The sequence below is a fragment of the Oncorhynchus clarkii genome, chromosome 28, assembly GCF_045791955.1.
Source record: "Oncorhynchus clarkii lewisi isolate Uvic-CL-2024 chromosome 28, UVic_Ocla_1.0, whole genome shotgun sequence".
Classification (NCBI taxonomy): Eukaryota; Metazoa; Chordata; class Actinopteri; order Salmoniformes; family Salmonidae; genus Oncorhynchus; species Oncorhynchus clarkii.
Window position 1 is genome coordinate 28,167,894 of NC_092174.1, and position 261,966 is coordinate 28,429,859.

Below are 261,966 nucleotides of genomic sequence, written 5' to 3' on the forward strand. Positions count from 1 at the left end.
GAATGCCCCTGATACACTGGTCATGATGGAAAGAAAAATGAGCGGAAGCCCCTGGGATCAGTGTGGGTAGTGAACCAGACCGTTCCATTTCCCTCTCCTATAAAAGCACACCCTTGCCCTCTGCACACTAGGACCCACAGGCCCTGGACAGAACAATAGGATTCAGCTTGCCATAATTAAACAATTGTCAGTAAAGCTTTAAAAAATTAAGCAACTTCCCAAATGATTATGCAGTCTCCTGTTGCTCCACAGAATCACAGAATATGTTGGAGTGAAACATACATAGGTGCCATAATGGAACAACACTGAATCTTAGACTCCGAGGCCCCCAAGGACAGAGCAATGGGCCCTCCTGTTTCACCTTCCCATCTAAACCATTAGGGGTGATAATGACTAAGCTGCTACCTTGAAACAGCATCATAAGGAGCTGGTTGTTTAAGTCTCCCATTATCATACCTAAAGTGTTGATCTCCCTAATATACTATCTGAGATCCAAGCAGCACTCCTAGCGGCAATATGGCGCTAATCATGGGATAAGCTGGAGTGTCACACTGTGAAAACATATCACATTGTCACCTTTGATTCCCTACCACCCAGCTACATGAGAGGCAGGCAACGCTGGTGGCACTGAGCTGAAATAGCAGGGTGGCAGTTTGTTGCAGCGTTGTGAATTTGTTTCAAAAGCCTGTTCTGATCCCAAGAGGGATTTTCAATATGAACTGACAATGTTGCTGCAACACCTTGGGGGTAGCTATTACGTCTAGTTTCATGGTGAGTGGAGTGTAGCGCATTAGTCATAGTGGACACTGAGCCTTCTAAGGCTCTATGGTAGAAGTCTAAAGCCGGGGGAAATTCTCAATTGGGCAGAAGTCCCGTCCTCTCCTCGTTAGCAAGCGAACCAAGGAGTATGCTCCCCTCCTCATTTACCTACTTCTGCAGAAGATGCACAAGAGTATCCTTTCGATAGCTACCGCGGAAGTGTTTTAAAATCCGCCACACCCCATTTGAATCAGCTCTTGTTTTCTGTAAGGAGAAAAGAATGCACACAGCTGGAAACCATACACTACTTATCCTTTTATCTATAAAATGTCTTGCGCAACTAGCTAAATTGGTTTTCATCACTTAACACATTTTGGGATTCCACCCTTGTAAACATAATTTGCCTGAGGAATGGATAAGGAGAGTCTCATTTCATACAAGCGCATTTGTTTTCAAGTTTCCTCTCCTCGCCTCCACTTCGATTACCTTTAACCTTTTTCAAAGTGGCGAGAAGTCGAAGGAGAGGAGGCGCGCAAAACCAATTGAGATTCTCCCATAGACTTTCATTTTAGAGTAGACATGTAACGGCTTTCTTCCTGGGAAGGAGAGGAGGACCAAAACGCAGCGTGGTTGAAGTTCATGGTTCTTTAATAAGAGACACTTAACATGAACAAACTACAAAACAATCAACGTGGCAAAACCGAAACAGCCCTATCTGGTGCAGAAAACACAAAGACAGGAAACAACCACCCACAAATCCCAACACAAAACAGGCTACCTAAATATGGTTCCCAATCAGAGACAATGACTAACACCTGCCTCTGATTGAGAACCATATCAGGCCAAACATAGAAACTAACAAACTAGACACACAACATAGAATGCCCACCCAGCTAACGTCCTGACCAACACTAAAACAAGGAAAACACAAAAGAATTATGGTCAGAACGTGACAAGACAGCCTTTATTGCAACACAGTTGACGTCAACACAGTTGAGCGTCGCTGGTAAAAAATACCCCAGAAACAGTGGAGGCTGCTGAAGGGAGGACGGTTCATAGTAATGGCTAAGGGGGAGGACAGGTCATAATAAATGGAATGGCATGGAATGGCATCAAACACATGAAAACCATGGGTTTGTTGTACTCCCCATTCCACTAATTCCGCTCCAGCCATTGCCACGAGTCCATCCTCCCCAATTAAGGTGCCACCAAACTCCTGTGCACAGAAATACCTCAAGGACACAGTGTGCCTGCTGCCACTGAGACTGTACTCACTGTCCAATTTGCCTAGTCATGTGTGGAGAATAAGAATATCCTTCCAGTAAATGTGAGATGTGAAGATGTGAGATATCTTCCTTGCTACCCAAATTCAATGCTCTGGCCAAATGCCACACCCGCAAACGTTTCTTCTCCGAAATGAGTCTGGATTTGAGTCCCTCTCCGAGGATTTCTAGAACGCAAACACATTCGAACCGTTCTGATTGCTCCCAGAAAATGATGGGATGGCCAGAGCCAGAACACACGTGGGTAAAGCAGCGGTTTGAAAATTTGTCATTGACTTTGATCCTCTAATTGGTTAGAGATGATCCAATCGCTGATACGTTTTTTTTGTACAACACCCCTCATTTTGACGTCACCACAAACAACTTCAATGATGACAGTCTCAGACTGAAGTACTGTATGTAGCGAACATAAAGCAGCAGAAGAATTCAGTCATCAGGCAAGTGAGAAATACCAAGTGTCCAAATTCATCATATAGTCTTCCTTAAAACATTTTTTATTTATTTAAACTTTTCCATTACTACAGAAAAATATATATTGTCTGTCATGCATGGATGGGATACCACCTAAAGGAAGTGTATGGGGTCACAACTGTGGTAAAAGATTATTAATAAACAGACACATGAGCATTGTATTTCAATGCATATTAAAAAAGCACCAACACCTGCTCTGGAAGATGAGTTTGAACCATATTCTCTTTGGACAGACATGTTCACTGTCCTTTTCATCCTGCTTTTGAAACTGTGGTCAAGGCATTTGTATTTGTTTGTTTAACTGCCAAGTTTGCGGTCTTGTGTACAAATACAAACAGAATGGAAGGACTTGTGGAGGGAGCATCAGGCGGTGTTGCGTTTTGTCTGACAGTACGGAATTATAGGGGCAGACTGGATCCGGACCGGGAGGAGGGAGGGAGGGGGAGAGAGAGAGCCAGGCAAGCTGCCCTGGCTTTGTTTACAACAAAAAGCCATTGTTTGATGTGGCCGCGCAGCCCGCTCCAAAGCTCCCGCTCCCACAGGATGTGCTCTGGGTAACATGCCAGACGGAGGCCACTGCTGTATGACTTCCACCCTGGCCATTTCTACTGCTGCATGGGACTAGCAGTCCAGGCCTCCTGGGGCCTTCCTGAGACTTCTTTCTCTCCATCAACCCAACTTATAGAACAATAGCAGAGTCTGTCTACTCAATCGACCAGAAGTATGTGGGTAATGTTTTTCATTTGTTGATAGGCAATTGTACTTGAGCTTCCTTATTTTACCTGCCTGTGCTATGAATGCATCAGTGGAAAGTGGAAAATGAAGACAAAAACATCAATGCCTGACCTGAGCATGTTCCCGAGACAACACTGATTACAGTATCATTTTACAACAACAAAAAAGTAACTTGTTGTGTTTGTCTGTTGATACAAAGATTTACACGGACTCCTTCAATTGGTTTGTTTGTATTCTTTGTTCAAGTGTTCCATACTGCTGTTTCGCTTTTCAAAGGACCGAACAGAAGTAATGAATTCATAAGTGGTGCAGTTTTCACACTGAGACGAGTCAAGTGTAATTAATTTCCATACAGACTTTAGTTTTTGTGCCGTCTGTCTAAGGTTTCTCTCCCCCTGCATTCTACAGGAAACATGAGTGGATTTCATTTTTCATTCAATGGAACATTTCTCTCTCAGCCTGAGCCTAGCCTACATCTGCCTGCCTGTGTTTCCACAGAGCCAATTCATTAACAGAATCAGGCTACATGCTCCTACCCAGCTACCTCACCGGCCCAGCCACTGGGAGACCAGAGCAGACCAGAGCAGACCAGACCAGTGTCTCGTTTATGCCATGATTGTTTCATTTAAACAGTAATGGTCTGATGTATAGGTGGCCTGCTAAGCGTTCAAATTATGTGCATTTAGAAACAAAAAACATATCCTGGTTATTCTTTTAATCTTTTATCACTGCAGGACCTTAGAAGAGGTTATCGGCCTTATGTCTGCCGCCCGCCCACCTGCCTTGCCGCTAAATCTTGCTATGAGTAAGTTGCTCTTTTTTAATCCCCTCCCCATTAATGCATTTATTGGACAATAAAGAGGAAAGGCAGCAGTTACATAAATGTGCAAGTCAACGTAGGATAGATATAGTATAGGCGAGGCGTCCAATCAGCGTGTTAGCAAGGAGCTGCTGTGCCATAAAGACACAAAGGTTTGCTGTAACAGTAGCCAGTGTGGGGGATAATCTGTGCCTTAAAGCAAGACTGGGCTAGTAGAGACACACATGGTGGTAAGCCAAGCTTAAATCCCATCTGACCTTACCCCATTCCCTTCCTTCCCTTCCTTTCCAGCAGCCAGGAGAGGAGATGAAAGGGGGTGGCGATGTCTCTACTGCCCCCCAGAGGATGGTACACAGACTGGTAGGGTAAAACAACATCTTCAAGGCAACTCTTCTTCAAACGCATCTCTTGTGATTATGCACAAGCCAGTATCATGATATGCTATGGAAATGTGCTCATACTGAGAACAGTTCATGTGTTCATTTGGGTTTTATGGGTATTGAATATAGGTTTATCATTAGTGATCTAAAAAGCACTGAATGGAAAATAATTTAACAAAGCTTGATTTCATCCAAATAGAAGCATTTAATTAATTATGTTCCTAACAGCATTATTACTACAGTAATTACAGTGTTACTACACATATTGGATTCAGTGCGAATTTCTGAATGTGTTCCTTTATTGAATGTGTTCCTTTATTCGTTTTTGATAACACCAGCAGTGCGCGAAACATTTTGGCTGATTTTGCAGTCTCCTTTCCTCTGGCATAGATCAACCTGTAATGTCCTTCCTAGATCTTAGTCAAGGGAATCATCATTCTGAACATAAAATATCCTCATACCCTTTGCCATAAATTGTGGTGTAGAAAGAGAAGTGGTGGCAGTGAAGGGATGTAATGCGGCTAGATAGAGGAAGTAAAATCACTGAAACAAAAGAGGAGACTGACGCCGGTCAACCGGCTCCTTTTCATTTCACGTTGTACAAGTTTGTCACTATGGTTTATGGACAGCCGTTTCACCTCCCAGCAGCCATAGTTTGGAATGATTAAATCGCCTCTTAAAGGCTCACAGCTGTGAATGCTCTATGGCTTGTGGCAGACTATTCGCCGTTGGTATTTTGATATGAAGAGACATCCTCTAATATATGGCATAGTGTTTCATCTTGCCTATATCCCCCCGCCATACGACTTGCTCGACCACCAAGCGCAACAAAATTATTTATATTTTCCTGAGCTGTCTCTGACGAAAGCTTTCTATCTTATTGTATTATAGCTTAACATAGTTATTATTGAAGACAGACCAAGTGTAAATCTAAGCCATAAATATCTTGTCAGTATAACTATTTTGATGAATGGAATCCAAACACTAAGAACATTTATTTTCTTGTATTTAGTTAACCTTTATTTTAACAGTGAGACATGCTGAGACCAATCTCTTATACAGATGAGCCCTGTATACACTTCAATATACGTCAAAACACATCAATATACTATATACATCAACATACAGTGCCGTTCAAAAGTTTGGACACACCTACTCATTCAATGGTTTTTCTTTATTTGTACTATTTTCTACATTGTAGAATAGTGAAGACATCAAAACTATGAAATAACACATATGGAATCATGTAATAACCAAACAAGTGTTAAATAAATCAAAATATATTTTATATTTTATATTCTTCAAAGTAGCCACCCTTTGCCTTGAGGACCGCCATGGGAAAGGAAGACCCTAATGAATTTATCCTCTGCTGCAGAGGATAAATTCCTTAGAGTTAATTGCACCTCAGATTGAAGCCCAAATAATGCTTCACAGAATTCAAGTAACAGACACATCTCAACATCAACTGTTCAGAGGAGACTGCGTGAATCAGGGATTCATGGTCAAACTGCTTCAAAGAAACCACTACCATAGGACACCAATAATAAGAAGAGACTTGCATGGGCCAAGAAACAAGAGCAATGCCATTAGACTGGTGGAAATCTGTCCTTTTGTCTGATGAGTCCAAATTTGAGATGTGTGGTTCCAACAGCCATGTCTTTATGAGATGCAGAGTAGGTGAATGGATGATCTCTGCATGTGTGGTTCCCACCGTGAAGCATGGAGGAGGAGGTGTGATGGTGTTGGGGTGCTTTGCTGGTGACACTGTCTGTGATTTATTTTGAATTCAAGGAACACTTAACCAGCTTGGCTACCACAGCATTCTGCCGTGATACACCATCCCATCTGGTTTGCACTTAGTGGGACTATCATTTGTTTTTCAACAGGACAATGACCCAAAACACACCTCCAGGCTGTGTACAGTAAGGGCTATTTGACCAAGAAGGAGAGTGATGGAGTGCTGCATCAGATGACCTGTCCTCCACAATCACCCGACCTCAACCCAATTGAGATGGTTTGGGATGAGTTGGACCATAAAGTGAAGGAAAAGCAGCCAACCAGTGCTCAGAATATGTGGGAACAAGACTGTTGGCAAAGCATTCCTCATGAAGCTGGTTGAGAGAATACCAAGAGAATACAAAGCTGTCATCAAGGCAAAGGGTGGCTACTTTGAAGAATCTATAATTTAAAATACATTTTGATTTATTTAACACTTTTTTGGTTACATGATTCCATGTGTTATTTCATAGTTTTGATATCTTCACTATTATTCTACAATGTAGAAAATAGTCAAATAAAGACAATCCCTTGAATGTGTAGGTGTGTCCAAACTTTTGAATGGCACTTTACATACACCTCAATATTCATGTCAATACATGAAAAGCAAAACCAAATCATAGAAAACAAAACACATTCTTCAGTAAAAAAGGTTCTCAATCAGCTTTTTGAATTGAGCAGCCTGGCCTCAAAGACATAGTAAATGTAAATCTGTGACACTCAAATTAGTATTTTGCTGTATGGTTGGTATGGCTCAAAGGTTGCGTGTTCCATCACATCACATACCTAACCTTAACCCCTAAACCTAACCTTAACTCTAACCCCTAACCCTAACCCCTAGCCTAGCTAATGTTAGCCACCTAGCTAACATTAGACACAACAAATTGAAATTCATAACATATCATACGTTTTGCAAATTTGTAACATATTGTACGATTGGAAATTTGTAACCAACCTATCATATGAATTGAATTGTAATTCATAACATATCATATGAAATGGATGATGGACATCCACAAATTCATACATACCAAACCATATGAAACGTAACATATCATACTAAATGGAAGGAGACATATTTACATTTACTATGTTATGTCTACCTCTGAGTCCAGGTTGCCATGAGAGATGTGGAGAGCCTCATTGCAAAACACACAAAAGCTTCACACCTAAGAATATAATACATTGACACAAACAGTCAAAGTCAACTGACCAATAAACGTGACTGATATGAAACAGTTTGAAAGTATATGAAATCCGGCGATGACGTCCCTGAGCAATGATGCTCTTTTCATGTCAAACCTAGCACACACAGTCCTTGTCTATCCTTGTTTTGTGTAGCCTACCTTGGAGAAACCCATCAATTGAATATGGTGGGTATTGCTGATGCTGACAGCATAATTGCAGTCTGAATGTTTTTATTTATTCCCGATTCAGATGACACCAGAATGAGTGTGGGTGCAGCTGCACTGTATCATTCTTTTGAGCTCTTAACTACAACTTGTATTAGGAAGGTGATTTAATAAGTATCATCACATGTACTCTCAGAGGGCACCTTGCTCGGGGAGGGGAGAGGGGGGGGGGGCATGCCTGTCAAGATGTTCACTTCAGGGCATCAGACAGAGTTGCTCTCTTCAACCAATATTCTTGGGGAATATTTGACAGCAATATTGCTTTTTAAAGTGTGGTTACAGTAATTACATAGAGCTGCTTTTCAGGAGAAACCGAGGACAGCTTTGAATGAACCGCTGGAATTTCAATCAGACCCATAACATTACCCACCAAGGATATCTTTCTATTTCTTCCCCTCAGCTCTTTCTCAGAAGCTACCACTTCAATGGACACATTTACATGTTAGTCATTTAGCAGACACTCTTATCCAGAGCTACCTACAGTAGTGACTGCATCCATTTTCATACTGGTCCCCCATGGGAATCGAACCCACAACCCTTGTATTACAAGCGTCATGCTCTACCAACTGAGACTCACTTTTCCTATGAAATTAATGGAATTGAATATGGACAATCTCTATGGCATCGAATTTGTATCAAAGCAAATTAATTGTACAGTAAGTGTTGACTTGAAAAATAAAAATCTTGCCTTGCTGAAAAAAGCAGCTGGCTTGGAGGAGATGAAAGAACAATTTCATACATGTGCAATATGTAATGATCATTCATTCGTTCACTGTGCAATTTGAAAAGGTATGGAAGCAGAGGAGCAGAGAGATTGCTAGCCTAGTCACACCTGCTGCAGTGAGACTTCTACAGACACATCCAAACCCCTATAATACAGTTTGATGCACAAAAATCACTTACACATCTATTAGTAACAAAAATATGTGGTTGGAATCATCATTCGGTATTAGTTGTGGTAGTAATAGAGGTATCAGATATAGTAGTAGTAATTATAAACAATGTAATTGTGTAGCAGTGGTATAAGATAATGTTATTGAAAGTCATTGAATGTGAAATGAATGACTGAAATAAGAGTTGCTGATGCTAGCCTGTCTCTCAGCCCAAGAGAGGGGCCCAGGGATTAGCCTGAAGCAATGCTGCAGTGGGAAACAATGGATGGCCTGGGGCTAACACAATACAACTGGGATCTCTAGGCAGCCATCACACTGCAGTAGCAGAGTACACCCGATAATGTGTCACACAGCGGTATGTAGGTTTCACAAAGTCTGTTCTGCGCACTGTCAAGAAAGCCTTCACATAGCAGAATGAAAGACAGCCGGGAGAGAAAGAGTGAGGGGGAGAGAGAAATAAATTCTATTTTTTAGCAGCTCTTGAGAGAAGGTTAGAAAAGGTGAGAAACTTGCTGGGGTAGAGAATAGAGTTTTGTGGTCCTTTTTGTCAGAATTTGAAATGGTTGGAGGGATAATATAATTGGTTCCACGATTGTGAGAAGAGGAGGAGGAGGAGGGGGGCACGTATACATACCCGCAAAAACCAGATAGAACATACTGGGGGGAAAAAGAAAAGGAAAGCAAAATAAACGCAAGTTGACAAGCAAAATGGGGGACAGTGAGGCTTAGTGTTATTACCATGACAAAGAGTAAAACAGTGATGTGACTACTCTCTGCATGGAGGGGGAAGGGGTTTAAGGACAGAGCAGCAGGAGATGAGGAAGTGGCATGCCGGGATGCCCGTGTGTGTGTGTGTGTGTGTGTGTGTGTGTGTGTGTGTGTGTGTGTGTGTGTGTGTGTGTGTGTGTGTGTGTGTGTGTGTGTGTGTGTGTGTGTGTGTGTGTGTGTGTGTGTGTGTGTGTGTGTGTGTGTGTGTGTGTGTGTGTGTGTGTGCGTGCGTGCGTGCGTGCGTGCGTGTGTCTACGTGTCTGCTCCTGGTGTGCACTGGTTTTTAGATGAAATGGTTAAGTATGTTACTTATTACTACATAGGAGACTTGAAGTGGTGTTAGAGTCAGCTGGAAAAGAGCATATATCAAAGCCTGGTCCCACCTAAGGGGCCCTTCAAGCCAGGCAAGAAGTGTCCTCATTGTTGACTGGGAAATGTTATGAGGAGAGTTTGCAATAGCGCATGCCTCACATGACATACGTAGACCGCATACATTAGTATGTAGACCGGTGTGTCATGTGTGTGTGTGTGGGTTTGTGTGTGTGACGCACACACACACTCACTGCAAGCTGGTGTGCGTGGCCAAAGAGCTCTATTTTCAAGTCATCCAACAAACGTAAACGCTTGGATTCGAACTGGGGCTATTGTTTGATGACATGAAAATAGAGCTCTTTGACCAATCACACCGGTGATGTGTTTGCTTCCGAAAGAAATATGCATAAATAGAAAAGAACCCCATACCTACTGTAAAATATGGTGGTGGATCTAACTTTACCCAGTATCAGGATATTTTAGCCAAAAACCTGGTTGCCTCTGCCAGGAGGCTGAAACTTGGCTGCAAGTGTATCTTCTGCCAGACAATAATGATATATATTTTTTAAATGTAACCTTTATTTAACTAAACAATAACTCCATGCACACGTAAAAATCCACAAAGAAATGGTTAATTGACCACAAAATCAACATTTTGCAATGGCCATCAGTCTCTGGACTTAAATTAAAAACCTGTGGTTTGAATTGAAGAGGGCCGTCCATAAGCAGAGATGAAGGATATTAAGGATCTGGACAGATTCTGTATGGAGGAATGGTCTAAGATCCTTTCTAAAAACATTTTAGAAAAAGGCTCAATGCCGTTATCCTCGCAAGTTGAGGTATTGAAAGGTGTTCATTTTAACACCAATATTTCTCTTGAGCATACACTATAGTTCCGTATTATTAGTATTAGTATTATATATTTTATACTTTTTTGCTCATATTTATCAAGAGTGCCAATAATTTTGGACCTGACTGTGTTTGTCAATGAAGCTGGCTAGTAGCGAGCAGGCACATACAGGCTGGCCACTTTAGCTAAATCAGCTTATCAAGTCACTGGCGAGTGGCAAAGTGCCATTTTGTTTTTCTATCTTAGGGAAGTGTGCATCTGTCTGGCAGTGTTTAATCATGTTACAAAACAGGTCCCAAGATGCTCACAAATGGGTGTTGAAGCAACTGCGCATTGTCTCAATTGTAATTTTGTGAGTGATCCCTATCAAACACATCAACAAGTTGCCCCTCCATAAAGGGCTTAGGGGCCACTGCTTCATAACACAGCACGTATTCAACACGGAAGCCAGCCGCACCAATGTGTCGTATTCAACGCGGAAGCCGTGCACCTGGCAACCTGGTTAGCGTGCACTGCGCCCGGCCCGCCATAGGAGTCACTAGTGCGCGATGAGACAAGGATATCCCTTACGGCCAAACCCTCCCTAACCCGGACGATGCTAGGCCAATTGTGCGTCGCCCCATGGACCTCCCGGTCGCGGCCAGCTGCGACAGAGCCTGGGCTCGAACCCAGAGTCTCTGGTGGCACAGCTAGTACTGCGATGCAGAACCCTAGACCACTGCGCCACCCTGGAGGCCACCAAGTGTTCTTTCTACATAACATTTGCGACATGTTGTCTAATGTACTAATGTAAACAAGTTTGTAGTGGGCAGGTGTGTCTCTGTCTGTCGGCTTTGCCCTACGATTGGATAGAGTGCAATCAGCTATGGTGTTTCTCCGTGCATGACAATTTACCCTTGGCGTTATCGTCCCGTGTTAGTGGGCAAGTGGACATGATTTAAATCAAAACCCAACCTTCAATTAACCAATGGAACTAGGAATGTAACAGCTTCCCTGAGTTTAAAAGGGTAGCTGAACTAAAAAAAACTATGTTTGAAAACAGCCTATTTTACATCAATATTAGTCAGAAACATTGATTCTACTGTAAAAATGTACCACAAAGTGTAAATAGCATATTTTTGGTCATAATCTTCAAAATAGAGATTTGAAAGATTCAGGGTAGCTGAAATCTCTATTTTGAAGATTATGACCAAAAATATGCTATTTACACTTTGTGGTACATTTTTACAGTAGAATCAATGTTTCTGACTAATATTGATGTAAAATAGGCTGTTTTCAAACAGAGTTTTTTTTAGTTCAGCTACCCTTTTAAACTGTTTTAACGGATGGACGTGATCTAGGAGAATAAACTTTACTCCTGACATTGGGATGACATTAACAAGGCCCTGATAGACAACTTTAGGAATGTTGCTGGGAATGGAAACATATCTGATATCGTCCAATAATGTTTTAAATCAACAAATATATCCATTACTAGACCCTATCTGAGAGTGACCACTCTACGAAATATGTTGCCTTGGTTATCTCTTGTGGTTGGTAATATGCTGTTCATTCTGGAATGCACTGCATGCCAACATTTACTTAGGATAGATATATTCCCCATATCTGATTGAAGGTTAAGCCTGGACCAGACCCTCCTGAAATGTTATTATGTCCTTAAATCGAAATTACACTGTTATCATTTTTCTGTGACATAAACAGGCAGGGAATTTATTCTCTCTATTTCAGGACTCAATTCTCAATTATCTGATTAGGTGTTGTGTTTTCTTGTCTGACTGTACAGTACATTATAGAATGAGGCCTTACAGCGTTTCTTATTACTATATTTTCTCTCACTAGTCGACTCCCCACTGACTTTTTCTCCCAGACTTTTTCGCATTACTTTGGATTTAATGTGCTAAGGATTATCAGCTAGGTTGTTCCTCATGCCACCTTTCTGTTATTTCGTATTCCCCAAGACAGCAGCTCGGTAGTTGGTCATGTTTCTAAACTCACATTGTCCTGTTGTCACAAGCAAGACCGTGACAATGATGTGGATGTTGTTGATGGCCTGTCTCTTTCCATTGGCATAGTGTATACACATATGATGACATGATAACTCAGGTTGCGTAGTGTGGCTTTATTCCAATATTTTGTGATTCGGAATAATTGATCCTTCAGTCAACATGGATTTGATAGGATTACAAATTAACCAAACCAACCATAACTCCATTAAATGTGTTGACATAAGGAACAGTCAGAGTCAGAGGACCAGTCTCTCAGAACTAGCAGCCATTATACAAATTCTGCTGCTGTGTACTGGACATGTCCTGGCACCATTGAAAGTAGTGTGCACTTTGTGGCATTTCTGCAACTGTGTGCCCAGCAGCCGTCACATATGCCCTGACACTAATGTCAATCAACTGGATATCTTGTTATGACATCCTCCCTTCGTTTTACTGTCCAATTTCCCAGTGGTAACAGTTTATCTCTACCGGCTTGGCGAACGTTCTGTTTTGAACGGTGTTACCATTGTGTAAACCGCTGTTGTGCTCAGAGAAATTAAATTGTGTCTATTGACAGCTGTATTTCCATGTGCCTGGCCACTCTGAATGTTTACCCAAACTGGCTGATGGATGGAGGAAACGAGGTGGGAGAGTGTAGACTGACATATGTGTTGTGTCATGATGAGCATGTCACCTAACATTGTGCTGGCACAGAGTGTAGGGGGAATTATATTTCCAAGGAACATGACTGTCAAAAAGGAATTAAGTCACATTATTGCAGTTTGGTTACAGTTGCAATAGCTCAATGATTTCTTATTACCTTTCTGTATATGCACATGATTGGTAGAGTTCAATCAGAATTCAGATTCCACAGAATTGAATAATTTCAATTGAAAAAAGTTTATGGGAGAGACACCACCAGATAATGCAAAGGTTTGGTTTGCCCACCACCCAAATCATTGAAAAGCATGACAAAGTATGTCCTCAACTTCTCCCTGAAAACCCCATTAATATACAGTACCAGTCAAAAGTTTGGATACACACTATGAGCAAACCAGATGGGATGGCGTATCGCTGCAGAATGCTGTCGTAGCCATGCTGGTCAAGTGTGCCTTGAATTCTAAATAAACAAACAAACAACAACAAAGCACCCCCACACCAACAAAGCACCCCCACACCATCACACCTCCTGCTTCACGGTGGGAACCACACATGTGGAGATCATCCATTCATCTACTCTGTGTCTCACAAAGACACGCCGGTTGGAACCAAAAACCTCAAATTTGGACACATCAGAGCAAAGGACAGAGTTCCACCGGTCTAATGTCATTGCTCGTGTTTCTTGGCACAAGCAAGTCTCTTCTTCTTTTTGGTGTCCTTTAGTAGTGATTTCTTTGCATCAATTGGACCAAGAAGGCCTGATTCAGTCTCCTCTGAACAGTTGATGTTGAGATGTGTCTGTTACTTGAACTCTGTGAAGCATTTCTTTGGGCTGAAATTTCTGAGGCTGGTAACTCTAATGAACTGCAGCAGAGGTAACCCTGAGCCAGTTTAATCACAGTGCATGATGGTTTTTGCAACTGCACTTGAAGAAAGGTTCAAAGTTCTTGAAATGTTCCGTATTGACTGACCTTCATGTCTTAAAGCAATGATGGACTGTTGTTTCTCTTTGCTTATTTGAGCTGTTCATGACATAATATGGACTTGGTCTTTTACCAAATAGGGCTATCTTCTGTATACCACCCCTACCTTGTCACAACACAACTGATTGGCTCAAATGCATTAAGAAGGAAATACATTCCACAAATGAACCTATGACAAGACATAGCTGTTAATTGAAATGCATTCCATGTGACCACCTCATGAAGCTGGTTGAGAGAATCCCAAGAGTGTGCAAAGCTGTCATCAAGGCAAAGGGTGGCTACTTTGAAGAATTTCAAATATAACATATATTTTGATTTGTTTAACACTTTTTTGGTTGCTACATGATTCCATATGTGCTATTTCATAGTTGTTGATATCTTCACTATTATTCTACAATATAAAAAATAGTAAAAATAAAGAAAAACCCCTGAATGAGTAAGTGTGTCTAAACTTTTGACTGGTACTGTACATTTCCCAGCTTGATCATGAAATCATCCAACTTCTTACAGGTTGTATACATACATCTGATTGTGTTTTCCTTAAAATATGCACATTGTTTCCAAAATCCACCTAAATTTAAAAACTCACAGTGACAGTAGGATCTAGTCCTCACTCCTCATGTAAATTCAGAGGATTAAAAAAAAATGTAATTAAAAAGTCTGTCAGGAGGGCTGAAAAATGAAGACAGGAAAAGTAGGCCATCCTGATTAGCCCCGTGTGTTTTATCCGCCTGGGCTTGAATGAAGGTTTCTTCATTTTTTCAGAGATCTCTTAGATGGAAGGATTTGAATAAAACATCTGAGAGCAGCAGCATTTTGATGGTAAAATGTCAAAACTGACATTAAATGAGCAAGAAAAGACTAAAAGTACACCGTCAGAAAAAGCAGAACATCTATAGCATTCTTTCTTTTTCCATCTAACCGAGGTGCTAACCTTTCTAGATAGGAATACATGCAGACGGCACTTATTGGGCCTGAAATACCGTATTTTGTTTCATGGCAGGTAATTGCTAGAGGGACATTGTCAGAGAAAGCTAAAATAAAGTCATGATGTCTATGTCTATGCACAGCAAGAATTTGAATCCATGGCATGTTTTTCCTGACACAGTACATGATAGCATAATTGCTTTATATAAATGTCAGATATGACCTCCAATAAGAACACATTTTTAGCCATGATGATATATGTCAAGAAGATTAGAGCAAGAGCATGTTGAGAGTTTTAAAACCATCTGCTTTTGAAAATGGTCTTGATATTACTTTATATTCCCAATGGTGTTCTGTCTGAAAATAATTGTTTTCAATTGTCTCTAGTGTATCACTTTCAGACATACAGTATAGTGTGTTCCTTACTTTGGCTGGGTTACCAGTGTTGTGTCTTCTTTTCTCCTGCCTCATAAGAATTCAACTGTGCAATACATTATTACAACCTTCTACGCTTACAGGGAATCAGAGCAGAGTGCATTATACAATGACTTCAGAAAGTGTTCACACCCCTTGACTTTATCCAAATTCTATTGTGTTACAGCCTGAATTTAATATGGATAAAATCGAGATTTTGTGTCACAGGCCTACACTTAAAACACCATAATGTCTAAGTGGAATTATGTTTTTAGAATTTTTTACAATTGAATTAAAAATGAAAATGCTGAAATGTCTTGAGTTAACAAGTATTCAACCCCTTTGTTAAGGCAAGCATAAATACGTTCAGGAGTAAAAAGTCACATAATAAGTTGCATGGACTCACTTTGTGTAGAATAAAAGTGCTTAACATTATTTTTTAATGACTACCTCATCTCTGTAACCCACACATGCAATTATCTGTAAGGTCTCTTAAGTCGAGCAGTGAATTTCAAGCACAGATTCAACCACAAAGACCGGGGAGGTTTTCCAATGCCTCGCAAAGAAGGCCACCTATTGGTAGATGGGTCAACATTTTAAAAGCAGACATTGAATATTTCTTTGAGCATGGTGAAGTGATTAATTACACTTTGGATGGTGTATCAATAAACCCAGTCACTACAAAGATACAGGCGTCCTTCTTAACTCAGTTGCCCGAGAGGAGGGATTTCACCATGAGGCCAACGGAGGCATTGAAACAGTTACAGAGTTCAATGCTGTGATAGGAGAAAACTGAGGATGGATCAACAACATTCCAGTAACTCCACAATACTAACCTAATTGACAGAATGAAAAGAAGAAATCCTGTACAGGATAAAAACATTCCAAAACATCCATCCTGTTTGCAAGAAGGCACTAAAGTAAAACTGCAAAGAATTTGGCAAAGAAATTTAACTTTATGTCCTGGATGCAAAGCTTTATGTTTGGGCAAATCCAACACAACACATCACTGAGTACTACTCTTAATATTTTCAAGCATGGTAGTGCCTGCATCATGTTATGGGTATGCTTGTCATCGGCAAGGACTATGGAGTTCTTTAGGATAAAAAAAGTAGACTAAAGTTATACACAGGCAAAATCCTAGGGAAAAACCTGGTTCAGTCAGCTTTCCAATATACACTGGTAGACAAATTCCCCTTTCAGCAGGACAATAACCTAAAACACAAGGCCAAATATACACTGGAGTTGCTTACCAAGACAACATTGAATGTTCCTGGGTGGCCTATTTACAGTTTTGACTTAAATCGGCTTGAAAATCTATGGCAAGACTTGAAAATGGCAGACAACCAACTTGAGAGAGCTTGAATAATTTTGTAAAGAATAATGTGCAAATATTGTACAATATAGGTGTGCAAAGTCCCTAGAGACTTACCCAGAAAGACTCACAGCTGTAATCACTGCCAACAATGATTTTAACCTGTATTGACTTGGGGGTGTGAATAATTATGTAAATTATATATTTCTGTATTTCATTTTCAACAAATGTTTTGCTTTGTCCTTATGGGTTATTGTGGGTAGATGGGTGAGGGAAAACAAATATTTAATCAATTTTCAATTCAGACTGTAACATAAAATGTGGAATAAGTCAAGGGGTATGAATACATTCTGAAGGCACTGTATATCATATGTTGGCCTCTATAGAGGAGACAACTGTATGGGAATTGAAAAGTAATTAACCCTGACTCCTACCATTGAGAGTTTTCTCCTGAGAAGGATACACATTTATTCAGAGAGTGGATGCTGAACTAAGCCGCTGACCTTCAACCTTTCAATATGAATATGAATTTCATATGAGATATACAATAAGAAACATTCCAGCACTTCAACTAACTCTCTGACCAATGGGTAAAATAAAATGCTTGTTGTTTGTTCTTGATCCAAGTTCAACTATGTTAAGCTGAGTAATTGCAGTTGAATAACCTTTGTAATGATACTGCAACAAGCTATTACATAAAGTTGTATGTACTTAGCTACCACCTTTGATCTCATATGTTTGGATTTACTTCGAAATTAGACATCTATACTGCAGACTATTATTGTATTACAAACCTTGTGCATTGTGATTACATAAATAATTCCCTTTATAGTTACCCTGAAATAATGCCTCTATAGCTACATGGATTTCCCAAATTAAATTGAGTGTTTGTGTTATCATTACTGAAATAATATTTATCAATGTATTTTATGTATTTATTTATTAATGCTGTTATTATTGTGTGCTTCAACAGTGCATAGCAATTGGACAAAAATCAATTCTGACTTTCCTTTCATACTATACAGTGTAGTTCACAGGAGGAACCACAGAATGAGTCTTTGGTGTAGCCTATCTATGTGCACCAAGGGTGTTAGTTTGACTCCAGGACACAGAGTAGAGCTCCTTTCCGAAATGGAGGGAAATTGAGAAAACGCAAACACATGTCAAATGAATGTCAGACCATGACCCCTGCTATGATTGACATGACACCTATGAGACGGTCTTTCCATGCAGCCTTCCAGCTGAGTTAAACAATTCCCTCTGGGTATAGTCACTGTCTTGTTAAAGGATGTGTAAGGGACCTCACATCCCTTGTATAACCCATGTTATGTTAGCAGGTCGGGCTCTCCATTCTAAAAGCATGGAGCTAAAGAGAATTTTCCCATGACTGTGAGAATAGCTCAATGACATTGGAAAGTCATCGACAAACTCAGTTAATTTCAATGCCAGCATCAATATAAACTTGACATGTGACATTTTATAATTTAATAACTTGCTTTAATATATGAATATTTTACAGTAGGTTATGATAAATCGGTTATTGTCTGTACATTTTAGGTAACATAAATGACTGGAATAATCAAGGGTATGAGGGAATATAAATGGAGTAAAATTCTTCAAATTCTTCACAGCTTTTAGATTTAAGACAATATTCATGACACTGTTCTTTTATTTGAATTGAATTTCAAAACTCTTCTTAATGAGCAAAGAATATCATTATTTGAAATATAAACCTGCTAGGGTTTTACAATACCCAAAACCACTCTGTGATAGTAGTTGAGCTACTGTGTCAGTACCGCAATACCAGTTGGATTTAATTGAGTTGAGGAGCCTGCTTACAGGCTGGGATTCAATCAAACTTGTGGGGCTCAGGCATCTAGAACCAAAACAAAATACATTTTGATGTTAACTCAAGTGAGTTTGATTGAGTTTGATTGAATATGGCCCAGAGTGGAAGCTTTTCAAAGTTTTCTAGTAATTCTTCTTACAGAATGTCAAACAAAGGCGAGCTGGGATCCTGCCTTGGAAGAGATTCTCTATTTCTGGAGGTATTATAGGAGAATTAGACATGCCGCAGGCCCGCTTTTCCCCCTGGAAATGACCCAAGAAGCGTAATTTAAGAAACATGCATTGGAAGGCATAAGCGTTCCTTTCCCTTGGTAATCTCGCTTAGTAACTGTGGAGACTGTACACACACTGAAACACACACAATGAATCCCACACACTGAAACACGCGCACACACACACACACACACACACACACACACACACACACACACACACACACACACACACACACACACACACACACACACACACACACACACACACACACACACACACACACACACACACACGGTGCATGAGTTTGTTAAATGGTGTGCCTGGTCCTACTTAGAACCTAATGTCAAGAAAACCAAGGATATGGCTATTGATTTCCGGAGGAGGTCACTGCCACCAAAGCAGAATCTGACAGATGGTGAGCCAGTGGAGACCAATGATCAATACAAATATCTTCCCAATATTAATATAATTAATTTGGCCTCCTATTTATAGGGCTAATGTTAACTACTTCTTAACTTCCAAAGGTTAAATCAAACATAGATGAATGAGGGTATACCTAGCTACATGTTGAAATGATGGTGTCCTTTCTTGGGCAAATCAGCCTGCATAAACCCAACCTCAATCCCAAATGTACTTTCACATACAGCTTGTGTAAGAAAAGTTTGAGGAATTACTTTCAGCTATTACATTTTATTTAGGTAGTCCAAGCAAATGAGCATGGAAGGTGATCAACATCTAAATGTGTTGCCATGAAAGCTCCGCTGAAATGAACAGAGGTTGTTTTCAATAATAAGCAGGGTACATAGAGATTGGCATCTGGATGGTAGACTTGCTCTCACTGAAGTGTGTTACTCCTTATGTACCAATAGGAGTCACTGTTCAGGCAGCAGTTTATGGACCGTGGCTTCTCATTTTATGTCAATATACCTCTTTATTTAGGATGATGGCATGATGTTAAAAATATGACTTTGATTCAAACATACCCTTTTACTATCAACATTGAAACAAGGTCAAATAAAATAAGTCTAATCAAATCTAAAATTCGACATCATTTTAATATAGGAGGAAAAATGTTTTTTACGTTTCTATGTGTATTTTTCGACACCATTTCAACATATACATAGTTCTGATGATTATGATTGATGTCACGACTTGATAGTCAAGTTACGACAATGTATTTAAGTTGAAGTTTTACCCTAATTTCAATGCTTACAACTCTGGTTGAAATTAGATGAAAACAGTACTGGTTGATGACTTTTTGATTCCAATGTATTTAAGTTGAAGTTTTACCCTAATTTCAATGCTTACAACTCTGGTTGAAATTAGATGAAAACAGTACTGGTTGATGACTTTTTGATTCCAATGTATTTAAGCTGAAGTTTTACCCTAATTTCAATGCTTACAACGCTGGTTGAAATGAGATGAAAACAGTACTGGTTGATGACTTTTTGATTCCAATGTATTTAAGTTGAAGTTTTACCCTAATTTCAATGCTTACAACGCTGGTTGAAATGAGATGAAAACAGTACTGGTTGATGACTTTTTGATTCCAATGTATTTAAGTTGAAGTTTTACCCTAATTTCAATGCTTACAACGCTGGTTGAAATGAGATGAAAACAGTACTGGTTGATGACTTTTTGATTCCAATGTATTTAAGTTGAAGTTTTACCCTAATTTCAATGCTTACAACGCTGGTTGAAATGAGATGAAAACAGTACTGGTTGATGACTTTTTGATTCCAATGTATTTAAGTTGAAGTTTTACCCTAATTTCAATGCTTACAACACTGGTTGAAATGAGATGAAAACAGTACTGGTTGATGACTTTTTGATTCCAATGTATTTAAGTTGAAGTTTTACCCTAATTCCAATGTATTTTCCACATTGATTCCAGATCACAATACGTTGACAAATTATGTTGAAACAACATTGATTCATCCAGTTTGTGCCCATGGGTTGGCACTTTCCTTGACAGCAAACTGAGTTTTGACGCCAATGTGGATGTTATCTGTGGAAGGGGAAATCAGCCATCCATTCTGAGATCCATTCTGCATCCCTTGTTTGATGAATTTATGTTGCTTTCCTCAGAACACAGATACAGGCTCCCCAAGTTTAAAACTAACAGGTCTAAACACTTCTTCATGCCAGCTGCTATCAGCTTTCTCAATAAGCTGTAGTAGTACTGGTAGTTATGTACATATTACTATAGTTATTGTTTTGGTGTATATTTATTGTCATGTGTTCAATGTGTTTTTACTAGGTGCTAGAAAATGAATTGCCCCCTCTGGGGATAATAAAGACTCTACACACATGCACGCACACACGCACGCATGCACGGGCACATCCTCCCCCTCCATCCTCAGTGTCTCTGTGTCACCATGGCAATGTGTTTCCTTATCCAGCCAAACAGACTGTTTCAGGTGGTTTCGGTTCACTCAAAATTGCATTTTTTTTATAATAAGAAGTAATTGTGGAGCAGAGATTTAGTTTAATCAGAAGTGTGCTTTTTCATCTGCATACTCACTATACAGTATAACTATGCAGAATCAATCTGTTTCCTATTTTGATGTAATATCAGTCAAGTCCATTGCTTGATTGAATAGCTCTGACTATAAGTATAAAATGTATGTGTTGAAGACATTTTGCATACTTTTAACCTGGATGAGCCACTACCCTTCACTAACAACCACCAATGTCATGGGATTAGATTAAATACAGTCAGTTGATGATACTTTTTTGTAATGGAACAGTCAAGTGGAACAGTCAAGTAGAACAGTCAAGTGGAAGAGTCAAGTGGAGCATTCAAGTAAGACATGTCAGTAAAGAACCCATCACCGTACAGGTGTGGAATCTTAATTTGATTACCCTGTTGCAGTAAAACTTTCCAGCAATGGAGAAAATCTAAAACGTATTGTTTATTTTAGGTTTAAAAAGGCTTCTGAAGTTTACATTTCTACTTTGAAATTTCAGACTTGATTTCCCTTACAATTTTTTTTTATCATAATAATAATTAATAATAATAATAATAAATAATTGAAATGTCCTGTTGCTGCAGGATTATTTTCCTGCTGTAGCAACCTGGCTCAAATTAAGATCCTAAATCTGTATGCTTTGAGTGGAGTGTGTATTTCTGAATACATTTCTGACTCTACGATGTGTTCTGTGAGGTGTATTGCGCCCTGCACCAAGGTTGAGCAGTAATTGGGAGGGTGGTCAGCCCGATAAGTGTTTGAAGTCTGCAGAAAAAAGCCTAAATAGTCTGATTGATACGATTTAAGGAGCTGTTTGAGGCATGGTGAGGGAAATTTTACAATATGTTGGAATGATGATGTCACTGCTATTCCGCTGTAAAACCTCCTCTCGCTGAAATAATGGATTTTCAGTCATTTTATTTATTTATCCACTTTACTATTTCCAGACAGTAGTACTGGCCATGGTCAAAATCAGTAACTGTACTTTCAATGAGAAACTGTACTTTCTATTGTCTATTTTCCATATGAATAGGCAATATACAGTGTATCGCATACTATCATAATTTCCCTAAAACTGTTAATAAATGCATTGCCAAAAAGGTTTATCAGTCAAGCCTATTATTACCTTGATTTTATAATAATGATATGGTTGGAACAATGTCCAGACCTCCTTACCCTCTTCTCTTGTCTATTCTTTAGGCAGGCCTCCCAAGGGGCACGTTCCTCTGCCCAGGCGTTGCTGACGCATACCAGATCTTAAAATGCCTGGATAGGTATTTTAAGTATCAGCTAACCACATCATATGTTACAGCAATCTATCAGTCAATGACACAGTCGATGATGTCAGAGGTGTCATGCCCATAGGGGGCATAGGGCCACGTGCCCCCTCAGATGATTTTTAAAAAAACATTTCAATTAAAAGCGGTTAAATAAAAACTACATTTTTAAGCCCATGTTTTATCATAATTATTTATAACAATACCTATTAGCTGTATTTTGAGGAATCGGCACACTGACTGGACCAGAGGTGCTCCCTTCTGAGGTGAACGGATTCCGTCAGTAGAGGAGAGTGTAGAGCAGAGACGGAATAGGAAGTGAGACCTCTGGCTTCCTCATTTTTTTCTGTTTCAATGGTATTCAATGAGCTAAGTAGACCAGACCCAGCAGCTATCACATTGGTGTCTATGGGGGAGCAACAGCCTTAAGTAGACCGGAATAAATGAATTTGATCACCAAGAAGCCATTTCAAGGAATCAAGTTTGAGTGGCTGGCTTGTCTAACTATCTTAACTGGCATGCCTGCTGGCAAGGTTGGTAGACTTTAGAAAAGTAAGCAATTACTAAATGTTCTGAATAAGACTCACATTGCTTTCAATCTTTTACCCAGATTTTAGCAGAGATGCAGAGAAGCATATTTAGTTTCTTTAAAAAAAAGACAGACAACTCAAGAGGTAAGCTTAGATATGCAGAAAAAATTGACATAATTTTACATAGAATTAAACATAATGAATATGGTTCTAGACTGCAGGAACAAGCTGTTTAATAGCCCCCCTCCGGGCCACCCTACAACTGAATCAATTGGTTGATGCATGCAACATCTCAGCAGGAGAATGTGACCATTGTCACGCGACAAGCAGTTGCCAGGACATGAGACTAGGGCCACGTTCGAGAGGATCAAAACCGTAATGTATCATGGGTAAATTGTGACTGACTGACTGATCTACAAATAATAATGAGTAGTTATTTATGATGCAAGGTTCTTTGTAGATCAGTCAGTATGTAGTCGACTGCACTGTCAGCTCCAATGTTGAAGAAGCCCAATGGCAGGCCTCCAGCAAGACAAGTTTCACATCTCAGGCGTTTTTTCAAAGCCAGACAAAATGCATTCCCTTGAGAGAGCTAGCAATACAAGCATTTCGCAGCACCTATGTTAACATCTGCAAATCTGTGTACGCGACCAATAAACTTTGATTTGATATCAGCATACTAATTGCTCCAATTAGGAAAGTTTGACTGTTCATCTTTAGATTTAAACACCTGCTTGTTCAGGACCCTGAGCAAGGCAGTTAACCCTCTGTTCCCCAGGCACCCAAGACCTGGATGTTGATTATGGCAGCCCCCCGCACCTCTCTGATTCAGTGTGGTTGGGTTAAATGTGGAAGACACATTTCAGTTGAAGGCATTCAGTTATACAACTGACTAGGTATCCCCCTTTCCCTTTCACTCTTAGAAAAAAGGGTTCCAAAAGGGTTCTTCGACTGTCCCAATTGGATTCTACATGGAAGCAAAAGGGTTCTACCTGGAACCAACAAGGGTTCTTCAAAGGGTTTTCCTATGGGGACAGCCTTTTTTTCTAAGAATGTAGGAAGAATGTTGGTTTGCACTGTAAGTTAACTGTTTATGTATGTGTTTAGTCTTGGTACCCTAAGCCCAGCATTATCTGTAACGATTAACAGTTATAATAACAGAGACCTTTCAAATCATAATTTAGACTAATATTAATGGAAGTCAAAACCTTGCAATACACACTATTATTGTCAGATTATATTTTCTTTATTTTTGAGATGTTGTTTTCCTATTCTTTATTCAATTAATCCCATTCAATTTCATGCCGGTCTTCAAAGTAGAATAAGTACATGCCATGCTAAGAATAAATACTTGCCATTATCACTAGATAACATATTTGGACACTCCATATTAGTATAATGGAGGAATGTGCTGCATAGATTTGTCACAGTTTTAATCTAAAATATATTTTTCTGAGCAACACAGACTAATGCATATAGTTTCCCCAATAAAAACACACCCTCGTTTTCCTTGTGCTTTGAGGATTCCATCTGGTGCCAAGCTGTTTTGGTCTCAGTTCCTGGTGCGATGTAATTTAGAAACCAATAACGATGGCCGTGGATATTTGTTTTGATTGTGATGACGTGTTTACCATCAACATCTCATGAATATGCATGAGGCTGCTGCTAGGTTTCATTGCTGCAATTTCCCGGAAGGGAAAAGTCTTAACTTCATAATCTCTTATTAGTGAGAGTTAAAAGAACCATCTGAACTGCCTTGAGTGTTATTCTGTTAAACATCAAAGACAATTGTTTTCCGAATATGGAGCCTCTCATAATAAATCATTTCCTGTGACACACAAACACAGGTTAAATAGAACACATGGTACACTTTCAGTCATGTTAGCCTCCAGCAGCATAAAGCCAACCACTGAGACTATCATCATCCCCCTCACCCTCATCATTTTCACTATCACCACCATCGCCATCATCACCATCCATCAACATCACTGTTGCCACCACAACAATAGTTGACATTTTGCATGTGTTCTCCCTACAGTTTTTTGTCTTTGCCTGTCTTTGCCTGTCAGTCACTTCCATTCTAAACAGCCTCATGTTAGACTAATCCCTCGCCCCCTGCCCTGCCATCCACAGGGAACTCCACAGCAGGGCATGCTTGTTTTAGTGGCAGGCTACATATAAATCCACTCTTAATCCGCTCTCTTCCTCTTTTTCCCCTGCAAATATGCCTTTCCCTTAGCTCTTGATCTCATTAGCAGTAGAGATATTCTGCTATTTAGATTCCTATTCAGGCTCTCTGCTGCAGTTTCACAGTCAATGTTGTTGAGAGTCACACTAGACCTTAGAGTACTAACAGACACAAAATACGATGACAAAACATGGCATATCACTTTCCCAATGTGCAATGTGGCTGATTTCCATGCCTTTAGCTGGAGCATAAATGATCCAGTTCGCTGAGAATGCTTTGAAAAAGCTTGGTTATACCCGAATGTGCTGGTTTCCCTCTTCTGCACCTCATCAAGGGTTCTCTCTCTTTCTCTTTGTGTCTGGCCTGTTGAGCTGTGCGGAGAGAGAAGCCTGTACAAAGAGAATCACAGATCAACCTCAGTGTTTGACAGTACATGAATACAGTCAAACACAGTAAGGCACAAACAGGGAAGCCTCTCTCTCTACCTCAACAATAGAATCACAAATCACATAGCGTGAGCTATAATAAAAAATAATCCTTGCACATAATAACAAGTATTAATACTCCTCTTTCTGGCTATTTTTCTTGTGTAGTGGTTAGCAGATTGCATCTTAAACATCAGAAGGAATTTTCTTTGCTGTTTTCTTTAACAACTGCATAATAATTCATTTATTTTAATATTAATGTATTATTTTCAAGATAAAAGGTCACAAATATGTCTCACTTGAACATTTTCATAATGCCTGTGTTTCTAAGAACAATGTATTATCCCTATACAGATTACTCATGCTCATTCTTTGGCTCTCTCTCTGTGGATGCTCAAGATGCTACTGTATCTTTGAATACTATATCTATATACTATATATATACTATATCTTTGAATCAGCACCATGCACAATTATTATTTAGAACATGGTGTTGTTTCTCAGTAAGCTCTTCACTAAACACATTGTATATGAGAGAGGAATTAAGAGCATATACAGTACCAGTCAAAGGTTTGGACACACCTACTCATTTCAGGGTTTTTCTTCATTTCTACTATTTTCTACATTGTAGAATAATAGTGAAGACATCAAAACTATGAAATAACACATATGGAATAATGTAGTAACCAAAAAAGTGTTAAACAAATCAAAGTATATTTTATATGTGAGATTCTTCAAAGTAGCCACCCTTTATCTGTATTGACAGCTTTACACACTCTTGGTATTTTTGTATTTTATTAGGATCTCCATTAGCTGTGAAAGCAGCAGCTACTCTTCCTGTGGTCCACACAAAACATGAACCATGACATAATACAGAACATCAATAGACAAGAACGGCTAAATATTTTTTTAAAGGCACACGTAGCCTACATATCAATACATACACAAAAACTATCTAGGTCAATAGGGGAATAAGGTAGTAACCAAAAAAATGTAAAACAAATCAAAATATATGTTATATTTGAGATTCTTTAAAGTAGCCACCCTTTGCCTTGATGACAGCTTTGCACACTCTTGGGATTCTCTCAACCAGCTTCATGAGGTAGTCACCTGGAATACATTTCAATTAACAGCTGTGCATTGTTATAGGTTCATTTGTGGAATTTATTTCCTTCTTAATGCGTTTGAGCCAATCAGTTGTGTTGTTACAAGGTAGGGGTGGTGTACAGTCCATATTATGGCAAGAACAGCTCAAATAAGCAAATAGAAACAACAGTCCATCATTACTTTAAGACATGAATGTCAGTCAATACGGATACAATGTACAGATTCAATATGTGAATGGTTCGGCGAATGTGGTTGCCGGCGCTCTATCACGGGTTTAGTAACTGGGGAAGCGTTAGGGTTTTTGTGATTGCAAACTGGAAGTTTGCATGTTTTGGGGTGGGCGAGTTACGTTCCCCAGTTTCTGTGTTGTGGGTTTGTATATGTGTGTTTCAGGAAATGGCTTCCTGGATACTAAGCCGCTGATTGGTTGGCCCCATTGATGATTGGAGTTCTGACCCCGCCCTCTCATCAGGAGAACAGCTGTTTTCAGTTACCGACTCCTTTTGCAGCTTTAAAAGCCAGAGTTCCTTTGTTAGGAAGAAAGAGCTTCTTGGTTTTGTTGTTGGTCTGAATTAATTTTTGTAAACCCCTAGCATAGGGGTGGGGTTATATCCTTCCTGTTTGGCCCTGTCCGGGGGTGTCCTCGGATGGGGCCACAGTGTCTCCTGACCCCTCCTGTCTCAGCCTCCAGTATTTATGCTGCAGTAGTTTATGTGTCGGGGGGCTAGGGTCAGTTTGTTATATCTGGAGTACTTCTCCTGTCCTATTCGGTGTCCTGTGTGAATCTAAGTGTGCGTTCTCTAATTCTCTCTTTCTCTCTCTCGGAGGACCTGAGCCCTAGGACCATGCCCCAGGACTACCTGACACAATGACTCCTTGCTGTCACCAGTCCACCTGGCCGTGCTGCTGCTCCAGTTTCTTTCAACTGTTCTGCCTTATTATTATTCGACCATGCTGGTCATTTATGAACATTTGAACATCTTGACCATGTTCTGTTATAATCTCCACCCGGCACAGCCAGAAGAGGACTGGCCACCCCACATAGCCTGGTTCCTCTCTAGGTTTCTTCCTAGGTTTTGGCCTTTCTAGGGAGTTTTTCCTAGCCACCGTGCTTCTACACCTGCATTGCTTGCTGTTTGGGGTTTTAGGCTGGGTTTCTGTACAGCACTTTGAGATATCAGCTGATGTACGAAGGGCTATATAAATAAATTTGATTTGATTTTTGATTTGATTTGATTTAGCATAGCTAAAGTTAGCCAGATAGCTAAAGTTAGCGATCTAGCTGATACATTTTGCAAATTCGTAACATATAATACAAATTGTCATTCATTACATATCATGCGAATTGGTTGATGGACATCCACAAATGAATACATACCATACGAAACATAACATATCATACTAAATTGAGTGTCAAGGATTTACGTACAGAATAATTCAAGTAACAGCCAAAATACAGGAAGCACTTGAGTAAATGAGGGATACAAGGTACAGTGCCTTCGGAAAGTGTTCAGACCCCTTGACTTTTTCCACATTTTGTTATGTTACAGCCTTATTCTACAATGAATTAAATAACTAAATAATCATCAGCAATCTACACACAATACCCCAAAATGACAAAGTGAAAACAGGTTTTAAGAAATGTTGCAAATGTATAAAAAGGTAAACAGAAATACCTTATTTACATAAGTATTCAGAACCTTTGCTATGAAACTCAAAATTGAGCTCAGGTGCATCCTGATTCCATTGATCATCCTTGAGATGTTTCTAAAACTTGATTGGAGTCCACCTGTGGTAAATTCAATTGATTGGACATGATTTGGAAAGGCACACACCTGTCTATATAAGGTCCCACAGTTGACAGTGCATGTCAGAGCAAAAACCAAGCCATGAGGTCAAAGGAATTATCTGTAGAGCTCTGAGACAGGATTGTGACGAGGCACAGATCTGGGGAAGGGTACCAAAAAAAATATTCAGCATTGAAGGTCCCTAAGAACACAGTGGCCTCCAACATTCTTAAATAGATGAAGTTTGGAACCACCAAGACTCTTCCTAGAGCTGGCCGTTCCGGCCAAACTGAGCAATCTGGGGATAAGGGCCTTGGTCAGGGAGGTGACCAAGAATCCGATGGTCACACTGACAGAGCTCCAGAGTTCCTCTGTGGAGATGGGAGAACCTTCCAAAATGACAACCGTCTCTGCAGCTCTCCACCAATTAAGCCTTTATTGTAGAGTGGCCAGACGGTAGCCACTCCTCAGTTAAAGGCACATGACAGCCCGCTTGGAGTTTGCCAAAAGGCACCTGTAAAAACAAGATTCTCTGGTCTGAAGAAACCAAGATTGACCTCTTTGGCCTGAATGCCATGCATCATGTCTGGAGGAAACCTAGCACCATTCCTATGGTGAATTATGGTGGTTACTATTTTCTACATTGTAGAATAATAGTGAAGACATCACAACTATGAAATGACACATGGAATTATGTAGTAACCAAAAAAGTGTTAAACAAATCAAAATATATTTCATATTTGATTCTTCAAAGTAGCCACCCTTTGCTTTGATGACAGCTTTGCACACTCTTGGCATTCTCTTAACCAGTTTCACCTGGAATGCTTTTCCAACAGTCTTGAAGGAGTTCCCACATATGCTGAGCATGTGTTGGCTGCTTTTCCTTTACTCTGCGGTCAAACTCATCCCAAACCATCTCAATTGGGTTGAGGTCGGGTGATTGTGGAGGCCAGGTCATCTGATGCAGCAATCCATCACTCTCCTTCTTGGTCAAATATCCCTTACACAGCCTGGAGGTGTGGTGAGTCATTGTCATGTTGAAAAGCAAATGATAGTCCCACTAATCGATGTCGGCGATGTCATCTACAAAATAGCTTCCAATACTCTACTCAGCAAACTGGATGCAGTCTATCACAGTGCCATCCGTTTTGTTACCAAAGCCCCTTATACCACCCACCACTGCGACCTGTATGCTCTAGTCGGCTGGCACTCGCAACATATTTGTCGCCAGACCCACTGGCTCCAGGTCATCTATAAGTCTATGCTAGGTAAAGCTCCGCCTTATCTCAGCTCACTGGTCATGATAACAACACCCACCCGTAGCACGTGCTTCAGCAGGTATATCTCACTGGTCATCCCCAAAGCCAACACCTCCTTTGGCCGCCTTTCCTTCCAGTTCTCTGCTGCCAGTGACTGGAACGAATTGCAAAAATCGCTGAAGCTGAAGACTTACATTTCCCTCACTAACTTTAAACATCAGCTATCTGAGCAGCTAAACGATCGCTGCAGCTCTACATAGTCCATCTGTAAATAGCCCACCCAATATACCTACCTCATCCCCATATTGTTTTTATTTACTATTCAGCTCTTTTGCACACCAGTTTCACTACTTGAACATCATCATCTGCTCATTTATCACTCCGGTGTTAATCTGCTAAATTGTAATTACTTTGCTACTATGGCCTATTTATTGCCGTACCTCCTCACGCCATTTGCACACACTATATAGACTTTCTTTTTTTCTATTGTGTTATTGACTGTACGCTTGTTTATTCCATGTGTAACTCTGTGTTGTTGTTTGTGTCACACTGCTTTGCTTTATCTTGGCCAGGTCGCAGTTGTAAATGATAACTTGTTCTCAACTGGCCTACCTGGTTAAATAAAGGTCAAATAAAATAAGCACAAGCCAGATGGGATGGCATATCGCTGCAGTATGCTGTGCTAGCTATGCTGGTTAAGTGTGCCTTGAATTCTAAATAAATCAGAGGCAGTGTCACCAACAAAGCACCCCAACACCATCACACCTCCTCCTCCATGCTTCACAGTGGGAACCACCCATGAGTTCACCTACTCTGCATCTCACAAAATCACAGCGGGTGGAACCAAAAATGTGTGTCTGTTACTTGAACTCTGTGAAGCATTTATTTGGGCTGCAATTTCTGAGGCCGGTAACTCTAATGAGCTTATCCCCTGCAGCAGAGGTAATTCTGGGTCTTCCTTTTCTGTGGCGGTCCTCATGAGAGCCAGTTTCATCATAGTGCTGGATGATTTTTGCGGCTGCACTTGAAGAAACAAGTTCTTATGTTACGCACGCCTCTTGGAGGAGGGAACGCAACACCTTGCTACACTCAACTCCCCGTGGAGTGACTGTAGGTGCGGGCGGGTAAGGATAACAGAGGCAGAATATATTACCGTTAACAGGGAATTTATTTCCATCACACGGTAATTTGGGGAAAAGGGGCTGGATGGAACCAAAGCAAAGAAAGTCAAAGTTAGAGAGCCCCCCTCTCCTACCTTACCTACCTACCCACAACTTACCTAACTAGCACCAACTGGCACACTAACCAAAATACAGGGGATGGTCCTCCCTGTTCCTATCTAGTGTGCATAGACATAGCACATACTACGGGTATGTGTATGCCCACAGGCCTCTTGCCTAAGCACTCCCAAGGTGCCTTCCCCTTCCCCCCTGGGAACAAATTAAACAGAATAATACAAACTTAAAGTGAACAATTTCACTAAGCAAAAACACAGTCCTATGGCATACACAAACGTCTGCAGGACAGGCTGCAAAATACGTAGGGTTATGGTTAAGTTTAGGAGTTGGGTTCAGGTTAGGGTTAGCGGAAGGGTTAAGGTAAGGGCAGTGGTGGAAACCAATTGTCATAGTTGAGTAGAAGTATAGATACCTTAATAGAAAGTTACTCAAATAAAAGTGAAAGTCACCCAGTAAAATACTACTTGAGTAAAAGTCTAAAAGGATTTGGTAATATATATACTTAAGTATGAAAAGTAAATGTAATTGCTAAAATATACTTAAGTACAAAAGTAGAAAGTAAAAGTATAAATAATTTTAAATTCCTTATATTATGCAAAGCAGATGCACCATTTTCTTGTTTTTAAAATATACGCATAGCCAGGGGCACACTCCAACACTCAGACATTATTTACAAAAGATGCATTTGTGTTTAGTGAGTCCGCCTGACCATAGGAAGTAGGGATGACCACGTGTTCTCTTGATAAGTGAGTGAATTTCAACATTTTCCTGTCCTGCTAAGCATTCAAAATGTAATAAGTACTTTGGGTTGTCAGGAAAAATTTATGGAATAAAAAGTACAATATTTTCTATAGGAATGTAGTAAAGTTTACTATGTTGCGTCTAGTCTATGAGACCAGGCTGAAATATTTGATGCTCAATATGCCATTGATTAACAACAAATATGCACATGCATTATTGATGTTCGAATTATTAAAATGAAATCAATATAAAACTGCCATATCATTTTGCTGACACCTCCATAAGGACATTACTGTGATCTTCAACCTTTAACTTCTTTTGTTGGGGAGTCAACTCTACGTTGCACACTTTAAGACAGCAACTCTCTGCAATGCTCTATCTCAGGGTTTTCCAAACTCGTTCCTGTGCCCCCCCCCCATTCACATTTTAGTTTTGACCCAGGACTACACAGCTGATTAATAATCAAAAGCTTGATGAGGAGTTGAATATTTGAATCAACTGTGTAGTGCTAGAGCAAGATCCAGCTGAGAGCAGAAACCCTGCGTATATTCCATTATATGAGAACATTGCCCCCTGCTGATGTACACCAGCAAATACTATATACAAAAAAAACAGAAGACTAAATAACGTTTCAAAAACTGGCTGATTGGCTGATCAAATCCTACGACCTATCACATATCCTTGGACTTATTCCATATACTGGAACCTTAAAAAGGAAAGAGTGAAAACCAGCAGTGATGTGGTCTTCCAAAGCTGACTGAATAGGTGTAGGATATAATGACTATGTACTAGTTTCGAATACACTAGTAAAATGCAATTGAATGGTTATTCCTCAAACGTCTCATTGCTCAAACTTCAGTAGGCTAACAGATATGACCTTCAACAAATTATCAAAGGCATATACAAGGAGCTGGAAGCATGCTGCTTAGAGACCAATCATATCAATAGATACGCATGTTCTTATAGGCCCCACATAGCTCTTCCTTCAATGAGTACCACATACTGTTTCACCCTTAGGCCTTGTGTCACAGACAATAATACAAGCTCTAATATTATTACTGATGGAGATTTATGAAAACAGCCATTAAACATAATGGTCTGTGGACCACAATAAATGGGTAACATAGCCCCTAATGAGCAGAATCGGTATTCCAGGAGCAGCACCACCTCCAACCAACGCAGTTAATCTGTATTCAAACAGTCTGTCATGTCAGATGAAAGCATTCAATTAGTAGTCAATTCTATTCAGTATCTCCCATCATGCCATCCATTTAGATTCTCTCTCAGCGCATGAGATAGATCGCTGCCAGACAGACAGTTGCGTTGTCCAGGATCAGCCCTGATGAGAGTAAGGGGACCCCTGCTGTGAACAAACTGTGAAAACAAGTGTTTTATTGTAATCAGGAGTACAGTGGATTGGTATTATGGTAAAATGGGGGACCCTGTAAAACAACACGTTTCATTGCACCTATTCGGTGTGACAATAAAAAAATTAAATACAAATAAATTATACCCCCCCTCACTCCCTGCCTCGTGGCTGTCGATGTGACTAGACAGCAGGTTGAAACAGCATCCTTTTCAGTTTTAGGCCTGAGATTAAAAAGTAAAAAAATCCAGCGAAGAGATGAAACATCCTCCCTATGCTTTGAATTGGAGCATCATGCTGGGGGTTTAGCACAGACCCACAGCGTGACGCATGTCCCCTCACCAGGTGTTCTAAGTAGAGATGAGCATCTGATTTAATTTTTACTCTACCACCTACATGCTTCTTTGGCTGGATGTATTAGCTTTCGCACAATAGCTTCTATCCTGTTAATTCAAGTTAACGCACAAAGGCAGAGTATCAGAGTATCAAGCTAAAGCAACACCAGATTTGACTGAAGTTATGGCACTGACCTTCCATGACCTTAAAGGGATAGTTCACCCAAATTTCAAAATGACTTACCTTGTAAGCAATCCATGGACAAGGTATGACAGCAATCCATCCTTTTATTTAGTTTCCCTGGCACTGTTTCCACATGCTAATGTTTTAGCATTTGTGGCACAAATCCCATTCAAGTCATGGGACCGACATTAGCATTTTCATCAAAGAATCTAAAAATGGGCCTCCCGGGTGGCGCAGTGGTTAAGGGCGCTGTACAGCAGCGCCAGATGTGCCATCAGAGACTCTGGTTTCACGCCCAGGCTCTGTCGTAACCGGCCGTGACCGGGAGGTCCGTGGGGCGAAGCACAATTGGCCTAGCGTCGTCCGGGTTAGGGAGGGGCTGTCCGGTAGGGATATCCTTGTCTCATCACGCACCAGCGACTCCTGTGGCGGACCAAGGTTGCCGGGTGCACAGTGTTTCCTCCGACATTGGTGCGGCTGGCTTCCGGGTTGGATGCGCGCTGTGTTAAGAGGCAGTGCGGCTTGGTTGGGTTGTGTATCGGAGGACGCATGACTTTCAACCTTCGTCTCTCCCGAGCCTGTACGGGAGTTGTAGCGATGAGACAAGATAGTAGCTACTAAACAATTGGATACCACGAAAACAGGGTAAAATTCAAAAAAATAATAATAATAAGATATTAAAAAATGATTGTGAAGCTCAACTAAGTCAATGATAGTTGTTTTGAACATGATGTGTAAAATGCTAATATCGGTCCAATGACTTGAATGGGATTTGTGTCACAAATGCTAAAACGTTAACATGTCAAAACAGTGACAGGGAAACTAAACCAAAGCATGGATTGATGTCATACCTTGTCAATAGACTGCTTACAGGGCAAGGAAACCAATATATCATTTTGTAATTTGGGTGAACTATCCCATCAAGGTCAACTTCTGAGTTTATGAAAGCAGCATTACCATTACCGTAAGACGATTATTAACACCCATAGCTACTGAGTTCCTATAGATGTTTGATTGACCTCTTACCTCTGAGGAGCTTTGCAGGTTTCGTTTCCAGAGAGAACATTGGAGTAGAGGTATCAATCGTCACGCTGAAATGAAATGAGTGAGTTGATAGAATAAAGACATGTATTAGTCTATATGATCTAATTAGCACAAGTGCTCTGTAGCTTATAGCTCAGTAGTCCATAGATGTAGGCCGAAGGGACAAGTGCATAAAGGTCAGGGCAAATCAAATCAGGAGGGATACAGTGGGATTCCACTCTAGTAGAGATAGGTCAGGCCAAGGTCAAAGTTCACTCAACAGAGCCTGGGCAGCTTCGGCTCAGCGCTGTCAGGTCCTGACCCTGTTCAACATTCTCAGATTTAGAACTGATGGCTCCCCACTGGTGCTAGGTCGGGGAAGATAAACAGAGAAGAGAAGATGCATAGCCTATGCACACAATGCAAATATGGTTAGGCCTACGTGGGTGCAAAGATCAGAGGCAGTTGCATGAAACAGCAAAAATGTAAAACCAAGTATGAGCAGAAAAGTAGAGACAACTTAAACCATTAGGTAAAACATTTTCAATATTAAATTATTAACCTATCATCATTAATATAATATTTTATTTACAATGTACTAATAAAGCTAATGGTTTATTTTTATTTTCTTGTTTTTGGCAAAAAGTAAACATCCAGAGAGCCTCTGTAATACACAACCCCTGCTATGGACAACATCATAAGTGACTTGGACACTAGGTTCCACACCACTGCAAAAATTGTAAAATAATTTTCTGCTGTTCTGAAAGTTGGGCAGATTAGTGAGAATAAAGTCCCTTCTGTGTGCCAACCACTGATCATGAAGTATTCCAGAGATTTTGCACCTGAGTTTCAAAATGAAGTAAGACACCTGAACACTGTATATGATGCCACTTTCCCCCCTAACTTGTTCCCTCTTGGTCTCCTGAATGTAAGATGCAGCTACAAAGCATTTTTGGAGAAGTCTGCATTGCTTTACGTATATTTTGTACACTGCCTGTGACTGTTGCTGGTGGCGAGAGAGCTTTCAGTAAGCTAAAACGAAAAAAAAAAATATTTGAGGTCCACTATGTCCCAGGACAGGCTTTGCAGCCTTGCCATGCTTTCCTTTGAAAGTCAGTTAGCTAGAAAGCTGGACTTCAAAGACTTGATCAGTGACTTTGCTAGCAAGAAGGCTCGGAGCTGGGCTCTTGGTGAGTAAGACTGAGCAAGGACCAGTGATAACTGTTAAATGGCATGGCTATGGATATTGGATCACTACACACATGATGCCCAAAGGCTGAGAACAAGACAGAACAATATATATCTAAAAGTAATGGCTGGATTGCCATAAAATTGGTTGTGCACAATCAAGACCCCAAGTGGGAGAAACCTATTGATTTGGTGACCACTTGACCTTTCCTCTAGCGCCATCATCAGGCCTTTTCATTTCCATTTCGCTTTCCATTTTCCATTTCCACTTTTACAGCTGCTTATTTTCTAGCTGGTATGTATACTTAGTTCAAAAATCTGCTGCTGATTTTTATTATTTTGCTTGTTATATCATTCTATAGATGATAATGTTAATTTATTTTAATTGAAAAGGTTCATGTATATTTAAGTTATATTTATTTTAAGTTATACATTAATGTTAATAGAATTTTCCATAAAAATTACATTTAGACTGTAAAAGATGGCCTTTAGCACATTTCTTATAGAGGGTATCAGTCTTGCATCAAATAGTGAATTCCACTGTATGCAGAATTTTGCATGCATGTCTGCACATTGTTATATTTTCACTGCTCACTGTCAGTAAATATCGTACAGTAAATCTTGGACTACAGGAGAGTTGCAAGCCTGCAAATGTAGAGTTATTTAAAGCTTTGATTTAGTTCTGGTGGTGTGGTTACAGCAGTTGCGCAGGGTTGGTGTGGCCTGTGGTGGCGGGGCCCAATGTGATATATTTTCATGGGGCCCAAAATCCCTGGCGGTGCCCCTGACCATGGAAGTTCCAGTGTAATTAAATGTATGTTCAAAACCATATGTTTTCAAATCGTCAAATTCAATTTAAGAAATTGTTCAAGTCAGGGAATTTATTCACAGAGATGGTAGTCAATGTACAATATCTGGTATTTGTAGAGAGGATAATTTCATAATGTTAAGAAATTTAAGAACAATGAAAAATGTGCCACACCTGTTGGGGCAGTATCAAAACATGGGAGTACAGAGAAGGGAATTCAACCAATCAGGTGCCAGTTTAGCGATGCCCTGTCAAGATGTTCACCATCAAAACAAGATTGTTTTATCCAGGTAGTGCGTCAGATCAATTTACGACTGCACAGAAATGTAAACCATTTTGGTAAGGTTTATATTATATTGGTCGTGGTACTAGAAGTGAGTTGATTTATAGTTTATACTGACTGTACACCATATTTTGCTGTGTAGTAACGTTATCTCGAAATCGCCATTTTAACTTGGTTGTGCGGCCGCTGTCAGGTAGCTAGCTCAGCTGGAACTGTAACGTTAGTTAGCTAACCGCTGGGTAACGTGAGCTCACTATTTCAGACGTTGACCTAGCTAGTACTACGAGTTTTCAAAATAGTATGCTACTATAATTGTCTAATATGCTTAGTTACCATACGTGATTGGCAGTTCGTTGTAGCTAGCCTGTTTCAAGTTACAAAGTAAGCTAACTAGCTAACTAGGCTAGTTGGCGGAACCAATCAGTTTATCAACACTAACGCTACTGGCTAACGTTAGCTAAAGGACGTTATTTACAACAACCAAACTGGACAAAACGTTGGATTTGGTCGGGTTTAAGTCGGGCTCAGCGGGTTCGCTGACCCCACAGAAGAAGATGAAGAAGAGGAAGGAGCTTAATGCATTGATCGGACTTGGGGACAGTAAAAGGAAGAAAACCAAGAAGGGGTCCGGCCACAGGCTCCTACGAACCGAGCCCCCAGACTCAGAATCCGAATCAAGTTCAGATGAAGAGGAATTCAGCAACCTTGGTACTGTCGCTGCTTTCGGGAAGTAAGTGATCAAACTTGTACTTAGTCTCAGTAAACCTGTAGAATTATGTTTATTAATGATGCATGAGTGTGACTGTAAAATATTAATGCAAACTATGTGTTTCTAATTAATCATAGAATAAGTTACGTGCAGTGTTGCAATGTCTGCTATCCCTTGATCCTGTTCATCATACTGGCTGCCTGTGTTATGGCTTGTGCCGGGCTGCTATGGATGCAGATTGCTCTGAAAGAAGACCTTGACTCCCTCAAAGAAAAGCTGCATACTAGTAAGCCATCAGATAAGACCTGTCATCTATTTTGTTTAACCTTATTAGCCAACTAGTCTAGCTAGCTGGCTGGCTAGCTAACTTTGTCATTTGAAACAGGCTCGCTACCATGAACAATTGTTTTATTTAACTAGGCAAGTCAGTTAAGAAACAATTCTTATTTACAATGACGGCCTAGGGGCAGAACGACATATTATTGTCAGCTCGGGGATTCGATCTAGCAACCTTTCGGTTACTGGCCCAACGCTCTAACCACTAGTCTACCTACCGCCCCAAGTAACTACTAAGCTTGTTAGACAACTAGCATGCTATCTGTCACCTGTCAACCTTCAGACACAGCCTTTTGGGTTAAATCAAGAATTCAGTTACAATTACAATTCAGTTACTCTTGTGGCTACACACTAACCCTAGTTTACCTTGTAATAAAGAGTAGGATAACCTTTGCACAGCCATCACTTATTGCTGAGTTTTACAATCAAACAACCAAGTAACTGCAGTTTTAGTAAATTGTTATTCACTTGATGTATCTTCTCTCCACAGTGGAATCCAGCCAGAAAGTGTCATCACATGAAATACCAAAACTAAGTGAAGATCTGAAGATGAAACAGAGAAAGCTGGAGGATATTGAAAGTGGAGACAAGGGTCTGAACAAACTGTGGTCCAACCTTACGGAGATGAACAGAAAGGTAAAGTTGTTTTAGTGAAGGGAAAGTGTTATCAATATCAGCATAACTAATTCATGTACGGTCTGTTATCCCATCCACCCCCGTTATGTACACACAAAAGTCTAATCATTCATGGCCATTCATATGCAACCTGCCATATCATGGCAGGTTGAATTGAGGTTGAGGTTAAGAATTTTTCCAAGTCCAAACTTGGAAAAAGTGGGTGTCTCTAAGCTCAGAGTGAATGTGAAGTGAAATGTGTTTCCCAAGTGTTAATGAATGTTCTGCTCCATTCCATTAGATCAGTTTGCTGGACTCTGCAGTGAACCACCTAAAGGCCAACATCAAATCAGCCTCAGACTTGATCAACCTTCCAACTACAGTTGAAGAGCTCCAAAAGGTAAAACAGTTTTCAGATGAAGAAGTATTGGACATACAGTGAGGCACAAAAAGTATTTAGTCAGCCACCAATTGTGCAAGTTCTCCCACTTAAAAAGATGAGAGGCCTGTAATTTTCATCATAGGTACACTTCAACTATGACAGACAAAATGAGGGGGAAAAATCCAGAAAATCACATTGTAGGATTTTTAATGAATTTATTTGCAAATTATGGTGGAAAATAAGTATTTGGTCAATAACAAAAGTTTCTCAATACTTTGTTATATACCCTTTGTCATTGCCAACAGAGGTCAAATGTTTTCTGTAAGTCTTCACAAGGTTTTCACACACTGTTGCTGGTATTTTGGCCCATTCCTCCATGCAGATCTCCTCTAGAGCAGTGATGTTTTGGGGCTGTTGCTGGGCAACACAGACTTTCAACTCCCTCCAAAGATTTTCTATGGGGTCGAGATCTGGAGACTGGCTAGGCCACTCCAGGACCTTGAAATGCTTCTTACGAAGCCACTCCTTCGTTGCCCGGGCGGTGTGTTTGGGATCATTGTCATGCTGAAAGACCCAGCCACGTTTCATCTTCAATGCCTTGCTGATGGAAGGAGGTTTTCACTCAAAATCGCACGATACATGGCCCCATTCATTCTTTCCTTTACACGGATCAGTCGTCCTGGTCCCTTTGCAGAAAAACAACCCCAAAGCATGATGTTTCCACCCCCATGCTTCATAGTAGGTATGGTGTTCTTTGGATGCAACTCTGCATTCTTTGTCCTCCAAACACGACAAGTTGAGTTTTTACCAAAAAGTTATATTTTGGTTTCATCTGACCATATGACATTCTCCCAATCTTCTTCTGGACCAAATGCTCTCTAGCAAACTTCAGACGGCCCTGGACATGTACTGGCTTAAGCAGGGGGACACGTCTGGCACTGCAGGATTTGAGTCCCTGGCGGCATAGCGTGTTACTGATGGTAGGCTTTGTTACTTTGGTCCCAGCTCTCTGCAGGTCATTCACTAGGTCTGGGATTTTTGCTCACCGTTCTTGTGATCATTTTGACCCCACGGGGGGAGATCTTGCGTGGAGCCCCAGATCGAGGGAGATTATCAGTGGTCTTGTATGTCTTCCATTTCCTAATAATTGCTCCCACAGTTGATTTCTTCAAACCAAGCTGCTTACCTATTGCAGATTCAGTCTTCCCAGCCTGGTGCAGGTCTACAATTTTGTTTCTGGTGTCTTTTGACAGCTCTTTGGTCTTGGCCATAGTGGAGTTAGGAGTGTGACTGTTTGAGGTTGTGGACAGGTGTCTTTTATACTGATAACAAGTTAAAAACAGGTGCCATTAATACAGGTAACGAGTAGAGGACAGAGGAGCCTCTTAAAGAAGATGCTAAGGTCTGTGAGAGCCAGAAATCTTGCTTGTTTGTAGGTGCCCAAATACTTATTTTCCACTATAATTTGCAAATAAATTCATAAAAAATCCTACAATGTGATTTTCTGGATTTTTTTTCTTCTCATTTTGTCTGTCATAGTTGAAGTGTACCTATGATGAAAATTACAGGTCTCATCTTTTTAAGTGGGAGAACTTGCTCAATTGGTGGCTGACTAAATACTTTTTTGCCCCACTGTATTTGTTTAGAATTACTGCCAATGTATCATTATTTGCGTCAACCACAAATGTATCTGGAAAGTGACTCAATTTTTTTTATTTATTTGCAGAGTGTAGCTACAATCGGCAGCACGTTAACCAGTGTGCAACATGATGTCCAGACAATGCAGACAACCCTTGCGGACCAGAAGAAAGAAATGGATGATCTAAAGATGACTATGGTAAAGAAAATAGAAATACTAGCTTCCTTTACAGCCCATTTTCTTCAGCTTGTACCTGCACAGTTAGCGTTAGAGTACCAGTTAGTTGTGTCAGTGGCCAAATGCATGAGCTGCAGAATGATCTCAATGAGAGATTATACAACTTCTAGTTATGCAGCGATTTTAGTACCAAAATATTGTATTTTAATTCCATCACTTTAAATTTATTAGGATATTGAATTTGAATGGAATATTTTTGCATTTACCATGTACAATTTAAATCATGAAATTCATCAATTGAACTTTTATTTCCTGATTTAAAACTGAATTTAATGAATATTGCATTTAGTGAATTTTTTACATGTACATTCAAATTCAATATTTATAAATTCAGTTTAAATATGGTAGATATTAGTCATTGTGTGAGCATCCAGTTTACAAATTATTATTTCAAGTTAATCAAAGTTTCATATATTCAACTTCTCAGATGTTTTCAAATGTAATTCTATATATTCAGATTCAAAACCAGAGACAACATCCTGGTACTTTGCCAGCCAGGAAAGGTAGAGGAGAACCGATAGAATCAAACTCTGTGGTAAATAGATGCTTCTGGCAGTTTCTGAAGCCAATGTGGCATGTTGAATGTATTTTCTAACTATGAATTTGGCTCTAGTGTTTTAACCGTTTTGGCTATAAGCTATTCTGACCCCATTCCTAAAAGCTAAGACTCTGGAACATGGGTGTGCCTTCTGTTCCCTGCTTTGATGATCACAGACTGTGTAATACACATAATTTGGCCCCCATAAGAATATAGTTGAATAGCCCTTCTAAGGATAGCCTTTCCACTCCCTATTTAATCTAGCTCTTGTGACTGACTGGGATCGAACCAGGTCTCCTGCATGTCACAAGACTGTTAGCCCAGTAAGCTAAAGCCTATACTGGGGTCGTTCCACAAAATGAGAGCCTTTAGCATCCCTTTGAGTAAAAATTGTGCACCAATATAGAATTTTTAAAAGCCTGTAATATACAATGAAGTGCCTTTTTAATATACCAGTAGACCACATGGAGAATTTTATTTAATCACATTTTTATATCAGTAAATGCTTACTAAAGTGCTAAAATTCTGCATTTTGACATGTCCCTCCGTGCACCCTCTGACTTCTAAAGTGTCCTGCACAGCCTGTGATCATTATTTGGTATTTTATTAGGATCCCCATTAGCTGTTGCAAAAGCAGCAGCTACACTTCCTGGTGTTCAAATGAAACATGACATAATACAGAACAGATAAGTGGACAAGAACAGCTCAAGGCAGAACGACATATATATTTTTTAAAGGCACACGTAGCCTACATATCAATGCATACACACAAATCTAGGTCAAATAGGGAAGAGGTGTTGTGCCGTGAGGTGTTGCTTTATCTGTTTTTTTTAAACCAGGTTTGCTGTTTATTTTAGCAATATAAAATGGAACGGAGTTCCATGCAATAATGGCTCTATAATACTGTATGCGTTCTTGAATTTGTTCTGGATTTGGGGACTGTGAAAAGACCTCTGGTGGCATGTCTGGTGGGGTAAGTGTGTGTGTCAGAGCTGTGTATAAGTTGACTATGCCAACAATTTGGGAATTTTCAACACAATGTTTCTTATACAAAGAAGTGATGCAGTCAACTCTTACATCGCTCGCACTCACCAACGAGCGTCTGCGTTGCCAAGGGCTAAAATAGAAGTCAGTTCTATTTGTGACGCAGATCGCGCTGCAAGTCCTGCCTCTCCCATCTCCTCATTGGTTTTAAGAAGCAGATACCCACGTGCCATCTCCTCATTGGTTATACACACGTGGATGACTGAAAGACGAATGAGGTCAGTGGCGGTAACGCACCTAATTTATGAAAGTTGCCAATCGCAATATAAAGTTGAGAAGAAAAACCCTAGAAGGAGGAGAGATGACCGTTTTATGTGTGGATTAATTGTCGAAGTAGAGGACCTTGTACATTTCAAGTAAAATAACTCAATGTTTATATCCCAGGACAAATTAGCTAGCAACCACAAGCTAGCTAAATAAAGCAAAGTAGCTAGCAAGTGCAAGCTAACTAGCTAAATTGCCATAAATGTTTAAGGCTTTTCGACCTGTCCTCAAATGAATGTAATTGGTTCAGAGTTTGATATTTTAACCTGCGTGTTGTGATTGCGTTTGGTGTGGGGGGACAAAATAAATGTATGCATGATGGCGCACGTGCGCAGCCAGTTTGGGTTCCGTTAGCCAAGAGAGGCTGACATGCATAATATTTATATCAGCTCTCTGATTGCAATGAAGAGCAAGATGTGCCACTCTGTTCTGGGCCAGCTGCAGCTTAACTAGCTATTTCCTTGCAGCACTGGACCATAAGACTGGACAATAATCAAGAATAGACAAAACTAGAGCCGGCAGAACTTGCTTTTTGGAGTGTGGAGTCAAAAAACCAGAGCATCTATTTATTACGGACGGACCTCTCACCCATCTTTACAACCATTGAATCTATATGTTTTGACCATGACCGTTTACAATCTAAGGTGACACCAAGTACTTAAGTCTCTTCAACTTGGTCAACAGCCACACCATTCATTACCAGATTCAACTGAGGTCTAGAACTTAAGCAATGATTTGTACAAAATTCAATGCTCTTAGTTTTAGAGATGTTCAGGACCAGTTTATTACTGGCCACCCATTCCAAAACAGACTGCAACTCTTTGTTAAGGGTTTCAGCGACTTTATTAGTTGTGGTTGCTGATGCTTATGTGGTTGAGTCATCAGCATACATGGACACAGATGCTTTGTTCAATGGCAAGTCATTGGTAGCCTATTGCGGACAGTCTGAGCACTGATGAAGGGATTGTGCGTTCCTGGTGTAACTCGGGCAGTTGTTGTTGCCATCCTGTACCTGTCCCGCAGGTGTGATGTTCGGATGTACTGATCCTGTGAAGGTGTTGTTACACGTGGTCTGGCACTGCAAGGATGATCAGCTGTCCATCCTGTCTCCCTGTAGCGCTGTCTTAGGCGTCTCACAGTATGGAAATGGCTATTTATTGCCCTGGCCATATCAGCAGTCCTCATACCTCCTTGCAGTATGCCTAAGGCACGTTCACGCAGATGAGCAGGGACCCTAGGTATCTTTTTGTTTTGTTTTTCAGAGTCAGTAGAAAGGCCTCTTTAGTATCCTATGTTTTCAGAACTGTACCTACTGTCTGTAAGCTGTTAGTGTCTTAATGACCATTCCACAGGTGCATGTTCATTAATTGTTTATGGTTCATTGAACAAGCATGGGAAACAGTGTTTAAACCCTTTTACAATGAAGATCTGTGAAGTTATTTGGATTTTTACGAAATATCTTTGAAAGAGGGTCCTGAAATAAGGATGTTTCTTTTTTTGCTGAGTTTATGCATGTTTTTATGTTGTATTGTTACAGGACGTAACTCACCTGAGAGAGGTTGTGAGCGAGGTTAACACGACCCAGACACTGTACCACGCATGGACCGGTGACCAGATCCACAGTCTCCACACCTCTGTGTCCAACCTCACTCAGAGGGTGTCTTTTATAGAGCAGGGCTCTGCCCAAACAACACCATTCAGTGTGAGTAATGGGTTGGAAGTGGGTCATGTTTCTGTCAAGGCACACAGAAGATAAGATACAGACTCGTAGAGTGGTATGTAGCAAGAGCTGCTTGACCCTCGGTGGCTATGTGCCTAGATAAGTTCTGTTATTGTTCTAATGTCGAAATGCATTTTACATTGTAACATTCATGATTCCTAGTTACACACCAACAATTGTTATAATCACTTCATGCTAAAAAAAAGTAAAATAATATAAAACTAAAGGTATCTTTCAACCTATTTAAGGACCTTGTGGAGGTCGTTGAACCAGTGCCCGTCAGTGGAGATGCAACCGTACCAGTAAAGGACCCAGTTACAGAGCGAGACACCAATGCAGATGGAATTAACGCAGCAACTTCAGAAGCTACACATGGTATAATAAGATCAGACAGGAGCGCTTATTAGTCCATGACATTTTCATAAGAAATAAGTATAGTGAAGTACAATGTTACCTGTGGATGACTGTCCTGTTCTTTCTCCTCCACAGGTTCAAAGCCAACAAGACGTCCACGGTTTTTGACATCAAATCGCTCCAAGAGAGAGTCTGGAATAGAAAACTTTAAAACTGTGTCATTTCCTGGAGTTAACTCTTTGAAAGGTATTGGATAAACTTGTAGTTATGAAGTTTCATATCTGTGATCATACATCAAAATCTTAGTCATATACAGAGTATCCTGCATCTACAATTAAGGAGAAATGCAGATATGAATCTCTGATTGACAGTGTGCTTGAGCAAGGAATGCGTGCATTTTAATTTGTGGCCAATGAACAATTACCTGAAACTTCTACTTCTACTAGATCTCAATGAGCTCTTTGAGCACACAGGGACCGACCCCACCTCTCAGGGAATATCTTACCAAGTCCTGAGGAAACTCTTTGACACCGCAACACCAGACCACCGTAGCCTGGAACGCTACGACAAAGACGGGGACCAGAGGTTCTCACTGGCTGAACTGAAAGCTGCTGCAGGTCTGTGAGAAGAACTGGCTGAGGCTGCAGAGCACAGTATTGAACAGGGAGAGGTCATCTCTGTTGTTTGTGTATGTGCCTCACAGTAATGATGGCTGCACTTTTATTGAACTGAGTATTTAATAACAAGCTGAATGTGGAACAGTGGAACTGGCATGCTCCCCTACACACTTAAGCTACAGTCAGCTACCCAGATAGGTTTGTTTCTTATTATTTGGCAAAACAGTTTACAAAATGTACATTTCCGAAATCACTTTTTTTGATTGATGACAAGTGAAGTTGATGTGAAATGAATGGTTGAATAGGGACATCATGACTTAACCAAAATATAACTTATCAGAATCTAGTACCTACCACAAACTTTCCCATTTAGGTAAGTTCAGTTAGTCTTTGCTTATTGCTTGTTTTGTTTAGTGTCTTGAGTTATTTTCTGCATTTTATTGTAACACCGAGACTAAACGTATCCTTAACCCATTATTTTTATTAAGTCTGCAAGATTCTAAGGGCTATAAACATGCTCTTTTAACTAGTTTGAGTCACCTTGAAATATTAACTCCTGAAGCATATGTAGAAATAATACAATGTTAATGGATTCATACAAGTGGAGTGTTAGCTTCAATTTGCTGTATATTAGTGTTGTGTGTAGTACAGATGAAGAGACAGAAGTAGGCACCCCTGGTTGTGATAATGTAACAGGTAGTTATAGAAGCACTGATCTCTCTCAACTTAACCTTGTTCTTTTGTGTGGGCCGTTACATTCTAAAATGCAAATGTACAAATCAGGACATGTCAACTCACTCAACACTGTTGTATTATGTAAATATGGTAGACTTTTTAATATGGCATCCTGTAAGATTGACCTGTTTGGGGGGGGGGCTGCATAGAGGTCTGTAGAAAATCCTCAGCATTGTACTTTAATGGAAATGATTGTATTAAGTTGTGCTTTGCATGTTGCTAATAATATAACTGTCTAATGTATCGATTTTAACATAGAGGACTGTTTGAGGGTAATTTGGCTCTGCAGGATAATCGGGTGGAGTTCTGGAACAAAAAATTAGGGCAAACAGATTTAGAATTGCCATTTTGGTTTCCGACAGGAATGTTGTTCCTATAAAGCTATGTGCTTTGGGGATACTGTGGGGATTTTATGAACGCGTTGTGTGAGCACTAATTAAAGTGAAAATGTGGATTACAAGGATTTGACAATCTATTTAGTTTCCATACTTTCAAATGTTAGTATTCTAGTCAAGGTTATTTATAAAGGACTGTTGTTTTTGTTTTGGAATAATGTGTATCATGTAGGCCCACCAGTATGCTCCAAGGTTCCGATAATGACGACCATACAGGCATAAACGGTTTGTTTGTGCATTTGTTCTCAGCTGTGATTGTATATTCATTGTGCAACCACAGCAGAAACTAAGTTGGTGTGCATTTAACCATGGGGTTGATTTGTGTTGAGGGCTCCAGAAATGAGAATTGAGGATTTGGCTCCCAACATATTTTTTAATAAGTGCTGATAGTACAGTATTTCATACGCATGGTGCTTTCTGCATGTGTGTAACATTAGAAAAACAGCATTTACCACAAGAGCAAGTTTTATATACAGTACCAGTAAAGGTTGGACACCTACTTTTTATTTTTTACTATTTTCTACAATGTAGAATAATAGTGCAAACTATGAAATAACACACAGAATCATGTAATAATCAAAAGTTTAAACAAATGAAGGTATATTTCATATTTGAGATTCTTTTAACTAGCCACCCTTCACCTTGATGACAGCTTTAAACACTCTTGGCATTCTCTCAACCAGCTTCATGAGGAATGCTTTTCCAACATATGCTGGGCACTTGTTGGCTGCTTTTCCTTCACTCTGCGGTTCAACTCATCCCAAACCATATTAATTGGGTTGAGGCCAGGTCATCTGATGTATCACTCTTCTTCTTGGTCAAATAGCCCTTACACAGCCTGGAGGTGTGCTTTGCGTGAATGTCCTGTTGAAAAACAAATGATAGTCCCACTAAGCACAAACCAGATGGGATGGCGTATTGCTGCAGAATGCCGTGGTAGGCATGCTGGTTAAGTGTGACTTATTCTAAATAAATCAAGGACAGTGTCACCAGAAAAGCACCATCACACCTCCATGCTTTACGGTGGGAACTACACATGCAGAGATCATCCGTTTACCTACTCTGCGTCTCACAAAGACACGGTGGTTGGAACCAAAAATCTAATTTGGATTTATCAGACCAAAGGACAGTGCCTTAAATTCCAAAGATTGACTTACCTTCATGTCTTAAAGTAATGATGGACTGTTGTTTCTCTTTACTTATTTGAGCTGTTCTTGCCATACTATGGAATTGGTATTTTACCAAATAGGGCTATCTTCTGTATACCATCGCTGCCTTGTCACAACACAACTGATTGTCTCAAACGCATTAAAGAAAGAAGTTATACAAATGAACTTTTAACAAGGCACAGCTGTTAATTGAAATGCATTCCAGCTGATTACCTCATGAAGCTGGTTGAGAGAGTGCCAAGAGTGTGCAACGCTGACAGTCATCAAGGCAAAGGATGGCTACTTTGAATCTCAAATATACAAGGAGAGTGATGGAGTGCTACATCAGATGACCTGGCCTCCACAATCACCCGACCTCAACCCAATGAGTTGGACCGCAGAGTGAAGGAAAAGCAGCCAACAAGTGCTCAGAATATGTGGGAACTCCTTCAAGACTGTTGGAAAAGCATTCCTCATGAAGCTGGTTGAGAGTGCCAAGTGTGCAAAGCTGTCAACAAGGAATGGGTAGCTACTTTGAAGAATCTCAAATATAAAATCTATTTTGACTTGGTTAACACATGATTCCATATGTTATTTCATAGTTTGGATGTCTTCACTATTATTCTACAATGTAGAAAATAGTAAAAAAAATAAAGAAAAACCCTTGAATGAATAGCTGTGTCCAAACATTTGACTGGTACTATAGACATAACTGTACAAGACAACACTTAGACATTCAAAATCCTCAACAAAGGTTTGTCATTGACAGAGGAAAGAAGCTGGCCCCTTTGCAACTTTGCTATTTTATTTACAATCTGGAGAAACATTGACCCTATTCGGTTCAAAAGGACCCAGGAATTTTAAGCAAGGGCCCCTTTAGCCCTCCAGTCTCTTGACAGCAAGTGGAGCAGCTCTTCTTCATCCTCCTCATCGCTTCCCCTGGAGTCTTCCTGGTCTTCGGTCTTCTCCTTCACAACCTTCTTCACCACATCTTGCTTATCTCTCAATACCTCAACCCTCCGGTAACATTCGATTTGCTCATCGATTTCATCAATCTGACGCTCAAAACGTCCCTCCTCGTCATCCTCGGCTACAATGGCCTCTGATTTAGTGTTCACCTGCCGCATTTCCTTTTGGAACTCTTCCCACTCCTTATCCATTTGATCTTTGGGAGCGTCAACATTGCGGACTTTGGCATCTCTCACTGGGTCGTCAAAGAAGCCTTCTGGTAGTGCTTCAGGTGTATTTTCCTTCTTCTCCACACTCTTCTCAGTTTCATCTGGTTTGAGGATAGACCCGGAATGAGAGGCAGCTGGGACAGCTGGAATGGTGCCGTTGTCAAAGAAATCAGCTGGGAGTCCTGGGGCAGGTGTCCCCTTCTGCACACCCGAGCTGGAGGCTGCCCCTAGGTCAGAAGAGTCACCAGCCTCCTCTTCGTCTTCATTATAGACTCCGGCCAGAAGACTCAGTCCAGCAGATGTTTTTTTCAAAATTCCAGTTAGTTTCTTCGGCCCAGGCGGGGCAGGTTTCGCAAAGAAAACATCAGGCAACCCTGACGACGTAGATGCCTGCTCGTTACCTGCCACAGGTTTAGACTTTTTCCCATTCGTGTCTTCAGAATCCAATGCTTTCCTTTTCAGCGGGGGCTGGGGTCCGTGACCTGTTGAACTTTGTTTAGACCCCTTGAGCTCGGCAACTTTCTCCTTATGCTGTTTTCCAAGAACGTGAGTCTGCCACAATATTTCATTCTTTACCCGCTCGTTGCAGAGTACGCAGCTAAGATGATCGAGACTGTTGTACTTGGCATAAGGGGATTCGACACGCTTCTTATCTATCGTTTGCTTTTGTTTCTCTCTCATCAACCGACGCAGTTCATCTTGATGAATCACTTTCTTCTGCTTATTCTTTGGAGGCATTATTTATTTGCGTTCCAAAACAAAATTTCTGAAAGCTTGGCAAACAACAAAAATATGGCGCGTGTAGATGACGTATGTTAATTCAAGACCCCTAGTAGGCGTCGAAAAAATTGCCAGAATCATGTTTGAGAACAAATTCTGTAAATTATATCTTATGCTGGTGCTTTTAAATTGTATATATATCATCATGAGTTTACTACAATATATTTTGTGTGCGTTAAATATTTATTTGGTGTTTCTAAAAAATAAAAGATGCTGTTCAACTAATTATCGCGATATCTAAGGAATGTGGTTTTGATGCTTTTTATTCTCGCGAGATACTAAGCGGAAGATGGCAGATGGTCTTTTCACCACTGAGGTATTAAGAACGCTTTTCAATCGGAAGGTTTCTAATCTTGCGAGCAAACGTTAGCAAGCAAACTACCGCACTGCAAGATGCAATTGGGACATTTTGAAACGAGTTTTATCAAGGATGTCGCCGAATAATTTGGTATTTTCATTCTTAATCGTGTGTTAACGATCTTGAGAGTATCTTTTCCAGTTGTTTTGTTTTTACGTGTGTGTTGTTTCTGTTGTAACACCCACATCCATTATATGGTTGAAAAACTGCAATCTAGCTAGCTAGGTTAGGCAAATAGATAGCTATTAAGGTAGCTATTGCAGCTGTCATTGACAACCATAGTCAACATAATACAATATTCATCTGAAGTAGCTAGTCTCCTTGCTGGCTAGTAACGTTAAATCATGACCGGGGAAAAGATTCGCACATTGCGGAAAGACCATAACAACAAGCCTAGTAAGGATGGGTCTATAACGTTAATGGAAACATTTGATGAATCTACAAATGGAACAATAACCTCTCCAACCCCCAACGGTACCGCCATCACGTACAAATCAAACAAGAACCATAACAAGACGGTGAAACCTATGGCACTGCAGCAGCAGCTATCGAATATCAATGCAAACAATACCAATGCCAATCAATCAGTTGGTACTATCATCGATGACTATAACAAGAATCCCATCATTCTAACCAATGGTAATGAGGACTTGAATTTGGAATTCCCTGTTCACGAATGTGTGTTCAGAGGAGATGTGCGTCGCTTGTCCTCACTCATTCGGACCCAGGACATCTCCCAGAAAGATGTGCATGGTGAGTGTGCATGGTAACCCGAATTTAGTACATGGAATAGGAAACCGCCTAGGTTATCACTTCTAGTTTTGTATCCATTGCATTTTAGCTGACACTTTTTTTGACTAACATAGTCAGTACTTGCTTACTAGCGTGTGTTGAGTTAAACATAAACATTGTCCATGTGCACCTGCACTAGCTGTGACATCAATAATCTCATAACTGGTCATTCTCTCTCTTTCTAGGAAACACACCTCTTCACGTAGCTGTGATGATGGGTCACAAAGGTAAGGGCTTTGACTTCTGGTAATCAAGAATATCTGATATGGAGAATAACAGATACATAGACCTATTTGAACAGGACCGAGACATGCAAACAACTGTTTCCCATTTGGAGCAGACTGACTTGTACTTCTGTACTACTTTCCTCTAAACTACTACATGACACCAGAGTTTGACAGGATTTTTTGGCCCATACTCTCATCTCTGGCCTAATGCCACATTCAAATCAACTGGGAACTCTGAAATCTACGACTTAAATGTGTTCAAGACAACTAGGAGCTAGGAAAAAAACAAGCTCAGACTGGGTAAAAATTTATTTGAACGGTCATCCAACTCGGAATTTCAAGTCGGATACTCTGGCATCTTTTTAGAGGTCTGACCTGAAGATCACTGACGTCATGATTTGACCTATTTTTCTGAGTTCCCAGTTAGCTCGAAAGCACCATAAGCCTAAGACCAGGAAATGACACAGAAGATGTGCCATGTTGCAGGGCATTATGCCACACCTCTGGCATGTCTCCAAGTCATCCTACCAACCATGTTTTTTGCCATTCACATAACATAATCAACATGTTCTCCAGCTCTCCTCTAGTAAATCCTCCATGTGGATTTCTTCTGGGATAAATTCCTGTCCTACTGTACTGAGATCATCCTGTCTGATCTCTGCAGACTGCAGTGTGTTACATAGTCTAGTAGTCTCATAGTAGTGGCTGGTCCCATATCGAACGCCCTTCGGGTCAGTAGACGTCTTGTTACTTGACCCAATATACTGTTATCGTCATTAACTACAGAAATGAGTATTCAATGTCCAAGTATAAAGACCATGGAGACGGGTGATTGACTTAGATTTGAAAAAAAAACAATTAATCTAAAAGTAGCTTGATGATGTTTGATCAATTGTGATGTTTGTTTGTTTGCTGCAGAGTGTGCCCTCCTACTCCTGGCCCATAATGCCCCTGTGAAGGTGAAGAATGCCCAGGGCTGGAGCCCCCTGGCAGAGGCCATCAGCTATGGAGACCGACAGATGAGTAAGGATCTGGGGTATTTTCTATCCAAAGCTGGCTATATATTGACATCACTTTCATATATGTGCAATCGATAGACCTACCTAGTATTAAGCCATTAGACTACATCTGAGCCACTTCAATATTTGTATCTATTAGGCCTATATGCTACTATTACCTGAATGCTCACGCATTAAACTTTAGTCTAACCAATAACCTAAAAATAACCTATTAGGTCAATGGAAATGTGGCTTAACTTGTAGCCTAGGCTACTTAATGTTTATTTAATTGTAGAATATCTGTTGGCATTCTTTATTCTCAATTTCTACCTGCCATAGGCTACAATTCATGATTTGTTGAGCAATTCCGAAAACCATTGTCATTATATCCTATTTTTAGGTCACGTTGATATAGCGAAGGTGGCATTGAGCGACTTTAATTATTTTTCACAGTTGACACAAACTGAAGAAATGCAGAATGTACATAACCAACATTGCATACACAATACACTTAAAATACATAACGCATGGCAAACCTAATTATACAAACACTGAAATACATAATAGGCTACAGAATCTTTTTGAAAACAGTGTAAAAATATACAGTACCAGTCAAAAGTTTAGACATACCTACTCATTCAAGTGGCTTTCTTTATTTTTTTACATTGTAGAATAATAGTGAAGACATCAACTATAAAATAACACATATGGAATCATGTAGTAACCAAAAAAGTGTTAAACAAATATATTTATTATTTGAGATTCTTCAAAGTAGCCACCCTTTGCCTTGATGACAGCTTTGCACACTCTTGGCATTCTATCAACCAGCTTCACTTGGAATGCTTTCCCAAAAGTATTGACGGAGTTCCCACATATGCTGAGCACATGTTGGCTGCTTTTTCTTCACTCTGCTGTCCAACTCATCCCGAACCATCTCAGTTGGGTTGAGATCGGGTCATCTGATGCAGCACTCCACCACACTCCTTCTTGGTCAAATAGTTCATACACAGCCTGGAGGTGTGTTTTGGGTCATTGTCCTGGTGAAAAACAAATGATAGTCCCACTAAGCACAAACCAGATTGGATTGCGTATCACTGCAGAATGCTGTGATAGCCATGCTGGTTAAGTGTCACCAGAAAATAACCACATTTGGACTCATCAGACCAAAGGACAGATTTCCACCGGTCTAATTTCATATTTCTTAGCCCAAGCAGGTCTCTTCTTATTGGTGTCCTGTAGTAGTGATTTTTTTTTGCAGCAATTTGACCACAAAGGCCTGATTTCTCATAGTCTCCTCTGAACAGTTGATGTTGAGATGTCTGTTACTTGAATCCTGAAGCATTTATTTGGGCTGCAATTTCTAAGGTTGGTAACTCTAATGAACTTATCCTCTGCAGCAGAGGTAATTCCGGCTCTTCCTTTCCTGTGGCGGTCCTCATGAGAGTCAGTTTCATCATAGCGCTTGATGGTTTTTGCAACTGCACTTGAATAATCTTTCAAAGGTCTTTTACCAAATAGGGCTATCTTCTGTATACCACCCCTACCTTGTCACAACACAACTAATTTGTTCAAACGCATTAAGAAGGAAAGAAATTCCACAATTGAACTTTTAACAAGTCACACCTGTTAATTGAAATTAGGTGATTACCTGAAGAAGCTGGTTGAGAGAATGCCAAGAGTGTGCAAAGGGTTGCTATACTGAAGAATCTCAAATAAACAATATATTAAGATATGTTTCACACTTTTTTGGTTACTGCATGATTCCTTGTGTTTTTTCATAGTTTGATGTCTTCAATTTTATTCTACAATGTAGAAATGAGTAAAAATAAACCCCTTAAATGCGTAGGTGTGTCCAAACTTTTGACTGGTGCTGTTTGCATATATATATATATATATATATTTATTTATTTTTTATTTTTTATATTTATTTATTTTTTATATATTTATTTTTAAAAATGTAATATATTATAGAGCTACATTATGCTTTTATCCTATATATTCTGGAATAATTTTCAGCACGGGACATATCCTGTAACGACCAGTGGTGTAAAGTACTTAAGTAGTACTTTTAAGTATTTTTACTTAAGTAGTTTTGGCGGGTATCTGTACTTTACTATTTATATTTTTGACTACTTTTACTTCCCTACATTGCTGAAGAAAATAAAGTACTTTACTGAATATTTTTTCCCTGACACCCAAAAGTATTGTTACAATTTTTATGTTTAGCATCACAGGAAAATGTTCCAATTCATGCACATATGGTCATCCCTACTGCCTCTGATCTGGTGGACTCACTAAACACATGCTTCATTTGTAATTGATGTCTGAGTGTTGGAATGTGCCCCTGGCGATCAGTGAATGAATAAATAAATAATGAAACTGTGTCATTTTATTTGCTTAAAATAAGCAATTTGAAATGATTTATACTTTTGATACATAATCCTCTTAAGGATTAGCCCCCTTTTTTTCAAATTTCGCCTATAATATCATACCCAAATCTAACGGCCTGAAGCAAGGTTCTGCATATTCTTAATACCATTTGAAAGGAAACAATTTGAAGTTTATGGAAATGTGAAAGGAATGTAGGAGAATATAACACAATAGATATGATAAAAGATAATACAAAGAAAAAACCAACCGTACTTTTGTATTTTTTTGTACCGTCTTTGAAGTGCAGGAGAAAGGCCATAATGTATTACTCCAGCCCAGGTGCAATTTAGATTTTGGCCCCTAGATGGCACCAGTGTATGTGCACAGTTTTAGACTGATCCAATGAAACATTGTATTTCTGTTCAAAAGTTTGTATCAAGACTGCCCAAATGTGCCTAATTTGTTTATTAATAACTTTTCATGTTCAAAATTGTGCACTCTCCTCAAACAATAGCATGGTATTCTTTCACTGTAATAGCTACTGTAAATTGGAAAGTGCAGTTAGATTAACAAGACTTTAAGCTTTCTGACAATATCAGATATGTCTATGTCCTGGGAAATTTTCATGTTACTTACAACCTCATGCTCGCATTAGCCTACGTTAACTCAACCGTCCCGTGGAAGGGACACCGATCCCAAAGAAGTTTTAAGTATATTTAAAACCAAATATTTTTAGACTTACTCAAGTAGTATTTTCGTGGTAGACTTTCACTTTTAAGTTAGTTATTTTCAATTAAGGCATCGTTACTCTTTTACTCAATGGGTACTTTTTCCACCACTGGTAATGACACAGTTCCGTTTCACTTTGTAGCGGGTATACAGCATGGTGTTTAGGGACATGGTTTTGACGTCTTTGGTTGTTATCTTTATGATGCGTCATTCAAACACATATAAGCCTAAATTCCATCACTATCGGGAAACCGGGTCCTGTTAGGCTGTAGACTGACCGATTGCTCTCTGGTGCTGTTTTGGGGTTGGGTTCTAGGCTGGCCCAGCTAGCCAGCCAAAGCCATGCTGGGGATTTTCTCTGCAAGCTCGGTCTGCATCCAGACGTCCTGGAACCCAGCATGGCCCAGGGCTTAGTGTGACTGAAGGGGCACTGAGCAGCTCTACAGCTGGCTGGCTCCCTGGCTCTCTGTCGGTTCACTTTAATGCCCATGCTTCTAATGCATTTAACAAAGCACTGTAAACTAGAGGTCTTAATATAGGTTACATTTTATTTGTGTTGATTATGTGGATTTGTTAGGAATACTAGTTAAGTGAAGAGTCTGTTTTTTTAATGGTGAGAGTATCGTAGAGGGATGAATGGGCTTCACTAGCTCGCTCAGTTTTTTTCTGTTTAATGCCTTGTTAGCAAAAAATGTTTAGCTGCATAATATAAAACACTATTATAAATAGGCTAGTTTATAAAACATTCCATGCAAGTAATTGTGAAGGTTAGGCAAAACATATATATATATTTTTATATATCAAAATATATTACAAATCTTTATTTCCCTTCAATTAAATTCCCTGTTATATGTTGACCAGGTTAGAGCTATGACCCTGTCATCCCAGCATGTATTAGTATGCGTCTCCAGTCCTGCAGTAGGGATGCTTTGGCAGACTGGGGACAGAGGTCAGGCATGGGAAGGTCAGATCGCAGTGGGCAGGGAGGAGACAGCAGCTTGGCTCCATCCACACAGTACACCAAGGACACGCAAAGGCAGCCAAACTATAGCCAGTGACTGTGGCAGTACTACTAGTGGTAAAATGAAAAGTTTTTAAAAATGTATTAGTCGTACGTACTGTGCCTTCGGGAAGTATTCAGACTCCTTGAATTTTTCCACATTTTGTTATGTTACAGCCTTATTCTAAAACTGATTAAATCGTTTTTTTCCCCCGCATCAATCTACACACAATACCCCATAATGACAAAGCAAAAACTGTTTTTTAGACATTTTAGCTAATTTATTTTTATAAATTATAAAACGGAAATATCACATTCACATAAGTATTCAGACCCTTTACTCTGTAGTTTGTTGAAGCACGTTTGGCAGCGATTATAACCTTGAGTCTTCTTGGGTATGACGTTGCATTCTTGGCACACCTTTATTTGGGGAGTTTCTCCCATTCTTCTCTGCAGATCCTCTCAAGCTCTGTCAGGTTGAATGGGGAGTGTTGCTACAAAGATAGTTTCAAGTTTCTCCAGAGATGTTAGATCAGTTTCAAGTCCGGGCACTGGCTGGGCCACTCAAGGACATTCAGAGACTTGTCCCGAAGCCACTCCTGCGTTGTCTTGGCTGTGTGCTAAGGGTCATTGTACTGTTGGAAAGTGAACCATATCCCCAGTCTGAGGTCTTGAGTACTCTGGAGCAGGTTTTCATTAATGGTCTCTCTGTACTTTGCGCCATTCATCTTTGCTTCGATCCTGACTAGTCTCCCAGTCCCTGCCACTGAAAAACATCCCCACAGCATGATGCTGCCACCACCATGCTTCACCGTAGGAATGGCGCCAGGTTTCCTTCGGTTGTGACCCTTGGCATTCAGGCCAAAGAGTTCAATCTTGGTTTCATCAGACCAGAGAATCTTGTTTCTCATGGTCTGAGAGTCTTTAGGTGACTTTTGGCCAACTCCAAGCGGGCTGTCATGTGCCTTTTACTGAGGAGCGGCTTCCGTCTGGCCACTCTACCATAAAGGCCTTGGTTGACCAAGGCCCTTATCCCCCGATTGTTCAGTTTTGCCGGGCGGCCAGCTCTAGCAAGAGTCTTGGTGGTTCCAAACTTCTTCCATTTAAGAATGATGGAGGCCACTGTGTTCTTGGGGACCTTAAATGCTGCAGACATTTTTTGGTATCCTTCCCCAGATCTCTGCCTCGTCACAATCCTGTCTCAGAGCTCTATGGACAATTCCTTCGACATCATGGCTTGGTTTTTGCTCTGACATGCACTGTCAACTGTGGGACCTTTATATAGACAGGTTTGTGCCTTTCCAAATCATGTCCAATCAGTTGAATTTACCACAGGTGGACTCCAAGTTGTAGAAACATCTCAAGGATGATCAATGGACACAGGATGCACCTGAGCCCAATTTCGAGTCTCATAGCAAAGGGTCTGAATACTTATGTAAAGAAGCTATTTCTGTTTTATTTTTAACACATTTACAAACATTTCTAAAAACTTGTTTTCGCTTTGTCATTATGGGGTATTGTGTTTTGATTTTTTTTATATTGTTAATCCATTTTAGAGTAAGGCTGTAACGTAACAAAATGTGGAAAAGGTCAAGGGGTCTGAATACTTTCCAAAGGCGCTGTATGTACGGGATACGCATAGGATACATCGTCCAACAAAATGCTTACTTGCAGGCTCCTTCTCGACAATGCAACAACAATAAGAAATAGCAACAACAACAAAAAAGAATACTAGGGCTTATTATTATACTGTACAAAAATATAAACGCAACATGTAAAGTGTTGGTCCCATGTTTCATGTTTCAGATCCCAAGCATCTTCCCATATGCACAAAAAGCGTATTTCTCTAAAATTTTGTGCACAAATTTGTTTACATCCCTGTTAGTGAGAATTTCTTTGCCAAGATAATCCATCCACCTGACAGGTGTGACATATCAAGGAGCTGATTAAACTGTGTGATCTTTACACAAGTGCTGGGGACAACAAAAGGCCACTCTAAAATGTGCAGTTTTGTCACACAACGCAATGCCACATATGTCTCAACTTTTGAGGGATCGTGCACTTGGCATGCTGACTGCAGGAATGTCCACCAGAGCTGTTGCCAGATAATTTGAATGTACATGTCTCTACTATAAGATGCCTCCAATGTCGTTTTTAAGAGACTTTGGCAGTATTTCCAACCGCAGACCACGTGTAACCACGCCAGCACAGGACCTCCACATCAAGCTTCTTTACTTACGGGATCGTCTGCGACCAGCCATCTGGACAGCTGATGAGACTGAGGAGTATTTCTGCCTGTAATAAAACCCTTTTGTGGGGATATTTTATATTTTTTATTGGCTGGGCCTAAGACCACCTATGGCTGTGCTGCTGCCCAGTCATGTGAAATCCATAGATTAGGGCCTAATTAATGTATTTCAATTCATTGATTTCCTTATATGGACTGTAACTCAGTAAAATCATTGAAATTGTTGCGATTTGTTCAGTGTAAGAGACAGCTGCAGAAAGAGAGTGATGGGTCATTACACGAAAGGAGTGCCTTTTGGTTTAACTTGGTGGGAAAAGATTCTAACTAATTCTAACATTCTGTCAGAAAGAGCACGTGTTCAACTTAATAAAAACATGTTTTCCCATCTCAAGAGGTTACATAAAACTTGACTATAGTAAGTGTCTAAGTACCAAATAAAGTAACAGGGTTGACCATTTCATCTTAAATCAGCAATCTGTCCCCTTGTGACAGGAGGAATGGAAGCTTGTTGTGTGCAACAGGGAGGGGCAATTGAATGCAAGCTTCACTTTTAAAAAAATATATAAAAAAATACATTTCTAGCTAGTATATCTATGGGCAACAGAGTTGATGTGTTATGCTCGACCTGCTCAGTTTTCCAACACACTGATCAAGGTTACTGGATAGAAGATAGAGATATCACTCCAATTATAATTTGCAATTATCACTCCAATTATAATTTGCAAGATAGCACACTTTTTGAAATCCATCCAGAAACTCATAAGGGGTGTTGTATCACTGAAGTTCAGCATTTATTTAACTGTGCAGTGTGTAAGGTGACTCATGTCATAGGCAGCCTCCCCTTTGTACTCTGCTGCACCACAGAGCCACAGTCTGGATTTGCTGGCTGCATCAGTGTTTGAGCAACTGCCCCTAAAAAATTACTTTTCATTTAGAAAACAGCCTATGTGGCATCGATATGAGTCAAACATATACAGTGGGGCAAAAAAGAATTTAGTCAGCCACCAATTGTGCAAGTTCTCCCACTTAAAAAGAGAGAGGCCTGTAATTTTCATCATTAGGTACACTTCAACTATGACAGACAAAATGAGAAAAAAAATCCAGAAAATCACATTGTAGGATTTTTAATGAATTTATTTGCAAATTATGGTGGAAAATAAGTATTTGGTCAATAACAAAAGTTTATCTCAATACTTTGTTATATACCCTTTGTTGGCAATGACAGAGGTCAAATGTTTTCTGTACGTCTTCACAAGGTTTTTACACACTGTTGCTGGTATTTTGGCCCATTCCTCCATGCAGATCTCCTCTAGAGCAGTGATGTTCTGGGGCTGTTGCTGGGCAACACAGACTTTCAACTCCCTCCAAAGATTTTCTATGGGGTTAATATCTGGAGACTGGCTAGGCCACTCCAGGACCTTGAAATGCTTCTTACGAAGCCACTCCTTCGTTGCCGGGCGTTGTGTTTGGGATCATTGTCATGCTGAAAGACCCAGCCGCGTTTCATCTTCAATGCCCTTGCTGATGGAAGGAGGTTTTCACTCAAAATCTCATGATACATGGCCCCATTCATTTTTTCCTTTACACGGATCTTTGTCCTCCAAACACGACGAGTTGAGGTTTTACCAAAAAGTTATATTTTGGTTTAATCTGACCATATGACATTCTCCCAATCTTCTTCTGGATCATCCAAATGCTCTCTAGCAAACTTCAGACGGGCCTGGACATGTACTGGCTTAAGCAGGGGGACACGTCTGGCACTGCAGGATTTGAGTCCCTGGCGGCGTAGTATGTTACTGATGGTAGGTTTTGTTACTTTGGTCCCAGCTCTCTGCAGGTCATTCACTTCCTCCCGTGTGGTTCTGGGATTTTTGCTCACCGTTCTTGTGATCATTTTGACCCCACGGGGTGAGATCTTGCGTGGAGCCCCAGATCGAGGGAGATTAGCAGTGGTCTTGTATGTCTTCCATTTCCTAATAATTGCTCCCACAGCTGATTTCTTCAAACCAATCTGCTTACCTATTGCAGATTCAGTCTTCCCAGCCTGGTGCAGGTCTACAATTTTGTTTCTGGTGTCCTTTGACAGCTCTTTGGTCTTGGCCATAGTGGAGTTTTTAATGTGACTGTTTGAGGTTGTGGACAGGTGTATTTTATACTGATAACAAGTTCAAACAGGTGCCATTAATACAGGTAACGAGTGGAGGACAGAGGAGCCTCTTAAAGAAGAAGTTACAGGTCAGTTGAGAGCCAGAAATCTTGCTTGTTTGTAGGTGACCAAATACTTATTTTCCACCATAATTTGCAAATAAATTCATAAAAAATCCTACAATGTGATTTTCTGGATTTTTTTTCTCTCATTTTGTCTGTCATAGTTGAAGTGTACCTATGATGAAAATGACAGGCCTCTCTCATCTTTTTAAGTGGGAGAACTTGCACAATTGGTGGCTGACTAAATACTTTTTTGCCCCACTGTATTCTATTGTCAAAATTGACTACAAAGTGTAAGCAGGATAACTTTGGTTTTAAAGTCAGAGTAGTATCAGGCAAAACCCCATTGGATTACTGTTACAGTAAATCACTTGGTTGAATGATTTATCACTCTGTCATTGACTGGCTGGGTATCTCCTTTTTCTTCTCTGGCTCAGACCTCTCACTGTCATTGAAGCGTGGGTTTACAAAGCTCATCTTCTTTCACTTTTAGGTTTAGTGTTGTGTAACGCTTTTGAAAGTTGCTTTTTGCAAGATCATCTGCCCTTGTAATCCCTTCTGCTGTGTGTGTGGTCTCAGGGTAGAAACTTGCACATATAGAATATCTAGGCTATGGAAAATATTGGCTTTGTCTTGTATGGTGTTGTATAGCAGTGCCTTGCTATGGCTTTGTTGTGATCTCCTTCTTCTCCCATCGTCAGTCACAGCCATACTGCGAAAGCTGAAGCAGCAGTCCAGAGAGAGTGTGGCGGACAAGAGGCCCAAGCTGCTGAGAGCGCTGAAGGAGGTGAGGCTTTGACAGCCAACTGGGCTAGCCTACTACAGCATCCGGTTATACACAATGTATGGCGTGCACAGATCCTTTGTGAAAGTACTTGAGCAGCGCTTAATTTATTTCTGCCAGTAGAGTGGAATAAATGTAATATTTCCAAAACTATTTGACATACAGTCAGTCGGGTCCGAAATTATTGACCCCCTTGATAAAGATGAGCAATAACGCCTGTATAAAATAAATAATACAAATACCTAACTATATTGTATGCTCCAAACAATTGAGAAATTGTATTATTTTATACTAATACAATTGCTCAGAGAAAGAGATTTTGTTTAACAAGTAATACTTTTTTTCTCAGAAAGGTAGGGGTCAAAATTATTGACACCTCAAATATTCTTACAAATAAGGTTTAGTATTAGTATTTGGTCCCATATTCCTAGCACACAGTGACTACATCAAGCTTGTGACTCTGTAGAATTGTTTAGAAACATATTCTATTCTTATTTACAATTAAGGTGGCTCCAAAATGACACTGCATTATTTACCATTCATTTCTGTTGGGCACCAAATAATCTTATACACAACCAAAACAAACTGCAAATGAATCCATGAAGTCATTTTGTGCTTGGAATATGGGACCAAATACTTTACTTTTGGCAACTTTATTTATAATAATCTTTAGGGGTGTCAATCATTTTAACCCCTACCTTTTTGAGGTAAAAAAAAAGATTACTTGTTAAACAAAATCTTAAACAAAATTCTCTCAGCTATTTTTTTAGGATAAAATAATATATATATATTTTTTTGCATACAAAATATCTCTATCTGTATGATTTATTTAATAAATTAATAATTGGTCATCTTTATCTAGGGTGTCAGTAATTTTTTCAGTTTGTTTGTTCCATAGCTAGTAGTAGTATCAGTTCACTACCACTATCTGTCCATACCTTTCTTTAATCTTTCTCTCCAACCTCAGCATCTGTTCATAATAACAGCACCAAAATACATTTCCCCTTTTTAAAATGTTTTTAACAATTTACAGCTATAAAGGAACTTATTTGTGCATTTTGTTTGATAGTGTGTGGCTTGCATGGCAATATAATAATGTACAATGTTTTTTTTTTTAAATCTTCATAGCTTGGTGACTTCTACTTTGAGCTTCACTGGGACTTTCAAAGTTGGGGTGAGTCGCCGCTACATGATATGCAATACATTAAAATAAGCTGCATCGAGCCAACATTTCCTGTCACACACTCTATTCATTGTTATTCTTAGTGCAGGACACCTTCGCCAGGTAGTTTCATTCTCCAATCTAATTAGCCTGTATTTAAAAATACAAATAAATGGTCTGTTACCATTCTATCTTGGCTGTGAGTGTGGTGTGTTAATTGCTTAGAGGGTTTGTGGTGCTCTTTCGGCTCAGGGATTTGTTAAAGAGATTGTTCGGGATTTTTGTTTTCTATGTCTCTACGTGCAATATGAAAGAAGTTAGTGGTAGTTTTGCGAGCCAATGCTTCGTGGGGGTGGGGCGAGGGTGGACTGGGAGGGGTCTCGAATTGTTGAGGGACAGCTATTGGAGAACTGTGGGGGGATCTTGGAGGGTTCGTGTTCGGGTTCACGTTTTTTGGCCTGGTGGGAGATCTGTCAACGTGCCCTTGAGCAGGGCATTGACCCTGGATGCTTCTGTGTGTCACTATGAATGGGAGTCTGTTGGATGACTGGTATGATGTAGTTGTTGAGCGGCTTCACTGCAAGTATATTATATGTTTTGGATAGTCAATTAAAAAAAATAAGTTAGCATTGGCTCGCAAAACTACCTCTAACTGGCACTAGCTTAGCACAGGGGTTTATATTCGGGGCCCCCCTTCCAGCATTGGGGAATATCCGGCACCTCCCCCGCACGTTCCACGTATATTTCTATGGGCACAAGCACTGTTCATGACACAAACTGTTCACACCCCTCTTGTTAGTGGAGAGAATTTTGCAGGTTTAAAGTTTATTTCCTGCCATTCTACACATTTGCCATGGGGTGCAAAGAACAATTTTGCAGTTTTAAAGCAAATGTTCATGCAATTCTATACATTTTGGAAAATTGTGTGAGTAGGTAGCAGGGCTGAGGGGGAATTTGGAGTTCAGCCAGAGTGAAATTCTCATGCTCCAAGGAGAAAACAAGGATTGTCTACTCGGGGAAAACAGGGTGATGAGTCAGTAATAGACATACAAAGTCATAGCATGCGTGAAAATATTTTTTTTTCTGGGATTCCTGAGGATGCATCCAATAATCCAGAGGGCGCGAAACCAAGGGTCCCCGACCGATCATCCGATCATCACAATGTTTGAATACCAACAAAAGAAGCTAATCAAAAGCAGGGGAAGGGAGCTTAAAAGGACCAAATTCAGTCTCAATGACCAATTTCCAAGGGAGATAAACGAACGTCGTAAGAGACTGGACTTCTACAAAGGGAGAAGGGTAAGCTTTCTCAATGTGGACAAACTCTTTATAGCTGGACAGCTATTCCGAGACAGCTCCATAACACCATGGCTGTACTAAATTCTACAGGGACTTCAGGTTACAAAAAAAGAAAGTATGGGAACTGTAAAAACATTAGAAATAGTGGATATTTGGAGACTAAAAAACCCAGACCTAGTGAGATAAACATGGAGGAAACTTAATCAAGCTAGTCGTCTTGACTACTTTCTTGTCTATTTCTCTCTTGCATCAAAGGTCAAAAAAGTTTTAATAAGAAATAGAATGCGATGGGATCATCATCTAATTGGCATTCACATAACTTATAGATTTTCCACGTGGACATTGGAAATTTAATCAAAGTTTACTGGAGGACAACTTATTTTTAACTAAGACAAAATCATTTATAACTGAATTTTTCCAGTATAATATAGGTTCAGCAAATCCCCTTCTTGTTTGGGATACCTTTAAATGTACCTTCAGAGGTCGTTCAATTCAATATTCATCAATAATTTTAAAAAAGCAGTTACTGGCTAAAGAGACCAGACTAACAAGGGAAATCCATGAACTAATAATAACGATACTAATGAGATACAAAATAAGTTAGAGGATAAACAAGAAGAACTTGTGGAACTTATTCAAGAACGTTCTAATGTAATCTATTACAAAAATAAAGCTGGATAGAAAAATGCACAAAATTCTTCCTGAATCTCCAATACAGGAACACTAACAAAAAGCCTTTGCAGAATCTCTTTACCTTTAGACGGAGTCATCTATGATTATCCGAATTATATTTTATAAGAGGAAACTAATTATTTTAGGCAGATGTTCTCTTTTCCGTCTCATCCTCTCCCACTGAATGAATATTACATTCAGGAATTATTTCCAAATAAAATAAAAAAAAATGGATAATTAACAAATGTACAGAAAAATCAGTGCGAAGGCCAAATTTCAGAGGAAGAACTTTTTGAGGCTATTGAACCTTTTCAGCCTGGAAAAACCCCAGGGCTTGATGGCATACCGGTAGAGCTATGTCAAGCCTTTTTTGATATACTTAAAGCTCCATTGTTTGATTGTTTTAACTACTCCTATTGAAATGGTAGTCTGTCAGGTACTCAGCAGGAAGGTCTGATTTCACTATTATTAAAATACTCAAGTGCCTATCTATATAATGAATATGAATTGGGTGGGTTGAAATTATTAAATATAAAACTCTCTCTAAAAGCTTCACTTATTCAAAAGTTTTACTTGAAAACTATCCAATTGTTTTAGTAGCTACTATCTTGTTTCATCGCTACAACGAAGGTTGAAAGTAATGCCTCCTCCGATACACAACCCAACCAAGCTGCACTGCTTCTTAACACAGCGCGCATCCAACCCAGAAGCCAGCCGCACCAATGTGTCGGAGGAAACACCGTGCACCTGGTAACCTTGGATAGCACGCACTGCGCCCGTCCCGCCACAGGAGTCGCTGGTGCGCGATGAGACAGTAATGCCTCCTCCGATACACAACCCAAACAAGCCGCACTGCTTCTTAACATGCGCGATGAGAAAGTAATGCCTCCTCCGATACACAACCCAACCAAGCCGCACTGCTTCTTAACATGCGCGATGAGAAAGTAATGCCTCCTCCGATACACAACCCAACCAAGCCGCACTGCTTCTTAACACAGCGCGCATCCAACCCAGAAGCCAGCCGCACCAATGTGTCGGAGGAAACACTGTGCACCTGGTAACCTTGGATAGCACGCACTGCGCCCGTCCCGCCACAGGAGTCGCTGGTGCGAAACCCTCCCTAACCCGGACGACGCTAGGCCAATTGTGCGTCGCCCCACGGACCTCCCGGTCGCGGCCGGTTACGACAGAGCCTGGGCGCGAACCCAGAGTCTCTGATGGCACAGCTGGCGCTGCAGTACAGTGCCCTTAACCACTGCGCCACCCGGGAGGCCTATATAGAATTCTTGCCACCAACAAAATGTTGAAAATGTGGGGCATAAAATCATCGAAGTTTTGCAGATTTGGTTGTGAAGATACAGAATCAATAGACCATTTATTTTGGTATTGCCCTCAGGTAGCCTGCTTCTGGTCTTAGGTTCAGGAATGGCTTAAAATGCATAGCATTGATCTAAAATTGACCCTTTAAATTGTACTGTTATGTGATCTGGAGAGACCGTGTAGGTCAATTACTAATATACTAGTACTCTTAGTAAAAGTATTTATTTTCAAATCGCAATCCGTAGATTCTATTCGATTAGATAGATTGAAATTGTATGTTATCCATCACAGGATAGTTGACACATACATGTAATACATGCATTGCTGTTATGATTTTAGTAGTCCTTGATGCCCTTTTTTTTTTTTTTTTTTTTTTTTGCAGTGTTTGCTGTTTTCTTCTGTCTTTTTTTTCTTCTCCTTAGTTCATTCTCTTGATTGTTGGTGCATTGGGGGGGGGTTCTTGGGGGTGGGGAATGGAATTAATTGTATTTTTTAATTTTTCTTCTTCTGTGGGAGGGGTCTCGAATGGTATTGACCCTGGATGCTTCTGTGTGTTACAAAAATAAGTTAGAGGTAGTTTTGCGAGCCAATGCTAACTGGTGTTAGCGCTAGAAGTTTACATACACTTAGGTTGGAGTCATTAACTTGTTTTTCAACCACTCCACAAATTTCTTCTTAACAAACTATAGTTTTGGAAAGTCGTTTTGGGCATCTACTTTGTGCATGACACAAGTAATTAGTCCAGCAATTGTTTACGTGCATATTATTTCACTTATAATTAATTGTATCACAATTCCAGTGGGTCAGAAGTTAACATACATAAGTTGACTGTGCCTTTAAACAGCTTGGAAAATTCCAGAAAATTAGGTCATGGCTTTAGAAGCTTCTGATAGACTAATTGTCATAATTTGAGTCAATTGGAGGTGTACATGTGGATGTATTTCTTGGCCTACCGTCAAACTCAGTGCCTCTTTGCTTGACAACATGGGAAAATCAAAAGAAATCAGCCAAGACCTCAGAAAAAAATGTGTAGACCTCAACAAGTCTGGTTCATCCTTGGGAGCAATTTCCAAATGCCTGAAGGTACCACGTTCATCTGTACAAACAATAGTATGCAAGTATAAACACCATGGGACCACGCAGCCGTCATACCGCTCAGGAAGGAGACGCATTCTGTCTCCTAGAGATGAACGTACTTTGGTGTGAAAAGTGCAAATCAATCCCAGAACAACAGCAAAGGACCTTGTGAAGTTTCTGGAGGAAACGGGTACAAAAGTATTTATATCCACAGTAAAACGAGTCCTATATCGACATAACCTGATAGACCACTCAGCATGGAAGAAGCCACTGCTCCAAAACCGGCATAAAAAAGCCAGACTACGGTTTGCAACTGCACATGGGGACAAAGATCGTACTTTATGGAGAGATGTCTGATGAAACAAAACTGAACTGTTTGGCCATAATGACCATCATTATGTTTGGAGGAAAAATGGGGAGGCTTCCAAGCCGAAGAACACCATCCCAACCGTGAAGCACGGGGGTGGCAGTATCATGTTGTGGGGGTGCTTTGCTGCAGGAGGGACTGGTGCACTTCACAAAATAGATGGCTTCATGAGGTTGGAGAATTATGTGGATATATTGAAGCAACATCTCAAGACATCAGTCAGGAAGTTAAAGCTTGGTCACAAATGGTCTTCCAAATGGACAATGACCCCAAGCATACTGTGGCAAAATGGCTTAAGGACAACAAAGTCAAGGTATTGGAGTGGCCATCACAAAGCCCTGACCTCAATTGTTTAGAACATTTGTGGGCAGAACTGAAAAAGCGTGTGCGAGCAAGGAGGCCTACAAACCTGACTCCGTTACACCAGCTGTGTCAAGAGGAATGGGACAAAATTCACCAAACTTATTGTGGGAAGCTTGTGGAAGGCTACCCAAAACGTTTGACCCAAGTTAAACAATTTAAATATATTAAAATACTAATTGAGTGTATGTAAACTTCTGACCCACTGGGAATATGATGGAAGAAATAAAAGCTTCTCGCTTCTATTATTCTGACATTTCACATTCTTAAAATAAAGTGGTGATCCTAACTGACCTAAGACAGGGAATTTTTACTAGGATTAAATGTCAGGAATTGAGTTTAAATGTATTTGGCTAAGGATATGTAAACTTCCGACTGCAACTGTATATGGCCTAAAAAGACGAAATATAAAATTAGTAGCTGACATGGGCTAGTTGATCTGGACATTTCTGACAAGGTATGCAATGACTAACGTGACAAGAGGAACTGACGATGCACTAACCAGTTTCGATATTGCACCACGTACTTTCTACTATTACAACTTTCAGGATTAAGTTTAAAGCCAGACTGAGTTCCTTTCAAAAATAAAAGTACAAATTGAGGGGGGGGGGCTGACCCCCACTGCTGACCCTTCGGGGAGGGCCCCACAGTACTGGCCTAGTGCAACGACTGGAAGTCTAGCTGTACCTGAAGACTTGATCTTTGCCCTAGGCTAGTTAGCATTGGCTGGCGAAACTACTTCTAACTTCATCATCCTGGATACAGAGACACAACAATTGTATCCATGAGTTCACCTGACTCTGGGGAAGTAGATAACTATCCCTTTAAAGCCCATGCATTGCCTAGCCACTGGCCATGTTCATTTATATACCACATAAGGATACCAAATATTATCTCTGCAGTTTATCTTAATGAATCTTATCCGTTAACTACTGTTGATCATTAGATTTTATTTCTCGTGTCTCATAGTGCCCTTGCTCTCCCGTATTTTGCCATCTGATAACTGCAAGATCTACAAGCAGGGGATCAACATCAGGTAAGGCATCACATACACGTTTGACACAGACGCCAGCTACAAGTTGTGAGGATTATAGCTGGCGTGTGCAACCACTCATCTCCCAGAGTTAACCCATTACACTCTGTCTCCTTCTCTCTCTCTTTCTCCTTTGACAGACTGGACACAACTCTGATAGACTTCTCAGATATGAAGTGTCAGAGAGGAGACCTCAGCTTCATCTTTAATGGAGATGCTCCGCCCTCCAAGTCCTTCTATGTCCTGGATAATGAGCAGAAGGTGTACCAGCGGATACACCACGAGGTGATCTATATGGTTTGGTACCATGTCCTCCAAACCACCCAACCCCACATGAATGTGATCTATATGGTCTGGTACCATGTTCTCCAAGCCACCCAACCTTACACGAATGTTTGTATTGCCCTGGCAAAGGTTGATTGATTGAAAGCTCAGCTATTGTTACAATGGATCATATTTTTTTTATTCTGGAATCTAATGTGTGTGGAAGTTCTCTTTTCACCATGTCACCCATAAAGATAATGGGACCTATTGAATTCTGTGATGTCATTATGATGATGATTATGACGACTGCCTGATGTGTCCCTGCAGGAGTCTGAGATGGAGACTGAGGAGGAGGTGGACATCCTGATGAGCAGTGATGTCTATTCTGCCACCCTGTCCACCAAGTCTATCACCTTCTCCCGCAGTCAGATCGGCTGGCTCTTCAGGGAGGACAAGACGGTAAGCACCCCTCCCGGTCCTGTTCAGTAGGCAATTTATTTTGTTGAAACACAGCAGAATGTGGGGAGGGGTGTAGGGGTCACTGGAATATAGAGGGAATAATACAATTGGTCTTTGATCATAAGCTGTGTTTATTTATATTTATTTAACCTTTATTTAACTAGGCAAGTCAGTTAAGAACAAATTCTTATTTACAATGACGGCCTACCATAAGGCAAAAGGCCTCCTGCGGGGACGGGAGCTGGGATTAAAAATGTAAAATAAAATATAAATATAGGACAAAACTCACATCACGACAAGAGAGACAACACTACATAAAGACAGACCTAAGACAACAACATAGCAAGGCAGCAACACATGACAACACAGCAAATTTGCAGCACATGACAACAACACGGTAGCAACACCACATGGCAGCAGCACATGGTAGCAGCACATAGCATGGTACAAACATTATTGGGCACAGACAACAGCACAAAGGGCAAGAAGGTAGAGACAACAATACATCACACAAAGCAGCCACAACCATCAGTAAGAGTGTCCATGATTGAGTCTTTGAATGAAGAGATTGAGATAAAACTGTCCAGTGTGAGTGTTTGTTGCAGCTCGTTCTAGTCGCTAACTGCAGCAAACTGAAAAGACGAGCGACCCAGGGATGTGTGTGCTTTGGGGACCTTTAACAGAATATGACTGGGTGTTGTATGTGGAGGATGAGGGCTGCAGTAGATATCTCAGATAGGGGGGAGTGAGGCCTAAGAGGGTTTAATAAATAAGCATCAACCAGTGGGTCTTGCAACAGGTGTACAGAGATCACCAGTTTACAGAGGAGTATAGAGTGCAGTGATGTGTCCTATAAGGAGCATTGGTGGCAAATCTGATGGTCGAATGGTAAAGAACATGTAGCCGCTCGAGCACCCTTTCCTGCCGATCTATAAATTATGTCCCCGTAATCTAGCATGGGTAGGATGATCATCTGAATCATGGTTAGTTTGGCAGCTGGCGTGAAAGAGGAGCGATTACAATAGAGGAAACCAAGTATAGATTTAACTTTAGCCTGCAGCTATGAAATGTGCTGAGAGAAGGACAGTGTACTGTCTAGCCATACTCCCAAGTACTTGTATGAGTTGACTACCTCAAGCTCTAAACCCTCAGAGGTAGTAATCACACCTGTGGGGAGAGGGGCATTCTTCTTACCAAACCACATTACCTTTGTTCAGAACAAGGTTAAGGGCAGAGAAAGCTTGTTGGATACTAAGAAAGCTTTGTTGTAGAGCATTTAAAACAAAATCCGAGGAGGGGCCAGCTATAGAGTATAAGACTGTATCATCTCCATATAAATGGATGAGAGCTCTTTCTATTGCCTGACCTATGTTGTTGATGTCAATTGAGAAGAGCGTGGGGCCTAGGATTGAGCCTTGGGTTACTCCCTTGGTGACAGGCAGTGGCTGAGACAGCAGGTGTTCGTTCTGACTTTATGCACTGCACTCTTTGAGAGAGGTAGTTCGCAAACCAGGCTAAAGACCCCTCAGAGACACCAATACTCCTTAGCTGTCCCACAAGAATGGAAGTGTCTACCGTATCAAAAGCTTTGGCCAAGTCAATAAAAATAGCAGCACAATATTGCTTAGAATCAAGGGCAATGGTGACATCATTGAGGACCTTTAAGGTTGCAGTGACGTATCCATAACCTGAGTGGAAACCATATTGCATATCAGGGTGAATACTATAGACATCAAGAAAGCCAGTCAGTTGATTTTTCCAACACTTTTGAGGGCAAAATAGAAATAGGCCCATAACAGTTAGGATCAGCGTGGTCTACCCCTTTAAATACAGGATGAACCATGGCTACCTTCTAAGCAATGGGAACCCATCAGAGAGGAGAGACAGGTTAAAAAGGTCAGAGATAGGCTTGACGATGATAGGGGCAGCCACCTTAAAGAAGAAATGGTCTAAACCATCTCACCCAGATGGTTATTTGGGGTCAAGTTTAAGGAGCTCCTTTAGCACCTCTGACTCAGTGACCGCTTGCAGGGAGAAACTGTGTAGCGGGGCAGGGGAAAAGGGGGGAGGAGCATCGGGGCTAGTTGCATTAGAAGGGGTGGGAGAGGAGGCATGGCTGAGTCAAATAGGAATCCTGACTTAATGAAGTGGTGATTGAAGAGCTCAGCCATGTGTTTCTTGTCAGTAACAACCACATCAACATTAAGGGACATGGGCAGCTGTGAGGAGAAGGTTTTTTTTCTCTGGGTCTTTAACCGTTTTCCAGAACTTCTTGGGGTTAGACCCACAGAGAGAGAACTGCTCCTTACAGTAACTAACTTCCGGATAGCCTGAGTGCACTTATTTCTCATTTACCGGAACGATAGCCAGTCAGCCTGACTATGCGTGTGCCGAGCCTTTCACCAAATGCAATTCTTGAGGTGGAGTAACTCTGCAAGATCACGGTCGAACCAGGGGCTGAACCTGTTTTTAATTCTCATTTTCTTTATGGGGGCGTGTTTGTTACCAATACCACTGAAAACATTTGTTTAAAAGTCCAAGCGTCTTCGACAGAGGGGATCAAGCTGATTCCATACCATTTAACAGAGGCCAGTTCGTGAAGGAAGGCTTGCTCAACAGTGATCACTGTATGTACTGTATAGGGAATAGGGTGTCATGAATAATGCAGCCACCAGTGTTTATTATGCATCTGGCTTGTGTCTGTCCCTGCAGGAGAGAGTTGGTAACTTCCTGGCTAACTTCTACTCTGTGAACGGCCTGGTGCTGGAGTCCAGGAAACGGCGGGAGCATCTGAGTGAGGAGGACGTCCTGAGGAACAAGGCCATCATGGAGAGCCTGAGCAAAGGAGGGAACCTGGTGGAGCAGAACTATGAGGTGAGGGAGGGACTTGGATGGAGGGAGGGAGGCGTTGAGTCTTTAGTCTCTTCTTCAGTAGTGGGTGTGGTTTTGGTGCACATAATATGGATATGTGGTTATGATGCATACATGTGGTGATCTTCCTGTCTGTCTTTCCCTCAGCCTCAGAGAAGGCTGTCCCTCACGGCTCCAGACCCCAACACTATCTCTTGGGAGGAGTACATTTCTGCAGAGCACGGAAAGTAAGCCCTGCTTTATTCCTTTTAAGAAAGGTCACAGATGACACTACTGTCCGGATTAATATCAAGCCACTGTTTATTATTGAGTTATTTCATTGAATATCGTTACTAGCAGTGGCTTACTATTAAATCTCCAAACGTATACGCCAATGGTGCTGACTTAGCGTGTTTGTGTGTGTGTTCATCCCCAGGGCACCTCATCTTGGGAGAGAGCTTGTGTGTAAGGAGAGCAAGAAGAACTTCAAAGCGACCGTAGCCATGAGCCAGGACTTCCCTCTGGGCATTGAGTCGTGAGTAGAATCCCTCCTCTTATTGGCTAGTGGTCTCTCATCAGTCTCACCACTGACTGTAGTGCATTTGGAAACCTCCATGTATTTATTGTTATTGTGCACACAGATTCTGATTAAATGTATATTAGGCGGATGCAGATCGCCTATTCAGAAAAGTTATTGTCTAGCAAATGCTTTTGGAAGGCCTCTTGATTTTTAGGTACATTTTAAGTTCAATTGAATAGGATCTAGGCTAGTAATGTACTGTTAGAATAATGCATACATCAATTCAAAATAAGTGTTTGGCACTGACCCTTTTTTCTGTCCTCTTCCAGGTTACTGAATGTGTTGGAGGTCATAGCCCCATTCAAACATTTCAACAAACTAAGAGAATTTGTTCAAATGAAGCTTCCTCCTGGGTTTCCAGTCAAGCTTGGTATGAATATATTGTACACTGAACTAAAATATAAATGCAACATATAAAGTGTTGGTCCCATGTTTCAAGAGCTGAAATAAAGAATCCCTGAAATTTTTCATAAGCACAAAAAGTTTATTTCTCTCAGATTTTGGGAACAAATTTATTTACATCCCTGTTAGTGAGCATTTCTCAATTGCCAAGATAATCCCATCCACCTGACAGGTGTGGCATATCAAGAAGCTGATTAAACAGGTACACCTTGTACTGGTAACAGTAGAAGGCCAGTCTAAAATGTGCAGTTTTGTCACACAACACAATGCAACAGATGTCTCAAGTTGAGGGAGCGTGCAACTGGCATGTTGACTGCAAGAATTTCCACCAGAGTTGCTGCCAGATAATTTAATGTTAATTTCTCTACCATAAACCACCCCCAGGGCGACAGGTAGCCTAGCGGTTAGAGCGTTGGGCCAGTAACCGAAAGGTTGCTGGATCGAATCCCCAAGCTGAAAATCTACCGTTCTGCCCCTGAGCCCACTGTTCCCCGGGTGCCGAAGACACCTCTCTGATTCAGAGGAGTTGGGTTAAATGCGGAAAACACATTTCAGTTGAAGGCATTCCGTTATACAACTGACTAGGGAACTGGAACACCCCTTTCACAACATCATTTTGGAGAATTTGTCAGTACGTCCAACCGTCCTCACAACCGCAGACCAAGTGTATGGTGTTGTGTGGGAGAGCGATTGCTGATGTCAACGTTGTGAACAGAGTGCCCCATGGTGGCGGTGGGGTTATGGTATGGACAGGCAAAAGCTACGGACAATGAACACAATAGCATTTTATGGATGGCAATTTGAATGCACAGGGATACCGTGACGAGATCCTGAGGCCCATTGTTGTGCCATTCATCCACTTCCATCACCTCATGTTAGCATGATAATGCACAGGCCCGTGTCGCAAGGATCTGTACATAGTTCCTGGAAGCTGAACATGTCCCAGTTCTACCATGGCCTGCATACTCACCAGACATGTCAACCATTGAGCATGTTTCGGATGTTCTGGATTGACGTGTACGACAGCGTGTTCCAGTTCCCGACAATATCCAGCAACTTCACACAGCCATTGAAGAGGTGTGGGACAACATTCCACAGGCCACAATCAACAGCCTGATCAACTCTATGTGAAGGAGATGTGTCGAGCTGCATGAAGCAAATGGTGGTCACACCAGATACTGACTGGTTTTCTGATCCAAGCCCCCTACCTTTTTTTTAAAGGTATCTGTGACCAACAGATGCATATCTGTCTTCCCAGTCATGTGAAATCCATAGATTAGGGCCTAATGACTTTATTTCAATTGACTGATTTCCTTATATGATCTGTAACTCAGAAAAATCGTAGAAATTGTGTTCATGTTGCGTTTATATTTTTGTTCAGTATACATTGCACTTGGAAAGTATTTAGACCCCTTGACTATTTCCACATTTTGTTACATTACAGCCTTAATTCTAAAATGTATATTTTTTTAACCTTTATTTACATAAGTATTCAGACCCTTTGTTATGAGCCTCAAAATTGAGCTCAGGTGCATTCTGTCCCATTGATCATCCTTGAGATGTTTCTACAACTTGATTCTTACAAGACACTTCCTGGCCGCCCGGCCAAACTGAGAAATCGGGAGATAAGGGCCTTGGTCAGGGACGCTCCCCATCCAACTTGATCTGAGAAGATCTGCAGAGAAGAATTGGAGGAACTCCCCAAATACAGGTGTGCCAAGCGTGTAGCGTCATACCCAAGAATACTCACGGCTGTAATTGCAGCCAAAGGTGCTTCAACAAAGTACTGAGTAAAAGATCTGAACGCTTATGTACATGTGATATTTCACTTTTTAATTTTGAACAAATTTGCAAACATTTCTGTGAATCTGTTTTTGCTTTATCGTTATAGGGTATTGTGTGTCGATTGATGAGGATTTGATTTTATTTTAATCCATTGTAGAAAAGGCTGTAACGTAACAAAATGTGGAAAAAGTCAATGGGTCTGAATACTTTCCGAATGCACAGTACGTTATGTGGCCACATGGCTGATTTTATTTAGAAGTTAAAATAAAATGAAATATTGTAAAATTATGAAGAAACTGACATATTAAACGCCGGAAACAATCCCTCCTATTTTTGTGTTCCAGACATCCCTGTGTTCCCCACTATCACAGCGACGGTCACCTTCCAAGAGTTTCGCTACGATGACTTTGAGGAGTCCATCTTCTCCATCCCAGCGGACTACAAGGAGGACCCCAGTCGCTTCCCTGACCTCTGACCTGGTTGTCATAGCAAGCAGAGGTGCCCCCGTCCCACCCGCTCGGAAACTGACAAACAGCATCTACCTACCTACATTATTAAAAGGAAAATAACCAACTTAAGTTGAGACAAAATTAGAATGTGCCATCTTATTGTTTGATGTCTGTCTGTGTGTTCTGATGGGGAAAAAAAGGGAATTATCTCTTGGCCCTGAGTGTTCAATTTGTAGATATGTCCTCATAGCAAACCAATGCAAACAGGACTCGCATTGCACCACAACCATGTTCATATGTGTAGCAATAACAGCACAAGGTCCCCCAAAAATATTTGATATCATCTGCTTAACAACTTCATTAACCTACTACATGATCACTGCTCTGAAAAGTTATGGAGTTGACTGTGACATCTCCAACGTGCACTTCTCCAGGCTTAGCACTCACTGCATCTAGCGTCTACCCTTTGGAGACTACCCTTTTCTTATAAACTAAGTGTTCGAAAAATAGAGATGTCATAACTGAACTGAGCATAAGTTTTTCATATTTAAATGATGTAGATTATATAGGCCTAGTAAAAAGGGGCAACACTGTGTAGCAATACATTTTCAGTACATAAGAATGTTATTTTTAAACCTGCTGGTTTAAACAGCATTCTTACACAGATCAATACCCAAGCCTTTCGCTCGCTCGCTCGCTCTCAGGATGCAAACACCTGTATTTTCAGGTTAGCTCATCTATCTTACCTCCTGGCTATCACCGTCTGTTTCAAGTGATCGTGTGAATTTGGGGCTCTGTTCAATCCGTAGCGCTGAAGATCCGCTTTATAGTGCGATTGACAATTTTCCTGTGGTCGCAGAGACTGCATTCACGGTAAATGCTGTCGGCTCAATCGGAAATTACCTTTACATTTTAATGCAGATCTTCCGTGATATGGATTGAATCCAGCCCTTAATGTGTTTTGTGTGTGAGAGAGGACTGTTGTACTGTACTTTAAAGGTGTGTGTGTGAGGGAACCCAGATGGGGTTTCAGGAAAGCTGTTCTAGTTTGATACTGCACTGACATTAAGTACATTTTATTGCATGCCATGTTGACCCAATTGGATTACTTATGTCCTCGAGTGTATATTTCCTACACACTTGTTATACCTGCTGCCATCTCTTCAAATTATTCAGGAAGACCAACTTCTACCATAAATATTGTAACCACACTAAAACCCTTTGGTCAAATGCTGACCTGGTGCTTTTAGGTGCTTTTACCACAAGATTATTTCCTGTCCGTAGTACACTCTACTACATTACATTTCAATGAGAGCTTATACAGTTGGACTATCAACCTGTAAAATCCATATGGTTTTTGAAATGAGATATGACCAGCAGTAGGTAACAGTTTGGGTCATAAGAATGTGTATCTGGCTTGAGCCTACTTGTATTTAGAAATGTATTGCAGCTTTTCCCATTCCTTTAAATAAATCACCAGCATCATGTCTCTGCACTGCAGTGTTCCATTGTTTGCCATGGGGCAGAGAGAGCATTTGACAGTTTAAGCTAGTTTCCTGCAATTCTACACATAAGTCAAGGCAAAATGTTGTTCTTATGCTATCTGAGTAACTCAAACATAAAAACGTGGGCCCCATGCCATTTTTTAAATTGTGACTGTTAGTTGTCAAAGATTCTTATTTAAAAAATATATTGCTCCATTATCTTTACACATATGGGTTTTTATTGTATATAAAATAATCACTGATAAAGCACAATACAAACTTATAAGAATGACAAGAATAAGATCTAATGGGTATTGTGAATAGGTGAGCTATAAGGAGTGGTTATTATAGCACCACAAGACTCACTATATGTCTTCCGTATAATAACAGATGGGATATGAACACTATACCACGTACAGGACTGACAAAAAATAGTAAATGGTGAATTATTGAGGCAACAATACAAGAATGAAAAGCTAAGTCCACAGCAAACTGCTCCATCTAGCAGCCATGTCTGATGAAATGGACATACAGTGAATTTGTTAAGCAGTGCAACTGGCTGCTTCTGCTCCCAGCAATGAGTAGAAACTAAACAAAAAACTAAGTAAAATACACAAATGCCGTTATCCTTTAAGGAAAAAATAAAAAAGGCTGCACACTTGCTAGAGTATACACTTAAAATTACAGCAATAAACCTTTCAACCAACCACACCTTTTCACCACCGAAATAGGACAAAATAAAGAATTATGTATCACCATACAAACAGAAAATTGACAAAACTGTGAGAAGTCTTAAGGTTCATCTTCTAATTGATCTATTTTGTCTAGTCATTCCAAAAGAAAGCTAACAATTCAAGTGAGATAAAGAGGGATGGAGTTGATTGAAGCCTGTATACAGTAAGGTCGGTGCAGCATGGAGGGTTGGGAACAATGGAGGGTTGGGTACACAGATCCATAATTAGGTGACTCAATCACTGACATCCATGTCGTCCTCTTCGTGGTGGTCGACGTCCTCTTCGCGGTGGTCGTCACCATTGACTTTGGGAGTCCCAGTACCATTGCCTTCCACTGAGTGAGGAGACTGGGCTCCGGAGTCCTGGTCGGAATCCTTCTTGTCCAGCCTCTCCCTCTCCTTCTCACTGTCGTAGCCCTGCTCTTCCTCATCATAGTCTCTGGTGACCTGCAAAGACATCTAGGACATTTGAAATGATTAAGTTTCATATTTCTGAAGCGCATTTCATATGACTTGTTTTTCATTTAAATACAGCGAGTCACGCTAGATCTCTGAGGTCAAAAGCCAGAAGGAAGAATACATAACTTAAGACAAATCAGTTCCAGTCATTGCTGCTTACCTTCATGTCGCCTTTCTCTCCATCAGTTTTCTTTTCCCGTTCCTTATCTTTACTCCTTTCTTTCTTTTCCTTCCGTTCCTCCCGACTGCGGTCTTTATCGCCCCTGCGCTCTCGATCATTCTGTCTTTCCTTGTCCCTCTTCTTCTCCTTCTTATGTCTGTAGAGAGGAGAGGTTAAGATTATGAAAGATCTATAAAAAAAAAAATCTCAATCTAAAAATGTGTGTAGACAGTCCAACATTGTTTATATTCAGGTCCCTTAAAAGAAACCTTGATATTTGAAATCAAAATAAATTGAGTGCATGATTCGAGGGCATTCACACTGTAAAGAAAATGTCCAGAAGATCGTCTCATTTCACACTCTCAAAGTAGCCACCAAATCCACTGGCATGATTTCGAAAACGTGTCCCCTTCGGAAATGATTTTCTATGAGAAGCAATCAATAATAAAAACGGCAATAACGAGACCATAGATAGGCCAAAATATCCACCTTCTAGGAGAGGGAGTCCTGGAAACTTTCCTCTTGGGGGATTTCTTAGGAGATCGGCTGGCGCTGCGACTCTTCCTCCGCCTTCTGTACTCAACAGCAACAAAATGAAAAAATTAAAATGTCACAAGTAGTAAATATCTGACCAATCAACATGGTTGGGAGCATGGAAAAACAGACAAGTCAGACGTGTGGCTCTGACCAAACAAAACTGCACTCACCGATCTATACTGCGAGACCTCCTGGTAGTGCTGTAGCTTTTCGGAGGTGTTTTGGTGCACTTTTTATCCCGCTCCTCTTTCTTCCTATCCCTGTGGTTCAGAGACAAGTTAATTACATCTGATCAATATTTGGTATTGTATATACAGTGCCTTCGGAAAGTATTCAGACCTTGACTATTTCCACATTTTGTTACGTTACAGCCTTATTCTAAAATGGATTAAAGAAAGCAATTTGCTCAGCAATCTGCACACAATACCCCATAATGACAAGCGAAAACAGGTTTGACATTTTTGCTAATTTATTAAAAAGAACAGAAATACATTATTCTTATTAAGTATTCAGACCAAATGTTATGAGACTCAAAAATGAGCTCAGGTGCATCCTGTTTCCATTGATCCATGAGATGTTTCTACAACTTGATTGGAGTCCACCTGTGGTAAATTCAATTGATTGGACATGATTTGGAAAGGCACACACCTGTCTATATAAGGTCCCACAGTTGACAATGCATGTCAGGGCAAAAACAAAGCCATGAGGCCGAAGGAATTGTCCGTATAGTTCAGAGACAGGATTGTGTCGAGGTACAGATCTGGGGAAGGGTACAAAAACATTTCTGCAACATTGAAGGTCCCCAAGAACACAGTGGCCTCCAACATTCTTAAATGGAAGAAGTTTGGAACCACCAAGACTCTTCCTAGAGCTGTCCGCCTGGCCAAACTGAGCAATAGGGGGAGAAGGGCCTTGATCAGGCAGGTGACCAAGAACCCGATGGTCACTCTGACAGAGCTCCAGAGTTCCTCTGTGGCAATGGGAGAACCTTCCAGAAGGACAACCATCTCTGCAGCATTGCACCAATTAGGCCTTTATAGAAGAGTGGCCAGACAGAAGGCACTCCTCAGTAAAAGGCACATGACAGCCCGCTTGGAGTTTGCCAAAAGGCACCCCAAGACTCTGGTCTGATGAAACAAAGATTGAACTCTTTGGCCTGAATGCCAAGCGTCACGTCTGGAGGAAACCTGGCACCATCCCTACGGTGAAGGATGGGGGTTGCAGCATCATGCTGTGGGGATGTTTTTCATCTGCAGGGACTGGGAGTCTAGTCAGGATTGACGGAAAAGATGAACAGAGCAAAGTACAGAGAGATCCTTGATGAAAAACCTGCTCCGGAGCGCTCAGGACCTCAGACTGGGTGAAGGTTTCACCTTCCTAATGAGGACAGCCACAGGAAAGGAAGATGTCTTGAGATGTTGCTTCAATATATCCACATACTTTCCCTCCTCAAGATGCCATCTATTTTGTGAAGTGCACCAGTCCCTCCTGCAGCAAAGCTTGTAGCGTCTTACCCAAGATGACTCGAGGCTATAATAGTTGCCAAACGTGCTTCAACAAAGTACTGAGTAAAGGGTCTGAATACTTATGTAAAATGTGATTGCTAATATATAAAATAAAAAAAACGAACGTTTAAAAAAAAATGTTTTTTTGCTTTGTCATTATGGGGTATTGAGTATAAATTTGGCCGTCATTGTAAATAAGAATTTGTTCTTAACTGACTTGCCTAGTTAAATAAACGTTAAATAAATCAAAAGTTTGGAAACACCTCATTCAAGGGTTTTTCTTTATTTTTACTATTTTCTGCAATGCAGAATAATAGTGAAGACATCAAACTATGAAATAACACATACGGAATCATAGTAACCCCAAAAAGTGTTAAATCAAAATATATGTCATATACTTCAGTAGCCACCCTTTGCACACTCTTGGCATTCTCTCAACCAGTTTCATGCGGTAGTCACCTGGAATGCATTTCAATTAACAGGTGTGCCTTATTAAAAGTGAATTTGTGGAATCTCTTTCCTTCTTAATGCGTTTGAGCCAATCAGTTGTGTTGTGACAAGGTATGGGTGATATACAGAAGATAGCCCTATTTGGTAAAAGACCAAGTCTATATTATGGCAAGAACAGCTCAAATAAGCAAAGAGAAATGACAGTCCATCATTACTTTAAAAGGCATGAAGGTCAGTGAAAACGGAACATTAATATCTTTGAAAATGTCTTCATGTGCAGTCACAAAAACCATCAGGCGCTATAATGAAACTGGCTCTAATGAGGACAGCCACAGGAAAGGAAGATGTCTTGAGATGTTGCTTCAATATATCCACATACTTTCCCTCCTCAAGATGCCATCTATTTTGTGAAGTGCACCAGTCCCTCCTGCAGCAAAGCACCCCCACAACATGATGCCGCCACCCCCGTGCTTCACGGTTGGGATGGTGTCCTTCGGCTTGCAAGCCTCCCCCCATTTCCTCCAAACATAACGATGGTCATTATGGTTCTATTTTTGTTTCATCAGACCAGAGGACATTTCTACAAAAATTACAAACTTTGTCCTCATGTGCAGTTGCAAACCGTAGTCGGGCTTATTTATGGCGGAGAGCAGTGGCTTCTTCATTGCTGAGCAGCCTTTCAGGTTATGTCGATATAGGACTCATTTTACTGTGGATATAGATACTTTTGTACCCATTTCCTCCAGCATCTTCACACGGTCCTTTGCTGTTGTCCTGGGATTGATTAGGAGGCAGAATGCGTCTCCTTCCTGAGCGATATGACGGCTGTGTGGTCCCATGGTGTTTATACTGGCGTACTATTGTTTGTACAGATGAACGTGGTACCTTCAGGTGTTTGGAAATTGCTCCCAAGGATGAACCAGACTTCTGGAGGTCTACAAAAAAATTCAGAGGTTTTGGCTGATTCCTTTTGATTTTCCCATGATGTCAAGCAAAGAGGCAGTGAATTTTTAAGGTAGGCCTTGAAATAGATCCACAGGTACACCTCCAATTGACTCAAACTATGTCAATTAACTTCTTGGTGACTGGGGGGCAGTATTGAGTAGCTTGGATGAATAAGGTGCCCAGAGTAAACTGCCTGCTACTCTGTCCCAGATGCTAATATATGCATATTATTAGTAGTATTGGATAGAAAGTTTCTAAAACTGTTTGAATGATGTCTGAGTATAACAGAACTCATATGGCAGGCAAAAGCCTGAGAAAAATCCAACCAGGAAGTGAGAAATCTGAGGCTTGTAGTTTTTTTTAACTGAGCCCCTATTGCAGATACAGTAAGATATTGGTTATGTTGCACTTCCTAAGGCTTCAACTAGATGTCAACCGTCTTTAGAAACTTGAATGAGGATTCTACTATAAAGGAGGGGCTCATAAAAACAGTTTGAGTACCGTAATTTCTGGACTATTAAGCACACCTGAATATAAACCGCACCCACTGAATTAAAAAAAAATATGTATTTTGTACATAAATAAGCCGCACATGTCTCTAAGCCGCAGGTGCCTACCGGTACATTGAAACAAATGAACTTTACACAGCCTTTAAACGAAACACGGCTTGTAACAAAAATTAAAAAAATAGCAGTAAACAGTAGCCTACCAAGAAAGTCATTGGTCACTATCTTCCTCCTCCTGTGCACTGAAACCACTGAAGTCATCTCCTTCGGTGTCGGAGTTGAATAGCCTCAGAATTGCTTCATCTGGTGTTGGATCGCTGCCCTCTTCAACACGCAGCAGTCCAGCCTTTCGAAACCCGTTGATGATAGTGGATTTTTTCACAATGCTCCACGTTGTCAGCAGCTCTATTTCCTTTTCCAACAGCCAGAATGATTGCCTTCAACTTGAAAGCTGCATCATATGCATTTCTCCGTGTCTTTGCCATGAGGGTGACCATAATCAGAATGATGGGAAGTTTGAGCGCGCTCGATTTACATCACATTATGTGACGGTGCTCAGTTTTTTGGCGGCATGAATCTTGTGAAAGCGGGAAAAATCCATAAATTAGCCGTGTCATTGTATAAACCGTGAGATTCAAAGCGTGGGAAAAAAGTAGCGGTTTATAGTCCGAAAATTGCGGTAAGTGGTCTGGCAGAGAGCCTCGGTCTCATGAACCGCTGTCACGAGAGAGTTAGCTCCCATTCCATTGCATTTCAACAGACAAAGGAATTCTCCGGTTGGAACATTATTGATGTTTTATGTTAAAAACATCCTAAAGATTGATTCCAGACTTAGTTTGGCATGTTTCTACGGGCTGTAACGGAACTTTTTGAACTTTTAGTCCGAAGTTCGGCGCGACCTGAAAGCGCTTTTGGATTTGTTTACCAAACGCCCCAACTAAAGAAGATATCTGGACATAAATGATAGACATTATCGAACAAATCAAACATTTATGGTGGAACTGGGATTCCTGGGAGTGCATTCTGATGAAGATCAAAGGTAAGTGAATATTTAAAATGCTATTTCTGAGTAATGTTGACTACCCAATTTGGCGGATATCTTTTTGGCTGCTTTGTTGTCTGAACGCTGTACTCAGATTATTGCATGGTTTGCTTCCCCGTAAAGTTTTTTTTAAATCTGACACAGCGGTTGCATTAAGGAGAAGTTTATCTAAAGTTCCATGTATAATAGTCATATCTTTATCAATGTTTATTATGATTATTTCTGTAATTTGATGTGGCTCTCTGCACAATCACTGCATGTTTTAGAACTACTGAACGTAACGCGCCAATGTAAACTCAGATTTGTTTATATAAATATGAACTTTATCAAACAAAACATACACGTATTGTGTAACATGAAGTCCTATAAGTGTCATCTGATGAAGATCAAAGGTTAGTGATTAATTTGTATCTCTTTCTGCTTTTTGTGACTCCTCTCTTTGGCTTACAAAATGGCTGTGTTTTTCTGTGGCTTGGTGGTGACCTAACAATCGTTTGTGGTGCTTTAGCTGTAAAGCCTTTTTGAAATCAGACACTGTGGCTGGATTAACGAGAATTTTATCTTTAAAATGGTGTAAAATACTTGTAAGCTTGAGGAATTTTAATTATGAGATTTGTTGTTGTTTTGAATTTGGCGCCCTGCACTTTCACTGGCTGTTGGCGAGGGGTTCCGCCAGTCCTAGAGAGGGTTAAACAAGACATTTGTGGAGTGGTTGAAAAATGAGTTTTAATGACTCCAACCGGTGTATCTAAACTACCGACTTCAACTATATATGGAATTAGGGTTGTGGTTAGATATGAAGATATGAGTGTGCAATTTGAAGATGAAGAATGGGTCAAGTCTGTGCTCTGTGGCTCACCTGGATTTACTTGGTGATGGTTTGCTCCTGTCTTTGGAGTGGGACCTCCCACTTCTCCTTCGAGGGCTCTTGGAGCGTCTCCTGCTCCTGGAGTGTGAACGTCGCTTAGACCTGCTCTTTGAACGCCTGCAGACCACGAAGATCACACAGACACGACATCAATCTCTACCCTCAATATAAATTTGAAAAAAACTTATTTTTTAACTCAATCCAAATAATTTCTGTCAGGAAAACAGATTTCGTGTTCACCTGTGTCTGGAGCGAGAACGGGACCTTCTGCGTCTGGACCTGGACCTGGAACGCGAGTGCTTCCTCTTGCTCTCCTTGTCTGCATAAACAAAACGTTAAAATTACTTTGGTACAGAAAATAATAGCTTTTAGCTAGGGCTAATGGTAATTTATCTGAAGATGTAAGGTATGTTTTGGAGATGCAATGCTTTAGCTACTCACTGCCAGGCTCGATGGCAGCAGAGATTAGGGACTGGGCCTCTCTGACCCTCTTCATGGCCACTTCTATCTCTTTGTTGGAGGAGTCTGCCTTCAGGCCTGGATTCATGTTCATGTTCATCCCTACACCCATGTGGTTCATTCTGAAGAAGAGGACATTATTTTGTGGTGATTATAAACCGGGTAGTTTGGGTCCTGGATGGTGTTTGGCTGAAACAGCCACAGCATTCCAGTCATGTGCATATCAGACAATATACCTTGGGTATGATGCAAAACTACTTGTTTACTGTTACATTTATATTAATAACCGGTTTATAATAGAAATAAGGTACCTCAGGGGTTTGTGGTATATGGCCAATATACCACAGCTAAGGGTCGTCTTTGCGTTGTGCCTAAGAACAGCCCTTAAGCGTGGTATATGTAAGTAATAAGGACCCAGGGGGTGTGGCATATGGCTAATATACCATGGTTAAGGGCTGTTCTGGCCATTATAAACCGGGTGGTTCGAGCCCTGAATGCTGACTAGCTGAAAGCCGTGGTATATCATACCGTATACCATGGGTATGACAAAAAAAAGTACTATTTATTGGTCTATTTATGTTGTTAACTAGTTTATAATAGACACCTCAGGGGTTTGTGGTATATGGCCAATATATAACGGCTAAGGGCTGTATCCAGGTCGTGCCTAACAGCCCTTAGCCTTGGTATATTGGCCATATACCACACCTCCTCACGCCTTATTGCTTAAACATACCACACCCCCTCAGGCCTTACCACTTAATTATAGACTGGGTGGTTCCAGCCCTGAATGTTGATTGGCTGAAAGCCGTGGTATGTCAGACCGTATACCACAGGTATGACAAAAATATTTTTACTGCACTAATTACTTTAGTAAGCAGTTTATAATAGCAATAAAGCCCCTCTGGGGTCCATGGTATATGGCCAAAGCGTTGTGCCTAAGAACAGCCCTTAGCCGTGGTATATTGGCCATATACCACACCCCTGCCGTGCCCTATTGCTTAATTAGAACACACTGGAGTGCAATCCAACAAATTAATGGTTCATAGGTGTTACTGGAGGTAAGCTAGTCTGATGTCTTATAATGGGAATTTTCTAGAGACACGATGACTTACTTTGGATCCACCTGCGTCATAAACTTCAGAAGCTGCTCAGTGGGAAAAGACTGGGGAAGAAGAGTGTAAAATATATAATATACAAGTAAAACATATAATTTCAACATTTCCCTTTTAACACCAGCATTTGCGTGTGTATACAGAACACTATATACAAAAGTATGTGGACACCCCTTCAAATAAGTGGATTTGGCTATTTCAGCCATAAACATCGCTGAAAGGTGTATAACATTGAGCACAAAGCCATGCAATCTCCATAGTCAAACATTGGCAGTAGAATGGCCTTACTGTAGAGCTCAGTGACTTTCAATGTAGCACCATCATAGGATGCCACCTTTCCAACAGTTCACCAAATTTCTGCCCTGCTAGTGCTGCCCCAGTCAACTGTAAGTGCTGTTATTGTGAAGTGGAAAACACTAGGAACAACAGCGGCTCAGCCGCAAAGTGGTAGGCCCCACAAGTTCACAGAATGGGGCCGCAGAGTGCTGAAGAGCGTAAAAATCGTCTGTCCTCAGTTGCAACATTCACTACAGAGTTCCAAATTGCCTCTGGAAGCAACATCAGCATAAGATCTGTTCGTCGGGAGTTTCATGAAATGGGTTTCCATGGCCAAGCAGCCACACACAAGCCTAAGATCACCATGTGCAATGTCAAGTGTCGGCTGGAGTGGTGTAAATCTCGCCATCATTGAACTATGGAGCAGTGGAAATGCGTTCGCTGGAGTATGAATCACGCTTCACCATCTGACAGTCCGACAGACGAATCTAGGTTTGGCGGATTCCAGGCTAGCGCTACCTGCCCGAATGCATAATGCCAACTTTAAAGTTTGGTGGAGTATTAATGGTCTGGGGTTGTTTTTTTATGAGTCGGGCTAGGCCCCTTAGTTCCAGTGAAAGGAAAGCTTAATGCTACAGCATACAGTGACATTCTAGACGAGTCTGTGCTTCCAACTTTGTGGCAACAGATTGGGGAAGGCCCTTTCCTGTTTCAGCATGGCAATGGTTTGTCGAGACTGGTGTGGACGAACTTGACTCCCCTGCAGAGCCCTGACGGCAACCCCATCAAACACCTTTGGAATGATTTGGAACGCCGACTGCAAGCCAGGCCTAATTGCCAAACATCAGTGCCCGACCTCACTAATGCGCGTGGCTGAATAGAAGCAAGTCCCCACAGCAATGTTTCAACATCTAGTGAAAAGCCTTTCCAGAAGAGTGGAGGCTGTTATAGCAGCAAAGGGGGACCAACTCCATATTATTGCACATGATTTTGGAATGAGATGTTCGACGAGCAGGTGTCCACATGCACTACATGACCAAAAGTATCTCCAGGTTGCAAGCAAACACTCACCTGGGGATTCATATTCATATTCATATTGGGGTTTGAAAACCCAAACGCTGCCATCGCATCCATGGAGGGACCACCGAAAGGATTGCCTCCCATCTAAAATGCAACACATCATTAACCCTTTCATTGTCTATTACTCTATTTTACAGACCATTGTCCCCATGGGGGAAATTTGTTGCAGTATCATGTACACCAGGGATCATCAACTAGATTCAGCCGAGGTCCAATTTTTTTCTTGAGTGGATGGTCGGAACATAATTACAAATCCTTTGTAGACTTCAAATCAACCGCAAGAATCCCAAAAAGATATCATATTTGACTAAAACATAATCATTTCAAACCTTGCTTACATTTGTATACGATCATCTCTTTATTATGCATGAGAATACTTTGGAACAGATTTCCTAAATTTAAATCAATTAGAGCTGATTTCTTGGTGTTTTTACAGTCTTATGATCAACAACAAAAAATACGTTTTTTTTGTTCTTTGCTAAGAAAGCTTGGGGAGCCAAATAAAACCACCAGCAAGCTAAATTCGGCCGACAAGGCTGCCGTTGGGGAACCCTGATGTACACATTTAAATGATATATATATATACCCGTGGTCATGTATATGCCTGTGTTCACGTGAAAGTGGACTTATCAGGGCATGTTCCATTTCATTAACTTAAGAACCGACATTGTCTTATGTCAGATGGCGTCACTCCTACACAACGCTCGCTTTAACAATCTGTCTTGTAGGAAGTGAAACTCGTATGTAAATATGAATATTCCAGAGCATCCACCATTCAACAATGAAAACATAGGAACTATTTTTTTTATCACTACGCTTTTGTATCCATGAAACAGGCCGAATAATTACCTAAATGAAAATGAAATAGATGGAATAATAAAAAAGAAACAAAACTGTGGCCATCTCCTGCACAAATAATGTGCAAGGACCTCGGTCGCCAGTGCAGTGACTTGATCAGCAGCTTTGCTAACTGTTGTAGCTAGCTTACTGACAATAGCTGGCCAGCTCTACCTTTACTGACATGAAAAGCTTGCTTAGCCTGGTTAAATTACCCTGAAGTTGTAGACATGCAGCCTCAAAATGAGTGACCGTTACCAGAAATCAGTCCGTAAGTCGGCATGTTTCTCTGCGATCGCTAACATTTAACTTGTAAGTAACTTTGTAAAATTGGCTCAGCTGACTACAGCAGCTGACTCGGGAGGCTACTGAAATGACTCACGACAGAACAGCTGCTTGAAACTCATAAAAGTTAGTATCTGTAAACCCCCCCACAACTAAATAAATAAAAAATAAAATGTTGTGACCAAATTTGTTTAACCTGTTGCGACTCTATGGGCAGTATTTTCACGTTTGGAAGAAAACGTGCCAATGAGTCCCCATTGAGCTGTGAATGTGCTATGAACCAGTTTACGCTTTCTACGTATTCCCCAAGGTGTCTACAGCATTGTGACGTAGTTTTACACATTTATGTTGAAGAATACCCGTAGGGGGCTACATTGCGCAAGTGGTCACATGATGCTCCCGGAGAAAATCTCGCATAAGTACAGAGGTAGCCATTATTCCAATCGTTTCTACTGAGAAACCAATTGTCCCGGTGGACATATTATCGAATAGATATTTGAAAAACACCTTGAGGATTGATTCTAAACAATGTTTGCCATGTTTCTGTCGATATTATGGAGCTAATTTGGAATATTTTTCAGGTCGATTTCTCAACCAAACGTGAAGAACAAACGGAGCTATTTCGCCTACAAAAATAATATTTTGGGAAAAAATGAACTTTGGCTATCTACCTGGGAGTCTCGTGAGTGAAAACAGCCGAAGTTCATCAAAGGTAAACGATTTAATTTGATTGCTTTTCTGATTTTCGTGACAAGGTTGCCTGCTGCTAGCAAGGCATAATGCTATGCTAGGCTATCGATAAACTTACACAAATGCTTGTCTAGCTTTGGCTGCAAAGCATATTTTGAAAATCTGAGATGACAGGGTGATTAACAAAAGGCTAAGCTGTGTTCCAATATATTTCACTGTGATTTTCATGAATAGGAAGATTTTCTAAGAAGATTTATGTCCGTTGCGTTACGCTAATTAGTGTCAGATGATGACAACGGTCCCGTTCACGGGATGGGGTGTCACTAGAGGTTAAATTATGTTAAAATTAGCATTACTAAAGTAGTTTGCGAGCTAGCTTTTGTTTGAAGCATTTAACAAATTGTGTACGCAGCACTAAGTAGGTAAGCTTGTTGGTTAGCAGCAACCTTTCGCCTCTGGCAAGCTAATATTGATCAAATTTATGCTAGGTTTTGTGCCCAGTCAAACTTCAGAAATACCGCTCATTGAAGCACAAAAATCCATGCTAAATGTAAATTGACTAGAACTTCCTCACCAAAGAAACTTAATTATTGATCAATGTATTGTTTTAGCTGAGATTAATACAGACAGTTTAGAGGCAGAAATTAGGTTCAGCAGACAATGTTACCTAGGTAGCGTAAACTCAACCTATTACGTACAAATGTGCGTAACCGCGACATTCAAATGAGGCTTCAATGAAAACGAATGGGACTGTAGTGACTGTGTTGGCATCAAAATCTGGGTTGTGAACTATGTTTCGATTCAGCGTTGATTGACATGGTAATGGACTAACAGTATTGGAGAAAATATGAAAAAAACTGACCCCTCTGATGCTGTACGTTACATCATGACGTGTCAGCGCGCATTTGCAACTCATTTTGTGCCGTACAGCCTCTTTCCACCAGGGGTAGCCGTTCTCAGATGAAAATCATGCTTAACCATATACACTTTTCAGAAAATTTAATTATTCATGATTTTTGTCTAAATTAACTTCTTGGTGACAGGGGGGCAGTATTGAGTAGCTTGGATGAATAAGGTGCCCAGAGTAAACTGCTTGCTACTCTGTCCCAGATGCTAATATCTGCATAGTATTAGTAGTATTGGATAGAAAACACTGAAGTTTCTAAAACTGTTTGAATGATGTCTGAGTATAACAGAACTCATATGGCTGGCGAAAACCGGAGAAAAATCCAACCAGGAAGTGAGAAATCTGAGGCTTGAGACCCTATTGCAGATACAGTAAGATACGGCTTCCACTAGATGTCAACAGTCTTTAGAACTTCGTTTGAGGCTTCTACTGTGAAGTGGGGGCGAATGAGAGCTGATTGAGTCAGGTATCTGGCAGAGTGCCACAGGCTCTGAGGCGCGGTCACGAGGGAGTTAGCTCTCGTTCCATTGCTTTTCTACAGACATAGGAATTCTCCGGTTGGAATATTATTGAACATTTATGATAAAAACATCCTAAAGATTGATTCTATACTTAGTTTGACAAGTTTCTACAGGCTGTAATATAACTTTTTGTACTTTTCGTCCGACGTTCGGCCTGAACGCGCGTTTGGATTTGTTTACCAAACGTGATAACAAAAGAAGCTATTTGGACATAAATTATGGACATTATCAAACATTTATCGTGGAACTGGGATTCCTGGGAGTGCATTCTGATGAAGATGGCAGAGTGCCACCAATGGCAGTGGGTGAACAATCCAACGCTTTGTGAATTCTGCTTCACAATGATAGGAAGAGCCGACATCGAAGGATCAAAGGTAAGTGAATATTTATATGGTTTGCTTTTTCCGTAAAGTTTTATTTTATTTTTTATCTGACGCAGCGGCTGCATTAAGGAGAAGTATATCTCTAATTCCTTGTATAACACCTGTATTTTCATCAACATTTATGATGAGTATTTCTGTAAATTGATGTGGTTCTCTGCACAATCACCGCATGTTTTAGAACTACTGAACGTAATGCGCCAATGTAAAATTAGATTTTTTTAAAATATAAATATGCACTTTATCGAACAAAACATACATGTATTTGATTTGATTTGTATTGTGCAACATGAAGTCCTATGAGTGTCATGTGATGAAGATCAAAGGTTAGTGCTTAATTTTATCTCTATTTGTTATTTTTGTGACTCCTCTCTTTGGCTGGAAAAATTGCTGTTTTTCTGTGAGTTGGTGGTGCTTTCGCTGTAAAGCCTGTTTGAAATCAGACACTGTGGCTGGATTAACGAGAATGTTATCTTTAAAATTGTGTAAAATACTTGTATGCTTGAGGAATTTTAATTATGAGATTTTTGTTGTTTTGAATTTGGCACCCTGGATTTTCACTGGCTGTTGGCGAGGTGGGACGCTATCGTCCCACATATCCCAGAGAGGTTAATATAATTATTGCTAATATTTCATGACTAGGGTGCCAATTGCATTTTTTTGCACGTCATTACTGCGAGCCATCATGACACTCAAGTCGGAACAGCTGCAGTTCACTTGTGAGGCTAATGTTAGCGCAGCCCTAAATCCCTCTTCAAATTCGACACAAACCTTCAAACCGGTATGTGATGAGACATTACATAAACTGTTTTATTTACATTTTAAAGTTGATTAGTTGGACAAATCGGGTGAAAAAAACTTTCCCCCTTTCAAGATCACTTCGTAGCCTTCGCTCCCCACCCAACATTTTTAAAAAGACCCGATGAAGCTCACTGCCTCCTTGAATTATGCAGAGATGGGCATCATGAAGGTCTCGTCATTAATTTTGTTGGAAAAGAGAGAAATTGTGCTTCACATTGGTATTTTTTGGGCACAAATATAAGGTCAATTGTACGGACCAAGGCGATGTACAAAAGTGAGTGAGTTTATGTTAGTATTTTCAAATGTTAGACAGCACATTGTAGCTAAACTACTTTTGATCTATCCCATACCTTTTGCAAGATACGAGACAGATTAGCGCAGGCAGAATTGTTGCGCTATCTGACGTAAGACAATGAAGGACCACATAATTAAATTGATGTCATAAAATATAAAATATTGTATGTCTATGCTGAGGACCTACCTGTGGATAGGACATGGGGTTTGGTGTTGGGAGAAGTCCTACCTGTGGATTGGACATGGGGTTAGGTGTTGGAAGGAGACCTCCTCCGGACATAATCCCTGCAACAGCATTTGCTGGCGCCAGCAGTGACAAAGCCTTAGCCTCCTCTGGGATAACACCTACAGAAAAACAAAACAGGCATTATGGGAAGAAGAGAACGTCTACATCTAGGATCTACTAAAGAGGAGAGACATTTTGAAAAACAAAAAGATTACTTGCTCAGGTATTCTTCAAACAAACATGTGTACAGGTTTCAATTCTGTTACCTTAGATAGCTGCTACATTTGAGAAGGTTTGTTCCCTTTATTCTTTTAATCATTGTAGATAGTTATTCTTCTAAGGTTGGGAAAAAAGTATATCACAATACACACTACTCCACTGAACTCTGCCAAGATTGTATCACCTGAAAGTGTATTTTAAGTCATGAACCAAACGTTAGCTAGCACAGCGGCTTCTCCAGTGGGGTGTGCTCTCAATTTTCATATAGATTGAACAAGCGACTCACGTTGGTGGCTTCACTACTAAGGAGCACAGAGAAAAAAAAGGAAAAAAAATCGAGATACACAAAACAAAAAGAATTTCAGAGAGTTGGAGGTCAACAGTAAATACTGTACAGTCAGTTTCTACTACTTACCAGCAATACGTAGAAAAACAACCTAGCTAGCAATCAAATTCTAGGTAGGCGATATCTACTCTCCCAAGAACCTTACTTGTCACTGCATCAAATATGCTTAAAATTAATGCTTTTTGATCAAGTTTAATAATCAACTTGGCAACATTAGATTAGCTTGTTTTTCATGTCTGACTAATATAGGGCAAAAAAACTATGGTTTCACATCTCAATGTTACCAATGCTACCTAAAAAAGGAAACATACAATATCTTAATCAAGATGCAACGGGAAAAATAACATTTAATTTTTTTTTTTTTTTACAGAAGACGCACAAACATACACACACCAAGACAGACACACATACATACGCACACACCCACAAAAAAAAAAACATTTAAAAAATGGCACATGGGAGAGAGAATTTAGCTGCAGGAGACAAAACGGTTGGGTGGTATTTTCAGCAGGGCCTGGTTTACAGGACTGGCTGAGCCAGGAAAAAGAACTGTAAAACACAACAACAAAAAAGAAAGACCACTGTTAAAGAGAGAGCACTGAACCAGTTGCCATTGTCATGTGGGTGGATATCTAAGACAATTAACGACAACTAGATAGTCAGCAACCTTAAAGTACAGTATCACTGGTCAACATAGAAAACACACAGCCTAGTTATTTGAATCTGCCAATTTGAGGGACAGCGAGTGTTGAGTGAGTGCATCTAATTTTTAGCTAAATTAAAATTGGATACTAGATTGCAACTAGGGTTCACCCAACTCCCCAAACCAGGATGTGCCTTAACGCTAAAGGTGAAAAAAGTATGAAATGCAGGTGTAGCAATAGCCGTGTCATTGAGATGTATGTGTATTGTTCACTGTTCAGTGACCATTTGGATCCAATGAGAATTAGATTGGATGTTATACAGGTCAGATTATTAAAATACCTATTTTGATAAATAGACGTGTGAGTAGTCAAATAACATGTTGTGTTATACATGTGATCTGCCTTATGGTAATATCTAACTACTGCATTCCACTTAAACTAAAATACATAGAGAATAGAAAATGAGAGAAAGAAGAAAGGACACAGAAAAAAGAGAAAGAGAAGGGGTTGGGGGGCTGCTTGAATGCTTGCTGGCCTTTTGTAATTGTCTACAATCCCCTGTTGGCAGGCAGAGGACCACTTTCAGCCATCAAGGAGGGGGCTCTGCTTTTGCCTTCTCCACTACAACAAATCACACACACAAATAACAGAGATAAGTTTAATAGAGGATAGTCCAATATGGGGGAGAAAATAAAAAGCATGGTTAAGTTTTCATATACATGTAAGTTCCTCTCTGCTTTCTTTTTGTCTGCCCGTGCACAGTCTGGGCTTGTTCAGCTCTCTCTGTCGAAGCAAGTGCCTGTCCCTAAAGCAGATCTTGGTATACTGTGGTTACTGGTAAAGGGGTTGGGGGGGGGGGGGGGGGGGGGATAGGCTCTGGAGACCACTAAAGACTTAAAGTCATCTGTGTTGTTTAGTGTCTATAAGTCCAATACATCATGGGTGGCATTATGACCTTACAGTGTGGCAGTAGCTTTATATAATAAATTATGTGTATATGTTTGGTATTTAGTTCCACAGTATACCATGGATATGGGTTGAGAGATCTGATATAGAAATCTCTCTCATTGTAATTAGCAAGGGGATTGTACAAGACACGCATGGAATCATTTATCACAGAATCAGATAGGCTTGTCAGATCGAGAATGGATACTAGGATCTGAAATAGCTAGGACACATGCTTAAATAGTATCTCAAACCACAGGATCATAGAACTCCATCATGAAATTAATGGGCGCGTCACTCTCCCATAACTACGTCATACAGTCAAGGATCATTCATACTGAAGAGGGGAGAACAAAGCACCAACCTTCGGCAAAAGGGACAACGATCAGCGCTCTGTCCACGAAGACTGTGTTGGTCAGATGCTGAGAAACTCCCACGGACTCCGACTCTTGGAACTTCACAAAACACACACGCGACGTCACTGGCAGAGGCGATTCACTGCAATACGTTAGTTTGTAAGTTAGTTAGATAGCAACAACATAGTAGTAGATTGTGTCCAACAAAACACCCCTGAAGTAGTTAACCAACATTATCTTAGCTAGCCCATGTTTCGTCTAATATTTTGGGTACGGCTAGCTTGGGCCTCCGATGCTAACGTTAGCTAGCGTTAGCTAAACTAAAGTTAATAATAAACGTTACCTATATGGAAATCAACCAAATCACAAATTGGTAAGGAATTAAGTCAAATAAACAATAACGATGTCTAGTTTGCGACAAAAGTTAAACAAATGAGTTACTTACTCTGGTGGAAACAATTTGAGTTCTTCAATGGTTCCAAGAAACCCGAACAGCATTCGCATCTGCTCAGATGTTGTGCTTGGCGACACGTTCGTCACTTGCACTACGTTCGTGGTACAATTCATTTTTTTCACAATACAATTTTAAAAACAAATATATAAACAATTACCCCTCGATCTGAGAAGGCTTTTTTAGAAATGTACTTCGTTGCTATCCTAGCCGAATATGTTTTATAAACTCAAACGTTCATCCCAATGTGTTTCGTCGCCATGTTGTAAGCGTGAATACACATAGAAAAGAACGGCATGCGCACTGTGAAAATCCTGCAGTGATGTAGATAGTTTACACGGGCGTGGGATGGACAACTGGCGGCGGGAGGGCCGCCCCCCTTTTGAACGCCCTCGGAACAATTCAGTCAGGCAGGGTCTCAATTTACTGTTGTTGCAAGTTATGTAGAATAATATAATACACAATGTACACTATCGTAATTTGGTTGTGAATCAGCAGTTTTTCTCTTATGTCAGCCACTGATAGCCACTCAATTAGTCCATGTCAGCTAACATTTTTAGATTTTTAAATTAGTTTAGCAGCCAGCTGATTTTGATAGTCAGTCTCACTCGGGTATCATATTTAAACCTGCAAACATTTCTCTCCACCCTATGGAAAAATGTGTAGAATTGCAGGAAATTAGATGTAAAACAGCACTTTTGCATCGCTGCCCTATGGCAAAATGAGTAGAATTGAATGAAATTAGCTATACAATACAAAGTCTTCTCTCCACCCCATGGCAGAATGTGTACAATTGTACAAAATTAAAAATGTTCTCTCAGGTGTTAAGAGGGAGGCTGCTAAAATGTTTTGCTCGAAATGTGGTGGTGGGGGGTGGTACGCAGAGCAACTGACTGTAGCCCCTCATGATGAATTTTTTGGGGCCCCCACCCTGAGCTAGCGTGTAGTGTTTTGTTTATTTATAATTGTTTTATTAAAAGTACAAATTACAAATATCAGGCTCAAATATTTGTTATACAGATGATCAGCATTCAACAACTTACATCACTAGTAGTGTTAATGTGTGTTAGTAAAGGTCTGTCTCCCCCAGGAATCAAATTGTGAAATTTATCACATTTCTGTGGCATGTAATAAACAGTGAACTATACTGAAATAGATAGTGCAAGGCCAAGAGATATCTCGATCCCCCTGTTCAGATGGAAGTCATGATTGATAACAGACATTGAATATTTGAATATGTTATATCACAAAAGTGTTTTAGTGGTCTGTTTATATCACTTTACATCAGTAGGAAATAATAGGACATGGATGTATTCATGATTTTATTACAATATCTCAGTAGGGCTAATCACTGTTCATGTTAGATTTGGTGGTAACCAATGGCTTTGTTGAGGTCATTGATTTGAAAGTTATTAGGCTGACAAGTGTTATGTGGATATTGACTATGTTTTCAACCAGAATGGGTACAGTAACGTGTCAACTGAGACTTAGATGGTTTATGCAAATCTTTGCAGGAATGCAGTGTAGAAAATCAAAGCTCTCCTTTTATCCGCGTCAACAACAATAGGCCTTATATTCCCACCCAAAGCTTCACTCTGACGCTCAGTGTTTGTGTTTGGTACAAATCTGCCACAGCAACGTAACAATGGATTTGGTATTCATCTAAACGTTTTCAGAGAGTGAGTGTCCCTCTGTTCACAGAGTTTTTCATGATCAGCTGTGGCAGCCGTTTAGTTTGATGAAAAATGTATACTTTTGTGCCGAATACAACAGGTGTTACAGTGAAATGCTTACTTACAAGCCCTTAACCAACAATGCAGTTTTATGAAAAATAAGTGTTAAGTAAAAAATAGATAAATCAAATTAAAAGTAAAAAATCATTAAAGAGCATCAGTAAAATAACAATAGCAAAGCTATATACAGGGGCTACCGGTACAGAGCCAATGTGCGGGGGCACCGGTTAGTGGAGGTAATTGAGGTAATATGTACATGTAGTTAGAGTTAAAGTGACTATGCATAGATAGTAAACAGAGAGTAGCAGCAGCGTAAAAGAGAGAGGGGGTGCAATGCTTATAGTCTGGGTAGCCATTTTATTAGCTGTTCAGGAGTCTTATGGCTTGGGGGTAGAAGCTGTTTAGAAGTCTTTTGGACCTAGACTCCACTACCGCTTGCCATGCGGTAGCAGAGAGACCAGTCTATGACTAGGGTGGCTGGAGTCTTTGACCATTTTTAGGGCCTTCCTCTGACACAGCCTGGTATAGAGGTCCTGGATGGCAGGAGGCTTGGCCAAAGTGATGTACTGGGCCATACAAACTACCCTTTGTAGTGCCTTGCGGTCAGAGGCCAAGCAGTTGCCATAGCAGGCAGTGATGCAACCAGGCTCTCGATGGTGCAGCTGTAAAACTTTTTGATGATCTGAGGACCTGTTTTAGTGGTCGGTCTTTTCAGTCTCCTGAGGTGGAAAAGGCTTTGTTGTGCCCTCTACACGACTGCCTCAGTGTGCTTGGCCATGATAGTTTGTTGTTGATGTGGACACCAAGGAACTTGAAGCTCTCAACCTGCTCCACTACAGCCCCGTCGATGAGAATGGGGGCATGCTCGGTCCTCCTTTTCCTGTAGTCCACAATCATCTCCTTTGTCTTGATCACATTGATGGAGAGGTTGTTGTCCTGGATCTTTATACATAGATACATAGATGCATGCTTACTTCTAGTCCACGTGAAAATATGTTAGGTATATTTATCCCTTGAAACCTGCCCCTTTGATCTGTGAATTATACTATTTGTGATTTATCATTTGTTAGTGATATAATTGGATACTAATGATTGTTTATTTATCATTGAGGCTACTTGCTTATTGTTCTTTGGTCCGAGTTTGAAGTTGCCTGTGTCTGTCTAAAAAAGCAACCAGCTATAATCCAGGTAGCTAGGGGCTTAGTACTCTGGATATGTGCAGAGGACAATCACCACATTGTTCTTTAGTCTCCTGGGAAAGTTCTGATGGCTACCTCTGTTCCTTACAAAATAACTGTCAAAACAAGTTTGTTTGCCATGATGCTATCAATTACATTTTTCACACTACACAAAATAGTACCCAGTATTTTAATATGAACATGATTAATGTTGGTAAAAACAATTTGATATCTACAGTGTTTATTTACTGATGTGCTGCAAAACAATACACAACCTTGTGTTGTATTTTTTAGACACATTTCCCTACTTTAAAATCATGACTAATGTTACTTGTAGACATACCCAAATTATTTATTTATCATGAGAGGGCCATAAACAGTACCAAGTAATGCTTATGTCGGAAAGATATCAGTTTGTCTCTGTGAATGGTTTGTCCTCTGACAAATCAACTGTAAATTTCGGTGTTCCTCAAGGTTTCGTTTTAGGACCACTATTGTTTTCACTATATATTTTACCTCTTGGGGGTGTCATTCGAAAACATCATGTTAACTTTCACTGCTATGCGGATGACACACAGGTGTACATTTCAATGAAACCTGGTGAAGCCCCAAAACCTGCTGAAGCATGTGTTTCAGACATAAGGAAGTGGATGGCTGCAAACTTGTTCTAGGTCCTGTTGAATCTGACAATTAATCTTAATGGTTGTACAGTCGTCTCAAATAAAACTGTGAAGGACCTCGGCGTTACTCTGGACCCTGATCTCTCTTTTGAAGACATATCAAGACTGTTTCAAGGACAGCTTTTATCCATCTATGTAACATTGCAAAAATCAGAAACTTTCTGTCCAAAAATGATGCAGAAAAATGTATCCATGCTTTTGTCACTTCTAGGTTAGACTACTGCAATGCTCTACTTTCCGGCTACCCGGATAAAGCACTAAATAAACTTCAGTTAGTGCTAAATACGGCTCCTACCTATCTCTCTGATTTGGTCCTGCCGTACATACCTACACGTACGCTACGGTCACAAGACGCAGGCCTCCTAATTGTCCCTAGAATTTCTAAGCAAACAGCTGGAGGCAGGGCTTTCTCCTATAGAGCTCCATTTTTATGGAATGGTCTGCCTACCCATGTGAGAGACGTAAACTCGGTCTCAACCTTTAAGTCTTTACTGAAGACTCATCTCTTCAGTGGGTCATATGATTGAGTGTAGTGGGCACTGGCTTACTAGGGCTCTTTCATACCGTCCCTAGGAGGGGTGCGTCACTTGAGTGGGTTGAGTCACATGTGATCTCCCTGTCTGGGTTGGCGCCCCCCCTTGGGTTGTGCCGTGGCGGAGATCTTTGTGGGCTATACTCGGCCTTGTCTCAGGATGGTAAGTTGGTGGTTGAAGATATCCCTCTAGTGGTGTGGGGGATGTGCTTTGGCAAAGTGGCTGGGGTTATATCCTTCCTATTTGGCCCTGTCCGGGGGTGTCATCGGATGGGGCCACAGTGTCTCTTGACCCCTCCTGTCTCAGCCTCCAGTATTTATGCTGCAGTAGTTATGTGTCGGGGGGCTAGGGTCAGTTTGTTATATCTGGAGTACTTCTCCTGTCCTATCCGGTGTCCTGTGTGAATTTAAGTATGTTCTCTCTAATTCTCTCTTTCTCTCTTTTTTTCTCTCTCTCGGAGGACCTGAGCCCTAGGACCATGCCTCAGGACTACCTGACATGATGACTCCTTGCTGTCCCCAGTCCACCTGGCCTTGCTGCTGCTCCAGTTTCAACTGTTCTGCCTGTGATTATTATTATTTGACCATGCTGGTCATTTATGAACATTTGAACATCTTGGCCATGTTCTGTTATAATCTCCACCCGGCACAGCCAGAAGAGGACTGGCCACCCCACATAGCCTGGTTCCTCTCTAGGTGTCTTCCGAGGTTTTGGCCTTTCTAGGGAGTTTTTCCTAGCCACCGTGCTTCTACACCTGCATTGCTTGCTGTTTGGGGTTTTAGGCTGGGTTTCTGTACAGAACTTTGAGATATCAGCTGATGTACGAAGGGCTATATAAATACATTTGATTTGATTTATACTTATCCTGTCAAAAATATTAAAATCTCACCTTTCTGGTAGTCACTTTTGAAGACACAAGCTCAAGTACACAGTACAAATATGATACAAATATTAAATATTTCTTTCTCCTATTCAACAGAAGTGTGTGTGTTTGGGGGGGGGGGTTCATAATTGACACCCAGAAAATGTGATGTGTAGCTCCCTATGCAAATAAGGTGTCAGATTTCACATACTGCATTTCAGACAAGAGCGGAGAGTGACATGTGAAGCGGGACAACCAGAGCTTTCACGGAGTGCACAGCAATTGATGTTGTGTCATTCAACAAGTGCTCTGTACACAAAAATGTCGGTCAGAACGAGTCCAGATCCGCTCAAAGTCCCATACATAGGGGACTTAACGTTTATAGACCCCAATGTACACAAAGTACTGTATTACTCCATAGAAATGTACATTTAAATAAGCAATACTCAGCCGAGATAAGCATTTACACAGTAACTCTGAATCACTCATGCATATATACAAGTCAAGAGCATAAGGCCCATTTGAAATGTGTGCCTTTTGACTATTGTTAACGTTCTGCCAAATAGTCAATTGAGCAGGAGGATAAGGGAAATCTATCCCAGTTACAAAATGTAGTCTACAGGAAAGTAGAAAATAATTACATTAATTTAGTGAAATGCCATGAAATGTATCTATCTGTAGGCTCTCCCTGCTACTTTGGTTTGGTAAATATATAAATGATTGAACAATCACATCTTATGTTATTGCAACACATTTGCCAGGCAAACACAGGCCTATTGATTTTGTGAAATATTCAGGCAAAATAAATCCGGTTTTAGAGGGCCACCATTGTGCAACCAAGCTAAGGATATTGGCACAATGGCATTCTTTCTCACGATGCAACCTGATTGGTCAAGAGAAAGGTTACAGCCACTCAGGGTCGAGAAAGAGAGAGGGGCTCGATGTATAAAGACGCTAAACCCACTGGGAGCGCCAAGACTTCCAGTTCAGAAGTGATCTGAAGCCACCTGTATGTGAGTGAGTGTGTGTCTCTGTGCTCCCACAACAAGGAGGAACCATGGTCAGCCGGTGAGTGATGGTTCATTTATTTAAGTCTGAATTCATGTCTGAACTCTCACGCTGTCAAGGGTCAACCATAGGGATAAAGTGGAAAATGTCAACTTTGAAAAATCTAACATATTTCATGCAAGTAGACCAATTTTATTTGGAATAATGTGTGTTGCTTTACTCAATAAAGAGAAAATATGCATGAATGTATGCATTTTGAATTATGTTTGAGAAATCCCTCCTTACCTATTCCCGAAGAGCTACACTCCTGTAGGTTTTCACTTGAACCCTAATCTAGTGTACTTGATTCTAATAACTAGCTGGTTGATTACCTGAACAGGTTAGTTACAACTGGGGTTGGATTGAAAACCTACAGAAGGGTAGCTCTTCAGGAACAGGGTTGGAGAGCACCTGGGCTTCAGTTACTTACATTTTTTTCCAGATTTGAGCACCCTGCTGGTGGCTACAAGAAGATCTTTGAGACAGTTGAGGAGTTATCAGAGCCTGTCCCTGCAACAGTTACAGGTTTGTTAACTACATATTTAATTTGGTCATATGAAGCAGGTTATGTTAATTAATTTTACTACACTACTTGACCAAAGTATGTGGACACCTGCTCATCGAACATCTCATTCCAAAATCATGGGCATTCATATGGAGTTGGTCAGCCCTTTGCTGCTATAACAGCCTCCAATCTTCTGGGAAGGCTTTCCACTAGATGTTGGAACATTGCTCTGGGGTCTTGCTTCCATTCAGCCACAAGGGCATTAGTGTGGTTGGGCACTGATTTTGGGGGCAATTAGGCTTGGCTCGCAGTCGGCGTTCTAATTCATCCCAAAGGTGTTCTATTGGGTTGAGGTCAGGGCTCTGTGCAGGCCAGTCAAGTTCTTCCACACCAATCTCGACAAACCATTTCTGTATGGGCCTCGCTTTGTGCACAGGGGCATTGTCATGCTGAAACAGGAAAGGGCCTTCCGCAAACTGTTGCCACAAAGTTGGAAGCACAGAATTGTCTAGAATGTCATTGTATGCTGTAGCCAGTGGTGTAAAGTACTTAAGTATAAACTCCCAGTAATTTACTTGATACTTAAGGACATTTTAGCAATTACAATTACTTTTGATACTTAAGAATATTTAAAGCCAAATACCTTTAGACTTTTACTCAAGTAGTATTTTACTGGGTGAATTTCACTTTTACTTGAGTCATTTTCTATTAAATTTTCTATTAAGGTATCTTTACTTTTACTCAAGTATGACAACTTGATACTTTTTCCACCACTGGCTGTAGCATTAAGATTTCCCATCACTGGAACTAAAGGGCCTAGCCCAATCCATGAAAAACAGCCCCAGACCATTAATCCTCCACCAAACTTTACAGTTGCCACTATGCATTTCGGGAAGGTAGTGTTCTTCTGGCATCTGCCAAACCCAGATTAGTCCGCCGGACTGCCAGATGGTGAAGCGTGATTCATCACTCCAAAGAATGCATTTCCACTGCTCCAGTGTCCAATGGCGGCGAGGTTTACAGCACTCCAGCCGACGTTTGGCATTGCGCATGTTGTTCTTAGGCTTGTGTGTGGCTGATTGGCCCTGGAAACCCATTTTGAGAATCTCCCGACGAACAGTTATTCTGCTGATGTTGCTTTCAGAGTCAGTTTGGAACTCGGTAGTGAATGTTGTAACCGAGGACAGACGCGCTTCACTCCGCGGTCCCGTTCGTTGAGCTTGTGCGTTCTACCACTTCGCAGCTGAGCTGTTGTTGCTCCTAGACATTTCCACTTCACAATAACAGCACTTACAGTTGACCAGGGCAGCTCTAGCAGGGCAAAAATGTTGCTAACTGACTTGTTGGAAAAGTGGCATCCTATGACGGTGCCACGTTGAAAGTCACTGAGCTCTTCAGTAAGGCCATTCTACTGCCAGTGTTTGTCTATGGAGATTGCATGGCTTTGTGCCTGATTTTATACACCTGTCAGCAACAGGTGCAGCTAAAATAGCCAAATCCACTTACTTAAAGGGATGTCCACATACTTTTGTATATATAGTGTAGATTTCTGGTACACAAATAAATCACTGCCATCTTGGAAATTCATGTGAAAACAGTACTGTATCTATGAGAAACATCCCCTATTATACCTGTTACCTGCTCTAGATAAAATCACATTGAACAGTTCATTGATCAATTGTCTGACAAAGCTCTTTTCTCTCACATCTACAGGTAGGATTCCTTCATTTCTGAAGGGAAGTCTTCTTCGTCTGGGCCCTGGCCTGTTTGAGGTTGGAGATGAGCCTTTCTACCACCTCTTCGATGGCCAGGCCCTCATGCACAAATTCGACTTCAAAAATGGCCAAGTCACCTACTTCAACAAGTATGAATGGATGAATAATATCTGTTAGAGATCAGTGGTTACATTGCATTTGAGTCAAATTAACCTAATGGATTTGATACCCATCTCTATCTTTATCCTTTAGGTATGTTAAAACAGATGCCTATGTGCGTGCCATTACAGAAAAGCGTGTGGTGATCACTGAATTTGGCACCTTCGCCTACCCAGATCCCTGCAAAAACATCTTCTCCAGGTTGGTAGCTAACCTCGTCAGATGAATAACATAGCCGCAGGTTGGCATTTATTGGGATGACACATGTACCGGAGGCAGACCTGTAGGGTAGTCAATCGCTAGCACACCCACAAAGCCATACAATGTGATTTTAAACCTAAGCCTAACCACACTGCTAATCTTATGCCTAAACCTAACCTTAAATTAAGACCAACGTTTTCTTTTTAACAATATATAGGCAATTTGACAATGCAGCTGTCCTATCTAGTGGACATTTCTCAGCCCTTCCTCCAGGACAATATTCATCCCAATAAACATCAACTTGCAACATATTTTTTTTGTTTATTTAACTTGACAAGTCAGTTAAGAACAAATTCTTATTCACAACAACGGCCTAAGAATAGTGGGTTAACTGCCATGTTCAGGGGCAGAAATACAGATTTTTACCTTGTCAGCTTGGGGATTCAATCTAGCAACCTTTCGGTTACTGGCTCAACGCTCTAACCACTAGGCTACCTGCCGCCCCATATCCTGTAAATGGTTATATTTGCTTGCCATATAATGCCTTCAGAAGTATTCATACCCCTTGACTTATTACACATTTTGTTGTTACAGCCTGAATTCAAAATGTATTAATATTACATGTATATATTTTTTCCACCCATATACACACAATACCCCCATAATGACAAAGTCAAAACATGTTTTTAGAAATTTTGCTAAGTTTATTGAAAATGAAATACAGAAATATCTAATTTACATGTTTACCTGTAGCAGCAATTACAACTGTGAGTCTTTCTGGGTAAGTTTCTAAGAGCTTTGCACACCTGGATTGTACAATATTTGCACATGATTATTTTTGAATTCTTCAAGCTCTGTCAAGTTTGTTGTTTATAATTGCTAGACAGACATTTTCAAGTCTTGCCAAAAATATTTCAGCCATTAAACTCTGTAACTGATTTATTGATACACAATCCAACGTATAAGCAATATCTGCTTTTTATTTATATTTGTATTCTACCAATAGGTGCCCTTCTTTGCGAGGCATTGGAAAACCTCCCTGGTCTTTGTGGTTGAATCTGTGTATGAAATTCAATTCTTGACTGAAGGACCTTACAGATAATTGTATTTGAGGGGTACAGATATGATGTAGTCATTAAAAAATAATGTTAAACAGTATTATTACACACAGAGTGAGTCCACGCAATACGACTTGACTTGTTCAGCACATTTTTACTCCTGAACTTATTTAGGCTTGACATACAAATGGGTTAAATACTTATTGACTCAAGACATTTCAGCTTTAAATGTTTTATTAATTTCTAAAAACATAATTCCACCTTGACATTATGGGGTATTGTGTGTCAGTGACACAAAATCTAAATGTCAGACATTTTGAATTCAGGCTGTAACACAACAAAATGTGGATAACTCAAGGGGGTGAATACTTTCTGAAGGCACTGTATATCTGATCCTTCATATCAATCATTGTGTATATTTTGACTGCCGTTGCCTTGATCGTCATTTTAATGATGACTGTTGGATCAATTTCAAAACTGGTGTGTGGGTGTGTGTTTCTCTGTGCAGGTTTTTCACTTACTTCAAGGGTGTTGAGGTGACAGACAATTGTCTGGTGAACGTTTACCCCATCGGTGAAGATTACTACGCCGTCACAGAAACCAATTACATCACTAAAGTCAACACTGACACGCTGGATACACTGAAGAAGGTATTACTCTCCTCTTTTCCCCCAGGCTGAAATTCCACCCCCCTTCATTACAGTATTCACAATATACTGTACCAGAAACCACAGTGAATGTCTATATCCTTTGGCCTGATTCAACAGACTCAAAAAAAACAGAACAAAATGGAAGTCTCACTTCTCATTAATAGTTATAACACATGCATAATGTATAACATTATAATGAATAACACATGAATAACACTATGACTTCACTTCTCCTCAGGTGGACTTGTGCAACTACGTCAACATCAATGGAGTGACAGCCCACCCACACATTGAGAGAGACGGAACAGTGTTCAACATCGGAAACTGCATGGGGAAAGGAGCATCACTGGCCTACAACGTTGTCAGAATCCCACCCACTCAGAAAGGTTTGGCTTGTGTCCAAATTGATTCAAGAAAATAAAATGAAAGATATTCATTCAGAATTAATGCACGTGTTCCAACTCTAAAACTAGAAAATGTAGGTAACATGTACTTAACTTGTTCTGGATAGGATAACATGTAAATAGTAAGGCAATCTGAAGGCTTCTGCCCTGATTGCATCTTGTGTTCTCTCCTCAGACAAGTCAGACCCCATTGAAAAGTCCAAGGTTGTGGTGCAGTTCCCCAGTGCCGAGAGGTTCAAGCCCTCCTATGTGCACAGGTGGGTCATAATAACAAATCCATTATGTTCATAGTTGAACTTGAGGTCCCCAAAACAGCAAGGAGTCAATCATGGACATGCCTCCTTCTGTATTATTTGACTAAGCCATATAACAACTTACAATGCATGCCAACTTAAATGGTCTACATATCACCCTTAGCTTTGGCATGTCGGAGAACTACTTTGTCTTTGTGGAGACCCCTGTGAAAATCAACCTGCTGAAGTTCCTCAGTGCCTGGAGCATCCGAGGCTCCAACTACATGGACTGCTTTGAGTCCAACGAGGTTCTCGGGGTAAGGAGGCAAACACTCAGTAGATTTGAGTTTAAAGTGACACATTTCTATACAGGACAATTATGTACAGTAACATCATACTTAGTCTCGACATCCAGAACCAAATCACACGTGTGCAGTCACAACAGACAACAAGCATAACAGACATTATTGTCAAACCTAATAAACTTTTTAAAATACATTTCACAGACATTGTTCCACATCGCCAGAAAGGACATTGGAGGAGGACAAGGAGAATACATTGACCATAAGTTCAGGGCCGCTCCCATCAACCTGTTCCATCACATCAACACTTATGAGGACAATGGTTTCATCGTGGCTGATGTGTGTACATGGAAAGGGTAATGGAACAGCTAAAAATTGTCTCTCTCATAAGATGGCAATGTCAATACAGTGGCAGATGTAAGCGTATATAAAAAGTAATGACACATCATAAGTGACTAGATCAATTGTGGACTGAGGGATCTCAGGGGTGGCATTCATTTGAAGTTAATTGCCTTAGCAATGTCCTTTTTCAGAATAATTGATTAATGAATCCTAGCCCTTGGTCTTTAAACACTGTCTGTTTAAAGGATTAGGAAACTCATTCTCATTCGTTTCCTGGTAGGTTTGAGTTTGTGTATAACTACCTTTGGCTGGCCAACCTGCGCTCCAACTGGGAGGAGGTGAAGAAGGCAGCCATGATGGCACCTCAGCCAGAGGTCAGGAGATACGTCATCCCACTGGACATCCACAGGGTAAGTCATTTCCTTCTCTTTAAAAATCTTTTTTTTAAGTTTACATTTCGTCTACATATTATTTCTTAATTTTTGGACAATAAAGTGCATATGTGTTACCTTGTATTTATTTTATTTTGGATCGCAATGTGTTCAGTGCACTCAGAAAGTATTCAGACCCCTTGACTTTTTCCACATTTTGTTACGTTACAGACTTATTCTAAAATTGATAAAATCATTTTCCCCCCTCATCAATCTACACACAATAACCCACAATGACAAAGCTAAAACTGTTTTTTAGAAATGTATTAAAAATACAAAACTTAAATATCACATTAAATAACTATTCAGACCCTTTACTTAGTACTTTGATAAAGCACCTTTGGCAGCGATTACAGCCTCGAGTCTTTTGGTGTATGACGCTACAAGCTTGGCACACCTGTATTTGGGGAGTTTCTTCCATTCTTCTCTGCAGATCCTCTCAAGATCTGTCAGGTTGGATGGGGAGTGTCTCTGCACAGCTATTTTCAGGTCTCTCCAGAAATGTTTGATCAGGTTCAAGTCCGGGCTCTGGCTGGGCCACTCAAGGACATTCAGAGACTTGTCCCGAAGCCACTCCTGCGTTGTCTTGGCTGTGTGCTCAGGGTCATTGTCCTGGTGGAAGGTGAACCTTCGCCCCAGTCTGAGTTCCTAACCTGCTCCAGAGTGCTTTTCATGAATGATCTCTCTGTACATGGTTCTGTTCATCTTTCCCTCGATACTGACTAGTCTCCCAGTCCCTGCCGTTGAAAAACATCCCCACAGCATGAAGCTGCCACCATCATGCATCTTAATAGGGATGGTCCCAGGTTTCCTTCAGACGTGACGCTTGGCATTCAGGCCAAAGAGTTCCATCTTGGTTTCATCAGACCAGAGAATCTTGTCAACGAGTCTTTAGGTGCCTTTTGGCAAACTCCAAACGGGCTGTCATGTGGCTTCCGTCCGGCCACTACCATAAAGGCCTGATTGGTGGAGTGCTGCAGTGATGGTTGTCCTTCTGGAAGTTTATCCCATCTCCACAGAGGAACTCTGGAGCTCTGTCAGAGTGACCATCGGGTTCTTGGTCACCTCCCTGCCCACGGCCCTTCTCCTCCGATTGCTCAGTTTGGCCGGGCGGCCAGCTCTAGGAAGAGTCTTGGTGGTTCCAAACTTATTCCATTTAAGAATGATGGTGGATACTGTGTTCTTGGAGACCTTCAATGCTGCAAACATTTTTAGGTACCCTTTTTGGTACCTGAGCTCAATTTCGAGTCTCATAGCGAAGGGTCTGAATTCTTATGTAAATATGGTATTTCTCTTAAAAAAAAAATCTTAATTTGCTAACATTTCTAAATACCTGTTTTCACTTTGTCATTATGGGGTATTGTGTGAAGATTGATGAGGAAAAAAATACAATTAATTCATTTTAGAATAAGGCTGTAACGTAACGAAATGTGGAAAAAGTCAACAGGTCTGAATACTTTTCGAATGCACTGTATATCTGACCTAACTTATTCAAACTTTCTTTCATACTGATTGTGTGTTTCAGGAGGAGCAGGGAAAGAACCTGATATGCCTGCCGTACACCACGGCCACAGCAGTGATGCGTACTGACGGGACCATCTGGCTGGAGCCTGAGGTGCTGTTCTCTGGTCCCCGCCAAGCCTTTGAGTTTCCTCAGATCAACTATGAGAAGCACGGTGGGAAGAACTACTCATATGCCTATGCCCTGGGCCTCAACCACTTCATTCCTGACAGGGTGAGTAGTCTTGTTGTTTGCCACAAATCTATCTTCAAACTCTGAGAAGTGAATGGCAGAGGTCATAGCATGTTACGTGAGTGGCCATGAGTTTCTGTCTATATGTGGTTGTATATCATCAAGTTGAATGTGAAGACCAAGATGTGTATGTTAGACCTTGAGGAATCTCTATGCGGTTGTAGATCATCAAGCTGAACGTGAAGACCAAGGAGACCTGGGTGTGGCAGGAGCCGGACTCCTACCCCTCAGAGCCTCTCTTTGTGCAGACCCCCGATGGCGTGGATGAGGATGATGGTATGTACAGTATTGTACTGTACTCTTAGTGTACTATAATGTCACTGTTACAGGCATGGTGCAGGGCAAACACTGATACATAGTATTGTGTTTGTGTTAGTGTTTAGAAGAGAGTTTAAGAGACATTGGGCTCTATTCAATCCGCAATATAAATTGAGGTCATTTGCAATTGAGCTGACATATGCAGTGTTTATCGTGAATGCAGTCTCCTCTAAAGCAGGAACATTGCCTTTAAATTTAAATCACGCTGTAAAACTGAACTTCCGCAATGCGGATTGATTAGAGCCCTTTAGCTATTTATCCAGGGACAAGGTACTTAATTTTAGTAGAAAAATGTACTCAGCATAATTCATAAAAAGATGGGTTACAGTTACAATGTGTTGGGCACTGTGTTTTTCTAACAAACCATGTGTTTTTCCAATGACCCACAGGAGTTCTGTTGACCGTTGTAGTATCCCCCGGGGCCCAGAAGTCAGGGTACATGCTGATCCTCAACGCCAAGGACATGTCGGAGATCGCCAGGGCAGAGGTGGACTGCCCTATACCCGTCACCTTCCACGGAATGTACAAGAAATAACATTTCAATAATCCTCCAGGCACAAAGACTAGTAGTCACCATTCCACGGTATTCATACTAAGCATCACATTTCCCTCAGCAATAGAACAAACAAATAAACAATGACAAAGTATAGGCTACAAATAACTTGGCTTGTTGTGTCAGCAAAAACGAGGCAAGTATCTGATCATCTCCCATCATGATTTAACTTTCTGCCACCTACGATTCAGTATGGTTGGGCGTCCATTTTGATGAAAATGTACCATTTCGTGGTATGAATGGAACCTGCTGGTATCAGGGCTTAAGTAGGTTTCCTACAATTATTTCTCAGTGAGCCCACAGCATAACAACATCAGCAGCCTCTCAGTCACGACACCCTGATTGGTTAATACAATTGTTGTGCCAGTACTGGAAATCAATGAGTTTGTTCACAGTACCATGTCTCTTGAGTACTTCAGGGTTGGAATAATTAAAATATAATCAAAATACTGGCCTTTTTATTGTATGTCTGTTATTTTGGGAAAGAAAGTTGAATGTTGTGTGTAACTAATAATTTGACTATTCTATAGTGCATAAAAAAAACAAATTTCCTAGATGCACACGTAGTACAGGTATATATATACATGAAAGAACTAGTCCCGAAGGACAACAATAAAGTCCATCTGCTCCATGTCATCTGTATAGCGGTTATTTTGGAGGAGTCGAAGGTGGAACTGCATTAGAGCTGTCAAATCCACAAATGGCTCACAAAGCGGACATTGCCATTGGCTGCACAGAGGCACATTAACATAAATCCCATGCAGCATTGTTTGCAAATTTGAACACTGGAATGTGAGATGTAATCTACACCTCCATTAGGATGATAGAAACTCTAATTAGTGTAATGATTTTTACATTTATTTCTATACAGCCTACACTTTCTCCTTCTGAACTTCTAACAGGAGTGGGACAGTGTGGCATTGTGGCAATGATCTCAAGAGCAGCTGCTCACCGATTTGAAGGGTCCAACAGTTCCACCTCTGACACAGCCAAAATACCCGCTATGTCGGTGTCCGCTAATGCTGGTTAACTCTTGATCTGATTGAATCCAGGAGAAAGTCCCTCCGTTCCATGTTAATCAGTGGCGGTCGGTGCCGTTTAAGATGAGGGAGGATTTTTATGAGCATGGCCTTATTTCTATTACAGCATATTGGATGACTGTCATTCATATTCCATTCACCCAGCTCAATGTAACATAGGGTTAGGTTACTACATGATACTCACATTTTCCCTATATCCATCATGAGGTTGCTACAACCTAGTTTACAATGTAGGTGCACAGGTCGAGAGAAAAATGTAAGAAATCAAGATGACACATTTAATACCGCCTTGCACGCTCTTGCCTGCATCTATCTGATCTAGGGTGTAATCATTAGTCTAACAGTTGCAAACAAGAGTATCTATTGGACATTTTCAGGTATGTTTATCCCCGTTCCGTTTGCTTCCGTTTAAGAAATGGCTGAATGAATACACCCCTGATCACACTCAAACACAGTTCATGTTCACAGTGGCCACATACAAACAGTATTATCACTTTTCTTGATGTACAGTATAATTCCTTCTCGCATCTATACTCTCCTCCTTTCACCTTCACTTGTGGACTTTAGTGCACAGCACATCAGCTGTCTTGTGACCAGGCAAAATAACTTTTCAAGCCAAACCTTCATATATAACCACCAACTGCTATACAAGGCCTACATAATTGTCACCATATTAGCTTACAACATAGTCAACATAGCTACTAGAACTAACGGGTTAGTAAACCCGCTACAATCATGCAGTACATTGTAGTCAGCCAGCAAGCTGGCCCAGGTGGCAGTAAATTAATAAAACCAAAAGCTTACCTTGACTTGGAAGAGTTCCAGTGTTGCATAGCCATCGCCAGCTAGCTAACATAGCATCCCTCTCTGTTTAAACTGGGTGTTTGAGTAGGTTAAACTAGCTAGCTGCATTCGGTAGCTAAGTAAGTGAAAGTTAAAGTGAAAAAAAGAAATACAACAAGAAACAGCCGGCTCTTTCTTGCTTCTCCTTCATTTTTGAAAAAATTAATTTGTTTCATAACTGTTCAACTGTTGTCTTTGTCTTTCTTTGAGTCATCTACTCAGCACATTTTATGCACTGCAGTGCTAGCTAGCTGTAGCTTATGGTTTCAGTACTAGATTCATTCTCTGATCCTTTGGGTGGACAACATGTTCATGCTGCAAGAGCTCTGATGGGTTGGTGGACGTCCTCCGGAAGTTGTCATAATTACTGTGTAAGTCTATGGAAGGGGGTGAGAACCATGAGCCACCTAGGTTTTGTATTGAAGTCAATGTACCCAGAGGAGGAGGGAAACTAGCTGACCTCCAACTACATCATGGTGCTACCCTACAGAGTGCTGTTGAGGCTACTGTAGACCTTTATTGCAAAACAGTGTGTTTTAATCAATTATTTGGTGACATGGATATATTTAGTATATTTGTATCTAAAAATGATAACCTTTTAAATGTTTCACTATTTTTATATTCATCAAATTCACTGAGGATGGTCCTCCCCTTCCTCCTCTGAGTAACCTTCACTGACCATTGCTCCATCGTGAAAAAAGGATCTGAATACATTATGAGGCTTTGCACCAAAAGCGCTGAGCATACTGAGTGTCATTACTAGTGAAAGGGCCACAAAGATGAGTTATGTTGCCAAAGAAAATCAGATTAGGTGTATTTAGCTTCAAGAAAAAGAACAAACGAGTTAGGATGTTGCAACTAGTAATTTGTTTGACCGAGCCCATGTTTTGTACAATGTTGCCTAACGTAATCTTGCCTCCGTACCATGGCATTAGCCCCACTAGTCTAAGCTGGTCAGGCGATTGCATTGCAGCATTGATAAACTAAGCTGATCATACTGATTAATTGGGTCAAACGTCTAATCTGAGAAACAAACAGGCATGTCGCAATTAGTCACTTCTGTAAAAGCACAGATCACCATTGCCATGATTATAGCAGCAACAAATCTAAGCAGAAATAATTACAGTATGTACTGTGCTGATAGGATAAAAGGGGAAATGTAACATTTAACTAACACCTGGTGTAACAAGATACTACAGTCTCAGAACAATAATAAGTCAGGCATGACACAAATGTGTGCTTTCTTGTTTATTTACATTTTTTTACAGCTTCAATATGAGGGATGGTTGGCCTTTCAAAAACCAAGATTACAGGAGATGACATTTATTTTCAGAATCCTGAAAAACACTGCAAAACAAAGCTAATAATTGAAACACGTGTGTTGTCTTTTAATGTCACCGTGAAACCATGAGAGAAATCTTCCCCCTCTTACAAATATCTTTGGGACAGAGGTTTGCAAATGCATACTCAAGCCAGTGTAAACTCTAATGGGAAATACTTATCTCCCACAAACACAATGACAAACAATACATCTAAAAGGTAGGAGATACACAAACATCAATACAGAAAAGGGTATCACTATTATATAAACAAAAAATGTAATGGAAATAATTCACTGCAATGCTACTTCGCTAAAAACAAAACTAAAAAAGCAAAGAAAATGCTGGCCTAGTTTTTTTATTTGTTTTTTACAGCAAGAAAGAAAATTGCGTAATGATGACTGTGGGATTGAAAATATAGGTAAGTAAGCTAAGTACTTAAGGGAAGAAATATTCTTCTATTCCATATTGTCTCATTCGAGACAAAGCAAACCTCTGTCCCCTTCACTCAGTCACTTCCACACAAAAACACACACTAGAATCAAGACAAGCAAAACAAAGCAGGTGCACACTACTGAATCACACAACTCATGAATACATATTCAGCTATTGAGCTTTACTTCAACTTGATACGTGACCAATGGTAGAATTGACAGCATTATCAATATCAATCTTAACTTCTGTGCTGCGAAAAGAAGAAACAATATTGAAAAGTGCAAGGTTATAGGTATATATATATTAATATAATGCTTCCGTTATTATCCTATAAGTAAAGTGCAAATCTTAGGATCAGATTAACGTGTGTGCAAGCATTCCTAACTTTTAGACGGATCCTCCTGCACACGCACAAATGAGCCCTTTACATTGTCTGACAGCTATGCTACTCCTCTTATTGTAAAACCTATAAACCTTACACAGAGTGATTGACATACAGCTCATCCACTTCTTCAGGCCATTTGGAATGGCAGTGGAGCCATTTAGAATGGTCAATCTGAAAGACAAAACAAAAGGTAACGGATGTACACTAATGTTCAAAAGTTTGGGGTCACTTAGAAATGTTCTTGTTTTCGAAAAAAAAAAAAAAATGTGTCCATTAAAATAACATCAAATTGATCAGAATCCCAGAGTCGCCTCTTCACTGTTGATGATGAGACAGTTGAGGACTGTTTCTCAAACTAGACACCCTAATGTACTTGTCCTCTTGCTCAGTTGTACACCGGGGCCTCCCACTCCTCTTTCTATTCTGGTTAGAGCCAGTTTGCGCTGTTCTGTGAAGGGAGTAGTACACAGCATTGTACGAGATCTTCAGTTTCTTGGCAATTTCTCGCATGGAATAGCCGTCATTTCTCAGAACAAGAATAGACTGACGAGTTTCAGAAGAAAGGTCTTTGTTTCTGGCCATTTTGAGCCTGTAATCGAACCCACAAATGCTGATGCTCCAGATACTGAACTAGTCTAAAGAAGGCCAGTTTTATTGCTTCTTTAATCAGAACAACAGTTTCCAGCTGTGCTAACATAATTGCAAAAGGGTTTTCTAATGATCAATTAGCCTTTTAAAATTATAAACTTGAATTAGCTAACACAACGTGCCATTGGAACACAGGAGTGATGGTTGCTGATAATGGGTCTCTGTACGCCTAAAAATCAGCCTTTTCCAGCTACAATAGTCATTTACAACATTAACCATGTCTACACTGTATTTCTGATCAATTTGATGTTCTTTTAATGGACAAAAAATGTGCTTTTCTTTCAAAAACAAGGACATTTCTAAGTGACCCCAAACTTTTGAACGGTAGTGTATGTGTTTCTCCATTAAACATATCATAGTCTAATAGAGGATGGGCTTTGGGTGATTTCTGCACTGTGTATGTGCATACTATAATTGTTTTTGTTGTAATCCTAAAAGGAGACTATGCTCTGTAACTTATTTTATTTTGAAACACTAAAACAGGGTACGCTTCAGTCCGTAGAGAGATAACCATTATTGCGCCACCATGCCGGCTTTCCTGGGGCTGTTTTGCCATTACTAAGTCATATTCAGAGTGCAGGATTGAGACTTTAGAAGACTGATGAGTCATGTTATTGTCTTGTTGTTGCCAGCTGTGGGTTCCAAAGGAATCTTATAGGATACCTCCTGGTGACCAAATTCAGATGACAGAAAATGATCTAATCCCATTCCCAGCTACTAATCATGGTGAATAATGATTGGCTGGGATGGGATGCCACCGAGACCTGCTCAAGTGGAAATGCAGTGAGCCATCACTACAGTAACAGCCCCTCCCCCTTCTGACCATAACATCACCAACCCAATCCTAGTACTGTATTCAACAGCTGACTCAGGAATCCAGTCCACCACAGACGCACATATTATGCCTGCTTGTCCTCCTATGTAGACAGTTGCCTAATGTTGCCTTCTTTCAGTCAGACCATGACTCAGCCAGTTCAGAGCCAGTTCAGTTCAGAGCCAGTTCCAGTGCCAGCTCCAGTTCAGAGCCAGTTCAGTTCAGAGCCAGTTCAGTTCAGAGACAGTTCAGTTCAGAGACAGTTCAGTTCAGAGACAGTTCCAGTTCCAGTTCAGAGCAAGTTCCAGTTCCAGTTCAAAGCCAGTTCCAGTTCTGAACCAGTTCCAGTTCAGTTCCAGTTCAAAGCCAGTTCCAGTTCAAAGCCAGTTCCAGTTCTGAACCAGTTCCAGTTGTGAGCCAGTTCCAGTTGTGAGCCAGTTCCAGTTCAGAGACAGTTCCAGTTCAAAGCCAGTTCCAGTTCTGAACCAGTTCCAGTTCAGTTCCAGTTCAAAGCCAGTTCCAGTTCTGAACCAGTTCCAGTTCAGAGCCAGTTCCAGTTCGGAACCAGTTCCAGTTCAGAACCAGTTCCAGTTCAGTTCCAGTTCAAAGCCAGTTCCAGTTCTGAACCAGTTCCAGTTCTGAGCCAGTTCTAGTTGTGAGCCAGTTCCAGTTCCAGTTCAGAGCCAGTTCCAGTTCAAAGCCAGTTCCAGTTCAGTTCCAGTTCAAAGCCAGTTCCAGTTCAGAGCCAGTTCCAGTTCAGAGCCAGTTCCAGTTCAGAGCCAGTTCTAGTTCTGAACCAGTTCCAGTTCAAAGCCAGTTCCAGTTCTGAACCAGTTCAAAGCCAGTTCCAGTTCTGAACCAGTTCCAATTCTGAGCCAGTTCCAGTTCAAGTTCAGAGCCAGTTCCAGTTCAGAGCCCGTTCCAGTTCAGAGCCAGTCCCAGTTCAGAGCCAGTCCCAGTTCAGAGCCAGTTCCAGTTCAGAGCCAGTCTCAGTTCAGAGCCAGTCCCAGTTCAGAGCCAGTTCCAGGTGATGGGTGGATGGGTCCAAGTCTTTTCATTGTTAATCACTAGTGTTTCCATAGTCTCTCTCTCTCGTATGTCATCACCGACCAAGACACTGTGCTGCTCCTTATCCCAAGGTAAAAAGCAGAGGGGAAGGGGGCAGCATGTGTGTGTTTGTTGGGGCTGGTGGAAGTGTGTGTGTATGTGTGCATGTGTTTGTAGGGGGGGTGGCAAGGCAGAGCTCGGCAGAAGGGGGTAGTGTTATATTTAGGGTCAGTGGTCAGTTGGTCTCGTAAGTGGAGAGCAGGGCTGCGTCCACAGGCTCCATGCAAGAGGGACAGGTGAAGGACCTCATCAGCCAGTCGTCTATACAGTCCATGTGGTAGATGTGCATACAGGGCAGAAACCGGATGGGGTCCCCGTACACAAAGTCCATCATACATATCACACACCTAGAAAATGGGTCAAAACATGTATGAATAGTGGTTTTGATCATTTTTTCCTCAGCACTTTAACTGACCAGGAAAAACTCTGGGCACTAGTTATGTTATACACAGTTACATGCTACAACTAGGGCCAGAGTTTTACCTGCTCAGGTCACATGAACAGTGACCTTTATATATTACATCAGAGAATAAAAACAGTAGTAAACTAATAATATTAAGATATTAATAAAAACAGTGGTAAACAGATGCTTACTCTCTGATTTTCTTCTCGGAGCCGTCCCGTCCTCCGTCGTAGACACCCCTGGGGAGGTGCTGGATGAGGCCGATACGCTGGGCGATACGGACCTGCTCCTCCTCAGTCAGCTGGCTGGCCAAGCGGGCCTGGCTGGGGGTGGGGTGGTACACCGGCATGTGGGCCTCCTCCTGGAAAAAAGACATACCCATACAGAAAGTCAATCCATGGGCCAACTCAACTGAACTGTTCCCATGACCCAGTGTTTCAACAACCATTGTATAAGCGGGGTTGGGTGGTCTGTTCCACCTAAGGCTGTTCTACCTAATGACGTATATACAGTTGAAGTCGGAAGTTTACATACACCTTAGCCAAATATAATTAAACTCAGTTTTTCACAATTCCTGACATTTAATCCGAGTAGAAATTCCCAGTCTTAGGTCACTTTATTTGAAGAATGTGAAATGTCAGAATAATAGAAGACAGAATAATTTATTTAAGCTTTCATTTCTTTAATCACATTCCCAGTGGGTCAGAAGTTTACATACACTGAATTAGTATTTGGTAGCATTGCCTTTAAATTGTTTAACTTGGGTCAAACATTTCGGGTAGCCTTCCACAAGCTTCCCACAATAAGTTGGGTGAATTTCTGCCACAACTTTGGAAGTATGCTTGGGGTCATTGTCCATTTGGAAGACCCATTTGCGACCAAACTTTAACTTCCTGACTGATGTCTTGAAAAGTTCCTTCAATATATCCACATAACTTTCATTCCTCATGATGCCATATATTTTGTGTAGTGCACCATTCCGTCCTGCAGCAAAGCACCCCCACAACATGATGCTGCCACCCGCGTGCTTCATGGTTGGGATGGTGTCCTTCGGCTTGCAAGCCTCCCCCTTTTTCCTCCAAACATAACGATGGTCATTATGGCTAAACAGTTCATTTCTCCAAAAAGTACAATCTTTGTCCCCATGTGCAGTTGCAAACCGTAGTCTGGCTTTTTTTATGGCCGTTTTGGAGCAGTGAACGTTCCTTGCTGAGCGGCCTTTCAGGTTATGTCGATATAGGACACATTTTACTGTGGATATAGATACTTTTGTACCTGTTTCCTCCAGCATCTTCACAAGGTAATTTGCTGTTGTTCTGGGATTGATTGGACTTTTCGCACCAAAGTACGTTCATCTCTAGGAGGCAGAACGCGTCTCCTTCCTGAGCGGTATGACGGCTGCGTGGTCCCATGGTGTTTGTACTTGTGTACTATTGTTTGTAAGAAAAACGTGGTACCTTTAGGAGTTTGGAAATTGCTCCCAAGGATGAATCAGACTTGTGGAGGTCTACAAAAAAAAATTCTGAGGGCTTGGATTGATTTCTTCTGATTTTCCCATGATGTCAAGCAAAGAGGCACTGAGTTTGAAGGTAGGCCTTGAAATACTTTCAAATGAACACCTCCAATTGACTCAAATTATGTCAATTAGCCCATTAGACGCTTCTAAAGCCATGACCTCATTTTCTGGAATTTTCCAAGCTGTTTAAAGGCACAGTCAACTTAGTGTATGGAAACTTCTGACCCACTGGAATTGTGATACAGTGAATTATCAGTGAAATAATCTGTCTGTGAACAATTGTTGGAAACATTACTTGTGTCATGCACAAAGTAGATGTCCTAACTGACTTGCCAAAACTATGGTTTGTTAACAAGAAATTTGTGGAGTGGTTGAAAAACAAGTTTTAATGACTCCAACCTAAGTGTATGTAAACTTCCCACTTCAACTGTAAACCCTGGATTGCTGATGCTATATATTGGCCATTGAAAGGCTTTGAAGCCACTGGTCGGTCATATTGGCGACAGTGTTTCAATTAAATGGTGCAAGGACAAAATTACATGTATTTATTCTGTTGTTGTAGTGGGGACAGTAACATTAGTAATCTAAAATAAATACAAAAAAAAAAATTGTTGTTCATTTTTGTTGATTTTCTTTTTAATGTTTAGCTCACATAATATAATTTTAAAGTATGCACTAAAGTGTCTGTAATAGAATAAACGTGTCAAAAACAAATACAGACATTAAGAAATGCATTTCTAAATCTTCCCAAATAATTAGTATAATTGAGGAATACCAAGATGGATGTGTGGTGGCTTCAATACAGCGCCACCTGTCAGTCATCCAGGGTTTATACACATACATCATCGGTTCCACCCTGCCTATAAGAGTTTGTCTTGCATTTGTTTCAATTGACAATGTTGTTGCCAGAGGGAACCTGGAAATTAAACTAGCAGAAACACTGCCACGGCAAATCCAATTCATAAACAATTACACTACTTTTGGGCAGCCAGCGTATGACTAGGCAGCCATCTAGTATTGGGTGATTTGAGGTGGAATCATGTGTGAGGCCTACATGAAAGTGTGATACAACAAGGAGAAAGAAGGAGTCTATCATAATGGTTTATCACGCTGTGTGTTCTGCGCTGTGGCGAGCCAAAACACACACCCTGCCATGGATAAAGCAGCCGGAAAAAACTGCCCAGTCTGGACATTCTTGGCAAGCCTGTTTAGAACACTTTTGTGAGATTGAAAAGCGTTTGGGCATTAAAAGTGTTGTGTGTGTTTTTCTCTTTGTGTGACTGAGCATGTTCAACTATTGCTATGTGAAAACTGAGACCCACAACAATCCGTTGCAAATAGGCCTACCTATGAAAACAATCATTTCAATGCAACACTATTGCTCAGCCCTTTAAATATTTTATTGTGGCTCATCTGATGTAGCCTAGCTTTTAAAACCATACATTTGACAGCAACATTTAACTTTAAACTATACCTAGATGAATGGGTCAGTAATGGTATGGAATCATATAAAATAAAATAATTAATCTTGCTAAATAATTAGGAAATATTTGACCAGATTCTCTAAAGATGCTCTTGACCTCTGGGTCTTGCATGATTCTGTCAATTCGCATAGCAATACTTAAAGCTAGGGTCCTTAATTGATGCAATAACAAAGTGGTTACCGCGCCTCTGTTTTGGTAAAATGCTGAGGGATGGGCCTGGAGAAATGGAATCTCTCTTAAATTAATTCAGAGCTATGGATGCAATAAGGACTGACCATCCACGATATCAAAACTATAATTATAACCATGATTAGAGGCTATACAGTGTTTGTTTACAATTTACTAAAATGTTTACAAACAAAACAAGCTTATATTTTGGGTTCTGATAGGGTACGACTGTTGAACTAAGCTCATGAGGCATTTATCAGTTATACTCTTCAAAGATCAGGGGTTATAACCATATGATGAATGTATAAGTTCAACAATTAATGTAGCAACTAACTATTCTAGCTTTAACATTAGTAGCTAAAAAGTCTGACCTGGTAAGGCGGAGGTGGCTCCAAATCTGGGTCTGCCTCCCCATAACTTGCTCTGTCAGACTGGGATTCGTGAAGCAGAGATATATCGTCGGACGTCGGCGATTTGAGACAATTGCCCATGTCCACTTCTCAGTCCCTCGTTGTTTAGCTAGCTTGTAAACTTGCTATTGTTCGTTTACAACCAAATGTATATTCCCCTCGTTGAAGAAGTAATGTTATTGCACATGAAATACTATTTAACAACCCATTAAAACATAATATACATGTTCATATAAACATTAGCTCGAGACCCATCAGCTGTCCAAGCTATTCAACATCATCAGACCATCACAGTCAAAACAAAGAGCTAGCTAGATACTGCTGCTAGCTAACGCTTTTGGCTAACCAGCTAGTGACTTCCTTGATTAATATAATTCATTCCTCGGCCTAAGATTTGAAATTAAAAATGTTCGCTCAAATAGAAACTATCATAACGACATTAGCGATAGAACATCTATATTTTTCACAAATATAGACCACTGACTTGGCGAATAAAGTAAGTGTCTGGCTAGCTTGCAATATTATTCAATTTTTTCAACCTGAACTCGGTGTCCATTGGATATGACGTAACGGCTTTAGTGTTGTTGTCTTTGTCATAAAGTGAATGAGAGGAGTTTGCATTTTGCACTTTCATTGGATGGTTGCAATGCAACGTCACACGAGGAAAAGAAAAGTGGTGGCTGGCACAAGACCCCAAATAGTCTGTTATTTCAGGGGGTTTTGAATGATATACAATTTTGTTCTTAAACAAAGATCGCAATTGTTGGTTTTATCTCATAATTCATGTATAGTTATTCCTGGGGCGGCAGGGTAGCGTTGGACTAGTAACCGGAAGGTTGCAAGTTCAAACCCCCGAGCTGACAAGGTACAAATCTGTCGTTCTGCCCCTGAACAGGCAGTTAACCCACTGTTCCTAGGCCGTCATTGAAAATAAGAATCCGTTCTTAACTGACTTGCCTGGTTAAATAAAGATAAAATGTGGTCTAGTGGTCTAGTGTAAAAAAACATTCAGCAAAATGTTTATTCCTGACCTTACCCAGTCATTAGAGCCTTATAGAGAGTTATATAAGGACTGGAGTTGACCATTGGTCTACATCAGATACCTAGACAAGCAGCCACATAACTGCAATTAAGGATACTTTTCTTGGAATTTAGGAAACTTTTATTCATACTGTATATACAACTATTTTACACATTTAAACCAAACAACTATTTGGATTCAAGGAACTTATTATACAATTCTGTTGTTTGGTTAAGTGAGTTTCACAGAATCATTACCCTTTTTCAGGCAAATAAAACAAATACATATACATGTACCTTAAATGAACATTCCAGAAATATCCTATTCCGTCCTTCAAGTGTGTTGTGAGCTGAAAGGGATGTGTTCTCTTACAATATTGCAGAAAGCATGGTATAAATGTACTGTACATTATTAGTAAACCATTCTAAATAACAGGTCAAATCAGGTGTGTTGAAAACATCTTCCTACATGTGTCGTCTGTAATGGCTCATACAGTATTTTAATAAACCAATCTAGGTAGAAAATATACAGTTGCAGTGAGGTATCTGACACATACTGATTACATGGTAGGCTAATGAAGAAGAGGAGAACATGGATGGCTACATTGATGAGGAAAATACTCAAGTTCATTATTGTTTCTGGCCAGTTATTGACTCTGGAAGATGAGAAGGAATGAATCAGTCAAATGTTAAAAAAAAATATTGTAACATCTGAAGAAAAACAGGTACAGTACAGTACATCGACAAGATGAAGGTAGGTTCAAGACAGCCACAGGTTCTGCTGGTTTTCCTATTGGCTTAATAAAGGTTTGGATAGAAGCCATGTTCTGGGTATAGTCCTAGTCATTTGGTTCTCTAGAGTCCTGTTCATAACAAAGCCCTATCTTTCAAATCACACTAGATATTTAGGCATTCTGAAAAATAATGTATAATTTTATTGAAAGCAATTACATTTCATGACCTTGTTGGTTGCTGTCCATTGTCCTGCAAGTTGGTAAAAAAAGAAGAAATCATACAGATTTCCAACAGAAGACAATGTGCCATTCACTTTTCTGCTTGTATTAATGATTGTTTTATTCCTTTAAAAAATGACAACAGGAGTTACATGGTTTACGTATGAATAGATTCTTATTAAAGAAGTGTGTTCCCTTTGTAGACAGTAAAGGGATAGGAAATATAATGGCGGAGGGTGCAAAATGTCAAAAACAAACCCAGTTCTACTCAAATTTGAAAAAACATTGCTTGATCAATTATTGTTTGGGTGTATTTTGTTACATAGACATGACTACATTTCATTCATTTATAAAGTACTTTTACAGTTACCCTTCTTTATGGCCATGTATCCTACTCAAGACAATCAAGTGGTACTGGTGGTAAATTTATAGGAAAAAACCCCACATGTATTTACAAAAACCATGGCTTTCAAAGACATTGTTACTCCTTATTTTTCACATAGTTACATATTCACACCCCACACACACCGTTAAGAGCAACACTGAATCAATGCCAGAGAAACACCTTCAGATATGACAATACCTATTGACACAAATTACAATTCTATTCATTTAATCTCTTTTCTGTCCATCCAAGGCTATTTGAGGTTTATTATTACGCTCTTTATTTTGATAGTCAGAATATAAATGAACCACAGTCAAATATTTGTGGGTAGATATTTATTGTACATTTTTTTGTGTGGATTTGAAAGGGATTCCACTTGCAAAAGTCAAAAACAATGTTCTTATTTTTTGTTCTCCTCTCACATTTGAGCAAACATACTACAATCACACAGGTATGCAGTAGTAAAGCAAGAGAGTGACAAATGTCCCTTTTCCATTATAATGTAATACAACTTTAACTCTTTACTCCCTACACTCCTTCTTCACCCCTCCTCCGCCTCCACTTCTTCCTCTTCCTAGCAGCGGTCGTCCTCTTCTGTGTCGCTGAGAGGCTCACAGCCCGCAACAGAGACCGTCTGAGCCAGGCGTTTCCGGAAGTGTCCATTGGGGACCTGCCAGCTGCTCCTGGAACCCCGTCGAGCGGAGCTGAAGCTGGAGCTGGATGTGGAGCTGACCGTGTTAGCACGTCCCAGGCTGGTGGCTACCGCCGCCTCGAAAGTCAGCGTCTCCATGAATCCGGTGGGGTCCAGACTTTGCTCGTCCTCCTGCAGGGCCAGGTAGGGCTCCGACGGGTAGCGACGCAGGGGAGAGCCCTGCTGGTGGCGACGGCCCCTCACCCCACTCTGTCCCTCTCCCCCTGCCCGGTCTCTGGAGGCTTCCCCTCTCCTCTGAGTCTCTGGGCTGCCCCTGTCGTCATCATCGTCCCCTGAGGGAGGGTGCGTGCGACACACCAGAGGAGAGTAGGAGATGTGGGGATGGGAGCGTGTTGAGGTCTGGGACTGAGGGCGGCGGCTAGGGGTACTAGATTCAGAGGTGGGGAGGGGGCTGTCGGAGCTGTTGCCCTGGACACATGAGTGGAAACACATTTAATACAAATGTCTGACTGTTTTTTTATAAGTGTGTATGTGGCCTACCAGTTCTTCAAATGTGGGTATGTGTTTGTGTCTAGTTGGTCTAAACTAGTGTTTGTGGCTTCAGGTGGTACTACTGGTGTATGGGTCTTTAATATGTGTCCTTGGTAAAGCATCCTGCATGTGTGTGGCCTACCTGTTTGTCCAGGGGGTGTGTGCGCTCACGGCTAGGGGAGCGTGAGGGTTGCAGGCTCCTCTCCTCGGAGGTACAGCGGGACGTGTCTGGGGAGAGGAGATGGCGGCGCTCTTTAGACCTCCCGCGCTCCTTCTCCGTATCCAACTGCCTCTTCCTTTCTGACCGCGACACTGGATGAGAAAGAGGAAGACCATGGCAAGGAGCACAGAGAGAGGGGTGCAGCAACAGATAAACAGAGAGGGGGACAGAGAGAGACAACAGCAGATAAACAGAGAGCGAACAGAGAGAGACAGCAACAGATAAAGAGAGAGGGGACAGAGAGAGACAGCAACAGATAAACAGAGAGGGGGACAGAGAGGGACAGCAACAGATAAACAGAGAGGGAACAGAGAGAGACAGGAACAGATAAAGAGAGAGGGGACAGAGAGAGACAGCAACAGGTAAACAGAGAGGGGGACAGAGAGAGACAACAACAGATAAACAGAGAGGGGACAGAGAGAGACAACAACAGATAAACAGAGAGGGGGACAGAGAGAGACAACAACAGATAAAGAGAGAGGGGACAGAGAGAGACAGCAACAGGTAAACAGAGAGGGGGACAGAGAGAGACAACAACAGATAAACAGAGAGGGGGACAGAGAGAGACAACAACAGATAAACAGAGAGGGGGACAGAGAGAGACAACAACAGATAAAGAGAGAGGGGGACAGAGAGAGACAACAACAGATAAACAGAGAGGGGACAGAGAGAGACAACAACAGATAAAGAGAGAGGGGACAGAGAGAGACAACAACAGATAAACAGAGAGGGGACAGAGAGAGACAACAACAGATAAACAGAGAGGGGACAGAGAGAGACAACAACAGATAAACAGAGAGGGGACAGAGAGAGACAACAACAGATAAACAGAGAGGGGACAGAGAGAGACAACAACAGATAAACAGAGAGGGGGACAGAGAGAGACAACAACAGATAAACAGAGAGGGGGACAGAGAGAGACAACAACAGATAAACAGAGAGGGGGACAGAGAGAGACAACAACAGATAAACAGAGAGGGGGACAGAGAGAGACAACAACAGATAAACAGAGAGGGGACAGAGAGAGACAACAACAGATAAACAGAGAGGGGACAGAGAGAGACAACAACAGATAAAGAGAGAGGGGACAGAGAGAGACAACAACAGATAAACAGAGAGGGGACAGAGAGAGACAACAACAGATAAAGAGAGAGGGGACAGAGAGAGACAACAACAGATAAAGAGAGAGGGGACAGAGAGAGACAACAACAGATAAACAGAGAGGGGGACAGAGAGAGACAACAACAGATAAAGAGAGAGGGGGACAGAGAGAGACAACAACAGATAAACAGAGAGGGGACAGAGAGAGACAACAACAGATAAAGAGAGAGGGGACAGAGAGAGACAACAACAGATAAACAGAGAGGGGACAGAGAGAGACAACAACAGATAAAGAGAGAGGGGACAGAGAGAGACAACAACAGATAAAGAGAGAGGGGACAGAGAGAGACAACAACAGATAAAGAGAGAGGGGACAGAGAGAGACAACAACAGATAAACAGAGAGGGGGACAGAGAGAGACAACAACAGATAAACAGAGAGGGGGACAGAGAGAGACAGCAACAGATAAAGAGAGAGGGGACAGAGAGAGACAACAACAGATAAACAGAGAGGGGGACAGAGAGAGACAACAACAGATAAACAGAGAGGGAACAGAGAGAGACAACAACAGATAAACAGAGAGGGGGACAGAGAGAGACAACAACAGATAAACAGAGAGGGAACAGAGAGAGACAACAACAGATAAACAGAGAGGGGACAGAGAGAGACAACAACAGATAAACAGAGAGGGGGACAGAGAGAGACAACAACAGATAAACAGAGAGGGAACAGAGAGAGACAACAACAGATAAAGAGAGAGGGTATGATCAAAATACAGGATTGAGGCTACATGCTTGCGCCCATAAGTCGAACAATTAGCCTACAGTAAACAGTGTAGATCAATAGATAGCAATGTTGTCAGTACACTGTAGATCAATAGATAGCAACGTTATCAGTACACTGTAGATCAATAGATAGCAATGTTATCACTACACTGTAGATCAGTAAACAGTGATGTTATCACTACACTGTAGATCAATAGATAGCAATGTTATCAGTACACTGTAGATCAATAGATAGCAACGTTATCAGTACACTGTAAATAAATAGATAGCAACGTTATCAGTACACTGTAGATCAATAGATAGCAACGTTATCAGTACACTGTAGATCAATAGATAGCAACGCTATCACTACACTGTAGATCAGTAAACAGTGATGCTATCACTACACTGTAGATCAGTAAACAGTGATGTTATCATTACACTGTAGATCAGTAAACAGTGATGTTATCACTACACTGTAGATCAGTAAACAGTGATGTTATCACTACACTGTAGATCAGTAAACAGTGATGTTATCACTACACTGTAGATCAGTTAACAGTGATGTTATCACTACACTGTAGATCAGTAAACAGTGATGTTATCACTACACTGTAGATCAGTAAACAGTGATGTTATCATTACACTGTAGATCAGTAAACAGTGATGTTATCATTACACTGTAGATCAGTAAACAGTGATGTTATCACTACACTGTCGATCAGTAAACAGTGATGTTATCACTACACTGTAGATCAGTAAACAGTGATGTTATCACTACACTGTAGATCAGTAAACAGTGATGTTATCACTACACTGTAGATCAGTAAACAGTGATGTTATCATTACACTGTAGATCAGTAAACAGTGATGTTATCATTACACTGTAGATCAGTAAACAGTGATGTTATCACTACACTGTCGATCAGTAAACAGTGATGTTATCACTACACTGTAGATCAGTAAACAGTGATGTTATCACTACACTGTAGATCAGTAAACAGTGATGTTATCACTACACTGTCGATCAGTAAATAGTAACATTACCACTGCACTGTAGATCAGTAAATAGTAACATTACCACTACACTGTGAATCAGTAAACAGTAATGTTACCACTACACTGTAGATCAGTAAATAGTAACATTACCACTACACTGTAGATCAGTAAATAGTAACATTACCACTACACTGTAGATCAGTAAATAGTAACATTACCACTATACTGTAGATCAGTAAATAGTACCATTACCACTACACTGTAGATCAGTAAATAGTAACATTACCACTACACTGTAGATCAGTAAATAGTAACATTACCACTACACTGTAGATCAGTAAATAGTAACATTACCACTACACTGTGAATCAGTAAACAGTAATGTTACCACTACACTGTAGATCAGTAAAGAGAATGTTGATGACAAGTGGATAATCATTGATGCACTTAGGATAAAGACATAAAAAAGACATGGAAAAAGAATAACTCTTTAAACATACAAGAACCACACACGAATACCACCCCTCATCATGCCAGTGGGACTGATAAGAGGAGAGGTCACGTGAGTAGAGAGTGGAGACTGACCAGCAGCCTTGTAGCTCTTGTGGCGTGGTCTGTACAGTCTATCAGGACTTTTCTTCTCCTCCTGCCTCAGGCCATTCACCCTCTGGTCAGCCACAGCGGACGAGGACCGCTTCATAGAACCACCTGCCATCTCGGTCTGCACACGCACACACGCACACGGACATACACACAGAGGAGAAGACAACCAAATACCCACAAATACCATAAAATACGTTTTATTACTTTGGAAGAAATCCATCCATAATTTCTATCCATGCTCACTATTCCAGGCAATTAACAGGTCAACTAGAGCGCTTGAACTGCCTAATTTCCACCCTCAACTCATTGTGAAGAGAAAGACAGAGAGAGAGGTCAGGCCAAACATACCAGTAACCCAGGATCAATAAAACACAATTCTGAACCGCTAGCATTCCGTAGAAAAACATCCATGTTGATTATATCTCTCCAGACACACCAGCAGCAAACGGTAGACAGATAAAATCAATTTCTCTCTCTAAATGGCACAACCAGTGTAGCCTGGTCATTGTCTTCTGTCACACAGACATGCATGTCACACTCTGGTGCCCCCTTGCTGCCCGGGCCTTTCCGGCCCCTGGAGGAGTCAGTGTGGTCAGAGGGCAGTACCTGTGGCTCTACAGCCAGACGAGGCATGGAGGAGGCCCGTACACACAGCCCCCTGCCAAACGGGAGCTCCAGTGGGTCAGGAATCAACCCACTGCACTCCCCTGCACTCACCTATATCGGACCAGAGACAGAGAGAGGGGAGAGATAGAGTACAGTACAGTAGAGATCAGGCTGGTCAATTCAGTACTGGGACTAACTGCCTTTTGGGGTTCCAGCCAAGGAGGACTTCAGACAATGTTACATGGTAAAAATTTGCAAGGCCTTTCTGCAATTGGGTGAATCAAACCTAGGCCATTCCATTGTCACCAACCAATCAGAAGCCATTCCAGCCAAAGAGCCACAGATTAACAACCAATGACAACAAGGAGACTGACCCCAGAAAGATTGGGCAAAGCTGGAGGAGAAAGTCAGAGAGCAAGAGGAGATGGCAGCACAAGCACATCACTACAACAATAAATGAGAAGAGAGAGACCAGAACAACAATTGGGCCTACTGTTATACATACTCATGCAAGTTCAGATCTGGATACACCAAACATCCTGAGCCAGACAAGTTCACCTTTCCTTAAAGCCCGACATGACTCATGTAACTCCCTAGTGAAAATATACATAGAATAAGGCAAACAGTAACAGATATCCAGGGTCAAAGTCGTAACATTCTTATAGGGAAAACAGTACACTGAAGACTAGTTCAACCAAACAGCCTATAAACAGCACAATGAACAGCGAGAATGCCTGCATCTCCTTTAAACCTCCACTAATCAGACTACAACTTAGGCAGGGACAGAAACAAATAGAAACATGAATGCTGTGCTCTGCGATGCACTATTAGTATCTTCATTCAACCATTACTATTAGATAAGTGTAATTGATTCATTGTTGTCTATGAGTGGGTTGATATTTTGCGCTTTACCGCAAGAGGTTAGGTTTTCAACGGGCAGTATTTTATATTTTGCCCACAGCTGACTTTCTTTTTTTGGCTCCTAGCAAAGGGCTTTATAGAGCTATCATTGTACACTTACTAAATTATATAAAGGCTTCTTTGTGTGTGTACTTTGTGTAGTTGGTGTTTGTGCTAGTTTAGTGTGGTGTACAGTACTCCTGTGATGTGTTTCTACAGTACATTGGACTTGGTCCTTCTCGTTACCCTGGAGTGTTGGCTTCTGGTGTCCGTGTCAGAGGTCATGGGCTGCATGTTGAGCAAGTCCTGGGGGGAGAGAGGACTCAACGCCACCAGGCCTCCTCTGGTCCTACAGAGGGAGGCAAGTCACAGTGGAAATTCTGTCAAACACAAATGTGACTCATTTCAGGAAACTAGGCATATGTCGCACGTCACTACTTTAAAAAAAATATTATTATTACTCTTTTTTATCAAAATGTGTTTTTTGGCAGAAATGCCTTCTGGAACATGTGAACTTTCATGTGCCTTAATAACAAATTTGTATTCCATCCATAAATACGAATCAAATTCTCAAAGTACGAGCCTAGATGGTTTAGCCACGGAAAAAGACAGAAACCTTCCCGCTAGCCATGATTGGCTGTGATAATGGATGGGCTGGACATGCCGGGAGATGAGTTTGGATTGGTCTGCCATGTAGCATGCTTCTGTCTATAACGTGAGCTGTTCAGTATGTTTTGACAGCCCTTTCTACCACACCATTTTTTAAAGATATAACGTTAGCCAACGAGAACAACAAAAGTGTTGCAACTTTTCTCAACAACATTGCACACGCCACAGTCCGTGTGAATCGGAGTGACTTGACACAACGCTGGCCAAACAAGATGTAGCTACAAACAAAACGGAGTTAAATGGTTCCAGTCTACTGTGAAGTGTTTCTCCATGTATATGTTAAGAGTCTAGCTACATTTTCAGATATAAGTTTCTAATTTTGTGAGAAAGTTGTTTTTATTGCAAGCTAAAGCATACTGTTAGTTAGGTAAGCAAATACTAGCTTGCTGGCTCGCTAGCTAACATTATGTGTATGACCAGTGTAGTAATACTATTCGAATCAGAAATCAATTTGCATTGCTAGTTATAGCCTAATGTTAGCTTGCTAATATTGAACCTAGTTTGATAGCTTTAGCTACCTGCAGATTCACACTACAGCTATTACAATGTTTGTTTTCGCAGTAGTATGAGTTGGGATTATGCCGGTTAATTGTTTAGCTAGCTAGCTACCTAGCTAGCTACATGTCTAAACAAAAGACTCCACTTCGGCCGGATTATTACATGATCCATCAAATTAGCCAGGTGTGTCTGGGGGTGATTACGGCCATCTATTGTATTTCATGAACATGTGTACATGTCTACTAGACATGGCCCATCCACTTAGCTAGATGTGGCTGGGAGGTGGTTATAGCATTTCCTTCACATGACCAATCAATTTAGACAAGTGTGTCAGGTAAGTGTCATCTAATATTGATAAAATATTTATACAATATTTTTATCTGGACACTTTCTGTTTTAGATATTACTACTATGCAAGTAACCACTTCTGTATCCTGTGCATGTGACAAATAAACATAGATTTTATTTGATATAGCGTGTGTTTACCACATGGCCTCACATGTGAATCTTTAAAGAGATGGGTGAGGCTAAGGCTTAAGAGGGTGTGAACGATGCTGAATGGGTGTAGACAAAGAAAAGCTCTCCAGTAGGTATACCAAAACATTCAAGGGCCATTTTCTCAAAAGTGGGGTTACAAGTTTCAAGTATCAACTTTCAAAGCAGAATTACTTTCCCATTGTTTCTCAACTGCAGTGTATGACATACCATTTTCTAGCTCTGCGCCTCTACTTTAATCCAACGTAAAAAAAAACATTTAAAATGTTGCTACATAAGGCTGAATCAAGGGGGTCGGTCACAAATACTTACTAAAGGCACAAGGCACACACACACACACACACACACACACACGAATGCAAGCAAGCCTGCACGCACGGACTGACTCACAGGGCGGAGCCAGCACTGTGGGGCATGCAGGGCAGGGGCTGAGCATTGGACAGAATGTCTTCAGAGAGGGTCGAGGCATCCAGCCGCTGGAATGGCATCAGACTGGCCTTCTGTAGAGGAGACCACACCAAGCAATACATCACTACAGGCACTAGGTTGTGTCAACAGAGGCCAGATGCCATGGTAATGTTATACAGAAGAGGACTGTGGTATAAACACTGAGTGTACAAAACATTAAGAACACCTTCATAATATTGCGTTGTACCCCCATTTGCCCTCAGAACAGCCTCAATTTGTCAGTGAATGAACTCTACAAGGTGTTGAAAGCCTTCCACATGAATGCTGGCCCATGTTGACTCCAATGCTTCCCACAGTTGTGTCAAGCTGGCTGGATGTCATTTGGGTGGTGGACCATTCTTGATACACACAGGAAACTGTTGAGCGTGAAAAACCCAGCAGTGTTGCAGTCCTTGAGACAAACCGGTGCAACTGGCACCTAAACTCAGCAAAAAAAGAAATGTCCCTTTTTCAAGACCCTGTCTTTCAAAGATAATTCGTAAAAATCCAAATAACTTCACAGATCTTCATTGTAAAGAATTTAAACACGGTTTCCCATGCTTGTTCAATGAACAATAAACAATTAATGAACATACACCTGTGAAACGGTCGTTAAGACACTAACAGCTTACAGACGGTAGGCAATTAAGGTCACAGTTATGAAAACTTAGGACACTAAAGAGGCCTTTCTACTGACTCTGAAAAACACCAAAAGAAAGATGCCCAGGGTCCCTGCTCATCTGCGTGAATGTGCCTTAGGCATGCTGCAAGGAGGCATGAGGACTACAGATGTGGCCAGGGCAATAAATTGCAATGTCCGTACTGTGAGACGCCTAAGACAGTGCTACAGGGAGACAGGACGGACAGCTGATCGTCCTCGCAGTGGCAGAGCACGTGTAACAAGACGTGCACAGGATCGGTACATCCGAACATCACACCTGCGGGACAGGTACAGAATGGCAACAACAACTGCCCGAGTTACACCAGAAACGCACAATCCTTCCATCAGTGTTCAGACTGTCCGCAATAGGCTAAGAGAGGTTGGACTGAGGGCTTGTAGGCCTGTTGTAAGGCAGGTCCTCACCAGACATCACCGGCAACAACGCCACCTATGGGCACAAACCCATCGTTGCAGGACCAGACAGGATGGTTTTGTCTCACCAGGGGTGATGGTCGGATTCGTGTTTATCGTCAAAGGAATGAGTCTTACACCAAGGCCTGTACTCTGGAGCGGGATCAATTTGGAGGTGGAGTGTCCGTCATGGTCTGGGGCGGTGTGTCACAGCATCATCGGACTGAGCTTGTTGTCATTGCAGGCAATCTCAATGCTGTGCGTTACAGGGAAGACATCCTCCTCCCTCATGTGGTACCCTTCCTGCAGGCTCATCCTGACATGACCCTCCAGCATGATAATGCCACTAGCCATACTGCTCGTTATGTGCATGATTTCCTGCAAGACAGGAATGTCAGTGTTCTGCCATGGCCAGCGAAGAGCCCAGATCTCAATCCCATTGAGCATGTCTGGGACCTGTTGGATCGGAGGGTGAGGGCTAGGACCATTCCCCCCCAGAAATGTCCAGGAACTTGCAGGTGCCTTGGTGGAAGAGTGGGGTAACATCCCACAGAACTGGCAAATCTGGTACAGTCCATGAGCAGGAGATGCACTGCAGTACTTAATGCAGCTGGTGGCCACACAAGATACTGACTGTTACGTTTGATTTTGACCCCCCCTTCGTTAAGTGACACATTATTCCATTTATGTTAGTCACATGTCTGTGGAACTTGTTCAGTTTATGTCTAAGTTGTTGAATCTTGTTTGTTCATACAAATATTTACACATGTTAAGTTTGCTGAAAATAAATGCAGTTGACAGTGAGAGGACATTTCTTTTTTTGCTGAGTTTACTACCATACCCTGTTCAAAGGAACATACATATTTTGTCTTGCCCATTCACCCTATGAATGGCACAAATACACAATCCATATCACAAATGTCTCAAGGCTTAAAAATCCTTCTTTAACCTGTCTCCTCCCCTTTATTTACACTGATTGAAATGGATTTAACAAGTGACATCAATAAGGGATCATAGCTTTCACCTGGATTCACCTGGTCAATCTATGTCTTGGAAAGAGCAGGTGTTCATAATGTTTAGTACACTCAGTGTAAATAATGTGTATATGGTGTGTATAGCTGACCTGTGCTTCCAGCTGTGCTCTCAGCTTCTTGGCTTTGTTCTGTTTGAAGTAGTCCATGATCATCATGGAGGCATATATCTTACCTACTGTCATGTCAGAATCTGTAAAACACAGATTAGATTAGATTGCTAGTCACTGACTGACTGACTGACTCCTAGGTCTACCTCTCCATGTCTCTCTCCAGTGTGGGTCTGACCTTTGTTGATGGGCACCAGTACATCCAGGGTCTTCTGGGGGAGGTACGGCCATATCACACTGATCTCCTTCTGTAGCTCAGTGTCCAGAGCTACTCGGTCCTCCCCACCTGGACCACATTACAATAGATCTTTATTCAGCCATTATACACAGACAGGGGAAATGGTTAATGTTGCTAAATTTCCTGATTGAACTACTCAACCAATCACCAAGCCATTTATATGTTGAATCAGGTGTGTTACCGGTACTGGGCTGGACCAAAAGCCTGCATGCCCTAGGCAGTGTGGATCTCCAGGCTCAAGATGGAAGACCAAGTCTAAATTGGAAAAATTATGCAAATGCAGTGAGGTGTGGTGGTTTTAAACTCAACTCATTCCCTGACCTCGTGCGATCTTGATCTCCAGAGCGGTGCGGATGAGAGACATCAAGGTGGAGGTGAAGTGGACTGACATGTCCTCATCCACTGGCATGTTCATCAACACCAGCCTCTGTGGAGGGAGAGGGGAAAGGAGGGATGGGCGGAGAGAGAGTGAGGGAGGGAGAGATAGAGAGAGAGAGAGATGGAGGGCAGTAGAAAGGGAGGAAGAGAGATAGAGAGAATTCCACATGCTTTACAGTAAAACAACTGTAAAAAATATATGCCTATCCTAAATTTAAATGAATAAAATAAAGTAAGTGTTTATTCCATACCTTGTAGGCCATACCTCTGGGGCATTTCTTCCCCAGGCCCAGGGGTGGAGACATGTGGGTCAACATCTCATACATGGCGGTGTAATGTATACGCCCACTACAGAAGAAACAGGGAACATTAGGAAGGAGAAAAAGAGAGTTGAGGAGAAAATGTAAGGGTTAAGGCATTCATTTGGAGTTTGAAACAGAAGACGTTGGCCAGTCTAACACAGGAATTAAGGCAGTTCAGGCCTATTTAGCTTTTAGAGAGTCAATACACTGTCCTCTGCTGGGAAGAGTTGAGACATGGTGGTGTCTTCTCTCTCACCATGCTGCACGGTCGTACTCTCCCCAGACACGGACAAACTCATCCAGGTGATGAGGACCCAGGATGGAAGAGTCTCTGGTCAGATACTCAAAGTTATCCATGATCACAGCCACAAACAGATTCAGCATCTACAGAGTCACACAAGAGGAGAAGACGTGTGAGAGATAGCATCATGAACAATACTGATGTCCACATGTCCGTGCATACAATCCAAAGAATTGCTTTTGTGTATCTGTGTAGTACTATCAAAAATTGCTCGTCTATCAGAAAAATGGACAGTGAGGGAGAGAAAGAGTGCTGAGAAAGAGTGGAGGAAAGGAGAAACAGTTTATTCCTGCAGCGTCCTCACCAGGAAAGAGCTGAAGAAGATGAAGGAGACAAAGTAGCAGTAGGCAAAGTCAGTACCACAGCCTCCCTCGTGGTCAGGGGACATGGTCATGGGTGCCATGGAGGAGTCTGGCTCACACTCCTGCCCCCCCAGACACGATAGCATGATCTCCTGCCATGACTCCCCCGTCGCACTCCTGTGTCAATTAATGAGTCAATTAATCAAGCAAGCAAGCAAGCAATTTATCAACCAATTAGTCTATTAAACATTAACCAATATTTGAATTCATCAGTCAGCAAAATAATCTACATATAGTTTTGAATATATCTCAGCTTCTGATTCCTTCTCAATGCACCCACCTGAAGAGAAGCATCAGTGCACCGGAGAAGGTCTTGAAGTTGTTGTGCTGATTGATATGGTTTTCATCGTTCAGCTTGATGTTTCCAAACACCTTGTGTGGATCAAGTGAGAAACAAATGAAGCCGCAGTACAGCATCCTTTTTGTGGCTGAAGTTACCATTGTAAAGCATATAAGCTTCGGAGGTCTTACCTGCATCCCAATGATGGCATAGATGAAGAACAGCATGGCGATGAGCAGACAAACATAAGGAAGAGCCTAGAGCAAAGAAGAGATACAAATAAAGAAGAATGATTTGGTTTTCCCAAGAACACACACCAGCAGCCGAGTCCCATCTGTGTGTGCAGTGGCCAGCTGGGACTAAGGACATACAAAATAAAGACAGACTACTGGTTCTATTAACAAAGTCAGATATTTCTTAAGTGGACATGACAGATGGTAAAAGCAGGGGAGAACATGGCTGACCTTGAAGGATTGTACGAAGGTCCAGAGCAGGATTCGTATGGTGTAGCCCTGCCTCAACAGTTTGATCAGTCTGGCAGCCCGGAACAGCTTCAGGAAACTCATATTGAATGTGTTTATTGACTGAGGTAGACAGACCACAGGAAATATAGAAGTCAGAATCACTTTTATTCACCAAGTACATTCATACATACCCAGAATTTGTCTTAGTGAATAGGTGCTGTCAGCAATAGACCACAGGAGGTTGGTGGCACCTTAACTCGGGAGGACGGGCTCGTGGTAATGGCTGGAGCGGAATCGGTGAAATGGTATCAAATACATCAAACATGTGATTTCCATTTGCTCTGGACCAACCATTATTATGAGCCGTCCTCCCCTTAGCAGCCTCCACTGCTATAGACAAACATACAGATACTATACAGACAGAGGAATTTACACAAAGTCAACATACAGAATATTCTATATAAATACAGTAAACATAAAACTGATGTATGACGGCAAGGTGGAGACCGCAAGGCATATACGGAACAGAGAAGTGTTCGGGGACAGAGAAGACAGAACATACCCATAGGCAGATAGGGATATATAGAGATCGATTTGATTGATGGCGAGTAATTGAACAAGTAAGTTCACAACTTTAATAGCCTATTTTTACTGAGAGAAAAAGCTTTACAGCATTACCAGCTCATGAATCACAGTGGTTATGAAGTAAAGGTTAAAGAGCTAAAGTGAAACATTACCTGTAAATCCACAATGATCTCAGTGATGCTGCCGAGCACAGTGATGAAGTCAAAAATATTCCAAGTGTCTCGAAAATAGTTCTGTCAGGGGGAAAATGAGCACCATTATACAAAAGCAAGCCTCCTTTCTTGAATGGAAATGATTCTACCATAACATGCTACCATGTCCACCATAACATTCATTTTCCCAGTTGGACAGTTTAGTCCTGTTGTCTTGCTCACCACAAAACCAAAGGCCATGATCTTGAGGATACACTCCAGGGAGAAGAGAACAGTGAAGGCCGTGTTCAGGTGCTTCAGTACCGTGTCATATGCTGCTGGAGCTGAGTAGTACTGCGGACAAACAGGACACATTCAGAGTGAGACCGGAATGTATCGAACAGTGATGGCAAAGAAGTGGGTTACATGTTTAATACAAAGAGACAGAGATGTGTCATATTCAACTGTTATCAGACAAAGAGGGTTCCAAAGGGCTTGCTCCTATGGATTTGAGACTTTGAGAGTGAAACTAAATTCTAACAAAGGCCTGCACATATGTCATGTTTATAAACTGTGTTACAAAGACATAGGCTCCATACCTTCATCATGAGCACCACAGTGTTGAGGGCGATCATGACCATCACTGTGTACTCAAACGATGGTGACGCCACAAAGTGCCACAGTCGGTACTGGAAGGTCTGTCTGTTCTGGGGCATGTAGCGCGTCAGGGGCTTGGCACTGATGGTAAAGTCAATGCATGCCCTCTGACGGAGAGAGAATAAAAAGAAGAGGAAGAAATCAGGAATGAAACTGTGAGATTATTGTGATCAATCAAATGTGTATATCTGATCAAGGTAACAAGATGGTTATTGTAGGTCAGGTATTCCCAAACTGGGGTATGCCTACCCCCAGGGGTATGCCTACCCCCAGGGGTATGCCTACCCCCAGGGGTACGCAATGCTGTCAGGGGTAAGCCAAATAAAAATGTGATTCACATTTTTTTTATATAATAATAATAACTTACATTTTTTTCTTCACATTTTCAAACAGTATATTTATATTTTCCAACAGGGCTATACATTTGGATGAGTTTTTATCTCTTGCATGAGTAGCCTCGTTTCACTGCCAAAAATAAAATTAAACCATCTAGTGTTCATCGAAATAACAACACAATGTCAAATACAGGTAGCCTAGTCAAATAATTAACATCCAATCACATTAACCGTTACTCTCTTGTGGGAAATCTTCACTCTTGAGCAGACATTTAGAAACGAAACATGACAATTTGAAAAATAAGCCACAGGAGTTTTTTGAGCGAGAATAAAAGCAACATTCGAGTAGTAAGACAACAACACTGTTTCACGACACATCAGTGACATGGCAGGAGATGTTTTGAAACAATTACTGCTTCCCATACAAGCCAGTGAATTCTATGCGTTACAGCTGGATGAGTCAACAGACGTGGCGGGCCTGGCACAGCTCCTGGTATATGTCTGTTACGTTTATGGGGGTCATTTAAGGAAGCAGCCTCTTCTGGAAACCACTGGAAACCAGGACAACATGAGAGGATATTTTTAAAGTACTGGACATCTTTGTGACATCAAATGGACTTTGTGTTGGTATCTGTACTGATGGCACAAAAGCCATGACAGGGAGACATAGTGGAATGATAACCTGCGTGCAAGCAGTTGCTCCCGACACCACTTGGGTCCACTGAGAGGCTCTTGCTGCCAAGGGAATGAATGACTGACAGCTTGAAAGACATTTTGGAGACTACAGTGAAAATGGTTAACTTTGTTAAAGCAAGGCCCTTGAACTGTCGTGTATTTTCTGCATTATGCAATGATATGGGCAGCGACCATGTAATCCTTTTACAAAAGTGAGCTGGTTATCAAGGGGCAAAATATTGACACGTTTTTTAAAATTGAGAGACGAGCTTAAAGTTTTCTTTACTGACCATAATTTTCACTTGTCTGACTGCTTGCATGATGACGAGTTTCTCACACGACTGGGTGATGTTTTTTCTTGTCTGAATGATCTGAATCTGCAGGGACTCTCAGCAACTATATTCAATGTTCGGGACAAAACTGAGGCTATGATTAAGAAGTTGGAGCTCTTTTCTGTCTGCATTAACAAGGGCAACACACAGGTCTTTCCATCATTGTATAATTTGTTGTGTAAAAATGAACTCAAGCTTACTGTCACGTGTACTCCCTCTCCGGCCTCTAGGTCATCAGGCTGCTCGTTATGGAGCACACCTGTCACCAGCGGGACGCGCATAATGACACTCACCTGGACTCCATCATCTCCTTGATTACATGCCCTTTTATATATCACTCCCTTTGGTTTCTTCCCCAGTCATCACTGTTTCTGTTCCTGTTCCATGTTGGTGTGCTGTTTGTGTTACATGTTTGTTTCATGTATTTATTAAATGTATTCACTCCCTGAACTTGCTTCCCGACTCTCAGCGTACATCGTTACACTTACGGACAATGTCAAATGTGATATAGCGAAGCACCTGAGTGAGCTGGGTGCGCAATCACGCAGGTACTTTCCCGAAACGGATGACACAAACGACTGGATTCGTTATCCCTTTCATGACATGCCTCCAGTCCACTTACCAATAACTGAACAATCATCAAAATTGCAACAAGCGGTTCTGTGAAAATTTAATTTAATCAGAAGCCACTGCCAGAGTTCTGGATAGGGATGCACTCAGATTTTCTTGCCTTGAAAATCACGCTGTTAAGACACTGATGACCTTTGCAACCACATACCTATGTGAGAGTGGATTCTCGGCCCTCACTAGCATGAAAACTAAATACAGGCACAGACTGTGTTTGGAAAATGATTTAAGACTGAGGCTCTCTCCAATACAATCCAACATTGCAGAGTTATGTGCATCCTTTCAAGCACACCCTTCTCATTAACCTGTGGTGAGTTATTCACAATTTTTGATGAACAAATAAGGTTTTACATGTAAGATGGCTAAATAAAGAGCTAAATTATTGATTATTATATTATTATAAGTGCCCTGGTCCCATAAAAGCTCTTTGTCACTTCCCATGAGCCGGATTGTGACAACTCACACTCATTCTTATGTTTAATAAATGTATCGTATAGTGTGTGTGTGGGGAGGCTTACAATGATGGAAAAAAAAAAACATTTGAGAGTGCGCTGACCCTGGTGCTAGAGAGGGTACGCAGCTGGAGGTTGAACGTTTGAAAGGGTACAGGACTATAAAATGTTTGGAAACCACTGTTTAGTGAATCAATTTCATGAAATCCTGTGTTTATTTTTGTGTTGTAAGAATGTATGTACAAGTTGAGTATTTGTATTTATTATGGATCCCCATTAGCTGTTGCCAAGGCAGTAGCTACTATTCCTGGGGTACAGCAGTAAGGTGCCACCAACCTCCTGTGGTCTATTTCTGGCAGCACCTATTCACTAAGTCAAATTCTGGGGTTATGGGGTCCAGCAGTATGTTTAAGCTATAGTAGAATGGGAGTGCATCTGTGTGCTGCTTTTCTGTCCTGTACCTCGTTCTTCTCCAAGCTACACTCCTCCATCATCTTATCACCCTGTTCCTGGAAGGTAATGATGATGAGAGCGACGAAGATGTTGACAAAGAAGAAAGGGAAGACCACAAAGTAGACAACGTAAAAGATGGACATCTCCATCCTGTTGCCCCGACTTGGACCCATGTCCTCCTCTGTCACGTCCACAGAGTGCTGCAGAACCCTGGAGGTAAGGAGGGAGAGAAAAAAAGTAGAGCGAGATAGGGAGGGAGAGAGAGAGAAGGAGAAGGAGAGACAGAGAGAGAGAGAAGGAGACCGAGAGAGAGAGAGAGAGTAGCCAGAGAGAGAGCGAAAGAGCGAGAGAGTGAGAGAGAGAGAATAGTAAGAGGCAAATGTCAACATTCTCTCTGAATCCCATATCAGTTGCATTCATGTTGTGTTAGAGCATAGTGCTGGGAACATCAGGGACTTACTGCGGCCAGCCCTCTCCAGTTGAAACAGTGAAGAGAGTGAGCAGAGCCCAGCACACGTTGTCATAGTGGAACTCATGCCTCTTCCACTCCCTCTTCTTTACTTCCTTCTTGTCTCGAGCGTAGTCAATGTAGTAACCTCTGTGAAGAACAGGACAGAGGTTAAAGGACAGAGACAGAGGAGGTAAGGATTCCTCTGATCACTCACCAATTTGAAATGGGTGTTGTGTGGACGATTGTGAATAAGTAAACGATTTGTTGTCTTTGTTTGTTCCAGTGTTTGTACTGTAAGTGGAAGCTGCTGAGAGGAGAACGGCTCATTATAATGGATGGAATGGAGTAAATGGAATGGTATCAAAAACATGTTATTTATGTGTTTGATACCATTCCATTCAGTCCATTCCATCCATTATTATGAGCCGTTCTCCCCTCAGCAGCCTCCACTGGCGTACTGTACATCTGTGTGTTGGACTCACTGGCACTCCTTCTCTGTGTCCATGGAGCTGTCAGTGCAGTAAAAGAACTTTCCCTTGAAGAGCTGAACGGCGATGACAGCGAAGATAAACATGAAGAGCTGGTAGACGATGAGGATGTTGAAGACGTTCTTCAAAGATGTCACCACACAGTCAAACACCGCCTGTATAGGAGGAGGAGAGGAGGAGAGGATACATGGTTCCACGGATAGAAGGTAAAAACCCACATTCTCTGGAAATTCCCTGAAAGATTTGAAAGATTTCATTCATTTTAATGAAGGACCTTTATGGAAAAACCCCTTGGATATCACGTGATCTTAACGCAAAGTTAATATGATAACGTGACAACATGTAAAGCAACATGTGATAACATGAAACTACACATGTGAAATCATGTGATTTTCCACATGTGAAATCATGTGTTTTTCCTGTAAGGGGAGCCAAGGTCAACAAAGCATTGGCATTGGTAGACAAGGTTGGGGTCAATTCCATTTCAATTCAGTCAATTCAGGAAGTAAACTGAAATTCCCCAACCATGTTGGTATATGAACATAAACACAGTACAGTATGGTACCTTGAGTTTGGGGAGTCTCTTGATGGTCTTCAGAGGTCGTAGGACTCTCAGAACCCTGAGGGACTTGATGGTTTTGATGTCTCTGCCTTTGTTGTTCCTGTTGATGCAGACATGTGTTTTAGTGTACTGTGGACTCACAGGGAAGAAACACAAACACACATAGATGCACGCATGCACACACACATGCACGAGCGAGAGCACACACACACACACACACACACACACACACACACACACACACACACACACACACATCTCACAAACACACAAGTGTTCACACAAATTAACAAAGGTCTTCATTTATTTTTTGTCATTTGAATTCAGTAAAATGTTTCAAATATTTGTAGCTGAGTGAGAAGTATCCGAAAAAAAGACATGGTGAATCGTGTACAAGAAGTATATGTATGAGAATTCTATAAGAAGTTCAACAGGGAATTGTATGAGAATTCGATGAGAAGTGCATGAGAATTCAATGAGAATTTTCTGAGAATGAGAAGTGTGTGCTTTACCCAATCACATTCCTGGAAGCCCCAACAGTGATAAATTCCACAGGAACAACAGAGAAATAGAAACATAAAGAGAGATCCACAACGAGCACCGCTCAGAGGATCACAGCTATATCCACAACAGAGAAATCAACACACAGTCATATCTACATACAAGGCAGGGGAGAAAAACACATTCATTAACCTCGCAAACCAGAACTAAATCCTGTGTGCGCTAGCTACTGAACTTGATGATGTTATTAGTCTGTTAGCCTACAAAAGATTGAAAGTTCATTAACATGTCCACTTACATTTTAGTCATTTAGCAGACGCTCTTTGCAGAGCAATTAGGGTTAAGTGCCTTGCTCAAGGGTAGATCCACAGATTTTTAACATTGTCAGCTCAGGGATTCAAACCAGTGACCTTTCGGTTACAGGCTAAACACTATTAATTGCTAGGCTACCTGTCGCCCCTTGTCAGAGGGAAAGAGTTATTACAAAGACATAGGAAATGCAATATTTCGATCACTGCATGAGGCATCAACTAGAAGACGCATAATATATGTTGAGATATGCTACAGTGCAGTCAGTATATAATAAAAGTTCTGCTACTCTGCTACAGTGAGTCAGTGTGATTACTCATCCAGCAGCAGAAGCCTTGTGAGTGTGACTCATGTTTAGGGTTGCAGAGGAAGGGTATAATACTGGAAAAGTTTACCAGTAAAGTACCAACATTTTGCTAACTTTCATTTTGGGTGGAATTTTATCAGATGAGATCCAGTGGCCTTTTGGGTACATCAGATTATCACAGGTATCTGTATTTATCTGTGTGGCCTACAGTAATATACAGTACCAGTCAAAAATTTGGACACACGTACTCATTCAAGGGTTTTTCTTTATTTTTACTATTTTCTACATTGTATAATAATAGTGAAGACATCAAAACTATGAAATAACACATATGGAATCATGTAGTAACCAAAAAAAGTGTTAAACAAATCAAAATGTGTTATATTTGAAATTCTTCAAAGTTGCCACCCTTTGCCTTGATGAAAGCTTTGCAAACTCTTGGCATTCTCTCAACCAGATTCATGAGGTAGTCACCTGGAATATATTTCAATTAACTGCCAATCAGTTGTGTTGTGACAAGGTAGTGGTGGTATACAGAAGATAGTCCTATTTGGTAAAATAACAGCTTAAATAAGCAAAGAGAAAAGACAGTCCATCATTACTTTAAGACATGAAGGTCAGTCAATCCGGAAAACTTCAAGAGCTGGCTCTCCTGAGGACCGCCACAGGAAAGGAAGACACAGAGTTATCTCTGCTGCAGATTATAAATTCATTAGAGTTAACTGCACCTCAGATTGCAGCCCAAATAAATGCTTCACAGAATTCAACTCACTGCCTTCCTGACGACAAACAATGTATACGAAATGATTCAGTCTGGTTTTAGACCCCATTATAGCACTGAGACTGCATTTGTGAAGGTGGTAAATGACCTTTAAATGGCGTCAGACCGAGGCTCTGCATCTGTTCTCGTGCTCCTAGACCTTAGTGATTGATACCTTTGATACCATCGATCACCACATTCTTTTGGAGAGATTGGAAACCCAAATTGGTCTACACGGAAAAGTTCTGGCCTGGTTTAGATCTTATCTGTCGGAAAGATACCAGTTTGTCTCTGTGAATGGTTTGTCCTCTGACAAATCAACTGTACATTTCGGTGTTCCTCAAGGTTCCGTTTTAGGACCACTATTGTTTTCTCTATATATTTTACCTCTTGGGGATGTCATTCGAAAACATAATGTTAACTTTCACTGCTATGCGGATGACACACAGCTGTACATTACAATGAAACATGGTGAAGCCCCAAAATTGCCCTCACTAGAAGCCTGTGTTTCAGACATAAGGAAGTGGATGGCTGCAAACTTTCTACTTTTAAACTCGGACAAAACAGAGATGCTTGTTTTAGGTCCCAAGAAACAAAGAGATCTTTTGCAATGCTCTACTTTCCGGCTACCCGGATAAAGCACTATATAAACTTCAGTTAGTGCTAAATACGGCTGCTAGAATCCTGACTAGAACCAAAACAATTGTTTATATTACTCCAGTGCTAGCCTCCCTACACTGGCTTCCTGTCAAGGCAAGGGCTGATTTCAAGATTTTACTGCTAACCTACAAAGCATTACATGGGCTTGCTAAATCTTTCCGATTTAGTCCTGCTGTACATACCTACACGTACGTTCACAAGACTCAGGCCTCCTAATTGTCCCTAGAATTTGTAAGCAAACAGCTGGAGGCAGGGCTTTCTCCAATAGAGCTCATTTTTTTATGGAATGGTCTGCCTACCCATGTGAGAGACGCAGACTCGTCTCAACCTTTAAGTCTTTACTGAAGACTCATCTCTTCAGTAGGTCATATGATTGAGTGTAGTCTGGCCCAGGAGTGTGAAGGTGAACGGAAAGGCTCTGGAGCAACGAACCGCCCTTGCTGTCTCTGCCTGGCCGGTTCTCCTCTCTCCACTGGGATTCTCTGCCTCTAACCCTATTACAGGGGCTGAGTCACTGGCTTACTGGTGCTCTTCCATGCTGTCCCTAGGAATGGGTTGAGTCACTGACGTGGTCTTCCTGTCTGGGTTAGCTCCCCCCCATGGGTTGTGCCGTGGCGGAGATCTTTGTGGGCTATACTCGGCCTTGTCTCAGGATGGTAAGTTGGTGGTTGAAGATGTCCCTCTAGTGGTGTGGGGGCTGTGCTTTGGCAAAGTGGGTGGGGTTATATCCTGCCTGTTTGGCCCTGTCCGGGAGTATCATCGGATGGGGCCACAGTGCCTCCTGATCCATCCTGTCTCAGCCTCCAGTATTCATGCTGCAGTAGTTTATGTGTCGGGGGGCTAGGGTCAGTCTGTTATATCTGGAGTATTTATCCTGTCTTATCCGGTGTACTGTGTGAATTTAAGTATCATCTCTCCAACTACTCTCTTTCTCTCTTTCTTTCTTTCTCTCGGAGGAGGACCTGAGCCCTAGGACCATGCCTCAGGACTATCTGGCATGATGACTTCTTGCCGTCCCCAGTCCACCTGGCCATGCTGCTGCTCCAGTTTCAACTGTTCTGCCTGCGGCTATGGAACCCTGACCTGTTCACCGGACGTGCTACCTGTCCCAGACCTACTGTTTTCAACTCTCTAGAGATAGCAGGAGCGGTAGAGATACTCTCAATGATCGGCTATGAAAAGCCAACTGACATTTACTCCTGAGGTGCTGACTTGTTGCACCCTCAACAACTACTGTGATTATTATTATTTGACCATGCTGGTCATTTATGAACATTTGAACATCTTGGCCATGTTCTGTTATAATCTCCTCCACCCGGCACAGCCAGAAGAGGACTGGCCACCCCTCATAGCCCAGTTCCTCTCTAGGCTTCTTCCTAGGTTTTGGCCTTTCTAGGGAGTTTTTCCTAGCCACCGTGCTTCTACACCTGCATTGCTTGCTGTTTGGGGTTTTAGGCTGGGTTTCTGTACAACACTTTGATATATCAGCTGATGTAAGAAGGGCTATATAAATAAATGTGATTTAATTTGATGATTCAAGTAACAGACACATCTCAACATCAACTGTTCAGAGGAGACTTCGTGAATCAGGCCTTCATGGTCGAATTGCTGGCAAGAAACCACTACTAAATTACACCAATCAGAAGAAGAGACTTGCTTGGGCCAAGAAACACGAGCAATGGTCATTAGACCGGTGGAAATCTATCCTTTGGTCTGATGAGTCCAAATTTGAGATTTTTGGTTCCATCCGCTGTATCTGTGTGAGACACAGAGTACGTGAACGGATGATCACCGCATGTGTGGTTCCCACCGTGAAGCATTGAGGAGGAGGTGTAATGGTGTGGGGGTGCTTTGCTGGTGACACTGTCAGTGATTTATTTAGAATTCAAGGCACTCTTAACCAGCATGGCTACAACAGCATTCTGCAGCGATAGGCCATCCCATCTGGTTTGCGCTTAGTTGGAAAATAATTTGTTTTTCAACAGGACAATGACCCAACAGACCTCCAGGTTGTGCAAGGGCTATTTGAACAAGAAAGAGAGTGATGGAGTGCTGCATCAGATGATCTGGCCTTCACAATCACCCCACCCCAACCCAATTGAGATACTTTGGGATGAGTTGGACCGCAGAGTGAAGGAAAAGCAGCCAACAAGTGCTCAGCATATGTGGGAAATCCTTCAAGACTTTTGGAAAATAATTCCTCATGAAGCTGGTTGAGAGAATGCCAAGAGTGTGCAAAGCTGTCATCAAGGCAAAGGGTGGCTACTTTGAAGATTCTAAAATCTAAAATATGTTTTGATTTTTTAACACTTTTTTGGTTAATTCCTCATGCATGTATATATATGTGTTATTTCATCGTTTTGATGTATTCACTATTATTCTATAATGTAGAAAATAGTAACAATAAAGAAAAACCCTTGAATGAGTAGGTGTGTCCAAACTTTGACTGGTACTGTATATAAAATAATTAAATACAGTTAAGATAGCAAAACAATTGAATTACAAAACTGTAAAACATTATCCTAAATATAAACCATAAACTTATTGAATTCCATTGGTGTTAAATATGAGGTTTTCATAAATAAATATACTTCACATATTACACACTTTTATTATTTATTTTACTATGTCTATATGTATTTGTTGTAAATGTTTTGGCGGAAAACTAGTAGCAGAAAAAAGTAAATAGTTGGAAGAGTTGCAGAGATGCTTTTTTCATTAATTAGGCTATCTTGAACCGTATGGTCTATTCACTAGGACAATATGGACACAGATATAAAAAAATGTAAACTTCAAAGGTTAAAGTATAAAAGACCAAAATTACCATAGATTACCTGTTAATTACCAAAATTACAGAAGACTCCGGTAACTTTGGTAAATTACAGGTAACTTTGCAACCCTACTCACGTCAGAGCGAAGGCGATTAGAGCTCCCACCACCACGATGAAGTCCAGAATGTTCCACAGGTCACGGAAGTAGGAGCCATCATGAAGAAGCAGTCCCAGGTCAGTCATCTGGAGGACACCCCACACACACACACAAGCCCACACACAACAACAACATAGACACACACACACACACACACACACACACACACACACACACACACACACACACACACACACACACACACACACACACACACACACGCCCACATACAACAACAACATAGACACACACACACACACACACACACACACACACACACACACAACAATATAGATACACACACATACGTACATATAACACCATAAGTTACTACACTGAAAACATTGTTACATGTTTATTTCTGTGCATAGTTTCATTTGATAATTTTAGTTGATCATAATTGATCACTTCTCTTTGAGTATCCCACCTTTATAATCATTTCAAACGTGAAGACTCCAGTAAAGACGTAATCAAAGTAACGGAGCACCTAGAAAAGTCAACACATCCAACAATTATGTGAGAAGATACACACATCCACATCACTGATAGCAACATTCCAGATTCAAATTGAACTAACCCTGTTTCTGTCAGAGTTGGTGCACACAGGGTCTTCAGCAGCCAGAGCGATGCTGCTAGCCACGATCACCAGCAAGATGGTCATCTCAAAGTAGCGCATGGTCACCACATAGTGACAGATCCTCCTGATCCTACAGATCAATAAAGCGGAGAGATGGTCAACAGTATCAGAAACACAAGTGATCGCTCATGACGACAATGATGATAAATATAATGACTACTATATTGTATCTGCAAACATGGTCACAAAAAAAAGATTACTGATTGAGAGCTGTAAAGCTACAATGTATGAGAGAGTATATGAATGTGTATTTGTGCAGTAAAAGCACACTGACTGATGCATAAATATAGTAGCCTTTTCTAACTGGGTTCTGACTCTGAACTGCACGTGAATGCATGCCAAGACATGGGCAGGAAGGAGAGTCTTACGGGTTGGAGGCCTTGAAGAGGAACATGCTTCCAGGAGGTACAGGTTTGGGCGGGCTAGCCTCCTCCTCCTCCTCCTTCTCCACCTGCGACTCCTCCTCCTCCTTCTTCTCCTTCCTCTCATGATGGTACATCTCCACCTCCTTGCTGCTGTGTAAAGCTAAAAGTAAATTGAAGATAAAACCTGTTATTTGACCTGGCTCCTCCCGAGCATGACAAAAGAAGTTCCATCGTTATCGTAACCATCCTTGTTCCAGCAGGAAACCATACAGAACAGTCAACGGCCCTTGCATTGCTTTCAAATAACTACTGTAAAATGTTGAGCACCATACCTGTCATGGGGGTGACCTCCAGCAGTGGCTGTGCTCCAGACATCTCTATGATCACACTGGTCTGGCTGTCTGGGCCTTGCTCAGACTCCTTACCCTCCTCAAGGTTCAGGGAGGCTTGGTTGTTCTCTGAGTCACTGACCCCTGCTGCTGCCTGGAGCTCTGAGGGGTCTGCAAACTGCTCTGGGGCTGGCTCCACTGGAGGGTCCAAGGACAAAGGCTCACACTGCCCAGTCTCCCCCACCTCACCCTCCTCCATCTGGGGTGGAGGTTCCAGCAGGGGTGGGGGTAGGTACTCAGGGAAGTTATCACATAGGGGAGGCTCAGGGATGTCTGCAATACACACCCTGCAGAGGAGGTGTATGGAAGAGAATGTGTACATGTGTTTAGACACTTAGTCTAATCTCAAGAATCACAATGCCATAACCCTTATCATAAAATAATGCAACCTAGAACCACTGTCTTACCTCAGATGCTCTTCTTCACTCTCTAAGTTGATAATAAGGGCTCCTCCTTCATCCTTGCCTGACACTCCTCCCTCCACCTCAGCGAACTCTCCTTTGACCTCCTTCTCGTCTTTCTCCTCCTTATCATCCCTCTCTTCCAATATCTTCCTCTCGCGGCTGCCTGATTCACTGACCTCCTCATGTGGCGACTCTCTGCTCTTGGCCTCAGCCCGGGCCTCACGGTGACGGTGCCTCCTATGCCGCGCCGTCCCTCCCTCCTCCGCCCCCCCAGGGCCAGGTCTGGATTTCCGGGCCACCCTGTGCCTCCTTTCCCCACCGGTGGGGCGATGGTTCACCGCTCTCTCCTCAGCTAATGTAAACAGAGGCACAGGCTCCGAGTCTGGGGGTTCCGGTAGCGGGATGGCGATGGACATCGGGGGTTCAGGCATGGGCATGATCCCGGACATGGGCGACTCGGGCAGGTGACCGGGGCTGGCGTCTGAGGAGAGGGTGGGAGCACGGTAGGCGGTGGTAGGGGTGTCAGTGGTGTCCTCGGTGGGGCTGCCTCCGAATAGGACCTCCTGGCTCTCCATCTGGCGCCGCTTGCGTAGCTGGTTGGCCCTCTGCTCCCACACGGACCTTCCCCCTCTTCCTCCTCCTCCCCCCCTCCTCCGTCGGTCACGGCGGTTGGAGAAGGCATTGGTGCCATTGGGGGGTTGGTCGGCTCCGCCCCCAGCAGTGCTCTCCTCCTCCTCCTCGGGGACGGCCATACGGCCCCTGTGGATGGCCTTCTTCCTGCGGAGGTAGGGCCGCCTCCTCCTCCTACAGAACACAATACAAAGCTCGTCACTAGAGGGCAGCATCTAGCCCACGTCACATGTACACTTATCAATGATAAGTTACACCTCACACTAAATAGAGTATAGACATATTACATATTATATAACATAGTATCTATGTATGTAAATATGTCAATAATGAAGTACAAAAATTGCACGACAGAGCGATTTGCCATGAACATTTTGAATCAGAGATATTGTATGTTTTATGGCTTAAGATGAATTCAATTCAATTTTTGAATTATCATCTAAATAAAGCAAACATCCAGAAATTTGATTGAAATTCAAATGATGAAAATACCTGGGAAGAAAGCACACAAAATCAAAAAGCCACAAAAACAAAAAGGAATAGTGCAGGATTAAAATAGGGAAATACTGTGATATATAGAAATCAACTTCTACTAAGATAAAGGAAATTGAATTAGGTGTGACAGGGGTACAGACAGACATACAACTTTACTTACGGTATTCAGACTCTTTTGTAATCCATGTATTCAATGAGTGATTGGTTGAAAACAAGACATTAGTGTTTTTGGAACAGAGACAGAATAGAACAATCCTTGTGACACAGTCCAAAACCAGGTCAAGGGTCATGCCAGTAATGCCAGTCTAGTATATTTGGTTCTATCTTATTTTATTTGTATTATTATAATATTTAGTATATTTGGCATGGGGATTTGGCTTTGACAGCTTGATAAATGGATCTATAAATGGATCCAGTAGTGACAGTGGATATTCAAGTGTTATTACAAATTGTTTCAACTTGACCCTACAAGGGCAGTACTAGAATTGTTACTTATATTTTGTACTATTTATTTTGGTTAGTGCCACATTACAGGCATAGAGTAACAAGACAACATGATGGAAGCAGCGTGACATAACATTACACCATAGTACAGTATACGTATCAAAAGCAGTGGCATCTTGATAGCTCTGAAACACATAGGACTGACACTCAAATATGTTGTAACAGACAAATGACAGAGTCAGTGTAACGTGCCTGGAGAAGATCAGAGGACAGTACAATCCATGCATCCTTTTCCCCCCTACCTGTACCTGTTACAGAGGGAGCAGAATGGTTGGTGGTGCTTATACACTAAGCACATACTCCGCTTATACTCTATAATTGCCCTGTCATTTGGTTTAATTCATCTGTTTACTGATATTCCCAAATAAACAAATCCTAAATAAATAAAAACATGCTTATATGACTGGTCTGTTATCTTTCTTAATTTACCATTTGACTGACATGCTCAAATAAACAAAAAACGTATATCCTAATTATAATCATGCATTATCTTACAATAGTATTTGAGCATTTTCATTAGCAAGTCCCCGGAGCAACATCCGACTCAAAGCGAAGATGCTTGTCTTAACTTGGACGTGTGCCTCATCCTTAATTTCCCTAATGCAATTTCCATTACACATGCTATGTAACAAGCAAGTACACATTCATTTTCCACACACAGCCCACAGAACATGCCTCTCTAACCCTGAAGATTGATCATGCAGCTGTATGCAAAGAAAATCAACATTCTGCCTACGCCTACACCAGATTCTCAAAGAGAATAGTAGACCAGCGTTTTCCTGTGAGTGTTATGGCTGTGTAATCGATAGATATTGAGTTCGCATGATGATCACCCCTCAGTTTCAAATCTCCTCCTAATCTTCGCCAAGACTAGGCCAAGGTAGGTGCCTGACCAACTGCCATTGTAATAAAAGCATAAACAGAGCACTTACTCAGACATCGGGCCATCTGTGCCTCTGGCGTATCTTGCATTGAAAAACTCCTCTTCCTCCTCTTCGTCCTAACAAAGGTAAAATAAACACAAAAAGTAATTTAAGTCCCACAAATAGTTTAGGATATAGGGCAGCTAACATTTTTTGGGGCACTGAGTAAATTTCAGGTCTGCTGAGCTCAAACTTGAACGTTGTGTAAGTTCTGTGCAACTTCCAGCGTGCGTTGACTGTGAACACTGAGGCTATAACAGCTTTAAGTTAATTTCAGACAGTGGTCAAGTAGGCTACTGTGGCTATTTGATCATAATGTAGGCCTACCAGTAGCCTACCATCAAAAACAATGTATAAAATGGATCTCATAACATTTTAGCATGGAAATTGTTGTTCTATCATTCAGCCTACAGTAGCAGCCAATGTGTGGTGTTCAATGTAGGCTTAAATTCCATGAGACTTTTGGAATGTATCCACTTGTCATTAAGACAAGGAGGTGACTGAATATGTTGTTGTGCTGTTTGATGCAAGAAACCACTTTCTAAAATAAAATGCATTATTATTCCCATACCATTATCACAGAGAATCAGACAAATGATGCTACCCTCTGCCTATTGGCTACTTAGCTTATTCAAGCCTGTCTCAAAATACAACACTGCCCCTTTAAGACAAAAAAAAGCTTTTAACTGACTCGCTTTTCAAAGATGTCTAAAAATGCTCACTTTTTGTGCTCTTGTAGGAAGCAATCACTTCTCCCTTGCTGACTACAAATGATCTATCACCGGGCTAATAACTCACAAACTACCAAAGGATATGAACAAAATGTGCACATGCAGTTCTAGCTTTGATCTCAAAACAAGCGCATCCAGTGGTCGGAAAAGTACCCAATTGTCATACTTGAGTAAAAGTACCTTAATAGAAAATCATTCAAGTAAAAGTCACCCAATAAAATACTACTTGAGTGAAAGTCTAAAAGTATTTGGTTTTAAATATACTTAAGTATCAAAAGTAAATGAACTCAGCAAAAAAAGAAACGGCCCTTTTTCAGGACCCTGTCTTTCAAAGATAATTTGTAAAATCCTAATAACTTCACAGATCTTCATTGTAAAGGGTTTAAACACTGTTTCCCATGCTTGTTCAATGAACCATAAACAATTAATGAACATGCACCTGTGAAATGGTCGTTAAGACACTAACAGCTTACAGACAATTTAGGCAATTTAGGTCACAGTTATGAAAACTTAAGACACTAAAGTGGCCTTTCTACTGACTCTGAAAAACACAGAAGAAAAGATGCCCAGGGTCCCTGCTCATCTGCGTGAACGTGCCTTAGGCATGCTGCAAGAAGGCATGAGGACTGCAGATATGGCCAGGGCCATAAATTGCAATGAACGTACTGTGTAACAACGTGTAACAAGACCTGCACAGGATCGGTACATCCGAACATCACACCTGTGGGACAGGTACAGGATGGCAACAACAACTGCCCGAGTTACACCAGGAACGCACAATCCCTCCATCAGTGCTCAGACTGAGGCTGGATGAGGCAATGTTGCCTGTGGGCACAAACCCACCGTCGCTGGACTAGACAGGACTGGCAAAAAGTGCTCTTCACTGACGAGTCACGGTTTTGTCTCACCAGGGGTGATGGTCGGATTCGTGTTTATCGTCAAAGGAATGAGAGGTACACCGAGGCCTGTACTCTGGAGCGGGATCGATTTGGAGGTGGAGGGTCCGTTATGGTCTGGGGAGGTGTGTCACAGCATCATCGGACTGAGCTTGTTGTCATTGCAGGCAATCTCATCGCTGTGCGTTACAGGGAAGACATCCTCCTCCCTCATGTGGTACCCTTCCTGCAGGCTCATCCTGACATAACCCTCCAGCATGACAATGCCACCAGCCATATTGCTCGTTCTGTGCATTATTTCCTGCAAAACAGGAATGTCAGTGTTCTGCCATGGCCAGCGAAGAGCCGGTTCTCAATCCCATTGAGCATGTCTGGGACCTGTTGGATCAGAGGGTGAGGGCTAGGGCCATTCCCCCCAGAAATGTCCGGGAACTTGCAGGTGCCTGGGTGGAAGAGTGGGGTAACATCTCACAGCAAGAACTGCAGTACATAATGCATCTGGTGGCCACACCAGATACTGACTCTTACTTTTGATTTTGACCCCCCTTTGTTCAGGGACACATTATTCCATTTCTGTTAGTCATATGTCGTGGAACTTGTTCAGTTTATGTCTCAGTTGTTGAAACTTGTTTGTTCATACAAATATTTACACATGTTAAGTTTGCTGAAAATAAACACAGTTGATATTGAGAGGACGTTTCTTTCTGAGTTCTTTCTGAGTTTATAACTGCTAAAATATAATGAACTATCAAAAGTAAAAGTACAAGCATGAATCATTTAAAATGAGTTACATTTAGCGAACCAGGCAGCACATTTTTGGGGGCACACTCCAACACTCAGACATAATTTACAAATGAAACATTTGTGTTTAGTGAGTCCACCAGATAATAGGCAGTAGGGATGACCAGGGATGTTCCTGTCCTGCTAAGCATTCAAAATGTAACAAGAACTTTTGGGTGTCAAGGAAAATGTATGGAGTAAAAAGTACATAATTTTCTTAAGGAATGCAGTGAAGTAAAAGTTGTCAAAAATATAAATAGTAAAGTAAACTCATGACAGCTCATGCTGTAAACACAGTCCAGTTCAAAGTGAATGGCACAGATCCATATATGGCAATTGTCTATTTGCATATAGCCTACTGCAGCTCTGATTGGTTTTGGCACACTGGTCTGTGTAGAGTATGGGCTGAGTCATGCGTGCCAATGCAACAGAATCCTACTCTAATGCATTCTGCCTAGAACAAAATCTCTTGCATAGTTCATTTTTTTCCCTCGGTATGTTGCATTGAAAGTGGCTAATATTGCGTTGATTTAATCACAATTCCCCCAGTAAAGGGAAATGTTGATAGTGTTAATTAACTAACGGGGAAAACGAATAGGAAAATCTCATGCTTCTCTGCGCGGGCTGATATTTCTTCTGCTCTGCAGTCCCGGGGGAGCTGCATGTCCTGCACACGTACGCAGATTAGAGGGAACATTGGCTATGACCATAGATCATGACCCATAAACATTTATTTGAAAGCACTTATTTTAATTTCAAGATAACCAATTCCGTAGAAACTCTTAAAATAGTACTACACACCTTGGTGAGTTCCTGTGCGTTGGCAAGGTTATCCACAGCGATGGCCAAGAAGACGTTGAGCAGTGTATCTGGTCACAGTATGGTCAAGAATGCTTACAGGGGTGGAAGAAACTGAAATACATTAACTTCTGTCCAACAGTTCCACACAACATCAAAACTCATGACCCCTACTTTAGGCCTGCTACAACTTTTACATAAGGAGAAAGAAATACACTACTGTTCAAAAGTTTGGGGCCACTTAGAAGTGTCCTTGTTTTTGAAAGAAAAGCAATTTTTTTGAACAGTTTGCGCTGTTCTGTGAAGGAAGTAGTACACAGCGTTGTACGAGATCTTCAGTTTCTTCAGTTTCCTTCATTTCTCAGAACAAGAACAGACTGACGAGTTTCAGAAGAAAGGTCTTTGTTTCTGGCCATTTTGAGCTTGTAATCGAACCCACAAATGCTGATGCTCCAGATACTCAACCAGTCTAAAGAAGGCCAGTTTTATTGCTTCTTTAATTAGAACAACAGTTTTCAGCTGTGCTAACATAATTGCAAAAGGGTTTTCTAATGATCAATTAGCCTTTTAAAATGATAAACTTTGATTAGCTAACACAACGTGCCATTGGAACACAGGAGTGATGGCTGCTGATAATGGGCCCCTGTACGCCTATGTAGATATTCCATTAAAACATCTTCCGTTTCCAGCTACAATGGTCATTTACAACATTAACAATGTCTGCATCGTATTTCTGATCAATTTTATGTTATTTTAATGGACAGAAATTGCGTGTTTCTTTCAAAAACAAGGACGTTTCTAAGTGACCCCAAACTTTTGAACGGTAGTGTGTATAGAAACCTATCTACAATGTGAGCAGAATCAGTAGACGGTGGTTCGTAGGAAGTTGAAGAAGGATACAGTTCCCAAACAGGGTGAGCACTATGAAGTATATGGAGGACCACATTCCGTACTGCACTCCTCCTTGTGAGCGGATCCCATTGTACATCACCTCATTCCAGTCCTCACCAGTCAGGATCTAGAGTCACAATTACAGGATCAATAATGAGCAGCCCAATTCAATTTGAACGAAAATAATACAAAAACGCAAAGTATATCATTGAAGATGCAGACACACAAATACACCAATACATAAGAAGACTCAAAATGTCAGGAACCTTGTCTGAATTGTTTAGTCATTGTTGGGCCATAATTGAATCATATTGGTAACAGGGTTCTTTCTCTCTGCAGAGTTAAAAATGGCAGGCCAACTATTAATTGATTTATCTCGTAAAAACCTAGTTTATGGTTTTGATCAAACATTCTTCCATACTTCACTGCTCTGACATTCATGCGTATACGTGTGTGTATGTGTGGGATGCTAGTAAATGAAGGGGAGGCAAGCGGTGAACAGAGTTGTTTAATCTTGGCCCTGGGGGGATGTGGGAGATATCCCTGGGTTCTGTGTGTCATCATGGGGAAGCCAGAGTGAGAGGGAGAGTCTGGAGTGAAGAAGACAAACCTGGAACACTGTCATGATGGCAGCTGGAAACGTGTCAAAGTTGGTAGGAGTGTAATCTTCAAAGATGAACCTAGAGGGAGAAAGAGAAAGGATAGGCAGATGTGACCGGGGAAGAAGAGGAGGAAGAGGTAGGAAGAGGAGGAGGAAGAGGTAGGAAGAGGAGGAGGTGGAAGTTGATATTTTCAGCCAGACGTTTAATTTCAGATTTATCATTCCATTTCCGATGCAGCACAACATAACATGGAAAAGCTTCAGGCTGCTCCTGAATTTATATTTGGAATAATATCTGGTGATATGGTCATGGCGAATCCACATCAATAGTCAATGAACAGATCAACTGAAAATACATTTATGGGACCTGAGACCTGTCTATAGAAGACATTCTTAATATCCTGATATTGGAGAACTACTGAATAATTATCCTGATATCAGTGACACTGTATCTAATAAATGAACCCAAACCCTATGGTTCTGCTCACCTGCCCCCAAAGAGCTGCATGCCCAGCAGGGCGAAGACAACAATGAAGAGGAAGAGGAGAAAGAGCAGACTAATGATGGACTTCATGGAACTCATGAGAGACACCACCAGGTTCCTCAGTGATGCCCAGTACCTGGTCAAGAAAAAGGAGAGTAGGTTGGCACACTAAATAGACAGACCTCAATATCTTCCTTCTGCCATTTTGACTGCCTTTTAGAGTGGTAAATCATTGTACTTACAGCAGTAACACCAATGCTGACCCTAAACCTAACATTAATCCCAACCTTAACCCCAGTGTGATAATACATTGTACTTACAGCAGTAACCTTAACCCTAGTGTGATAATACATTGTACTTACAGCAGTAACCTTAACCCTAGTGTGATAATACATTGTACTTACAGCAGTAACCTTAACCCTAGTGTGATAATACATTGTACTTACAGCAGTAACCTTAACCCTAGTGTGATAATACATTGTACTTACAGCAGTAACCTTAACCCCAGTGTGATAATACATTGTACATACAGCAGTAACCTTAACCCTAGTGTGATAATACATTGTACTTACAGCAGTAACCTTAACCCTAGTGTGATAATACATTGTACTTACAGCAGTAACCTTAACCCTAGTGTGATAATACATTGTACTTACAGCAGTAACCTTAACTCTAGTGTGATAATACATTGTACTTACAGCAGTAACACTAACCCTAGTGTGATAATACATTGTACTTACAGCAGTAACCTTAACTCTAGTGTGATAATACATTGTACTTACAGCAGTAACACTAACCCTAGTGTGATAATACATTGTACTTACAGCAGTAACCTTAACCCTAGTATGATAATACAATGTACTTACAGCAGTAACACTAATGTTGACCCTAACCCTCATTCTGGTTGATGTCCCACTCACTTGGTGATCTTAAAGATCCTCAGGAGTCTCAGCGCCCTCAGGACGCTGATGCCAAAGGACATGCCAGGCCGGAAGAAGCCCCACACCACCTCAAAGATGCTGCCAACTATCACCTGCACAAGAGACACCAAGCAACACTCAAACACTGTAAGAGAAGTTCAGTTTAGACAAACCTCTATCATTAAGAACACACATTAGTCTGCAATATAGGACAGTATCACATAACAATAGCACTTAATTGTCCATATTGTTAGAAATGTAATGCCTCTTGATCCACCTGTATAATAATAAGCAAATATTTTGTTGCCACATTTGTAAATCTTGATTCCACTTAGCTGTGGTAATCAAGGTTCACCATAAGCTATCAGGGAGTAAACGTAAAGGATTAATGAACTCACTCCGCAGTCGAAGCAGTTGAAGGAGGAGTGGAAATAGAGGCGGAATCCCAGGCCGTACATCTTTAAGAACATCTCTGCCAAGAAGAGCCCCAGGAAAACAAACTCTGCATAGTCTGAAAAAAAGAATAAATCATTAAAAATGAAAGGCTGGGCAGATGTTGAGTTTTTCTCTGTTCAAACCCAGCTTTTTTTCAGGCTATGTTATAAACACTGTACGATGGAATAGCGCCATCTTCATAGTCTGGAGAGATATTGAAAGTTATTCAGAATGCATTTAAAGTTTGCTACTGTAAATACAATGCGTAGCCTATGCTTAGGGCCAGGAATGTGTAATTGTTGTGGTGGAATTGTCTATATTAATAAAATGTTATTGATTCAATCAATTGATCAATCAATTGATCGCTCAACCGTACACAGGAAGGTGGAGAGCCAGTCTGGCTGGTTATGGTGGACAATGGCCACACATATGGTGTTGAGAAACACCAGGCTGAGGACAGTCCAGTAGAAGGTGTCTGTCTTCACCATGCGCCGCAGGGAGATACGCAGCATACGCTCCTTACGACGCATGTACGCCACCGGGCCACGCCGTACTGTACGGATCCGCATACGAGGTGCTCCTGGGGGAGGAGGAATGAGAGGAGAGGAGGATAGTTTAAGAAAATAGAAAGAAAGAGAGGGAGAGAAAGGATATGGAGAGAGAAAAAGGTCAGGGTTGGAGAGAAGAGAGAAAAGGTGTAGAAAATATTAGAGGTCAAATAGGTAGTGGGGAAAGAGATCAGAAATGGAGGTAGAGAGAAAGACAACAAGAAGCCTTAATATGAGGGTCTAGGTTGTGTGTTCGTCACTCACCTATAGTGGAGATCTCCGCATCCCCAGGACCTCCTCTACGTTTTGCATTTTTACTGGTGGCCCGCTTCAGCACTGAATACACACACGACAGAAAATGAGAACAAACAGAGAATGTCTCTAATAGCCGAGATAGTCTGACATGAAACCACAGATGCTTTATGACACAACACATTTCACGAGCCAGCATAGTGAATGGCAAACTGGCTCCAAATAGAAATAATGATATGTTAACGGTGGGAAATGGCACATATTCACGCTGACATACTAACTTTCAGGGCAAACTGACTGAAGTCCTCTGAACATGAGAGGAAGGGTAGATATTAGATACGGTGTAAATGAAAGTGTCATATGAATCATTCACGTCTTCTGAAAAGGAGTGAGACAAACAAAAACATTCTAAAAACAAGACCTTGTTGACAGATGGTATATCACTACAGGCGCACGCCAAGCCTTTTTCACTTTACTGTTACCAAGACAACCACAATGTCCACACAGTAAACAAAGCAAATGAACTTCTTGAGGTGTTTTACAGTATATTTTCACTTTTCACTGGCATTTGCAACTGTCTGCAGCATCGACGAAGGTCAAAGAGGAACAAAATGTTGCCTTTGTCAAAAGCTGGAGTTGTCGTGTAGTGGATGGAGAAAGGCAGGTTGTGAAAAGGTGAAGTGTTCAATGTATCATCAAAAACAGTGTACTGTACTGTATTGGACTGTAAGGATTACAGTGTACTGTACTGTATTGGACTGTAAGGATTACAGTGTACTGTACTGTATTGGACTGTAAGGATTACAGTGTTTGGACTATGTGTCTGGACTGTAAGGGTAGTGAATGTGGAAGGGAAGGGAAGGACATTAATAGGACATTTTGGTGGTGACTCCTCTCAATGTCTTCTGGTTCTTACCATCTAAAGCAGATCTCCCCGACTTCTTGTTCTCCTCAGCCAGCATAACCTCCTCTGTGACATTGGGATGAACACATTTCAAGGTCATCCACACTTAAGTGATCATAAAGTGTTACTGAAACATAAATATGTCTCTCTCCCTTTCTCAGCACTCTCTGAAGATTGTGAGCAAATCATGGGGCTAACCTGTTGAAATGTAATATTGAAATTATTGTTTTAGTATTGCAAAGGTGGAATTATTGGGGTATTGGGGCTGAATGTATAGTGTTGCATAGTGTCGATGCTCTAAGAGGAGGAGAAACTCATCATCAGGTAAGAGTTCATCTAGTGCTCGCCTGGCAGCCAACGTTTCTCTTTCAGGGCCCTGATAAACCCCTCCAGAGATGGAACACATTGATTTCTATGACTAACGCATACATTTTAAACACACACACGGACGGGCACACACAAACACAGACGTGCACACACACACACCCACACAAACACACACACGGACGAGCACATGTACACAAAAATGGACGCGCACACACACATGGATGCACACAGACTCGCATTCACACATACACACTTGAGTCAGTGAGTCAGTCTCACCTTCCTCTCAACCTCAACTTGCGTGGGAGAAAGATACTGTAGATTGCCATTATAGCACTGCAGCTTCACAAAGTCACCCTCCAGCCACATATTCACCAGGTATCTCCATCAGGGCAGAGCCATTTCAAAAGCAACACAGCAGCTTGCAAAATGAACATGATCTACTCCGACCAAACCACAACACCCAAATCACCACTTGGATCTTATAATATATACATTGTTCCATCTTACGTAGTTCTGGTGGCGGTTCTAAGGTGACAGTACAGTACCTGCTCGGTCTATCCAGGCTCTGTATCCGTTGAGTTCTCTCTCTACCTGCTGTTGGCGTCTCAGCTTCATGAAGGCTCTACGGTTCTCCACCCGCTCCCTCTCTTTGGCAAACTCCCTACACATGCAGGACATGGGGCAATCCATTGAAACCCCTTCCAAAACCCTCATACAATCACACAAACTTGCACACACAAACTTGATTTCTATGACTAACGCATACATTTTAAACACACACACGGACGGGCACACACAAACACAGACGTACACACACACACGTACACACACACACACACACATACACACACACACACACACACAAACACACACACACACACACACACACACACACACAGACACAGACACACACAGACAGACACACACACACACACACAGACAGACACACACACACACACACACTTTTATTTACTCACCCGGAGAGGACTCCCAACACCAGGTTGAGTACGAAGAAAGAGCCGATGATGATGAGAGGAATAAAGTAGATCCAGTTCCACATAAAGCCCAAGGCATCGTTGGTCTAGCACACACGGGACGTGTATGTAAATACAAGGAGTATAAGAACAGATACAAGATAGAGGCACCTATCAAACCTGTGCATTCAGGAATCCTCCACGAATCCACAAACCTTAGAGATACCCATGCAACACGCCAACATTCAGACAAAGCTCCCATTGACATCGATAAATCATTCACTGTACGTGAAACATTGAATTACACATGAAGTTAGGGTTTGACCCTCAATGTGTCTGCCCAAAAGAAACATATTTTTGTTGTTGTTGAGTAACCTTAAAGTAGTTGGAGTGTACAGTACTCACATTGTAGAGCACAGCTGTCCATCCCTCCATGGTGATGCACTGGAAGACAGTGAGCACAGCGAACAGGATGTTGTCAAACTGGGTGATGCCGTCGTTGGGGCCGATCCATGACCCGACACAGTCGTACTTCTCTGGACACTTCCTCACTCCGCACGCAAACTCCACCTCAGTCGTATCCATCGTCTCATTTTCTAACACAGGACAAGGCAGAGGTGGTTAAAATGTAAGTAGCACGCTCCTTTCTTCCCCAAACTAACAACACAGTGTTGCAGTATTCCACCTAACAGGATGGGGAGCCTGACAACCACTGTCCATGGTGTGTTGTTTCAAATCCAATTGTATTGTTCACATGGGCCGAATACAACAGGTGTAGACGTTACAGTGAAATGCTTACCTACGAGCCCTTTCCCAACAACGCAGAGTTGAAAAGTAAGAAAAATATTTGAACAAAATAAGGAAATAATAACACAATAAAATAACAATAGCGAGGCTATATATAAGGAATACCAGTACTGGGTCAATATGCATGGATACGAGGTAGTTGAGGTAATTGAAGTAATATAGAATCTAGATATACAGTACCAGTCAAAAGTTTGGACACACCTACTCATTCAAGGGTTTTTCTATTTTTACTATTTTCTACATTGTAGAAAAATAATGAAGACATCAAAACTATGAAATAACACATATGGAATCATGTAGTAACCAAAAAAGTGTTAAACAAATCAAAATATATTTTAAATGTGAAATTCTTCAAAGTAGCCACCCTTTGCCTTGATGACAGCTTTGCAAACTCTTGGCATTCTCTCAACCAGCTTCATTAGGTAGTCACCTGGAATGCATTTCAATTAACAGGTATGCCTTTTAAAAGTTTGTGGAATTTATTTCCTTCTTAATTAATATGTTTGAGCCAATCAGTTGTGTTATGACAAGGTGGTGGTATACAGAAGATAGCCCTATTTGGTTAAATACCAAGTCCATATTATGGCAAGAACAGCTCAAATAAGCAAAGAGAAAAGACAGCCCATCATTACTTTAAGAACTTTAAGAACATTTCAAGAAATATGAATGTTTCTTCAAGTGCAGTCGCAAAAACAATCAAGCGCTGTGATGAAACTGGCTCTCAGGAGGATCGCAACAGGAAAGGAAGACCCAGAGTTACCTCTGCTGCAGAGGATAAGTTCATTAGAGTTACCAGCCTCAGAAATTGCAGCCAAAATAAATGCTTCACAGAGTTCAAGTAACAGACACATATCAACATCAACTGTTAGAGGAGACTGTGTGAATCTGGCCTTCATGGTCAGATTGCTTCAAAGAAACCACTACTAAAGGACACCAATAATAAGAAGAGACTTGCTTGTGCCAAGAAACAAGAGCAATGGACATCAGAACAGGTGGAAATCTGTCATTTGGTCTGATGAGTCCAAATTTGAGATTTTTGGTGTCTTCGTGAAACGCAGATTAGGTGAGCGGATGATCTCCACATGAGTGGTTCCCACCGTGAAGCGTGGAGGAGGAGGTGCGATGGTGATTTGCTGGTGACACTGTCAGTGATACATTTAGAATTCAAGGCACACTTAACCAGCATGACTACAACAGCATTCTGCAGCGATACGCCATTCCATCTGGTTTGTGCTTAGTTGGACTATCATTTGTTTTTCAACAGGACAATGACCCCAAACACATCTCCAGGCTGTATAAGGGCTATTTGAACAAGAAGGAGAGTGGTGGAGTGCTGCATCAGATGACCTGGCCTCCACAATCACCCCAACTCAACCCAATTGAGATAGTTTGGGATGAGTTGAACCACAGAGTGAAGGAAAAGCAGCCAACAAGTGCTCAGCATATGTGGGAATTCCTTCAAGTGCTCAGCATATGTGGGAACTCCTTTTGAACTCCTTCAAAAGCATTACAGAATGCTGTGTGCAAAGCTGTCATCAAGGCAAAGAGTGGCTACTTTGAAGAATCTAAAATCTAAAACCTATTTTGATTTGTTTAACAGTTTTTTGGATACTACATGATTCCATGTGTAATTTCATAGTTTTGATGTCTTCACTATTATTCTACAATGCATAAAATAGTAAAAATAAAGTAAAACCTTTGAATGAGTAGGTGTGCCCAAACTTTTGACTGGTACTGTGGCTAGGGGTAAAAAGTAACTAGGAAATCAGGATAGATAATATATATGTGTGTGTGTGTGTGTGTGTGTGTGTGTGTGTGTGTGTGTGTGTGTGTGTGGTGTCCGTGCGTGCGTGCGTGCGTGCGTGCGTGTGTGTGTGTGTGTGTGTGCGTGCGTGCGTGTGTGCGTGTGTCTGTGTGTTGGAGTGTCAGTGTAGTATGTGTGGGTGTGTGGGTAGAGTCTAGTGAGTGTACATAATGTCAGTGCAAAAAAAATACAAATAATAATAAAGGAGGTCAGTGTAAATAGTCAGGGTGGCCATTTGATGAACTGTTCAGCAATCTTATGGTTTGGGGGTAGAAGATATTCAGGAACTTTTGGGGTCAGACTTGGCGCTCCATTCAGTAACAGAGAAAACTATGACTTGGGTTGTTGGAGTCTTTGGCAATTTTAAGGGCCTTCTTCTGACAACGCCCTGGTATAGAGGTCCTGGTTGGCAGGAAGTTTGGCCCCACTGATGTACTGAGTCGTACTCACTACCCTCTGTAGTGCCGAGCGGTGATGCAGCCAGTTGAGATGGTCTCAATGGTGCAGCTGTAGAACCTTTTGAGAATCTGAGGATCCATGCCAAATCTTTTCAGCCTGATTACATTAGCTCTGCTTCTGACCTTTTCCAATGTCACCATAGACTGAAATAGGATTTAGGAGTAGGGGATGTCTAGAGCGGTGTCCCTCTCAACCTTAATTACAACAGGGGAGCTATGATCCCTTGTCCTTGGAGGACCACTTATATTAAAAACTGTCACTTGAGAACTGACTGAATCTGTGTCAGCTAACCATCTCAGGGACCACTCACCAACATCCCAGGGGTCAGTGTTGCTGCATGAATTGACAGTTGAGAAATACACATTTCTGGAGATTGATCATACAGTATATCACTGGGTCAAACCATATTTTTTCCATGTTAGAGTAAATAAAATACTATTAGTGGCTTGTGTAATTACAGAGTAATCATTGTTGGCTAATTGAAATGTAGCTAGGCAGCTCAGTTGGGCACACTAACATTAATAATATGTTTGCCCCATGTCATCATCTAACAAAATAATTTTCCATCCTTTGTGCAAATTAGAAGCCTGTAAGTACAGTAAACCAGTCAGACAAAGCCATTTGAAACATGACTATGTAAATAAAAACAAAACAATAATACACTCTAAGAAAAAAAGGTGCTATCTAGAACCTAAAATTGTTATTTGGCTGTCCCCATATGAGAACCCTTTGAATAACTATTTTTGGTTCCAGGTAGAACCATTTTCGGGTTCCATGTAGAACCTTTTCCACAGAGGGTTCTACATGGAACCCAAAAGAGTACAACCTGTAGCCAGAAAGGGTTCTACCTGGAACCAAAAAGGGTTCTCTTATGGGGTCAGCTGAAGAACCCTTTGGAACCCTTTATTCTAAGTGTTAGATGGGACAGAATGGTCCTCGTGAAGCTGCCAGGTAAAAGAGTCCCATTATAAAGATGTTCTTATAAACAGTGCAGGGGGAGAGAGAGTTAAATACAGTATGTTAAAGTTAAATACAGTATAATAGAGGATGTTACATTTAAATACAGTATAATACAGTATGTTAAAGTTAAATACAGTATAATAGAGTATGTTAAAGTTAAATACAGTATAATAGAGTATGTTAAAGTTAAATACAGTATAATAGAGTATGTTAAAGTTAAATACAGTATAATAGAGTATGTTAAAGTTAAATACAGTATAATAGAGTATGTTAAAGTTAAATACAGTATAATACAGTATGTTAAAGTTAAATACAGTATAATAGAGTATGTTAAAGTTAAATACAGTATAATAGAGGATGTTACATTTAAATACAGTATAATAGAGTATGTTAAAATTATATACAGTATAATAAAGTATGTTACATTTAAATACAGTATAATAGAGTATGTTAAAGTTAAATACAGTATAATAGAGTATGTTACATTTAAATACAGTATAATAGAGTATGTTACATTTAAATACAGTATAATAGAGTATGTTAAAGTTAAATACAGTATAATAAAGTATGTTAAATTTAAATACAGTATAATAGAGTATGTTACATTTAAATACAGTATAATAGAGTATGTTAAAGTTAAATACAGTATAATAGAGTATGTTAAAGTTAAATACAGTATAATAGAGTATGTTAAAGTTATATACAGTATAATAGAGTATGTTACATTTAAATACAGTATAATAGAGTATGTTAAATTTAAATACAGTATAATAGAGTATGTTAAATTTAAATACAGTATAATAGAGTATGTTACATTTAAATACAGTATAATAGAGTATGTTAAAGTTAAATACAGTATAATAGAGTATGTTAAAGTTAAATACAGTATAATAGAGTATGTTAAAGTTAAATACAGTATAATAGAGTATGTTAAAGTTAAATACAGTATAATAGAGTATGTTAAAGTTAAATACAGTATAATAGAGTATGTTACATTTTGCTCTGTCCGAGGTACCCCTGAAGTACTGTGAGAGAAAAATGACGTATTTACCTTTTAATTTCTTATTAATGGTTAACAATTCATATTTCACTAATAGTAAGACATTTCTGTCCTACTAATACTGTGTTTTTATGGTTTCCACTCTAGTTCCCTGGAGTCAATCTGGGCGTATAGTCACTAGAGATGGCTTGAGCTGACAAATGAGTTAAAGACTGCATTACAAGGACAAGAATGTGTTTTACTAGAGATAGCTTAGGAGAAGAACAATCCCTCAATGTCTCAAAATCATCCCTGCATTTGAGAAACTAAACTAGGGTAGGGGTTAAGACAACAACTCCGCGCAGATAATGACCGGATGAACCCAGAGTGGCTTATGGTGCCCTTGGTCTGCATGGGACGGGTGGAACCAGCCATGACTAAGCATTGTTAGTGTCAGCTATATAAAGAACACTGCATTTGCGTATAGGTTAGATTACTCGACCGAACAGTCAAGAGTGTTGGGTTGACTGGTCTCATTATTGCAATAATTAATCGATATTAAATAAAGATCATTGTTTGAAGAAATGACAAAGTTTCTCTCACAATATTTCACGATAGTACCCCGTCGGCTCTGACTTAGAATACGTGGACAACTACAAATACCTAGGTGTCTGGTTAGACTGTAAACTCTCCTTCCAGACTCACATTAAGCATCTCCAATCCAAAATTAAATCTAGAATCGGCTTCCTATATTGCAACAAAGCATCCTTCACTCATGCTGCCAAACATACCCTCGTAAAACTGACCATCCCACCGATCCTCGACTTCGGTGATGTCATCTATAAAATAGCCTCCAACACTCTACTCAACAAACTGGATGCAGTCTATCACAGTGCCATCCGTTTTGTCACCAAAGCCCCATACACTACCCACCATTACGACCTGTACGCTCTCGTTGGTTGGCCTTCGCTTCATACTCGTCGCCAAACCCACTGGCTACAGGTTATCTACAAGTCTCTGGTCACCATAGCAGCACCCACACGTAGCACGCGATCCAGCAGGTATATCTCACTGGTTACCCCCAAAGCCAATTCCTACTTTGGTCATCTTTCCTTCCAGTTCTCTGCTGCCCATGACTGGAACGAATTGCAAAAATCTCTGAAGCTGGAGACTCTCATCTCCCTCACTAGCTTTAAGAGCAGTTTACAGATCATTGCACCTGTACTTAGCCTATCTGTAAACAGCCCATCTATCCAACTACCTCATCCCCATACGGGTATTTATTTATTTATTTTGCTCCTTTGCACCCCAGTATCTCTACCTGCACATTCATCTTATGCCGATCTACCATTCCAGTGTTTAATTGCTATATTGTAATTACTTCGCCATCATGGTCTATTTATTTCCTTAACTTACCTCATTTGCACTCACTGTATATAGACTTTTTGTTTTCTTTTGTTCTACTGTATTATTGACTGTATGTTTTGTTCATTCCATGTGTAACTCTGTGTTGTTGTATGTGTCAAATTGCTATGCTTTATCTTGGCCAGGTCGCAGTTGCAAATGAGAACTTGTTCTCAACTAGCCTACCTGGTTAAATAAAGGTGAAAAAAAAGTGCATTTTACCAGTAGGCCTAGGGTCTAGTGAGTCTTCTCAAGTACCCCAATGGATAAGCCAAGTAACCCTGGGGGTCCTAATACCACAGGTTGGGAACCACTGGGGTAGTGTATGAAATGCAGGGAGTGTGAGGGAGAGTGGAGTATGTTCCAACCCAGGATGTCAGCTGTAGGTAGACAGGTGTGGTGGAGCTTCCCGCTGTAGAACTCCAGGCCGATGATGGCGAACATGAGAATGGCGAAGAACAAGAGCAGGCCGATCTGGAGCAGAGGCACCATGGCCTTCATGATGGACTTCAGCACGATTTGCAAGCCTGGTGACACCACACACGTGTATGAATAGTTAATGCCCGATTGCCTCTGGGAATAAGACATTGTAGTAGAGTACAGACAGAGGTATTATGATACTGTAACTGATTAATATTTCAGCTGGTGATTGATATGCAGAGTACTTACTAGGGATCCCAGAGACCAGTTTCAGAGGCCTCAGGACTCGCACCGCCCTCAGAGTCCGCAGGTCCACGGGGATGTTCATGTGGGCCCCTGCTGTAGCCAGGATTCTGCCGACACATGTTTCCAATGTAATAAATGGTTAATAGGTAGTGTGGCTTATGGATAAGGAACTTTGAGTGACAGAAGCAGTCTACGTTGAGGAAATCAAATTAACCCACAATTATCATAATCTGATAACTTATCACATTCAGAGCGACACTATCAGCTTAACAGAATATTTCCATCATTCAGTATGGATTTGGGTAGAAAGCCAATAGCTTTTGTTGATGATTGAAATAAACTGTGCTGTCATGCTCACAATTCAAGCCAATCTTCCATGAAAGCAATTCAGTATGTCTTATTCTTAATTTGTGTCTAGGAAACGGTCCCTCTGTGTGTGGTTTATTCCATTTAAAAAATGGATTAGTTAGACCTTTCCTGACAAACAGCAAATCTTTAGGTTACTGCAGTTCTAATGGTTTCAACATTATGTCCTCTAATGGTTTCAACGTTATGTCCTCTAATGGTTTCAACGTTATGTCCTCTAATGGTTTCAACGTTATGTCCTCTAATGGTTTCAACGTTATGTCCTCTAATGGTTTCAACGTTATGTCCTCTAATGGTTTCAACGTTATGTCCTCTAATGGTTTCAACGTTATGTCCTCTAATGGTTTCAACGTTATGTCCTCTAATGGTTTCAACGTTATGTCCTCTAATGGTTTCAACGTTATGTCCTCTAATGGTTTCAACGTTATGTCCTCTAATGGTTTCAACGTTATGTCCTCTAATGGTTTCAACATTTTGTCCTCTAATGGTTTCAACGTTATGTCCTCTAATGGTTTCAACGTTATGTCCTCTAATGGTTTCAATGTTATGTCCTCTAATGGTTTCAACATTATGTCCTCTAATGGTTTCAACGTTATGTCCTCTAATGGTTTCAACGTTATGTCCTCTAATGGTTTCAACATTATGTCCTCTGATGGTTTCAACGTTATGTCCTCTAATGGCTTTCAATGGTACTAGTCTCAAACACACACTGTATAGTGTTTTGCAAGGGTGAAGGTATTGGGCTGGGTTTAACAATAAGATGTTTTCTAATAATAAAGATGTTTTATAAACATATGACTGCATTGCAATGGTTAATATTTGTATTATTGTATTAGGGTTGTCACATTTAGTCCATATGTCCATCAAAATGTTGGGCTTGTAGGAAAAGTCTTCTTATGAGAATTGCACCATATGGATAGCCCTCTCAGAGAGCCTCCATTTGTTGGACTACTCAAGGATAGGATTGTGTTGAAGCATTAGGTTGCTAAGAGAAGGACAAACTGAATTGCTTTCATGGAGGACTGGCTTGACCACACAATGTATTTTCATCATCAGCAAAAACTATTGGTTTTCTGCTCGAAGATGCAAAGAAATGCTGTGATCTATTTAATAAACACAAGAGACCAGCGAAATGGATAAAAGGGTGTGGTGGCAGTATCAGGAACCGCAGCACTTAGTTGGGAAAGTCTGGTACTTTCATACTAATTTATGGTAAATAATGTAAGCAAATTCATTGAGGGGGAGGGACCATCACCAGAGTCACAGGAAATACATTACAAAGGATGAAAAAACTCCAAACCACATCTTTATACTACTTCTCAAACATAGATAACTGATACTGTACACTGGCTGTTGGGGTGGGATTGGCGTGGGTTGTGTGGGGGGGGTGCCGTGGTGGCTTTTGAAATGTTATTGGATTCCTCATGTCTTAGTCATTGCTAAAAATAAATATGATCCAAATCGGATGTTAGGTACTAAATCTATTGAAGATTATTTGAATCCTATAAATAAAAATAGCCAATTTGGGTGCAATCAATTTGATCAAATCCAAAATAACGTTTCAAGAATGCTAATCTTATCTGTTTCTAACTACAGAAATGAGTTCAGATCAATCTGAGATGGTGGGTGTCATGGCTTGCTGAAATGACATGGAATAACCCTATTCACATCCCTCCACCCACGTATATATTGACATCCCTCCACCCACGCACACAAACATTGAAAACATTTACAGCAACCAACAGGAAGTAAAAAAAGGCAAATCAGTCTCTGTATTAACTGTACTTCCTGTACATTGTACTGTACACTACATTGCTAACGCCATACATGGATGACTTTGAACAGGCATTCATTCTATTCTATGTATAGATTAATCGATTAACTTCTGATAGTAAGTGCTGCGGATTGTGGGGGAGGGGTTGTGTGGAGGAGGGGGGGCAGAAAGCACATGGCAGAAACTCAAGTGTGGGCCCACGCAATAGAGAGAGGGATGGAGAGAGAGAGAGGGAGAGAGAGAGAAGGTGCTAGAGAGAGGGAGACCGAAAGAGAGACAGCGAGAAAGAGAAAGAGAGAGAAAGAGAGAGAGAGAGAGAGAGCAGAGAGGGAGTGTGGAGAGGTGTGGGAGTCTACAGCCATCAAACACATTGAACAAAAGCTGTAGCACTGCTGCTCCTTCATGGCTGATTGGGCAGAGAATTTCTTCTGACCACAGATCACTAGTTTCATGCAGCTGAATCCCTTCTGTCCAAACAAATCACCAGAACAACATTAAAAATACAATCAATGCAAGGGAAAACCTACATAAAATGTTTTGTCCAAGTTTCGTTTAGAGCCACAAGACCAAAAGCCTGGTCCCAGATCCATTGCTGTCATTGTCAAGCAAAACACGATAATGAGTGCCAGTTGACACGATAGCACAAACAGACTGGCAGACCAGTCTGTCACATCTACACAGTCTAAATCTACCATGACCTGAACTGGAGAAATACACTAGCTATTAGAGAGAATGTTCAGAACACTCTTAGAACAAAGGGTTCCAAAAAAGTTATTCGGCTAGCCCCATTGGAGAACCCTTTTTGGTTCCAGGTAGAACCATTTTGGATACCATGTAGAACCCTTTCCATAGAGGGTTCTACTTGGAACCAAAAAGGTTCTTCAAAGTGTTCTTCTATGGGGACAGCCGAAGAACCCTTTAAGGTTCTAGATAGCACCTTTTTTTCTAAGAGTGTAGTTGTTAATGTAATGGATAGATATGAATAGCAGGGCCAGATTTCTGGAATTTTTTTATGCTGTTTCTGTGATGGTTTGTCGTCGTTTGTTACACTGAGTGGCTGCTCTACCTTCCCGGTCTCCTCATAGTGTTACACTGAGTGGCTGCTCTACCTTCCCGGTCTCCTCATAGTGTTACACTGAGTGGCTGCTCTACCTTCCCGGTCTCCTCATAGTGTTACACTGAGTGGCTGCTCTACCTTCCCGGTCTCCTCATAGTGTTACACTGAGTGGCTGCTCTACCTTCCCGGTCTCCTCATAGTGTTACACTGAGTGGCTGCTCTACCTTCCCGGTCTCCTCATAGTGTTACACTGAGTGGCTGCTCTACCTTCCCGGTCTCCTCATAGTGTAACACTGAGTGGCTGCTCTACCTTCCCGGTCTCCTCATAGTGTTACACTGAGTGGCTGCTCTACCTTCCCGGTCTCCTCATAGTGTTACACTGAGTGGCTGCTCTACCTTCCCGGTCTCCTCATAGTGTTACACTGAGTGGCTGCTCTACCTTCCCCGTCTCCTCATAGTGTTACACTGAGTGGCTGCTCTACCTTCCCGGTCTCCTCATAGTGTTACACTGAGTGGCTGCTCTACCTTCCCGGTCTCCTCATAGTGTAACACTGAGTGGCTGCTCAACCTTCCCGGTCTCCTCATAGTGTAACACTGAGTGGCTGCTCTACCTTCCCGGTCTCCTCATAGTGTTACACTGAGTGGCTGCTCTACCTTCCCGGTCTCCTCATAGTGTTACACTGAGTGGCTGCTCTACCTTCCCGGTCTCCTCATAGTGTAACACTGAGTGGCTGCTCAACCTTCCCGGTCTCCTCATAGTGTTACACTGAGTGGCTGCTCTACCTTCCCCGTCTCCTCATAGTGTTACACTGAGTGGCTGCTCTACCTTCCCCGTCTCCTCATAGTGTTACACTGAGTGGCTGCTCTACCTTCCCGGTCTCCTCATAGTGTTACACTGAGTGGCTGCTCTACCTTCCCGGTCTCCTCATAGTGTTACACTGAGTGGCTGCTCTACCTTCCCGGTCTCCTCATAGTGTTACACTGTATTGTACTGAAACTGACTTTTAAGTGGTTGAATTCATTACATGAACAGAATGTGGCCTGCCGGCCTCTCCCACACACCTCCACCTACACAGAGAACAACCACTGAACACAGGGAGGGAAATATAAGAAGAAAAAAAAGAGAAACTATTTGAACATCATGTTGCTGCCATTTTAAGAAGACTGCTTACAGCGAATGACAAGACATACAGAGGAGTCCTGTGTGTACGCCTATAGATACCAGTACTAGTTTTAAGTGCATTATCTTCCATTTAATGTCATAAACATAACGTTTTATAAAACATTCCGCATGCTTCCATTGTGATTAGAATAGCAGTCGGCATTTATCCATTATTAGTTACCGAATAAATAGCTGGGCCTGTGTTTTCACAACGACTACCCACATGGGACTATAAACCATTGTTTATACAGTTCAATTAGCTGTATGATTGCATGATTGGAAATGAGACCCCTACACACGCTCTCTTTTAAAACTCAAGGTTAACACCCATGGTGAGTACAAGTACTTCTAATGCAATATAACATGTCAATTCATTTCTTGAGTTCACTATCAAGGGCACAATAGGATTATGTGACTGAATGATGCACGATTGATTGGTTGAGGGATTATTTGGTTAATTTATTAATTGGTTGATTGATTAACTTGTTAATAGATTGATTTAGGTGATAACTGCTGTAGAAAAAAAGTTATTTCTGTATACAGACTGAGAAGGAAAATGAAGGGGAACTAAGAGCTGGACTGAATATATGCTGAGGAGCACACACACACACACACACACACACACACGCACACACGCACACACGCACACACGCACACACAAACACACGCACAGTATGGAGTAGCTGTCTCTGTGCCAGATGGCTAATGAATCATTCAGAACACCCACCCAAATATATTATGCATTACAGCTAAGTGTCACACACTCTCCAACAGGGACAGCAGAGAGGGGCACAAGGGGCAGGGGGCGAAGGGTGGAGGACTGGTCTGGCGGGTGAGGGGAGCAGGGACAATGAGCTGGTCTGACACATACAGTAGAGAGAGAGAAGGGTGAGGGGAGCAGGGACGATGAGCTGGTCTGACACATACAGTAGAGAGAGAGGGGTGAGGGGAGCAGGGGTGATGAGCTGGTCTGACACATACAGTAGAGAGAGAGGGGTGAGGGGAGCAGGGGTGATGAGCTGGTCTGACACATACAGTAGAGAGAGAGGGGTGAGGGGAGCAGGGGTGATGAGCTGGTCTGACACATAGAGTAGAGAGAGAGAGGGGTGAGGGGAGCAGGGATGATGAGCTGGTCTGACACATAGAGTAGAGAGAGAGAGAGGGGTGAGGGGAGCAGGGGTGATGAGCTGGTCTGACACATAGAGTAGAGAGAGAGAGAGTGGTGAGGGGAGCAGGGGTGATGAGCTGGCCTGACACATAGAGTAGAGAGAGAGAGAGGGGTGAGGGGAGCAGGGGTGATGAGCTGGTCTGACACATAGAGTAGAGAGAGAGAGAGGGGTGAGGGGAGCTGTGGTGATGAGCTGGTCTGACACATAGAGTAGAGAGAGAGAAAGGGGTGAGGGGAGCAGGGGTGATGAGCTGGTCTGACACATACAGTAGAGAGAGAGAGAGGGGTGAGGGGAGCAGGGGTGATGAGCTGGTCTGACACAGAGTAAAGAGAGAGAGAGGGGTGAGGGGAGCAGGGTTGATGAGCTGGTCTGACACATAGAGTAGAGAGAGAGAGAGGGGTGAGGGGAGCAGGGGTGATGAGCTGGCCTGACACATAGAGTAGAGAGAGAGAGAGGGGTGAGGGGAGCAGGGGTGATGAGCTGGCCTGACACATACAGTAGAGAGAGAGAGGGGTGAGGGGAGCAGGGACGATGAGCTGGTCTGACACATACAGTAGAGAGAGAGAGAGGGTTGAGGGGAGCAGGGGTGATGAGCTGGTCTGACACATAGAGTAGAGAGAGAGAGAGGGGTGAGGGGAGCAGGGGAGCAGGGGTGATGAGCTGGCCTGACACATAGAGTAGAGAGAGAGAGAGGGGTGAGGGGAGCAGGGGTGATGAGCTGGCCTGACACATAGAGTAGAGAGAGAGAGAGGGGTGAGGGGAGCAGGGACAATGAGCTGGTCTGACACATACAGTAGAGAGAGAGAGAGGGGTGAGGGGAGCAGGGATGATGAGCTGGTCTGACACATACAGTAGAGAGAGAGAGGGTTGAGGGGAGCAGGGGTGATGAGCTGGCCTGACACATACAGTAGAGAGAGAGAGGGGTGAGGGGAGCAGGGACGATGAGCTGGTCTGACACATACAGTAGAGAGAGAGAGAGGGTTGAGGGGAGCAGGGGTGATGAGCTGGTCTGACACATAGTGTAGAGAGAGCAGGGGTGAGAGGGGTGAGGGGAGCAGGGACAATGAGCTGGTCTGACACATACAGTAGAGAGAGAGAGGGGTGAGGGGAGCAGGGGTGATGAGCTGGTCTGACACATACAGTAGAGAGAGAGAGAGGGGTGAGGGGAGCAGGGACAATGAGCTGGTCTGACACATACAGTAGAGAGAGAGAGGGGTGAGGGGAGCAGGGATGATGAGCTGGTCTGACACATACAGTAGAGAGAGAGGGGTGAGGGGAGCAGGGATGATGAGCTGGTCTGACACATACAGTAGAGAGAGAGAGAGGGGTGAGGGGAGCAGGGATGATGAGCTGGTCTGACACATACAGTAGAGAGAGAGGGGTGAGGGGAGCAGGGACGATGAGCTGGTCTGACACATACAGTAGAGAGAGAGAGGGGTGAGGGGAGCAGGGAAGATGAGCTGGTCTGACACATACAGTAGAGAGAGAGAGGGGTGAGGGGAGCAGGGACGATGAGCTGGTCTGACACATACAGTAGAGAGAGAGAGGGGTGAGGGGAGCAGGGAAGATGAGCTGGTCTGACACATACAGTAGAGAGAGAGAGGGGTGAGGGGAGCAGAGAAGATAAGCTGGTCTGACACATACAGTAGAGAGAGAGAGGGGTGAGGGGAGCAGGGAAGATGAGCTGGTCTGACACATACAGTAGAGAGAGAGGGGTGAGGGGAGCAGGGGTGATGAGCTGGTCTGACACATACAGTAGAGAGAGAGAGAGGGGTGAGGGGAGCAGGGACGATGAGCTGGTCTGACACATACAGTAGAGAGAGAGAGGGGTGAGGGGAGCAGGGAAGATGAGCTGGTCTGACACATACAGTAGAGAGAGAGAGAGGGGTGAGGGGAGCAGGGACGATGAGCTGGTCTGACACATAGAGTAGAGAGAGAGGGGTGAGGGGAGCAGGGAAGATGAGCTGGTCTGACACATACAGTAGAGAGAGAGAGGGGTGAGGGGATTGATGAGTACTACATTGATTGGTGAGTAGTACAATGGGATGCAGTGTGGCAAAGAGAGTAGAGACATGGAGAGAAATGGACTTGTGACTAAAGGGTTGCATGTTCAAATCCATGAAACAGAAAACTCCTAAACATACATCAAATCAAATCAAATCAAATGTATTTATATAGCCCTTCGTACATCAGCTGATATCTCAAAGTGCTGTACAGAAACCCAGCCTAAAACCCCAAACAGCAAGCAATGCAGGTGTAGAAGCACGAGAGCACGAGCACATAGTACTGTATAAGTGCATAATATACTGTAGCTATCCAGTTCTACTAATACATAATTGGAGTACCGACATATGCAATACAATTCACCTGGCATACAAGTCTACCCTAATCAACGACATCCAATCCACCGGTACCAAACTTGTTGCCGGGGGAGTTACTGTAATTGAACATGTTCAGAATCCCAGTAAATCTGGGTTTTTCTACACACTCTCCTCATAAAAATGAAGAATTCTTAATTGAGCTCCGAGTCCCTGTAGATGAGGCTCCAACAATTTCATTAATTTCAGACGGAATGAAAGCCGCCAGCTACTGGCCCACTGGCCTTGTTTCATTTCCCATCGGCCACCGCCGTGACATGTGTGCTGTTCCTCTTATGTCTGACTTACTTCCTAGATGGCGGAGGGGAGGGGAGAAAGGGAGGGGGAGGTGAGAGGAGAAGGGGGGTGGAGAGGGGGAACATGCCTTCCACCAGAAAGTATGTCACATAAGTTCTTTTGGAACTTTTGGAGAAAAATTATTGGGAAAAATATGTGTTTGACCAGATACATATAAGGATTTTTTTTCCTATAAGGAATTTTATGAATAGTATTTAATTTTAGTCAAGTATGACAATTGAGTGACTTTTCTACCACTGTACTTAAGTACATTTAAAATCATATAATTTTAGTCAAGTAGTATTTTACTGGGTGACTTTCATATTTTAGTCATTTAGCGTGCACTTGGAAAGTATTCAGACCGTTTGACTTTTTCCACATTTTGTTACATTACAGCCTTATTCCAACATTGATTAAATTAATAGTTAATTGTTTCTCATCAATCTAAACACAATACCCCATAAAGACAAAGCAAAAACTGTTTTTTAGAAATTTTAGCAAATTTATAAAAAATCTCAAACTGAAATACCACATTTACATAAGTATTCGGACCCTTTACGCAGTACTTTGTTGAAGCACCTTTGGCAGTGATTACAGCCTTGAGTCTTCTTGGGTATGACTCTACAAGCTTGGCACACCTGTATTTAGGAAGTTTCTCTCATTCTTCTCTGCAGATCCTCTCAAGCTCTGTCAGGTTGGATGGGGAGCGTCGCTGCACAGCTATTTTCAGGTCTCTCCAGAGGTGTTCGATTTGGTTCAAGTCCGGGGTCTGGCATTCAGAGACTTGTCCCGAAGCCACTTCTGCGTTGTCTTGGCTGTGTGTTTAGGGTCATTGTCCTGTTGGAAGGTGAACCTTCGCCCCAGTCTGAGGTCCTGAGCACTCTGGAGCAGGTTTTCATCAAGGATCTCTCTATACTTTTCTCCGTTCATCTTTCCCTTAATCCTGACTAGTCTTCCAGTCCCTGCTGCTGAAAAACATCCCCACAGCATGATGCTGCCACCACCTTGCTTCACCATAGGGATGGTGCCAGGTTTCCTCCAGACGTGACGCTTGGCATTCAGGCCAAAGAGTTCAATCTTGGCTTCATCAGACCAGAGAATCTTGTTCCTCATGGTCTGAGACCTTTAGGTGCCATTTGGCAAACTCCAAGTGGGCAGTCATGTGCCTTTTACTGAGGAGTGGCTTCCGTCTGGCCACTCTAGAATAAAGGCATGATTGGTGGAGTGCTACAGAGATGGTTGTCCTTCTGGCAGGTTCTCCCATCTCCACAGAAGAACTCTGGAGCTCTGTCAGAGTGAACATTGGGTTCTTGGTCACCTCCCTTACCAAGGCCCTTCTCCCCCAATTGCTCAGTTTGGCTGGGCAGCTAGCTCTAGCAACAGACTTGGTGGTTCCAAACTTCTTCAATTTAAGAATGATGGAGGCCACTGTTCTTGAGGACCTTCAATGCTGCAGAAATGTTTTGGTACCCTTCCCCAGATCTGTGCCTCGACACAATCCTGTCTCGGAGCTCGACGGATAATTCCTTCAACCTCATGGCTTGGTTTTTGCTCTGACATGCACTGTCAACTGTAGGACCTTATATAGACAGGTGTGTGCCTTTCCAAATCATGTCCAATCAACAGAATTTAACACAGGTGGACTCCAATCAAGTTGTAGAAACATTTCAAGGATGATCAGTAGAAACAGGCTGAGATCAATGTGCAAAGATGTCCTAAAAGCTGTTTTCGCTTTGTCATTAGGGGGCATTGTGTGTAGATTGATGAGGATGTTTTTTATTGAATGCATTTTAGAATACGGCTGTAACGTAACAAATGTGGAAAAAGGGAATGAATCTGAATACTTTCTGAATGCACTGTAGCAGATTATCAAATCCAGAGCGATTTACAGGAGCAATTAGGGTTAAGTGCCTTGCTCAAGGGCACATCGGCAGGTTATTCACAGCTCAGTAGCTTAAACCACCAACCTTTCAGTTACTGGCTCATTGCTCTTAACTGCTTGTGTACCTGAGTCCTTTTCTATTAAGGTATCTTTACTTTTACTCAAGTATAACAATTCAGTATTTTATCCACCACACTCACAATAATATGCAGTGCGCAGCATGCAATATACTGAACATGAGTAGCAATGAGTAGCAGGAAAAAGCATGACACATCTCTCATTTGAAATAGTGACACTTGTCAGGGGATGACGCATGGAACTGAAACAGCTCTGATTCACCCAGGTCCTGACCTGAGCTAGAGGCCCCCACAGGCATAGCATATTAAAAACTCTCTCTCTCTCATACACACACAGACACACACAGATGACTACTCGTGACACAATAAGAGTAAAGTGTGGATGTTTTCTCTTTGACTCATTACTGGCTCAGACAAAAGGATGCACTATACGAACCCCTCTATAAACTACAGTTTGTGACCATGCCAGACAGTTTGTCTGTCCTCGTAACACTTGAATCCAGAGACAGTACAGACATGGAGTGGTCTCTCTGACCTGCCGAGAACCCCCACTGATTATTATGATTGAGTAACTGAAATATTTTGCACCAAGAGGCTGTTTCAGATTCTTCCATGTTTTTTAGACAGTTTGCGATGGGTATCTACTAAATGGCGATAGAACAGCTGTTGAGTTTGGGTCTGTCCTAAACGGTGTGTCAACGTGATGCAGGTCCTTTTATGTAAGTGCATTCAGCGAGAGAAAGTGGAGAGAGAGAGAGAGAGAGAGACGTGGGCGTTGGGGTGAGCTGTGACGTCAACATGCCAACAGCCACCTTCCCTGTATACTGTATGCTGTATGCTGCTTCCCTACATACAACAGAAAATACCAAATATGGATGCCAAAAATGTTGACTTAGAGCATTATGAATAAGTAAAGTGTTAGATAAACAGAAAGCAGAAATGGACCCAATCTCTCTCTCTCTCTATGCTCTCTCTCTCTCTTTCTCACTACATTTACATGTAATTCACAGAGGCCCTGGGGGGCAAAACTAAACAGGTTTTCGACACGACAGCCAATCCACTTATCCACCCACCTATCTGCTGGCTGCATAGCCACACTGTGCAGGGGAAGCACACACTTCACCTTGTCATGCATAAGCACCTTTTTGTAATGGTGAACAGCTATCTAACCAATCATTAATAGTAACTGCCTGACTGCAGAAGATACGATCCATATGGATGTGTTTGCAAAAGGGTCCACAAGGAAAAACCACTGTGGACACATGGCCACAGGTTTGAAGGTCACGCAGAGGAGACGTAAGAGGCCCGTGCTGTCCCTCACCAGCTGAGCTCCAAGAAAATGTTCTGACTAAGGCCTTGAGGCCAACACTTTGGCACAAAATAAACAAGTGATATTTGTCCATCGTAAGTGTGCCAGAGCTTCTAGTCCAAATGTCCCACATAAATGCATAGCAATCTATATTTCACTAGTTGTAACTCACCCGCTGACCACCACGATGAAGTCCATGATATTCCATCCATTCCTCAGGTAGGAGCCTTTATGGAACACAAAGCCCAGGGCCACAAGCTTGATGCCAAACTCAAAACAGAAGATCCCAATGAAGTAAGGCTCAGTACACTCCTGTAGGGTGAAGATACAGTATGGATGCAATCTGCATTAGAACATCAGAGGGACACAAACCATATTGTACATTTACACAGGTATGTTTGTGAGGGTATGCACCATTGAGAATGTGTAGCTTAATGCAGTGTCAAGTGCTAGTCTGAACTAGGAAACTCTGAAATGTACGACTTGCTAACTCGTTGTAAAAAGATGACCCTGAGTTACCCACTTGGGAAGTATCAGAATAAACCAATCGGAAGCTCTACGCAAATACAGGTTCATTTATCGCTTTGGTACTATTTTCACAAGTATGTGGTACAATTTCACAACTCTTAGTACAAAACTCAAAACAGATCATCAGAAAGGTGGTTTTTTTCAAAACTTTAAGCACATTTTCAATTAACGAAGAACAACACACAACATCCCACAGTAACTTTTTCACTTAAACAAATTAGTGTTTCATCTAGAAATACCTTTCATATAAAGTAATTGCCTTTCACAATGCAATGGTCACAATACCTTTCATATGATTATCTTCTCAATTGTTAAAATACATTTGACCATCACTTAATCCAACTGTGGTTAATAATTTAACCGTTTGGTAAACCTATAGATTTTAAACTGGTTTGTCTACTATATATGGATTTTGAGAACTACAGAAATAATATGTGTTTGTTTGTAAAGTAGAAACATCTAAATGACATGTATGATACATGATAATCACACACAATGACTACTCGTTATTTTTAATTGATTTTACATAGTGGTAACCACCTTGGTCACCATGCAAAAGGGTGTGTGTAAACATGGAGCAGGATAGACAGAAAGGGGGAGGAAGAAATCAAAGAGCTCGTGGACAAGGGGCCACATCAAAGAGGTGGACATCAGAGAGAGGGAGGCAGACGGCAGGGAACTGTGTCTAATGAAGTCATGGCCATCGTCGTTGACGATGTGGTAAACAGAGGCCTTACCATGGCAGAGGCTGACAGATTAGTTCACCTCAATCTGAAAAGATCAACTGTCAATTCGATCAAGAGAACATTTTGCCAAGAAAACTGGTAAGTCTGCAGGATATGCACTATGCTTTACCATTACATGTACAGTAAATGAAATATAGTAATGCATGTAAATTACCAAAACATGTTGGTATTCTTAAGGTATGATCTATTGACAGTATACTCTGTTCTACCCTCAGAATTGACAGAAGAGCCCGTGGCAGTGTGCTGACCGACCAGCAGGAGTGGACAGTGGTGGAAATGGTGAGGGCCAGGAATGACAATGGCACACTGCTGTCCGAAAAAAAAAGCAGAACATTGAGGAGAACGATGACACTGTTGCCAATGTGGCATTCATCAGCCTACCAACAATCGCCCTCCTTTAGAAGAGGCACCAGGTATCTATGAAACATATTTACCGGGTGCCTTTGGAGAGAAACAACGACCTGGTACAGCACTATATACTGCATTACTGTTACTATTTGATGCACATGCTACTTCACAATATCATATTGGAACTATTCTGTAAAAATAACTCGCCAAAATATATTTTTCGAGGGTGTTGGTGCTTGATCCTGCTGTGAACCATCACGGGTAAATCTTTGTTGATGAAGCGGGCTTCAACCTGGCCAGAACTCGGCGCCGTGGGTGGAACCTCATCGGCCAATTTTCTGTCAATTTTGTTGGCTAATGTAAGTGTATTGCCTAATGTGAAATCTGTGTAATCTACTGTCATTTATACTTCTAAGGGTGATTTGAAACATATATCTTGCATTGTTTGCTATTGGATTAACTTGTAGTTAAAAGTACTAAAAACTGTAAAAGATCATTATGTTGTGTTTTGGTGATTAAACAAATGTTCTCATTACATTTCACATTAAAGATATTTTCAATCAATGGTTGTGTGGTGAGAGATTTTTACAATCTAAAAGGATCCCGAGTGGCATAGCGGTCTAAGGCACTGCATCTTAGTGCAAGAGGCGTCACTACAGTCCCTGGTTTTGAATCCAGACTGTATCACATCTGGCCATGATTAGGAGTCCCATAGGGCGGTGCACAATTGGCCCAGTGTCGTCCGGGTTTGGCCGGGGTAGGCCGTCATTGTAAATAAGAATTTGTTCTTAACTGACTTGCCTGGTTAAACAAAAATGACAGGATTTGAGTGAAAGACTGGCTGTGTGACTAGTATGGAGTTTTTGTACTAAGAGTTGTGAAAATGTACCACATACTTGTGAAAATACCAAAGCCATCAAAAAAAGTTAGGTTCCGAGTTTCTGATAGCAAGTGAACGCGGCATATCACAGTGTGTGTGTGTGTGTGTGTGTGTGTGTGTGTGTGTGTGTGTGTGTGTGTGTGTGTGTGTGTGTGTGTAAGTAAAGAAATAAAACAACAGTAAAAAGACATTTGAAAATAAGAGTAGCAAGGCTATATACAGGCACCGGTTAGTCAGGCTTATTGAGGTAGTATGTACATGAAGGTATGGTTAAAGTGACTATGCATATAAGATAAAGAGAGAGTAGCAGCAGCGTAAAAGAGGGGTTGGGGGGGGCACACAATGCAAATAGTCCGGGTAACCAGGCTATGACTGGGGTGGCTGGGGTCTTTGACAATTTTTAGGGCCTTCCTCTTACACCGCCTGGTGTAGAGGTCCTGGATGGATATTGTTTACTGTAAAGTCATGTGCATCCCAAATGGCACCCTATTCCCAATATATATATATGTACACCTTAGCCAAATACATTTAAACTCAGTTTTTCACAATTCCTGACATTTAATCCTAGTAAAAATTCCCTGTCTTAGGTCAGTTAGGATCACCACTTCATTTTAAGAAGGTGAAATGTCAGAATAATAGTAGAGAGAATTATTCATTTCAGCTTTAATTTCTTTCATCACATTCCCAGTGGGTCAGAAGTTTACATTACACTCAATTAGTATTTGGAAGCATTGCCTTTAAAATTGTTTAACTTGGGTCAAACATTTCGGGTAGCCTTCTACAAGCTTCCCACAATAAGTTGGGTAAATGTTGGCCCATTCCTCCTGACAGAGCTGGTGTAACTGAGGCAGGTTTGTAGGCCTCTGTCACGCCCTGACCGTAGAGAGCGTTTTATGTCTCTATTTTGGTTTGGTCAGGGTGTGATTTGGGTGGGCAGTCTATGTTCCATGTTCTATGATTTTCTATGTGTTTGGCCGGGTGTGGTTCTCAGAGGCAGCTGTCTATCGTTGTCTCTGATTGAGAACCATACTTAGGTAGCCTTTTCCCACCTGTGTGTTGTGGGTAATTATTTTTCCGTGTGTGTTTGTGTGCACCTCGGTTGCGGCACGTTCTTTGCTGTTTACCTGTTTGTTTTTTGATTGTTAGATGTGGATGTAGAACTACATGCACGCTGCGCCTTGGTCGATTTTTGACAGGGAGTTTGAGCATAGCGAGCGTGACAGCCTCCTTGCTCGCACACGCTTTTTCAGTTCTTCCCACACATTTTCCATAGGATTGAGGTCAGGGCTTTGTGATGGCCACTCTAATACCTTGACTTTGATATCCTTAAGCCAATTTGCCACAACTTTGGAAGTACAGTCGTGGCCAAAAGTTTTGAGAATGACACAAATATTAATTTTCACAAAGTTTGCTGCTTCAGTGTCTTTAGATTTCTTTGTCAGATGTTACTATGGAATACTGAAGTATAATTACAAGCATTTCATAAGTGTCAAAGGCTTTATTGACAATAACATGAAGTTGATGCAAAGAGTCAATATTTGCAGTGTTGACCCTTCTTTTTCAAGACCTCTGCAATCCGCCCTGGCATGCTGTCCATTAACTTCTGGGCCACATCCTGACTGATGGCAGCCCATTCTTGCATAATCAATGCTTGGAGTTCGTCAGAATTTCTGGGGTTTTGTTTGTCCACCCGCCTCTTGAGGATTGACCATAAATTCTCAATGGAATTAAGGTCTGGGGAGTTTCCTGTCCATGGACCCAAAATATCAATGTTTTGTTCCCTGAGCCACTTAGTTATCACTTCTGCCTTACGGCAAGGTGCTCCATCATGCTGGAAAAGGCATTGTTCGTCAGCAAACTGTTCCTGGATGGTTGGGAGAAGTTGCTCTCGGATGATGTGTTGGTACCATTCTTTATTCATGGCTGTGTTCTTAGGCAAAATTGTGAGTGAGCCCACTCCCTTGGCTGAGAAGCAACCCCACACATGAATGGTCTCAGGATGCTTTACTGTTGACATGACAAAGGACTGATGGTAGCAATCACCTTGTCTTCTCCGGACAATAATTTTTCCGTATGCCCCAAACAATTAGAGAAACCCCAGTCCTCAGCAGTCCAATCCCTGTACCTGTTGCAGAATATCAGTCTGTCCCCAATGTTTTTCCTGGAGAGAAGTGGTTTCTTTGCTGCCCTTCTCTATACCAGGCTATCCTCCAAAGGTCTTTGCCTCACTGTGCGTGCAGATGCACTCACACCTGCTTGCTGCCATTTCTGAGCAAGCTCTGTAGTGGTGTCCCCCCGATCCCACAGCTGAATCAACTTTAGGAGACGGTCCTGGCGCTTGCTGGACTTTCTTGGGCGCCCTGAAGCCTTCTTCACAACAATTGAACCGCTCTCCTTGATGTTCTTGATGATCCGATAAATGGTTGATTTAGGTGCAATCTTACTGGCAGCAATATCCTTGCCTATGAAGCCCATTTTGTGCAAAGCAAGGATGACTGCACGTGTTTCCTTGCAAGTAACCATGATTGACAGAGGAAGAACAATTATTCCAAGCACCACCCTCCTTTTGAAGCTTCCAGTCTGTTATTCGAACTCAATCAGCATGACAGAGTGATCTCCAGCCTTGTCCTCGTCAACACTCACACTTGTGTTAACGAGAGAATCACTGACATGATGTCAGCTGGTCCTTTTGTGGCTGGGCTGGAGATCATTTTTTGGGGATCGTTTTTGGGGGATTCAGTTCATTTGCATGGCAAAGAGGGACTTTGCAATTAATTGCAATTCATCTGATCACTCTTCATAACATTCTGGAGTATATGCAAATTGCCACCATACAAACTGAGGCAGCGACTTTGTGAAAATTAATATTTGTGTCATTCTCAAAATCTTTGGCCACGACTGTATGCTTGGGGTCATTGTCCATTTGGAAGACACATTTGCAACCAAGCTTTAACTTCCTGACTGATGTCTTGAAATGTTGCTTCAATATATCCACATAATTTTCCTGATGCCATCTATTTTGTGAAGTGAACCAGTCCCTCCTGCCGCAAAGCACCCCCACAACATGATGCTGCCACCCCCGTAAATCACGGTTGGGATGGTGTTCTTCGGCTTGCAAGCCTCCCCCTTTTTCCTCCAAACATAATGATGGTCATTCTGGCCAAACAGTTCTATTTTTGTTTCATAAACCAGAGGATATTTCTTTAAAAAGTACGATCTTTGTCCCCATGTGCAGCTGCAAACCGTAGTCTGGCTTTTTTTCTGGGGGTTTTGGAGCAGTGGCTTCTTTCTTGCTGAGCGGCCTTTCAGGTTATGTCGATATAGGACTCGTTTTACTGTGGATATAGATACTTTTGTACCCGTTTCCTCCAGCATCTTCACAAGGTCCTTTGCTGTTGTTCTGGGATTGATTTGCACTTTTCGCACCAAAGTACATTCAGCTCTAGGAGACAGAACGCGTCTCCTTCCTGAGCGGTATGACGGCTGCGTGGTCCCATGGTGTTTATACTTGTGTACTATTGTTTGTACAGATGAACGTGGTACCTTCAGGTGTTTGGAAATTGCTCCCAAGGATGAACCAGACTTGTGGAGGTCTACAATTTTTTTCTGAGGTCTTGGCTGTTTTATTTATTTATTTTGATTTTCCCATGATGTCAAGCAGAGGCACTGAGTTTGAAGGTAGGCCTCGAAATACATCCACAGGTACACCTCCAATTGACTCAAATTATGTCAATTAGCCTATCAGAAGCTTCTAAAGCCATGACATAATTTTCTTGAATTTTCCAAGCTGTTTAAAGGCACAGACAACTTAGTGTATGTAAACTGACCCACTGGAATTGTGATACAGTGAATTATAAGTGAAATAATCCGTCTGTAAACAATTGTTGGAAAAATTACTTGTGACATGCACAAAGTAATTTTCCTAACCGACTTGTCAAAACTATAGTTAGTTAATAAGACATATGTGGAGTGGTTAAAAAACAATAATGACTCCAACAAAAGTGTATGTAAACGTGCAACTTCAACTGTACCTTTTTAGTTATGCGATGAAAGGTTATTTTAGTGAATTGAATCGTCCACGTTACATTTGACCACTTCAGACTGTACAAAACATCTTGTTCTCACTTACTGCCTCAAGACATTATGGTACTTGCAGTTTTCAACCAATACAACATAAAGGTGTAAATAGTTCTGTCATATGTATTGCAATAAAATACATAGACCTCACTTGTAAACTGTAATAATACATCATTCTGTCTGGCTATGAATAAACTGTAAACGCTGTAACCCATTTAAGTTACAACACTATATAGTGAGTAGGGTACTATTTGAGATGCACCCTAAATGCCTAATATTAACCGATCAAGGCCTGTGGTCTCACCAGTCTTTTGGCCATGGGGGTCTTGTCCTCCCCAGGAAGATGTTGCTCCAGGGCCAGGACGATGCAGTTGGCCGTGATGGTCGCCAGGATCACCCACTCAAACGGTGTAAGGGCCACAAGGTTAAGGACAGAGCTTTTTTACATTATTATATACAGTTCAAGACAATCGTGACAAACCAATGATAATGACAATGCTGATTATATTGGAATGGAAACTATTATATATACACTGAGTATACAAAACATTGCAACTCAATATTGGGAAGGTGTTCCTAATGTTTGCTATACTCAGGTTATACAGAATGGCTGTGGATGTTGGTAGTTACAGTTAAATTAGAATTGTATGGATGGATTATCAGATGACGGATGGATGGACAATGGAATGGTTCAAATAGAGACTGGCATCAAAGCAGTCAGAGCTAATGTAGTATCCATGACAACAACCTTTTACAGTAACATTTATCTGAGTGTGTTCAAAAGTCACTTTGGCCTGAGAGCCTCTTTCCCACAGGGCAACACTTCGAGGGACCTGTTGTATGTAAACTGTGATACCCACAGCTTTGCTGCTGCATCACTCTGTTAATGTGTGTGTGTGTGTGTGTGTGTGTGTGTGTGTGTGTGTGTGTGTGTGTGTGTGTGTGTGTGCATGAGAGACTGTGTTTGTCTTGGCTATCGTAAGAGGCTCCACATGAGACACTTTCTCCTTCATTATTAATTTCTAGCCTTGAGTGAAAATGGTGTCATTAACTCACTGAGGAGGGCTGTGGCGGGGCCTCTGGGAGCTACTGTGAATCACATTGATGAGTCTACATCATGTCGGCACGACTCAAACTAGTTAAAAATAGCCCATCTAAATAAGAAAATAATACTCCACAACAAAATAATACTCCTCAACAAAATAATACTCCTCAACAAAATAATATTCCACAACAAAATAATACTCAACAAAATTATACTCCTCAATAAAGAATACTCTCCAGAGCCTTGACTCCCATTAGTCATTCACAGCCACTTGAATTAATATTCACCACCAACAACTAGACCTGGGTTCAAAAAGTATTGTTTTCTTTAAAATAAGTTTGATTGAACCTGCCTGGAAGTGCCAGGTGGGCGGGACTTGCACTTTTGGGACTTTTCTATTAGTTACATTGCTTCACACAAGCTCAATCAAGTGCAGAAAACTAAAGACAGTCTCACACTCACACTCGGCATGACTCCCTGTAAAAATAAAGGTAAAAAATATATATATTTATAAAATATACAAAAAATACCTCCAACCATCTGTGTTCAGCTTGTCTTGACCACTCTGGTTGTACACCCACACAACAACTGGGATGGTGGTTAAATAACAGGAAGCAGCAGGGTGGCACAATGTTTTTGAGTATGATGATACATCTCTAACGAGCAGTGTATTGCATTATGGAATCAATGCATTATCTGTAGAGCACAATAAAGTATTAGTATAAGCATTATACCGTAAGTATAAGCATGACAAAACTCAGCTCTCTGTGGTCTTTGGTGGATATTGATAGATTTAGAATAGAAAAAGGCAACAACAAAAACGTGTATTTCTGACTAATAGACTGACTAATAGACAAATGTACCTCAAAAAAATGAAGAAAATAAAAAAGAAGAACAAACTGAAGGCCTACTATAACAGTCCAATCAAATCTAAAGAACTCAATTAAAAGTGACGACTGAGGACAGCCATTATAATATAGATACGGGCGCTGTCCATTGTGATATGCGCTACAGTCAAAGTAGCAGTTAGCAATACTTTTTGACAATGGACGGACAACACTAAACAAATCTTGAGTGCTGTGATAACGTGTGAGTGAGTATGTATAGTATAAGGAAGGATATGGCCATTCTATGATCCTCTTGGCGGTTTTCCGAATTAAATTGTCCTCGGCGAATATGAAGAGCGACCTGTTGACAGTGAGGCAGTTCTGCCGGTGGGGTATAGGGTTGTAGAGAGCCATGGTGCGCGCCCTCGCCGCTTTGGTTTGTTTTAGCGTCCCTGACCCTGTACCTGAAGCCGTGTCCCCGCCGTCCTCCCCGCGCTCCGGGTCCCCGGAGTCTCGGGAATCCATCGTCATCTGAACCTCATCTCCAAACCGAGCCATTCTATGGAGGGAAAAACGAGGATAAAACTTGCTATATGCTGTTGCCTTGGATATCAAAACAAATGAAAAATCAAATTTGTTGGCAGAGTAATAAAATATCCACTGACAGCCGACCTGATGAGGCGCAAAGAGCCCCCCCCCCACCAAAAAAACTAACAAAAGTTACATGCAATGTCATTCCATGCTGAAGTGAACTACAAAATGTACATTTCCTGTTGAGTTTTCATACTAATAATGTATAACGATTCGATTACACGGATTGTAAAATATTTCCATCTAGATCACCCCATCTGTCCGGGAGAGTGAACGGTGATGGTCAGTCACGCTCCAGGCAAGTTTCAACATAAACATAAACGCATCACTGGATAAACTCGGAACAGGAACAACATTCACCGACTTTTCACTTAAAACTTTCTAAAAACATATACATTCAGTAACGTACACTATAGAATGCATATTTAGCCTAAACCCAGTTGATCTTCGTTAGACAATGGAGTCCACGGGACATGTATCCTCGTCTCCAAAAACTTTACGCATCTCCTCTCATCCAGTCAAAATAGATCTTGGTAACTTTCCGAAGCGACCAATTTGTATCGTCTAAAACATTTTCGAAATCTTTTATCCGTTTAACAATGACACATGTAATTGTTTCTGCAGTGAGAAACATTTGGCGCTAGAATACTGGTTTGATCCGCGAACGATTATCTTTCAATGTGTTTACCTGCCTCCAAATGACCACGAAGCAGAGTGAGCGCGAGCTCCCGCACACTTGCGCAACCCCTCCCACGTCTTTCAGTAGCCTATAGCAATTTTCAACATACTGTACATCTGAATGAGAATCGTCATGAGAGAGAAAAATCATATTTCCGTTTCCATGGCAATATATATTTCAGTGTTGAACACTGACATTTTGTCAAAATTGCCAGTTTCCAAAAACACATATGGACACTATCTATGCATTCTATCTCCATTATCCACACCATTCACATTCCCTTGTAAGTTCTACATTTAAAACAAGAACCAGAATTCCTAAGGGGGTGGGGTTAGAGGGGGGGTAAAATCACCTTTGAAAGTAAAGGAACACATTAGTGATCCTAAGTGTTAGCATTATGTTATAGTAAAATACAGCTAGAAAATAAGGTGACAAACAATCTGCCCACACAAATAGGCCCATTTCTCTGCAATGCATACAAACATGTCTTGCAAAGCATGACCTGTGTCCTTGGTACCACTAGGTCACAGTCCTTGCATTAGTGAACACACTATCAGCATAGACTGTGTTTATGTAGAGCCCCCATCATAACACTAAAACAAAGACTTGAGACAAAGAGGACTTATTGGAACCAAGAAAACTACTGAAAACCTCCCCAATTGAAAGGTAAACCTTATCACACAAAGAAGTCTGATAATAACTTATTGGCCAATTTAAGTTTCCTCTGGTGTTATGAACAGATTTCCATGTGTCCACCTTAAATATTATATATTAGCTTTAAGCTTCACAGTGGGAGCATTGAGATACAGTATGTTTATTAATGAAGACAGACTTGTAGGCTAATATTAAAAACATTTAACCAATCCAGGTCATTGTGCTAATATTGGAATATAATGTTTGAAATAAAAATAGATCATGAAATAGATCTTGAGGAGCTGCCCCCCTTTATGTGGGAGAGAGAGGAGAAGAAAGCAGGGGCTTTCACACTAATTCACAGTGTGATGGAGACCTAATTTGGCAACACGGGGCTCTCTCATTCCATCTGCCGCTGTTCTTCCCTTCCCAATGGGGATGGAGGGAGATGTGGTAATGGGTCTTAAAAATGACCACCACTTCATCCCAAACCCCCATCCCTCCCTCTATCTCTATGGGTATATGTGTAGATACTTTAGAAGGAGGGGGAGGTGGGGGAGTGAGAGAGAAACAGAGAAATAGAAAATAGAAAGAGAGAGACAATAGTACTACAGTACATAAAGTCATATGTAGACATTTTTGCTTAGACATCCATTACATAAAGCACCAGAAAAGACCCTAAGAGGTGGGCCTAAAATATTTGTCAATTTCTATGAACATGAAATTCGTTTTTCTCTATCTTAGCAGTTGTTTCCATAGCGACACAGCTCTCTTGAATTTCTGCTATGTTCTTTTCATTTAGCCAACAAAAGCCATGTTGCACAATAGAGCAACCACTTCCTACAGAAATCGGTTTCTCCCCCAGGGCAACTCAGCTCAGGGCAACTCAGCTCAACTCAACCATGTCAAGGTTTCAGTCCCTCTAGATAAACCGAGGGGTCAATACCGCCTTCAAATAATATTTCACTCTGGTAAAATAAGTTAAATGAATGACTATGAGCGCTGCTCATATGTTGAAAGCATAGAATTATAATACTAGAATGGACATTAACTTTCTTATGATGGGCTAAAGGTCAGCCATTTTGGTCAGGGAGCTGGTAAACCATGGTTTGCCAGTGCTGTGATAAGATTATTGTGCAAAGTAATGAATTTGAAGAATGTATCTGCACTGTATGTTTGTTAGCTAGCTAGCCAGACAGTCTTAGAGGAATGATTGTTTTAAGTAACTGTTTTTAAATGTTTTAAGTAACTGCCAATATGCCAACATCCTACTCAAACAATGCAGTCAATACACAGCCATACACTGGCTGAAATCAGCTGATGATGGAACTTAGACAAGTTGTAAACGCAACAAGTACTGATATTATATCATATAATAGCACTCACATGTTTCCAAGAAAACAAACATTAAGACAATTATGGTCTGTTTACATATATTTGAGAGGCAATTTTACAGAACATTTGAATAAAGCCATATAAACTGTATTTATAATTATATAACAATATTTTAGGTTGGCAATAATTATATTAGACAATGTCTGATATACATCACATCTTACTTCTATTTTCACGCATAAGTAAAATAAGGATTATACCTCTACTGCCATTCATTCCAATTAGATTGGTTTCGATTTCTCCCTGACCAATATACGTAGCTGCCATTTTCAGCCCATTCTGGAACTTTGAAGATTTATGAAATAGCCCATCTAGTAATTTAATAGGATACATACGGTTGAATTCAACAACTATTCCAATATCTAACCATCAAAGTTGCACAAAGAAACACATTGATTCACATAGTTTGTTTCCAGATTGAGTCCACTTGGAAGTGATTACTACCCAGTATTGATAGCTTAATCATGCATTCATCATTAGTTCAGCTCATCATCATCATCCTCATGCCTTCAGATGTCACTTCATAATACAAAGCATCAGAAGGGTTAGCATCATCAGGAACAACAGAATGACCTACAGTCTGTACTGGTGGGGTAACGGGATATAGTATGTGTGGTCCAAATCTGCACTACATCTCCACTATTATGTGTTTCAGAAGGACTTTCTGTATTGGAGATACAAAGAGGAGAAGAGCATTTCCGGTGCCATCTCTTGTGTCTCATGGAGGAAAAACTCATGATGTATTTATCTTTTCACAACACTCAAGAGGAGGACATTCTAATAAATAAGCACAGTCCTTTTGAAACATATTCCTTTGGAAGGGGGAGAAATGTATGCAGCTGACATGCACCACGAGTTAAAACATTAATGGGTGTACTTATCGGCAGAACTCAGAAGAGCGTTTATGTAATTGTCGACAGAGGATTTCACCCCGACCAACGCTGATTGGAGTGGCTTTAGCGTTTTTCTTTATCTCCGTTACCTAGCAACAGACACTCTCTATTCCTGAGTTATGTCGATCTGGTCCTTCCAATAACTGAAGCTTATATAAACAGACATATTATTAATAACCTAACTGTACACCACACCCCGTCCTCTCAATCAACGTTGCATTCTTATCATGTTAAATGTTGTTTATGTCTCCTACAGTAATCCTTATCCTGTACAGTATGGATAATAGATGTCACTTCAAAAATGTGTCATCTTCAGACACACACTCTTATTTCATTAAAAGTTATTTGTTGCCTTTTGTAAGATACTTTTTTGTATATTTTATACTTTGAATTAATCATCTCTACTGCTCTTTGGATGTTAATTGTGAATATTTACAACAGCCACCATTCATATTTAGCAAATACCCAAACTCTTTTATGTACATCTGGGAAGAACAAGAACTTCTCTTTCCATGATCATCGCCACTATCTATTTGATTTTCCACGGTATGCTTTGTTTGATTCTGTGGCATCCTCTAATGGTCAGATATGCACACTACACTAAGATAAACCCTAATGTCTGGCCTTCCTGACAGACATTCTACTGCACAAACACTAGAGGTGGGATTAAGGGGGAATGCGTGGGAATAACTGTATGAGTTCAAAAGTCAATATAATATAGACATGTAGATACTGTTGTTGAGGTGAATTCACAGTGATTCCCAGACTGATTTTTTAAAATGATTCCAAACCTGATAGATACCATAATGCAAGACTGAGTTGACCCATTGCGTTGAATGTTGCACATTGGAACATTGGGTTGCAACCAGAAATAAACAAGTCTCCCAATTATGTTTGGCTGTATATGATGAATGAGTGAGGGGGCGGTGGGGGGATGCGAAGCGAGAGAGAGTGTGCGAGTGTAGTAGGGATACAAAAGAGTAATTACGTAAGTGTGTATGACAGAGTGAGAGAGAGAGCGTGGAAAAGGGAGAATGAGAGAGAATGAGAGAAATTGAGAGAGAGGAAGCATGAGAGAGAGAGAAAGCATTAGAGAGACAGAGACAAAGAGAGAATTACAACCAGAGAACACAGTATATACCAGAATGTGCTGTATGTACTGTATGATAAAGAAGATGTGTTGGGAGAGTGGGGGTGGGGTTACCGTGATGGAGTGGCACTCCACAGTTGAGTGATGCTAAGGAGGTAATCAGAGCTCCAGAGCTCAAAGTTCCACAAGCAAGCAACACATACAGTAGATAGAACCCAACCACCAATAATATTGTAACACAGCATCAGATTCAACCTAGAGATTTGTACAGCCAGTCACACAGGTCTGAAGGGACACTGTACAGCCCAATTAACTTGCAGCCAGATGCGGTGAGCACATTGACCACTTTGGCAATTCTGCCTTGTTATCACAGCATAACATGAGAATCTGCCACACTTCAACCAGGCTGATTATTCTGTGCATTCCTGTAAGTTATTGTATACATTCTATCCCTGGATACATTCTGTACATTTATTTCCCCCTGCTTCTTTTCATCTTGACACAGGACAGAGATGTGAAGAGAGAACCCCTCCATCCTGTGTACTTACTCCCAGTCTTTCCTGCGGGCCTGTGGTGTGCTCTGCATCTTGTGCGACTCGTGGGCCCTGATCACATCTCTCTGATCCACGATGCCACCTCGTCTCCTCTGCATACTACAGGGGCTCACAGACCCTGAGCCTGTGTCCGACCCTGCCTCTTCCATCCTGTAAGGGACATCGAAGCTGGCCGCACGCGGGGGTAGATCCAGGGTCTCCAGGCCGGAGTGGGGAACCTGCAAGGAGCAGGAGCGGGACTCCTGGACAAGGCCCCCTTGACGGGTGGTGCCTGGGCTGGGGGTCCGGCGCCATGGCTCTGGCTCAGGGAGAGAGAGGGAGGAGCGAGTGCCGTGCACCCTACTGGATGTGCTGCCTTTGGGCCCGGAAGCCAAACCCGCTGGGGCACAGTGGTCGGGCATCAGAGATAGAGATTTGTCTGAGCTGGTGAGCATCTCTGGATAGGAGGGCTGCTGGGATCAACATAGCGCTAGGGAAAGATAAATAGAGAGAGAGAATAGATTCAATCTCAAATCCCTAATGGTGAAACAGCCACTTCCATTTGTGATTACAACAGCATAGAAGTTATTGCAAACAACAAACACATTTTTTTCCCTCTGACATCATTGCACGCACCATAGAAGAGCACAATATGTACTGTTGCTCAGCTCAGCAACAAAAACAATAACAATGGTGGTGGGGCAGCCAGTGGCGCTGTTTCTCCCTACTGTTGATTCCATCTAACCTTTTACTGCAGTGGGCTACGTCAGGGTCACACAGAGTGTTTCTTGGTAGTCTTAAACAAATATACTTTGAAACACAAGTCTACACCTCACACACATGGTTATGGTCTTAAAACAAAGAAGACACCTGCACCATGTCAGATATGGAGTTTTAATGTATTACATTTTGAGTTTGCATCCCAATATTAGACTTTATAACCGTTTAACATAGAAACACTGGCTTTTCTGCATGAATTTTTATTTTTAATATTTATTAATTATGAAATTATGAAACATATTAATAACATTCCACCCATGAGGGTAATTTAGTAATTTAGTAATTTGACTGCAGCTACCGATGAGTTGCAAATATGTATACTGATAATATTTTTCTGTGTCAAGTCCTAGAAAACAGATTTGTTTTCTGTAAATCAATCTGATAACCTGAAGCTAATAGCAATCTGATTAATCCACTGTTCAGTCTTATCTTGTGCAGACTACAGTTTTTGCAAACAGATTTGCTTCTCTCAGGCAGTAAGTCCACCTGCCTCAAGCCTCCCTCTTTTAACCTTTAACCTTTCGTCCGATGTAGGCACATACCAGAGTCACCTCTATCTGACCGTAGGTCTGTTCCTTTTAGTGATGATGATGTTGCCAAATAAAAGGGGTTAAACGTCTGGTCCTTGTGAAGGCGTACGGCTCTATTGATATTTTACTGCTGAGTAATTGGGTGTATCTTGCCATTTCACACAAATGGATGAAAAGAAAAGCAAAGTGACCTCCCCTGATGCAGTGCCATTTTCTTTTAGCTTTAACAGCTGTTTGCGTGACGTGAACCACTAATAACTCATATGTACCGAACGAACCAAGCACTTACAGCGGGAAATAGGGAGAATGATAGATGGAAAACCAAGCTTTCTCTTTAGACTTTTGTTTCTTGGAAACACAATACAATCTCCGAAATGGGGATGCTGAAAACTGACTGCCTTAGTTACAAAGTACCAGTAGGACAACATTTATTTATATTGAGTAAAATAATGATCTGATCCTCTCTAACCTCACCTTCCCTGGTTGCAATTTGATTACATGAACAAATCTATCCAACGCACTATATTAAAATGCCCTGAATATGACTAAAGAATGAGATGATAACGTAAATGCCAGGGGTTCATCACACCATTATCAAACCCATTGCTCCAATGGACCCCACATGAGAACCCTGGCTGCTTTCCTCACGCTGTTGTTCTATGGAGCTATTCAACTACTGTATGTTAGCAATGGCAGAACAGAACAGCGGTTAGCTGCGACACTATCTGAGACAGAGAAGAGACAAGGCCGTTTCCACTGAGCAGAAGCTGAAAGGAGCATTCTGGAGTGTGGGAGAGCTGAGGCACAGAGAGAGGAGAGAGAGTGAGTCACTCATCGGCAGCTCTTCAGACCTGTACAGCCACAGGAGACATGACTGCAGAGCTGCCTCTGCCCTAACCTAGGTTACTGTAGAGGGACAGCCAGTGACAGGCAGTACACTGAGAAAGACCAATGCATTGTATTCTATTGTGCTTTGTGTGTTGCCATAACTGAAACTGGACCTTGGCCTCATAGTACATAGCATCATATAAGCAACAAACTTGAACCAACATGATGTAAATCATATCAGTCTGGACTTTTATTATGTTGAAGATATAGATGAGCTCGTCATTAGTATTACTTTTAATTCTGCCATATGAAATATGTCATAGTAGCAATAACAAAACAACTTATTAGGACAGCATAGGCCATGAGTATCTCCCTTTGCAAAAACTGTAAGGGCATGGGGAAGCTAGAATAGAATTGAGGTTTTCCTTCAGCTATCTAACTGTTATTTCCTTGTTTCTTTTTTGTTTGTACTGTTATTACATTTGTAGCTGCGAATGAATAAAACACAGCCTAACACAATAAAATCCGTGATATATAATATAATATCAGAACGTTCACATGCTTTTCAATCTTCCTTATAAAGTTAACCACTCCATTGAGATTCTGTGTCCTTTTTCATTTGCAAATATGTCCATGGTTGTTACCTTGCGCAACACTTAATGCGTACTGGAATTGTTGGCAACAAGATCTGCCAAGTTATACCACCTTTCGACTAATTTGTGCGTGTCAAACATTGGTCGCCGGCGAATCGATTAAATAAAATATAATAAAAAACCGAGCTTCCAACAGGTATATGTGGAATAATAGGATGTTTTCATGAACACAGCATATTAACGACAACAAACAATTAAGCGCATTACAGTATAATCAGAGCACCAAATAAACGACTAGAAACATGTTACTATGGGCTCTAGGGAATACTGTAATGGATCGTTGGGTAAAACACCAATTAACGCAGCTGTAAAATATTCATCTGTAAAAACAACATTTACCTTGAAGTGACGTCCCCTTCTTCATACTATCAGTTACCAGGGCACCTGCCATCAAAATGACAAGAAATTCGTCTTATTCTCCTTTTATTCCTCAAATTGTCTGAGATTATGATTAAAAACGAATTCGCGTGAATTCCTTGAGTGATGATGATTAGTGCTGTGCAGCTAAATCCAGGAGAGAGGCTGGGAGCCAAGGAGTCTAGCTGAGATGAATGTAGGCTACACAGGCTGCCTGGAGAAGGAAGGGAGGGAAAGGGGTTGGTTATGCATGGAAATCATCCCAATAATCATTACTCTGTGCAGGGAATCAGTCAGTGTTAGATCAAGTACCGTATGCCCATGTTCTATACAAACTAGTATATGTATTAATTGATAATCTTAATTCATTTTTATTGTGAACCATGCACCATTGAAAATGCCTGATGTCACACTTGATTTCATTTATTTGGTAAATACTTTTTTTTTTTAAGCATTTTTTAAGCATGCAATGAATGGCTTGGACATCCTTCTGGAGTGGAAGTTATTAACCCATCAATAATAACTTGAGTCAAAACTGCTCTAGGCCTAAGGAACTGAATATGAACATTACACTATAAATATCAATGCAATTGTTGAAAGGGCCAAAGGCTATGGTGAAGTATATCATACATTTTACACTAGTTGGTGGCCTAGTATTACATTTATAGAACATATCACTCAATGTCAGTCAGAGACAGAGATGGACTGCTCAATTTGTTTCATCTTCAGCTTTATCAACTTTTATTTTGAAATAAAAGAGTAGCAAGGAAAGTGACACTGAACATTTGATTTTAAGCTATAGTTGTATGAAAAAGTTTTAAAAAAAATAAGTTTAATACACGTGAATTAACACACATCACACATTTGACCACATTGACTGCTCTTAAAGAATGTTAATATGGATTACTTCATCCTCAGTGTTCCTTATTACATATACCATGCAGTGTATTATTACATCATGAAGGCATCATTCTGTTTTAGAGTATCACTAGCAGTTTGTCAGTCTCTGCTCAATCTCTGAACAAAGTGGTCGCTTTGACTGGCTGGTGAAACAAGTGGATCTATATCAGAATGGAGACCCCTCGCATGGTAAATGTGCTGATTAATTCATTACACTCTATTGTCCCCACTGGCTTATATATGCAATAGACATGATCTGACATGCTTCAAGGTTGGGAATCACACATGCGGAGATAATCCGCTCACCTACTCTGCGTCTCATAAAGACATCGCGGTTGGAACCAAAAATCAGACCAAAAGACAGATTTTACCAGTCTAATTCACCAGTTTCTTAGCACAAGCAAGTCTCTTCTTATTATTGGTGTCCTTTAGTAGTGGTTTCTTTGTAGCAATTCAACAATGAAGACCTGATTCACTCAGACTCCTCTGAACAGTTGATGTTGAGATGTGTCTGTTACTTTAACTATGTGAAGCATTTGTTTGGGCTGCAATTTCTGAGGCTAGTAACTCTAATGAACGTATCCTCTGCAGCAGAGGTAACTCTGGGTCTTCCTTTCCTGTTGCGGTCCTCATGAGAGCCAGTTTCATCATTTCGCTTGATGGTTTTTGCAACTGCACTTGAAGAAACGTTCAAAGTTCTTGAAATGTCCAGATTTACTGACCTTCATGGACTTATTTGAGCTGTTCTTGCCATGATATTGACTTGGTCTTTTACCAACTTGGGCTATCTTCTGCATACCACCCTTACCTTGTCACTACACAACTGATTGGCTCAAACGCATTAAGAAGGAAAGAAATTCCACAAATAAATAAGGCACAACTGTTAATTGAAATGCATTCCAGGTTATCTCTTGAAGCTGGTTGAGAGAATGCCAAGAGTGTGCAAAGCCATGATTTTTATTTATTTAACTAGGCAAGTCAGGTAAGAACAAATTCTTATTTACAATGATGGCCTACCCTGGCCAACATTGGGCCAATTGTGCACCACCCTATGGGACTCATAGGGGCCAATCATGGCCGGATGTGATACAGCCTGGATTTGAACCAGGGACTGCAGTGACACATCTTGTACTGAGATGCTGTGGTTTAGACAACCGATCCACTTGGGCTTTGCCCCCTGTTAACTGACCATCCAATGTTACTCCTAGGAGTTCAGCTGCTTTGAACCAAATACAATGATTTTGGATGTATGTAAGACCCATTTATTGTCAATTACCCATTCTGACACTGACTATAACTCAGCGTGGATTTGAAACAGGGACTGCAGTAATGCCTCTTGCACTGAGATGCAGTGCCTTAGACCGCTGCACCACTCAAAAGCCCAAAGGGCAAAGGGTGGCTACTTTGAAGAACCTCAAATATTTGTCACGACTTCCGCCGAAGTTGGTCCCTCTCCTTGTTCGGGCGGCGTTCCGCGGTTGATGTCACCGGTCTTTAGCCATCGCTGCTCCACCTTTCATTTTCAATTTGTTTGTCTTGTTTTCCTGCACACCTGGTTTACATCTCCTCATAATTACTATGTGTATTTAGTCCTCTGTTCCCTCCATGTCTGTATGGGGTATTGTTTATTGTTAAGGTTAGCACGCTTCCGGCTGGGTTGCGCCGGGTTTTGTTTTGTACCCGTGCTTTGTGGCAGCCGGTACTTTATACTGGGTTGTTGTACTTTGTGCTGCCTCACTTGTTGCGTTCTGTTCTAATTATATTGCCTCAGTAAAGTGCTTCTTTGTTCACTCATCTCTGCTCTCCTGCGCCTGACTTCACTGCACCAGCTACACCCACCGTTTGACAATATTAAATATTTTTTGATTTGTTTAACACTATTTTGTTTACTACATGATTCCGTATGTTTATTTCATATTTTTGATGTCTTCACTATTATTATACAATGTAGAAAATAGTAAAAATAAAGAAAGGCAATTTAATTAGTATTTGGTGTGTCCAATCTTTTGACTGGTACTGTATACTAATGCAAATCCATATACATGTGGTTACGTTTATGCTACCTATGTTTTAAAAGGGACAGGCAGCTATTTGAGACTAAGCGTTTCATTGAAGTTTTAGGGTACTTTAGCAACACTGCTATGATTTTATGTGTACTTTGTAACACCATTATGGTATTATGTACTTAGTAACACCATTATTGTATGTACTTAGTAACACCACTTTCATTTTGTATGTACTGTACTTAGTAGCATAACCATGGTTGTGTATAAGTAACTAACTACATGTACTGTAATGTATGGTCCCCATAGGAGGAGGTTCAGTTATTGGGAAGAAGGAGTCGTAAGGTGGCCAACAAGGTTTCAAAGTAACTCTCTTTTGATGGCCTTATATCTAGTTAATACTGTACTCCTACTACACACTTTGTCATCTGATATGGATTTATGTAATCTCACAGGTTCATCTGTGGGGGAAATAATTGATATGTCTCATCTGCTAGGTACCTGACCAAGCGTGAGCATGTGCTCTGGCAGCGTTGCTGCCAGGCAGAGAAGCTGCTAGAATGGAAACGCCAGCTGGATGCCGTGGAGGCAGCCGTGCTCTGCCTGGAGAAGGAGGTTCTGGCCGTGTGGATCGTCCAAGCCTCCCAGGGGGAACAAGAGCCCTCCAAGGCCTCCGATGGCAATTTGTTCCAGTCCAGCCCTGACACTGAGGAGAAGGAGGAGAAGGTGTCCTCAGATGAGGAGAAAGAGGAAGAGGTAATGGAGTAACTTTTGTTATTTATTTTTAATATTCATGTAGTTCAAAGGCATTGGCCATAGGTAATGTTCTACTGTGGGTCACTGAATGAGTCTTTCACCCTTAGGCTGAGGCTGACTATGAGGAGGACTTTGAGTCTTCTGGGGAGAGTGAGATTGAGGAGAGCAACTCGAGCTCCAGTTCCAGCCACAGCTCCAGCAGTGGCCAAGGCAGCAGCACCGGCAGGTGCTCACCCTACCCTCCTGAGCAGAGCAACAGCCAGGTGAGTTACCCCATCGTATCATTTGATGTTTTTGGATGCTTTTGTACTGTCCATGTCTTGAGAAGTTCCTTTTGAAGTCTCCAGTACATTCTCTAGTATAACTATTCTCTGTTCCACACTCTGTCCAGACAAAGGCCAGTCGTACCACCGTCGCCATTGCCATCGGTCCAACCAAAGAGGGGAAAAATACCAAATCTCGCGATGAGCTCGATGAGCTGCTGGACGAGCTCGGGGATGAGTGGTTCAACAATGATTTGGGCCACAGTGGGGCAAAGAGGAAGCAACTCTGTAAGCTTCAGCAGCCCCATGCCAAGGCAGGTGGAAACCAGCAGCCCCATGCCAAGGCAGGTGGAAACCAGCAGTCCCATGCCAAGGCAGGTGGAAACCAGCAGCCCCAGGCTAAAGCAGGTGACAAAGAGCCTCCCAAAGAACTAGCCAAGCTTAAGCCACAAAAGGCTAAGATCCCTATGGTGGTGCCCCACACAGTGCCTGCAGTGACCAGGTTGGTGCACCTGGCCACTGGACACATTTGGACCCAAAGCAAGCTGGCCCAGGGGCCACACATCCTGGCTGACGAAGACAAGCCAACCATCCCCCTGGGGATATATGCAGAGGGAGATGATCTGGAGACCCGTAGCAAGCGTAGCTACAGGATGGTAAGCCTTGGTGTAAAAGCATAGATTCACACTATTCATATATTGATTCACACAATCAGCTAATTCACCCAATTAGTGTGAATTAGTTAACATGGTGGAATAGTAGGGAACAAAACCGTCCTGACCTTTTTTACAGGATTTATCGAAGTGGTGGCTCATTTTTTGTGTAGTTTTGAGTGACCCTCCTACAGTATGTCTCTAATTTTCCTAAAGGCTGTTTTTGACCTCAGCTGGGAGATCCTGAAGGACATCTTCCCAGAAGGAAAAGTTAAGAGGCTGCCATGGGAGAAGCCTGAGGTCAGACACTGCACCTACAAGTGTAAACTCAACTTCGATAATATGGCAGAGGTTCAGGTGAGACAAAAGTAGGATTTGTGGAGTCAAGTCTTGCGCGTGTGTGTGTGAGAGAGATTGTGTGTGTGTGTGATTGATTGTGTGTGTGTGAGTGTTATGCGTTATTGTGTATTAATACTGTTTGTGTCTGTCACAGGCATTCATAACACATGAGGTTTTAAAGGCCTATGGCCTCAAGAAGGTAGAGGTGGACCTGACCAAGAAGTTTGGCCATACCTTTGCAACAAGCCTCAAGCGGAAGAAGGTGGACAGGGTGGACCACATTCTGGTAAACTTTTTACAAGTGTCTTGTCATTGTCCATAATTGACACACGCACACACACTAATGTATCCTGTTGGTCTCTTTCAGCATCAGGAGCTGCCTGGAGAACAGCTCCAGATGCAGAATTGGCTGCACGAGGAGTTGGCCATCAAGATGAGGATGGTCGACAGCCTCTTTGAATACCTGCTGGAGGACACTGTTGATGTCCTCAACAAGATCCACGAGAGGAAAGCCTCAAATATATGAATATATATCGTTACAGAACCGATTAGACAAACCTACTGTTTCACTGTACTCTGTAAGTTTAGGGGTCCTAGGCTTGTCTACTGTTCTGTAACCTTACTAGCAGTGGTGTATATTCATGGATGCCAAAGTAAGCCATGCTATTTGACCAACCAACCAACCAACCAAAAAAAAAAGAACTATTCTGTTTCGTCTCTCCATCAATTTACAAGTGGCTGAATCTCACTGGAGAAATCATCAGAGCGAGTGAAAAAGCGCCCCTCGTCTCAGTATGTGTAGCCCAAGTATCTGATGTTGTCTGGAACAAAAGAGTATGACCTGTTGCCTCTTGATTGATTGATGCCAGTAAGCATTTTATAAATACACTACATGACCAAAAGTATTTGGACACCTGCTCGAACACCTCATTGCAAAATCATGGGTATTAATATGGAGTTGGTCCTTCCTGTGCCGATATAACAGCTTCCGTTTTTCTGGGAAGGCTTTCCTCTAGATGTTGGAACATTGCTGCAGGACTTTCCATATGTGGTATTTCATAGTTTTGATGTCTTCACTATTATTCTACAATGTAGAAAATAGTAAAAAAAAAAATGTAAAAAATATTTGAATAAGTAGGTGTGTCCAAACCTTTGACTGATACTGTAGGTCTAGTGTGATTGAAGCAAAAAACACAGAATAAAAACGAATAGAAACTAATAAACACTAGTTAGGTTTTCAGCTTTCGCTAGTTAGGTTTTCTGCAGTTTCTGCTCTCCTTGCTTTTACAACTTGGTGAAAGAGCGCAACACATACACACCGAACTATGCTCAATTCTTCTGTGCTGATCCAGCCAGCCTTCCAGAAGCTTTGCCTTCACTCAGCCTATCAGCCCGCTCTGTGGTGTCTGCATGGGCCTAAATCCAGCCGGCTGAACACCTCAAACAGCCTACCCGACCACTCGGAGGCGTCCATACGGTCCTAAAGCACACCTTAGCTGCAATAATAAAACTGGTGGGGACAAAAATGCTGGCCTTCTAGGCAGAGTCCCTCTGTCCAGTGTCTGTGTTCTTATGCCCATCTTAATATTTTATTGTTATTGGTCAGTCTGAGATTTTTCTTTGCAACTCTGCCTAGAAGGTCAGCATCCCGGAGTCGCCTCTTCACTGTTGACATTGAGACTGGTGTTTTGTGGGTACTATTTAATGAAACTGCCAGTTGTGAACTTTTGAGGTGTAAGTTTCTCAAACTAGACGCTTGAATGTACTTGTCCCCTTGCTCAGTTGTGCACCGGGGCCTCCCACTTATTGCTTCTTTAATCAGAACAACAGTTTATGGCTGTGCTAACTATGAGTTATGCACTATAGCCCGTTACCATATATGTGATTGAATATTATCTGCTGTTGGCTTGTGTGGATGTATGTGTTATGCAACATAGCTGACTTGAGACATTGTTAACAGTTTCAGGGCCATGGGCCTTTCTCATGATGGATAAATACAGATTAACATGAAGGCAGGAACTGTTTAATGAGTTAGGGTGGCACATTCAGAACATAGTGTTGCGAGAACAAACAGTCTTTTGTTAGATAACAGGAGCCAGGTGCCTGATAACTGTATATTCTACACAACTACAATGACTGACCGCTGGAGGTCCCGGGGGCCGGGACCAGCTCTGCGCCAACAATCAACGATAGGCTGGGTAAGTCTAAACCACGCCCAGTCTCTACTCTGACATATATATATATTATAAAATCTTTGTCAGGAACAAGTCAGTTCTCTGTTTGCCCTGCGAGGTGGGACTGAGAGCCTGTATATACAAAAATGTTATTTACCACTTATTGTTTAGCTAATAAAAAAAACATAGTATACAATCGGTGACTCAATGTCATATTTATCCTGATACCAGATTCGATTGACGCAACCCTAACATAACCTAATTGCAAAATGGTTTTTGAATGATCAATTAGCCTTTTAAAATGTTAAACTTGGATTAGCTAACACAACGTGCCATTGGAACTGTCACGTAGAGTAGGCCAGAAGGCTATACTGGAAAACCTAACCTCTATCAAAATAAAAAGATGGCGGAGCCGCAAATGTTTTTCTGTGCAAAGGTGTTTATTTACAAAGTGATTCCGGAACAAAAACAACAGTACTGGCATCAAACATATACCTTATGGAACAGCTAAAAACAATGCTGCCCCATTCACAGCTCAATCCAAAATGGCCTCCCCATAAACTGAAAGAGAGGCTCCTTTTGTAGGGCTAGCCCCTCCCCTCAGAACAATTAACACAAATGAATTAAGCAATTACCTATACAAACATACATTTTCCATTTAACTAAACATACTAAAGTATATACATTGCAACATGTTTTTTAAACAATATCACCACAACATTTACAAAATTACATCACTACTGACAGTGTCTTTTAATATGCCCATTTACATTAATGAGCCATTTGGGACAGGCACTACAAAGTCAGCCAAATTCCCTTTGCTCGGGTCCTTATTGTATCAGCATATCGATGCGCAACCAGGGCTGGTAAAACCTTGGATCATTGCTATTCTAACTTCCGCAATGCATATAAGGCCCTCCCCCGCCCTCCTTTCGGAAAAGCAGACCACAACTCCATTTTGTTGCTCCCTGCCTGCAGACAGAAGCTAAAACAAGAAGCTCACACGCTGAGGTCTGTTCAACGCTGGTCCGACCAATCTGATTCCACGCTCCAAGACTGCTTCCATCACGTGGACTGGGATATGTTTCGTATTGCGTCAAACAACAACATTGACGAATACGCTGATTCGGTGAGCGAGTTCATTAGAACATGCGTTGAAGATGTCGTTCCCATAGCAACGATTAAAACATTCCCAAACCAGAAACCGTGGATTGATGGCAGCATTCGCGTGAAACTGAAAGCGTGAACCACTGCTTTTAATCAGGGCAAGGTGACCGGAAACATGACCGAATACAAACAGTGTAGCTATTCCCTCCGCAAGGCAATCAAACAAGCTAAGCGTCAGTATAGAGACAAAGTAGAATCGCAATTCAACGGCTCAGATACAAGAGGTATGTGGCAGGGTCTACAGTCAATCACGGATTACAAAAAGAAAACCAGCCCAGTCACGGACCAGGATGCCTTGCTCCCAGGCAGACTAAATCACTTTTTTGCCCGCTTTGAGGACAATACAGTGCCACTGACACTGCCCGCAACCAAAACATGCAGACTCTCCTTCACTGCAGCCGAGGTGAGTAAAACATTTAAACGTGTTAATCCTCGCAAGGCTGCAGGCCCAGACGGCATCCCCAGCCGCGCCCTCAGAGCATGCGCAGACCAGCTGGCTGGTGTGTTTACGAACATATTCAATCAATCCCTATCCCAGTCTGCTGTTCCCACATGCTTCAAGAGGGCCACCATTGTTCCTGTTCCCAATTAAGCTAAAGTAACTGAGCTAAACGACTACCGCCCCGTAGCACTCACTTCCGTCATCATGAAGTGCTTTGAGTGACTAGTCAAGGATCATATCACCTCCACCCTACCTGACACCCTAGACCCACTCCAATTTGCTTACCGCCCAAATAGGTCCACAGACGATGCAATCTCAACCACACTGCACACTGCCCTAACCCATCTGGACAAGAGGAATACCTATGTGAGAATGCTGTTCATCGTCTACAGCTCAGCATTTAACACCATAGTACCTTCCAAACTCGTCATCAAGCCCGAGACCCTGGGTCTCGACCCCGCCCTGTGCAACTGGGTACTGGACTTCCTGACAGGCCGCCCCCAGGTGGTGAGGGTAGGTAACAACATCTCCACCCCGCTGATCCTCAACACTGGGGCCCCACAAGGGTGCGTTCTGAACCCTCTCCTGTACTCCCTGTTCACCCACGACTGCGTGGCCACGCACGCCTCCAACTCAATCATCAAGTTTGCGGACGACACAACAGTGGTAGGCTTGATTACCAACAACGACGAGACGGCCTACAGGGAGGAGATGAGGGCCCTCGGAGTGTGGTGTCAGGAAAATAATATCACACTCAACGTCAACAAAACTAAGGAGATGATTGTGGACTTAAGGAAACAGCAGAGGGAACACCCCCCTATCCACATCGATGGAACAGTAGTGGAGAGGGTAGTAAGTTTTAAGTTCCTCGGCGTACACATCACAGACAAACTGAATTGGTCCACCCACACAGACAGCATCGTGAAGAAGGCGCAGCAGCGCCTCTTCAACCTCAGGAGGCTAAAGAAATTTGGCTTGTCACCAAAAGCACTCACAAACTTCTACAGATGCACAATCGAGAGCATCCTGTCGGGCTGTATCACCGCCTGGTACGGCAACTGCTCCGCCCACAACTGTAAGGCTCTCCAGAGGGGAGTGAGATCTGCACAACGCATCACCGGGGGCACACTACCTGCCCTCCACGACACCTACACCACCAGATGTCACAGGAATGCCATAAAGATCATCAAGGACAACAACCACCCGAGCCACTGCCTGTTCACCCCACTATCATCCAGAAGGCGAGGTCAGTACAGGTGCATCAAAGCTGGGACCGAGAGACTGAAAAACAGCTTCTATCTCAAGGCCATCAGACTGTTAAACAGCCACCACTATCATTGAGTGGCTGCTGCCAACACACTGACTCAACTCCAGCCACTTTAATAATGGGAATTGATGGGAATTGATGTCAAATATATCACTAGCCACTTTAAACAATGCTACTTAATATAATGTTTACATACCCTACATTATTTATCTCATATGTATACGTATATACTGTACTCTATATCATCTACTGCATCTTTATGTAATACATGTATCACTAGACACTTTAAACTATGCCACTTTGTTTACATACTCATCTCATATGTATATACTGTACTCGATACCATCTACTGCATCTTGCCTATGCCGCTCTGTACCATCACTCATTCATATATATTTATGTACATATTCTTTATCCCTTTACACTTGTGTGTATAAGGTAGTAGTTTTGGAATTGTTAGCTAGATTACTCGTTGGTTATTACTGCATTGTCGGAACTAGAAGCACAAGCATTTCGCTACACTCGCATTAACATGCTAACCATGTGTATGTGACAAATAAAATTTTATTTAGATTATTTTTTTTTTTTATCCAGCAGACCCGGAAGCTACAGAGATAGAGAGAGATAGGAACAAAACAAACAAACAAACAAACAAACAAACAATGCACTCATCCATAACATCGATAAGTAAAATACATATTGCCTATATTAAATATGAATATTGACAAGTGTGAAATGTATGCACTAAGACAGAGAAGTTAACTTGTGTGTCGACCCACATTGTTACCTTATCTGATAATGGAGCAGGGAGGAGTGATGAATGTGTGTGTGCGTTCAAGTACCAAATGCTGCCCGCGGCCAGTGACGGACCTCTACGTCACACGAACACAGGATGGTTGCTGATAATGGGCCTCTGTATGCCTATGTACAGTCGTGGCCAAAAGTTTTGAGAATTACTCAAATATTAATTTTCACAAAGTCTGCTGCCTCAGGTTGTATGATGGCAATTTGCATATACTCCAGAATGTTATGAAGAATGATCAGATGAATTGCAATTAATTGCAAAGTCCCTCATTGCCATGCAAATGAACTGAATCCCCAAAAAAACATTTCCACTGCATTTCAGCCCTGCCACAAAAGGACCAGCTGACATCATGTCAGTGATTCTCTCGTTAACACAGGTGTGAGTGTTGACAAGGACAAGGCTGGAGATCCCTCTGTCATGCTGATTGAGTTCACATAACAGACTGGAAGCTTCAAAAGGAGAGTGGTGCTTGGAATCATTGTTCTTCCTCTGTCAGCCATGGTTACCTGCAAGGAAACACGTGCCGTCATTATTGCTTTGCACAAAAAGGGCTTCACAGGCAAGGATATTGTCTAATGAATTCCCTTTCCGATTGTTTGGGGCATACGGAAAATTGCTTGTCCGGAGAAGACAAGGTGAGTGCTACCATCAGTCCTGTGTCATGCCAACAGTAAATCATCCTGAGACCATTCATGTGTGGGGTTGCTTCTCAGCCAAGGGAGTGGGCTCACTCACAATTTTGCCTAAGAACACAGCCATGAATAAAGAATGGTACCAACACATCATCCGAGAGCAACTTCTCCCAACCATCCAGGAACAGTTTGCTGACGAACAATGCTTTTTCCAGCATGATGGAGCACCTTGCCGTAAGTGATAACTAAGTGGCTCGGGGAACAAAACATCGATATTTTGGGTCCATGGCCAGGAAACCCCCCAGACCTTAATCCCATTGAGAACTTATGGTCAATCCTCAAGAGGTGGGCGGACAAACAAAAACCCACAAATTCTGACGAAATCCAAGCATTGATTATGCAAGAATGGGCTGCCATCAGTCAGGATGTGGCCCAGAAGTTAATTGACAGCATGCCAGGGCGGATTGCAGAGGTCTTGAAAAAGAAGGGTCAACACTGCAAATATTGACTCTTTGCATCAACTTCATGTAATTGTCAATAAAGCCTTTGACACTTATGAAATGCTCTTTATTTCTTTGTTCTTTATTTCTTTGTTTCTGGCCGAGTGTGGTTCCCAATCAGAGGCAGCTGTCTATCGTTGTCTCTGATTGGGGATCATACTTAGGCAGTCCTTTTTCCCACCTGTGATTGTGGGTAGTTGTCTATGTGTAGTGGCCTGCGAGCACTACGTAGCTTTACGTTCTTTTGTTATTTCTTGTTTTGTTGGCGACATTCGAAATAAAAGTATAATAAAAGTATCACCACGCTGCGCCTTGGTCCGATCATTTCGACGAGCGTGACAAGTATTCCATAGTAATATCTGACAAAAAAATCTAAAGACACTGAAGCAGCAAACTTTGTGAAAATTAATATTTGTTTCATTCTCTAAAATTTTGGCCACGACTATAGATATTCCAAAAACAAAACCATCCGTTTCCAGCTACAATAGTAATTTACAACATTAACAATGTCTACACTGTATTTATGATCAATTTTATGTTATTTTAATGGACAAAACATATGCTTTTCTTTCTAAAACAAGGACATTTCAAGGTGACCCCAAACTTTTGAACGGTAGTGTGAGACTGAGGCTCAGTAATCGAGGAAGATACTGATTTCACCAAAGAGGCACCAATCTCATCATGACCTTCTGCTGATTTCTTTAAATTACCAATTACCTCCATCACCTCCATTACATCAAACTGAAGCAGAGAAGGGAAATGTCCCTTAATGTAATCCAAGGGATTTCCATAAATGTTCTAAATCTTATTTGACAGAGAGGAAAAAAAGTTATTAAATTCACACGAAATAACATCAGGATCACTACAGGGCTAATATACAACAATACGTTGAGATGGGATAGTTGTAGATGCTTTTTTTATTCAATAGCTGATTGATGATTTTCTAAGTTTACTTTATGTTATTTAAAGATTCTTGGAATTACTTTTTGTAATTTGCAGAATTCAGGGGAAAGGGATTTATGAGAACATTTTATCAAATTTTTATATTTTTTATGAGGATTTTGAGTGACCGGTTATAAACCAAGGTTTCCAGAACCCTTCTGCTTCTCTCTTATGTGGTTAACTAAGAGAGAGCAGTGGTGAAACACATAATTGAAAGATGGGAGAAAATACTGGTAAGCAGACTCCACATCGGCCTGATGATACATGTTTTTAATCTTCATTATTAATCAAATCCAAGGTTGATGCAAGGATATGAAAGAAACTACCAATGTCAGAATCAGGTGCCCAATAGATGCATCCAATTACCACTTTTTACTACCAAAAAATGAAAATGAAAAGAGATTCAACATCAGTGGACCTCGCACAGATGTAAGTGTGAGGTCCACTTTTACAAATAATTGAAAATGTCTGAACAAAAATGGACACTCCTCCTCCCACTCTTGACTCTTGATGTCCTACAGTGGTGAACAGCATTATAAGGAGACGTGATAAAGCATGTCTCTTCAGTCAACCATGTTTCTGAAAGGGCAACAATGGTGAATAACTAGTCAAATCAAATTAAATCAAATGTATTTGTCACATACACATGGTTAGCAGATGTTAATGCGAGTGTAGCGGAATGCTTGTGCTTCTAGTTCCGACAATGCAGCAATAACCAACGAGTAATCTAACCTAACAATTCCAAAAACTACTACCTTATACACACAAGTGTAAAGGGATAAAGAATATGTACATAAAGATATGTGAATGAGTGATGGTACAGAACGGCATAGGCAAGATGCAGTAGATGGTATCGAGTACAGTATATGCATATGAGATGAGTAATGTAGGGTATGTAAACAAAGTGGCTAGTGATACATGTATTACATAAAGATGCAGTAGATGATATAGAGTAGAGTATATAAAGTGGAGAGAACAAGTATTTGATGCACTGCTGATTTTGCAGGTCTTCCTACTTACAAAGCATGTAGAGGTCTGTCATTTTTATCATAGGTACACTTCAACTGTGAGAGACGGAATCTAAAACAAAAATCTAGGAAATCACATTGTATGATTTTTAAGTAATTCATTTGCATTTCATTGCATGACATAAGTATTTGATTTGAGAAAAGCAGAACTTAATATTTGGTACAGAAACCTTTGTTTGCAATTACAGAGATCATATGTTTCCTGTAGTTCTTGACCAGGTTTGCACACACTGCAGCAGGGATTTTGGCCCACTCCTCCATACAGACCTTCTCCAGATCCTTCAGGTTTCGGGGCTGTCGCTGGGCAATACGGACTTTTAGCTCCCTCCAAAGATTTTCTATTGGGTTCAGGTCTGGAGACTGGCTAGGCCACTCCAGGACCTTGAGATGCTTCTTACGGAGCCACTCCTTAGTTGCACTTGCTGTGTGTTTCGGGTCGTTGTCATGCTGGAAGACCCAGCCACGACCCATCTTCAATGCTCTTACTAAGGGAAGGAGGATGTTGGCCAAGATCTCGTGATACATGGCCCCATCCATCCATCCTCCCCTCAATACGGTGCAGTCGTCCTGTCCCCTTTGCAGAAAAGCATCCCCAAAGAATGATGTTTCCACCTCCATGCTTCACGGTTGGGGTGGTGTTCTTGAGGTTGTACTCATCCTTCTTCTTCCTCCAAACACGGCGAGTGGAGTTTAGACCAAAAAGCTCTATTATTGTCTCATCAGACCACATGACCTTCTCCCATTCCTCCTCTGGATCATCCAGATGGTCATTGGCAAACTTCAGACGGGCCTGGACATGCGCTGGCTTGAGCAGGGGGACCTTGCGTGCGTTGCAGGATTTTAATCCATGACGGGGTAGTGTGTTACTAATGGTTTTCTTTGAGACTGGGGTCCCAGCTCTCTTCAGGTCATTGACCAGGTCCTGCCGTGTAGTTCTGGGTTGATCCCTCACCTTCCTCATGATCATTGATGCCCCACGAGGTGAATGACCGTCATTTTGAACTTCTTCCATTTTCTAATAATTGCGCCAACAGTTCTTCTCACCAAGCTGCTTGCCTATTGTCCTGTAGCCCATCCCAGCCTTGTGCAGGTCTACAATTTTATCCCTGATGTCCTTACACAGCTCTCTAGTCTTGGCCATTGTGGAGAGGTTGGAGTTTGTTTGATTGAGTGTGTGGACAGGTGTCTTTTATACAGGTAACGAGTTCAAACAGGTGCAGTTAATACAGGTAATGAGTGGAGAACAGGAGGGCTTCTTAAAGAAAAACTAACAGGTCTGTGAGAGCCGGAATTCTTACTGGTTGGTAGGTGATCAAATACTTATGTCATGCAATAAAATGCAAATTAATTACTTAAAAATCATACAATGTCATTTTCTGGATTTTTGTTTTAGATTCCGTCTCTCACAGTTGAAGTGTACCTATGATAAAAATTACAGACCTCTACATGCTTTGTAAGTAGGAAAACCTGCAAAATCGGCAGTGTATCAAATAATTGTTCTCCCCACTGTACATACTGTATACATATGAGATGAGTAATGTAGGGTTTATAAACATTATATTAAGTAGCATTGTTTAAAGTGGCTAGTGATATATTTAGTCCTGAACATCTTTAAAACTAAGAGCATTATCTTTGGTACAAATCATTCCCTGTTCTAGACCACAGCTGAATCTGATAATGAATAATGTGGATGTTGAGCAAGTTGAGGAAACTAAACTGTCATGGTCAAAACCAATTGATTCAATGGTCATAAAGATGGGGAGAGGTCTATCCTTGATAAAGAGATGCTCTGCTTTTTTGACACCACACTCCACAAAGCAAACCTTACAGGCTCTAGTTTTATCTTAATTATTGCCTAGTCATGTGGTCAGGTGCTGCAAACAAGGAACTAGAAGAACTGCAGTTGGCCCAGAACAGAGCAGCACATCTTGCTCTTCACTGTAATCAGAGGGCTAATATCAATACTATGCATGCTTGTCTCTCTTGGCTAAAGGTAGAGGAGAGACTGACTAGAGCACTTCTTTTTCTAAGAAACATTAATGTGTTGAATATTCCTAATTGTTTGCATAGTCAGCTTACACACAGATGTGACACAGTCACAATACTGCCACCAGTCTTTTCACAATCCCCAAATACAGAACAAATTAAAGAAAATGTCAATATTATATAGAGCCATGATTTCATAGAACTCCCTTACATCTCAGATTGCTCAAGTGAACAGCAAACCTGGTTTAAAAAAACAGATAAAGCATCACCTCACGGCACAATGCTTCTCCCCTATTTGACCTATATATTGTGTGTATGTACTGATATGTAGGCTATGTGTGACATTTTAAATGTATGTAGTTCTGTCCTTGAACTGTTCTTGTCTATTAATGTTCTGTATTATGTCATGTTTCTTGTTTTGTGTGGACCCCAGGAAGAGGAGCTGCTGCTTTCACAGCTAATGGAGATCCTAATAAAATACCAAATACTTCTTGGTTGGCCAGCACAAACAGATTATTGTTGTTCAGTTCGGGGTGATGAATATAAATATATACAGAAAGGAAACTGGAAACAGTCAAGCCCAAACTAAGGATTCAAACCAAAAATGAAGGGCCTCATGGACACCAAGAAAACTTGCAGCCTCAAGGCTTTGCAAGCTTGCAGACTGACTGATGATAACCTTAATTGGCAGCACCGATGCATAATCAGACCTTGCCAGCCCCTGGACCTGGCTGCTGCTGCCCTGGGGGATGGAGTGTGGAAGTCTAGTGCGGATGACTTCTGGGTTAAGTGAGCAGGGTGTTAAGTAGGCGGCTATGCGGGTCATGTTTTGGAGGACGCATGTCTCAACCTTCGCCTCTCCCAGCCCATTGACGAGTTGCCAAGATGAGACAAGGCTGTAACTAGCAGGTGGGTAAATCTTTTTAAATAAAAAATGAAATAATAAAACAAATTATATTTGTCTCTATACTCCAACATTTTGGATTTGAGATAAAAATGTTTCATATGAGGCGACATATCAGAATGTCACCTTTTATTTGAGGGTATTTTCATGCTTATCTGTTTCTCTTTTTATAAATGAAAGCACTTTATCTATCTAGTACCCCCATTTGAAGGTTTCATAAGTATTTTGACAAATTCACTTATATGTGTGTTAATGTAGTCAAACATTTAGTATTTTGTACCATATTCCTAGCACGCAATGACTACATCAAGCTTGTGGCTCTACAAACATGTTGGAAGCATTTTCAGTTTTTTATTTTGGTTGTGTTTCAGATTATGTTGTGCCCAATAGAAATGAATGGTAAATAATGTATTGTCATTTTGGAGACATTTTTATTTTAAATAAAAATAGAATATATTTCTTCTACATTCATCTTCTACACTTCTACATTAATGTGGATGCTACAATGATTTTGGATAATCATGAATGAACTGTGAATAATGATGCGTGATAAAGTTACAGAGGCACAAAGATCATACCCCCAAGACATGCTAACCTCTCACCATTACAAAAACAGGGGAGGTTAGCATTTTTGGGGGGGGGTATGATACAGTGCATTCGGAAAGTATTCAGGCCACTTGACTTTTTCCACAATTTGTTACGTTTCAGCCTTATTCTAAAATTGATTCAATTCGTTTTTTTCCTCATTAATCTACACACAATACCCAATAATGACAAAACAAAAACAGTTTATTTTTTATTTTTTGCTAATTCATTAAGAATAAAAAACAGAAATACCTTATTTACGTTAGTATTCAGACCTTTTGCTATGAGACTCGAAATTGAGCTCAGGTGCATCAAGTTTCCATTGATCATCCATGTTTCTGCAACTTGATTGGAGTCCACCTGTGGTACATTCAATTGATTGGACATAATTTGGAAAGGCTCGAGTCCAGGCTCTGTCGCAGCCGGCCGAGACTGGGAGACCCATGGGGCGGTGCACAATTGGCCCAGCGTCATCCTGGGTAGGGGAGGGTTTGGCGGGCAGGGATGTCCTTGTCCCATCGCACACTAGAGACTCCTGTGGCGGGCTGACACGGTCGCCAAGTGTACGGTGTTTCCTCCGACACATTAGTGCGGCTGGCTTCCGTGTAAAGTGGGTATTGTGTCAAGAAGAAGTGCGGCTTGGTTGGGTTGTGTTGTGTTTCGGAGGACACACGGCTCTCGACCTTGATGAGACAAGACTGTTACTACCAATTGGATACACAAAATTAGGGAGAAAAAGGGGTAAAAAATAAATCATTTGGAAAGCCACAAGCCATGAGGTCGAAGGAATTGTCCGTAGAGCTCCGAGACAGGATTGTGTCAAGGCACAGATCTGGGAAAGGGTACCAAAACATTTCTGCAGCATTGAAGGTCCCCAAGAATGCAGTGGCCTACATCAATCTTAAATGAAAGAAGTTTGGAACCATCAAGACTCTTCTTAGAGCTGGCCGCCCAGCCAAATTGAGCAATCGGGGGAGGAGGGCCTTGGTGAGGGAGGCGACCAAGAACCCGATGGTCACTCTGTCAGACCTCCAGAGTTCCTCTGTGGAGATGGGAGAACCTTCCAGAAGGAAACCATCTCTGCAGCACTCCACCAATCAGCCCTTTGTGTCCATACAGTAGCCAGTAAAAGGCACATAACAGCCCACTTGGAGTTTGCCAAAAGGCCCCTAAAGGACTCTCAGACAATGAAACAAGATTCTCTGGTCTGATGAAACCAAGATTGAACTCTTTGGCCTGAATGCCAAGCGTCACATGTGGAGGAAACTTTGCACCATACCCTACGGTGAAGCATGGTGGTGGCCGCATCATGCGGTGGGGATGTTTTTCAGTGGCAGGGACTTAGAGACTAGTCAGGATCGAGGGAAAGATGAACGGAGCAAAGTAGAGAGAGAACCTTGATGAAAAACCTGCTCCAGAGCGCCTAGGACCTCAGACTGGGGCAAAGGTTCACCTTCCAACAGGATAATGACCCTAAGCACACAGCTAAGACAACGCAGAAGTGGCTTCATAACAAGTATCTGAAAGTCATTGAGTGGCCCAGCCAGAACCCGGACTTGAACCAGATCAAATATCTCTGGAGAGGCCTGAACATAGTTGTACATCGACGCTCCCTATCCAACCTGACAGAGCTTGAGTGGATCTGCAGAGAAGAATGGGAGAAACTCCCCAGATACAGATGTGCCAAGCTCCCCAAATAATTAAAAGTTGAAAACCTATATTGAAAACATAAAAACATAAAAATGACTAGCTAGCAGCAGGAGTTTGCGGTCAAAATGTAGATGACCAACAGCTTCTTTGAAAATGGACACTGTTGGTGTCCTTTACCAGATAAAGAGAGGAATGACAACCAACAGATGCACATATTTTTGCTGCTTGTGTTTTTTTGTGTATACTCTGAGTCTGAAGGTTATCACAAAGTAATCTTTCAGCATTACTTTCTGCAGTTTTCCACCTTTATAGTGTTTACAATTATACTGGGGCGGCAGGTAGCTTAGCGGTTAGAATGTTGGGCCAGCAACTGAAGGTTGCTAGTTCTAATCCCTGAGCTGACAAGGTGAAACATCTGCTAGCCAGCTAGTTAAGCATACAAAAAACTATCTACACTAATTGTTCCATGGTCGCCATTAATAATGGCCAACACTGACTGTGACCCCTCTCTGAGGTGTCTCGGGGAGAGTTGGGATATGCATAAAACACATTTCCACTTCACATATGTGAAATAGGACAAATATGTACAAGCACCCACCAAATTATTATTATTTAAACTTTCAATCTGGATCTTCCGAACTGTTTCGTACTTCATACTTCCAGGTCCTGTCCCCTAATATTTTGAATGGGCTTGACGAATATATTATCAAAATCGTGTGAAATATATATATATAATTATATTTGTGTTTGTGGATGAATTTACTTTGGCCAGATGCCTTTTATTATGTTTTTGCACTGAAGACCATTGTGCTACATTTTTGCCCATTGAAGACCCTTCTAAAAGCCTACAAAGGCAACAAAAAAAATACAAGGCTACTTCCTGAAAAATGCTGCGTCACTTTCATAGCATATTTCACCCCTGTAGATATATAGATCTGAGAGAGAAGTACTGAATCTACTTGAGAGTTGTTACATTGAAATGTCTCAATAGCTTCCTTGTCCATAGATTTAAATGGATCTGGTAACACCCTTGTACAGCGGCTTGAGAAAGTATTCACCCCCTTGGTACTTTTCCTATTTTGTTGCCTTACAACCTGGAATTAAAATAGATTTTTGGGGGGTTTGTGTCATTTGATTTACAAAACATGCCTACCACTTTGAAGACTTTAAAAAATATTTCTTATTGTGAAACAAACAAGAAATAAGACAAAAAATTTAAATCTTGAGCGTGCATGACTATTCACCCCCCCCCCCACCCCCAAAGTCAATACTTTGTAGAGCCACCTTTTGCCATCATTCCTTCAATTCTGACAAGTTTCCCAGTCCCTGACGAAAAAATATGCCCACAGCATGATGCTGCCACCACCATGCTTCACTGTGGGGATGGTGTTCTCGGGTTGATGAGAGGTGTTGGGTTTGTGCCAAACATAGCGTTTTCCTTGATGGTCAAAAAGCTACATTTTAGTCTCATCTGACCAGAGTACGTTTGGGGGGTCTCCCACATGCCACATCGCCACTCCACCTTTCATTTTTCCATTTGTTTTGTCTTGTTTTCCACACACCTGCTTTACATCTCCTCATGATTATTATGTGTATTTAGTCCTCTGTTCCCTCCATGTCTGTGTGGGGTATTGTTTATTGTCTAGGTTGGCACGCTTCCGGCTGGGTTGCGCCGGGTTTTTATTTGTACCTGTGATTTGTGGCAGCCGGTACTTTGTACTTGGTTGTTGTACTTTGTGCTGCCTCACTTGTTCTTTGGGCATCTCTTTTTGTGACGCGGTTGCGTTCTGTTCTTACTATTGCCTCAGTAAAGTGCTTCTTTGTTCACTCATCTCTGCTCTCCTGCGCCTGACTTCCATGCACTAGCTACACCCACCGTATGACAATGATGAATACTTTTGCAAGGCACTGTATACTGGAAGTTCTATGTAAAGTGAGGGTTTATTGACTGGATGTATTTGCAGTACCTGCAACAAGCTTCAGAGACGGTTGTAATCATCAAGTTTCCTTTTTATTTTCATATTCTAAAATGCAAAGGACATAACAGGATTTGAGAATAAATCCCAGGTTGAGTGCACAAAAATGTTTCCACTGCAAGCGATTATTTACAAAAATGAAAATCAACATACCCTATCTATATGTATTTCAACAGGTTCCCAATAGTCAGTGTGGACCTTGCCCACTTACTTAGACAAAAGAGTAAGATATATACATGACAGTTGAATTCACTTTTCATCATGTTTCTGAACTTAGTATAACTAAAGGTAACAACAATTCAGCAAACTTTTAGTTTTGTGAACCATTCTTATACACAGTGTTTTTAAAGTTCACTATTAGTGCATTAAGGACCACTGTATTCTTTATCCTTATCTTAAATGGGATATATTCTTTTTGAGGGGAATTGTGATCTCTGGAAATAGGCTCTGTTAAACATTAACAGGTAACATTGAACGCAAAACAACAGAAAACCCACCTTATCACTCAGTTAACATTGCTACCTATGTATATCAATTGCTAGCAATAAATAATAATCATTTGATTGTACCACCCTTAAATAATCATATCAGTTATTAGTGCCGTTTTTACAAAGACCAGAATAGATTTTGAATGTAAAAATTGTTCTTGCTTGCAGCTTGAAGGGAGAATGATTCCTTTGCCACGTGTACAGTATGGCAACGATCTAACAAGCAGATCAACTGTTAGTATGTCTCTGCTTTACAATATACTGTACACAGAATCATGATTTTGGTTGTTAAAAGATGAGCATACCCACTGGGCAAACTGGTTGAATCAAAGTTGTTTCCATGTCATTTCAACCCCAAAAATCAATGTGATGACTTTGAGTTAACGTGGAAAACTAATTCGATTAGCAAAAAGTCATCAGCGTAAGGTTATTTCGTACTTTTTAACCCTAAATCCAATGACATTGTGAAATGTTGTGTTGATTTCACGTTGAATTAAAGTTAGTTGACAACTCAACCAAATGTAAATCAAAACTAGACGTTGAACTGACCTCTGTGCCCAGTGGGAATTAACCAGAGTTCCGTTTCAGTGTGATTTGTTTGACAGACAGTTTCCAGTGGCAATTATTCTGTTTTTGATTGATGTCTCCTACTAATAACAAGATACAAATGGATTTTTGAAAGCTATAACAATTCAGTTCAACACTATGCGTGCTAGTTATATCAAGATAAGCCAAAAACACTTACTATCGATTCAAGAAAAATCTGATATGAAATGTGTCCATTGTCTGGAAGAAGTTCAACACAGATGGGGTTTTAAATACAGGAAATACATGATAACTTATTTTTTCAAACCTTCAGTAGGCAATAATAACGAAAGTGCTCTTTTGTCAAACCAGTAAAAAAATAATTTCTACACATCCCATCGGCTGATTGGAGTACTTCATGACAAAATGTGTTAACAACTGTTCGTTTATCGATGGTCCTTTCCACCATCACTCCATCTCCCCATTCTCTTCCTCACCTACTTCTCCTGCTACTCTGTCGTACCTAGTGATGTGTTATTTGTTGAAGGGCAGACAGGCAGGCAGTGTGACAGTGGAGCAGGATGGGCCTGCTAAAGGCTCTGCCACCTCTCCCTCCAGCTCTGTCCAGGTCCCCTTCTCTGGGCTAAAGCAGATGGTGGAAGACTTGTAGGCTCCCTGCAATACAGCAGTTGAGACATCGTTATTATATTAATTCATACATGGGCATGTGTCTATGAGGTTTTTCAAAGGTGTTTCAAGGTCATTTAAAGGTATTTCACGGTGTACCACCTATGGCCATCTCTATCAGGACTGAAACTAATCTAGCCACCAGGTTGTTGGTATTCCTAAACCCATACTGTAGGCCTACATACCCTAAGCTATTGTGCTTTTAAAACAAGAAAATACAACTTCATACTCACACACAATCATACATACTGTATAGCAATTCAACTAAACCTAGGATAAGCGTTAACGTAGGATAAAGATAGTGAAATTAGCCTTTACCATGCTCCAGCTGTATCCTCCCACTAGGAAGATGCTGTTGTCCAGGATGCAACAGCCGGGGCCACTGCGTCCCTCCAGGATTGGTGTCTGGAGGATGTTCCACTGGTCCGCTTTGGGGTCATAACACTCCACCAGCATTACGTCCAGGTGAGAGAAACCTGAGCACAGCAGAAAGGAAACACGATGAGGAACCCTCATTGTGATTTCCCACACTGCAATATTCCTAGAATAATGCTCAACTGAGGACAAGCTAGAGGGGTCATATGGCTTTATGGGTCAAGCTATTGAATCCAATTGAGCATTAGTGGACAGCATCCCTGAGAATATAGAGAATATACTAGTTTTCAGAGGTTCCATCTTCTACTCCACATTCATTCATGTGGCTAAGTGCAAAAAATGGAGTAGCTGAGACATGCCAGTCTTTACCTTTCAGATGGTTGCCCCCAATAGTGTAGAGGCGGTCATTCATCCCAGCCAGGGCATGAATGGCTCTCTTTGTGTTCATATCCTGTTTCCTGGCCCACACATCCATGATGGAGTCGTAGCAATACAGCCAGGAAACATATTCTCCATTATGGACTCCACCTATAGTGGTATAGCAGACACACACATAAAGATGTTATTATTACATCAGGATCAATTGACCCATCACTCTGCTTACCTCCCCTATATCTGTCTGTTCCCCAGCTCTGTTCCCCGCTTCAGCATAGATTGTCGTATGTCGTTGTGTTCCCCAGTTCTGACGCTGTTCCTGCCCTGTTCCATGTCTGTGCTATATTAAATGTTCTCTCTCCGTACCTGCTTCTCATCTCCAGCGTCGGTTCTTACACATCCTGACTAAGTGTGCAGGGAAATCAACAAGTCTATGTATGCATTGATAGGTGATATTTAGCGGTCCTGCACTAATCACAATACTCCAGATCAATAGATTTTTTCAGTTCATTTTTACTGTGTCTGAGTTAGTCATTTTTCAGCTTTGCATTTTCAATATGAACTTATTTCCATTGAGATGATCTGTGAGGTCTCCCTTGTAAAATAGGTATTTTGACCTCAATAGGACAACCTATTAAAATGAAGGTTAAATAAAATGAGTGAGGTCTGACCTGAGATATATATTTTCCCATTGTGCACTGCTCCAGCGTGTGCGGCTAGGGGCTGGGGCAGGGAGGACACGTAGTTCCACTCGTTAGTCTCCAGGTTATAGGATTCCACACTGGAGAGGTAGCCTGACTCGTTCCTCCCACCAATCACATACAGGTGCTTATCCAGGCAGCAGGCAAAGAAACTGGCTCTCCTGAGGAGGATGTGTCAACCAGACAACATCATTAAAACAACCAGGACAGTGTGTGTGTGTGTGTGTGTGTGTGTGTGTGTGTGTGTGTGTGTGTGTGTGTGTGTGTGTGTGTGTGTGTGTGTGTGTGTGTGTGTGTGTGTGTGTGGGTGGTGGATGCCTTGTTGGACAAAGTTACAACTCAGGTATAACCTCTGTATGTAAAAAAAACAATAAACAAATATGTTTTATTGTCACATACACAGGATAGGTGCTGTGAAATGTGATGTTTTACAGTATCAGCCATAGTAGTAAGGCGCCCCTGGAGCAAATGATGGTTAAGTGCCTTGCACAAGAGCACATTGGTAGATTTTTTTACCTTGTCGGCTCAGGTATTAGAATCAGCAACCTTTAGTTACTGACCCTAACTGCTCTAACCACTAAGCTATTTATATGGAATGGTTAGAACATTCAGAACCTGCAATAATTCAGTGTTAATAATCAGTACAATAATTCCCACATCTATTTGTATTGCATTATTTTGTCAATTTTGTTTGCATTGACTTACCTTTCCTGCATAGGCGGAAGTTGTATCCAACTGTTAAATCGTGGATCATACCGGCTGACATGATTAGTGCTGTGCTTTCCTGCAAAATACATGTCAGAATCAAGATCCATAAACAGTTAATATGGCCACTTCCTTTCTAAAATGTGAATTATGAATTTAAATACTATATATAAATTAATACTTTTTTTGTATTAGTATAAGTATTGGCATTAGTAGTAGTATCAGTAGTGATGTTACCATTGGGGTTCCACTGGTCCTCTCCACCCAGCAGTAGTATGAAGTTCTCCACCTCCACCACACAGTGATGGGCACTGTTGTAAGGCATTACTGGGAGACACAAGACAACAGTGGAGGATGTCAGAAAGTGGCTGAGGCAGGACACAGAATGGTGGTGTCATGGTTCCACCTGTCACCAGAGGGCGCCCTAGAGACTATAATGACAGGTGTTTTTGTTACTAATTATTATTTACTTTAAAGAGAGGTATGTTTTCTGTCTCCCTTCGCAGAAGATTGATTTGTTTGCTGTGTGCGTTGTCTCCTGAGTGAGTTCCACTCTTAGTGTTGGTTGTTTTCCCAGTTTTACTTTGTACCTTCTGTTGAACGTTTTCCAGTAAAGTATTTACATTTTTTCCTAAAGCACTGGTTCCTTGTCTGGTTCTCTTCTCTGCTCCTGGGTTCTACCTCACCATGTCACAACTTGACATCCAGTAAAAACTCTATACTGTGTGTGAAAGAGCAGTAACTTGCACTCCAAACAAAGATACTTGCACTCCAAACAAAGATACTTGCACTCCAAACAAAGATACTTGCACTCCAAACAAAGATACTTGCACTCCAAACAAAGATACTTGCACTCCAAACTAGCACAAAATCAACCAAAAGAATCAAAACAATTTATTTTAATCCAGTATTCAGACAATTGATGTTGTTTCACATTCGACAACACACTGCATGAAGGCCAAACACTCCCAACCACCCGGTGGTGGTGAAGTCTCCCTGCCTGTTTACTGTGTGTCTAGGTGAACCTCCTTATCCCTCTCTCCCTCTCTCCACTCCATCTTCCCCTGCTAAAGTGACCCCCGTTGAGACGGAGAGAAACGGTCTTAGGTGACAGTCATAATGAACATGATCATGTTCACTCAATAAATCTAGAGGCCCGCACCATGCATGGGCTTATGAGCGTAAATCAGTGGCATGGTAAAGCCCACCTGTCTGTCTCCATCCGTCATTTCCACCGTCACCTCCACGCTAGTCTGATGGATTGCAGTTGCTGTAAAATTAGACAGCCTTGAATCTCATTTCTTTCCGATTGGCCTCTCCTCTCCTCAGCTCTGCAATTTCAAAAGCTGTGGCTGGCTGACATGCAGGGGTCTTCCTCTCATAGAGGGGAGTCTATCTCAGACAGATACTGACTTACACAGCTTAATCTTCAATAAGGGTGTGTGACAAGCAGAGGTCTTCCATTGAAGGTGGAGAGCCTCAGATACGGTAGATAGGAGGACTAACAGCATTATCTTGAGGGAAGTGGATTCTACTCCCTGACTTCAGTGCACCACACTGGCAAAAGGGTGTAGGTGGTAGATTTCGTTCACATGCCTTAATGTTATCATTTAGTAGATGTTAAGAGATTTGAACGAGTGGTTATTTTTGTTGTGTTGTGATTTCTGCTCTTAGTAAACAACATCTGATACTGTAAAAAAAAACATTGCACTCCACTGAGGGTAAATGAGATGGTATTAAGGGTAAATAGACTCAGAACGATGTTTTTACTGTCCATAACTTACGTTCAAGTTTGCTAATTTATTCGTTTTACTCCTATTCTGATAGTCTTGTACATTACAGCCTGAAAATAAATAAGATCTATCTCTAAATCAGGGATCATGATGTTAATAGATGTTGATATCAAAATACATTTAAACTGTTCCATATTTACCACTGGAGCCGAAACTGTAAAACCACTATGTGGCAGAAACCCAATCCCTTAGAATTGGCCTTGCCTTGGCTTTACAGTAAGCTCTCAGGTTCACTAGAGGGAGTCAGACACCTCAGCATAGAAACACACTTGGTTGGGGTCGACTGAATGACTCCACGGCAACTGCACCAATTAACGTTGCGTTACTACAGCCATCTAGCATCGTTAGTGTTGCATCCCACCACATGGCATCCTTTTGTTCAGTACTGTGCTTAGATCAAGATGGATTTTTGAAGCCACGAGGTGTTAATGCCAGGTTGGCTCAGGTACTGTAGAATCAGGCAGCGGTGGACAGAGTCACTACTTTAACTGAGCCAATGTCTTTGTCTTCCTTCTCCTCCCTGCTTCCTCACGGTGCGATAGGTACACTAGATGGCAAGCAAGAGTTCCTCTAGTTTCTAGAACAGACGAGCTGCAGTGATCTGACGCGACAAGAGGGATCAGACTCTCCCTAAATTGTGTTGATAAATGTCTTAATCAAACGCTATCCCTCTCAGGCTTCGCCTCATTGAAAAGTTATGATTGAATGTTAATCATCCTCTATTCCACATCCATTGTGTAGCAGCTACATCAGGTGGTTATCGATGTGTTACGTTAAGGGGATGATTTTGCAGTTTTGTCCTTCCACACGGACACGGACCATTTGAGTGTTAACTTTTAGTTTTGAATAATGGAAATCCCCATTGACCTTTTGGTTGTTACACTTTATACCAATGAGCTTTAATGAGAAAAATGTCAATACTGAAATATCAATGAGGCTGAAAGTCGTTGTGTATGCATGCCTGTTCTGGTAACATGGCTGACAAAATCAAGAGGAAATGTTAAAATACCATTAATGTGACACTAATGATAACAGAGCAGAAATGTAGCTTGTTGAGTGTTGACAGACAGCAGACAGGTGCATAGTATTTGGAACCACTGCTACAATTCTGTCTAGCTACAGATGGTATGTGTTGAAATGGTATCATGGTACATGACACTGGCAATATCAGACCAGGACCAGAAATAACTATGGGCATGTGTGAGACAAGTGTTGTTAGTGTGTTGAATGGGAGTGATTGAGAGCAGTTCTGACAAATGGACAATAAAGTTGTATTGTATTGGGAGAATAGAGTGTACAGGGTCTAGGAGATGACAGTAGGGAGGTAGACCAGTGGGTAATATGTATGAATGGAGCGACATTAGTGAGAGATGCTCCCTGCCAGGCCAGAGGACAACAACTCAATATGGACACAGATGATGATGATGCAAAGGACAGATAAGGTTTTCCATTAGCACTTGTTTGACCTTTGGAAATTGGCAAGAATATAGTGGTGTCTCTCAAAAGGTCAACATAGACAGGTGGGAGAGAGAGCATAGTACACTATATCTTGAGGCAAGTAGTGTAATAGAAAGCTTGTTCTTTGTATTTGCAGAAGCATTACAGATGTAGGATCTTAACCCTTTACACTCGTGGGAATTGGCCTTATGGACAGGGCTACATTGAAATGTTCCTTATAGAAGAAATATGAAAATGTATAACTATGGTAGCAATTGAAAGGGAACAGTTTGCAGATTATGGGGAAATTATTACACCAAAGGTTAGAAAACAACCTGGCACAAGACTGAATCCAACATCCAGACTGTTGATTTTATGTGCCTTTTACATTTACTGTACTTTTCGCCGCATTTGATCATAACGAAAACTGAAAATACTCTGGATACATTCAGTAACATGATAAGACTATTCCTGGAGAATGTGGGGTAGGTGCAACACAAGACACAAAAATTACACTTATTTTTGTTGTTGTCTCCAAGTGGACACACCCCTCCAAAGTGTTCACAGTTCCTAAGTCATTTCAATGCATTTTTATGACTCAAACAACAATCTTCAACTATAAGGTGCTTTTTGAGCTCTCCTAGCTGTGCCGTTGAGGAACTAGAGCAAGCACACTTGTAGTTGTTTTGTTTGGAACACAACCCTGCATCTCCACCATCACACAACTACTGGTGTTGTTCACGCAATCCAAAAAACGGTCCATTATAAATCTCTAGCTGGTTCAGGTGGACATCATTTGAAAGCCTCTTCTAATGCCAATATGACTAGTTAAGTTATAAAATACGATCTTACAGTGTTAGGCCTCCACAAGGCATTTCAGAGAAACATATTGTCATTTTGGTGCACATAGAAAGGAGTCGTGTGCATTCAGGTGTGTGTGGCCCGACACATGTTCTTCACAATAAACAAAAATAGGCTCAGTCTCTTCAGAACAACCCAGGGTATGACTTCATGTACATCGAACATAATGATCATAAACGTTGACACTGTATATGACAAGTGCACATTTGGACTCACAGGTGTTTGGCTTGCATGTGTGACATTAAAGCAGTATTTATTATAATCCTCAATGAGTCATCTTTCAAAATACATTGAGTCCTCTTACTTTACAGCATTTCCCTCACTCAGACATCAAATAATTAGCTAAATTTGCCCAATGAGGGCAACTTCTTGTCGCGCTAGGTGCTCAAGTTCAGAATAGCTGTCAGTGCTGTGAAGCACAAGGACAGAGCTCTGACATCATGTATAGTATGTTACTTTACAGCCACTGCGTTCCAATTTAGCCGTTTTATCAGTACCCAAATCTTCCATTTTCAATCTGTATGAGTGTAAAGGGTTACTTTGTTGACTATTTTGTTGCACATCAGGAAATGCAAACTTGCAGTGTATTCAAGGTTTAAAAAGACTTCTAAATTTCCTAATTTCCACTTCCCTAACGAAACGTGTCAACCCCTACAAAAATGCCCATTAATTATAATCCAGATAATAATTCACATTTCCTGTTGCTGCAGGATTATTTTCAAGCTGTAGCAAACTGGCTCAAATTAAGATCCTACATCTGTAAGTTATTGGGCAAAGAATATCCACAAAGTGTGCTTTTAGCTTTGCAAGGTTTTTCAAGTTGTCGATGCATGTCCAAAAACCAAAATGGTTTTATTAGCTTGGAGGGATGTTTCTTTTCTCATTATCTCTCTACTATCTATCTGGCATACTCAATATTCAATAATAATGCATCTTAATATATTGGACAGTAACATGTCATTCTATAATGTTAATCTACACGCCACTATGTCGTTAGATGACTATAAATCTGGCCATGCGTCTTTGCCAGGAGATTTCAGCAAAAACAAGGGAAACTCCATGCCATGGTGGTGTGCCTGTAAAGTCACGCTCTGATTAAAAACGTACTAAAAGTGCTAGTAATACACCATTACCTCTAGGAATTTGAGGAACTTCTTCCTTCTTCCCTCATTTTACCAGAAAATGTATTTGTGCTGAAGGTAAAGCCTCGTAACATTAAACTTGAAATAAACCAACCCTTGAAATCCTATTGTTGATTCGTGGGTTGAAATCTGGTTAAAATGAGACATAAACTGTGTATGACCTTTTGTGAAATCATCCCAAAAAAACGATTGATGTTCAACAAAATATAAAATATGACGTTGATAGAATGTTGATTAATTTGACGCTTATAACAGAAGAAGATCCAGGTAAAAGACGGCGCTACTACTCACTAGTGAGGATCTTCCATGTCTTCTTCTCGTCATCATAGTACTGGACCAGATTACTGGGGAGTCGATCAGGTCCAGGAGGCAAGCCACCCACCAGCAACAGCATCCTCTTATTGGAACGAATCCTGGAGTAAAGTGGGTGTGGAGGGGTTGGGGTTTGGATGGGGTTGGGGTTGGGGTGGAGGGGGTTTGAAGTGTGTGGATAAGAGGTAGGAAACACAAAGATTACATAACTGATATAGATTAAATAAAACAACCACCAACATCAAACAAAAATACAAGATTTTCCATTATAGCACCAAGCCAACTGCAACTGATCACTACAACTTCATTGTGTTGGAAGTCATTGAACTGTAGCATATCCTATATGAAAGATTTAGATAACAAAATAATGTTCCCCATCATGTAGACACTTCCTTATTGGCCAACACTATATGAGCTATGTAGATCATAGTAGTAACATCTTAACAGCATTGTGTATTAACCTGAACACTGTATCTATTTTAATAACATTGTAATAACAGAGTAACTAGACTTTGTAACATCACAACTGTTTGTCTCTGAATTGATGTGAAAAAATGAACCTGCTTGCTTTTCATATGCGTTCTGTCCAAAGGGGGTTTAACCCGTAAAGATATCTGTTCAATTAGGTGTGAAGTCATCAGACTTTTCTAAAGGGTGACATACAGGGACGCAGATATGACTGGGCAATATACAGTAGAGTAGATCAATATGGCTATTCCATTGGTGAAGACTCTCCATGTGGCAGTTCTGAACCAATTGTTCAACATATTCCTGAGTTCTGGGGGTTTGTTTGTGAAATAGCCGAGCCACAAACTTTACTGTGCATTGCGTCCAGTCATCTTGTTTTGAATGAAGTTCAATGCAATTAAACAACTAACCACAAAGTAACAGTCGTTTTAACAACATTGGCCATTAATTCCAGACATTTGTATTGTTATTTTTGATGACTAAATGACCACCGTCTCAGTGCATCCATTTGGATAATGGCCCACTCATGTGTTTTTGGGGTTATTCTCATATGCAAATGACCACTGGACATAGATAATGCTGATGAATTGAGGGGAGAGAAACAGTGGCATGTGATATTAATATGAGAAGTTTAGATCCTAGATCCGTGCTGCATTTGGACCCATGTATGGACATCTCACTAAGGAGACTACTAGGCATGGCAACATGTTACAGGACATGCAGGTCCTCTCCATTGCTCATAACTTTTTCTTTGATTTCCATTAGATAGGGAAACAGTAGTGTGCTCCATAAAGATATTGTGAGAAATAAATAAGGAAATGAACCATGCTATAAATTACTCTGGTAAATACATTATACACCACAAGTGCAAGATAATTGTTTATTTATATTTTCTCCAATACTGTGAGATTAGTTTTCCAATCATAAAGCCTACTGTTTCTGAATTAAGAAGATAATGTTCAACAAATGTAACAGTCAAAATTGCTCCATAATATTTCAGAGTTATAATACAAACTCCGGTGTTTCAAGAGGTTTTTAACTAAGGTGTTTGCTGTAAACAACAGCAGCTTCAAGCACCACCAATCAATCATCTTCCTGGCAACTCCTGTCCATTAACTGTCTCGAAAATGCTGATCATGATGAACACACCATGACAAGCCATGGTTGTACTGTAGGTAAGGCAGACAAAGCAGCCATTCTCGGTATGGATCACCCAGATCTACAAATCTATAATCCATGAATTGTTTCCTTGCTCTTGTCAAGCTATTCAAAAATGTATAGGTTATGTATTTATAGGTTATATCTACCCAGGTTATTTTAATAGCAGTTTTCATGTGCTCTTCTGTAATATGTTTGACAAGTGTGTCTATGTTTAATTATAAGTGACCTATATATTTTGGGGAATAATGTGATAACTCGTATTTTGGAAGAAATGCCTGAATGTACTGTTCAACTATCTTCCTATTGACTGAAGTTATGTTTCTCCATCTTTTCAGCACTTAAAAAAATGTACTGAGCATTAACACATTTATAGTGTGAGATGGTATGGAAAATAAGGTAGATTAGACCATTCTAAAGCATCCTCACTAACCCTAACCATATCCAAGTGTACAAGGTAGTATCTTTACCAACCTTATGTGTGTGTGTGTGTGTGTGTGTGTGTGTGTGTGTGTGTGTGTGTGTGTGTGTGTGTGTGTGTGTGTGTGTGTGTGTACATCCTCACTTGCTGGCTGTGGTCTGCCTGCAGTGCTGTCTGAAGGGCATCAGGTGGTAGTTCATGGCATCCATCAGCAGCTTCTGGCACACTGGGTCACTCCTCATGAAGTCAACCGACTGCACCCTCTCCACCAGCTCCGGGGCCGGGATGAGGGCGAAGCGCAGCCTCTTCATCAGGTCCGGGGCGTAGTGCATGCGAGTCTCCCGGTCATGCTCCAGCCACAGCACAGACATCTGGAAGAGGGCCAGCTCTGACTCCACCGGGGGCGGCAGAGCATCCAGCATGGCGCACATCTCCTCAAAGTTCAGCAGCAGCACATCCTCCACCAGGTACTTGTTGGCCAGCTTCTTGGTCTCTTCCAAGCCGTGCAGTGCTGCGATCTTGCAGATCTGCTTGTAGTTCTGTACAGAGATCTGGTCGTTGAGGAACTGCACGCTGAGCTTGGTGATCTGGGGGACATTAAGGATCTTGCTTACTGAGAGCACCTCTTCCACAGTGTCCAGAGAGAGAGTGACGTTGGCAGTGTACAGGTACTCCAGCACTAGCCGTAGTCCGATGGAGGAGCAGCCTTGGAGGACCAGGTTGTTGATGGACCGGGTGCTTGCCATCAGCTTGTCATCAGGGGAGGAAGATGGGGTACCACTGCTCCCCTGGTCCTTGTTGTTGTTGGTCCCCTCGTTGTTGAGCATATGACTGCTGGAAAAGAGACACCTGAAATACTGAGAGCAGGACGCCAGCACTGCTTTGTGGCAGTGGAACTGCTGTCCTTGGGCAGTGAGAGTCACATCACAGAAAAGCTGTTTTCTCCATAGCAGGTTGAGCCCGTGCAGCAGGGTGTCACTGTGTGTAGGGTCAAAGGTGGATGTTCTATCACCCGATCTGGACATGACTTCACCTAGGCAACAAATACACCATGCAAGCCATTTAGCCTACATCTAGACCATTTATCTATGAATAAAATAACATGATATCATCATCACAGTCAGGAGGGAATTGTCTCTAATACCTTCACGTTATACCGATCATAATGGTTAGTTAAATGAATATGCATCCGATCGAACCGGTAAACCATCATGCTGCTCCCGCCGATACTATTCTGCAATGAACAATATAGTTCGGTCCGGTTGGCTATCATTTCAACTTTGCTTTGGCTCATGTCGGAAGACAAGAGAAAATAAAAACGTATTGTCCCAAGAATGTGCCATTCAATTGCTATTTGCATTCTTTCAAGACAAGATCATTTCAATTGACGCTGCGGTTTGACGCGCATTGCCAAAACAAACTATGAGAGGAGATGCTGCAGCGCCTTCTCTTTGATAACGCAATTTAAGTTGTTGAATAAGGGAAAGGCAACCCCTATGCAAAGATAATATGCAGCATTCAGCTAACACTTATCGTTCTCCTCTTATCTTGCTGCACTCTCACAATGATCAAATTTACACATCCACAAATGCACGCACGGAGTGATACAAAAGCAATTAGTTTGTCCCCTCACACAGCCGACATCACTGTGCTCGGTGCGGAAGCTTTTTCCCCTTTTACCTGAGTTACGACTATTCAGACATGAGTATCGGAAATGATTCATTCAGTGTAGCAATTCAACAATATAAATGAAACATGCACATGTGTATGTAGTTAAACAACGCTAAAAATGCATTTACTACATGAAACATTTTTGTAAACTTGATATAAGCGTCCTGTACTACCTTGCTTCGTAGTCGCCACATTCTCTAAAGCGCCTGTCACAACTAAATGATGTGAGCAGCTTGCTTCAGATCAAGCCAAACTTACCTGATTACGAGCTTGTAAAAAGCTTCAGGTTCCCAATAATCTCACTTGATTTTTCTTTGTTCTCCTTTTTCTTTAGATGTGTTTCTTTCCTTTAAAAGTCTATGGTCGCTGCCACAGAATAATTATTGATTCTCACTCATAAAGTCACTATTTCAGGTTATTTGTTGGCGTTGATCATTTGTTCTTCTGAATTAACAAGAAGTGTGTGAGTGTGTGAGAGGGAGCTGTGCTTTCTGCAAGAGAAGAAGAAGAAGAAATATACGTGTGACAAATTATGCTACCAAGAAACAACACATCATTATCCTTGGGCCTGGGGCTCAGTGAGTCGTAACGAGAGTAATAGGAAATCCACGGTTGGGGAGAGAAACGGTCGTGCATGGCCAGTGGAGAGAGACCATGCAGGGGTATGGATGCTGGAGAGACTCGCAAAATTATGGCTCAAGGCTATTGTAAAAACTGTCGAGCGTAAATGACTGCGATTTCAAACATCTATGGAAGAAAGAAAAGAGAAAGGGGGAGAAAACCCGAGTCTTCCCTCGCTGTTATAGAGAGAACCGTCAAGTTTTAGTGCGCATTGCTAATTAGTCAATTTCTCTCTGCCTTCACAGCCCGACGACTTTGCTGCTGAGCTGAAACTGCTAATTTCTGGGACCAGCCTTTTTTTTGGCTGTGAACTGGATGGATGAATGAATGGCTTGTCTCGCACAAATGACAAAAAGCCCCTGCCTTAATCTCCATCGCCAAAATAACCTCTCATCTCATTCTGCTCCTGCTAGTCCAACTTTAGTGGATTATATGCCTCACATTTGGACATAGAGTATGATATTACTAATAATAGTTTTATAATTTTAATTATAAAACATATTTGTGTATGTTTGACAAAATTGTGTTCTGGGAGCATAAATTCATCCTCATTCCAATAACCAGCCACATTGTAGCAAGTTAAATTGCCATGCATATAAACATCCATTATATAGCTATTTTAGTATCTAAAAGCAGAAGTTATCAGATATTTGTAGCTTGATATAATAGTTATTGTGACATGGACATAGGTCTACTGTAGGCCTACACAATAGAAAGGAATGAGTGTATTTATGTTTATTATGGATCCCCAAGGCAGCAGCTACTCTTCCTGGGGTCCAGCAACATTAAGGCAGTCATATACAATTAAAAACATTGCATTACATTTCACAACAGATTTCACAACACATTAAGTGTGTGCCCTCAGGCCACTACTCTACTACCACATATCTGCATCACAAAATCGATGTGTACGTGTGTGTGTATAGTGCGTATGTTATCGTGTGTGTGTATGCGTGTGTCTGTGCCTGTATGTGTCTCTTCACAGTCCTGTTCCATAAGGTGTATTTGTATCTGTTTTTTAAAAATCAGATGTTACTGCTTGCATGAGTTACTTGATGTGGAATAGAGTTCCATGTAGTCATGGATATATGTAGTACTGTAAGCCTCCAGTAGTCTGTTATGGACTTGGGGACTGTGAAGAGACCTCTGGTGGCCTGTCCCTACAAATGAGCCCATACAGGATAGGCCTCACAACCCATTTTGACAGCATTTCTAAATAATTTCACCTTATAGTAAGTAGGTGAACAGATGCACTGTCAACTCCAATAAAGACATATGTTTGTTGTCTTGTAACTCATATGATGGTTCCATGAGTCAAACAATGTCTACCCATGCTATCAACATGTTACATATACAGTGGGGCAAAAAAGTATTTAGTCAGCCACCAATTGTGCAAGTTCTCCCACTTAAAAAGATGAAAGAGGCCTGTAATTTTCATCATAGGTACACTTCAACTATGACAGACAAAATTAGAAAAAAAATCCAGAAAATCACATTGTAGGATTTTTTAATGAATTTATTTGCAAATTATGGTGGAAAATAAGTATTTGGTCACCTACAAACAAGCAAGATTTCTGTCTCTCACAGACCTGTACCTTCTTCTTTAAGAAGCTCCTCTGTCCTCCACTCGTTACCTGTATTAATGGTACCTGTTTGAACTTGTTATCAGTATAAAAGACACCTGTCCACAACCTCAAACAGTCACACTCTAAACTCCACTATGGCCAAGACCAAAGAGCTGTCAAAGGACACCAGAAACAAAATTGTAGACCTGCACCAGGCTGGGAAGACTGAATCTGCAATAGGTAAGCAGCTTGGTTTGAAGAAATCAACTGTGGGAGCAATTATTAGGAAATGGAAGACATACAAGACCATGCAAGATCTCACCCCGTGGGGTCAAAATGATCACAAGAACGGTGAGCAAAAATCCCAGAACCACACGGGGGGACCTAGTGAATGACCTGCAGAGAGCTGGGACCAAATTAACAAAGCCTACCATCAGTAACACACTACGCCGCCAGGGACTCAAATCCTGCAGTGCCAGACGTGTCCCCCTGCTTAAGCCAGTACATATCCAGCACTGTCTGAAGTTTGCTAGAGAGCATTTGGATGATCCAGAAGAAGATTGAGAGAATGTCATATGGTCAGATGAAACCAAAATATAACTTTTTGGTAAAAACTCAACTTGTCGTGTTTGGAGGACAAAGAATGCTGAGTTGCATCCAAAGAACACCATACCTACTGTGAAGCATGGGGTGGAAACATCATGCTTTGGGGCGGTTTTTCTGCAAAGGTACCAGGACGACTGATCCATGTAAAGGAAAGAATGAATGGGGCCATGTGTGTGGGACTTTGAGTGATAACCTCCTTCCATCAGCAAGGGCATTGAAGATGAAACGTGGCTGGGTCTTTCAGCATGACAATGATCCCAAACACACCGCCCGGGCAACGAAGGAGTGGCTTCGTAAGAAGCATTTCAAGGTCCTGGAGTCGCCTAGCCAGTCTCCAGATCTCAACCCCATAGAAAATCTTTGGAGGGAGTTGAAAGTCCGTGTTGCCCAGCAACAGCCCCAAAACATCACTGCTCTAGAGGAGATCTGCATGGAGGAATGGGCCAAAATACCAGCAACAGTGTGTGAAAACCTTGTGAAGACTTACAGAAAACATTTGACCTCTGTCATTGCCAACAAAGTGTATATAACAAAGTATTGAGATAAACTTTTGTTATTGACCAAATACTTATTTTCCACCATAATTTGCAAATACATTCATTAAAAATCCTACAACGTGATTTAAAAAAAAAAAAATCTAATTTTGTCTGTCATAGTTGAAGTGTACCTATGATGAAAATTACAGGCCTCTCTCATCTTTTTAAGTGGGAGAACTTGCACAATTGGTGGCTGACTAAATACTTTTTTGCCCCACTGTATATACAGTGCATTCCGACACCTACTATTTTCCACATTTTGTTACGTTACAGCCTTATTCTAAAATTGATTAAATTAATTGTTTTCCTCATCAATCTACACACAATACCCCATAATTAGACAATTTTGCAAATTTCTAAAAAAATAAACAACAGAAATACCTTATTTTCATAAGTATTCAGACCATTTGCTATGAGACTTAAAATTGAGCTCAGGTGCATCCTGTTTCCATTGATCATCCTTGAGGTGTTTCTACAACTTGATTGGAGTCTACCTGTGGTAAATTCAATTGATTGGACATTGTTTGGAAAGGCCCACACCTGTCTATATAAGGTCCCACAGTTGACAATGCATGTCAGAGCAAAAACCGAGCCATGAGGTCAGAGGAATTGTCTGTAGAGCTCCGAGAAAGAATTGTGTCTAGGCACAGATCTGGGGAAGAGTATCAAAACATTTCTGCAGCATTGAATGTCCCCAAGAACACAGTGGCTTCCATCATTCTTAAATTGAAGAAGTTTGGAACCACCAAGAGCTGGCTGCCCAGCCAAACTGAGCAATCGGGGAGTAGGGCCTTGGTCAAGGAGGTGACCAGGAACCTGATGGTCACTCTGACAGAGTCCAGAGTTCCTCTGTGGAGATGGGAGAAACTTTCAGAAGGACAACCATCTCTGCAGCACTCTAACAATCATGCTTTTATGGTAGAGTGGCCAGACGGAAGCCACTCCTCAGTTAAAGGCACATGACAGCCAACTTGGAGTTTTCCAAAAGGCACCTAAAGGACTCTCAAACAATGAGAAACAAGATTATCTGGTCTGAGTTCAACCTTGAAACCAAGGTTGAACTCTTTGGCCTGAATGCCAAGCGGCAAGTCTGGAGGCACGTCTCCATACGGTGGAGTATGGTCGTGGCAGCATCATGCTGTGGGGATGTTTTTCATCTGCAGGGACTGGGAGACTAGTCAGGGTCGAGGGAAAGATGAACAAAGGAAAGTACAGAGAGAATCTTGATGAAAACCTGTTCTAGAGCGCCTAGGACCTCGGACTGGGCCGAAGGTTCACCTTCCAACAGGACAACGACCCTAAGTACACAGCCAAGACAATGCAGGAGTGGCTTCAGAACAAGTCTCCTTGAGTGGCCCAGCCAGAGCCCGGACTTGAACAAAAACAAACATCTCTGGAGAGACCTGAAAATAGCTGTGTAGCGACGCTCCCCATCCAACCTGACAGAGCTTGAGAGGATCTGCAGAGAAGAATGGGAGAAACACAGCAAATACAGGTGTGCCAAGCTTGTAGCGTCATACCCAAGAAGACTCAAGGCTGTAATTGTTGCCAAAGGTGCATCAACAAAGTACTGATTAAAGGGTCTGAATACTTAAGTAAATGTGATATTTAATTTGTTTTTATCTTTTATAAGTTTGCAAACATTTCTAAAAAACAGTTTTTGCTTTGTCATTATGGTGTATAGTATGTAGTGTGATGAGGAGAAAAAACAATTCAATGAATTTTAGAATAAGGCCGTAACGTAACAAAATGTGGAAAAAGTGAAGGAGTCTGAATACTTTCAGAATACACTGTAAATATGTCAGAAAGCCATTTTTTAAAATCCTTTATTTAGCTATGTAAGTCAGTTAAGAACAAATTCTTATTTTCAATGACGGCCTAGGAATAGTGGGTTCCAGATTTTTACCTTGTCAGCTCGGGGATTCAATCTTGCAACCTTTCGGTTACTAGTCCAATGCTCTAACCACCAGGCTACCTGCCACACCATACATAATGCTGTTATGAAAGCATTGTTATAACACTTTACACAGTATCTTGGGAGGTAACATCTTATGTTCAGAACTGTTTGATCCAACTGTTTGGTGCTACAACTATGTGGTTTTAGTGTCACTCAATACACGGGGTACTATATCTCATCACATACAATTACCTATACTATTTCATCACATACAATTAAATTGTCATTCTTAATTGACTATATGCTGCATTTAGGTTGATGTATCATCACAATTGTCATATTGAGGGGCTAAATAACAAAGCAAGTTGATGAAACATGTCTTCCCCACAAAGCAAACCATGAAAACAAAACATTCAAGCAAATCTATTTTAAATCTGTTGTAGCACTTATTAGGTTGGACTGAACTGTCAATTAAATAAAGAGCGCAATTGGAGCAAAAACGTGCACATCCAAGGGTCCCCCCGGGACCAGAACTGACAGATACCTCCTCACAAGTTATAAAATGACGGATAAGGATAAATGAGCTTGTTCATGTACTATGAAATAGAGCAACACCATCCGATAATAGTAGGCCACACAAACAGTGGGTTTTAACATTAATAAAATATAGAATCTTTCTTGATGCATTTTGATGGTTGAATGTTTGACAACAGGACAGTACCACCTCTCAACCATGTGTGGTTTATAGATCATACAGCTACTACCGGAGTCTTGTAAAATGTAACCAGACCATCTGAGCATCTTGTGTACTCATTTAGTGGTTTGGCTATAGAGCCCCACAGTGGAGGTTTCATAATTCCCATAAAACCTAGCGGTCAAACAGGGAAATGGTTCCAATCACTTTTCCACCATACAATTTTTCCCATAGGGAAAGGCTTGCCCTGGCATGACGTTTTGATAGCCATATAAATCTCTCTCGGACAAGTTGACTTTTATCAATATATTTGGTACTATTTACTCTCAGATTCAAAAAAGGTAATTTGCATCAAAGTAGACATCATGCAAGACTACAGATCCCTGCAAGCTCTTGCACATCATCTCTTTGCTTACAGTTATTGTGTCAATTTAAAACTTGCACAAGACAGTTCACAGAATTGTTCATTTAAATAAATATATATACACAATTTATTCATGACCAAATGTAGCTAACATTAGAAAGTTAATCCAGAGAATCTCACCTTTGCCTCGATTCGGCAGTCTCGTCCAGATCATCATGGCATTTGTAGTTCTTTATGATAGCCACATTAGCAGCTAATTAGCATTTCATTTTGATGGGGGTAAATACGGGTGAATATATTGATAAAAGTCACCTTGTCCTAGAGAGATTTACACGGTTATCAAAACATCTTGGCAGGGTAAGCCTATACGAAACACAGACATTATTTTAAATGTTTCTAAAATCCCCTATGGTAAAAATAAATGGAAAAACAATTGACCACTATGATTTACGGGTATTATGACTCATATTGTGGTACTCTATACATGTTTCAAGCAATGTCCATCACTGGATATTGCTCAATGAATTTGTGTTTATCAAGTTAAACATAATCATTTTGATTATACAGTACTCCAACCTTAAACGGCTCAACATACAGTATAATCATATTCTAGTACCTAGCTATAACCTCTTTTGGAGTTTGTCTGGGACTGTAATGTTTGCCAAAGATAATACCACAGTCAATTAGGATGACATTACCCAAGTCTCCAGAGAGCCACCCTAGTGCTATGAAATGACCATTTCCAATTCTTTCAGCTCTTTGTAGCAACTCAGTCTCCTGAGGCCACTGGTCTTCAAATTTCAGGGCATTTATATGGTGGTAGGTTGTTGCAGGGAGGGGGGGAGGCGGGTTGGTCATCAGATAAGAGAAGAGATTCTGGACTAATTAAACCCCTTGAGACAGAGAATCACTGTACAGTGATTTACAACTCTCTCCATACCAGTTAACCCAACTCATATGTATCTGTCACATTCACATTACATGCACCATTCTGTATTCCTTGAAGAGGAAGTAAATAGGTATTTTATTTTATGGAATTTATTTTGACCTGAGTTGACTTGCTTACAGTATGAACTGCTTATGAATGCACTAGGCATGGACTATGAATTTGTTTTGAGTTTAGTATTCGATCTATGACTAGGGTTAAGATTAGGACTAACCACAGTAGGGTTTTCCAGTCCTGGTCATTGAGAACCACAGGGTTTACAGGTTTTTATTCCAGCAAGGCTCACCTGATTGAAATAATCAACTAATTATCAGGACCTTGATTTACAGAATCAATTCTGTTAGTTCTAGACTGAAAGAAAAGCTGACAGACCCTGTAGCTATCAAAGACCAGGGTTGGTGCCCACTGCCCTACTACAAAGAGGATATGCAGAGAAAGAAAATGCTAAATAATGTGAAATAGTGTGAAATAGTGTGGGAATGTTTAAGAAACGTGAATACTATATGCTTTGTGCAGATCTACAAAATGTTAAATAGTCTATTAATTTTAAAAAAAATACACAATCATCACTACATACTTTATATTGATGCTCTTACAGTGTCAATAATTGAAATAGCATTGCAGTGACAGGCATATCAACAACAATACAGGGAAAAAGTCAATTATATGCACAGCTCAGATGATTACAGCCTAGAATAAACAGATAAAAGATTAGAGCATTTAATCTAATCAATGAAACAAAACATGGAGAATCTATCTGGAAGTTACAGCATAACAAAGTCTACCAGGCATAATTCCTTTTGCTGGCTGCAACAGCAGCAGAGGGTATGCTAAGATAGAAAGTATTATTTTCCTAAATGGAAGGTGTCAGATGGTCACGGAAATGTGATCGGCTGTTCAAGATCACTGCTTCCCATCTGCAATTTGTGATGTGTGAAAGATTCAGCCCAAATGTGCTCACAAACCGGAAATCCTCAGCACTTTCTCTTATCATGGAAAAACAAGATAACCAGCTGTTTACAGATCACAGAACATATCATATTAATATCATGGAGAGGGTGATATCATCTTGTTTGTAAAAAATATCTTGGTAACTAAGTGGGGTGGTACTGCAATGGCATCCTTCAGAGGGAAAGTTTTAATTTATATCTAGGTGGATGGAAATGTGGCAGGTTAAAATATTTTAAAAATTATATTCCCATGCAAATTATGTGGCAAAATTGATGCACATACTGTACATTTTTTGTGTTTCATCACCAATGGTATCCCTTATAAGTTGCACAAGATATACACACATAATATAAATTCCATACAAAATATCTGCTGTTTAATTTCATGTTTTATGATCACTTACTAACTTTACGATAGCAACAGCATTCTTTCCCAAGTGTAACATCAAATTACCCTGCACCTGATGTCTACTGTAAACTCAAATTACCCCTGAAAATGATGTCAACTGTAACCTCAAATTACCCATAAAACTAATGTCTACAGTAAACTAGAATTACCCCTGCACCTGATGTCTACTGTAACCTCAAATTTCCCCTGCACCTGTCTGCTGTAAACTCAATTTACTCCTGCATCAGTCTACTGAAACCTCAAATTTCCCCTACACCTGTCTGTTGTAAACTCAAAATACCCCTGCACCTTATGTCTACTGGAATCTCAAATATCCACTGCACCTGATGTCAACTGTAACAAAAATTACCCCTGCACCTGATGTCTTTTGTAAACTCAAATTACCCCTGAAACCTTTCTACTGAAAACTCAAATTACTCCTGCACCTGTCTGCTGTAAACTAAAATTACCCTTGAAAAAGTCTACTGTAAACTCAAATTACCCCTGCAACTGATGTCTGTTGTAAACTCTAATTACCCCTGCACCTGTCTACAGTAAACTCCAATTACCCCTGCACCTGTCTACTGTAAACTCAAATTACCCCTGCACCTGTCTGCTGTAAACTCAAATTACCCCTGCATCTGATGTCTACTGTAAACTCAAATTACCTCTGTACCTGATGTCTACTGTAAACTCAAATTACCCCTGCACCTGTCTACTGTGATCTCAAATTGACACCTGCACCTGTCTACTGTAAACTCAAATGATCCCTGCACCTGTATTCTGTAAACTCAAATTACCCCTGCACCTGTCTAATGTAAACTCAAATTACCCAGGCACCTGATTTCTACTGTAACCTCAAATGACCCCTGCACCTGATGACTACTGTAACCTCAAAATACCGCTACACCTGTCTAATGTAAACTTAAATTACCCCTACATCTGATGTCTAATACAATCTCATTTACCCCTTCACCTATCTTCTGTAAACTCAAGTTACCCCTGAACCAGTCTACTGTAACCTCAAATTACCACTGCACCTGATGTCTACTGACACCTCAAATTTCCCCTGCACCTGTCTGTTGTAAACTCAAAATACCCCTGCACCTTATGTCTACTGGAATCTCAAATATCCACTGCACCTTATGTCAACTGTAACACAAATTACCCCTGCACCTGATGTTGTTTGTAAACTCAAATTACCCCTGCACCTGTGTACTGTAATCTTAAATTGACCACTGCACCTGTCTACTGTAAATTCAAATTACCCCTGAACCTGTCTACTGTAAACTCACATTACTACTGCACCTGTCTAATGTAAAATCAAATTAACAAGGCACCTGATGTATATTGTAAAATCAAATTAAAGCTGCACCTGTCTACTGGTAAAACAAATTACCCCTGCACCTGTCTACTGTCAGCTCAAATTACCCCTGCACATGTCTACTGTAAACTCAAATTACCTCTGCACCTGATTCATACTGTAAACCCAAATTACCCATACACCTGTCTGCTGTAAACTGAAATTACCTATGCACCTGATATCTACTGTAAACTCACATAACCCCTGCACCTGTCTACTGTAAACTCAGATTACACCTGCACCTGTCTACTGTAACCTGAAATTACCCCTGCACCTGATGTCTACTGTAAACTCAAAATACCCCTGCACCTGTCTGCTGTTAAATCAAATGACCCCATGCACATGTCTACTGTAAACTCAAATTACACCTGCATCTGAAGTTTACTGTAACCTCAAATGACCCCACAACCTGTGTACTGTAAACTCAAATTACCCCTACGTCTGATGTCTAATGTAATCTCAAATTTACCCCTGCACATGTCTACTGTAAACTAAAATTACCTCTGCACCTGATTCCTACTGTAAACCCAAATTACCCATGCACCTGTCTACTGTAAACTCAAATTACCCCTGCACCTGTCCACTGTAAACTCAAATTACCCCTGCACCTGTCTACTGTAAAGTCAAAATACACCTGCACCTGTCTACTGTAAAGTCAAATTACCCATGCACCCGTGTAATGTAATCTCAAACTGACCCTTGCACCTGTTTTCTGCAACCTCAAATTACCCCTGCACCTGTCTACTGTAAACTCAAATTAACTCTGTACCTGATGTCTACTGTAAACTCAAATGTCCACTACACCTGATGTCAACTGTAACCTCAAATTACCCCTGCACCTGTCTACTGTAAACTCAAATTACCCCTGCACCTGTCTATTGTAAACTCAAATTACCAATGCACATGTCTACCATAAAATAAAAATACCCATGAACCTGTCAACTGTAACCTCAAATTACCCCTGCGCCTGTCTACTGTAAACTCAACTGAACTCTGCACCTGTCTACTGTAACCTCAAAATACCCCTGAGCCTGTGTACTGTAAACTCAAATTACACCTTCACCTGATGTCTAATGTAATCTCATATGTACCACTTCACTTGTAAACTCAAATTACCCCTGAACCAGTCTACCGTAACCTAAGATTACCCCTGCACATGATGTCTGCTGTAAACTCAAATTTACACTGAAGCTGTTAACTGTAAACTCATAATAATCCTGCACCTGATGTCTACTGTAGCCTTAAATTACTACTGCACCTGATGTCTACTCTAAACTCAAATTACCACTGAATCTGTCCACTGTAAACTCAAAATACCCCTGCACCTTAAGTTTACTGTAACCTCAAAGTACCCCTGTACCTGATGTCATTTGAAAACTCAAATAACCCCTGAAACTGCCTACTGTAAACTCAAAATACCCCTGTACCTGTCTGCTGTAAACCCAAATCACCCCTGCATTTGATGTCTTTTGTAAACTCAAATTACCACTGAACATGTCTACTGTAAACTAAAATTACCCCTACACCTGAAGACTACTGTATCCTCAAATTACCCCTCTGCCTGTGTACTGTAAACACAAATTACCCCTACATCTGATGGTAATTGTAATCTCATATTTACACCTGCACCTGTCTACTGTAAACTCAATTTACTCCTGCACCAGGCTACTGTAACCTAAAATTACCCCTGCACCCCTGTCTTTTATCAACTCAAATTACCCTTGAACCGGTCTACTGTAAACTCAAACTACGCCTGCACCTGTGTATTGTAATATCACATTGACCCAAGCACCTGTCTACTGTAAATTCAATTTTACCCCTGCACCTGATGTTGATTGTAAACTCAAATTACCCCTGCACCTGTGTACTGTAATCTCAAATTGACCCCTGCACCTGTCTACTGTAAACTCAAATTACCCCTGAACCTGTCTACTGTAAACTCACATTACCACTGCACCTGTCTAATGTAAACTCAACTAACAAGGCACCTGATGTCTATTGTAAAATCAAATTAAAGCTGCACCTGTCTACTGGTAAATCAAATTACCCCTGCACCTGTCTACTGTCAGCTCCAATTACCCCTGCACATGTCTACTGTAAACTCAAATTACACCTGCACCTGATTCCTACTGTAAACCTAAATTTCCCCTGCACATGACTATTGTAAACTCAAATTACCTATGCACCTGATTCCTACTGTAAACTCAAATGACCTCTGCACCGGTAAACTGTAAACTCAAATTACCCCTGCACCTGTCTACTGTTAAATCATATTACCCTTGAACATGTCTACTGTAAACTCAAATTACACCTGCATCTGAATATTACTGTAACCTCAAATTACCCCACCAGCTGTGTACTGTAAACTCAAATTACCCCTACGTCTGATGTCTAATGTAATCTCAAATTTACCCCTGCACATGTCTACTGTAAACTCAATTTACTCCTGCACCATTCTACTGTAACGTAAAATTACCCCTGCGCATGTCTACTGTAAACTCAAATTACCTCTGCACCTGATTCCTACTGTAAACCCAAATTACCCATGCACCTGTCTACTGTAAACTGAAATTACCCGTGCACCTGATATCTACTGTAAACTCACATAACCCCAACATCTGTCTACTGTAAACTGAAATTACCCCTGCACCTGTCTACTGTAAACTCAAATTACCCCTGCACCTGATGTCTACTGTAACCTCAAATGTCCCCTGCAACTCTGTCTACTGTAAACTCAATTTACCCCTGCACCTGTCTACCGTAAAATCAAATGACCCCTGCACTTGTCTACTGTCAGCTCAAATTACCCCTGCACATGTCTAGTGTAAACTCAAATGACCTCTGCACCTGATTCCTACTGTAAACCTAAATGTCCCCTGCACATGACTACTGTAAACACAAATCATCTCTGCACCTGCATGTCTACTGTAAACTCAAAATACCCCTGCACCTGTCTACTGTTAAATGAAATTACCCCTGCACATGTATACTGTAAACTCAAATGACACCTGCATCTGAAGATTACTGTAACCTCAAATGACCCCACAACCTGTGTACTGTAAACTCAAATAACCATTACGTCTGATGTCTAATGTATTCTCAAATGTACCCCTGCACATGTCTACTGTAAAGTCAATTTACTCCTGCACCAGGCTACTGTAACCTAAAATTACCCCTGCGCATGTCTACTGTAAACTCAAATTACCTCTGCACCTGATTCCTACTGTAAACTCAAATTACCCATGCACCTGTCTACTGTAAACTGAAAATACCCCTGCACCTGATATCTACTGTAAACTCACATAACCCCAACACCTGTCTACAGTAAACTGAAATTACCCCTGCACCTGTCTGTTGTAAACTCAAAATACCCCTGCACCTTATGTCTACTGGAATCTCAAATATCCACTGCACCTGATGTCAACTGTAACAAAAATTACCCCTGCACCTGATGTCTTTTGTAAACTCTAATTACCCCTGAAACCTTTCTACTTAAAACTCAAATTACTCCTGCACCTGTCTGCTGTAAACTCAAATTACCCTTGAAAAAGTCTACTGTAAACTCAAATTACCTCTGCACCTGATTCCTACTGTAAACCCAAATTACCCATGCACCTGTCTACTGTAAACTGAAATTGCCCGTGCATCTGATATCTACTGTAAACTCACATAACCCCAACATCTGTCTACTGTAAACTGAAATTACCCCTGCACATGTCTACTGTAAACTCAAATTACCCCTGCACCTGATGTCTACTGTAACCTCAAATGTCCCATGCAACTCTGTCTACTGTAAACTCAATTTACCCCTGCACCTGTCTACCGTAAAATCAAATGACCCCTGCACTTGTCTACTGTCAGCTCAAATTACCCCTGCACATGTCTAGTGTAAACTCAAATTACCTCTGCACCTGATTCCTACTGTAAACTCAAATTACCCATGCACCTGTCTACTGTAAACTGAAAATACCCCTGCACCTGATATCTACTGTAAACTCACATAACCCCAACACCTGTCTACAGTAAACTGAAATTACCCCTGCACCTGTCTTCTGTAAACTCAAATTACCCCTGTACCTGATGTCTACTGTAAAATCAAATTACCCCTGCACCTGATGTCTACTGTAACCTCAAATTACACCTGCACCTGATGTCTACTGTAAAATCAAATTACCCCTGAAAATGATGTCAACTGTAACCTCAAATTACCCATAAAACTAATGTCTGCTGTAAACTCAATTTACTCCTGCATCAGTCTACTGAAACCTCAAATATCCCCTACACCTGTCTGTTGTAAACTCAAAATACCCCTGCACCTTATGTCTACTGGAATCTCAAATATCCACTGCACCTGATGTCAACTGTAACAAAAATTACCCCTGCACCTGATGTCTGTTGTAAACTCTAATTACCCCTGCGCCTGTCTACAGTAAACTCCAATTACCCCTGCACCTGTCTACTGTAAACTCAAATTACCCCTGCACCTGTCTGCTGTAAACTCAAATTACCCTTGAAAAAGTCTACTGTAAACTCAAATTACCTCTGCACCTGATTCCTACTGTAAACCCAAAATACCCATGCACCTGTCTACTGTAAACTGAAATTGCCCGTGCACCTGATATCTACTGTAAACTCACATAACCCCAACATCTGTCTACTGTAAACTGAAATTACCCCTGCACCTGATGTCTACTGTAACCTCAAATGTCCCCTGCAACTCTGTCTACTGTCAGCTCAAATTACCCCTGCACATGTCTACTGTAAACTCAAATGACCTCTGCACCTGATTCCTACTGTAAACCTAAATTTCCCCTGCACATGACTACTGTAAACACAAATTACCTCTGCACCTCATTCCTACTGTAAACTCAAATGACCTCTGCACCTCTAAACTGTAAACTCAAATTACCCCTGCACCTGATGTCTACTGTAAACTCAAAATACCCCTGCACCTGTCTACTGTTAAATGAAACTACCCCTGCACATGTCTACTGTAAACTCAAATTACACCTGCATCTGAAGATTACTGTAACCTCAAATGACCCCACAACCTGTGTATTGTAAACTCAAATTACCCCTACGTCTGAAATTTAATTTACCCCTGCACACATCTCAAATTTACCCCTGCACATGTCTACTGTAAACTCAATTTACTCCTGCACCAGGCTACTGTAACCTAAAATTACCCCGGCGCATGTCTACTGTAAACTCAAATTACCTCTGCACCTGATATCTACTGTAAACTCACATAACCCCTACACCTGTCTACTGTAAACTGAAATTACCCACGCACCTGTCCACTGTAAACTCAGATTACACCTGCACCTGTCTACTGTAACCTGAAATTACCCCTGCACATGTCTACTGTAAACTCAAATTACTCCTGCACCAGGCTACTGTAACCTAAAATTACCCCGGCGCATGTCTACTGTAAACTCAAATGACCTCAGCACCTGATTCCTACTGTTAACCCATGCACGTGTCTACTGTAAACTGAAATTACCTCTGCACCTGATTCCTACTGTAGACCGAAATTACCCATGCACCTGTCTACTGTAAACTGAAATTACCCCTGCACCTGTCTACTGTAATCTCAAATTACACCTGCACCTGTCTACTGTAACCTCAAATTTCCCCTGCACCTTTGTCTACTGTAAACTACAATTACCCCTGCAACTGTCTACTGTAACCTGAAATGACCCCTGCACCTGATGTCTACTGTAACCTCAAATTACCCCTGCACCTGTCTAACATACACTCAAATTTCCCCTGCACCTGTTAACTGTAAACTCAATTTACACCTGCACCTGAAATATACTGTATCCTCAAATTACCCTTGCACCTGATGTCTACTGTAATCTCTAATCACCCCTGCACCTGTCTACTGTAAACTCAAATTACTCCTGCACCTGTGTACTGTAAACTCAAATTCCCCCTGCACCTGATGTCTTCTGGAACCTCAAAATACTCCTGCACCTGATGTCTTCTGGAACCTCAAAATACTCCTGCACCTGATGTCTTCTGGAACCTCAAAATACTCCTGCACCTGATGTCTTCTGGAACCTCAAAATACTCCTGCACCTGACATCTTCTGGAACCTCAAATTGTCCCCTCCACCTGTCTACTGTAATCTCCAATTACCACTGCACCTGATGTCTACTGGACCCTGAAAAAACCTCTGCAACTTTCTACTGTAACCAAATGACCTCTGCACCTGATTCCTACTGTAAACCTAAATTTCCCTGCACATGACTACTGTAAACACAAATTACCTCTGCACCTGATTCCTACTGTAAACTCAAATGACCTCTGCACCGCTAAACTGTAAACTCAAATTACCCCTGCACCTGATGTCTACTGTAAACTTAAAATACCCCTGCACCTGTCTACTGTTAAATCAAATTACCCCTGCATCTGTAGATTACTGTAACCTCAAATGACCCCACAACCTGTGTACTGTAAACTCAAATTACCCCTACGTCTGATGTCTAATGTAATCTCAAATTTACCCCTGCACATGTCTACTGTAAACTCAATTTACTCCTGCACCTGATTCCTACTGTAAACCCAAATTACCCATGCACCTGTCTACTGTAAACTTAAAATACCCCTGCACCTGTCTACTGTTAAATCAAATTACCCCTGCATCTGTAGATTACTGTAACCTCAAATGACCCCACAACCTGTGTACTGTAAACTCAAATTACCCCTACGTCTGATGTCTAATGTAATCTCAAATTTACCCCTGCACATGTCTACTGTAAACTCAATTTACTCCTGCACCTGATTCCTACTGTAAACCCAAATTACCCATGCACCTGTCTACTGTAAACTGAAATTACCCCTGCACCTGTCTACTGTAATCTTAAATTACACCTGCACCTGTCTACTGTAAACTCAAATTTTCCCTGCACCTTTGTCTACTGTAAACTATAATTACCCCTGCAACTGTCTACTGTAAACTATAATTACCCCTGCAACTGTCTACTGTAACCTCAAATTTCCCCTGCACCTTTGTCTACTGTAAACTATAATTACCCCTGCAACTGTCTACTGTAAACTATAATTACCCCTGCAACTGTCTACTGTAACCTCAAATTTCCCTTGCACCTTTGTCTACTGTAAACTATAATTACCCTTGCAATTGTCTACTGTAACCTCAAATTTCCCCTGCACCTTTGTCTACTGTAAACTCAAATTCCCCCGGCACCTGATGTCTTCTGGAACCTCAAAATACTCCTGCACCTGATGTCTTCTGGAACCTCAAAATACTCCTGCACCTGATATCTTCTGGAACCTCAAAATACTCCTGCACCTGATGTCTTCTGGAACCTCAAAATACTCCTGCACCTGATGTCTTCTGGAACCTCAAATTTCCCCTGAACCTGTGTATTGTAATCTCAAATTGTCCCCTCCACCTGTCTACTGTAACCTCCAATTACCCCTGCACCTGATGTCTACTGGACCCTGAAAAAAACCCTGCAACTTTCTACTGTTAACTCAAATTACCCCTACACCTGATGTCTTCTGGATCCTCAAATTACCCCTACACCTGATGTCTTCTGGATCCTCAAATTACCCCTGCACATATCTACTGTAAACTCAAATTTCCCCTGGACCTTTGTCTACTGTAAACTATAATTACCCCTGCACCTGTCTACTGTAACCTGAAATTACCTCATGCACCTTATGTCTACTATAACCTCAAATTACCCCTGCATCTGTCAACTGTAAACTCAATTTACACCTGCACCTGTGTACTGTAAACTCAAATGACCCCTGCACCTGAAATATACTGTATCCTCAAATTACCCCTGCACCTGTCTACTGTAAACTGAATTTACACCTGCACCTGTCTACTACAAACTCAATTTACCCCTGCACCCGTCTACTACAAACTCAATTTACCCCTGCATCTGTCTACTGTAAACTCAATTTACCCCTGCACCTGGTGTCTACTGTAAGCTCTAATCAGCACTGCACCTGTCTACTGTAAACTCAAATTACACCTGAACCTGTGTACTGTACTCTCAATTTGACACCTTCACCTGCCTTCTGTAAACTCACATTCCCCCTGCACCTGTCTACTGTAACCTCAAATGACCCCTGCACCTGTCTATTGTAACCTCACATTTCCCCTGCACCTTTGTCTACTGTCAACTCAAATTACCCCTGAACCTGTCTACTGTTAACTCAAATTACCCCTGCACCTGTCTACTGTTAACTCAAATTACCCCTGCACCTGTCTACTGTTAACTCAAATTACCCCTGAACCTGTCTACTGTTAACTCAAATTACCCCTGAACCTGTCTACTGTTAACTCAAATTACCCCTGCACCTGTCTACTTTTAACTCAAATTACCCCTGAACCTGTCTACTGTTAACTCAAATTACCCCTGCACCTGTCTACTGTTAACTCAAATTACCCCTGCACCTGTCTACTGTTAACTCCAATTACCCCTGAACCTGTCTACTGTTAACTCAAATTACCCCTGAACCTGTCTACTGTTAACTCAAATTACCCCTGCACCTGTCTACTATTAACTCAAATTACCCCTGAACCTGTCTACTATTAACTCAAATTACCCCTGCACCTGTCTACTGTAACCTCAAGCTCTTTACCTCTTCGTTTAATCTCTCACTGTATGCTTTCATTAAATCTGATAAGAGCTTCACAACTGGAGTTATATTGTTAGTGTGAATTTAGAAACTTGAAGATGTAGTGGGGTACAAATCCAGTTTACTGCTCCAGAACCCTATTCATTGTTAACTGTCTCAGACACTAGTTTACCAGTTGAATCATCTGTCCTCTGCACAGTCTAGTCATAAAGCAGGTGGAGTTTGCTGGAGATAAAATCAGTCCATTTATAAAATGTCAGTTTATCGATAAGGCCCGTTATTTGCCTGAACTGTTAACCATAGGAAGGAGATTCATTGTTTATAGAGTGAAAGGTGCTGTTGTCTGTATAGCACCAGTTGCTAATTATTCACTGTAAGGAGAACTAAAACGGTGCACTAAATGACATGATAAAGTCCTCTACCATGTAGACCATAACCCTTGTGAATTATCAACATGTCTACAGTACAGCTTCCCTTCAACTTCCCTTCAGCTTCCCTTCAGTTCAAAGTTAGTGTTAGTACTCATCCAAAGTCTACTTTGTATTAATTATTGTGCTCTTATTGGTTGCTGTTTGAAACCACCAGATCTTCACACATGACGTAGTGCAGGCACCACAGACACATGACGTAGTGTAGGCACCACAGACACATGACGTAGTGTAGGCACCACAGACACATGACGTAGTGTAGGCACCACAGACACATGACATAGTGTAGGCACCACAGACACATGACGTAGTGTAGGCACCACAGACACATGACGTAGTGTAGGCACCACAGACACATGGCGTAGTCTAGGCACCACAGACACATGACGTAGTGTAGGCACCACAGACACATGACGTAGTCTAGGCACCACAGACACATGACGTAGTGTAGGCACCACAGACACATTACTTGGTGTAGGCACCACAGACACATGACGTAGTGTAGGCACCACAGACACATGACGTAGTGTAGGCACCACAGACACATGACGTAGTGTAGGCACCACAGAACCATGGCGTAATGTAGGCACCGCAAACACATGGCGTAGTGTGGGCCCCACAGACACATAACCATGGCATAATGTAGGCACCACAGACACATGGCCTAGTGTAGGCACCACAGACACATAACCATGGCGTAATGTAGGCACCACAGACACATGGCTTATTGTAGGCACCACAGAACCATGGCGTAAAGTAGGCACCACAGACACATGGCGTAGTGTATGCACCAGAGAACCATGGCGTAATGTAGGCACCACAGACACATGGCGTAGTGTAGGCACCACAGAACCATGACGTAATGTAGGCACCACAGACACATGGCGTAGTGTAGGCACCACAGAACCATGACGTAATGTATGCACCACAGACACATGACATAGTGTAAGGCACCACAGAACCATGGCGTAATGTAGGCACCACAGACACATGACGTAGTGTAGGCACCACAGACATGGACACAGGGCGTAATGTAGGCACCATAGACACATGGCGTAATGTAGGCACCACAGACACGTGGCGTAGTGTAGGCACCACAGACACATGGCGTAGTGTAGGCACCACAGAGACATGGCATAGTGTAGGCACCACAGACACAGACAAGGCTCACAGAGTCAGCCAGCAGCCGGGAGGTGAGCAGAGGGATGAACAGGCGGTGTCCCCTCCAGACTGAGCACAGAAGCATACGTGTGTGTGTGTGTGTGTGTGTGTGTGTGTGTGTGTGTGTGTGTGTGTGTGTGTGTGTGTGTGTGTGACTGAGGCATTCTATTCTCAAATGACAAAGGAGAGTGGATGAGCAATAGAGGAGGGAGAGAGGGAGGGAACAGGGAAAGTTGTACGGAGGGAGGGAAGACTCACCTTGGGAGCGGCTAGCTGGACTACAGGGACAGGAAGAGGTGTTGGAGAGACTGGAGAGGACACCAAGGTGTGGAGGACTGGGCACAGGGGGGCAAGCCAAACCATGGTGGTAGTAGTCTAGAGTGGAGAACTGTGTGGGGGCTGGGGGGAGTAAGGGGGTGCCGATGTCTCCCCAGCATCTCCCCAGCGTGATGCATCTACCTTCAGGGTGGCAGCAGGCGTGGAGTGGGGTGCGGTGGAGCGAGCACAGGCTCACTGGCGCGGTCACCTAGGGATGCTGGAGCTGCTGTTGCATGACTGATAGTTATTCCTTGGGAGAATTGGGAGATGAGCCCCATTGTATTACCATCTCCCCCCCACTACCACAACCCAAATTGTGTCAATGCTGTTGAGCCTTGAAAGTGTGATTGTTTTAGGTGTCCAAAGAAATTGTGGTATCAACAAAGCAAATGGTGTATTCCATTTTTTTTAAAATTATGCTTACTTTTTAACCATATTATATAATCCATAATTTAATTTACAGTATGAATGTCAATGAAAACCATAGTAGTATGAACGGGGATGTATCGCATAATTTGGTATCTCAAAGCCGACTGAGTTAGGCTGAGATACAGCATAGAACTGGTGTATTCATATAAAATATATAGTAAATTCCCTTGGCAACAAGGACCTACCAAGCCTTTGAATTTTTGCCACTACTTTTGTTTCTGACTCTCGCAGTCGTATCTTCTAGAAAATTCTCTGTGTTTAATATGGTCAGCACTCCCAATTATTCACTCCACTGACAAATGAAACAAACAGGGGCCAACCAGTGCATTCTGTATTATCGACTCCCCTTGGATTCCCCTTGGATTCCTATGACAATAATTAATACAATGGCAAGCCGCTGTTACCGACCCCGGCGACATGAGCTCAAGAACATAAGCTCTCCCATTTAGAACAATGTTGGAGAGGAAGGAAACTACTACCTCCAGCTACACGTGAGGTTATAACTAATGATGTAGTCACCACACAGTCCGTGAGGTCATCATAGCTAATGATGTAGTCACCACACAGTCCGTGAGGTCATCATAGCTAATGATGTAGTCACCACACAGTCCATGAGGTCATCATAGCTAATGATGTAGTCACCACACAGTCTGTGAGGTCATCATAGCTAATGATGTAGTCACCACACAGTCCATGAGGTCATCATAACTAATGATGTAGTCACCACACAGTCTGTGAGGTCATCATAACTAATGATGTAGTCACCACACAGTCCGTGAGGTCATCATAGCTAATGATGTAGTCACCACACAGTCTGTGAGGTCATCATATCTAATGATGTAGTCACCACACAGTCCGTGAGGTCATCATAGCTAATGATGTAGTCAGTCTGTGAGGTCATCATAACTAATGATGTAGTCACCACACAGTCCGTGACATCAGTCTGAGGTCACCACACAGAGCTAATGATGTAGTCACCACACAGTCCGTGAGGTCATCATAGCTAATGATGTAGTCACCACACAGTCTGTGAGGTCATCATCTAATGATGTAGTCACCACACAGTCCATGAGGTCATCATAGCTAATGATGTAGTCACCACACAGTCCGTGAGGTCATCATGAGTCACCACACAGTCTGTGAGGTAATTAATGATGTAGTCACCACACAGTCCGTGAGGTCATCATAGTTAATGATGTAGTCACCACACAGTCCATGAGGTCATCATAGCTAATGATGTAGTCACCACACAGTCCATGAGGTCATCATAGCTAATGATGTAGTCACCACACAGTCCGTGAGGTCATCATAGCTAATGATGTAGTCACCACACAGTCTGTGAGGTCATCATAGCTAATGATGTAGTCACCACACAGTCTGTGAGGTCATCATAACTAATGATGTAGTCACCACACAGTCTGTGAGGTCATCATAGCTAATGATGTAGTCACCACACAGTCTGTGAGGTCATCATAGCTAATGATGTAGTCACCACACAGTCTGTGAGGTCATCATAACTAATGATGTAGTCACCACACAGTCTGTGAGGTCATCATAGCTAATGATGTAGTCACCACACAGTCCGTGAGGTCATCATAGCTAATGATGTAGTCACCACACAGTCTGTGAGGTCATCATAGCTAATGATGTAGTCACCACACAGTCTGTGAGGTCATCATAGCTAATTATGTAGTCACCACACAGCCTGTGAGGTCATCATAACTAATGATGTAGTCACCACACAGTCTGTGAGGTCATCATAGCTAATGATGTAGTCACCACACAGTCCGTGAGGTCATCATAACTAATGATGTAGTCACCACACAGTCCATGAGGTCATCATAGCTAATGATGTAGTCACCACACAGTCCATGAGGTCATCATAACTAATGATGTAGTCACCACACAGTCTGTGAGGTCATCATAACTAATGATGTAGTCACCACACAGTCTGTGAGGTCATCAAAACTAATGATGTAGTCACCACACAGTTTGTGAGGTCATCATAGCTAATGATGTAGTCACCACACAGTCCATGAGGTCATCATAGCTAATGATGTAGTCACCACACAGTCTGTGAGGTCATCATAGCTAATGATGTAGTCACCACACAGTCCATGAGGTCATCATAACTAATGATGTAGTCACCACACAGTCTGTGAGGTCATCATAACTAATGATGTAGTCACCACACAGTCTGTGAGGTCATCATAGCTAATGATGTAGTCACCACACAGTCTGTGAGGTCATCATAGCTAATGATGTAGTCACCACACAGTCCGTGAGGTCATCATAGCTAACGATGTAGTCACCACACAGTCCATGAGGTCATCATAGCCAATGATGTAGTCACCACACAGTCCATGAGGTCATCATAGCTAATGATGTAGTCACCACACAGTCTGTGAGGTCATCATAGCTAATGATGTAGTCACCACACAGTCCATGAGGTCATCATAGCTAATGATGTAGTCACCACACAGTCCGTGAGGTCATCATAGCTAATGATGTAGTCACCACACAGTCCGTGAGGTCATCATAGCTGATGATGTAGTCAGCAGTCTGTGAGGTCATCATAGCTAATGATGTAGTCACCACACAGTCATGAGGTCATCATAGCTAATGATGTAGTCACCACACAGTCTGTGAGGTCATAATAGCTAATGATGTAGTCACCACACAGTCTGTGAGGTCATCATAGCATCATAGCAGTCACCACACAGTCCATGAGGTCATCATAGCTAATGATGTAGTCACCACACAGTCTGTGAGGTGAGGTCATCATGATCACCACACAGTCTGTGAAGTCATCATAGCTGATGATGTAGTCCCGAAACAGTCTGTGAAGTCATCATAGCTGTTGATGTAGTCCCCACACAGTTTGTGAGATCATCATAGCTGATGATGTAGTCACCACACAGTTGGTGAGGTCATCATAGCTGATGATGTAGTCAGCAGTCTGTGAGGTCATCATAGTTGATGATGCACAGTCCACACCATGGACAGACATGCCTGTGCAGTCTGGTTTCCAGTCCATAGAATGGATATAAATCCCATTACAAGAGCTCATTAATAACATCAGGTTATTACCAGATTATTACTCACACCATTACATAGCTAATGCTGTGGCTCTGGTGGATGGCAGGAACATATGAATACAGCCTGACCATAAATATACAGTACAGTACATACAATTTCCAGCAACTCAAGCAGGGTCACCACTGACCATCACAGAGGCATGGTGCTGTACATACAGGCGCATAGATAGCACAATCACACATAAGAGCACAGCATAGACAGACACAACACAGAAATATAGGACATAAATATAACACACGCTCAAAGTACAAGCACACAATCACAATATCAACACACAAGACATAAAGTTTGAGGGGTTGTGGTAAGAGTTGCCATTACACTTCATGCAGATAAAGCCTTTCCTATATAAAATCAAAGGATTACTTGTAATGTGTTCATCAGCCAACCAATATCGGCATGCAGTTTTACCATGGGACATTTTGAAAGGTTTATTTAAAAAATGGTTGTGGATCACTTTTTGTCCTTCCAACATCCATTAAAAGAATGTCACACCATGTTTAAATCCTCACAGCAGGACTTGGCATCAACAGAAAGAGTGGATGGGTTTCTCTTTAACAGCTGTAATTTGTGTTTTCCAATCACCATGCTGATTTCTGCTCATTATACTCTGGGTTCACATCGGTAAGTGAGCAAAGTTTGGATTGATTGACTCTAATTAACTAAAAAATGTTCCGAGCCATGGATTTATTATCATGCTAGCTAGCCACAATGTCACAGACATTCACAAATTACTATCCTGTTAAGATAAATGTCTTGGAAATCAAAGGAGTGTGTAAACACATGGAACAGTAGTATTATTTCCGTGATCATTTTTATTTGGCATGTTTTCCATGTGGTTACCACACGATGAAAAAAGTAGCCTACAAAGCTTGTATGCAGATTTCACATTTATTCTCAAAATATGAATATATTGGTAGTCATACAAGATTGGTATTAGTATCAATGAATGGAAACTTGTGTACTATCCAAATTTCAGTTGTCTAAGTCCTACAGTGTTTCCCAACTCCGGTCCTAGAGTACCCCCAACAGTGCGTAATTTTGTTGTGGCCCCAGGCAAGCACACCAGATTCTACTTGTCAACTAATCATCAAGCCCTTGACAAGTTGATTCAGGTATTTTTGTCCGGGGATACAACAAAAAGGTGTGCTAATGGGGGAACTCGAGGACCGGAGTTGGGAAACACTGGTCTAAGAAACGACAAATGACAATTTGTAAATGGTTTCCCACTGAGACGATGGGAAGACAGAAACGGACAACCCTGCTTAGCTCCACTGTCTGCACGACTAAAAGTTTGAAACAGTTCATCTAGGAACCTTCACAGTACTATTTGGCCGTCTCTTTGTCAAATCCAGGCCTTATCCTTGTTGTGTCCACTAAAAGAAAGCAGTGTCTCCCTCATTGATATGTTAGACACAGTAGTACCTCTCTCTATTATTCCTTTGCCCCCATGGCTCAATTCTCTACTCTTAGAAAAAAGGGTTCCAAAAGTGTTCTTCAGCTGTCCCCATAGGATAACCCATTTTGGTTCCACATGGAACCCTTTTGGCTCCCAACTCTGGCCATTTTGAAAAGTACATAAATCCATATTATGCTCTTTCTGTAAATAACCTGATGAAGGCTTGCACTGAAACGCGTTGGCTTTAACAATAAATACATACTTTTTTAAGCAACATTCAAATGTACATTGTATATATTTACTGTATATTTATATATATTTATTGTATATATTTGTATGGAAGTGGTGTTGGAGGGCCAGTAGGAGGCACTCTTTCCTCTTGTCTAAAAATTATAATAACCCAATGCCCCAGGGCAGTGATTGGGGACATTGCCCTGTGTAACGTACTGTCTTTCAAATGGGACATTAAACGGGTGTCCTGACTCTCTGTGGTCACTAAAGAGTCCATGGCACTTATCATCATGGCCACCTAATCATCCCCAGCTTCCAATTGTCTCATTTATCTCCACTCCCCTGTAACTATTTCCCAGGTCGTTGCTGTAAATGAGAATGTGTTCTATGTCAATTTACCTGGTTATTTTTTTTAAAGCATACTGTCAGATATGCTGAATAGTTTTTCATCTTCAACTTCTTCTCTTTCACAAACAACTAGAGATGATGGCTCTAGGGTACAGGTAGCAAACTGACCCCCATTATCCATGATTCAAACAAACACCCAGTAATAGATAACCTGTAAATCAGGTCCCACCACAATATCTGTACAACCTGTCTGTGTGCTATAGTGAAAGCCCCTTCACTGACTGGCATGTCACAAATGATTACAATGAAATACCAGAGGTACTGTTCAGTGTATGCCCGCTGTGTTGTTTGTGACACATGTTCTGAATTTTGTTTACTCATCATAGACTTTACATAATGACACCAGTGTGTATAACATGTAATAAACATAAAATACTGTACAGTAGGCCTAGCAATTTTTACATCAATATCTCCACACACTACAGTAGTACACACACACACACACACACACACACACACACACACACACACACACACACACACACACACACACACACACACACACACACACACACACACACACACACACACACACACACATACACGTACACATCAGTACACCCACTAACAAGTAGCAACATTCAGGTGTGTGTACCTAGTCTTGTCTCCAGACAAATGTGATGACAGCCAGCTCTGGTTCTGTGTCATTTATTATGGGGGATTGATTTGATGCAAGGAAATTAGATTAATGTTTTGGGAAGTATCCTACATTTGGATATTGCTATAATGTTTAAGAGATACAGATGTAGGATCATGATTTGATCACCCTGTTGCAGAATAACTTTAAAACGTGTAGTGTATTTGACGTTTAAAAAGGCTTTTGAAGCAAACAGGCTCAAATTAGGATCATACATCTGTAGCAGAGTCAATGCATTTTTCTAAATACTCCTATTTCCTCAAGGTGTTTTGGGGGAAAGAGCTGAATCCCAGCTTAGTAAGGCACTGATCTGAAAGACTGTGTTAGATCCATTAACCTGCATGGCCATCTTAGACAACAGCCCTGTTGAGGAATCACACAATACAACAAGTAAACGAAATTGCTACCCTTGACATGTGATGAAAAGAACACAACTCAGTAGTAGTGTGTCCAAGATGGCTAACGCCACTGCCACGAAGCTAGCACCAGTTAGCCGTGATCCAGGCGCATCTCCCGGCCAGCAAACAAAATTCTACAATACCTCTTTCGCCATCTGGCTTGGATTCTCTGTTGACACGGCGCCCCGCCGCACCACCACGACTGGTCTGCCGACGAATACTCCATCCTCTGTGCCTTCAACCGGTCTCCGTCGGAGGGCTACTAACCTTGTCGCCTGCTAGCGTAGTGGCGGGTTCCCTGTTCCATCTACTGCTGCCACCTGGACACTATGATCACTTGCCTACATAGCTGATGCCTGCTGGACTGTCCATTAATCACGATACTCCATTCTGTTTATTTATTTTTTATCTGTCGGCCCCACCCGCAAACTCAGGCTCTGTGTGTAGTTAATCCGACCCTCTCTGCCTAGTCATCGCCATTTTACCTGCTGTTGTTGTGTTAGCTGATTAGCTATTGTTGTCTCACCTGTTGTTTTAGCTAGCTCTCCCAATCAACACCTGTGATTACTTTATTCCTTGCTGTATGTCTCTCTCAAATGTCAATATGCCTTGTATACTGTTGTTCAGGTTAGTTATCATTGTTTTAGTTTACAATGGAGCCCCTAGTTCCACTCTTCATACCTCTGATACCTCCTTTGTCCCACCTCCCACACATGCAGTGACCTCACCCATTACAACCAGCATGTCCAGAGATACAACCTCTCTTATCATCACCCAGTGCCCGGGCTTACCTCCGTTGTACCCGCACCCCACCATACCCCTGTCTGCACATTATGCCCTGAATATATTCTACCATGCCCAGAACTCTGCTCCTTTTATTCTTTGTCCCCAACGCTCTAGGCGACCAGTTTTGATAGCCTTTAGCCGCACCCTCATACTACTCCTCCTCTGTTCCGCAGGTGATGTGGAGGTAAACCCAGGCCCTGCATGTCCCCAGGCACCCTCATTTGTTGACTTCTGTGATCGAAAAAGCCTTGGCTTCATGCATGTCAACATCAGAAGCCTCCTCCCTAAGTTTGTTTTACTCACTGCTTTAGCACACTCAGACAACCCTGATGTCCTTGCCGTGTCTGAATCCTGCCTTAGGAAGGCCACCAAAAATTTGGAGATTTCCATACCCAACTACAACATTTTCCGTCAAGATATAACTGCCAAAGGGGAAGGAGTTGCAGTCTACTGCAGAGATAGCCTGCAAAGTAATGTCATACTTTCCAGGTCCATACTCAAACAGTTCGAACTACTAATTAAAAAAATGACTCTTTCCAGAAATAAGTCTCTCACTGTTGCCGCCTGCTACCGACCCCCCTCAGCTCCCAGCTGTGCCCTGGACACCATTTGTGAATTGATCGCCCCCCATCTAGCTTCAGAGTTTGTTCTGTTAGGTGACCTAAACTGGGATATGCTTAACACCCCGGCAGTCCTACAATCTAAGCTAGATGCCCTCAATCTCACACAAATCATCAAGGAACCCACCAGGTACAACCCTAAATCTGTAAACAAGGGCACCCTCATAGACGTTATCCTGACCAACTGGCCCTCCAAATATACCTCCACTGTCTTCAACCAGGATCTCAGCGATCACTGCCTCATTACCTGTATCTGCTACGGGTCCGTAGTCAAACAACCACCCCTCATCACTGTCAAACGCTCCCTAAAACATTTCTACGAGCAGGCCTTTCTAATCGACCTGGCCCGGGTATCCTGGGAGGATATTGACCTCATCCCGTCAGTTGAGGATGCCTGGCCATTCTTTAAAAGTAACTTCCTCACCATCTTAGATAAGCATGCTCCGTTCAAAAAATGCAGAACTAAGAACATATATAGCCCTTGGTTCACTCCAAACCTGACTGCCCTCGACCGGCACAAAAACATCCTGTGGCGGACTGCAATAGCATCGAATAGTCCCCGCGATATGCAACTGTTCAGGGAAGTCAGGAACCAATACACGCAGTCAGTCAGGAAAACAAAGGCCAGCTTTTTCAAGCAGAAATGTGCATCCTGTAGCTCTAACTCCAAAACGTTCCGGGACACTGTAAAGTCCATGGAGAACAAGAGCACCTCCTCCCAGCTGCCCACTGCACTGAGGCTAGGTAACACGGTCACCACCGATAAATCCATGATAATCGAAAACTTCAACAAGAATTTCTCAACGACTGGCCATGCCTTCCTCCTGGCTACTCCAACCTCGGCCAACAGCTCCGCCCCCCCCCCCCCCCCCTGCAGCTACTTGCCCAAGCCTCCCCAGCTTCTCCTTTACCCGTACAAATCAGCTGGGCTTGACAATCTGGACCCTCTATTTCTGAAACTATCCGCCGCCATTGTCGCAACCCCTATTACCAGCCTGTTCAACCTCTCTTTCATATCGTCTGAGATCCCCAAGGATTGGAAAGCTGCCGCAGTCATCCCCCTCTTCAAAGGGAGAGACACCCTGGACCCAAACTGTTACAGACCAATATCCATCCTGCCCTGCCTATCTAAGATCTTCGAAAGCCAAGTCAACAAACAGATCACTGACCATCTCGAATCCCACCGTACCTTCTCCTCAGCCACGCTCAAGGTACTAAACGATATCATAACCGCCATCGATAAAAGACAGTACTGTGCAGCCGTCTTCATCGACCTGGCCAAGGCTTTTGACTCTGTCAATAACCATATTCTTATCGGCAGACTCAGTAGCCTCGGTTTTTCTAATGACTGCCTCGCCTGGTTCACCAACTACTTTGCAGACAGAGTTCAGTGTGTCAAATCGGAGGGCATGTTGTCTGGCCCTCTGGCAGTCTCTATGGGGGTGCCACAGGGTTCAATTCTCGGGCCGACACTTTTCTCTGTATATATCAATGATGTTGTTCTTGCTGCGGGTGATTCCCTGATCCACCTCTACGCAGACGACACCATTCTGTATGCTTCTGGCCCTTCCTTGGACACTGTGCTATCTAACCTCCAAACGAGCTTCAATGCCATACAACACTCCTTCCGTGGCCTCCAACTGCTCTTAAACGCTAGTAAAACCAAATGCATGCTTTTCAACCGTTCGCTGCCTGCACCCGCACGCCCGACTAGCATCACCACCCTGGATGGTTCCGACCTAGAATATGTGGACATCTATAAGTACCTAGGTGTCTGGCTAGACTGTAAACTCTCCTTCCAGACTCATATCAAACATCTCCAATCTAAAATCAAATCTAAAGCCGGCTTTCTATTCCGCAACAAAGCCTCCTTCACTCACGCCGCCAAACTTACCCTAGTAAAACTGACTATTCTACCGATCCTCGACTTCGGCGATGTCATCTACAAAATAGCTTCCAATACTCTACTCAGCAAACTGGATGCTGTTTATCACTGTGCCATCTGTTTTGTTACTAAAGCACCTATACCACCCACCACTGCGACCTGTAAGCTCTAGTCGGCTGGCCCTCGCTACATATTCGTCGCCAGACCCACTGGCTCCAGGTCATCTACAAGTACATAATAGGTAAAGCTCCGCCTTATCTCAGTTCACTGGTCACGATGGCAACATCCACCCGTAGCACGCGCTCCAGCAGGTGTATCTCACTGATCATCCCTAAAGCCAACACCTCATTTGGCCGCCTTTCCTTCCAGTTCCCTGCTGCCTGTGACTGGAACTAATTGCAAAAATCGCTGAAGTTGGAGACTTTTTATCTTCCTCACCAACTTTAAACAGCTGCTATCTGAGCAGCTAACCAATCGCTGCAGCTGTACATAGTCCATCGGTAAATAGCCCACCCAATTTACCTACCCAATCCCCAACTGTTTTTATTTATTTACTTTTCTGCTCTTTTGCACACCAGTATCTCTACCTGCACATGACCATCTGATCATTTATCACTCCAGTGATAATCTGCAAAATTGTAATTATTCGCCTACCTCCTCATGCCTTTTGCACACAATTTATATATAGACTCCTTTTTTTTCTACTGTGTTATTGACTTGTTTATTGTTTACTCCATGTGTAACTCTGTGTTGTTGTCTGTTCACACTGCTATGCTTTATCTTGGCCAGGTCGCAGTTGTAAATGAGAACTTGTTCTCAACTAGCCTACCTGGTTAAATAAAGGTGAAATAAAACATT

The 261,966-nt window shown here is 41.5% G+C and overlaps 8 protein-coding genes across 20 annotated transcripts; 3 read left to right on the plus strand and 5 right to left on the minus strand.

Annotated features, from left to right (window-relative positions):
- Window positions 1–36,932: 36,932 nt before the first annotated feature.
- Window positions 36,933–46,667, plus strand: LOC139386537 (EF-hand calcium-binding domain-containing protein 14-like). The gene is made up of 9 exons (XM_071132166.1): window positions 36,933–37,747; window positions 37,864–38,012; window positions 38,553–38,698; window positions 38,979–39,077; window positions 40,786–40,896; window positions 44,319–44,483; window positions 44,750–44,876; window positions 44,991–45,101; window positions 45,302–46,667. The coding sequence occupies exons 1-9, from the start codon at window positions 37,572–37,574 to the stop codon at window positions 45,478–45,480; spliced, it is 1,263 nt and encodes a 420-aa protein (XP_070988267.1). The 5' UTR covers window positions 36,933–37,571; the 3' UTR covers window positions 45,481–46,667.
- Window positions 46,668–46,961: 294 nt separating this feature from the next.
- Window positions 46,962–49,753, minus strand: LOC139386538 (zinc finger protein 830-like). The gene has a single exon (XM_071132167.1). It carries the CDS (start codon window positions 49,664–49,666, stop codon window positions 48,611–48,613), a length of 1,056 nt encoding a protein of 351 aa, XP_070988268.1. The 5' UTR covers window positions 49,667–49,753; the 3' UTR covers window positions 46,962–48,610.
- Window positions 49,187–76,988, plus strand: LOC139386535 (ankyrin repeat domain-containing protein 13C-like). The gene is made up of 13 exons (XM_071132153.1): window positions 49,187–50,819; window positions 51,044–51,085; window positions 52,004–52,108; window positions 61,340–61,425; window positions 62,551–62,596; window positions 68,649–68,715; window positions 68,853–68,997; window positions 69,304–69,435; window positions 72,148–72,309; window positions 72,454–72,533; window positions 72,722–72,820; window positions 73,135–73,235; window positions 75,397–76,988. The coding sequence occupies exons 1-13, from the start codon at window positions 50,411–50,413 to the stop codon at window positions 75,525–75,527; spliced, it is 1,605 nt and encodes a 534-aa protein (XP_070988254.1). The 5' UTR covers window positions 49,187–50,410; the 3' UTR covers window positions 75,528–76,988.
- Window positions 76,989–77,201: 213 nt separating this feature from the next.
- LOC139386536 (serine/arginine-rich splicing factor 11-like) lies at window positions 77,202–95,345 on the minus strand. 12 transcript variants are annotated; one of them, XM_071132162.1, is made up of 13 exons: window positions 95,014–95,320; window positions 94,577–94,710; window positions 92,462–92,579; window positions 92,062–92,177; window positions 87,109–87,201; window positions 85,762–85,811; window positions 84,632–84,771; window positions 84,431–84,509; window positions 84,182–84,307; window positions 79,045–79,134; window positions 78,827–78,910; window positions 78,338–78,494; window positions 77,202–78,177 (listed from the first exon to the last, which is right to left on the minus strand). In XM_071132162.1, the coding sequence occupies exons 4-13, from the start codon at window positions 92,110–92,112 to the stop codon at window positions 77,953–77,955; spliced, it is 1,095 nt and encodes a 364-aa protein (XP_070988263.1). In that variant the 5' UTR covers window positions 92,113–92,177; window positions 92,462–92,579; window positions 94,577–94,710; window positions 95,014–95,320; the 3' UTR covers window positions 77,202–77,952. The 12 variants fall into 12 exon arrangements, with proteins under 12 accessions (XP_070988263.1, XP_070988262.1, XP_070988260.1 ...); XM_071132161.1 differs by having other exon boundaries at window positions 92,462–93,888; window positions 95,014–95,317; XM_071132159.1 differs by having other exon boundaries at window positions 92,020–92,177; window positions 95,014–95,296.
- A 5,640-nt stretch (window positions 95,346–100,985) lies between these two features.
- Window positions 100,986–110,128, plus strand: LOC139386851 (retinoid isomerohydrolase). The gene is made up of 13 exons (XM_071132705.1): window positions 100,986–101,073; window positions 101,495–101,577; window positions 103,271–103,421; window positions 103,525–103,632; window positions 105,199–105,340; window positions 105,579–105,726; window positions 105,920–106,001; window positions 106,162–106,294; window positions 106,484–106,635; window positions 106,902–107,031; window positions 108,578–108,787; window positions 108,970–109,081; window positions 109,513–110,128. The coding sequence occupies exons 1-13, from the start codon at window positions 101,063–101,065 to the stop codon at window positions 109,656–109,658; spliced, it is 1,608 nt and encodes a 535-aa protein (XP_070988806.1). The 5' UTR covers window positions 100,986–101,062; the 3' UTR covers window positions 109,659–110,128.
- A 5,896-nt stretch (window positions 110,129–116,024) lies between these two features.
- Window positions 116,025–120,796, minus strand: LOC139387098 (RING finger protein 11-like). Its single transcript, XM_071133100.1, has 3 exons — window positions 120,210–120,796; window positions 116,862–117,031; window positions 116,025–116,614 (listed from the first exon to the last, which is right to left on the minus strand). Exons 1-3 carry the CDS (start codon window positions 120,327–120,329, stop codon window positions 116,443–116,445), a joined length of 462 nt encoding a protein of 153 aa, XP_070989201.1. The 5' UTR covers window positions 120,330–120,796; the 3' UTR covers window positions 116,025–116,442.
- A 1,452-nt stretch (window positions 120,797–122,248) lies between these two features.
- On the minus strand, window positions 122,249–188,845 carry LOC139386839 (voltage-dependent R-type calcium channel subunit alpha-1E-like). The gene is made up of 47 exons (XM_071132689.1): window positions 188,711–188,845; window positions 188,006–188,269; window positions 186,143–186,248; window positions 179,432–179,571; window positions 167,813–167,916; window positions 167,512–167,670; window positions 161,136–161,326; window positions 160,734–160,837; window positions 160,302–160,417; window positions 159,442–159,495; window positions 158,538–158,609; window positions 158,102–158,305; window positions 157,689–157,801; window positions 157,291–157,403; window positions 156,375–156,506; window positions 155,896–155,965; window positions 155,295–155,412; window positions 154,398–154,465; window positions 151,199–151,266; window positions 148,641–149,441; window positions 148,177–148,520; window positions 147,848–148,004; window positions 147,420–147,549; window positions 147,270–147,329; window positions 146,822–146,928; window positions 141,381–141,477; window positions 140,810–140,970; window positions 140,337–140,474; window positions 139,885–140,086; window positions 136,945–137,109; window positions 136,589–136,699; window positions 136,367–136,447; window positions 135,630–135,749; window positions 135,357–135,422; window positions 135,166–135,257; window positions 134,828–135,002; window positions 134,479–134,606; window positions 134,172–134,268; window positions 133,852–133,969; window positions 133,483–133,590; window positions 133,287–133,387; window positions 131,035–131,144; window positions 129,229–129,331; window positions 128,083–128,193; window positions 127,459–127,594; window positions 123,932–124,101; window positions 122,249–123,726 (listed from the first exon to the last, which is right to left on the minus strand). Exons 1-47 carry the CDS (start codon window positions 188,722–188,724, stop codon window positions 123,181–123,183), a joined length of 6,945 nt encoding a protein of 2,314 aa, XP_070988790.1. The 5' UTR covers window positions 188,725–188,845; the 3' UTR covers window positions 122,249–123,180.
- A 28,815-nt stretch (window positions 188,846–217,660) lies between these two features.
- On the minus strand, window positions 217,661–231,256 carry LOC139387228 (kelch-like protein 14). 2 transcript variants are annotated; one of them, XM_071133326.1, is made up of 9 exons: window positions 231,022–231,256; window positions 229,237–230,125; window positions 227,025–227,146; window positions 221,738–221,827; window positions 221,501–221,579; window positions 220,766–220,956; window positions 220,089–220,247; window positions 219,663–219,820; window positions 217,661–219,332 (listed from the first exon to the last, which is right to left on the minus strand). In XM_071133326.1, exons 2-9 carry the CDS (start codon window positions 230,115–230,117, stop codon window positions 219,192–219,194), a joined length of 1,821 nt encoding a protein of 606 aa, XP_070989427.1. In that variant the 5' UTR covers window positions 230,118–230,125; window positions 231,022–231,256; the 3' UTR covers window positions 217,661–219,191. The 2 variants fall into 2 exon arrangements, with proteins under 2 accessions (XP_070989427.1, XP_070989428.1); XM_071133327.1 differs by lacking the exon at window positions 231,022–231,256 and adding an exon at window positions 230,937–230,956 and having other exon boundaries at window positions 217,667–219,332.
- Between the last annotated feature and the right edge of the window lie 30,710 nt (window positions 231,257–261,966).

What these genes read in the sequence shown, in the direction of transcription:
- LOC139386537 (XM_071132166.1), top strand. Translation starts at nt 37,572, where the DNA reads ATGAAGAAGAGGAAGGAGCTTAATGCATTGATCGGACTTGGGGACAGT. An exon ending in CAAAGAAAAGCTGCATACTA is followed by an intron (nt 38,013 to 38,552) that starts GTAAGCCATCAG and finishes TTCTCTCCACAG; the next exon opens with TGGAATCCAGCCAGAAAGTG. An exon ending in ATGATCTAAAGATGACTATG is followed by an intron (nt 40,897 to 44,318) that starts GTAAAGAAAATA and finishes GTATTGTTACAG; the next exon opens with GACGTAACTCACCTGAGAGA.
- LOC139386538 (XM_071132167.1), bottom strand. Translation starts at nt 49,666, where the DNA reads ATGCCTCCAAAGAATAAGCAGAAGAAAGTGATTCATCAAGATGAACTG.
- LOC139386535 (XM_071132153.1), top strand. Translation starts at nt 50,411, where the DNA reads ATGACCGGGGAAAAGATTCGCACATTGCGGAAAGACCATAACAACAAG. An exon ending in TCTTCAGGGAGGACAAGACG is followed by an intron (nt 69,436 to 72,147) that starts GTAAGCACCCCT and finishes CTGTCCCTGCAG; the next exon opens with GAGAGAGTTGGTAACTTCCT. An exon ending in ATTTCTGCAGAGCACGGAAA is followed by an intron (nt 72,534 to 72,721) that starts GTAAGCCCTGCT and finishes GTTCATCCCCAG; the next exon opens with GGCACCTCATCTTGGGAGAG.
- LOC139386536 (XM_071132154.1), bottom strand. Translation starts at nt 95,135, where the DNA reads ATGAATTGTACCACGAACGTAGTGCAAGTGACGAACGTGTCGCCAAGC. An exon ending in ATGACGCAGGTGGATCCAAA is followed by an intron (nt 84,772 to 85,761) that starts GTAAGTCATCGT and finishes CCTCTTCTTCAG; the next exon opens with AATGAACCACATGGGTGTAG. An exon ending in GAGAGAAAGGCGACATGAAG is followed by an intron (nt 78,178 to 78,337) that starts GTAAGCAGCAAT and finishes CAAATGTCCTAG; the next exon opens with ATGTCTTTGCAGGTCACCAG.
- LOC139386851 (XM_071132705.1), top strand. An exon ending in TGCAAAAACATCTTCTCCAG is followed by an intron (nt 103,633 to 105,198) that starts GTTGGTAGCTAA and finishes TTCTCTGTGCAG; the next exon opens with GTTTTTCACTTACTTCAAGG. An exon ending in TCCCACTGGACATCCACAGG is followed by an intron (nt 107,032 to 108,577) that starts GTAAGTCATTTC and finishes TGTGTGTTTCAG; the next exon opens with GAGGAGCAGGGAAAGAACCT.
- LOC139387098 (XM_071133100.1), bottom strand. Translation starts at nt 120,329, where the DNA reads ATGGGCAATTGTCTCAAATCGCCGACGTCCGACGATATATCTCTGCTT. An exon ending in AGCCACCTCCGCCTTACCAG is followed by an intron (nt 117,032 to 120,209) that starts GTCAGACTTTTT and finishes TCTTTTTTCCAG; the next exon opens with GAGGAGGCCCACATGCCGGT. An exon ending in TCCGAGAAGAAAATCAGAGA is followed by an intron (nt 116,615 to 116,861) that starts GTAAGCATCTGT and finishes CCCATTTTCTAG; the next exon opens with GTGTGTGATATGTATGATGG.
- LOC139386839 (XM_071132689.1), bottom strand. An exon ending in TCAACTGCTTCGACTGCGGA is followed by an intron (nt 157,404 to 157,688) that starts GTGAGTTCATTA and finishes TCTCTTGTGCAG; the next exon opens with GTGATAGTTGGCAGCATCTT. An exon ending in CCATCATGACAGTGTTCCAG is followed by an intron (nt 155,413 to 155,895) that starts GTTTGTCTTCTT and finishes TTGTGACTCTAG; the next exon opens with ATCCTGACTGGTGAGGACTG.
- LOC139387228 (XM_071133326.1), bottom strand. Translation starts at nt 230,117, where the DNA reads ATGTCCAGATCGGGTGATAGAACATCCACCTTTGACCCTACACACAGT. An exon ending in AGGCAGACCACAGCCAGCAA is followed by an intron (nt 227,147 to 229,236) that starts GTGAGGATGTAC and finishes ACTTTACTCCAG; the next exon opens with GATTCGTTCCAATAAGAGGA. An exon ending in GACATGGAAGATCCTCACTA is followed by an intron (nt 221,828 to 227,024) that starts GTGAGTAGTAGC and finishes TGTGTCTCCCAG; the next exon opens with TAATGCCTTACAACAGTGCC.